The sequence below is a fragment of the Notamacropus eugenii genome, chromosome 1 (genome assembly GCF_028372415.1).
Source record: "Notamacropus eugenii isolate mMacEug1 chromosome 1, mMacEug1.pri_v2, whole genome shotgun sequence".
Classification (NCBI taxonomy): Eukaryota; Metazoa; Chordata; class Mammalia; order Diprotodontia; family Macropodidae; genus Notamacropus; species Notamacropus eugenii.
Genome location: NC_092872.1, coordinates 106,668,188 through 106,956,545, shown reverse-complemented (window position 1 = coordinate 106,956,545; position 288,358 = coordinate 106,668,188). Strand labels below are relative to the sequence as shown.

The window sequence follows — 288,358 nt, the reverse complement described above, 5'->3', positions numbered from 1 at the left end:
TTTAGTTTTATTATTATCTCCTTTGATTTTCACCATTTCTACTTTGATATTAAATTGGGGATTTTTAATTTGTCCTTTTTTTAGCTTTTTTTAGTTGCATGACTAATTCATTGATCTGTTCATTTAGACATATAAAATTTCTCTGCTTTGACTGTATCCCATAAATTTTGTTGTTGTCATTCTCTTTGCTGAAATTATTTATTACATCTATGATTTGGTCTCTGACCCACTCATTCTCTATAATTAGTTTATTTATTTTCCACTTAATTTTTAATCTGTCTTTTCATGACCCTTTATTAAATGTAATTTTTATTTCATCATAATCTGAAAGTGATGCATTTAATATTTCTGCATTTGATTGTGAAGTTTTTATGCCCTAGTAAGTGGTCAGTTTGTGTGTAAGTTGCATGTATTGGTGAGAAAAAGGTTTATTTCTTTTTATCCCCATTCAATTTCTTCAGAGGCCTAGCTTTTCTAAAATTCTATTCACCTCCTTAACTTCTCTCTTGTTTATGTGGTGATTACATTTATCTAATTCTGAGACAGATGAATGAGGTCCCCCTCCAGTATAGTTTTGTTATCTATTTCTTCCTGTAACTCACTTAAGTCCTCCTTAAGAATTTGGATACTGTACCACTTGCCGCATATATGTTTAGTATTGATATTACTTCATTGTCTATGGTACCTTTTAGCAAGATGTAGTTTCCTTCCTTATCTCATTTAATTAGATCTATTTTTGCTTTTACTTTATCTGAGATCAGGATTACTACTTCTACTTTTTTTTTAACCTTAGCCAAACCATAGCATATTCTGCTCCCGCCTTATACCCTTACTCTGTGTGTATCTCTCTGCTTCAAATGTTTTTCTTGTAAATTATATATCATAGGATTATGGATTTTAGTCCACTCTGCTATCTTAATAGCTTTTTATGGTCAGGTCTCTTTTCTCTTTCTTATTCACTTTTCGTTCTATTTTGTAACATCCTTGTAAACAAGAATGCCATTTAAAAAACCATTTTGTAGCTATTTTGTAATCAAAAACTTTGATTTTTGCTCCTGAGGCACAGGCAGCACTGTCCCAGGTTTCTTATGCTAGAGGCCAGGAGTCTGCTCACTGGCTTTTTTTGGGGACCTCAGGTGCTTGTGGCTTGCCCAATGTGCTGGGGTTCTGGGGCTCACAATTTGCCTTCTGCAGTGGGGCTGGAGGCCTCATAGCTGGCTTGCTGAACAAGGACCAAGGGACCTTCATTGCTGATCTGTGTTTTAACTAAGAGCCTCCTACTGGCTTGCCCAGACACCATCCATGTTGGGCTGTGCTTCCCTTTTACCCAAGTGAGACATACCTTTCCTGAAGACCTTCCAAGTTATCCTGTCAAGTCATCAAATTGATGACAAAATTCTCATATGTATAAAATTAGAAGGCTGGAGTGTATTTTCTCTAAGTCCATTTCCTGCTCTAAAACACTATGTTCCTTATAAACTTTTTATTGTACATCTATGCTTCAAGAATAAATTGTTTTCTATAGTTAAAATGTCTTGATATGAGCATTTCCCCTACAACTATGGATTCTAATTTCACTGTATGCTTTAGTAGTCCATTTTCATCAATAGCTGATAAAAAAAATCATTACATGGCCATCTTAATTCTGTTAGCTTTTCTTTACTTATCATGGTGTATCTTTGGAGGACAGACATGCAGTCTGTCCTTAGGAAGCATTTTCACCCTCATAGGACTTGCCAGAGGTTACATTGCTCTGCATAATCTTCAAGAACTCAATGGTCACCTACATGCCATGCTAGGACAAGATGTCCAAGGGGGATTTGAGAGGAGCCAACTTTTATATTAAGATAGTAACAAAGCTTTCTCTTTAAGCATGGTTTTGTTCTGTTCCCTGTTACTTCATTTAAGAGAAATACATTTGATGCTAAAACTCTCCACATGTATCATTCAGAGAACCACTTTAAGTTTTATATACTCTGCAATCCTTCTGTGAATGTTTTCATTTTAACTACTCTGTCTTTAATAAAACAAAAATCAGTTCTGATTAATTCAATTATGGAGACCTTGCTCCAAATTCAATGGAAAAAACAATTGAAATTACTTTTAAAAAATCTATAAATGCCATGTTTCCTGTGCCTATGCAATCTTCACTTAACTCCTACAACTGAAATACTATCAGGCAAAACAAAATTCAGTTGTTGGTTAGTGATGTGACCCTCTTTGTGACCCCATTTGGAATTTTCTTGTCAAAAGTGCTGGAGCACAGACCAGCACATGAAGCTCAGATTAGCGTGGAGCAGAAAGGACAGGACCCAGAACAGGATTCAGGGCACCACCAGCAGCAGTTGCCAGATTCCTCAACTCATAAACGCCATAAACTCAGAAAGCTTCAAAGGTCAGTGGGAGGGCTCCTTCACCCAGGAGAGGGGAGCACAGTCTGGACCTCCAGCATCAGGCACTGGAGCAGCAGCTGTCATATTTGTATCCTGCCACCTAGAGCCCCTGGGAGAATTGAAGGGTTGATTGAATTTCAGCCCTGAGTGACAGCCCTGGGAGAATTGAGCCACTGATTTGATTCTCAGCCCTGAGCTCCACCCAGGGGTGAGGAGGAGCACTGGCTGTGGAGCTGGAGGCAGTTGTGGTGAGGGAATTCAATTGCAAATTCTGGGCACTAGAGTTTTTGGTTGCTCCCAGACCAGTGTGCAGGTCAGGAAAGAAGTAAACACCTCTTCCTTGATTGTGCCACCTTGGAGGAACTGAGAACTTACAGGTCCCCAGAATATACCCTCCTCTAGACAAAGGTCTCAAAAGTCAAGGAACTGGCTGGCAAAATGCCCCCAAAAGTGAGAAAACATAAGGCTATAGAAGGTTACTTTCTTGGTGAACAGGTATTTTCTTCCATCCTTTTGGATGAGAAAGAACAAAGCATAACATCAGAGGAAGTCAAGGCTTCTGCATCCAAAACCTCCAAAATAAATATGCAGTGGTCTCATTGAAGAGCTCAAAAAGGATTTTGAAAAACAAGTAAGAGAGGTGGAGGAAAAATTGGGAAGAGAAATGAGAGAAATGCAAGAAAATAATGAAAAGCGAGTCAACAGCTAACTAAAGGAGACCCCCCCCCCCCCCAAAATGCTGAAGAAAATAACACCTTTAAAAATAGGCTAACTCAATTGGTGAAGGAGGTCCAAAAAGCCAATGAGGAAAAGAATGATTTAAAAAGCAGAATTAGCCAAATGGAAAAGGAGGTTCAAAAGCTCACTGAAGAAAATAGTCCTTTAAAAATTAAAATGGAACAGATGGAAATTAATGGCTTTATGAGAAACCAAAAAATTATAAAGCAAAACCAAAAGAACAAAAAAATAGAAGATAATGTGAAATATCTCATTGGAAAAACAACTGACCTGGAAAATAAATCCAGGAGAGACAATTAAAAATTATAGGACTGCCTGAAATCTATGATCAAAAAAGAGCCTAAACATCATCTTTCATGAAATTATCAAGGAAAACTGTCCTGATATTCTAGAACCAGAGGGCAAAATGAATATTGAAAAAATTCACAGATCAGCTCCTGAAAGAGATCCTAAAAGAGAAACACTGAGGAATATTGTAGCCAAATTCCAGAGTTCCCAAGTCAAGGAGAAAATATTGCAGGGAGCCAAAAAGAAACAGTTTGAGTATTGTGGAAATACAATCAGGCTAATACAGGATCTGGCAGCTTCCACATTAACAGATCCAAGGGTTTGGAATATGACATTCCAGAAATCAAAGGAACTGGATTAAAACCAAGAATCACCTGTCCAGCAAAACTGAGTATAATACCTCAAGGGGAAAAAATGGTCATTTAATGAAATAGAGGCCTCTCAAGCACTCGATGAAAAGACTAGAACTGAATAGAAAATCTGACTTTCAAACACAAGAATCAAGAAACATGAAAAGGTAAACAGTAAAGAGAAAACATAAAGGACTTTCTAAAGTTGAACTGTTTACATTCCTACATGGAAAGATAATGTTTGTAATTCTTGAGACTTTTCTTAGTATTTGAGTAGTTGGAGGGATTATATACACACACACACACACACACACACGTACACACATATAGACAAAGAACACAGGGTGAGTTGAATAAGAAGGGATGGTATCTAAAAAAATAAAATAAAATTGAGGAGTGAGAGAGAAATATATTGGGAGGAGAAAGGGAGAAATGAAATGGGATAAATTATCACTCATCAAGGAGGCAAGAAAAAGCTTCTTCAGTGGAGGAGAAAAGGGAGGATATGAGAGGGAAAAAGGGAAGCTTACTCCCTTCACATTTGACTTGAGGGAATGACATTCTCACTCAGTTTGGTATGAAAGTATATCTTACACTACAGAACAGTAGGGGAGAAGGGGAGAAGTTGGGTGAGGGGATGATAGAAGGGAAGGCAAATGGGAGAAGGGAGTAATCAGAAATAAACACCTTTGTGGAGGGATGAGGTCAAAAGACAGAATAGAATAAATGGGGGGCAGGATAGGATGGAGGGAAATATAGTTAGTGTTACACAACATGACTATTATGGAAGTCTTATGCAAAACTGCACAGATACAGCCCATATTGAATTGCCTACCTTCTCAGTGGGGATGGGTGAGGAGTGAGGAAGGGAGAGAAGTTGGAATTCAAAGTGTTAGGAATGAATGTTGAGAATTGGTTTTGCATACAACTGGGAAATAAGAAATACAGGTAATGGGATACAGAAACCTAACTTGTCCTACAAGAAAAGAGAGAAGAAGGGGATAAGGGAAGGGAGGGGGTGTGAGGGGATAAGGGGAAGGGAGGGCAGATTGGGGGATGGGGCAATCAGAATGCACAGTGTTTTGGGGAAGGGAGGGGAGGGGAGAGATGGGGAGAGAATTTGGAACTCAAAATTTTGTTGAAATGAATGTTGAAAACTAAAAAATAGATAAATAAACACAAAAAGTAACAAAAAATTAAATTAAATTTAAAAAATGCTGGAGTTGTTTGCCATTTCCTTCCCCAGCTCATTTTACAGAAGAAAAAAGTGACTTGCCCAGGGTCACATAGCTAATAAGTATCTAAAGCTGGACTTGAATTCAGGTCCTTTGAGGGCCAACATTATATCACCTAGCTTCCTGGCTATGAGGTTGACTGCTAGTTTTTATCACACTCATAAGAAGCTAAATAAGACAACATACTTTGCCCTAGAGTACTGTGTTGAGTTCTCTGTTATATTTCATGAAGGAGATTGATGTCATCTGCAGAATATTCTAGGGAAGGCAACCAAAATTATGAAAGGTCTTGAGAACATGCCACATGAGGATCAGCTGAAAAAACTAACAGTATTTAGCCTGAAAGGGGAAGACTGGGTGTTGAAAGGTGCCATGAGAAAGAAGAATTAGTCTTTTTCTTCTTGGCACCAGATAAACAGAACCAGGACCAATGGATAGAAATTGAAAAGAAGCAGATTTAGGCTTTATGTAAGAAGAAACTTCCACAAAATTAGAGCAACAGCAGAGTGGAATGGGTTTTCTCAAAAAGTAGGGGCTTCTCCTTCAGTAGAAGACTTCAAACAAACAGCCATTTATAGGGGTAAATTGTAGAGATGATTCTTAAACTATGGATTGTATTAAATGAATTTTTGATGTTTCTTTCTTTTTGATATTCTGTGATTTTACAAAAGAATATTTAGGTTCCTAAAGATCAATAAACTTCATTCTTTTTTCAAAATCTCTTTGGTGGTAACCATTTGTGTGCAATGTGTTAATTTTAAATACTACATGTTTATTCTCTAAAGAATAGATGATTCAAATATGCAATATACTACCAACTTAAAAGTAATGATTCTACTTTTTCAAAATATTTCCTAAATGAGAATTCTCACTAACTCAATTATGATGTCGCTCTTTAAAATTACAGCAAGAGATTCACACTATGAATTAACTGTGCTACTTCTTCATGCTCTTGTGACCTCTAAACACTAAAATTCTGGGTTTGTAGATTACAATTTTAGAATCTGTCATCAAAAGTAAGGAAACTTGGAAGCTGAGTAGGATTGTTTCTGTTTAAAATGTTGTAGTTGCTGATTTCTTAACTGAATATGTTTTGTGTTAAAGGGAGTTAGTTTATCATTATCATTATGCTAGATGGTGTGCCATCTAGCTGTAGGGCAGTTAGGTGGCATAGTGTATAGAGCACTGGATCTAACCCTAACGCTAAATGCGCTCTGAATTCAAATGCAGCTTCAAATATTTAATAACTGTGTGACCCTGGACCACTTAACTTCTGTTTGCCACAGTTTCTTCATCTGTAAAATGAGAATAATAGTAGCACCTACCTCCAAGGTTGTTGTGAGAATCATATGAGATAACAACTACAAAGTGCTTGGCACACAGTAGGCACTACATACATTTTATAAATATACCATTATTATTATTAAGTTCCTATTATGTGTTAAGCACTAGAAGTACAAAGATGAAAAGTGTCATTGTCCCTTTCTTCTAGGAGCTTATATTCTAGTACAGGAGAAAGAACTCTTATAAAGACAAGCAGATACAAGATGGAGAGCTATGGGAGCAAAGGAGACACCTAGGCAAGGTGCTCTTGGAGAGAGATTAGTTTTTGCTGGGGGAATAAAGGAAGGCTTCAGGCCAGAAGTGGTGAAGATTTTCAAGAGACTGAGGTGAGAATGATGTGTACTCAGTAATGGAGGTGGCTTATGTGAAGAAGTAGGACAAGTAGAAATGGATAATAGTTCAGTTGACTAGAATAGCAAATTTGGTGGCAGATTGGAATCAGGTTATGGAGGATTTTCAGTGTCAGGCTGCGTTTGAATTTTATCATATCACCAGTAGGAGGGAATCATCAAAGCTTTTTGAGTAGGAAAGTTTCATAGCCAGACCCAAGGAGTAAGAAAATTAATCTTACTATCTGCTAGTTACTGTCTCTTAGTTCAGAAAAATCAGTTAACTTATCTGGGTCACAGTTTCCTCATCTCTAAAATGCATGGTTGGATTTTCTATTTTAATGAATTATTCCTGGGAATGAGCCAATGAACTCATTTGCTTCTACCTGTATAAAGAATATCAGCGTTTTACGCTCTCAGTCAAAGTCATTACTATCCAGCCTTTAGTCTTGATTCTGTTCTCTTCAGGAAAAAAGAAATTGGATTGGAACTAGGAGGGACTAAAGACAGAGAGAACAGGGCAGAATGGTGCTACTGTAGTCCAGGTGTTGAGGCATAATGAGGACAGAAGAGTGTTGTGGAAAACACATACCTCTTACATGTACAACCTGTTTATTGTACACATGTGTGTTCCCTCTTATTTTGGGTCATGATTCCCTTTTCATGTAAGAGCAGGATGAAATGATATTCTAGTCAAAACCATGAATGGATGGCCAAATTCCAGCATTGAATTTTGGAAGGAAGCAAGGGCTGAGGAGAATATGTAAGGACTCCAAGCACTCCCTCTTCACAAAGAATGTTGTCTTTATGGATCTGGGTCCCTACTTGGCAATTCACTTCTTGGGTGACGCTGAGCAAGTCTATTCCTTTTTCCTAGGTCTTGGTTTCCTCCTCCGTAAAATGAAGTGGTTAGACTTATTTTCTAATTCTAAACATACTAACCAATCTATCAACAAACATTTATTAAACAAGTCTACTTCCTAGGATTGCTGTGAGGATCAAATGAGATATTTGTAAAACACTTAGCAGAGTGTATGGCACATAGTAGTTACTTAGCTACTATCGATGGCAGAATGGCCAGATTAGAACAATTTTTTCCAATGGCCATGAAGTCTCAGAGCATGAACAGTTAATGAAGATGTCAAGGTCATCCATTGCATTCCAAGCCCTCACCAATCTTCTTGACTTTTATCTTTCCACTGCACTTTGATGACTCTGGAAGAGAGAGTGAGGCAGACTTTGCACAGCTCTGCCTCATTTAAATCCAGCTCATACCAAGACATTACCCATGATGTGATTGGTCCTCTAGAAAATGAAGGGTGAATAGCATGAAGTGAGCAGCTACTAGTAGTCAGGGATTAGGGTACAAAGACAAAAAGAAACTATCCCTGGTCCCAATGGGGGAGATAGCGCACTAGCTAAATTAGGCCAAATTAGTTCAGGTTTTTGATCCTCAGATTAATCACCTGTAAAATAAGGTTAGATTTGATGACTTCTAAGGTCTCTCCCAGCTCTAAATCAATGACCCTATGTGCAGAAGTGTACAAAAAGTACAGTATATAGAGATTAGCTCTACAACAAGTTGGTCTCTGGCTCCACCTGATGGAGGGGTAAGTGCACCACATTGTGAAGCTTGAGACTAAACAAATACAAAGGAGATGAATGAAGGACTTTCTTTCCCATCTCCTTCCCAAGGAAAAATAAATCAAGAGCAAGATGAGAGAGCTTTTATTACATGTTTTTCACCTTCTCAGAAGCAGTGACATGAAGGGAATTGGCTCCTGAAGAATTAGCATGCAGGAGCGAATTCTATCAAACATTTAAAGAACAGTTAATTCCAATACTATTTTTGAAAATTGGGGAAGGAGTCCTCCCAAATTCTTTCTATGATACAAATATGGTTTTGATACCCAAACCAGGAAGAGACAAAACAGAGAAAGAAAATTATAGACCAATTTCCCTAATGAACATAGAAGCAAAAATTCTAAATAAGATTTTAGCAAAACGAATGCAGCATCTTATCATGAGATTAATACATTATGATCAGGAAGGATTCATACCAGGAATGCAGGGCTGGTTCAATATTAGGAAAACTATTAGCATTATTGATCATATCAACAACAAAGCTAACAAAAACCACATGATTATCTCAATAGAGGCAGAAAAAGCTTTTGACAAAATACAACACCCATTCCTATTAAAAACACTGGAGAACATAGGAATAAAGGGAACTTTCCATAAAATAATAAGCAGTATCTATGTAAAACCTTCAGCAAGCATTATATGCAATGGGGATAAGCTAGATGCATTCCCAATAAGATCAGGAGTGAAACAAGGATGTCCATTATCACCACTATTATTCAATATGGTACTAGAAATGTTAGCTGTAGCAATTAGACAAGATAAAGATATTGAAGGAATAAGAATAGCCAAAGAAGAAACTAAGTTATCACTCTTTGCAGATGATAAGATGATCTACTTAGAGAATCCCAGAGACTCAAGTAAAAAACTACTTGAAATAATAAACAACTTTGGCAAAGTTGCAGGTTACAAAATAAACCCACACAAATCTTCCACATTCCTATACATTAGCAACAAAGTCCAACAGCAAGAGATAGAAAGAGAAATCCCATTTAAAGCTAGGGTAGACACTATAAAATACTTAGGAGTTTACCTGCTAAAACAAACCCAGGGATTATATGAACACAATTACAAGACACTTTTTGCACAAATAAAGTCAGATTTAAGTAAGTGGAAAAACATCAGTTGCTCATGGGTAGGCCATGCTAATATAATAAAAATGACAATTCTACCTAAATTAATTTACTTATTTAGTGCCATACCAATTAAACTATCAGAAAATTATTTTCTAGAGCTGGATAAAATAATATCAAAATTCATTTGGAAGAACAAAATGTCCAGAATATCAAAGGGACTAATGAAAAGAAATGCTTGGGAAGGTGGCCTAGCACTACCAGACCTCAAATTGTACTATAAAGCATCAATTATCAAAACCACTTGGTATTGGCTAAGAAACAGAGAGGTAGACAAGTGGAATAGACTTGGCACTCAAGACACAGTAGGCAAGGAATATAGCACCCTCCTGTTTGATAAACCCAAGGACCCCAGCTTCTGGGATAAGAACTCACTGTTCGACAAAAATTGCTGGGAAAACTGGATAACAGTGTGGTGGAAATTAGGCATAGACCCATACCTGACACCGTACACAAGAATAAAGTCCAAATGGGTACGTGATTTAGGTATAAAGATTGATACCATGAATAAACTGGAGAAGCAAGGAATAGTGTATTTATCAGATTTATGGAGAAGGGAATAATTTTTTACTAAAGAAGAGATAGAAAGCATTATGAAATGCAAGATGGATAATTTTGATTACATTAAACTGAGAAGTTTTTGCACAACCAAACCCAATGCAACCAAAATTCAGAGGGATGTAGTAAATTAGGAAAGAATTTTTACGGCTAAGCTCAGGGATAAAGGCCTCATTTCTAGAATATATAGAGAACTGACTCAAATGTATAACCATACAAGTCATTCCCCAGTTGACAAATGGTCAAAGGATATGAACAGGCAATTTTCAGAGGAAGAAATTAAAGATATCTATAAACATATGAAAAAATGCTCTAAATCACTATTGATTAAAGAGATGCAAATCAAAACAACTCTGAGGTACCACATCACACCTATAAGATTGGCAAACATGACAGAACAAGAAAATGACAAATGCTAGAGAGGATGTGGGAGAGTTGAACACTAATTCATTGTTGGTGGAGCTGTGAGCTCATCCAACCACTCTGGAGAGCAGTTTGGAACTATGCCCAAAGGGCTACAAAAATGTGCATACCCTTTGACCCAGCAATATCGCTACTAGGACTGTATCCCCAAGAGATCAAAAAAATGGGAAAGGGTCCCACATGTACAAAAATATTTATAGCAGCACTCTTCGTAGTTGCCCAAAACTGGAAGTCAAGGGGATGCCCATCAATTGGGGAATGGCTGAATAAATTATGGTATATGAATGTAATGGAGTACTATTGTGCCATAAGAAATGATAAACAAGAAGACTTCAGGGAGGCCTGGAAGGACTTATATGATCTGATGCTGAGTGAAAGGAGCAGAACCAGGAGAACTTTGTGCACAGCAACGACCACAGTGTGCGAGAGTTTTTTCTGGTAGATTTGGAATTTCGTAATAACGCAAGAACTTATTTAAAAAAGAAAAAATCCCAGTGGTGGTTTTCTAAGGCAAAATGCCTTCCACACTCAGAGAAAGAAATATGGAACTCATTCACAGAATGTAGCAGATCATGTTTGTGTGTGCGTGTGTGTGTTTTTGTGTATCATGTTTTGATTTGTTATATGATTTCTTCCATTTATTTTAGTGTGATTACATAGCATTACTATAGTGAAAACGTACTCAGTAGGAAAGTATATGAAGAACCTAAAAAAAAAAAAAAAAAGAATTAGCATGCAGGAGCAGAGCCTCCCCCTCCAGCCCTGGTCAGGATCAGAGGGGATGAAAGGCAGGACTCCATAGCCATCTCATCATTTCTGTTGCAGGAGGGTTTCAGAGTTCTCTTATGATACAAACGAAATACATGCTGCATAGCCTTGCCCGAAAACCTTGAATGCCAAATAGGTACTTGCAGTGAATTTCTGCCCATGAATTATACATCCTTGAGGTGTTTCTAATGGAAATATTGATGCAACCACAACCTCTGTTTCAGGGGAAATGAGCTGTATGGTAAGCACAAGTTACAGCTTAGAAAGGAGAATCACATTTAACAAAAACATTATGGGAATTTTAAAAAATGTATCATTTTTGAGGGCAGGATGCATTTAATATCTCATATATTTCCTATCTGGGGGACCAGAATCTGCCTCATTCTAGGTTAGAGACTTGGGAATGGAGGAGGATTGTTTCCAATTTGAGATTTTCTATGTGAGTCACACAGCTGATTTCCTTTCTGAATATGTTTTTTGTTAAGGGAAGTTTAGCTTATCATTATCATAACAGGCTGGAAAATCTTTTCAACTGCTTCTTCCCCTATGGGGAGCCAGAAAAGTTTACAAAGCCAAAGCTCTTTTTCTGAGGAGGTAAACAACTGTGCACAGGTGAAACCTGTACTCAGCTTACTCTTAAGTAAAAATGCATTTGTTGAGAGGTGCAGTTTGAGCCCAGGTCGCACAGCTGATTAATCATTAATAAGATATTGGACAATTCCAACTGTGGTTTTTGTCTGACATTAGAATTGGCTGACTTCTGTGGTTAATCTCATTCCTTTCTCTCTCTAGAAATAAGGATTGCACTGTAAGAATATCGAGCTTCTATAGAGCCCATGAATATGTATATTTATGTATATTATGTGTGTGTGCAAATGTACTTACATATTAGACTAACAATACACACCCATATAAAAGTTCCTGAGTTGTACGTATATGTATATATATATACACATATGTATACATACCTATGTATATAAGAATATAAACCAAATATGTGTATGTTAGCACATGAACCATAAATACACATATACATATATGTATATACTGTTGTTCAGTCTTTCAATTGTCTCTGAGGACCATAGCATACCAAAGCTGTCCACAAAGTTTTCTTGGCAAAGATTACTGGAGTGATGTTCCACTTCCTTCTCCAGTAAATTAAGGCAAACAGTGGTTAAGTGACTCACGCAGGTTCACAAGCTAGTAAGTGTCTGAAGCCAGATTTGAACTCAGGCCCCAATGCTCTATCCACTCAGCTCCCTCGCTGCTTCATATCTGTGTGTCTGTGTGTACACACACTTATATATACGTACATATACATACACATATATACAAACATAGATATAGACATACATATTCAAATATGTGGAGATATGGCTCAAATTCTCGTATACATATGTATTTATTCACTAATACATATTGCAGTGTGTATGCATGTGTGTACGCTGCAATAGAGTATGTCTATATATGTACACATATATGGACATGTGGTTCATGTTTATGCATACACATACATATATGCACACATGTGTATTGCATCTATATGCGTCTGGTAGGGGGTGTGTGTGTATGTATGTCTTGTTAGTTTAATAACAAATTCTCACAGCTGCTTTCTCAATGGCAGGGTCTCGATGAGACTTCATCATCTCTAACAGGGTGTCTAATTCTTCTAAGTGATGTTCCCACTATTGATGTAAATTGGTAATTGGTCTATGGAAAATAGAAGAGGAGACCATTGGAGTCAGTATACATATATATATATATATACTCAGCTCAAGGAAGCTTTAATCCACTCAGATAATGAGGCTCATAAAACCACCAGCGTCTTCCCCCTCTTTTCCAAAAAAGAAAATATAGACGGATAGGAAGATAGTTTTTTCAGTGGGTTTTTTTTCCACTGGTGGTATACCAGATCTCCCTATTTGTTTTTTGTTTTTTAAAGGGGCAGAGGGAACTCCCATTATATAAACTCTATCCTCCAATACAAATCAAAATTAGCAACCTGTACTGAGAAGCTAAGGAATTTGTCTGTGATTATATAGCTGGGTGTCCAAAGAAGGACTTGAATGCAGATATTGATGCGTCTCAAGACAGCATGCTGATCCATTATACCATGCTGCACCTCCTAGCAATCCTTGGCTGCCAACTGAAGTGAAAATCACAAAGTCAATGCCCTAGTGAATTTTACCCCATTGTTCCCTCTTCCTCCATGTTCCCTTTCTCTCCAATTTCTGTCCCTCCTATAGAGTCCTGGTACTTCCCTGGAATGGTCAAGAACCTGGTTTGATCCAAAATGCCTTGCAGACTTATTGTGAGAGTTGGCTCTGAAATTGCCTCTAACCCCATGAATAAAGGGATGAATGATACCCTGAAGCTACCTTATGTCCTTGTATTCCTAAGTTCTCCTTAAGTTGGAGTGGCCTTCAAAAGCTCATGGTACAGATGGTCATTTATGGCGTACTGAATAACAAACTTTGGCTTGAATGATCTCAAGGCACAGCTGATTATTAGACTATATAAGAGAGACACCAATTCACCCCATTTAAAATGATGGTTAATCCAATTTTATTTATGAATGAAGAAATCAGCATTTCATATTTTAAAAAATGTTTTCTTTCAGTAAAGTCTTCTTTGGATGTTTACTTGGATCCATTTGGATCCTATATTCAAGGTAAAAAGTGACCTGGCCAATATGCTACTAACTCTAAGAGGAAAAGTTGGAAAACTTGGGAGTATAGTACAATAGACTCTGTGTCTGTTATCTGAGACCAGCCTAGCGGAGTACAGAGAATCTCATGCATTTATCAGACATTTATCAAATAACTACTGTGTGAAGGACCTTTGCTTTGTGCTGGGAGAGATATAAAGTTTAAGTAGGAAAGTTAAGGTTCCAGCCTTTATGAAACATATAATTTTATATAACCAGAAGTTCTAATAAGAAGAGCCAACATCGATACAGTACTTACTGTATTCCAGGCACTGTGCTAAGTGTTTCGTAAATATTATCCTAACAGCTCTGAGAGGTAGGGGCGCTCTTCTGTTAATGTCTAGTAACAATACACCGATCAATCTACATAGGAATAACATATCACATCAAGTAGCTGATATTTAATGATGATTTTCCATAATCAATATAAAAGTTATATGAAATAAGCAGGAATTCTGCATCACTGAGTGACCATTATGAAGTTCTAGGTAATGTGGTATAGGAAAAGCTTCAATTAAAAATGTCTATGATGAAAAAAACAATACCATGACAAATAAAGTCTAAGAATTCTGTCCGATGATTGTTGGATGTAGCTTAAAAGGAACTCTCTACAGGTGATATGTAATGGGAAATAATCAGTTTATATGTTTTAGGTGAGTAAAAGATCGCAATTTTTAAAGAATAATAGATGACATGTATTTAGCTATAATTCCTTTGAAAGTGGTGGATTGGTTGTAGTGGTGCATGTCCATAATCATAGCCATTAGTGAAGACTGAGGCTCATGAAATCACGTGATTTAGGGGATTCTAAGGTACAGTAGGATTAAAACTGAGTGCATTTAATCAGGCAATAATACGATAAAGCCCATGCTTAAGAAAGGGCCCAGGCCAAAAAACAAAAGAAAATCACACACACACACACACACACACACACACACACACACACACACACTTGTGCTATTTGTATAGTATTGGACTGATGAGAAGTGGATCGAGTGTTCAGCAGCCCCCAAAGTATGTTTATCTTCTGGGAACTATCTAGAGCAGAAAGTACGATTATGAGTTTTAAAGGAACTATGTAAAAATATGAGAGAGAGAGAGAGAGAGAGAGAGAGAGAGAGAGAGAGAGAGAGAGAGAGAGAGAGAGCGCATCATATTTAAATCGGCACAAAAATATCATAAAATTAACTTATTTTATAAGTGTGGCAGAAAACAAAAAATTGGGGGATTTTTTTGTAGTCCAGTGTAATGGGAAATCTCAGCACAAGTTCAAAGAATATCTCCTCACTATTCTCTTTGCCTAAGAAGACACATCATCAAAACTTCAACAAAAGACCTTCAAGGCATTGTTATTCCTCTAATCATCAATGTATCTTAAAGCAAGAGCACAGCGTTTGAAAGGCAGTATGGTAGAGCAGAACAGGCCCAGGATCTAGAGTCAGAGGCCCTGGATTCAAATCTTCCCTCTAATGCTTGCCCATTGTGGGATCTTAACCTCTCTAGGTCATAGATTGGTAAAATGAAGAGATTGGATGAGCACGTAGATTTAGAACTAGAAGAATCCTTTGAGACCATAGGGTCCAACCCCTCCTTAAGGGCTTTTTCAGCTTAAAATCTATGATCCTGTTTGTATTTCTGGCCTTTTCCTTATGGGACCTCAGGTTGTCCTTTCCCCTGTCACCATGTTCTCAATCCATGAGCATCCTTTTTACCCTTCAACCTGATGCTTCACCAAACACAAAAGGATGGCAAGTTCTAACCTAATATTTTGTCTTACCATGGGATAGTCTTGTCACCTCTCTGAATTTCAGTTTTCTCCTCTGCAAAATGGTGATGGTAATACTTGTCCTACCTACTTCTCAGCGTTGTTTGGGAAGCTCTTTGTACTTTTAAGGTGCTATAGAAATGCAACTTAATATTTAAATTTTTAAAAATATTTTTGAGTTCCAAATTATCTCCTTCCCTCCAGGTTCTCCCCCACTAGTGAGCAATATGATATTGATTATACATATGAAGTAATGAAAACATATTTCCATGTGAGCCATGTAATGCAACTCCTTGTCATGAAAGCATGATAACACCCTTGTGGAGATAGAGCTCAGACTCCTTGCAATGCCTTCCACATTATTGATATTCAATAAACTTCAAAGATTCAGAATTTTCATGCAGAAAGGACTTTCAGAGTCATCTAATTTAACCTCTTCAAGTTCTAGATAAGGAAACTCAGACCCAGAGGGGGAAGTGACTTGGTAAAAGAATTTATTTGATGACTGACACTTCTTTATGTTTTGCAGAATTGTCTTCTCCACCAGGTTTAAGCAGGATAGGAGAGATTCACATTTATCTTTCAGGGACCCAGCCTTTTATAATTATTTGCTTTTCATTTTATGAGTCCAATTCTTAGGTAAAATATCTATAAGTTATTGTTGCTCTGCATATTCAACTCTTTATGACTCCTTTTGGAGTTTTCTTGGCAAAGATATTGGAGTGATTTGCCTTTTCCTACTCCAGATCACATTTTACAGATGAGAGAACTGAGTCAAATAGAGTAAAGTGACTTGCTCTGGGTTATCCAGCTAGTAAGTGTTGGAGGCCAAATTTTTGAATTCAGGAAGATGAGTTTTCCTGCCTTCAACCCTGACATGCAATCCACTGTGCCATCTACCTGCCCTAGGTAAACATTACTATATAGAAATATATTTACATCTAAATTATAGATTTAGAGCTGAAAAATCCCTTGGAGGCCATTAAATCCACCCTCTTAGTTCTACCTATGAAGAAACTTAGGCCTGAGGAGTTTGGATTGCCCAGGGTCACACAGCTAATAAGTGTCTGAGGCAGGATTTGATTGCAAGCCTTCCTGATTTTAAATTCTAGTGCTCTATCCATTATTCTGCTGAAATTCTATTCTGTTACTTCCTTCATTTAAAGACCAGGAATTAGAAACAACACATTAATTTAGCCTAATAAAATGTTACAGCTGGATAGATCTGATAGGAAGTCAATTCTAGTCTCTTTACTTTATAAATGAGGAAACTGAGGCCCAGAAGCATTATATGACTTGTTCAAGGTCATATCATTAGTGAATACCAAAACCTATGTTTGATGACAGATTTTATAATGAACACGTAAGTTCTCTCAGATCCAGTCTATGCAGTCAGATGGGACTGACCTATAGATAGAAATTAGGACAGCTGGAAGCATTTCAAGTCACATTCATCGTCGGTATTTGACCACTTCATTCTTAATACTCTGCATTGAAAGCAGTGTTTTCAGTTCTGGGCACCCCATTTTAAGAACATTAGTGAACTAGACTATGTCCTAAAAATACGATGAGGGGCCTGAAGTGAATGCTGCTGTTTAAACAGTTGATTGAAGGAACTAGGGATGTTTAGCTTCCAGAAGAAATCAAGAAGGGAGGAAGCCATGGTTGCTGTGTCCAGATGTTTCAAGAGGGCATCATGCGGAACAGGGATTGGAGCTGTACTCAGCTCAGAATGCAGAACTCAGAGAATGGGCAGAGGAGCACATTTTCAGCTCCAAGTAAGGAAGGTTTTTGTGAAAACTTGAACTTTCTAAAAATAGCATAGCAGTGCTGATAAGTGAGGAGTTTTCCTCCATTGTGTATTTTCAAATGGAAGCTGGATGATTCGTTATGGAGAACGCTTAGTCAGTTATGGGATTTAGTAGCTACTTTGTGACTTTCAAATTTTCTGAGGTCCTGTGATCCTGAAACTGATTTAATCAATATTCCTCTAATTTTTTTCCATTTTATTTATTTATTTTTAAATTTAATTTAATTTTTCATTTTTAACACAATTCATATCACATAAAACAATTCCAACTTTTGGTCAGGTGATACTTCTTTTTAAAGCATTTACAATATGGACCACAAAAGAATTTTTTTTTAAACATTAACCAACTGAGACACAAATAATATTTATGCATGCTAACTTCACAAACCCTTGACCTAATTGTCTCCACAGTATTACTAAAAACTAAAGGACCCTAACTTATTGTTGTTGGTCTAAAGTCCTAAGCCTAATACCTTAATTTTAGACTTAACCTCAGATATTCCCTTACCAACAATCTATAATTTAATAGATCTGATATTAAGCTTACAAACCTTTTGACTATAGGAAATTGTCACTGAGTAGGGACATTGCAGGGAACCAATATCTCTCCAACTTCATGTCAGTTCCAGGTAGGAGTAGATTGTCCACTTGCATTCAGTCAGGCTTAAAGTCTGCCAGGTGTCAGTGGGGAAATTGAGTCAGGAGAATCCTACCTCAGCCCAAGCTGAACAGCTGCGCCCCACCCTTCCCATAAGATCACCTTTTTCAGTTCATATCAGCATCTCACAGGCTTACTGGTGTCATGGATTGGAGGCTCAGACCACCTTTCTTTCTGTCCATACCTGGAGTTAGACTCAGAAGAACAATCACTTACTAGTCCCATAGCATCTTAAAATAGCAAGTTCCAATAACCAGGTTTCAAATATGACTATAATTTCACTTTGGCTAAGGAACATCTTTTGAGGCAAGTCTTAAGTGGCTTACATGCCTTTCTATACATGTTCTAGGTCCTGCTTAAATAGCAATCATAAAGTCAAATTTACCATTAAAACCTTAACTTTTCCATCAATGCCAAATTTTACCCAAGGTTACCTGCCTCTAGGAAATTTAGACTAAAATTCTTTCCCCCAAACTAAAGATGTCTTTGATCTGTTCTCAGTAATTAATTCAGTCAATTGTTTTAATACTAATTGCTTTTACCTCACTTTGTAACATGTCCAATTTTTCTCCCCATCACTCCCCTCACCCCATTTCCTAATACCTTGCATTCTGATTACCTCTTCCCTCAATGTGCCCTCCCTTCTATCACACCCCACCCTTCCCTTATCCCCATCTTCTCTCTTTTCTTGTAGGGCAAGATAAATTTCGATACCCCATTCCCTGTATTTCTTATTTCCCGGTTATATGCAATAAAAGTTCTCAGCATATGTTACTAATACTTTGAATTCCAACTTCTCCCCCCCGCCCCATCCCACTGAGAAGGCAAGCAATTCAATACAGACTAAATATGTGTCGTTTTGCAAAAGACTTCCATTATAATCATGTTGTGTAATACTAACTATATTGCCCTCTATTCTACTCAATCCCCCTTATTTTTTATTTTTTTATTCCCTCATTTGACCTTGTCCCTTCCTAAGTGTTTATTTCTAGTTACTCCCTTCTCCTATTTGCCCTCCCTTCTATCATTCCCCTCACCCTACTTGTCACCTCCTCCCCTACTTTCCTGTAGTATAAGATAGATTTTCGTACCAAATTTAGTGAGCATGTTATCCCCTCCTTCAGCCGTATGTGGAGAGAGTAGCTTCACTTTTCCCCTCTCCCCTTCTCCCTTTTCTCCTCCATTGAACAAGATTTTTTATCTCTTTTATGAATTATAGCCTGTCCCATTCCATTTCTCCCTTTCTCCTCCCAGTATTCTCTTCCCTCACCCCTTAATTTTTATTTCTTTTTGTGTGGATATCATCTCTTCTGATTCAACACAACCTGTACTCTCTGTCTATATGTGTGTGTGTGTGTGTGTGTGTGTGTGTGTGTGTGTGTGTGTGTGTACAATCCCTCCACCTACCCAAATACTAAGAAGAGATTCAAGAATTTTTAATATTATCTTTCCATGTAGGAATGTAAATAGTTCAGCTTTAGAAAGTCTTTTATGATTTCTCTTTCCTCTTTACCTTTTCATGCTTCTCTTGATTCTTGTGTGAGAAAGTCAAATTTTCTATACAGTTATGGTCTTTTCATCAATATGAATGCTTTAAAGTCCTCTATATCATTGAATTACCATTTATTCCCTTGAAGTATTATATTCAGTTTTTCTGGGTAGGTGATTCTTGGTTTTGATCCCAGTTCCTTTGACTTCTGGAATATCCTATTCCAAGCCCTTTGATCCCTTAATGTAGAAGCTGCCAGATTTGCTATCCTGATTTTATTTCGACAATACCCAAGGTGTTTCTTTTAGATGCTTGCAGTATTTTCTCCTTGACCTGGGAACTCTGAAATTTGACCACAATATTCCTAGGAGTTTCTCTTTTCGAGTCTCTTTCATGTGATTGGTGGATTCTTTCAATTTTTATTTTGCCCTCTGGTTCTAGAATATCAGGGCAGTTTTCCTTGATGATTTCATGGAAAATAATGTCTAAGCTCTTTTTTGATCATGGCTTTCAGATAGTCCCATAATTTTTAAATTGTTTCTCCTGGATCTATTTTCCAGGTCAGTTGTTTTTCCAATGAGATATTTCACATTATCTTCTATTTTGTCAAAGTTTTGGTTTTATTTTTTAACTTCTTGGTTTATCTCATAGTCATTCATTTCCTTGAACTCAATTCTCTCTTTCAGTGAACTATTTTGTTCAGTGACCTTTTGAACCTTCTCTTCCATTTGGCTAATTCTGCTTTTTAAAGCCTCCTTCTTGTCATTGGCTTTTTGGGCCTTTTTCCAACTGAGTTAGCCTCTTTTTAAAGGTATTATTTTCCTCAGCATTTTTTGGTTCTCCTTTAGTCAGCTGATAACTTGTTTTTTAAACTCTTCTATTGCCTGGGCCCAGTTTAAGTTTCCTTTGGAGACCTGGGAGGCAGGAGCCTTGACTTCTTCTGACAGTATGCTTTCTTCCTCATCCAAAAGAATGGGTGGAGACACCTGTTCACCAAGAAAATAACCTTCTATGGTCTTATTTTCCCCCCCTTTTTTGGGTATTTTCCCAGCCAGTTACTTGGCTTCTGAGTTTCCTCTCCACAACCACCTTGCCTCCAGCTCTGCCAAGCCAGCACTGGGGTCTGAAATTCAGATGAGCTGCTCCAATCCCTCAGGGGCTTTAAGTGGGAGCAGGGCCACTATTCAGTGTGAACTTAAGATCAGCTGCTCAAGTGGGGGCAGGGCAGCCACACAGAGCTCAGTTCCCTCAGGGGCTTTATGATGAGGCCTCCAACAATGGATGCAGGCTGCTTCCTGCCTTGGGAGTCCCTGTCTGATGCTGCCTCCACTGCTGCCACCTGAGGAGGCCTGAGCTATGGGGATACCCTGCTCCCTTCTCGGCCAGCCGAAAAACCCTTTCACTGACCATTAGCACCTGTGGGTTGAGGGATCAGCACTGCTGCTGGAGATTCTGTTCCTGAAACCTGCTCAGTCCTGCTCCTCCCGGTGTCATGGCCAAGAAGGGCTGGGCTCTACTCTGAGTCCAGTGTGACAGACCTTTCCCGTCAGTCTTTCAGGTCACTCTGGGCTAGAAATCTCCTCCACTCCATTGTTCTGTGGCTTCTGCTGCTCTAGAATTTGTTGAGAGTCCTTCTTTACAGTTATTTTATGCCCTGTGGGGGAAGAGCTAGTGTGTGTGCATCTTTCTACTCTGCCATCTTGGCTCTGCCCCCTCTAAATTTTTAAAATTGGAGTATAAGTGAAGTTTCTGAAAAAAAAACAAAAAACAAATATACCACTGTCTATATAGTATTATAGTGCTTTTAATACAGCCTGAGGAATCCATTGTTTGGTTTGGTGATGTGGCAGAAATGTACTATAAGCTTCTTGACGACAAAAATTGTTTCTGTTTGTTTAGTTTTGTTTTGTTTGTTCTTGTAAATCCAAGATCTTAGTATATATACTTGTTGAAAATAATTAGTGACAAACCATTCCTAATGAATAAGTGATCCTGTGCAACCATTTTCATCCCATTTTACATTGATTTTTCTTTCAAAAGAAAGTATTAGTCTATGTGCTGTTGATACTCTAAAGTCATAAAAAGAAAAGGAAAGCTTAATTGGGCCAAGTTCAGGATTTTTAATCATTTAGTTTGACCAAAAAATTGCTTTTTCATTCCTACTATCTGTTCCTACCTTCCAAATCTCAATCATTCACATCACAACCACAGTGAATGATGATAACAGCAGCAGCAGCAGCAACAATCAAGAGTGAGACATTGATAGCAGCAAAATGTGTCTCTGGGAGTCCCATCACTGGGTGGCTTTCCTGTGTCTGTATCCCCTGTATTGTGCCTGTCTTTGGAAGGCTTTGTGCACTGAAATGAGCTGCAAAGAGCCCCCATTCTTAGGCAGTGAAAATGTGGAAAGATGAGGGTAATGCCCATCATGGCAGCACACCTGAGGACTGCTGCTGTGAATAATTTTAAGGGTTTCATCACTTAGTATAATGAACTCTCTACTTAATAATAAATTAAACATTGTTCAGTAAAGTAAAGCATAACATTCATAACAACATCCTTAAGCAAAACATATCATCTAATACAAATATGTATTTCATAATACTCAGTATGCCACATGGCATACTGCATATATCATTGCTTCCCTAAAGTCAGGGGGCCCCAGGGTAGAGTCTGCCCTAGCACGACGCATCCTCAAGGCATAGGAGAAAATACCACACCATCCACCCCTAGGTCACTGGAAGAACAGCCTCCTTAATCAATACACAGTGTCCAAGTAAAGTCCTCTCTCATCTTGACTTGAAAACCCCATGACTCCTCACTCCAACTGCTCCCAGCTCTTGCCTAGTTACTGACTTGGTGTGTTGTGGCCTCTGACTCTTTCAGCTAGAGCTATAAAGTACTGCAGCTTACTGAGCTGGCTGGTGTGCACCAAGACCCAGGTCAAGTGAAGTCTTTATGAGTTTCCCCAGGGGTTACGCTGAAGTTCATGGAGTAAGTTGTAGGGGAGGAATGGTCTGACTATGGGAGGTCTCCTCCCCTAGGGCTGAGCTAGAGCACAGGCAGGCTCCACCACAGGTTGGTGAAGTTCTATCTGTGCTGGTGTCTGCCCAATTCTCCAGGTTCTGTTAAGGTACACTTGGGGTCCTGGTGTTGGCACTTACCAGCTCTATCCTCCCGCTACACACACGCACACCTGGGGCTCAGGATCTCCTCCTGGTCTGCTGAGTTGAGGCTTGCTAGGACACTTCTGGTCCTGCTGATCCCCTTCAGCCACAGCAAGAGGTACTCTTCTCATCAATCTCCCCAGCCTCCTGAGCTGCAAGACTGCTGTACCCCTTCTGCTGGTTTCACTATTCCAGGATTTTTCCTGGGGAAATATTCTCTGGGATTTTCAAGGTCGTCAAGGGGAGGGTGAGAGCACTTACAGTTTACTCTGCCATCTTGGCTCCTGGAAGTTCAAGTAGGTAACTTTCAAACATTATTCTGTGGGCTGATAGCCTGATGTTACCATGGACCCTGCCTTCTCTATCACTTGGTTTCACTGGACTCTCATCATGTGCTGAGAGCTTTGAGAATCTGCACTGCTGCTTCTGATTCAGTCTTCCCGGGCTGATCCTGGTCCACTATGGCCAAGTCTGCACTGGTACAGCTCACTCGCTCTGTGCTTCCCCAGTGCTGTGTAACAGATTCTTCCTGTTAACCTTCTGGGCTGTCCTGGGCTGTAAATCTGCCACATTCTGTCTCCTAGTGGATTCTGCCACTCTAAAATTTGTTCAGATTCACTTTTTAGAGACATCTGAAGGAGTTTGAGGATCTCAGGTTCATCCCTGCTTTCACTCCACCATCTTGACTCCTCTCCCTTTAGCCAACTTATTTTTAAAAAAGAGAAAGAAAAATTAAGTTAAAAAATCAACAAAGGGAATAAGCATTTATTAAATGTCCGCTAGGTATTACACTCGATACTGAGCACTGTGCAAATAAATTTGATACTCATAACAATCCTGGGAGATAGGTGCTATTATTATCCTCACTTAATAGTTGAAAACTGGAGTTAAGTGACTTGACCAGGGTCACACAACTAGTAAGAGCCTGAGGCATAATTTGAACTCAGGTTTTCCTCACTTCAGGCCCATTGCTCCATGAATTACGCCACCTAACTACTTCAAGGAGAAAGTATAACAAAAAGAGAAGATATAAAATTAATTATTAAAAACTTTTATACCCAATTATATGTCAACAAAACAAAGAATTAAGTATATTATTTGAAAAAAAAAACCCAAATGATCAGAAAACCAAATAAAGATCTTAACCCAATCTCACAAAAATTGAATTGAATCCGCTGTAAAATAACTATCAAAGGTGGGAAAATCCTGGTTTAGTAGAATTTATAAAGCAATTCCCATCAATTTTTCAAACAACAATTAATACCCTTACTATTCAAATTATTCTCAAAAATCGAGAGAAAAAGTTCTCTACCAAACTCATTTAATGAGGTATATAAAGTCCTAATAGCCAAACTGAGAAAGGATAAAATCAAGATTTTTTTTCTTTTCTCAATTGTAATGGTTTTACTATCCTTCTAATTATCAAGTGGTTTAAAAATATTGAATTGATCCTCTTTGAATTTATTATTGTAAATGGTATGATAATTGTGTCTAATTGTATTTTTCATAATCCTATTAAAATCTCCTAACATTTTTAAAAAAGAATAATGAATTTACAGTTGCATTTCTACAGGTTTTGCATGTGTGCTTGGTAGGTTAATGCCTAAATGTTTAATACATTTCATTATAATTTTACATGGTATCTCTCTTTCTTGCTTGTTTGCTTTCTTCCTTTTTTTTCCCTTAAGATTAGGTCTTCTTATAATACTAAGACTACATGTGTAATAGTCTCTCAAAGGTTTGTTCCAACTGTTGATTGTCATGGAAACTTTCACCCACTCCATTTTTGTCCTGGGTTGCTTTGCTTCTCCTTAGGCAGCTTTGTATAGTTTTACCTGAATGATTTATTGTCATTTTAAAAAATATTGAAATGACTTTGTATTCTTGGCACAAATTATATTTATTGATTGATTTTTAAAATGCATTGCGGGATTTGGTTTGTTGTGCTGGGTTTTTTATATTTTTGAATGAATCAATTCAGCATTAATATTGGCCATAGAATATTTTTGCTTGTTGTTCTTACTTTGGCTTGAGGATCTAAACTATATTTGCCTTCTTACAAAAATTAGGTGGAATATTGCATTTATCTGAAAATAGTTTACATAGCGTAAAAATATTTAGTTTTTGACTATGTGATTGAAATAACATTTAAGCCTATTGAGGTCATGTTATATCATAGCTCATTAATGGCCTTTAAACTTTTGAAATGTGATTATTTTTATTTTCTATTTTCTGATTCGTGACTGAGTATTTTATATTTGCTTAAATATTCATCTGTTTCTTTTGAGTTGTTATTGTTTGGTATATAGTTGTGCATAACAGTCTCTAGTATTCTCTGTTTTGCATTGGTTATGGAATCTTTTCTCTCATTTCTAATTTTCGTAGTTTTAACTCTCTCATTTTTATTTAATATGGAAATCATCTATTGATCATTTTCATCTTTTCAGAAATAGATCTTCACTTTATTTCTAAATTCAATTGTTCTTTAATCTCTACATTAATGATTTCTGCTATTTTACAATTTCCTTCTGTCTGGTTTTTGTGTGTTCATTTTTAATTTATATAACTAAAAATACCTCATTATTTTTCCTTCTATAGTATTGTATTGAGTTAATCATGTTCATTATTGTTGTTGTTCAGTTGTTTCAGTTGTGTCCAACTCTTTGTGACCCCATTTTGGGGTTTTCTTGGCAAACATACTAGAGTGACTTGCCATTTCCTTCTCTGGCTCGTTTTACAGATGAGGAAGCGAGGCAAAAAAGGTTAAATGACTTAGCCAATGGCACACAGCTAGAAAGTGTCTGAGGCTGGATTAGAACTAAGAAGATGAGTCTTCCAGATTCCAGGCCCAGCTCTCTATCCACTGTACCACCTAGCTGCTCTAATCACATTTATTTTTTTCCCCACTTAATAGTATTTTATTTTTTCCAATTACATGATAGCTTTCAACATTCACTTTGATAAGATTTTGAGTTCCAAATTTTTTCTCCCTGCTTCCTTCCCCTCCCTTCTCCCTAAGATGGCAAGCATAAATGGATGTGTGTATGTTTGTATGTATGTATATATATATAATATGCTATACACATGTATGTATATACACACACATGTAGGCTATATATGTACAATCATATTAAATATATTTCCACATTAGTTATGTTGTGAAAGAGTAATCAGAACAAAAGGGAAAAGCCATGAGAAAGAAAGGAAAAAAGAAAGAGAAAATAATATGCTCTAATCTGCATTCAGACTCCACAGTTGTTTCTCTGGATGTGGATACCATTTTCCATCATGAGTCTTTTGGAATTGTCTTAGGTCATTGTACTGCTAAGAAAGCTAAATGTAGCAAAACTGCTCATCACATAATGTTGCTGCTCCTGTGTACAGTGTTCTGTTTCTGCTCACTTCACTCAGCATCAGTTCATGTAAGTCTTTCCAGATTTTTCTGAAATCTGCCTTCTCATGATTTCTTATAAAACAATAGTATTTCATTACATTCACATACCACAACTTGTTTTCAGCCATTCCCCAATGATGGGCATCCACTGAAATTTGAATTCTTTGCCACTACAAAAAGAGCTGCTGTAAATATTTTCGTACACTTTTTTTTTTATTATTTCTTTGTAATGTATACCTAGTAATGGTATTGCTGAATCAAAGGATGTACACAATTTTACAGCCCTTTGGGTATAGTTCCAAATTACTCTCCAGAATGACTGGATCAGTTCACAACTCCATCAAACAAGTCATTAGTTTTCCAATTTTCCCACATCTTCTCCAACATTTATCATTTTCCTTTTCTGTCATAGGTGTGAGGTAGTATCTTGGACTTGTTTTAATTTCACATTTCTCTAATCAATAGTGCATCAATTTATTAGAAGAGTTAGCTTGATAATTCTGAATTGCCCCAAGACTTTCCTTTCTAGCTTATAAGTACATTTAATTATTTCGGTTCTTATTATTTTCTATGCTCATTGAAAGATACCCTGAGGATAGCATTTCTTCATGAATTGCTTAAAATATCTTAAATTTCAAATATCCACTTGTTATTTCTATTAAGTGAATACTATAGTTCCTATTACCCAGATTCATAACCTCAACCATGCCGTTTTCCTCCTCTTCATCTATCCCACATAACCATTTGCCAAGTCATGTCAATTCTATGTCAATAACATCTCTTGCATCTGTCCCTTTCTCCCTGCTCCTCCATCCTAGTGTAGGATCTAGGCAGTTGTCTAGACAATTGCAGTAACGTTCTCAATGGTTTTCTAGCATTCATTTCTCCTTTGTTCATTCTATCCTCCACATACCTAACAAACTGATATTTCTAGAGATGTAACTATGTCACTCACCCACTCAACAAGCTCTAGTGATCCCCAGTTGCCTAACATATAAAATATAAATTCTTTTGTTTAACCTTTGAAGTCCTTCAAAATTGTCTCCATTGTCTACATTTCCAAGATCATTGTACATTATTCACCTCAAACTGTTTGGTCCAGCCAAACTAGCTCATTTGCTATTCATACATGATACTATCTCCCTTTGTGTCTCTATGCCTTTGCATAGGGTATTCTCCACACCTGGAATGTACTATCTTCTCCCTTGGGTCTTTAGGAATCACTAACTTCCTTAAAGATCAGCTCAACTGTATCCTCCTAGAACATGCCTTGTCTAATTTCCACAAAGTGTCAATATCTCCTGCCCCCTCAAAAAATACTTTGCACACACTTATTTGTACATATTTTGTTACTTTCCAACAAAAATGTAAGTTCCTCAAGAGCAGAGATAATTTTACTTTTGCCTTTTATTATTAATGTCTGACACATAATAGGGACTTAATAGATGCTTATGGAATAAATACAATTTTTAACCTTTTTTTTCAGTGCCATTGCCTTTCACTCACATCTGAGGACATCCAAGATTATTTGGATCTATTATTATTATTATAATGTTAGAGCTCAAATGTGGTAGCTCTATTGTCTTTGAAGATAAGAAGAGTTTGTTATAATAATCTTTATAACTCAATTCTTTTATCTGTTGCTTTTCACTCTGACTTTTGAATGACCCATAGGATGATTTTGCTTAATTGAATGTGCCATCAAGAATTCTTTATACTTAATTTCCCTTCAACTAATTCTACTTGTTTTATGAGGTGATATCTTTCAACATCTTCCAACACCTTCTTCGCAAGATTTTATAATGTCTGTTTGCTTGACTGGAAAGTTTATTTTTGGATTAACATATGTAATTGTTAATTTTTTGTACACCATATCCTAGCTTCTGTAATTTTCATCTTTTAAGACAAATCTTGCCAAATTCAAATGAATAGTTTTGTTGTGTTTTTGTTTATCTGGTTGCTTTGGTATATAATGCTCTTGTTTGCTGGTAGAGATTCTCCTTCTTCTTGTAGTCTTAAAATTTAATAATTTGATATGTCAGGATGAGTTGCAATTGTGGTTCTTCCATGTGGCTATGTTATGGATCCTATCTGTATTTGTAATCTTATCTTTGGTTTTCTATTTTTATGAGAAATTGTCTTGAATGATTTCCTGGAATAGAATTTTAAGATTCTTTTCTTCTTGTTCAGGAAAGCTAACAATTATTTTTGTTTTTCTGATCTGACTTGAAAATCTGGACTTTGTGTATGAGTTACTTTCAAAACTTTTTTCCAGTTATGTAATTTCTTGAGTTTGTTTTTCTTTTCCCACTCTTTTCTTTTCTACTCCTTTGTCTTCCAATAAAAAAATAATTCTTTTCATTGGAATTATGCTATTCAGTTTGTCATATTGTCCTGAGATTGTTTAGTTTTACTACCATACTTTTAAATTTAACTTTACAATTGTTTTGCTAATTAAATTTATTCTTTGATTTGATTATATGTTTTACTGTTTAATTTTTTTTGGCTTAGTTGTTAATGCTAATATTGTTATTTCAGAATATTTTTCTTTCAATACCATAGCTTTGTTTCTTTTAAGATATGTTTTTACTGTATTGGAATTTGCCTTTTCCTCTCATTCTTTTGCATGATTTTAAAATTTTCATAAAAATTTTCAACTTATTTTGCTTTTTTGTTGTTTTATTGCTGTTTTGAGGGAAATATCAAGGGGTTGAGTCCCTTGTAATCTCTCAGTCCAATTTTTTTCAATTTTCAATTGGTTGATAAATTATTGGGTTTGGTTACAAATAGATCCAGAAGTCCATAGAAGAGCACAACTGGACATGGTTCAATTTTTTTATTGGTTCCAACTCTTTGATGGTTCCTTATTTTATAAATGATGAAACTGAAGTTTACTGATGTTAAAATTAGTGATAGTGGGAAGATTGGAATCTAGGCCTCCACTTTCTAGGAGCATTTCTTTCAATTATACTATGCTTTTATAGCAATTATTGTAGAATTCAATTCAATTACAGTATATGTCATTTTCAGGAAGACCTTTTCTATAGGATAGTGACACTTAATATCCTGAACATGGGTACTTCAAAATAGGAAAAAGTTTCTTCACTTTTCCTAGATCATTTAGACCAGTGGTATCAAACTTTAATATTGTGGTCCTGTGGGCCACATATTAACTTAGAAAAACACAAATGAACATTAACTATGTCTTATTGTATTTTTATTTATTTTGTTAAACATTTCTTAATTACATTAAATCTATTCTCAGAGTCATGTGGTGACCCACAGACAACATTTTGACACCTCTGACTTAAACTGTTACATACTGATTTAATTTTTTTCTGTGAATTGATGAAAGTTCTTTAACTGAGTTCAATTGAAAAATCAGTCTGAAGCCTTTTGCAATCATGTAATTGCTACTCTCTTGGGGTATTCCATAGTCATTTAAGGACTATTGAATTTTGCTTGGAATTGACTTTTTTATGTAGTTGGTTATTGATCCCTATTCTTTATAATTAGATTGCATCTTGGTCCTGTTTTCCTATTCTCCTTCATAGGCATATTCTTATATAGACTCCATATTAACTATAAGTTAATAGTGATTATAAAACACTTTACCTCATTATGATCTCTACAAAAACCTTGTGAAGTAGGTAATTTCTCATATAAGCAAAGTGATACTCAGGGAGGTTATAACCTTTTCAAAGTCACAGATCTAGTAAGTGATAGAATTTGGACTGAAATCCAAGCTTTCTGACAAATAAGTTGGGTTTTTTTTCCTCTCCACCCTACACATGTCAATATGCCAGTATTTTACAATCTATAGTAATTTTTTATGTACTGTGGTAGGCAGTAAAATATTTGTGGAGTGAATGAATTAAATTCATTTCTATTCAGCAACACTAACTGAGCTCCTACTGCTAGGTGGGTAACTGAACAAGTCTCTTAAACTTCCTAAGGCTTATTGGGGATATCCTCTAGAAGGCTATTAAACAACAGGCATTTAATAAACATCCACTGTTTTGTAGATCACTGAGCTAGCCCCTGGGGATAGAAATACACAGAGTAAAACAATCTCTACTCACAACTTTGCTTCTGTAAATATATTGGTATATTCTTGGTGTGTGTGATTATGCCAATTTGTTGTTAATCTGGGCAAGTCACTAGACCAATATTGAACTTTATGTCTTTAGTCCAGGAACTAAGCTAAACTAAGTAATAATAGAAGAGCTTATCAATGGAAGGTTGGCCACTAAGTAATGAGGGTGGTCTTTTGCCACCATGACTCATGAAGTCTGTTCAAGCATGGAATTGGTTCACCTCAGTTAAATTCTGCAAACGTATCAAACACCTGTAATGTGAAAGACACTGTCTTGGGTGCTAAAGATGTGAAGAGAAATATGACACAGACTGTTCTTCTGGGCACAAGGCAATGTAAACAAGAGAGAATGATACAAAGAAGAGTTAGGTAAATATAAAGTAGAGCTCCAATTAAAATGTTATGTCAAATTTGAGTAGGAAGAGATCGGTCTGACCTGGGGGGTGGGGATTCAGGGGGATGGAGTGGGAAAAATAAAGACTTTAGCTAGTTATCAAGCATTTATTAAGTATTTACTATGTGCCAAGCACTGTGTAAGAGCTGGGTAAATAAAAAACTGCAAAAAAAAAAAAAACCCCAAGAACAAAAGCTTAAACCCAAAATAAAACAAAATACCAATCCTTGCCCTCAAGGAATATACACCCTAATGGGAGGAGAGAGGCAACATAGTATAAGTAGGTATGTATAAGATATATACAGAATAGATGAAGGTAATCAGAAGACTACATGGAGTTAATGGCACCAGAACTGCATGTTGAAAAGTGCTGAACAGCAGGCTGAAGAATGGATATAGATAGTAGTGGGTATTTCATTCATGAAAGACAACATGAGCAAAGGCATGAAATGAAAAACAGTCACACAAGATTAGAGAACAACTTCTAGTACACTTTATTTGTGGAGAATATCTGAAGGGGAATAATGTAAAAAAAAAAAGACTGGAAATATAGGTTGAAATCACATTGTAGAGGGGCTTGAATCTCAAGATCAAGAATTTATATTTTTCTTTGCATCAATGGAGAACCAATGAAGGCTTTTTGAATGCAAAAGAAATGTTCTCGGGTATTTTTAAATGAAAATTACTTATGCAATTATGTGGAGAAATTGGAGAGGTAAAATACTAGAAGCTAAAAGATCAATTAGAAGGCTAATATTTTAGCCTCAATGAGAAAAAAGGTAGGCCTGAACTAGGGAGCATAAGGGAGAAAAAAAACAAGTTTTGAGATTATAGGGGTAGTTTTATCATCAGTATGAAGAGAAATTGGGAGGAAGGGCAGGGATTTTTTTGGAAGGGGTTGAAAGTGTGTGAAAGAGTTCTATTTTAGAGACATTAAATTTGAGAACCTGTTGGGACATCTAGGTGGAGCTGCTTAAAGGGCAATTGAAAATGTAGAATACAACTTAGGGGGGAAATCATATTTGGATTTATAAATTTTTGAGTCATCTGTATGGATAGATGAAATCACCAAGAAAGAAATTATATGTAGAATAATCTACAGAATACATAGATATAGAATATATAGATATAGGAAGAGAAGCGCAAAGACAGATCCTTAGAGAAAGAACTTTTGCAGGAGAATAAAGAGTGATGAAGCAGGGAGAACAAAGAGACAATAGTTACATGTAATCCAAAAGAGAAAAGCACGTCAAGAAGTAGGACCACTGCATCCTGGGCCATTGCCAGTCATCTTGACTTTTATCCTGCCCTTGGCCTTCTATGACTCTGGAAGAGGGCGTGAAGCTGATGACTTTGTGCAATACTGCCTCACTTAAATACAACTTATGGGCAAGTCAAGACATCACCCATTACATCATTGGTTGTTTTTGAAAATGAAGAGTAAGCAACAGCAATAACGACAGTCAATAGGGTCAAAAACTATAGAAAGGTCGAAGAAATGGCTACAGGATTTGGAATTTCCTGTAGTTGATCTTTGTTCATTTTGGAGAGTGTGATTTCAGCAGCATGATATGAACTAGATGGTAGAGTTATCAAGTGGTAGAGGTTGTTGTTTGTCCTTTGTTTTCGAAGAGGGGGAGTAGAAGCAAGGAAGGAAGAGAAGGCTTTCTAGAACTTTATCAGTGAAGAGCAAGAAAGATAGAGTCATAGGATCATTTGGATCATAAAGTTAGAGTAAATGTAATTTACTCAAACCTCTTAATTTTGCAGGTGAGGAAACTGAGGCACAGAGAGGTTAGCTTTGGCAAGGTTATATTTGCCTAAAGCAACAAAGCTGGTAAGTATCAGAGAGGATATTTGTATCTGGGTCATAATATCATAGATTTTGATCTGGAAGCCATTCCACTATGCCATCCATTTTAAAAATTATGAAACTGAAGTTTAGCAAAGTTAAATTACTTGCCCAAGATCAGATGGGTAGTGACAGTTATAAGGTTTGGACCCAGGTCCACTAACTCCAAAGCCTTTCTAAAACTCTTTCCACCTTGCTCACCTGCCAAGCACTCCATGTGTTCAAGTGACAGCTGGAGAGGAATGAGTGAACACTCATGAAGGTTAATCCCATTCATTTATTTCAGAGCTTCAGTGACTCATTATTTCATTATTTGGGGGACCCTTTCATTATAGATCAGATCTTCCACACTTATTATAGAGAACACTCACTTAACAGATCGGATTAACTCCTGAATTTTACTCTAGATAAGTTTTTCCTGTGCAATTTTATCATACTATTCAAACTGCTTTTCCACAGAAGTGGTTTACTTCTAAAAAGAATAAAATTCACAAGCATAAAATAATATTCACTCCAGTGGAACATTCTGGCTTTGCTGATGTGAAATCTATGTATATTTAATCCTTTTATACAGCCCTTGTAAAATGCTACTCATATCAACCAAACAGTTGATTGGTACATGTTATACTCACTTGAAAGTATTTCTATTAAAATGCTAATTCACTGCCTCAGGTACTTAAATGACTATGTGGTGACACAACTGTGAAGTTGATCTTTCTAAAACTTAGATATGACCATGTTATCCCTTATTTAATAAACTCCAGTGGTTGTCTGTCATTTCCAAAATTAAGCATAAAATCCCTTGTCATTCAAAGCCCTTCCTAATCAGCCTCCTTTCTAGTCTTTTTACACCTCACCCCCACATATACTGTAATCCTGTTGACACTGACTTTACTGTTCCTCATGACAAGATTCTCCGTCTCCCACATCCAACCCATTTTCACTGACTGTCGCCATGCCTGAAATTCTCTCTTCCTCTCTGCCTCCCAACTCCCCTGGCTTCATCAAGTTACAGCCTCAAAAAGTCCCTTGTGGTCCCTTTTAATGCTGGTGCCTTCCGTGTATCAATCATTTTCAGTTTATCTGGTATATGTCTTGTTTGTACACAGTTGTTCACATGTTGTCTCCCTCTATTAGACTGTGAACTCCTTGAGAGAAGGGACTATCTTTTGTTTTTCTTTGTATCCTTAAAACTTAGTACAGTGCTTGGAGCATAGTATGTGTTTAATAAATCCTCATTGATCGACTTAACTATACCTTTACTATAAGGATTTAAAATGCCAGTATGTAGTATGGACAATATGTAGATATACTTTTTTATGCCAATTCTAATGATTAATTTATTTATATGCAAGAATTTCTAGTAGCTTCTCACCTCATGAAAAAGAAATGTGCATTGTTAAATCAACATATGTTTTTCTGCTGTTTCAACTGAATAGAGGCTTTTGGATTGCTATGGGCAGGGCTGTGAGCAGTTTTACTTAAGCCGTAAAAATCAAATATATCAGTTTCAATATGAGCCAAATGAGTATGCTCACACTTGGCTTATTCTGGTATAGTGGTAAGAGTCCTTATTTTGAAGTCAATGAACCAGGATTTATATCTTGGGTCTGCTACTTGCATTAGTTTGGGTGAGTCACTCAACCTGGGCCTCAGTTGTCCTAATGGTGGAACAAGGGGAAAGCAGTGTATTTGGAAAAAAAATCTGGATTTCAAATTCTAGAGCCTCTCTTTATTATCTCTTTGAACTTGAGCAATTTGCCTCTCAGCCTGAATTTCCTTATCCAGAAAATGAAGGACTAGATTGGGTGATCTCTAGGATTCCTTCCATCTTCAAATCTACAATCGTTAGATTGTAAGCTGCTTGAGGCCAGGGACTGTCTTTTATTTCCTTTTGTATCATCAAAGCTTAACATAGTGCCCTGCATGTAGTAGGTGTTTAATAAATGTTTATTGAATTTAATATACACTGTAATAAAAGGTTGAAGTATATGACCTCTGAAAGACCTTCTGGCTCTAAATTGATGAGCTTCTTAGCTTCTATCTTTTTTTTTTTTTTTTGTAGAGGCAAAGGCAAGGGAATTGGGGTTAACTTCTCTCTTTAGATTATTATAATGGGATATAATGCAAATATTTTACTTGTCTTTTCAAGTAGAAACACTGAGCTACAAACAGGTTAAGTGCTTAGTTCAGATTCAACTGCTGAGTTGTATCTGAATGGGAAATAGATAAGGTATGCTGAGATATATAATCAGTACCTTGTTTATCCAGTATTCAGTGTTGGATTTGGGGTCAGAAGGCCTGGGTTCCAATCCTAACTCTGCCACTTCTACCTAAGTGACTTTGGGTAAGTCATTTTCCTTTCTAGATCTTGGTTTCCTTATCTAGAAAATAAGAGTATTGGACTTAATGATTTCAAAGGTCCCTTTTATCTCTAAATTAATCACCTGTATGGGTATAGATCTCACGTTTGAGAAGCAGTGAGTTTTAACTTAACACTTAGACTATTCCCATTGGCAGCTTACTTAATTTCTATCTGTTTTAGATTTCTTAAGACAATAATGTCAAACTCTAATAGAAATGCAACAACTAAACTGTACACAAGAGCAACTAGATGTCTCAGTGGATAGAGCATTGGTCTGGGAATCAGGAAGGCTCATCTTGCTGAACTCATATCTGACCACAGACACATACTAGCTGTGTGACCCTGTTTGCTTCTGTTCCTCATTTGTAAAATGAACTGGAGAAGGAAATGGCAAATATTCCAGTATCTTTGCCAAAAAAACTCAAATGGGGTCACATGACCATAAAGTAATTAGAAACAGCAAAAACCTACATAAGGATCCTTGTAGGTTTTATATTGACTGAGAAAACTGCATATTAATAGTATCTATGTTCTGTTGTATTTTTATTTATTTTGTTAAAGTATTTCTCAATTATATTTTTCAGGTTTTTAAATTTTTTATTAATTAATTTTGTTTTCAGCATTCACTTCATAAAATATTGAGTTCCAAATTTTCTCCCCATCTCCCCCCTCCACCTATTTCAAGACAGCTTGCATTCTGATTACTCCTTCCCCCAAACTGCCCTCCCTTCTGTCACACCCCTCCCTTCTCTTATCCCCTTCCCATCTATTTTCTTATAGGACAAGATAGATTTCTATACCCCATTGCTTGCATGTCTAATTTCCCAGTTGCATGTAAAAATGATTTTTAACATTCATTTTTAAAACTTTGAGTTCCAACTTCTCTCCCTTTCTCCCTCCCCACCCACCACCATTGAGAAGGCAAGCAATTTGATATAGGTTACATATGGGTAGTCATGCAAAATACTTTTGTAACAGTCATGTTGTGAAAGACTAACTATATTTCTCTCCATCCTATCCTCCCCCCTTCTATTCTCTCTTTTGACTCTGACCCTCCTCAAAAGTGATTATTTCTAATTACCTCCTTCTCCCATTTGCCCTCCTTTCTATCATCCCCCAACCCCTGCTTAATCCTTTCCCTCCTACTTTCCTGTAGTGTAAGATAGATTTCCACACCAAATTGAGTGTGCATGTTATTCCCTCCCTAAGCCAAATCCAGTGAGAGTAAGATTCACTCTTTCCCTCCATTGAAAAAGCTTTTTCTTGCCTCTTTTATGTAATAATTCACCCCCATTCTATTTCTCCCTTTCTTCTTCTCCTAATAGATTCTTCTCTCACCCCCTTAATTTTATTTTTTTAGATGCCATCCCTTCATATTCAACTCACGTTGTGCCTTCTATCTATAGGCATATAATCCCTCCAAGTACCCTAATACTGAGAAAAGTCTCAAGAGCTGCAAATATTATCTTTCTATGTGGGAATGTAAACAGTTCAAGTTGAGTTGCTTCCCTTGATTCTTGCATTTGAAAGTCAAATTTTCTATTCAGCTCTGGTCTTTTTCATCAAGAATGCTTGAAAGACTTCTATTTCATTGAATGATCATTTCTTCCCCTAAAGTATTATACTTAGTTTTGCTGGGTAGGTGATTCTTGGTTTTAATCCTAGCTCCTTTCACCTCTGGAATATCATATTCATATTCCAAGCCCTCTCATCCCTTAATGTAGAAGCTGCTAGATCTTGTATTATCCTGATTGTGTTTCCACAATACTTGAATTGTTTCTTTCTGTCTGCTTGAAATATTTTCTCCTTGATCTGGGAACTCTGGAATTTGGCTACAATATTCCTAGAAGTTTTACTTTGAGGATCTCTTTTAGGAGGTGATTGGTGGCTTCTTTCAATATCTATTTTACCTTCTGGTTCTAGGATAGCAGGGCAGTTTTTCTTGATAATTTCTTCAAGGATGATGTCTAGGCTCTTTTTTGATTCTGGTTTTCAGGAATCCAATAGTTTTTAAATTGTCTTTCCTGGATCTATTTTTCAGATCAGTTGTTTTTCCAAAGAGATATTTCAAATTGTCTGCTATTTTTTCATTCCATTCAATAATTTCTTGATTTTTCATAAAGCTTTCATCTACTCCATTCTAATCTTTAATGAATTATTTTCTTCAATGTGCTTTTGGATCTCCTTTTCCATCTGACTAATTCTACTTTTTAAGGCATTCTTCTCCTTATTGCCTTTTTGGATCTCTTTTGCCATTTGAGTTAGTCTATTTTTTAAGATGTTATTTTATTCAGCATTTTTGGGTCCCCTTTAGCAAGCAGTTGTCTTGTTTATCATGACTTTCTTGCATTACTCTCATTTCTCTTCCCAATTTTTCCTCTACTTCTCTTATTTGATTTTCAAAATCCTTTTTGAGCTCTTCCATGGCCTGAGACCAATTCATAGTTTTCTTGGAGGCTTTGGATGTAGGAGTTTTGACTTTGTTGTCTTCTTCTGGTTGTATGTATTGGTCTTCCTTGTCACCAAAGTAAGATTCTATAGTCTGATTTTTTTCCCCCTGTTTTAGGTTTTTACCCCAGCCATTTACATGACATTTCTTCTCTTTGTCAAGGTAGGTCTCAGCTTCAAGTGGGGATAGGGAGGTGTACTGTCAGCTGCTTGACCCCCCCCCCCCCACCCCGCAATCTATGACACAATCTGGACTGAGAGTTCCAGAAATAGCCACTGCTGCTGCCCTTGCTGCTGCTGCTGCACATCTTCTACCACCCAGGGGCTGGGGCTGGACCACTCTACTCTCTCACATAGGTCGAAAAGGTTTTTTCTACTGACCTTTCAATTTGTCCTTGGGATTTGGGGGTCATGAAGTCTGGAAACCACCACAGGTTCCAGAGATTCAGTCCCCCCAAGCCTGCTCAGGTTCTGTGACCCATGCTGGACTGTTCTCTGCTTCCAGCCTGGTTTGATAGCTGCTTTCTGTGAAATTTCCAGGATGGCTTGGGTTGGAAATTTGCTTCACTCCATCATTCTGTGGGTTCTGCAGCTCCAGAATTTGTTTAGAGTTATTTTTTGCAGGTATTTGACTCAGTTTAGGGGGAGAACTCTAGAAGTCTCTACTTTTACTCCACCACCTTGGCTCTGCCCCCCTCAATTACATTTTAATATGCTTTAGGCTGTACTCTAGAATTTTGGGATCCCCAGCCTGGTGCTCAATATTTCTGCCTTAAGTGAGTATTATTTGGTATCTCACCATGTGTTTTAAGCCTTAGTTGATCACTTTGAAGATCAAACATTCCATGGGAAGACAATATGGTATCACAGGAAAAGTCTTAGAGTCAGAAGATTTAAGTTTGTCCTAGCTCTGCCCTTGGTTTCCTTATCTGTAAAATAATACTTGAGCTACCTACATAGCTTCCACAAAAGTCCAAATCTGGTGTCTGATCATGGTGTGGAGATGGTCTTGAGCTCTTCAAGGCTAAGGTATGGATAGTGAATTCTAGCAGGGCCGACTTAGCTGGAAAGGCTTCTTCAGTGGTATTGGCAATGGACTGAATCTGTTGTCTGAGAATCAGCATCAATCAGGGGCACGCCACCACCCAATTCCATTCGTGAAAGCTAATGAAGTATTTGGCCATGGCAACATGTGAAACCTAGCTCAAAGGACTGCTTTAAAGGAAGTGTTTTGTAAATCATAAAACTATATGGATATGAATGAGTTCTTTAAAGGCATCTGACAATAACTAATAATACGTCATAATATCTTCCAGTTGAGATGACCTCTTAATGCTTTCCTCTAATCCAAAGGTTCTTAACTAGAAGTCCATGTGTCTATGAACAGAGTTCAAAGAGGCTGTGGACTTGAATTAGGAAAAAAATGACATTTTTATTTTCACTAATCTCTAACTAAAATTCAGCATTTAAAAAATTCATTTAAAAACATTATTCTGAAATGAATTCATGATGCAAAAAAAAAAAAGATTTAAAATCCTTGTTCTATTCCACTAACTTAAAGATGAGTTAGTTGATGAAGACTATTACTACACATAAATAAAAATGGGATAATGATGATGATGATGATGGTGTCAAACAGAGTCCAGACTTATGTTTATTTCCCACTCCTACTTCAATTAGGAAAATAAGTAATAAATTTGGCAATAAGAGTACAATTCATAAATAATTGAATGAAATAATGAAAAAATACATTAATTCTTTCTGAAATTAATTATATTTCTCAGTCTTTGTGCAAAGTTAGCGGTGCAATTTATCCATGATCATATGATCACTCAGATCTTTCATGAGTGAAAGAATGAATAAAAAAAATATACATATGCATGTATATGTGTATATATATATCTGCACATATATACATACATGTATACATATGCATATATGTTGGGGGTGTAAGCTCAGTTCCATGTGGACAGTCTCGGGTGGGTAAAGGTGAGAACTTCTAAACCTTAGAGTTCTCATAGGCCCCCCAGGGAACAGCAGGGAATTGAGGTGTGAGACCGAGCTATCTCGTGAATTTCCGCCTCTTCCCGTGAGAAAAGTGATGGGAGAGAGCATCCCCGCCCTTGAGATTGGCCCGGGTCTGAGCACACCTATTGTTATCTAACAGGCACGGTATTCAGGTGCAAACCATGTGGCAGGAGAGCTTAAGTAGGGTCAGGAAAGCCTGAAGGCGCTCTTAGCGCTGAGGGGCCCTTACAGGACAGAAGGCCCCTCTTCCTTCTCTCCTCTCTTCTTTCTTCCCTCTCCCCTCTCTCCCCACTTCCACTTCTGCTTTCATTCTCTTACTGTAAGATCTTTGCCTCCTTGGGAGATTTCTCTCTCTCCTAAGGAAGAGTTCCCCCTGCACATGTAACCAAGACCCTGAATAAAGCCTAACCCTTGTTCGACTCTGGAAAGTCTCTTCTCTCATACGTTTATCTGGTTTGGCCAGCTGAAGACCTGTGATAGGTAAGGTAAGACTCGGGTAGCCCTCAGGCCTCTAGGCCTGGCACATATATATATACTAAGAAAGGAGAGCCATATTTAAATTTAATTTTTAATCATAACCATATGAGATAGAGACCATGTTGATATATGAGGCAACTAGGTAGCTCAGAGATAGAGCACCAGACTTGGAATCAGAAAGACTTTTGGCAAATCCAGCTTCAAAACTTTACTGGCTATGTGAACCTGAACAAGTCACTCTGCCTCTGCCTTGGTTTCCTCAAATCTAAAATAGAGATAGTAACTGTACCTATTTCTCAGGGTTATTGTGAAGATAAAATGAGATAATTCTTGTAAAATACCTGCAAAACTTAAAGCATTATATAAATGATAGCTATTGCTATACATAAAAGATGGCTGTGCATGTCACATAGGAGAAATAAAATATGACATGTAGAGGCACAAGACCTGCCCAATCCAAGAGGAAGTAGCAGTTAGTTCCTGAGTAATATACATACTTCTTTGGAAGCTGTTTGGAGAAAGATGAGAATCACCCAAATAATTCTTGAACAGTGTCCTCCTGGAAAAGCAAAGCCATATGTGATATAGAGTGGGGCAAGAAATCAGAACCTTTCCATTCCTTGATAAAATAGTGTGCTATTCATATAGCACTAAACTGATAGGAAGGGGATTACTTATTTAGCTATCCCCAAGCATTTACCTTCTGAGAGTAGTCTGGCATAATGAATCGTGGAGGGATATTATTAAACAGAGAAAGGGAAAGGAAGATGGGTAAGGAGAGGAGCGAGAGGAAAAGGAAGAAGAGAAAAGGAGAAAATAGATAGGAAAGAGTTGCCCCAATGATAACATCCATTTCAGTTGCCTTCCAAGTAGAAAGTTTATTGGCCATATGCATATTCCATGTGTTTTGTCTATGTGTCTAATAGCTCCTAGGAGTCATTTTCAAATTCTTTGTGGGGGAAAGAGGTGGGGAAAGAGTAGAAAGAATGAAACATAGGCTATCCCATTGTTTCCTTGAATTTCTGAATAGGAAATGGAAATTCTATTACCCACATCCCAGGAAAGCTAGACACATGCTATATCTAAGCTTTATTTTGGAGATTTTTCCCAGAATAATCTATGAGATAGGGGAATCATAAAACAAAGAGAAATATTGACTCTCCTTGGGATAGTCCCCAGATTCAAACTAGATCTAAGGCCAGAGTCTGTGTGGGCTGGGGTGGCTAGGCTGTGGGTTATGTATGCTACTCTCCTAAACTCACCCAGTGTTCCAGACACATTGGCAGTTTTCTATACACAACATTCCATTTCCCACCTCCATGCCTTTACATTGGTTGTTCTTCATGCCAGGAATGTACACATTCTTTACCTCTGCCTCACAAAATCTCTATTTCCATTCAAGTTCAGGTCGTGTCTTTCCTTTTTCCTCCTTCCCCACTCCCTCCTTCCCTGGGAGTAACTGTGTTTTATTTACTTTCTATACATTTTGTATTTACTTATTATTCTATCAGTTGATGCTCATTTCTCAAGCACTTAGTAGGTGTCAAGCTTTGTGTGAAGTTCCTAAGAAACAAAAAAAGTTTTTAAAAAATTTGAACTCAGAAAAAACAAACACTGCCCTCAAAGAATGCAGATTCCAGTGGGGGAGATAATAGGTAAATTACCAGTTGAAAAATGCTATAACTACCTACTGAGTAGATGGAAGTCTATCTGAGAAGAGAAGGCATAAGCAGCTGTGTGGGTGGATGGGAAAGGATCAGAAAAGCCTGGGAAAAAGGTGGGATTTGAGGTGACTCTTGAAGGAAGCCAGAGAAAAGGAGGCAAAGGTAAGTAGACAGAGCATTCCAGGCATGGAGGACAGCAAGCACAAAGACAAGACAGAGAATTTCATGCTTGAAGAACTGTTAGTAGATCAGTGTCACAGAATCTGTGTGGGAAACAGAGTAAGACAAAAGGACTGGAAAGGTAGGAACTCTGCAGGTTATAATGAGCCAAATGAAATTTCCTATTGGATCCCAGAGGTTTTTGTGTTGTGTTCGTCCTTCGTTGCCCAGGAAGACATGCCCATGACATCAGAGAAGTAATGCCCACTCAGTGAATAGGCCTCTTTAAAAAGTAGTCAGAGGGATGGCCCTTTTAATAGAAAACAAAAAAAATTAAGTAAATCATGCTGGGAGGGGCAGGAGCCTCAGGGTTGCTATTTCAAAGAGAAACTATTACTATTGACATTCACTCTAAACCAGGATGGTCCAAAAAAGCCATTGAGTGGAGGTTGGGAGCCACAGGAGCTCCTAGAGTCAAGGAGTGACAATGTCAGACTTAAACTTTAGGAAGATTATCTAGGGATCCCAAAAGAGAGGATGAATCAAAGTAGGGAGAGATTTGAGGCAAGGAAAACAGTTAAAAAGCTATTGTGATAACCTAAATGAAAGTGGTCAAGTTATTTCCTCCCCATAGAATGTAAACTACTTGACCCCAGGGACTGTTTTTTGTCTTTATATCCATAATAGCTAGCACAATATTTGATACATAGTCGTTATTCAAAAAATATTTATTGAAAGAACCAATCAATCAAAGTAGGAATCCGCATCCAAGCAGCTACATAGCAGCACAGTGGACAGAAGGCTTGAAGCCAGGAAGACTCATCTTCTTGAGTTCATGTGGCCTCAGACACTTACTAGCTGCATGATACTGGGAGAATCACTTCATCCTGTTTGCCTCAGTTTCCTCATCTGTTAAATGAGCTGGAGAGGGAAATGGCAAACCACTCTAGTATCTTTGCCAAGAAAACCCCAAATGGGGTCACAAAGAGTCAGATGCAATTAAATAACATTATGAACCTTCATTAATTGGTTTTTGATCATCATTTCAATTCAATTGAACAAATACGTATTGATATCACCCTGCTGATATAGAGAGAAAATTTTTATCACTGGGGGATATTCTTCCCACCCCGCTCCACCCCCAAGTTTTTTCATTAATAAAATAAATTAGACCTATAATGAAACAGACTACAGCATTAATTATGCCAATAGAATATGAATGACTTTTTAAGTTCCCAGAAGATAATCCTGGTTCATAAGCAATACTGAATACCAAATGTCACTAACCAAATATCCAATTCCATATCATTAATATCAGTATTTAATTTAATACAATATATTAAATTTGGTTTCTGAAATGAAATGCTTTTAAATATTTCCATTTAATGGAAAGTCTCTGAACGATAGAGGCAATTGTTGAAACAAAGAACTTTAGTTTTATCACAAGAGAAAACATTAGGAAGAATTAATTGGAAAAGAAAATTTCACTGAGATTTGAATATAATGTCTCTGAAAGAGAGGGCAGATTCTTCAGTCCCAGAAAGAAATATATTTGCATCAATTAGCCTCTGGTGACCAAAGGTGCTCCAGAATTCATGGATATTAACAGGGAAGGTAAAACACAATGGCAATGCTTCAATACAAGAATGTAAAATTTAAAGCTAATCTGTAATAGTAAGTGTATGGATTGGAGGGCTCCTAACAAAATGATATGCATGAAAGTTGTGGACTCTGTGTGGCACATAAGTCCCTCCAAGGCATGGAACATTTTTCATGGACACATTTTATACATTGCACATTCTCAACAAATGTTCATTCAGTCTCTACAGACTAAATTAAGGCAGAGCAAAACCAGATTGACAGAGCTGGCACTGAATGCCTGAAAATTACCCGCCATCCAATAAGAAAAACTCTCATTGTTTTATAGATCACAAAACACTTCCCCCTTCACAAACATATGAAGGAGGTAGGAAGAGTATGGAGCAGAGATAATTGTGAAGAGGTGGGTGAAAACTCAACAGGCAAAGTATGCTGTCTACTACAAATCCATAATACAAATGTTAGGGCTGGTTATTGTTATTAAAGCCTTGTTGCTTAGTGACTAGAGTGCTGGTCTCAAAGTCAAAAAGACCTGGGCTCAAGTGCCTTGTCTGATTGGCTGTGTGACCTTGGGCAATTTGTATAACCTCTGGTATTGTAAGCAACCCCCAAGACTAAATCTCAGTGAAAGTGCCAACTTGTATTCCTTACCTGGAAATTCCCTATAAAAATGAAGTTACAAGTCTAATCCCTGTTCCTTATAAGGAAGAATTTCCTATTTCTAGTGCAGTGAAAACCATCCCACAGAAGCCTATTATTTCTGAATAATTATTTGTGAGGAAAGAAACGACTGTCATTTATGGCAGGAGAGAGAAGTTGAGGCTATTTTGGCTACCGGAGTGTTTACCTTCTGTTTATAACTGTGTGCTCTATTGATTGAGCAACCTCTCTAGAAGAATAACCAAGAATCTGGGTGATGTATGTTTCCATCTGTCCCCAGGCAACCTGGTGTCTATGGCCTTAGTACATGGGCAAATGATACTTAAAAAATCTGTGCTTCACTTTTAGCAAATGCTACGTATCTGACTGAGCAGTTTGAGACTCCTCTCCTTTCAACTAAATCTGTAGACAATTGGGAAATAATTAGATTATCTCTAATGTTGCTTTCATCTCTAAATCTTTTGGACTCAAAGGAACTTAGATCTAGCACTTACAGAGACATTCAAAGTCGTCTTGTCTACCTCTCCTCCCCATTTTACAGATGAGAAAACAGATCCAGAGAGGGAAAGTGATTTGCCTAAGGTTACAGAGGAAGTAAGTGTTAGAAACAGGAATCAAACCCAGATCTAATTGTCTTTCTACTACATTTCTATTTACCAACCAATTACTTTTAAGTACATTAAAAGTTTATATTTCTTAGGATGCCTAACTTAAAGCAGCTTAGGTGACGATCAAATTCAGCTCATTATTTATATATTTTGTTCTGAGTTTACCTTTTCCAAAATAAGTAGTATTTATATTCATATTTCATGTGTCTTCACATGTATTTATTTGGCCTTTCACTCTTAAAGGTCATAACAGTTGATAGACATTTTGTTATTCTCACACACCATCTTTATGAAGTGGATTATAGATAAGTGGCAGCATGCCTACCATGACCATGAGGATGCAGAGCAGTTTGTCTCTCACCTCATGCTATGCACTGTACAAAAGGCAGAGGAAACCTAGAACTCTACTAATTTCCTGTGCAAAGTAATAATGACCAACAGATCATCTGTATTGTTGGATAATGATGGATAATTTTATACCATCATGACATTTTCATCTACACAGCATGAGTATTGAACAAATTCTTTGTTATAAAATGTGGCAATAAGTATAAATGACCCTGATGGGGGTATAGGCTCTGGGAGCCCCCTTGAACTCTCCTTGAATCTTCCCAATTGATTTGGTGTTCTCCTGAGGCCATAAGCCTTCCATTATCTGGTAGGTCCAAATATCTGTTATCCTTAATCTAGCCTAGCCCTCCATTGTCTGTTACCTCCAGATAGCCTTCTGCTATTTCCCACCCTTAACCCATTCTCTTGATTCCTGGAGTCTGACCTCTAGTTATCCCAGTCTACAGACCATTCCCATCAAGATCCTCCCTGGACTTCTCCTCCCATGTCCCCAGACTACTTGGCCAACCCAAGATCCCTCCCATGGTCTTTCTGTATATAAGATCCATCTTGTCTCCATGATGGTGCTCAGATTCAATCTGGCTCAGATTCAATCCTACCCTCTGTCATTAGTAATACAAATGCTTAGATTCCTTAAGAGTCTACCCAATATGGAGTATCTTTAATAAACTTTGTTTAACTTTGCCTGAAAGAAGGCTTGGACTGAAGTCATTCAGGCAGGATCTAGTGTGTCACTATTTCAGGGTCTCAGCACCCCAAAACTTCAACAGTCTCATTTTATTAGTTAACAAGTATTTATTAAGTGCCTACTGTGTGCACAATACTAAATTAGGTACCTTTGGGGAATATAAAAGATAGAAAACATGATCCCTGATCTTGGGGAGCTTACATCTACTTCAGAAAAGTGAAGCATGCAAAGAGGAGATTGTTTGAGATACAAAAAAACATGTCAACAACTGCAAATAATATATTACAAATTGAAGACATATGCTGTTCAAGGATAAAGAATAAGAGAATTACTCAGGATAAACTGGGGTTACTCTGGACAGGTTTCCTGGAGGATGTAACTTTTGAATTGGATATTAAAGGAGGTTGTAAATCCATGACTTGGCAGGAATAATCAGGAATAACTTATGCAAGCATGCAGGGACAAGAATCAATAAGTTATTTACAAGGGGGTGGCCAGCAAGTTGGCTTGGCTGGAGCAGAGTTTCCATCTTGGAGAGTACAGGAAGATGAGAATGCAGAAACATGGGCAGGCCAGTTGACAAGGGACCTTAAGAATCAATTATTCAAAGTAAATTACTTTTGTAAATAAATTATAATGCTGAAGTACACCCATAAACTAAGCCCTGTTCCTCCAAAGGGTATGTGTTCTTTCTCATTCATTACAAAATACATTTGTACCTACCTGTTGAAAAACATATTAGCTCAGTAAATATTTTCATTGCTTCCTACTAGTATTTAAATAAATGGCCTATAGTGTCACTTGTACCTCGAGTAACATGCATCAGCCTTTTTTATTTTTCCTTCAAGTTCTGTGATTCTCTGCTAGATGAGAGGTATTCGGACACTCATCTGTGCAGAACTACTGACCAGCTTCTTTTACACTTAAAAACTGTTGCTAAACTGACTCCTGTTTTGAAATCAAAAGTGGGGAGCCTGACAATAGAGTATTTAATTTTTTTTTTCTTTTGAACTGGTAAGGTAGTGAATGAATCAGTCATAAATTGTTTAGTTAATATATATGACACTCATTCTGGGGGTGGGGGAAGGGGGAAGAGAAGGTGACATATCCCTGCTCAGACTCCAACTGCAAAAATTTCTGAGAGCAAACTTTTTTTATAGACAGAATATGAAAGAAGACCATTCTATGTAGCCTCATATTTAACATAACTCTTGGGCAAACCACTGAGTCAGTGTGTAGGTATTTCTTGCTCATCCCTTCTCAGGCTCTCCTGTTCAGTAGAACTGATCAGGGAAGTCTTACAGAGAAGAAATTAGGGCTGTTGTAATTAATCACTAGTACAGAAAAAAAGAATCCTGGAGGTCTTTCTCTATATTAGAAAGATAGTTGGAAATGTGTTTGACATTAAAGGGCAGTAGAAATAAGGAAAAAAATTTGAAACAACAACATGGAAGTTCTTTGGATGTCCAGACAGCTCATTATTTTTCCTTTCCAAGGCCAAGAGTGTTCCTGAGTCCCAGAGCTGTCTGTTAAGGTTACTGGCCACCTGCTGCAGCTGCTAAAACAAACACATAAAAAAAGAAAATAAAAATTTAGTCTTCCATGTAATTAATAAATATTTCTAAGCAAGGTTACTGGAAATCTGCATTTTTATAGCATACTACACACTGTAATACTACATTTACAAAACAGTTTTGTATTCAGAGCATTTTTGTATCTTCTCACAGCAACTCTGCAGATAAGGTGGGCAAACTGACTTTTAAAATGCTGTTTTGATTTCTTTTGTGATAACCAAAGTGAGGTTTCAAAGGATCACAGAATTTAGGAAGAGAAAAGACTCAAAAACAATATAGAGCAGTGGTTAGAAAACCCTGGACTTAGAGTCCTAGGTCCCTCACAATGAATCCTACCTTAGACCCTGTGATCCTAGGATAGTCTCAACCCCTTAGCTTCATGGACAATGTAAAAGATTGCTCCAAATTGCTAATAATGAAAGAAACACAGTCATTACAGCTGAGATTTGACCTTTCACCCAACAATATGGCAAAGATGGAAATTGTCAATGTTGGAAGAGCTATAGAAACAAACATGGGGTGTGTTAGAGCTAGCTCTAACCTGGCCATTGTTGCATTTCAGTATGAGCATTTCTTTACACTTGAGAAATCAGGAATCTCTATAAATCAGACCTGATTTACTATTTTCTTGACTATCTAGACTTAAGAAAGTTTTAATAATACAAATCAAACTTAAAAGTATATATGTGTACAATACCTTCCATTCCAGTTGCTAAACATTTACTAGCATGCCCCTGTGTTGATCTATGAATATTGCTTGGAAGAATAATGTCATCACCAAGCTGGAGCCCTGTTGAGTGTAGGCTAATAATACCAGGAGCAATAACTAGCATTTATATAACTCCTTAAGAGTTACAAAGTGTTTGGCATGCATTTTCTCATCTGACCCTCCCAACACCCCTGAAACATGAATTTATTGAGAGTGGAGCTGTGTAAATTGTTCCAACAATTCTGCAGAACAACTTGAAATTATGGGAAGACAGTGACTAACATTTCCGTAAATTTGGACCAGGGGACATGGACCTGGATAAATGTAGACATTTATCCCCAGGAGGTCAAGGATTAAAAAAAAGTTCCCATTTATACCAAAATATTTCTATCAGAAACGAAAGTAAGATCCAAGAACCACAGTTCTACACTTGGAAGTGACCTCAGAGACTGACTAATCCTACTCACTAAATGTACATTGATTGAAGTGGATTAAAAATGACAATAATACAGGTTAGTATGCTATAAGAAATGATGGATATAATGAAAACAGAAACATGGAAAGAATTGTAGGAATTGATGTAAAGTAAAATAAACAATGAAGAACTTAATAAACAGGATGATTTGAACTTTGTAGTTGGCAAACACAATAGCGGGAAAACAATCAAAACTTAATATTGTGAGATTAAAATGGCTCCAGGGAAGAAGCAGGAAAATGCACCTCTCCTCCCACTTTTTTGCAAAAATGCTGAGTGGTTGTAGAAAAATTTATATAACAGAAAATGTGGTTGATATGTAAGTTCATTTTGCTAAAACCCTCTTTTGTTCTTATAAAATATGGCTCTCTGGGAGAGGAGAAAGAGATACATTTGGAAATATAGGTGATGTCAAAACCAAAGATCAGTAAATATGTTTTTAAAGTTATTGTTTCATTTATTGTACTACAATTCTTCTTAATACTCTATATTAATAGAAGGGGAGGGTCCTTGAAGGAGGAGGGTGACATGAACAAAAGACAGTCATAGCTATAATATTTTGTGCCCTCAAATCTATTTTTCTAGACACATTTGGTTAGGGAGTGGAGCGAGACATAGAAACCTGGGGAACGGTGGGTGCTTTGGGTGTAAATACCAAGATGTTGCACCATAGGTATTATAAAGGGGTTAACTTGGAGTAGAGTACCAGGGAGAAGAAGCTTGTGCCAGCTTGTAGCTTCCTATTTTGACTAAATATTCTTGCCAACTAGGTGTTAAAGTCTATAAGGATTGTAAGTGCTATCAGCACCCTTTAAATACCCCCACCCCACTTGGGCAAAACCTTGGTCTTTGCACTGTAGTTATGATTTGTAGTAAAAGATGGACTTCAGAATAAGAAGGACAGGAGAATACGAGAGGCTTGAGAAGGCAAAAGAGAAAAGGACTTGAGTGGATGCATAAGTCTAGTAGTGTGATGTCTAGGTCAAACAGTATGGATGCTTCCAGGGGTGGGGAAACTGTGACCCAGAGGTCACTGTTTGGATTTAGTCAAAGGGCCTCCCTCAGCAACCTAGAGGGCCACATGTGGCTTTAGTCACTTATCATAATTCCGAATTGCTTCCCAGAATGGTTAGGACAATTCATGGCACTTTGAACAGTGCAATAATGTGCTTGTCTTTCCACAAGCCCTCCAGCACCATTACCAGATTGTAGGGTGTGTAGTTAGAACCTCAGACTTCTTTTAATTTTGTGTTGCTTTTTTTTTCTTTTCCAGTGATTTGGAGCAATCTTTCATGAAGTTGTTATTAATTTGCAGTTTCTTTTGAGAATTGTTTATTCTTTTTCCTCTGAACACTTATCTATCAGAAAATGGCATTTTATTCTATTTCTTTGTTAGTTCTCTATTTCTTGAAAATCTGAACCCTAGCAGACATATTTAATATAAAGATTTTTTCAGTTTTCTCTTTCTCTTCTTATCCTGTTTGCATTAACTTTGCTGTTCCATTTGAAGCAGTTACCTATTTTATCTTTTGTGATTACTTCTAGCTCATATTCACTTAAGAATTCCTCCTCCAGGCATAGCTGCAAAAGGTTTTTTAGTATTCAGTTCAGTTTTGAACTAATTGTAGCAAATGGTGAAGGTGATATGCTTTCCAGTTATGAAAGAAATTTTTGTCAGATAAGGAGTTCATGGCTTTTTGTGTTTCCTGAAAATTGGGTTATTGAATTTTATTGTTTCTGATTCTAAGTTATCTAATTTATTCTATTGATCTACTTTTTCTGTTTTTAATGAGTACTAAATAAGTTAAACAATTATTGCTTTATGAGATGATTGTAGATCTAAAAGGCTATTCCTCTCAATTACATTTTTTTATCCTTTTTCTGGAGATTGTTAATATTTCCTTATTATTTTATCTATTTCTGTAAAAGAGTTGATTGTTGAAACACTAAATCTATAATTAAATTTAGATAATATCCTGACTTTTATTCTATCAAAATAGTCCAGGCATGGACATTGCTTATCCCTCCAGATACTTAAATGATTTTTTAAGGAACATTTTATAATTGTATTTATACAAATCATAAGTAACTTGGCAGATTAACTTTCAGAAATTTTAGTTATTTTGAATAGGATTTCTCTATCATTTCCTCTGGAATTTTGCTATTACTATAAATGACATTTATTTTGGTGGGCTTTCTTTAATGATTCTTTAAGCTTTTCCAAGTCAACTATCATATCATTAGTAAATTGAGTTGGTTTTGTTTCCTCTTTGCCTATTTTTATTCTTTTAATTTCTTTTTCTTGTCTTATTGCTATTACTAGCATTTTCAGCATAGTTATCCAAGCATATCTTACTGGACACTAATTCTGTTACTACCACTGCCACCACCAAATCTCAAAATGCCTCTTAGAAAGAAGAGGAAAAATCAACTTACAAAATATTGTCACAAATTATTTCTCACCTGCTCGGGCAGCTGCCATTTTTTTGTTTCTCAGTTTGTTCTCCTCGGCTTGCTGTACAGTGAAAAGAAAATTAAGAGAAGAAATACTTCAGTATCTTAGTCTTTTCCATGTTTTGAAAGTAATGACACTCTTTCCATACAATGAATGATATCTTACCATCTTCATCTTCTTCTTTAACTCTAAGTTTCCAAGTTTCTGTACCTTGCTAGCAGCATTGAGATAATAGATAGTCAAGCTAAATGGAAAGGAAATTAACGTAATTTATGTTTCTTTCCTCTCAGACGATTTTTTAAAACTATCAATCGAGGGATAGAATTTTACAACAATGAAAAAACTTAATAATGAGAAGAAATTGACATGCAAAGAAGTGTTGGTCTTCTCCAAGTTCACACAATTATGGTAGAGCTCCAACTAGAATCAGAGTTTGTAATACCCATTCCCATGTTTGGGACTTCCCCACACCTTCTTACCCAGGTTACATTCCTTCTTGAAGACAGCTAAATGAGGTGGCAAATAGAGCATTGGACTCAAAGTAAGAAAGATCTATGTTCAGCTTCTGCCTCAGACACTTATTTTTTGCCTCTAAGTCACCTCATCTGCCTCAGTTACTTCATCAATAAAATGGGGATAATAATAGCACTTATCTCCTAGGATTGTTGTACAGACAAAATTAGGTAATAGTTATAAAGCATTTTGTAAATCTTAAAGTGTTTTATATATATATATGCTATTATTATTATGTGAATTTGGGTGCTGGAACTTCTATTTCACTCTCTCACTTCTTATGAATATTAAAAATTCTTACTAAATGTTGATAATTCACTGATGCAATATTTCAAAAGAAGGAAGAACATGCTACAGGTCTTGATACTTGCCAACCTAAAAGGAAGATAACTCTTTTCATTAATGTCTTCCAGTGACATAATTCATCATTGTTATTTTTCATTAACATAGGTGTTTCACATAATTTACTCATTTGTACTTATGTTTCTAAAAAGCAAACTCAGATTCTAAAGGCCTTTTAAGATACCCAGAATTGCATAGTTTCACTCATATTAGTCAAATGAATCTACAAAAAGAAAGATGTTCATCTCTTCTAATGTACAGATTTGCAGGCAGATAAATATGCATGTGACATTATTCTCTGCTGCTGATAAATGGAGATAAAACACAGTCCCTCTACTCACAAACATCCTAGATTAAAACCTTTATGAGCCATCTGGCCCTGGTAAGGCAATTGCTAATATGATTTGGCTCAGTCTAAACTGGTATTAATCCAAGTAATATGAGAGTTTGAACTCATTCACACCACCTGCTAGTCATTGCTTTAAGAATTATGTTTTTCTGGAATCTACTCAATAAGACAAACTATTAAAAACTTTCTAGGTCTCTCCTAGTCTTATAATACAAGCTCAATATGGTATATAGGGAGGAATGCTTGGAAATCATGTTCTAGTTTCACTTTAACCACTGGGTGCTGCTGTCCTCGTAATCTAGAGACAAGGTTTTGTCTGCCACTAATGTTAGTAGGGTGTCCTTGGGCAAATCATTGAATTACTTTAGGCCTCATCTCATTTACTTTTTCTGTTAACTAACAGAAATGAGATTCAACAAATAACTTTAAGGAACCAAAAATTAGTCAAGTAATCAACAGTACTCATTGAGTGGCTACTATGTGTTAGGCACAGGGGATACCAAGACAGAAGTGAAATAATTTACTCAAAAAGCTTATTATTGTGTATTAAAGAAGGGAAAACAACAGACAAAATATGTGTACTATACACAACAAAAATATATGATTATTCAGACTGGAAAACGGTAGGAATCAAAAAGGGTTTCATGTAGAAGGCAGGTCTTCAGTTGAGCCCAGGGAAGTATTGGGGGCAGAGGGGAATAACAAAAAAGATTTGGCTAGAATGGAAAGAGAGTACTATGTAATAAGACTGGAAATATAGGTGAGAACTAGTTGTAGAGGGCTTTTAACGCTAAACAGAGGGCTTAATTTTATTCTACAGTCTTTCTAGAGGGGGAGACATTGGAGTTAATTGAGTAGAAGAGTGACATTATCAGACCCACACTTTAGGAAAACCATTTTGGCAGTGCTGTTGAATTCAAACAGAAAGGGAGGCCACCAAACCACACATAAGGATCCCTGTGCACTGTGTATTGAAATTTAGAAAATCACACATTAATGTTATCTGTGGTCTGTTGCATCTTTGTTTATTTTGTAAAATATTTTCCAATTGCATTGGAGATCTGAGTTGCAGAAAGATCTGAGTTAGAGGGATCAATTAGAAAGGTATTACAACATTCCAGGAGGGATAAGATGAAGGTCTGATTTAGCTCAGTAGTTTCATGAATGGAAAGAAGGAGATGAATTTAAGTGATGTTGTAAAAGTAGAAACAATAAGTTCTGATGCCTTCCTGGAATATGTGGAGTGAATGACATTGAAGATCCCAGGACAACACTAAGACTGCCAACCGGGGTGAGACTATGACCCCAGAAGAAACAGGGTTCATTAGAGGAGTGAGGTTAGGGGGAGAAGATAATGAGTTCTGTTTTGGACCTGTTGAATTTGAGATGCCTATGAGGACATTCAGTTCAATTGTCTAATAGGCAGCCCAAAATCTCTAATAGGCAATTATTCCCATTGCCAATATAATTTAAATTAATAACCAGCATTTACATATAACTTTATGGCTTGCATAAAGTACTTTATGCATTAGTTCAATTGATGCTCACAACAATCCTATGAAGTAAGTGCTATTATTATCCCTATTTTACAAAGCAGGGAACAGAGCCTAAGAGAAGTTGAGTGACTCTCCCAGGATCACAGAGCTAGGAAGTGTTTAAGCCAGGATTTGTACTTATGTCTTCCTGTCTCCAAGTTCACTTTACTAACCACTATTCCCACTTAGGGAACTCCAAAAGACAGCCAGAGAATATCTTCCTTATATTTTACCCAAACTAGTATCAGATTGAACACCTACAGATTAAAATTCTAGGGGGATCGTTCATAGCAAACTCTAAACACCAGCCTGCTAAATCCTAGAATCCTAACTGTGGAAGTATATTTAGTAGGGCATCTAGTGCAATCCACAGCTTTCAGCAACTCCTCTTACTAACCTTCCCATGGCAGACTATTGCTATCCTCTTCTTAAAAATGCCGTGAAGTAGATTCTAAAATGTCAAGTAAGTAGGCAGAGAAATAAATAAATGAGTGCATAATGGCCAGTCCTGGTGTTATCTACTTACTCCTACTATAGTCAAGAGATTTTTCCTGATGACAAACCAGGAAATATTAAAATCAGATCATTTTCAGTATAAGAAATCATTCAGTTTAATACTTAATTTTTCAGATAAGGAAAGAGAAATCTTTAGGAGATGAATGTCTTATCAAAGCACAATTCTGTGTTATTACATTCTCGATAGAGAATAGAGGGCATCTTGTCCGACTCTCTGATTTTATATATGAGTGAAATGAAGGTCAAGGAATAATTCACCTGTGATCACACAGTTAAAGTGCCAAACAGAGTGTCTGAATCTAGGTCTCCCTGACGCCAAGACACTGTTCACTAAACCAAGATGGCTTGGTGCTACCCCTCTCCCTATTAGATATTATAAACAAAGGCTGGGTGGAAGTTTTCTGGTTATATTGTAAAAATGGGTCTTGTCTGGTCAGTGAACAGCTAGAGTAGGTGACCTGGAAAGTCCTTCCACCTCTGAGAGTTTATGATTTCTATGAACTCTTGCTATTTCCGTGTACTAAACTAATAATCTTTCCTTCGCCCTTAGGTTCCTAGTTTCAAACCTTTCATTCTGCTGTATTGACAAGTCTATGGTTTGTATTTATTTTTAAGTGTGAATGTCTCAAGGGAGTGAGAGGAGGGAAGGATTTAATGTTACCCTTTTTGAAAACACCAGGAAGGAGTAGACAATATTTCCAAGGACCCTTCCAGTCCTATAGCTCTACTATCATAAACAAACATTTATGTATGGTCCACTGAGTGCAAGTGCTTACGACCTCTAAGTCCCTCAGTACTGAAAAATGGCCTAAAGGATACCCAAGGAGAGTACTAATATTCAGGATCATCATGTTTGTTTATTCAATGCCATCTGCTGTATGGGTTTGAGGGGTGTGGGTGTGGGGTGAAATTCAATCCCCTGATTAGATTTATCATTATATCCTTCCCTTCTGTTGGATGTTTTAATTATTATTTTGGCCAGTTGGCAACAAATTATTTAATCCTGAAATGGTGAAAAGAGATGTGGAAGACCGAATCACATCCAATTGGATCAAGATTAAGGCTCATGAATTTCAGGCCCTCACCATAAAGTAGTAATCCTGAAATTGATTTGGTTTCAGTGAGACCTTTGGGAATCTGAGGCTGTAGGGAAAGTAGAAAAGTCAAAAGAAAGGGGTGGGGGGATGGGAGAAGAGAGTTACAGAGGTTTTTTTGTCTAAGCAGAAGAAGTATACGTACACCATGATCAAAATTATAGCGATGACAAGGCCAGGGTTAGAGAGCTGCCGTAAGATTTTTGCCAACCAGCTGGGGAAATCGTGCTCCAGAGTTTCACCAATGACTTCAAACATTCTGTTTTTGCCACTGGAAAACAGGAGGAAAGGATACTTTAGAACATAGAAGAATAACCAACTTTTGTGAAGGGCTTAATAGTTTTCAAAGCCCCCTTTATTAAGCATTATGTCATCTTAGTCTAGCAATAGCCTTAAGAGATGAATTCAATAGTCATTATTATATTTTTTTTACAGATGAACTCACTGGGACTCAGAGATCTAAAGTGATTTAACCAAGGATACACAGCTAGATAAGCATCAGAGTCAAAATTTGAACCTACGTTTTTCTGACTTCAAATAAGAGTGCTTTAAATTATGCCCTGCTGTCTACAGAAACACTGCACTAATACCAGTAAAACTAAAGAAGCTGTTCTGACACTGTCCAAGAACAGGGAAAGGAAGCGAGGTACCATGAAGTCCACAGTCCCCTTAACCTAATCATGTTTGCTTCTCAGCGAGATGGAGTGCCAAGTTGGCAGCCTTTATCTGAGAAACAAACATCTCTCTCTCCTCTCCACTCCCCTTTTCGTTCCCTTCTCCCTCTTGTTCTCCCTTCTTCCTTTCACATTCTGTCCTTTCCTTCCCTTTTATTTTTCTCTTCTCTTCCTTCTCTTATACTCACAGATGCTCACACACACACACACATACACATTCATACACACGCACATACACCCCTTCAATCTCTCAATGGTTTCCTTTCTGTGCCCATAACCATGTTCATGTCTCCCCTATGCAGACTAATATTAACAACAAAACACCACCACAATTTTTAAAAACTCCCCTTTCCTTGATGCCCCTCAAGCTCTTCCTGCATATCCATCCATCTATCTATCCATCCATCTGTCTTCTATCTTCCTTCCTTTCTTTCTTTTTTTCTTTCTTTCTATTTATTTTTCCATCTATCTTTTCCTCTTTCCAGTTAAACTTCTAAAAAGAGTGATTTTCATTCACTGTTTCCATTTCCTCAACCTCAGGTCACTTCAGAACCCCCTGCAATCCAAGAAGGGGTCTTCTGAAAGCATACAGAATAATAACCTTCTATGAAAAGTTTGTGAATTCTGCAGCTGAAAATGATTTCTCCCTCCTTTAATTTTCTTAAAGCTTTTTACTTGGGACCTCAATTTTGTTTTCCTTCAAAACATTTTACTTTGTAACCAACTTATTTTTGTAAAAATTTTATCCACCCATTAGACTATAATAAGATCTCTGAGGTGAGGGTTTATGAGTTTTGGGTTTTCTTTTATCTTAGTTTTTCAAGTATTTATCCTTGTGCCTTGCACATATTAGGTGCTTAGCAAATGTGCTGAATTAAATAACACTCACACTAAAAGACATTAGGCAAATAATATTTATTTGGCTAAACTCTAGAATTTGAAGATTAATTTGTTAGTCATTGCTAAAGTTGCTGTTGAATCATATCTTGGAAATAGCTAAATTGTCTCTTATTTCACATAGTTTTCTCTGTAGGAGAAGCTACTTTTTGGTCGCTGACATAATATACTCTTTGTATTTGTTTTTCGACCAAACAAATAAACTTTAGCAAAAATCTATTAAAGTACAAACCAGAAATAATCTCAAATCTCAGTCAATAATTTTAGTATCACTATTCAATAAAGCTGCAAATAAACAAACAAATGAAAAATTGTTTTCCTTTTTTTTAACTCTCTTTTCTCACTCTCACAGTCTGATGACCAGCAAAGTAACGCAAAGGCCAAGAGCAGAAAAGGAGTGAAGAACTGTAGAATGGGATAGTTGAAGCAGCACTGGCGTTGCTATTCAGTTGTGTCAGTTATGACTGATCCTTTGTGACCCCGTTTGAGGTTTTCTTGGCAAAGACACTGGAGTGATTTGCCATTTCCTTCTCCAGCTCATTTTACAGATGAGGAAACTGAGGCAGACAGGATTAAGTGACTTTCCCAGGGTCATATGGCTAGTAAGTGGCTGAAGCCATATTGGAACTCAGGAAGATGAATCTTCCTCAATCAGGCTTTGCTCAAACCCTTTCTCGGGTCCTTAGTACCTGTATGACCTTGGGCAACTCACTTAAATTCTCTAGGCCTCAGTTTCCTGATCTGTTAAATTAAGGAACATGCTGTTGTTACCTAGATGGCTTCCAAGCTCCCTTCAGTCCTAAATCTAAGATCCTAAGAAAGGTCTTTGATAATATGTAAAGCAGAAAATAAACTCCTAAATCCTTCAGATTAACTCTACTTTTGTCTTTTCCTAACATATAAATCTTTCTCACTGTAGGTTGAATTTATGAAGTTCCAAACATTGTGCCACATTACTGCTTTTATAATTTACATATTGACTTTGCTATGAAAAGTTATTATTCCAGGAAGCATTGGTGTGGGTTCTTTATGGACATCATGGATCATTTAAGATAAAGGAAAGTATGTCCCTTTACCAAATAGTTTAAAAAAAAATGAGACTAAAAAGCATTATTAGCCATAAATTCTGCATACCTCAAAGATGCAGAATTGCTTTGTCAGTTGCGTGATAAGCCAGGAAACCCTGTCTGGAGCCAAAGGTTACTTTCGTCTGGCTGCTAACCATGAGATTGCAGAACAAACTTAGAAGTCAGATTTCTCTCCAATGTTCTCCACTCATTTGAGAAAATAAAACATGGCTGATGGAGCGGAATGGAAGAAGTCTGTTCACCTCAGGATTCCCTTTACTCCCTCAAAAATGGCTCATGCTGTTCTTAAGACACAGTGGTATTTCCAACCATTCAATGTGACAGAAGAGACCATATTTATCGTACTATACTGATGCCCAGAAAAAGATGATAAAAGTTATTTCCTTCTTTCTCTAGAGCCAGCCAGGTAGCATAGTGCACAGTACTCTGGATTTGGAGTCAAGAAGGTCTGAGTTTGAATCCTGCCTGCAGTATTTACTAGCTATTGACATCTAGTCACCTAACCTCTTTCAGATCCATTTCCCTCATTTATAAAATGAGAATAATGAGAGTTATTACTCTACAGCCCTCACATAACTGGGAGTATGATATGTGGATTAGAAAGAGAGCAACTTCATATAATCTCTGCCTACCTGGGTGGTATGGTGAATAAACACAAGGCCTGAAGTCAGAAAGACCTGAGTTTAAATCCAGCTTCAGACACTTATTAGCTGTGTGACCGTAAGCAAGTCACATAACCTCTGTCTACCTTAACAATATCATAAAATGGGGATGATAATAGCACTTGCCTCCTTAGGTGAGGATCAAATGAGATAATATTTTTTAAGTGTTTTGCAAATCTTAATAAATAAATGCTAGGTCATGTTACTAGCTACCCAGAGTGTCTTTGCGCTACATTTTAAAGCCTGGTGGAGAATAGCTTAGGGGATGTAGTTATCTCTAGAGTTCTAGGTTTCTTCTTTTCTTTGACCCAGGAAAGAATTCTTTTCTTTTTCTTTTTTTCTTATTAATTAATTTATCTCTTTTCAGTTTTCAACAATCATTTCCATAAGTTTTAAATTTTCTCCCTCTTGTTCCCACCTTCTTCCCCAAGATGCTATGCAATCTTAAATGGATTCTACACATACATCCAGGAAAGACTTCTAAAGCTCCAAGTGATGGACAATTGTCAAAACATCTACAAAGCATTGTGTCATAACACATCAGCTTTACTTAATTTATAGAGTCCACCAAACAAGTCAGAATGCTCATCATTTGACTGTACTTCCATACAGATCTTTTAACAGAGTCTGCCAGAATCGTTTTCTGAGTCACTTTTGTACTCTGGTCAAGTCTTCCAAAATCAAGTCTTTACTGGCCAAATTAGGAGGTCTTGTTCACTTTACTAAATCAGTCTACTATTCAAAAAGTAACCAATCTGTGTGCACCCTATTTGAACTGGGACAAGTGGAGGGAAAAGTTTTCCCTTGGACACAGGCCATCATTTTACCAATTCTATTAAAATCTCTCACTTTTTCAAATTTATGTACACTCTTCAGGTACTTCTAATTATCAGGAAGCGAGTTTGTCAGATGACCTCTATAGGTCATATGCTGGGAAAATTTACCAAGATCACAGAAGAATCATAGAATATTAGAATTAGAAGATACCTTAGTAACCATCTTGTTCCACCCAGGCTAGAATGATTCCACTTTTCAAAAATTCCTGATAGACATCAAGCCTTCTGGTAATAAACAAACTGCAATATCCTGAAGCAGTCGATTCCACTTTGGGGTAACTTTAACAATCACCTTCCTCCTGAACATTATTCCTTTCTTAATGTGGTTGAAGATCACCAAAACACAGACAATGTTTTCCAAGAATGGTTGTTCTCAAAAAACTATTTTCTACTCCCCATGTATTTCTTGGGGGAAAAAAATGACCTTTTTTCAACTTGTGAATCTAAACCACAAAGCCAAGAAATCAATAATAATGTAGAAACAGTAGATTGCACAAAGTGATCAGCTTGAAAGAAAAAATAGACCACCTAACAAAGGACCTAGTGAGTATGTGAGACTACTATCCATATGACATTCAATTTGGACAGAATGAGAGAGAGAAAAGGAGGAGGATGAGGAGGAAGAGGGAGGGAGGGAAAGAAAGGAGGGAGGAAGAAAGGAAGGAAGAAAGGAAAAAGGAAAGAAGGAAGGATGGAAAGAAGTAAACTCAGGAGAGAAACTGAATATGGATATACAGATTTAGGAGTTGTGCATAGAGATCATATGATTTACATCCATAGGAGCCATGATATCAGCAAATGAGTAATTATAGACTGGAAGTCCCAAAACAAAATCATGGTATACGTCCACAAATAGGTAACTATCCAAACAAGTCACAAGAATACCAGAAAAGAGCAGTGCCATGAAAACTCAAGAACGAAAGAAGGTCTGGAAGGAGGGAGTGGTCAGTGCTACTAAGATGTCAAGAAGACCAAGAGCTGATACAAGGCTATCAGATTTGACACTTGGTAGCATTGGAGAAAGTAGCTCTTTAGTTGAGCCATGAAGATAGAAGCCAGATTGTAAGGCATTGAGAAATAAATGTGAGGTGAGAAAATAAAATGAGAAGTGTAGACTTCTCTTTTCAAGGAATTTGGCTTTACCCAAGAGAAAAGATATAATATGGTAGACTCAGGGCAAAGTATGGTTAAGCGAAGGTTTTGTTTGTAACTAGTAGGGGAAGAACCAGTAGATCCTTCATAGGATTGTTGTTAGAATCAAAATAGAGTAGATACGTAAAGTACTTTTTAAATTAATGATTAGAGAAGGTAGGATGTATATGATAACACTTCAATATAGGGTCCTGAGGTTGAATGGATAATTATTATGATGAAAACAATGATCTTTCCATTTAAGGATGACTTCTGTGCCTTACTATGGCATGGAGGAGATCTTTGGTCTTCAAAGGCTGTTCCAGAAGGGTATAAACTCTTCTGGGTACTACCAAGATGGAACTATCTCAAGGGTGGGCCCAATGATGGACCACATATCTGCTAATTAAGGCCCTGTTGAATAAAACTTAGAGAGTATCACCACCAGGTAGCCTGAAGGATAATTAATTTTTCAGCCATGACAATTCTCAAAGACTATTTACTAAGTTAGTTGAGGGCTGGGATCTGTTTTAAGCACCAAGTTTTCCCAGACCAATAAAATGGATCTTTGATATATTGAAGAACTGATCTTTATATATTTTTAGAGCTTTATTGTTGAAAAATATTTGACCTAGATTATTGTGCTTGAACCTCGCAATATCTGTTTAATGTCTATTATCTAATATCTATTAATTTCTACATAAATAGGCAATATCTGTTTTACTGATGAGAGAATTGAGATTCAGAAAAGCAAAGTGTCTACCTCTGACACAGTTTGTAATGGTTCAAGGCTGAGCCTTGGCAGATAGGTGACACAGTAGATAAAACCACGTCATCTGGAATCCAGAAGATATTAGGGCCTCACTCAAGAACTGCATGACCTTTGCCTGTGTCATTTTTCTCATCTGTAAGATGGAGATAATTATAGCACCTATATTTGTGCTTTACAAATATTGAAATATTTGTAAAGTGCTTTGCAAACCTTAAATTGCTTCAGCAGAGCTCGCCGTAACTATTATCTTGTCATTTAACTCCAAAGTTGTTGGAACATGCATACTGCATTACCAAGTTGATAGCTAAAATCCTTTTCTAGGGTGTATGAGGGGAACCTTTCAATTGTTAAAATAAATTGAGATTTTTAAGCACAACTATTAGATATTTATATAATTTTTTAGCAAAAATTTTACATATAATCTCATTTTATCCTTTTAATGACCTTCCGAAGCAAATGAGGAATCTGAAATGACTCATCAAGTAGGATGCAGCTAGTAACTGACAGAATGAACCCATGAATCCAGGACCTCTGACTCTAAAACCTACAATCTTTTCATTCCCAGGGAACCTTATCATGCAGAAAAAGTTACCTGGGTTAACTTCATCTCTCTAAGAGAAATAAAGAAGCTTTTTAAAAAGCTATTGGATTGAGAGGGTTACAAAATTCCGATTTCTTAAGACTCAATTCTGTAGTCTCAGGCTGCAATTTCATCTTTAGCCTCCAGATGTCACTCTCTATATTATTTATGATAGCCCACTTGAGAAATGGAACTCATTACTCAGCATCGCTTGCTTGGGGATGACAAATGAGTCCACAGAGACTCAACTAGTTGGGTTACTCATGAGGCGAGAGCTATTTTACACTTATTAAAGTCAAGAGTTTCAGTTTGCATTTTGGAATCATTATGACACCATGGGAAAAAATGATGCAAACACTACTACAACCATGTTTGTTCCATAGATTTCATTTGATGACCCCAATTCACTAGCAAGGTGTGACCCATCAAGGGCATGCTAATGAGTGACCAACTTTCTCAGTACTCAGAGACTTTGATCACTCCTAACAGAGCTGCAGGGAATTCATTAGCCCTGCCCAAAATATAGATTTACTCAATCATTGGATCAATTATTTAAACTGTGTTATGGAGATAAGAATATGATTAAAAATCTGCAAATTGGGCAGGAATTCTTACTTATGCTTTCTTCTGATTACTGACAACAGAATTTTACTATTGGCAATTGGGGAGCATGTGAGGAAATCAGCATCATTTCCCCCATCTCTCTCAGGATTCATAAAGACTTCTACAGACTAATCTAATAATATAAATTTAACATAGATAAATGTAAAGCCCTAAATGTGAGTTCAGTAATATCCCCAACAATTGCACAAGTCTCCCATCCCCATGCCTTTGAAATAGTTGTCCCTCATGTCTGAATGCATTCCTCACTTCAGCCTCTTAGAATACCTATTTTCCTTCAAGTCTCAACTGAAACACCACTTTCTTCATACCTCTAGCTCCTAATGCCCTCTTTCCCTCTCGTTCTCCCTTGCAATTCTCTGTCTTTCATACACATACACACATACACAATACACATATACATATATATGTATATATGCTATGATATACTAAAAGCTCCTTGTAGGCAGGAACTATTTCATTTTTATCTTTGTATCTTCAGCAACTCTTTGTAACCACAGCATGCTTGGAGCTTAGTAGGCAATTAAATGCTGATTGATTGGTTGAACTAAGGTTATTCAATCTCTCTCTCTCTCTCTCTCTCTCTCTCTCTGTTTCATTTTTGTATTTTCTACTTCTGTTCACAAATGTAGGCTCCTACTTTTTGTTCATTATCTCTCACAATCAGAGCTGTACCATTCTAAAGGATAATGAGTGACCTCTGGGATAACCTGCACTTTCTATACTTCTGGGAGGCAAGGAAGAAATACCTAACCTGCTGACCTTGAAAAATCTGCCTGGTGGTATGGGAATTTGGGTAACGTGCCCTAAGAAGAAAACCCAGAGTTTATAATGCCCCTAATTGCCTCCATTACCCTTTGAATTGGAAGGGTCTCTGCTCCACTATTCACTTTTCTCTCAGGCAGAGATTTAGCCCAGAACAGTTAAGGAATTTGTTAGATATGGTTTCTTCAGTGAGACCACAAATAAACCTGGCAGTAGAACTCACTTATTGAATCTAGGCCCTTCTAAACAATTTTGCCTCTGTAGGAGGGGGAAATAACATTATAGCTTGTAAATGTACAGCAATCTCATTTTACAATAAGTAAAAACAGAGGTTCAAAAGTAAGGTACCTGAATGGGCCACAGTCAAAAGATGGTGGGAAGGAGACAATCATATACAGCACTGGCATTGTAGACAAGAAGAGAATGAGCAGAAGCATAGCCAAGTAAAAATTATTAGACTTGGAGGCTTTGAAGACTCTGGCTTCGGGGACATTGCAGCACATCACAGCCCAGCACTGAAAATACATGGATGTATGCAGACGGAGTATGTTGATAGCTGGAAGGCAAGGAGCATAAAATGACCCCATCCTAGAAACAAACAAACAAAAGAATATGACTCAGTTTTGGAGTCTGATTCCCACATTAAAGCACCCATTTTATATCACCCTCCTGTTGGGAAAGGTGAAAATTTGTGTGGTCATTTTCAATCTTATTTTAAATAAATTTAACAGCTGGCCTTGTCTATCTTTCCTCTACATATTATAATGGCTCCACCCCAATATGGTCTATATTATTCTATGGTTTTATTAAGTGTTTCCTCACAAATATCTTTATATATGCTGTCAGGAAAGGATTTTATAATCAAAGTAATTAACCAACATTCCATATAATTATTAGTTTTTTTCTTTCTTCTTTATGACTAAAGTAGATCTTTCTTTTCCCTCATAGATCACAGATCACAGAATGTTAGAGGTAGAAGGGATCTTTGAAATCAGTTAGTACTAAAAGGAAGCTTATTTCTTTCTCCTCTACTGAGAATCTCATTCTTTTTATATCGAGACTTAAACAATTTATTTTTAAACAACTCTTCCAAACAGGAGCAAGTTACAACAGGTCAGTTTCAGGTGATGTAGCTAATAGGTTTAGGAAAATAGATTTCAATGATTTTATTAGGGAAAACCTTCCAAGCTACAAAGGAATCTTCATGGGTCTTTTATTATTACTCCTAAATGAAATGAGAGTTGTGTCCTTTTGGAGGGGGATAAGGAAGAAATGACCTTTTAAAAAAACCCAGGAATAATAGTAATAATTCTGCTGCTACTAATAATGAAGGTAGCTCACATTTATACATAATATTTTATTCTTTACAAGTTTAACCTACCCCAACTTCATAAAGGACTTTTAGACTGTTATTTGGATCATCACCTAAAATAGGAACAGGAGTCATTTGTGTTTTGACATTATAGTGTTTATATCTAAATAATATCAACCCACCCAATTTTTTTTAATGGCAATAGTTGGGTTTATTTATTGACATTATGCCAAATAACTGATCAAATTGATTTTTCCCCACCAAATTTACCTTTTAAAAGGTCTGAATATGACTAGAACAAAGGGACGTTAGTTTTAAAAAATGGCAAAAACAGTATACTTTGTTAATGACATGAAGTCATGAAGTGAATACTCTCAAAAGTAAATTTTAAATTGAAGGATTGGGTTTAGGAGGCAGAGGACAATTTTCTAAGTTATCAAACCCTATAATGTAATATAATGGGTAGTGTTTGTTTTATGTTCACAACTTTAAGCTGGGAGGGATAAAAGAAGAAATATTGGAAAAAAAGAAAGAGAAGATGAGACAGAGGAAGGAAAGGAAGAGAGAGAATAGAAGGAGAGGGAAAAGAAAGGAAGGAAGAAAGAAGGGAGGGAGGGAGGGAAGGAGGAATGGAAGAAGGGAGAGGAAGGAGAAAAGAGAGGAAAAGACAGAAGGAGGAAGGAAAAGAGGAAGGAATGAAGACAGAAATTGGTGAGAGAGAATAGATGGGAAATAAAAACTCAGCATTTATTAATCATTAATCAACAATTAAGGAATCGTCGTCTAGTGACCTACTCCCAATACAAGGGAGTCAAAGTCTTACTACTACCTTGGTATCCTCATTTATCTACTAAAAATAATAAATGTAATACCTTGACTTCATATAACACCTTTCTTCCAAAAAGTTCAAAGTATGGATCATTTTGTCTATTTATTTTCATCACTTTTGTGAGGTAGGGAGGTGCACCACTCAATAGTTGGGAAGCTAATGTACAAAAGGTTAAATGAATGAATGATGGTCGCAGAATCAATGACCAAGTCAGATATAGAATCTAAGCCTTCTGTCTCTCTCTGTGCTTTAGTGCTAACCAACTTAATAGAGATGTATAACTTTAATGAAATAACCAATCAAACTAACTGGAAAGTCCTTCCTGATTGCAAATGTAAAGCATAAAGACTTGCTAATCATTTTATCTCTATATCACAACATAATAATGGACTATTCTCATAAATGCTATTTCAATAGCATTAAGTATTCAACCAACTCATCACCTCTGACATCAGTAACTGAATCTTTCCCCTTACAATCTGGACTGAAAACAAAATCCCTGGAGCCTTTTGTCTCTTCCTTTGGTACACTACCAAAACTTGTCCTCTGCCCTTTTGCCTCAGAAATCATCAGTACTACTGTGTGGGACTATCTGAATGTGTGCTAGAAAGGTTGGCTTTCCTGTGTTCGTATACTCAACCCCCTACTGACTTCCTGGGAGTTAGGAAAAAAGGATCTGAGCAAAGGATCTGGCTAAGTCTAAAAGGAACAAACCATTTTGCTTTTAGATCCCTAGGACATAAATGCACCCACACTCTGAAAGGCAGTACAGCTGCTTTTCAAAGCACTACTCATGTTTATTGTCCATCTTCCTTTAGAAGAATCCCCACCTGTTTTCCAAAAGGGAGTTATCCAAGAATGTCAGGCACATTTGTAAGAGAATTGGGGGGATAGTGCATGACTTTAGGAAGAAGGCCTAGCTATGGTTTCATTGTAAAGAAGTTTGGGTTAATTAGTCCAGAGACAGAACATACTACCAACCAAGACAAGCAGCTACTTTGACAGCTTTCCAGACAACAAAAACTGATTTCTAGTCTAGGCCAATCTGTTGTCTTAACTCAGAATGTAGCCTGTAGATATATAACATATGGTTGTACAAGTGACAGTAAGTCGGCCTTGTGGATTGAGTTGGACTTTCTATAAGAGCTGGACGTTAAAAAAAAAACTTGTATTATTGGGCAGTGTGTGTGTGTGTGTGTGTGTGTTTTTTTAATTACCTGATTAGCATTGAGTACCAATCTATAGAAACACAGCAAAGGACTGAGATATCCAGAATGCTTAGTGGTGACTCCCTCTCCCACTTTGCTAATTAGTCCCTCCATAAACAATCTTAAGCAGTCTTGGTTTCCTCTCTCAATCAAGGAAACAGTCATGATATAGAATTTGCATGCCACTTCTTTTGATATCATTTGAAGTTGAATGAACTGCTACTTCTGACAATTTAGAAAACTAAAGTACAAAAAATGCATTTTCCTTTAAAATATAAATGGAGAAAATTAGCAGAATCTTCACTATTACCGTTTTCTTAAAGCTATATCATCTGTTGGTGCAAGGGGATTTTGAAAATAGAAGAGCACAGTGACCTTGTTGACATTCTTTTCTCATATTACTGTAGCAAGATGATTTTAAAATTTAACAGAAAAAAACAGTCTGACAGTACACAGTGATTCAATCATTCAAACCATAAATAATTTAAATATTTAATCAATAGGTGAAGGTTCTTCCAAAAGTGTTTACAGTTGATTATCAGCACATTCCATGAAGTCTGAATAACCACTTAGTAGAATGATATTTTGTTGGACATGTATGGTGTGATAACAGTAAAAATGGACCAACCATAACTATTTGTACTCTTGAGTTAAAAATGACTACTCTTGACAACCAGATGAAGTATATCATTGGATTTCATTTTTTAAATTAAAAGTTTCTACAATAAAAATATATTTCCATTATAGAAATTCATTGCCAGTTTGCTAAAGGTTTAGGAAGAGAATTAGTGAGGAGAATATAGACTTTAGGTCAAAGAATCTAGGTTCAAATTCTTCTTCTCATTCACTAATTGTAACGGCCATGCCATTTAAAGTCTATAGACTTCAGTTTCTCTGACTATAAAATGAAGAGGTTGGATGAGGTGGCTCTAAACTCCCTTCCACCTCTCCATCTATGATCCTCTGTTTTCATTTGACAAAGTATATCAACATGGTGTGTGAGCTAACCATTTGAACCCATTCTGATATGGATGTCTCCATGTGAAACTGGTTGAAAACTAAATATCCAGCATTTCACTGGACCTTTGACAAAGAAGCATGCCCCATGACAACTGAAATGGATTCATCAACTGTTGGAACTAAGAGAGAAATTAGAAATCTACCAGCTTAAACCTTTCATTTAATAAATGAGGAATCCAAAGCACAACTAATATCTTGCAAAAGGAGGACTGGAATTCTTATTCTAAGTCTAAAACTTGCATAGCAATTGAGAACTTGGGACAGCTAGGCGGATAGTGCACAGGGTCTGGAGTCAACAAGACTTGAGTTCCAATCCAGCCTTAGAGACATTAGCTATGTGACTCTGGGCAAATCACTTAAGTTTTGATTGCCTTGGCTTTCTTACATGTAAAATGGGAATGATGATAGCACCTCCCTTCCAGGGTTGTTATGAGGATCAAGTGACATTATAATTGTAAAATGCTTAGCACAATATCTGCCCCAGAGTAAGTGCTATATAAATGTTAGCTTTTGTTATTATGAAAAGCATTGTTATTTAAATACTTGTAACAATTACATGAGAAGCGGTGTGATAGGTGTGTAACAAGTTGGTCTTTGAGTCATGAAGATATGAGCTGAAGTCTTCTTTCTAACATATATTGGTAACGTATATACGTATGATGATGGGAAAGTCACTTCATCTCTTCACTAGGGGCAACTCGCTTGATCTTGCTCAAAGCAACTAAGACTGTTACAGAGGAATTGTCAATCTATTTTGAGAAAGAAGTTTCCACACAGAAGAGTTCACTTTACTTATGAAATCAAAGGTCAAGACAAAAAAATGACTTGTAATAAAGTCAGATTGGGAAATGTTACTTAAACATTTTTTGACAACTTTCATAGTTAATATGTGTGGCAATAATGTGATCAGGTAAAATTCCTCATATTGTTCCTGGTTTCAAAAATGCTGAAAAATACTTCCACAAAGTCCTGCCATGCAGACCCATGGGCAGGGTCATCATCCATCCTCTCGGAAACATCTGGAGAAAGATGACTGTGCAAAACAGATGCTACACGGCCTTGGAGGGTCAAGGTTTCCAAGGTGATTCAAGCATAGAAATTTTGTAATCAGTGCAGAGAACTGTCAGATTGTTTCCCGGAGTATAGTATCCTTTGATTCAAGGTCATGGTATTATGTGAGGACATGTGCCCTTTTATATTTTCCTTCCAATCCTAAACAATCATACACTTTGCCTACCAGATCATGCCTTGATTGAAGATCAATGCTAGGACATTGCCGCTGATATCAAATTCTGTGTAAGAAGGCTAAAAGGAGACAAATATTTTCATGAGTTTAGGCTCACAACGATTCCAAACACAGCATGTGAATACTGTCATGCAGGCAAGGGCAAGACAATTAATTGCCAATTACATTCAACACTAACAAAATAATACTACTAGAGTAGAATATAATCTAGCACAACAATAATTCATTAAGGAACTCCTTGTGCAGAGCATAGGGAAATACATATAGGCATAGGGAAATACAAAAATTTGATAAAACATTTCCTGCTTTCAAAGAATTTCCATTCCAATGGGGAGGTACAAAGGTATATAAAACATACACTTACAACATACATTATAAGATAAACTCATTAGAAAATTATTAAGTCAAGAACTACATGAAATCTAAATGTGAAGGGGCAATAAATGACTGAGATTAAGGAAGACACCCAAGAAGAAATAGCATTTCAGTTGACATTTTAGCTAATTATTTTCTACTAGCAAGCAATTTATTTCTTCTCTCTCTCATGCCATGCCTTCTAAGAAGAAAAAGAGGAAAAGAAAAACCCTTATGTAACAAGGATTCCTAGTCAAGCAAAACAAATTTTCACATTGGCCACATCTCGTTTTGAATCTTGAGTTCGTTACCTCTCTGTCAGGAGGTGGGCAGCATTCTTCAACAATGATCCTTTGGAATTCTCATTGATCATTAGAAGGCTGGGAAGAGGTTCAGTGAGGGGAAAAAAAGAGAGGAAGGGCACTCCAGACTTAGAGAATAGTCTCAACAAAGCATGGAGGCAGGAAAGGGCAGCATATGTGGTAGACTAAACTATATCCTACTAAAGTTATCCCAAAGATTTGTTTAATGAGCTTATTATACAAAATGATCTTAAACCCCCAAAATGTATCTAATAAAGTCATTCTGTTCACCTATACAATAATCCATAGAACCTTAAACATAAAAGAGTGACTGGATAGTACTTTTGCCCCAAAGCATTCCTAGCTGAACTCCTTTGAATAAGATGAAAATGGAAATAACAATAATGACTGAAACAATGACTACTGCCTTTAATGTTTTCAAACATTGTCTCATTTGTTCCTTGCAACACATCCATGATGCATATGTTATTATGTTATTTTTATTTACATTTCATAGATGAAGAAACTGATGCTCAGGAATTTTAAGTGACGACCACAGTCATAGACCAAGTAAATATCAGAGCTGGGATTTAAATCCAAGTCTCTTTCTGACTCCAAATGCAGGACTCTTCCCATCGTACTACACTGCCTCTCATAAAAAAATAGGTCTAAGGTTATGAAATAAAGTGTATGGTGGTGCTACTTACAGAATTAATGAACTCAGAAATAGTAGATTTAGGGGGAAAGATTCTTAGCTTGGAAAATAATCACTCAGGAAGTATTTTAAGCACTTACTTTGGGCCATTCACTATGCTAACCACTTGGTAAACAATGGAAAGCAAATATAGTCTCTGGCCTCAAGGAATTTACATAATAGGCATAATACATACTATAACTGATACACATATGCATATACATACATGTATATACACACATGTGTAACTGATGTATTAATATGTATGTATGTGTACATATTATATGTATATTATACAGACATATTTGTATATTAGATACAAGATTAACTTGGAAGGGAAGCCTTCTTACAGAAGATTGTCCCTAAAAGGAGATCAGGGAATTTTAGAGATTGAGGGGAAAAGTAGAGCTTGAGGCGTAAGGGGCAGCCAATGTAAAGGTACAGAGGAAGGAAATTGTGTGAGAAGTAGCAAATAAGTAATTATGGCTGCACCACAGTGTGGAGAGAAGTAAGATATAACAAGACTGGAAAGAGAGGAAGGGGTAAGGTTGTGAAGAGCTGTAAGAGCCAAACACAGTGTGCATTTGAGACTAGGAGTAAAAGGGAGCCAGTAGAATTTATTGAGAAGCAGTGACGTGATTAGGTCTGCACTTTAGGAAAACTGGCATTTGTTTAACAGTAAATGAATGATTTGTTATGTCAATAAATGCTCTGACAAACATTTATTAAGAGCCCAATAAAAGCCAAGCATTGGACCAGGTGCCAAGGATATAAAGATAAAAATAAAGTAGTCCCTACCTTCAAGGAGCTTATATTTTATTCTATTATTTCTATTTGTAAAAATAGCTGGGAATTATAGGTAAAGAGCACTATCCCTGACAATATATTTCCAATAATTTATGCTACTTGATAGATTTTTCTAGGCATTAATCCCATGATTAAAAACAAACAAAGGGGCATAATTATATTCATCTTCTCAAGTCCCAGACGCAGGAATTTTTCATTGTGTAACAGAACTAAACCAAAGAATAACTAATGGTGTTTTAAATCATCAAGGGAAATGGTAAGATGCCAAATAAGAGAAATGCCAAGTGTTTGTGTGTTAAAAACCCCAGGACAGGATGTAAATTTTTGGTAAAGAGCATCATCAAGTTGCTAGTAAAGGTGCTAATGGAAAATGCAAAGTGCATCAATACTTCATACATTTCTTTGAATATAAGCAATGGCAAAATTCAAAAAGGTTGGCATATGACAACTTTGGTCTAAAACTAAAAATGAATGCACTCTTCTTTGACTATGAAAATGACACTAATAATCTAGCATCACTGTAACATGAGCTTTGCATTGTCCCCCCCAAATATTAGTCATATTTTATAGTAATAACTGACACCTTTATAGTGCTTCAGAATTTGGAAAGCACTTTCCAATGGAGAGGCAGCATGACATTAGACACTGCTGTATTTTGGTTCTCCTCTGACTTGTTTGATTTATTCTTCTCGGTAGCTTCTGAAGGATCATCTTCTATGTCCCACTCCCTATATGTAGGTATTCCCTAGGGCTCTTGCCCTCTTCTTAGCTCTTTCTTTGTCTATGTCTCTCTTGTCCCTATTTGTCTCCCCCCTGTACGCTTTCTCATCAGCTCTCATGGATTCATCTAACTATAGGCAGATGAATACCAGATCTGCATATTTACTCCTCATCTATTTCTTGAGCTCCAGTCCAACATCTCCAGATCTTTGCTGGGCATTTCTACCTTGATGATTCACAAACATCTCAAACTCAACATGCCCAAAACAGAATCTAGTAATTTTTCCACTAAAGTTGCCCTTTCTCATTTTTGTTATGGGCACCACTATTCTGCCAGCTTCGCCTTTTGGAATCTCATGTTCATCTTCAGCTTTTCCCTCTCCCCCACCCTATCATTCTATCAGCTGCCAAGACTAGTCAGTACTGCCTTTACAACCTCTTGTTTTATTTTGTTTTGCATCCATCCTTTTTCTCTTCACTCATCCCATAGACTCCCTAGTTCAGGCACCTGGCCCCTCTCACCTTGATTATTGAAACACTCTCCTAATTGGTCTCTCTGCATACAACCTCTCCTCTTTCTGATCCTTCTTCCACACAGTTATAAAACTGATAGTCCTAAAAGACAGGTCTAATTATATCATTTCATCACTACAGACATTCCATTGGCTCCCTATTTTAGCATAAAAAATTTCCTTTGTTAAGCATTTTTAAATTTTATTTTAATTTATGGACGAGCATTTCCATAATGTAGTATAATAAAAAAATGATTGCACATGAATCTGTGAATCTATTATGTACAACTTGCAATTCGTTTTGAATATATAATAAAGTTATCATGTAAATTTTATCATGTAAAATGTTTAGCATTTAAAGGCTTTCACAATCTTATTCCAGCATATCTCTTCAGGATAATAATGTATTACTCCCCTTTATGCACACTGGGTTCTAATCAAACTAGTCTGTTTGCTGTTCGCTGCATAGGATGTTCTATCTCACACATCCATGCCTAGAATTCTTCACCTGCTTTCATGAAAATCAAACTCCTCAAGTATCACCTTCTTCAAAAGGCCTTTTCTGATTCTTCCAACTGTTTGTTGATCTTTCCAAATTTCTCTGGATATATACACATGTACATACATAATACATATGCACACCTATGTATGTATACTATGTGTGTATATACATAATACATATATGCACATACACACATATGTGTATGCATATACACCTATACATGTACATATCTACACCAATGAATAAATGAAATTTATGTCATGTATAATATATACATGCAAGATATGCATATATTTATGTATATACAAATAAGCCTGTGTGTACATGTGATATGCGTACATGTGTTCACAAAATGCATATATATATATTTCTCTTTTACTTTTCTGCAAACACATTATATCTTCCCAGTGTGTGTGTTTGTCTTTCGTTTCCAAAGAAGACCATGCCATCAGAGAAATGATGACATGACTTGCACTTCACTTTGTTTTGAGTGAGGGAAGGCTGTGCAGGTCACCAGCCTCACTTTTCCTTCAGAGCCATCTGAATCCAGTGACTAAGTATTCATCAGGATGACTGGAGATGACCCAGGATGAGGTAGTTGGGGTTAAGTGGCTTGCCCAAGGTCACACAGCTAGTAATGTCAAGTGTCTGAGGTGAGATGTGAACTCAGGTCCTCCTGACTCCTGCACTGGTGCTCTATCCACTGCACCACTTAGCTGCCCTATCCTCCCAGTAGAATGCTGTCTTTGAGGTCAGAAACGGTCTTACTTTTGCATTTTATCACTAGTGGTTACAATTGCTATAATAACTTAAAATTAATGTCTCTGATGGCATGGTCTTCAGCAATGAAGGATGAATACACACAGTAACTTAAAATTGCACTAGGACTTTTGCAATACCCTGTGTAAATATCAGCAATGATTTAAATTTGTTTCATTAGGACCTCATAACAATCCTGAGGGATATGTATGCCAGGTACTATTTATCCCATTGTACAGATGAGGAAATTAAAGTCATAAAGGTTAACTCACTTGTACACTGTTATACAACAAATTTCAAGGGTAGGATTTGAACCCTAGACTTCCTGACTCCAAGTTCTGCACTCTATCTACTACACCATACCCAGGAACATCGGTACGCTCTCATGGAATCCTTTGGGACCACAGTGCATATTTGTTAGAATCTCCACTGGGCATCCTATGCCATCTGTGGTTATAGGCCAGTGTTCTTATTTCTTCTAGTCTAGAAATGGAACAGGCAACCTTTGCCTGCTTAGCACAGTGCTTGACATTCTGAATTGATCTCATGGAAAATGAAAGAGAATGGTACAAATTTCTCAATGCAAGTTTCCTTTGCTCTCAAAAGTACAAAAGCTTCCAAAATGCCAGCTGAAATGAGATCAACTTTCTAGTCAGTAATGAGCCCCTTACCCCACCCCTCCAAACCAGATGAATATAATATAGTCTTGAGATCCTATGATTGTGTGATTTTGTGGCTGCAACACAGTAATTGAAGTAATGTCTTTAATGATCTAATTTGCCTGATGGAGAGGAATAACACTTAGAATTCTTCCACAACATATTATAATTATGTTATGAAAAGTAGTGTCTTACAGAGGAAGTCCTGAAATACAAGAAATCACGATTCCAGGCCCAGCTTAACTATTAACCAGCTATATGACTTTGAGCAAGGGCTTTAACTTGGCCAGGCTTCACTTTTCTCACCTGTAAAATCAGGGAGTTGGACAAGGTTGGCAATAAAGTCATTTAAAATTATATGATTGTGGGGTTTGATGATCATTCTTTTCCACATCCATGGCCAATACAGAAATGTGTCTCTGGATTTGCCTCTATCCAGACTTAAACTTGAGAGTCCACCTTGGTTTCTTTCTCCTTTCGCAAAGCTCAGAACTCATTTTTTAAGAAGTCAATGATTTTCTAAGTCAAAAGTTCTCTTGAAGTCATTTTGAAAAAGCCTTATAAAACATTTCTTTCTTTTAGTTTTTGTTTTTTAAGGTAAAATTCATTAGAAATAGTTGCATCATACTCCCTTTCAAATGATTATGGTTGTGGAAAAATGGTTGAGGTAGAACACATTTTATAAATCCCAAAATAGCTGAAAAAAATATACTACATGGAATCAACTTTCTCTAGTTATGAAGGGCCCTTCGACCTTCATTAGGCATGCTGTGGGCAACAACAGAGGAGGCCAACTGGCAGGTGCCTGCATTAGTAGAAACAGGTATAGTTTTCATTTTGTATTTGAACCCCCTGACTTGCACAGGGTAGGCATTTAGTATAAATTAATTGAATAAATAAATAATGGAGCAAGATCAAGTCAATGAAAAGATTGAGTGAATGAATGAACAAAATAGCAATTATTAAGAACTTATTGTATGCAGGGGCTACTCAAAGGCCTGATCCCACTACTGATTAGCATTGGAGCTTTGACTGCCCTTTCCAGATTGGGACAGTTCACTACTCCTTAGACAACCACATCTGATAAGGCCTCCACTCTGTGATATTTCTGGCATAACCTTTTATTCCAGGGTCTAACAGTGGGTACCATGTTGACTCAGATTTCCTTATCAGGGAAGTTTAGAATTAAGCTGTATTTGGCCAGGACTGGTGCATTAGACCCAAAGGAATTTCTAAGGAATTGACCTTTAGCTAAACTACATTCTGGGAGCAAACTATTCACTTATATAGACTAAATGAATTCTTATTAGAGCAATTAAAAAACTATTGATCTTCCTGGAAAAGGTGTCTGGAGAAATTAATTTACTTTACATGGCTTAGTAATTTGCTACCAGTAAATAATTTCCTCACCCTGAGAACAAGATCTGATATGGTGGACTCTAAAGAAAGAAGTGGAAACCTGCAAATGTCTAGGGTCACTTCAAATCCACCCAGTCCAGATACAATTTGTTTAGCATTATCTGCTCTAATGGTGTGTATAGTGTTGATTTTCTTCCTAACATGTAGGGGGAATATGAAAGTACCTGTGTCTATATATAAAACAGTCCCCGTTCAGGAAATCCTTATCTCCCTCCCAAGAAGTTTATGTCTCTGCAAAGAGAACTTTTTACCCTATATGTGTATCCAGGCACCGAGTTCTAAAAAAGACAAAATAGTCCGTCTGAAGAAAACGAAAAAGTAGTTATTCCTGCAACAATTTTCTCCTTGTTTAGTTGCAGGCAACTCCGCCATGGGGAGACATCTAAAACCAGTTGCATGTAATTTCCCCCTATTTACAGGAGGTTGTTATATACAAACTCAAGGGGTTTGGATCCTGAGATCCCAAAGCAATTTTTTAAAAATGGGGATACAGATCTGGTCTACTATTGCACTGATATAGGGAACTCCTGGGGGATGAGAGGGTAAGCATTTATATAGGACATTTATATATAGCATTTATATGTGACAAGCACCGTGCTAATTGCTTTTTTTTTTTTAAAAACATCATCTTATTTGTTCCTCACAACAACCCTGGGAGATAAGTGCTATTATTGCTCCCATTTTGCAGTTGAAGAAACTAAGGAAAACAAATAACAGTCCAAGGTCACACTGCTCATAAGTGTCTGAGGCCAGATCTACACTCAAACTTCCAGACTCCAGGATCAGAGCTCTATCCACTGTCCCACTAGACACTTCACCTCCTGGGTGAGAAAGTTTCCTCTACCAATGTAGGTCAGTGTTTTTTCATCAAGCTTACAATTTCTGAAAATTGCCTAAATCACTAAGAGTTTAAGTGACTTGCCCCAGGGTCACATAGCCAGTATGTCAGGGGAGAGACTTGAACTCAGGTGTTCCTGGCTCAGACACAGGCTCTATCCACTACTCCATACTGCATCTCTTAAAACATGTATTTTTTAAAATGCTTGTCTGAGAAATAAAGTGTTTTACAAATTTTGCTGTAATCAAACTTAAGATATGCTCAATTTGTCCCAAACAAAATGGAATGATCCTAACAAAAAGGTCAATTCTCCATCTTCATATGCAAATGCAAAAAGAAAGCAAGTATGGGAATTTGGTGGTGGTGGTGGTGTCATTTTTTTCATTCAACATTATTTTATTTACAATTCCAGAACCTCTCCCTCTCCAACCCATTGAGAAGGCAAGAAACTCAAAACTTGTTACAATTACTAAGTAATGCAAAACAAACTTCCGCATTAGCCATGTTAAAAAAAAGAAGAAAAAGAAAAGAAAGACAAAAAAAATGCTTCCATCTGCATTTTGAATCCATCAATTTTCTACCTGGAGGTAGATAGCATTTTTCATCAGGAGTCCTTTGGAACTGTGGTACATCACTCTGTAGAGTAGAGTTACTAAATCTCTCACAGCTGATTGTCTTTACAATATTTCTGTTAATGTGCAAATTGTTCTTCTGGATGACTCACTTCACTTTGCATCAGTTCATAAAAGTCTTCCTAGATTCTGATAAATCATTCCTTCATCATTTTTTATAGAACAATAGTATTCCAATGCATTCATATACCAGAATTTATTTGACCATTCCCCAATTGATGGGTATCCCCACAGTTTTCAATTCTTTGCCATCATAAAAAGAGCCACTGTAAATATTATTGTACATATAGGTCCTTATTCTTTTTTCTTTTATCTCTTTGCAGTATTGTTGGGTTAAAAGATATACACAGTTTAATAGCTTTGGGGGCATAGTTCCAAATTGCTTTCCAGAATGGTAGGACTAATTCATAGGCCCACCAACAGTTCATTCTTATACCTATTTTTCTACATCCAATATCTGTAATTTTTCTTTTCTGTCATCTTATTTAATCTGATGAATATAAGTTGAGGTTGTTTTAATTTGCATTTCTCTAATTATAAATGATTTAGAGTATTTTTAAAATATGATTTTGATTTCTTCCTCTAAAAATGACCTGTTTGTATTCTTTGACTATTTATAAATTGGGGAACGACTCTTATTCTTATGTATTTGGTTGTATGCCCTTTATATTTGAAAAATGAAACCTTTATCGGAAAAACTTGCTGCAAAGATTTTTTCCATTTCCTGCTTTTCTTCTGATTTTAGCCTCATTAGTTTCGTTTATGCAAAAAAAAAAAAAGTCCTTTTTAATTTAATGTAATCAAAATTGTTCATTTTACCTATCTCTTGTTTGGTCATAAATTCTTCTTTTATTTATAGATATTATAGGTAATTTCTTTCATTTCCTCTTTCCTCCCCCCCTCCCCAATTTGCTTATGACTTCACCCTTTATGTCTAAATCATGTACCCATTTTGGGCTTATTTTATATATGGTATGAAATGATGGTCTATGTCAAGTTTCTTCCAGACTACTTACCAAATTTCCAGCAGATTTTCTCCCAAAAATAATGAACCCTTGCTCCAATAGCTGAGATCCTTGGATTAATAAAATATTAGTTTACTGTGCTCATTTGCTTTTGTATATTGCATATTTAAGCTGTTCCATTGATCAAGCTTGTTACTTCTTAGCCAGTACCAAATCTTTTTGATGATTGCAACTTTGTAATATAATTTGAAATCTGATACTTCTAGGACTCATTCCTTTGTAATTATTAAAAAATTTCTCCTCCTGATATTCCTAATCTTTCGTTCCTCCAGATGAGTTTTGTTATAATTTTTTATATTCTATAAAATAATTCTTTGATATTTTGATTGGTATGACAATGAACAAGTAAATTAATTCAGGTAGTATTTTCATTTTTTTAAATAGTGGCTCAGCCCAACCACGAACGATTAATATTTCTCCAATTATTTAAACCAGTCTTTATTTGTGTAAAGAGTGTTTTGTAATTGTGTTCATAGAATTCCAATGTATGTCTTAGCAGGTAGACCCCCAATGATTTTATATTGTTCATGGCTATTTTAAATGGAATTTCTCTTTCTATTTCTTTCTATTGGGTTTTGGTGGTAATATATAGATGATGATTTGTATAGATTTATTTTATATCCTGCAACTTCGCTGAAGTTAATTGCTTCAGGCAGTTTTTTAGTTGACCTCTAGGGCTCATTAAGTAAACCATTATGTCATTTGCAAAAAGTGGTATTTTCCTTTCCTCGATGTCTATGCTAATTCATTAAAATTTCTTTTTCTTGTCATTGCTATAACTTCTAGTACAACATTAAATAGTAATGGTGATATGGACATCCTTGTTTCACCACTGATCTTGTCAAAAAGCCTTTTAGTTTATCCCTATCATCAATAATGTTTGCCCTCTGTTTTAGATAGATACTACCTTTTTCTTTTTTAAAGGTTCATTTATTCCTATGATTTCTAGTGGTTTTTTTGAACATGAATGGTAATTGTATTTTGTTAAAAAAAAGTTCTCTGCATCTATTGAAATAATTATGTGATTTTTATTGTTTTTGTTATTGATATGGTCAATATGCTTACAGTTTTCCTAATATTGAACCAGTCTTGAATGCCTGGTATAAATCAAGTCTGATCATAGTGTATCATTTTTGTACTATATTATTGTGATCTTTTTGATAGTATTTTGTTAAAATTTTTCATCAACATTCATTAGGATATTGATCTTTAGTTTTCTTTCTCTCTTGTGGGTCTCTGGTTTAGGTATCAGAACCATATTTATATCATAAATGAATTTGGTGGTACACCTTCTTTATAAAAGGGAAGTAGATACCCTCTTGCCAAGAATAATTCCTCCCCTTGTGTCCTTGACTGCCAAATCTTCTAATCTTTTCTGTTACCTAGCAATATAGATAATTTATTTTCATTTTCACTGTCTCTTCTATTTTTCTCTCTCTCTCTTCTTCACTTCCTCTTTCCTTTTTCCTTTGCTTCTTCATCTGCATTCACTTCATTGTCAATTTCATCCACTTCCACAAAATGAAAAGTCTGCATATGTATGTGTGCATATGTACACACATATATAAACATATGAAAATGTCTATATGGCCAAGTACATACATACAGACATACATTATATATGTTCTGGCTATATATGTATAGATGCAGATATGTAGATATATGCTTTGTTTCTATTAATGGCACCATAGACCTTTTCATTCCCTGCAACCTTAGAATATATATTTTTCACTCTTCCATTTCCTTGCCCTATGTAATATCAAATCAATTACAAGGTCTAAAAATTCTATATTCATGCTATCTAATCTGTCCTTTTCACTAATATTTCTGACATAGCATGGGTTGGAGAACACTGGAGTCAGGAAAGTCAGAATTCAAATCCTGGCTCTGCCACTTACTAGCTATGTGGCCCTCAGCAAGTAACAACTTAATTTCAGTTTCCTCTTTTCCAAGATGAAGACAGTTATAGCACCTATCTCATACTGCTGTTGTAAGGCTCAAATCAGATAGAACATGTAAATCACTTTGCAAATCAGAAATCTTTCTGTAAGTGGCAGCTTACATACTATTGTTGCTTTAAGACATTATTATCCCTATCTCATAATAGCCTCCTAACTAGTCCCCTTGCCTCCAGTCTCTCTATTCTCTGATCCTTCATCCCTATACTTGCCAAAATAATCTTCCAAATGTACAACTCTGATTAAATGACTCCTTGCCTCAAAAACCTTCAGTGTTTTCTCTTTGGCAAGAGAATAAAAAAGAAACTGTTCAGTCTTCTGCAATCTGCCTCCAACCTACCACTTCAGTCTTAGTTTGTTTTATTCTCCTACACATACTTTATATTCTTGTCCAACAGTACTACTGAGTACAACCCTGATCTCCTTCTGTCCCCTCCTGCCTTCTGCATTTGTAAAGGTCATTCCCAAAGCCAGGATTTTCTCCCAGCACATTTCTATCCAGAAAAAGACTTCTCTTCCTTCAAGATCTGTTTCAGGTGTCATTTCCACCATGAAGATTGGATGTTTTACTGCTGGGATAGTTGTTATCACTCTTCCCATTTTATAGACAAGAAACTTAAACTCAGGATGCTATCTGATTCTTATTTTAAAGATTTCAGTCAACAAGCATTTATTAAGCCCTAATGTGACAGACACCATTCTGCGTGTTGAAGATACACCCCATCTCCTAAAAAAGGGGGTAACAGTGTTTAAGTGATTGGGTCTCATATCTAGTAAGGTTGTAAGCAATATTCAAGTCAACTTCCTAATCCAGTACTCTATCAACTATACCATGAATCCCTTTAAATAAAATATTGATTCTTCCTTTTGGCATTTATAGTTTTCTGTCCCCCATTACAATTACTTGTGTATTTATTTTATTTCTCCCATTTCACTAGAGACTCTGTTTAGGCAAAGATATTTTTGCATTCCCTGCAGCACCTTGATGTGGTCCCTTGAACATAGTAAGGATTTAATAAATGTTTGTGGAATGGGTAAGCCAAGGTTACTCAAGTAGTTAGGACATCAAACTCAAGTCCAATGATACCAAATTCACTATTCTTTCTACTACAATATAACTCCTAACATAGCAGGTTAATCATAGAAATAAAAAAGAATCCACATCAGAAGGTCAGTATTTAGGGCTGTTTGATTGCCATAATATAGGGTTCCTCCTCTGTCCAAGAGCCTCTCTCTAGCAGAAACCGGAAGGATAAGACAGGGGGTTAATTCCTTTTCTATGACCTAGGACAGGAACTTTGTCCTTTTCTCCTGTACTTTCTCCAGAACCAAGAATACAATCAGCACTCAATAAATAATAAATTACAGTCATTTAATTACAGCTTTTATGCATCTACGTCATGTTTTATTGACTTCATTTTTTGCAGCACATTTTCTACCACTTAAGAAGAAAATAAGCAATAAGCCAAAGGTCAGGCAATGGTATAAAATTCCAGGTGGAGAAACTTCCATTGTGATGCCTAAGTCAGAGTATAGTTGCATCAGGCAAGAAAAACAGAAATGAAACCAAGCCAGCCAAGTACTTGGTGGCAAGGAATGGAAAGGAGACTCAGCAGCATCCTGGGGCTATAGCATTACCTCATTGTCATTCACCAAAGAGCATTAGCTAACTGGTCTTGGCTGAGCTGGGAAGGCATTCTGAGCAAGGATAACAGTGATGACCTCACAGATGGCATGTGGTCAAAGTCAGGAATGGGATCCAACTTGGAACTATGACAGATATACAATCAGAGTGGCCTTTTCCATAGACTCAGTGGCTACACATGGCCAGGGGTGATTGTTACTCATTTAAATGCTACTAAGTGATGTTAGTCATATCAATTGTATGAGTAGTAAAAAAAATGACTTGGGTTCAACCTCAGCTAAAGGACTATGGACAAATTACAGTTCTCTGAGCCGCAGTTGCCTCATCTATAAAACAGAAAAAGAAAACTTGTACTACCTGCTTCAGGTCCGGGACTGGTTTTAATCAACCAAACCATTGACAGGTGACAAGCATTTTTTAATCATGTATTGATTACAGTGTGTTAAACACTTAAAATACAAAGAAAAAATGTATTTCTTGCCTCCAGGAAGCTCACATTCTAATTAGGGAAATATCATTGTTTCCATCTATGTATGTCTAGCAGCCAGCCCAGCACTGGTACATAACTTGCAGCAGTCGTTTAATAAATGTTAGTTGAAATTAATTGTATAGTTCAAATGGAATAAAGTACGTAAAGTACTTTACAATGAATTATGTTTTTTGCCAAACTGGCCTCCATGCTATTCCTCACCTAAGATATTTTATTTCCATCACTGTGCCTTTGCTCAGAGTATGACCCATGTCTGGAACCTGCTACTCTTCTCTTTACTTATGCCTGTTAGAATACTTAGCTGCCTTCAAAAAGGTCATCTTAAATTCTACATCCTACGTGAGAGCCTTCTGAAACATTTAGCTGCTAGTTCTCCATTCCCCTGATAAATTATCTTGTGTAAACAGCTTGAGGTCAAGGATCATTTCATTTTTGTCTTTAAATTCCTAATAGCATGGTACATAGCCCCTGGCACAAAGCAGGTCCTTGATAAAGGTTTGTTGATCAAATGATCAATTGAAATATACATTATGATGATTCTAGATAAGACATAGGTCCAACATTACTGGTATAATCCTAATGGAAAGACACGTGGAATAGGGCAAATATCAGTCTCAATAACATCTGTAATTCTTTAGAGGCAGGGAAATAACTTGATGGCAACAGTGATGGAAGGGAATGGAGAGTAGAGGAGTGGAAATGCTAGGTATAAAGACTGAGAGTCTCAGCCTTTTGTGGCAAGGGTGCACTTTGTGCCTCATCTCAAATTCTAGAAAGGATTGGAGGTGTGTGGTGTGAATAGTAATTATCAGGGGAAATAGCCCAAAAGCTTGAGGAAAGAAAATAAAACCAGAAGCCATGGCCAGAATTCTTTATCAACATTTCAAATAGACCCAAGGAGGGTAACATAGCTGATGTCATCCCATTTACCCCCTGCCTCACTTTTAGAAATGTAAGAGGTTGGGGAGGAAAAGGGGAAAGTAGGGGCAGTGACTGCCGACTCAATAATCTACCACATTTTCAAAACTGATCTTAATCAACAAGTTGGGAACCTTACCTTCCTTACCCTACTCTGTGCTCCTTAGATGCATTTTGCTCTCATGATTCTGGATGTATTTGATTAGACTATAACATGTGATGCAATTTAGGATTGATTTTTCTTTTTTTCCTCAGTCTTTTGATTTTATCACTTGCAGCGTTAAACATTTCATATTTATAGTTTGGAAAGGCAATTCCCATATCACAAACTGTGAGCTACTTTCTTCTCTTCAGTGTGATGAGGTAAAAAGAAACAAGTGACCCTGAAACAATCTAATGAGTGCTAAGGAAGCCAGATCAGTACTTACATAGCCATATTCCAGGTCCCAGCACCAGCAGTAATTACAAAACCTGACAAAGCAGGCTCTTACAAAGTCACCAATGAGAATTGTGACATAGGTTGTCAGGACATCAGACACAGTCAGTCGCACAAATTCCTGTTGAGAAATCATCAGTCAATCAACAAATCAATAAACATTTAGTAAGTGCCTATGCATCAGGCGTTGTACTAAGCAAGAGAGATACAAAAAGAGGTAAAAGACAGTCCCTACCTTCAAGAAGCTCATAATCTAACGAATTGTCATGTAATGAATTATCAATATTAAAAACAAATATTCTTCTTTGGAATAGTGGGTAGCAAGAGGATTAGGAAATCCTAGGTTTGAATGTTACCTCATACTTGCTAGGGGACTCAATGGACAAAATAGAGACTTTTGAGTGTCTAAGACTAAATTCTGCCTCAGACACTGACCCTAGATAAAAACAACCTCAGCTATAGTTTCCTCATCTGTAAAATGGCACAATAAAAGCCCTTACCTCCAGGGTTGTTGTGAAGATAAAACGAGTTATATGAAAAGTGTTTTGGAAACCTAAAATTGCCCCAAATTACTAACTATTGTTATTAAATGTCTGACAATGGTCAAGTCATTTCAACTCTCTGAGCCACAGTATTCTCATCTGTAAAATGAAAACAATAAAAGCTATACTACCTATATCACAGGATTGTTGTGAGATTCAAATTATATGATATATGTAAACTCCTTTGCAAAAATTTAATCATTATCTACATCTACATATGAATCACTAGTTTCTTTTTTATCTTTCATGTTTATAAAAATATACGTTATGGCTTTTAAATATGGATGCAATAGTAACTAAGAAAAATTCTATGTCTCCATCTCCATCTTATTTCAGCAATCCTGAACTGAAACTCATCATTTCCCATTACTAAATCTTCCCATCATCTGTGTCTTGATTCATCCTTTGGTGGATCTGAAAGTGAGGTAGAAAAAAGAAACCATAATGAGTCTACAACTCTTTCTAGTCTTTTCCTTCTCTGAATGGAAGAATTCCTACCTCACTATCATTTCAAATTTGTGGGAAATGTTGAGAGGAAAGGAGGCATAGAAGGAATGAATAAAGAAGAGGGGAAGAGGAAAGGTGGAAAAAAAGTAAAACTGGAAAAAGAAAGTGAGAGAGATCCTCCAGAATGGTTTGCACTTATAGACTAAAAACTACCAAAAGAAAAAATGTGATGATTATTACCCTTGCTTCCTCCCCTTCCATTTTCTTTCCTTCTTTGTCCTTCTGCCTCCCCGCCCCACAACTTTAGCACTGTCTTTATGCAGAAAACATGTGTGCCTGTGTGTGTGTGTGTGTGTGTGTGTGTGTGTGTGTGTGTGTGTGTGTGGTGGCATGAGGGGAGACAAAGGGTGTAAGGGAAGATGAAAATGACCAAACAGAGCCATCTATGATATTATGAGTTAAAATCCAGTCTCAGACACTTAATAGCTGTATGACCCTGAGCATGTCACTTAACCCTGTTTATCTCATTGCCCTCATCTGTAAAATGATCTGGAGAAGGAAATGCAAACTACTCCAGTATCTTTGTCATGAATACCCCAAAAGGGTTCAGACATGAGTGAAACAACTGAATAATAACTACAACTGTCAACTACAACTAAACTATCCTGTGGTATTCTGGTGACTCTCCTTGAGATCATGAATGCTGTGATCTCATGAACCCCAGCTACTACTGAATTTAAAATTTCCATTCTCTGGTTACATGCTTTTCCTATTCAGTGGATCAGCTTAAACCTGGAAAATTACTCTATCTTGGCTTCAAGCTGTGTAAAAGATAAAACATATGAAAATATTCCTAAGTCTTCCTAAGGGGAGGTTGGAAGAGTTGTTAACTTCCATAGGCTTCAGTTTCCTCAACTGTCAAATGAGGAGGCTGAACTAAGTGATTTCTGAGGTCAATTCCAGCTTGAGGTCTATGATCCTGAGATTTCCACATGAGTGTACTATCTATGTAGTTATAAGGCAGGAATGAGTAATTATTACCCAAAGCCATGAAGAAGAGGCAAGACTCTACCTTTGGAGAGAGAACTGAGATTTTCTAACAAGATGTGTCTAATTTGGGGGTACAAGTAGGGGGTTCAGTTAAAGTAGGAAATTCTGTGTCCCTAGGCTCCTGAAGTCAAGTTTAATGGAACAGGAAAGAAAGTGACATCCTGTAATGCTATGTCACATTTGAGCCCTTGTACCTGTACTCTTTGTACTTTTATGGCAGAGGTTCTTAATCTCTTCTGTGTATCCTGGACCATTCTTAGGAAGTCTGGTAAAGCCTATAGACCCTTTCTTAGAACCATGGTATTAAATGCATAACATAAAATACATAAGACTACAAAAGAATCCAGATATAAGTTAAAATAAACATGTATTTTAATTCCTAACCAAGTTCATGGATTCCCTAAAATCTACCCACAGAAACCATGGGGTTCAATGGACCCCAGGTTAAGTAATTAGAAATAGAAGTAAATAGAAATAGCAATAGCTTGACCAGCATAATCTTCCCAGACAGCTTGTCCATGGATCTATGAACACTCCATTCAGTGGTAGTGGCTAGAAGATGCTATTTCCCTATCTCTGGTTATAGGAAAACAGATCATACTATGTGAAGATCCTCTCTTGCTTATCATTTTTGTATTAGTGAAATATAATGACAATGAATAATAAGGGCAATTTTGATCAATGCAACCACCAGGTGGTCAGCTAATAAGTATTTCATAAGCATTTGATTCAAAAAAAGGTAAAATCATGATCCCAGCTGTTAAGCAGCTCACATTCTAATGGATGAGACAACATACAAATAATTGTGTGCATTTAAAGTATATACTGAGGATTAAAGTTAATTTGAGAAATGGGAGGAAAGAAGTAAGGGATAGGCCAGAGCCAGCTCAAACAGCTTGTTACAATCCATTATTAAATTTTCTATGTAAGCATTTATACCCTAGAATCTGGCAAATGCTGTGAATTAAGGCTTGATTTATTGGGTTTTTTTTTATGGTCTAGACTTAGAAAGAGATGGAGAAAATGTTAATAATGCAGGTCAAATTTAAAAGTATATTGTGCATACATTGGGGTGGGGGTGGGGAGAGGGAGCCAGTTGTTAAACATTTACTAGCACACCACTGGGACAGGCCTCCTGAAGAACGTGGAATTTTAATTGAGTCTTGAAGGAAGCCAAACAAGAAGAGAAAAAACAGTGTAAGAATGGGGCACAGTACAAAAGTGTAGAGTTGGGGATGGAACTACGTAACCTTGGACAGCAACAGGAAGAGTATCCTTGTCCTTAGTTTGTGTGGAACACCAAGCAGGCTAGTGTCCCGGAAATGTAAAATGCATGGAGGAAAGGAAAGTGTGAGAAGGCTGAAAAGGAGGGATTGAAATGCAGTAGGAAGAATTTTATATTGGGTCCTGGAGAAAACAGAGGGCCACAAGTCGAAACCCTTTCCTGGCACAAAAGATGAGCAGTAAGTCAGAAGTCACAGACAAGTATATTGAGGTACTTTAGCTCCCAACAATGGGCTGCCTTTTCTTCTCCTTTCCAAGTTATTTCAGGGCCTCTGTCTGGGCTGGCCCAAAGTAAAGGAGCCCTTACAACTATATCAGAGCATCACAGATTTAGAGCTGAAAGAGACCTTGGAGGCCATCCTATCCACCTCCCTCATCTTAGAGGTTCCTCTCTCTTCTTGTTGTCTTTTATTCTCAAAGAGGACCATGACACCAGGACAGTGATGCCATGACTTGCAAGTGAATTGGATTTAAGTGAAGCAGGGCTGTGCAAGGTCACCAGCCTCACTCTTTCCTACAGAGCCATCTGGGTCCAGTGGCCACACATAGATCAGGATGATTGGATATAGTTCTGAATGCAGTGGGAGAACTGCTCTCCTCTACTGCCATTTCAAATATCCTAGGGAAGACTGTTGCCTAACCCAATCTATCTTGCATTTAACTAACATTATAATACATAGGTATGTATACACCTAAGTATATACATATGAATATGTGTATATGTATATAGGTGTATATACATGCATATATACATATATGTATGTGCACACATATACCCACATGTATATACATATAAGACCTTTATGCTATATTTATTTTCATATATACTTGTCTGTTCTGTTAGAATATAATCTCCTTGAGAGTAGGATTTTTTCATTCTTTCCATTTGTAACCCTAGGACCTAACACAGTGTGTGGCATATAGTAGGTACTTAATACATGCTTGTTGACTGATTGACACTTAGCATTACAAATAAGGTTTTCATTAGAAAACTCATCAAAGGGGAAGAAAAGATCTTCCCTGATAATTCAATTCCAAGTAAGAGTAGACTTCAGCAAAATTGTTCATCTACCAGAGAAAGCAAATTGCACCTTAGATCCAAGTAGAAGCAGAGGGACCTGAGAATGGCTAATAAGTTAGAAAAGCTCACACAAATTCAGGATCTTTGGAAAAGGTATACACCACTCTGCAAAATTTTCAAAGTTGAGCTTTTAATTTTTTGTTATGTTTATTTTTTAAATCTGTCTGTATTCTATGCTGTTTCTATTAGGTTTCCCTTTAAAAATGAGGACTAAACCATTAGTCAAGTGCAGAGATATGGATATTGATCTTCCAAAGCCATGGCCTTGCTCACTGTGCTATTTTGTAATCTTTGTCATGTTCACTTTGTTCTCATGCTTCCCACCTGTCTCATCAGAAATCCCATTCAGAACCCTCCCACTCTCTCTCAACTGTCTGCCTCATCCAGCCATCTCTCAAGTGCTAAATGCTCTTTCAGAGAGGAGGCAGGAGAACAGAAAGAAAACAAATTCTCCCAAACAAATTGACATGAAAAATAGAAAGAGAGGAGGAAAGTGGGGAAGGAAAGAAAGAGAGCAGGGAAAAAAGGAAAAGAGAAAAAGAGGAGATAGAGTGAAATAGAGAGAAAGAGACAGTGACAGAGAGAAGCAAAGAAATTCACTAAAAGCTTTAAAAAACAGATCAATACTTCATGACAGAACTAACTGCATAGTCTGGGGACTTCAGAAAACAAGAAATGTAATCAATGAATTTCCACCTTTGTTCTGAGTCAATATGCTAGGAAAGTTACATAAGCTTCTCTATATTCAGAAACTGAAGGACCTTGTTAGATTACATAGGCAATTATGTCCAATCAATCACCTCAAACGTGGATAAGCTTGTTCTTTGCAGTCAGGCGTAAGTCCCAAATAGGTTTATGGCAGATATTAGGTAAATGTCAATTTAAGGGCTTTTATTAAGCCTGGGGATACAGAGAAATGTAAAAAACATCCTCCTCCCCCATCCTCAAGTTGCTTTCATTCTAATAGGGGAGAGAATATACAAACAAATAGTTAGATATTATACACAGAGTATGTGTGGTTTGTTAGCCTCACATCAGACCATATAGCACTGTGAAAAGAAATCATTTTCAGATTCTGAGGTTGTTGAAGCTATACATCTATGTTGGTTATTATGACCCTGAATCCTTGGTTTATGGGATTGTGTTATGGCCAGGTGGTAACAAAGTAGTCGTGTATTAAGCATGCCCAGATTTTCTTTGAGAGAACCCTGAAAAATGTCTTGTGGAGCCCTGGCTTTCTCTGAATGTCTTAAAAACCACTACTATGCAAGGATCCCAATAATTCAAGTAGTTTAATACCTCATTAGCATCTCTACTAGCTTGAGGATCCATAAAATATGTTATCCAAAGCCCTACCAGTTGTTCTTTTTTTTTTGTTAAGGTATCCTAGGAATGGACGTTGACTTTGTCTATAAATACCTATCATAGAAACAAGAAGCCTAAAAAAGTGGTAAATATTTGATCCATAAACGGAAATTTTTAAGCCCACAGAAAAATGAATTTAACAGGAAAGTAGAGAGGGAAAAGGTATGATACAGAGGACAATCTTCCCTGGGTGCAGTTGCATTAGAAGAAGAGATTGCCCATCTCCAGAAAGTGTGGCCTGAGTTTAGATGGTATCAATGGTACATGACCTCCCAGCCCTTGGAAGGTGAGGAAAAGAGGAAGTATTCAAAAACTAGGTCCAAAGAGTAAAGTACCACAGTAACAGATGCCTGAAGCTAAGAAAAAGAAAGGGGGTTCTCATGCCCCCAAAGATAGAAAAGCCAGCAGAGGATTTTATTCTGGCTAGATGTTAGCACCCTAGAGTAAGCCCTGGTCACTCAAATATCTTGCAGTACTGATCATATTTGGATGTATCTCCTGATGGAAAAGAAGAATATCTGTGATGTGGAATGAAATGATAATAGCAATAGATTTGGGCTCAATGTTAACTAGATATTTCCAATACTATGTAAAAATATTCATAACATGGTGGAAGTTGCTGGAAATTTGAAGAAGCAAATACTGAGAGTTTAGCCTTATCTTATTTTGCCAAAACTCAAAACCACCTGACCAGGCTCCTAATGTGCTGTTTTTTCAAGTCTAGTTCCTATAACAATGATTAAATCAGCACTAACATTTCTGTAAAGGACTTGCTAATCAATTTCCTTTCTGGTCTGTGCTGAAGCCAACTTTCCTGAAAGAACAAGGCATTAGAACTGGGCAGCTAGGTGGCACAGTGGATAGACTTGTAATCAGGAAGACCCATCTACATGAGTTCAAATCCAGTCTTTGCTACATACTAGCTGTATGAACATGGGCAAGTCACTTGCCTGTTTGTTCCTCATCTGTAAAATGAACTGGAAAAAGAAATGGCAAACCACTCCAGTATCTTTGCCAAGTAAACTCCAAATGGGGTCATGAAGAGTCAGATACAACTGAAATGCATTAACAACAACAATTTCTTAGAACTATGACCATAACTGGTTTGGAGAAAGGTGTCCAAATGAAAGGAATATCAAAGAAATGTTTCCTGACGATGCCTTTGGCCATCTTTCCTTCATATTCTAATAGACTACAATTCAAGAGTAGAATTCTATAAACTTTGTCAATCCCACAGATAGCTCGTGTTCTACGAGTATCCTTAAGATGTCAAGAAAAGTTGAGGAAAGCCCCAGCAGTGCACTAAGTGGGATAAACTTATGGAAGGACATGGACAAAAGTGTCACTCAGTGAACAGGTAAGATGAGTTTTCAATAGACATCTTTGTTGAGATAACAAATCTGTTTATTTGAGTCCCAAGGCAACCCAGTTCCATTCATTTCATTACCTGTCCTACCATTGTCTCCCAGCAGGGACCCCTGGGTACATCAGCAGGTTCCACAAAGTAAGGAGGACCAGTACTATTTTCACTCTGAGATGAATTGAAGGCTTTGATCATATTTGCTTCCCATATGGTGATGTTTGCCATAACTAACTTCTCCTCTTCCAACTAAAAAAGCAAATACAAAGAAATCAACCAACCAATTAATCAATAAATAAACATTTATTAAATACCTACTATGTTCCCAGTACTGTGCTAAGTACCAGGGATACAAAAAGAGGTGAAAGACAGTGCTTGCCCTCATAAAGAGCTTACAATCTAATGTGGAAGATGGCAAACAAAAAAAATATATATAGAAAACAAGCTATGTAAAGAATGAATAGGAAATAATTAAAGAAAAGGAAAGACTTAACACACTTGCCATCCCTGGCAGTCCTACAAATTGGAAATCATGTGCTGACCAATAATCTAAAAGCAGTACTTACCTTATTATTGACCTCATCCAACAAGGCAAGAATAAAAACATACAAGTTGCCCAGAAGAAGAGCAAAGATGCGACCCAGTAGCCATTTCAGAGCTATAAGGGGATGATAATTTTCCAGTTCAGCAAATAAGTCAAATAAGGTTGGACAGAACATCCCCAAGAGAGACATGATCATGTTCATCTGCAAATAAATGAAATTGGGAAGAATCCAGTTGAGAGATCTTAAAGTTTTCCCTTTCCCTAAGATACTTCAGTAATTTTTATTCAGTCCTGGGAAGGCAAGAGAATGATTTTGGACCATGATGACCTTAATCTTTTTCCAAATGAATGAATGAAAAACATATATCAAGTAATTACCATGTGCTAGGCATTCTGCTAAGGATAGGTGCTTAATAAATATTTATCAACTAACTTATTAGAGATACAAATACCGCACAAGTAAGATAGTCTCTGCATTCAGGGAGTTTGCCTTTGGGAATGGTTGACTGTGAAGAGTGTTTTGGTTAGAGGAATGATGATTGGGGTCATAGGCAGGGATGTGCTGGTAAATATTTAACAACCAACTCTTAAGGGGAAAAAATGTATGGACATGTTTTTAATTTTAATCTGCATGATTAGTGTTTTCTCCATCACTTTCTTAAGCCTAGACAATCAACAAAACAATAAATCAAAGTCTGATATGTAGTGTTTGCCAATTCTGCAGGCATAAGACTTTCAGAAAAGTTGGCTCCAATGTATCCCTGGAAGGAAATTGATTAACAAGTCCTATACAGAAATGTTAGTGCTGATTTAATCACGGTTGTTGGAACTAGAATTGGAAAATAGAACATTATGAGGCTGGCCAGGTAATAGCCTGATTTTGAGTTTGAGCAAAATAAGATAAGATTAAACTCTCAATATGTTTCCTTTTCTCTCTCTCTCTCTCTCTCTCTCTCTCTCTCTCTCTCTCTCTCTCTCTCTCTCCCTCCATATCTCTTTCTCTGTGTGAGTGCTTTAAAGCATAGTAGAACATTTTTAAAAATGGTATTAGACAATGGCTAATCAATTTTCTGTGTCTTCCCTGTGCTATGACTATATATTGTTATATTCATATAGAACATGACTTTACTTGTAACACAATCAACATTATGGTAAGGGTGACTTGTTTTGATGTAGTTTTTAATGGAACTTGATAAATAAATTCATTTTCTCCATTTTGTCTGGGAGCAAGTAAAATCTAGAAGAGTAGGTATATTATTGTACATTCTAGTTTACCCATGAATAAATTATTTTTATTTGTAAAAAGTGTGGTTTATTTTTTCCTTTTAGTGTATTTTCACCAGTTTGCCCTACACTTTCTACAATTTAATTATCTATTTGCTGGCATACAGCATCTGTATCATAGAATTAATGATACAGATCATCCAGTTCAACCTTCTCATCTTTTAGTGCATCTGTGAGTTCACTCAGGTGGGAGTAATAAAATACAAGGAAGTTCTAGGAATAATAGATAATGTACCAATTTAAAATCTCTGAACCTGTAATCCCACTTCTAACCAGTCCCAAATCTCTCCCACTCAATTTCTTCAGGCTACCTTGTCACCAGTTTATAGAAACTGTCAATTACCCAATCAGTATTTGATAAGTACCTACTAGGTTTCAGGTACTATAGAACATGTAGTAGTAGTAGTAGTAGTAGTAGTAGTAGTAGTAGTAGTAGTAGTAGTAGTAGTAGTAGTAGTCGTAGTAGTAGCAGCAGCAGCAGCAGCAGTAGCAGCAGCAGTAGTAGTAATATGAAGCAGAAAGTATTTTGTGGTACTTTAATAGCATTTGCATGGCTCATCAGGGTTTGCAAAGCATTTTACATAAATAGAAAATGGCTATAAGATTAATATGTTAGTCACATAAGCTACAAATGGAGAGCTAAACATTTTCTTTGATCTCCATAATCTCTCAGACCTCTTCAAAACAGAAATTATACACCAAAGATAAAGTAACGTTAGCTGTCTCCAAAGTCTAGGACACCCAGAATCCAAAAGAAGGTTTAAAAAAACTCCACCCCTGAGCTGACCATGGGCTCACTGAATATGCAGTCTTTTTTCTTCTGTATAGTGTCAGAACTGTTTTAGAATAGGGTATTAAACAAAAGTTCAGAGCTAAGTTTGAGTATTAGTAGACTTAGTTGTCTTCATTTTCAATGAAGGCAGGCAAAAGTATCAAAGTAAAGACAAAATTCACTGGGACTCAGAAAGTGCAGGTTTTAGACCCGACTTAGTAAGCAATTAACTGTATGACTTTGGGCAAGACTTTTTTGGCCTCAGTTTCCTCATTTGCAAGTGAGTGGTTTAAATATGATGATCCTTAAGGTCCTTTCTAGCTTTGAAATTTTGATTCTATATGTTGTCAGTTTTAGCATTCATTTTTTCACCCAAGGAACATTTGTTAAGCACCTGCTACACACAAGACAATGAACTAGTTGCTACTGAGCTACTGGTGCAGAAAAAAGAGGAAAGAAAGCAAAAAGAGAGAATAAATCTTCCTTCATGGATCTTTCACTCTCTTAGAGATTACAACACGCAGAAAATTTTAAGTATCTACAAAGTAAATATTATATTAGAAATGATGAGGGAGAGAAAGGCTTCCTGTTGGAGTCATTCCTGAGCTGCAGTTTCAAGAGGCAAAGGTGAGGAGGGAGAACCTGAAACAGTTTCTGCCAATGCACAGAGAGAGGTAAGAGATGGAATGTCACGTAATGGAACAGCTAATAGGCCAATTGGACTGTAAAACAAATTAGGTGAAGGAGAATAATGTGAACTAAGCCCAGAAAGGTAGTTTGCTCCTGGATTAGAAAAGGCTCCATATGAGATAGGGGAGCTGCTGCTTTATTTAGAGGCAATAGGAAACCACTGTAATTTCATGAAAGTGAGATATTTAGCTATGTACCTGAGGGAAAATAAATTTGTTGGTGACGTAGAAGATTGGAGGGGGAAGAGACTGGAAGCCAAGGGACTGGGTATGAGTTTATTGCAATAGTTTAAAAGAGAGGTGATAAGGGAGGGTGTAAACCAGGGCCAGAGCCCTATGAATGGAGAGAAAGGAATGAACATGAGAAATACCACAGAAGTGGAATCGACAAGATTAGGCAACTGATTAAATAACAAGGGAGAAGAGGAGAGGTATGATGATTCTGAGGATCATAGAATCATAGAGTTGATTAGTGATGACAGAATGGGGATGTCAATGGAAATAGAGAACTTGGAAAGAAAACTTGGGTTTAACAGGGAACTATAGTGAGTTAGATTTTGGGACATGTTGAATTCAAGGTATATCTGGGATATGCATGTGCACATCTACGTAGGTAGTTGATATGTTACTAGAGCTTAGGAGAGACACATGGTTGATGTTGTTTAGTCATTTCATCTGTGTCCCATTCTTCATGACTTCTCCATTTGGGGTTTTCTTGGCAAAGATACTGGAGAGGTTTGTTATTTCCTTCTCCAGCTCATTTTACAGATGAGGAAACTGGGGCAAACAGGGTTAAGTGACTTGCCCAGGGTCACACAGCTAGTAAATGTCTAAGGCTGGATTTGAGCTCAGATCTTCTTGACTCCAGGCTCAATGTTCTATCTACTACACTACCTAGCTGCCCCCTGTAATGTTAATAGAATAGGAGGACCTTTCTTACCCATTAATAGGCCTAACACATGGAACCTGTGATCACATGGAGCTCAGACTGGAAGGAGTTTGCCCAAGGAGAAGAGAGAGAGCCTGAGCAGAGAGTGAGAGCAGGCAGAGCAGAGAGAGAGAAGCAAGCTGTGAGTGGGTGGAGGGAGGAATTTGTTTAGGGGAACTTGTTTCTGTGGGGATGCCTAACAGAAGTAAGGTTTAAGATGTTGGCACTCCCTGGATTAGTGATAAGTCCCCTGTCAAATCTTACCTCCTGGTATTCTAATAATATCCCAAATAAATATTTTGGTTTTGCCTTTGAGAAAGAGAATTTATTATATATTGAGAATTTGCCCTGGAAATATGCATGTATATTCACAGTGTCTGCTATGGGTATCACATTGGCACTACACCCTCCAAGAGAGACATAAGGACTAGTTATGTAGATTTGGGAGTCACATGATGAGATATGATAATTAAGCCAATAGGAGCTGATGAAGTTACAGAGAAAGGATATGAAACCTACAAATGGTGGAAAGATTTGTTGGCTGTTGAAGTTTCTTAGAGCTCTTCGCTTGTCTCTATTTTTTCTACACATTGCTATTTGCTCTAACTTTTTACTGCTGCTGGTACTTCATTCAGTGGATGTTGGATATGTTTGTGGAAGAGTGAGGAATGGAAGGAGAAAGAACAGTAATCAGGGAAGTCATGTGCCTACTTCATTTACAAATCTCTTGGCACCACCAGAGAAAGGGGTATCCCTTCTTAGGGTGATGGCAAGGGATGAGAGATGAAGCAGGGTAGAAAGAAAAATGAAGATATTTTTTCTGAGGCCCAGAATTTAATATTGTCATTGTTTCTCAGCTTTAGATTAAAATGGCTTCATTAACTATTTAATCTATAAATTAACTTGTTTACAATGCTCCTTTGGGTTTGAATCAGTCATTATTCAGCAACCAAGAAACACATTGATGAGGTCCAAGGCCCATGAGGTCCTTTCAACCTTTAAAATCTTAAGAATCTTGTATTTACAACTTTAGTTTTTTGTTAGGCCTTCTCTCCATCCTCACCCCCCATCCCCCATTGTCCCTTCACTCATCCCCATATTGTTTTCACTATCTGAACTCAGTCCCTGACCTGAGTTCAAGTCCCATTTCTTCAGCTAACAGGCTACGTGGTCTTGGACAAATCTTGAGTTATGGTTTTCTCATTTGTGAAATAAGGGGGCTGTCCTAGGTAAACTCTACAATCCTTTCTAGCTTTAGATTCCTGTGTTCATGTCAAAGCCAAAGATAAATGAGACATCAAAGGCTAAATAGTCAAACCCCCTCCTTTTACAGTGGAAAAGACTGGCTCAGGGAGGTTAAGAGATATACTCAAGATTGATTAATTAGTAAACATCAGGGACAAGATCTGAACCCCTCTTCTCTTGACACAGAAGACATAAGAATAGGAGTACAAATGAATGGAAAACTCAGAAAAAAGTCAAATAATGAGGAGAAAAAAAAAGCCAAAGCATGTCCCATAAACCACAGGGTAGTAAATGACAAATTTCAAACACGTAGGAAGCATGCAGGGACAAACCTCATTCTTTTCCCACCACCCAAGGGTGTCAGGGTCTTGCTGTGCAAATTCCTGGGATCTCTTCACAGCCCAAAAAATGAGATATCCACTTGCACCAAGTGTGAGGAAACAGAAGAAATTAGCAAGAAACCTAAGGAATCGGATCAAGTGGACGTTTTCTTCCCTTTGGGCTGCAAATTCCTCATCAATTGCTTCCTATAGCGAGAAGAAAAAGAAAGCAATAACTGAACTACTTAAAGGACCATGGTTTCAGATGAGATTCATGGGAACTGAAAGGTGAAAAATTAAAGTTTTCATTAGCACCTTGGGCTCAGTTCTACATCATAGAGGAGATGTACTTGGGAAGAGACTATCTTTGTCATAGGACAGGCCTGCACAACCTGTGCCCCATGGGCACACCAACCCATCATAGGGAGTAGTAGTATTTGTACTATGTAAGATATTTTACAGTAATATTTTAGGGAATGGTCTATATTTTGTTTGAATAAATGTTTTTAAAATATAAAGAACAAAGCCTCAACAGAGATGTGAAAAGATCTAATTTCTTTCCCCTTTGTAGAGCTGGGGTATCCATGAATGTGGAACGTTGCTTGGAATGTCAAATTTTGTTAAACATCAATATAGAAATCCTGAAAACCAAAAGAGAGATTAATAAAATTGAAAGCAAGAATTATAATTTTTATGTAATAAAGTTTTGATGATTTTTCTCCCTTTTTATTTACATATTTGTTCATTTATTTACTTTAATTCTTTGTTATAACAGATGGCTCCTTGGGAGGAGGAAGAAAGATACAGGGAAAAATTTAGGCTCGGCGACGTAGGAACATAAGATATCAACAAAAATCTGTTTTAAAATGGAAAAAAAATGCTTTCTTGCAATAACTCATAATAACTTCCCCTGTTTTTTTTTTTTTATTTGCAAAGTGCTTTCCTTGTAACAGCTCCATGAAGTAGATAGTACAAGTCGGTGGTGGTTGGGGGAGAGGGGGAGGGTAGAATCTAGACCCATGATTGCTTTGGGATGGTGAACAACCACTGCAGATGTGTAACTGTTCTGTGATTTACAGTCTCTGTTGTGTGCCCATTGTCGCATGTTCATTACCCTTCAGAGGCCGGATTTGAACTCAGGTCTTCCTGACTCAGAGACTGATATCCAATGTTTTACAACCTCTAACTGAGGAGGAAATATCCTCAAAAAACTTAGTGGCTTGCCCAAGGTCCCAGAACTTATAAGTTGGGGCTAATTCCAAGTGTACTGCTTTTTTCCACAACAGTGGTCTTTGTTTTAGTGTTAAAATCATGAATGACCAATCTCTCATTTCCTGTCAATGTTACTGTTGTGAAAATTGAGGAAGCAGGACAATGCTATGACATCAATGTTGGAAAATGTCATCATATTTTCTCTAACCACAGCAGGAACAGTCCCCAGATTCTGGTAGGCAGATATGATGAGTCAACCTTTCCTTTCATCCTGGGGATATTTTGCTAGACCACTGGAGGTGACTTGGGGATAACAAGAAGATTTTGCTCCCAGAAACTCAGTAAAAAAATCCCTTTACCTTAAAGTTCATTATGATGGAGTTAAACTTGTTGTCTGCTGTTTCAGGGTTACCAATCAGGAAGTCCCAGCTTGTGAACATTTTCCAGCTGAAATTAAAAGTATTGTCATCCCCTCCTCCATCCTCACCAAGGTTCTTTGCCATCCTGTAAAGACAAAAAAACAAATCCAGAATTTGGACCTTTGAGGGAAGATATAAAAGTATAGATGGTAAATTCAAGTGAAAAAAAACTAGAAAGGAAAATATAGCAGGGAAGAAAAACATTTTTTTCCCCAAAAGAATTTTTGATTAAATTTTCCATTTCTTTTTCATGGGGCCTTAACATTTCTATGGATGCCAAACATGAGGATTTTTTGAGCAAACTAAGGTATATAAAATACTTTTATATTTCTAAACTAACATGACTTTGGAATTGTAAAAGAAAATTTTTTAAAGGTCTATATTTTGATTTTTCTTAATTATCCTCTAGTAAAGTGGATTGTTTGTTGTTGTTTGTTATTTATTTTCAGAGAAGATCAATGAACTTCATGAGGTAATGTCTTGACTTGTGACTGAATTGGGTTTAAGTGTGGTAGAGCTGTGCAAAGTCATCAGCTTCACTCTCTTCTCCAGAGTCGTTGCAGTCCAGTGGCGAGACACAAGTCAAGAGGACTGGTGATGTCCCCAATGGATAGAGACCCAAAATCAGGAAGACTTGGGTTCATGTTGCCTTTTACAGATGCAGGTTGTAGGATAATCAATAAGCTTTTATTAAGCATGTACTATGTGGCAAACATTGGGCTAAGCATGAAGGATACAAAAAGAGGCAAGTAACAGTCCCTGTTCTAAAGGAATTCACAGTTTAATAGGGGGGGACAACATTAAAACAAGTATGTAAAATAAGGCATATACAAAATAAATTTGAGATAGTCAACAGAGGTAAGGTTGTACCACCAAGGGATTAGGGAAGCCTTTCTGTAGAAAGCAGTATGCTAGCTAGAAGCCAGGGAAACCAGTAGGTGGAAGATGAGATAGCATGAAGAAAAGCCCCTTGAAACTGCCACAAGTTTGTGACTCTGGGCATGACCTTTCAATGCCCCAGACAATCTTATAAAACTATAAATTGTAAGGTTGGTGCTAGATCTTAAACTTTAGAGAGAATTTCTTCCTCCTGAGTTCCCAGGACCAACACAATTACAGGTTCAGTAAAAAGAATGAAGTCCTTTATTAATTAAAAAAAAATCTACCATCAAAAGAAAACACTACCTAAAACATTTTTTTTGTTCACATAGCTCCAAAATTTGCACTGAGTTGATAGAGTTAAATACCTCACTTAGAGGCAGAAATAGAAACAGTTTTTCCCAGAGAGTATGAATGATATTGACTTGCAGTTTGGTTTGAGTAGTTCCAGATCTTGGTTCCACATGCCTCACCTCTATTTCTAGCATCATCAGTCCATTCAGTATTAGAACTGTAAGCATTAACATTCTATAAAAATTCATCTCATTAAAAAAATAAAAGCCATAATGTGATTAAAAAAAACAACCTCCAATTCTCTATTTAAGAGCTTTCTTAAGGAAACTGTGCTGTCTATTTGTCCTTTATCCTTATTTTTTTAAGAATTTTCCACTAGACAGAACTGTAAATGCTTGGTAATGATGACAATAATAAATATTTATCTAGGATTAGGATTAGTGAAGCACCTTTTGTATATTACCTAATTGGATTCTCATAACACTCCTTTGAAATAGATGTTATTATTATGCCAATTTTGAACTTGAAAAAAATGAGTCTCAAAGAGACTAATTGACTTGTCCAGAACCACCTAGCTGGTGCCTGACCAGGATGTCAGGGGAGGAGTCCACTCAGACCTTCCTGCCTCCATGTGCAGCACTCTGGCCACTGCAAGGGAACCAGCTTCAGTGTTCACCTAGTCCAACCAGATGAGGAAAACTGAGGATCAGGGCCCTCAAGTGTGTTATTTGTCTGTTCAGATATCCCTTTACCACTCATTACCTTCAGCTGGGAGAAGACGCTGAGGGAATAAGACACAAGACAGGAGAGTTGGAAGAGGGGTAGGAGATAGGAAAAGGTGGCTGGTGAGTGGCTGGGGGAAGTTGACAGGAAAGAAAAAGACTTAGGAAGAGAAATCAGAAGACATTTTGTATGTTAAAGTAATGGAAGTTACTGAGAACAAACTCTACTTACCTCTGAAGTTTGTCTCAAGATGGTCAGTACCACTTTATACGTAACTCAGAGCAAGCTTAAATTTATTTTTCAAGGAGCTGAACTAGAAGACCACACCATGTAGTAAAAGCAGTTTGGACCATGAAAAGTTTTATGAGACATTTATAAACCCTGTGTCCTTAGCTAAAGCTTTCACTCTGAATAGCATTTTTGTTTGTTGTTTGTTTTAATTTTACTCTTTTATTATTTAATATACTGGTTGAGTTTTTAGCATTTTGTAAATATGCCCAGAGGCATGCTTTTTTACAAATCACATAAAAGACCTTCTGAAAAACAGACTAATAGCTGCACAGAAACACACTAGGCAATGAAAAGAGAAAAAGTGGGGAGAGAAGTCGTTGAAGAAGACCAGGAAAAACATTCGACTAAGGGGCAATACTTTTCTCAACTGCAGCCTACTTGAATCCAACATGTGGTCCACTTGAAGGTTTTTGGTAATCAATCAAATCAGTCAATCAAATACTTTTTTTGTCTAAATTTGTTAGCATACATATAATAATAACTCATTAGGCATTAACCAAAGGCTATGTGACCCTGAACAAGTCACTTAACCTCTTTCTATCTTAGTAATTAACTGTAAAATGTAGATAATAGCACCTACCTCCCAGAGGTCTTGTAAGCAAAAAATGAGACAATATTTATAATATTCTTTGCAAACCTTAAAGCACTACATAAAAATTGTTACTATTATATAAAAATCCAAGGAGGTTCCCAATGACTTTGTGAAACATTCTATTTCGTGAATCTACTCATATAGAATCTGAGAGTCACTCAGTTATGGAAACCTGTAGTCAGGAATCAGCTTTGCCTTGACTCAATATATTCCATAGTTCTTGAGTCTAATTCTGTCTGTCAAAAACCAGTATTTTTCTTGATTTGATCAAAATTAGCCCTAAACCTGTACTAATGTGATTCTAAATGAATAATATTAATTAAACTATTTATTATATTGCTTTTGTATTTCTCCTGTAAAATTCACATTTGGGAATAATGATATCATCAAAAAAATAAAATTGTATAATTATGTGTTCTGGACCTATGTTTTTACTGGGAGCAGGAACTTCCAGAAAAGAAATTATAGCCTTAGAGAGTAGCCCAACGCGATGAAAGGTGAAGTGACTTTCCCAGGATTATATAGTCAGCATTTGTCAAAATCAGGACTTGAACCCAGCTATTTATGATTCTGTGGTCACTACAACAGGCTGCCTCTCAGATCATCATGAGAGAAATGATTATTTCTCTCTTATATTAATAATCAATTACTATTGGGGGATATTCAGAATTTTTTCCCTTCCTATTTCCTCTTTCTTTACTCAAGTCAGCCTCTGAAGAATAGGATTGATAATGAGATTGAATTTAACATTCTCTTCAATCTTGTTTAGACCTCACCTAATTGGGGAAGCTCATTGTGTTCTTTTCAGGCTTGGGTGGGGGTAAATCCTTTCAGAGGTTCCCAAAGTGGGTGACACCATCCCCTGAGGGACACTGGAATGATCCAATGCCTTTGGTACACTTAGGGGGCATTGAATAAGAATGAGAGGGTAGTGGAAGCATAAGAAAAGAAGAAAAGGGAAGAACATTTTGAAAAACTATTTATACACTTTTCAGTTGTTGTATAACAAAGTTAAAGTCATAGTGATTACATTATTCTCCAAATAAACACACAAAATGCAAATTATAGCCAGTCAGTGGTCAAGTTCACTGACAGGTCTTGACAAGCGAGTGTTGGCAGGTGAGTGTGTCAAGCACTTCAATGCATGAAAAAACCCACAAATTTACAAAAAATTATTAAATTTAAGATGTATCATTTTTAAAAAATATATTTTATATTTTTTGAAATGATGCAAATTTTTAAAAAAATGTTAAAGTGTTAAAGAGAGTAGATTTCCAGGGGGGGCTATTGAGTAATTTTTTTTTTAAAGGGAACAATAGGTCAAATAAATTTGGGAACCTCTTCTAGATTGCCAGGCTGGGAGTCTTCTAGGAATGAGTGACATAATCAAAATCAGTCTCCCAGCCCCTCATTAGAATAGTCATTCTCTCCACTAATTGTTAACCCATCAGAGTTGGTTGCTATTGGGAACACTTACTCTTCCAAGGGTATATAAGCATCAATAGGCTGCCATGATCTGTCTTTGGTGTACGAGACCATCCTTTTATTAATTATTCACTAGCCATAATTAATAGGATGATTAATTACCCAGAAATTATGTCTCTCAAACTTTTAATACATCACAATCATTATCATTTTAAAAAAAAATTCAAATGGCCCACATATACTTGGATTTCTGATGGTCATCAGAACATCTCCTCCTTTCTCACCTGGTTACAATAATGTGACATTCTTTGACTTTTTCATAATTCCACAGGAAACTCATCCTTGACTTCCCTGAGTCACACATACACACACACACACACACACACACACACACACACACACACACACACACCTCCTTTTTAGCTTCCTTTAGTGTGTTGTCTTTCCTTATTGGATTATAAACTCCTTGAGGGCACAGACCACCTTTCTCTTTTTGTACTTGTTTGCCCAGCACTTATCACAGAGTCTGGCATGTAGTATTTGATAAATGTTTATTGATTGAATGACTGGCCCAAAATTAAGACAAATTTAGGTATATCTTCCCACATTGAACACTCCACAGAAAGTGCCATAGTGAAGGCAATAGACAACAATGAATTGGACTGGGCTCAGGAAAGAGACCCTCAGGGGAAATTTTGGTTGAAAAAAGATAAAAATTGCTTAAGTGCATATGTAGCCAGCACACCCTTGTAATGTCTTGCTGGTCACTTGATGGGCATTCTGAGGATAGTCTTAGCACCAGTAAGATATCCAACCTAGAAATTTTAATTCTTCCTTATTGATAAATAAAGGAGTGAATGAGTTAATGCTAAACAGCTATTGCTTACACATCGTATTGGGGTTTTTTGCTTTGTTTTTTGTCCTGTTTTGCTCCGCCACTGGTCAGATGTATGGGTTTTTATCTATAATTGTTTCTATTGACATCAGAATATTTCTTAAATAGCTGCAATTTACTTTATAGGTCACTAATGGCCTTATTCCCAAATATTAGCTCCTTGGTAATAATAGTGGCTCACATTGCTAGATGCTGTAATAAACAATGAAGCTCATTAAGCACCGAGAAGGCAGAAGGTACTAAAAGATAATAACTTTAGGTTTTAAGCACTTATTGATTTCTTGTTCAGAGACAGGGGGAAAAATTCCATCTGAAGCAGTCCTAGTCTTATGTATGAACAGAGTACATGTTCAAGGATTTAGCTGCCAGCTTCCCTAGGAGCCTGTCATAGCACCATTATGGAATCAAACTTTTGGTATAGACCTTATTTTTAGAGAAGTTGCATATGAGCTCCATTGCTTTATCACTGGCACCTCCAAACCACCTTTCTAAAATATACAAATATCGCAGGAAATGATAATTGATTAAGCTGTTGTTTGGTATTAAAAACTTTAATGTGAATTACTTTGCTTTCTTTAGACTGGTAAAGAAATGGAAATATTTGTTGAAAATAAAGAGGGGTGATTTTGGAGGATAAAACATTATCTAATAGAAAGTAAGTACTCCATGAGAACAAGGATTTTTTTTTCCTTTTGTACCCCCAGAACCTATTATCCTTATTTTACAATGAAAAACTGAGTCTGAGAGAGGTTAAGTGACTCATCTAGGGTTACAGGGAGAATTCAAGTTTAGGTCTTTCAGAATCCAATACTCTGTCCACCACACTGTATACTTGACCTCAGAGACATCTAGTACAACTCTTTCCTTTAAGAGAGAACAGATAGGTATCCAGTCTAGTATAATGTCTGGCACAAAATGTTATCTGGATTGAATTGAATTAAATCAAATCAAATCCAAGGAGGTCAAGGATGTGTGGAGTACACAGCAAACCTAGTGGAATGCATTTGTCTCACAATTTTTTCATTTATTCACTTATGTTACCTCTTTGTAACTAGAGAAGGAGAAGGGTAATGAAGGAAGGAGTGATAAGAAAAGGAAGAGGAACATTGGAAAAGAATGAAGGGAAGGAGAAAAAAGGATGAACTTTGCTTCTAACATACAATTTTTTTCAGTGCTTCACTCAGATTTTTTTTCTTTCTATGTCTTTTGTCATATAAATTGTCACAACAAAGCCTTAGCTATCCTTGATGATATGGTAATTATCAACAGGCATATAGCTACCTTTCCCATACCTGGAAAAGAGAGCATAATAACCCGTCCCTTTTTCATTTAACTGCAACCAAAAGGAATGTGATTGGCTTCAGGCAGGAACTTTGTATTGTGAACATAGTTAGAACTCCTTAATTCAAAAGGAATTTAGGATCATGGGTTTAGATCAAGGGAAGATCCAAGGCCTTCATTTTGTAGATGAAATTACTGAGACCCAGAAAGGTTAAATGATTTTTCCCAAGGTCACACAGCTAGTGAGTGGCAGGGATGAGATTCAAAGTTAGGTCCTCTGACCCCAAACCATCATCATCATCATCCAATGCTTATTCCACTTCCCCTAAATGGCGCTCATCTCTGGCATAGAACTAGAATGCAGAAAAGTATAACATTGCCTGCAGCCTGCGGGAGATGGTGAGGAGTACGATACAATGCCTTTAGCAAGAAACAGGGCAAATACACATGAATTATATATTCACATCTGGAAAGGCACTCAGAGGCTATCTAATCCAATATGTTTATTTTATAAATGAGGAAACTGAGGCTGAGAGGTTAAGCAATTTGCCAAATGTGACACAAGTAAGAAGTAATAAAAAAAGATTTGAAAGCCAGGACCTCTGATTCCAAATGCCATGTGCTCTTTCCACTGTACCAGACTTTACTAGGCCTGAGTGAGATCAGGCAAGACTTCTGCTCAAATACATTCTTTCCCCCTTCTTCCCTCCTCCTTTTCTTGGTATGCAGAAGGATAAGTGGTAGTGTGTCTGTCTGCCTCTGTCTCTGTCTCTGACTCTGTCTCTTTGTCTCCTCTCCCTCTCCCTCTCCCTCTCTGTCTCCCTCCTCTCCCTCCTCTCTCTCCCTCCCTCCCTCCCTCTCTCTCTCTCTCTCTCTCTCTCTCTCTCTCTCTCTCTCTCTCTCTCTCTCTCTCTCTCTCTCTCTTTCTCCTTTTCCCCCCTATCCTTCCCCTTGTTCTCTCTTGGGAGCAGAAAAACCAGCATGGCATTGCCTTGTAAACCTTCATTAAATCTCTTTGAATCTCTCTATTTTTCCGTCTGTCTGTCTCATCTCTGCTTATGTCTGTCTCTGTCTCTCTATCTCTGTATGGATGTCTATCTGTTTGTCTCAAAAGTATGTCTCCTTAATTAGGGGAATTTAAGCAGCTCTAAATCTTATTGTTCATGGTTTAAGCATTCATAAAGTTAACCATCCCAGGTGGGAAAGTTGCACCCATTATAGAATGGAAGATCTGATCTGTGGCACTTCTATGAATCCCAACAACAGTATGAATATAGCAGCAGTGGGTAGGGATGACGTCATGTTGGGCAGCCCAAAAATATCTTTAAATGCATTTACAAGACTGGAGTATTCATATGTGTGTGTTGAGTGTTCAGTCAGAGTTTTGCCTTGAATATGATACTGCAAGTAACGAATATTTTAGTGTTGTGAGCAGGTCCCTAAAATCTATTCCCATAAGTTTTGGAAATTAAAATCCTATTTCCAGATGGGAGTATGCCCAAAACAAGAAATCCCTGTCTGCCTCCATGAAACAGGCTTGTGAGAAAAATTTGAACAAACTAGACCATTTCTAGCCCAGTTCAGACTTTCTCATTTAGGCATGGAAAGATTAGAGTCCCAACCTGACCAATATCTTAGTTGCTCTAAAAGAGCCAGTCAGGTCCATTCTATTTAATTCACTGTTTCCAGGAGTAATGATTAGGTCCTGCTATTTAACTGATCTTATTTGGGTATGAAATCTAATGAGGACAACACATACGGTACTTAATCCTATATATTTACAGTATGGTAGCCTGCAATTTTAATTTTCTAATTTGATTTACCCATCTATAAATAATATTTTTATAGCATCCACCACGTACTCTATACTCTCTAATCATTTGAATGTGTAAAGAGAAGAGATGAGACAGTAATCTGAGTGTAGCGATAGGAATCCAAGGCAAAATTACCCTTTTAATCTCAAGTAAAGTATCTACATGGCTTTTGTGCCAGAAGTGTTATAGTTATTTATATGTATGTCTGTGTACAGATATAAATATAGATGATGTAGATATAGATAGATATATCCTAATATCAAGTCAGCTTACCCACTGAGGAGGAAACAAAGTCAGTCAAAAAATTCAGTTTGACCTTAGGAACCCTTGTTGTGTTTTCTGATTGTTGCTGTGGGGTCTGGAAAGTCCTACTTGAGCCCTAAGGTTGTATGCTAACTCAAAAAAACCCCACCAGGTGATCATACTACCCTGTGGGAAAGTCGTTGTTTAGTGACGTCTTATTTGGAATAGGAGGGAGACAATCTATTGATTGGGCCATCCACAAGTTCAGAATTAGGACTATAGCCCAGTGAGTTTTAGGACTCAGAACTGATAGGAGATCATTGGCAGATGACTAAGATGGCTTTTGATGCATTAGAAGCAATAGATGAATCAGTTCTACCTATATCTAAATGATATACACTGATGCTACATATGATAAGTTCTTGGTAGAAGACCAGTATATAATTATCTCTATATTGGTTTATAGCAGGTAACTTTGCTCTGGGTCTTGTATGACTTATGTACTTGGTCTATAGTCCTGAATCAGGAGGTGACATGATATGGTGAATGGGACAATATATTTGGAGTCAGAAAGACTGGGGCTCAGATCCCAGCTTAGAAACTGAGTAATTATAGGATCCAAGGTAAGTCGCTTAAATTATCTGTTTCTGTTTCTTTAACTGTAAGATGATGGGGTTCCAAGGTCCCTTTCATCTCTAAATCTGTGATCCTATGCTCCTAGAAATGTTTCTATAGCTGTTATTGATATGTATATAAATATACATACTTTATCTTTTGCATGTGATTTATATAGTTTGCAACTTTAACATGAATTAACCTGTAATGTACTTGTCTATATACTGTGTATTTGGCATAATTACTTATAACATATTGTTTGGCAATTTACAAATGTTCATGATATGTACTTAATGCATGCATCAGTTAGGTGGTACAGTGGATAAATCACTAGGATAGGAATCAAGTTTGTCCTGAGTTTAAATCTTGCCTCAGATACTTATTATCTGTGTGATCCTAAGCAAGTCACTTAACCTCTCCCAAATTCAGTTTCCTCAACTCTGAAATGGGTAGTTACCTTGCAGGGTTGTTGCAAAGATCAACTGAGATAATATTTGTAAAAAAAATATTTAGCCTAGCACATAGTAGGTGCTAAATTATGTTTATTTTCTTTCCTGCCCCTTTTTTTCACTTCTCCTTTTCGTATTTAGCTGTTGGGGGAACACTTCTCTACAACCAAGGCTATTACTTGTCATGTCCCTTTCTCAGCAAAGCTATTAGCAGCTTCTTCATGGACTAGTTATTTCATCTTATTTGAAATGTTCTCTTCTACTTCTCTGTTGAATTCCAGATGCTGCATCATCTGTTCCCCACAGTGAAATTCTAATAGCTCTTTTTTGAGTGAGCTCCTGGCCTCAGGGATTTTTCGGCACTTTTGAGAATCAGACTTTTAGCTGTACTCCAAGTACAGACAGTATCATAAGAGACCTCTAAGTCAAAAATGTCTCTTTTGACTGATGTTATTTCCAACCCCGTGGGGCCAATAGTCTGAATTTGGGGGAAGTGTTGGCTCATTCAGATTTGTACCAAACACTAACTTTTGTACAGACACACTAGCAGCTATAAGAAGAACACATATAGTCTCCAAACCTATGTACTTTCATTTTCCGTTTTTAGAATTTCCATTGAATATTTTGGTTGAATTGAGTAAATCACTCTCAAATCACATTATGTCTTTGGCAACATTTTCTAGAACCATACAGATGACCCTAAAGTTTTACTTTAGCTATACTGGAAGAGTAGGAGCTGAGTATCTTTGACCTGCCTCCTACAACCACTCCCAAATTACTATTCTCTCTTAGAAATGTAATCATTGTAATTGTATAGTGTCTTCATTCCCAAAGATTCAAAATGCTTTCACAATTAGTAATTTTCCAATTTTGCCTTCCCAAAAGCCTTGTGATACTGATAGCAAAAGGTTTTATCTATATTTTGCCAAAGACAGTTAAACTTTCAAATGTTCAGATATTCATTCCCCTAAGAGTGAATCATCAAATCAAAAGTTGGAGGCTTTTGGGATTTTGGCAATCAGCAGCATGTTTTAGGGACCTTTTTAATTATTTTGTGGATAAATTCCTGGAGTCCCTGAAAGTGGCTGAATTGACCACCAAACATCCTCATTTCTGAGTAACTTGTAGAGTTGGTGGATACTTATGTGTAAGTATAGAGTAAAACAGGAGCATATATGTCAATGTTAATTTTGTTTACAACAGGTTGCCCTCAGTGTAATTTGTTGTAGCTCTTTTATTTGCAATACTACTTCTGTCAATGGGTTCCAGCAATGAGCCAATCCAATAAACAAGCCATTAAGAGCCTAAACCACAGAAAAAGAGTTAAACCAATTTAGATGATCAAAACCAAAATAGTAAAAAATGTATACATGTTTTCAAAAAGAGTCAAATTTGTTAGAATGTTTCAATATAGTTGACCAGTTTTAATGGGTATGGGGAAGTGTTAAAATTGATGGATTTTGTCAAAGCTAAAACTGAGTGTATGTTTGGCTAGATAGCTACCAAGTAATTAGCAATAACATCTTATTTGTCACTTTAAAAGCACACAGCTTCTACAAAACTATGCAATAGATACTACCTCTGTAAAACCTCAGAGTAGTTAACAAAGCAATCAAGCCTACATTGGTACCATCTAACACTCTTTACCATTCACTAAAGGTCACAGAAAAATGGTAAAGGACAAACAGCCCACAACTTATTAGCCAGGAAGTTAAAAATCAAACCAATACTTAATAAATTAAATGTTAATCCTGACTTCAGCGAAGTGGATATGTCTAGACAATTTAGGTAAATACCTCACATGTTGTTCTATATGCCTTGTCTTCCTGGAATACCTGGAAGTCCCTGGAAACTAGTTGTGAAGAAACTCTGTGCTAATCAAAAAGATAAGCTAGCAAATCCTGGCCAGGGATTTGGTATACTGCAGGTAGGTGTTTGCGCCTACAGCTCTCAAGTGAAGCTAGTATGTGTAATTGGTTACTAGCTGGGACAAGAGGGACAGCTAGGTGGCACAGTGGATGGTGTGCTAGCCCTGCGATCAGGATGACCTGAATTCCAATCTGGCCTCAGAAACTTACTAGCTGTGTGATTTGGGGCAAGTCACTTAACCCTGTTTGCCTTAGTTCTTCATCAGTAGAATGAGCTGAAGAAGGAAATGGCCAAGTACTCCAGTAGCTTTGCCAAGAAAATCCCAAATGGAGTCACAAAGAGTCAAATACAACTAGCTGACTAAACAGAACAAACTAGGATAAGAATCTACAACTCTATGCAGACGCCTTAATTTTCTTCTAAGAGTCTAAAGCCTGTTACCGAAAAAATATATTTTGTGCAAGGGGAAAAAACAAACAAACAGACTTGATCTTGTTGCCAACTAAAATCCTTCCCTATGATAAAATGCATTCTTTTCTAAGAGAATGCATTATTATATATCTAATTCTGATGGTCTCTGGAGACCACACTTGTTTTTCTATTATCTTATATTGCTAAAATATTTGGTTGAATAATTATTCTACTTGAAAAAAAATGACAGGCTTCAGATTTCTTAAAATTAAGCAAAAAAGACTGAACTCAAGTATCTCTGAGTGGATAAGGAAGGATCAACATCTGCTTTCTGAGCGTAAGCTGAGCCATTCCCTTATACCTCTAAATCACTAAAAGGCTAACATATTGGTTAAAAATTGCTCAAGGCTGATAAAGTTGCTAGTGGTATATAAGTGGCCAGATATCAATTTAAGTGAAGAGAAGTGCTATGGAGACCTTGTGTACCATTCATTATCAATCTCACATCAGTCCTGATATTAAAACTATATCATCTCCTCTCATTTGTGTGTTCTCTGGACATAAAACAACACAAAAATTTTATCCAGTTCTCAGATTTTTTCCTTGCCTATCCCCTTCTTTTTTTGGGTATAGTAATCATTTTCTCCTTCCCTGAGGACATATGGAACTTACGTTCTGATGACAATCAGGAAGCTGTATCCAATGCACATGATTCCCACCAGAAAGTAGGAGAGAGGCATCCTGAAATTCATGGCTCCAATTGTCCGTTTATTGTCGTAATAGCCGTAAAAGAGGACAGAATATTGTGCCATACCCTAAAACCCAAGGATAAAGAGACCTGAAAGGAATATCATTAAATGCAAAAGAGAACAACAAAACATTTTCAAACTTGGGTTATGACTCTGGGCATGAAAGTTACTGCTTTTTTTTAGAGGATGAACAGTTTGGCCGCCTAGTTGATTGGCAACATTGATGCCGTCAAAATTCAAGCATTTCTAAGCAGATGCAAGTTTTGTTTTCACTGTGGTTGTTTTTCCAGGCAGAGACCTGCTCTGCTAAAAATAAATGCCACTGTTCTGGAATAAAACCATTGCCATGGCACTATTGCATTGATCAATCAAGCTCTAAATCAACAAACACTGATTGAGGCCGACTTTATGTCAGGCATTGGGATTAAGAAGAGAGAAATGAAAGAATTTCTGTTCCCAAAGGAGCTCACATTCTATTGGTGGAAACAACATGTGCATATATTCATATATAAAAAGAAGATAATGATGGTGGTGCCTTGGAGATAGCACCAGGCCTGGAGTCAAGAAGACCTTAGTTCAAATCTGGGCTCAGACACTTACTAGCTGTGTGACTCTGGGCAAGTCATTTAACTTTATTTGCCTCAGTTTCCTCAACTGTAAAATGAGCTGGAGAAGGAAATGTCAAAACTCTAGTATCTTTGCCAAGAAAACTCCAATGGGATCACAACTAAAATAACTGAATAATAAACCCAACAATGAACGCTACAGCTGGTCAGGATCTGGAAAGGCTTCATGTAGAAGGTGCTTTTAAGTGTTTGTCCATTAGTAGAAGTACAGTATCATAAGTGAAAGATGAGAACACGCCCTCCAAAGTCTACCACCATGTTCTTAGTCACCTAGTTAGCCCCCTGGAGTCCTGAGATGTGACTTGTATTTTCTCACTAAGGCACAGTGACTATATTAATTCAGCCCCAAGCAGCATGGGTGACATTTAGGAGTATCTTTCATTTTTTTCTCTTCCTCAAGATATGAAAGTGAATGTATTAACTTATTTCTTCCATTTTCTTCAATTTTTCATCATTATTTCATTCAATTCATTATTCATTTATTCAAAATATCAGGACTGATGTGAGATTCATTCATATTTCAACATTATTTCATTCAATTAGTCAAAACAAAAATTTTTTGTGTGCAAAATACTGGACTGAAAAGGATTTTTAAAAAGTGAATCAGAAATAATTATCCTCATCTTCTATTGAACTTAGAATGTAGTAAGTCAGGATAAAGACATTTGCAGAAGTATGTGAGCAAAGGACAGCACAGAGCTTTCCCCACTACCCAAGTCAGCTGGCATTTTGGGAGACATAGCTACCCTCCTATATTCCATGTATCAGACCTCAGAATCATTAGTAATCCTTCCTGCATTCAAAACACACCAAATGACAGTGCTTACTTCTCAAAACTATCTCGTTTCATTTCTTTACACACACTCACACACACACACTCACACTCACACACACACTCACACTCACAGACACACTCACACACTCTCACACATACACACAGTACTGGTCAGTCTCTACCCAAACTACAATACCTGATGAATATCTATCCACCTTTTCTTGTCTTGTGAAGAGGAACCTCCTGAGACATCTCATTCCACTTTAGGCTGACTTTGTAAGAAGCTGCCTTTTTTCTTGCATCAAACTTAATGTGCCTCTTTGTAACTTTTACCTTTTGCTTCCATTTTTATTCTCTGGATCCAAGAACAAGTACAATCCTCCTTGACCATGAAAACTCTTCCAGTATTTGAAGAAAGCTATCATTTCTTCTCTGTCTCCAACCAAGTCTTCCCTTTTCTAGGCTAAATATTCCTAGCCACTTAGTATGGAGAGAAGACGAAGGTGTGTGTGGAAAAATAAGGAAAATAAATCCAAAGGCTAGGAGCACTGAAGGTAAATTTTCTTCCCTTTATAATTTTGTCTTAGACCAACCCTGATTTCTTTAAGCAGACTAGAATAGGTTCCAAAAGCCATCACTTTCCATAGACTGCTGCCATTATCATCACTGTTTTCTTTTCTTCTCTTAACCATTAGAACTTAGTTAAAACTAATGCTATGTAGATGTTGAAAATCATTATAAGACAAAATGGAAATCATGAGCAGGGGTTCTTGACTTGGGGGTCCATAAATTTGTGTTCTGGAAATATTTTAATATAATTGGTAACTTTTGTAGTCCCATGTATTTTATTTTGCATGTTTAAGAACTTCCCCTCCACCCCTGTGAAGTTCACAGGCTTTAGTGAATTTCTAATGGTGTCCATAACACCAGAAAAGCTTAAAACCTTTGTTCTCAAGGAAGCTGAACAAAGAATTATCAGAAAGTTTTAACTTCTTAAAGGTAAGAGCAAATTTTGTAGGCCAAAGGCAAGGACAATCTCAAGGAAATTTGGGGAAAGGTAATTGGTTACTATAGCAATTCACAGATAGGTTATAGCTTCCATTTTAACTACTTATTCATCATGGTACCTTCCGACCATACATCTAGGCCTAGAAGGGACCTAAGAGGCCATCTAGTCCAACCTCATTTTATAGATAAGGAAACTGAAACCCAATGAGGTTAATTTCTTTGCCCAAGGTCACATAGGTAGTAAGCATCATAGGTATGATTTGAACCCAGGTTCTTTGACTCTAGAGTGATTTTGGCATTGTTTCCAATTTTTGTTTTATGAAATGCTAAGCTGAATTGTTTTTAAACTGATGAGAGAATGTGTGTGTCAAATTCTGCACCCTCTAAAGGTCAGTGTTCTGGGTAAAAGTATCAGTGGCCCCACTCTAGTTAAAATCTCTACCTTGAACACATATTCAGTACCACAGTTTTCTTCTCTCTCTCAAGCAGTTTTTTAATATTATGACTGTGCTCTTTTATCAAAAAGCCTTCATAAGATCAGTAACAATAACAACTGATATTTTGTAGGAATTTTTTCCCTCAGAGCCCTTCAAATCATACCAGGTAGAAAGTCTATACTTCACCTAAGGACAGACTAGCCCTGTTTGAAAAAAAAAAGTTCTAAAATGAATTGAATGAAACGGTGACAGATTGAGCCTAAAATGATTTGGAAACCATTCAGTTTACTCTAAATCCATATAAAAATCAAGTCACTTCTACAGTTTGAAAAGAATTCAAAATCTGATGGTTGTCGCTAACTAACACCGTTGGCAAAGTTGTGTATTGTGTACAAAACCACATATGGACTGATAAAGACCATATCATGCTGAATCAAGCAGTTTCATAAACTCTATGTGCATGAATGTAACTGTTATCCAAACTATCTAGACTTCCCCAGTAGGCCATCACAAATTTCAGAAAGATTCATTCATGGAGCTATGTTATTCAACACGATGGAAAATTACAGAAATATGAAGAGCAATAAATCTGAAGAAAAAGAAAATAAGGAAAGACTTGTGAATGATGGAAAGTAACCTTAACATTACCAGAGCAGCGTGTACCGTAGACTGCAACTACATTCTGAAGAAAAGAAAACTGAGTGAAAAGCAATAGAGTTTCAGATAAATTCAGAAGGGTACCCAAAGTGAGCATGCAACTGTGTATGTGTGTGTGTGTGTGTGTGTGTGTGTTTACTGAAGTCAACTGAACTCAGGTTCTCCTGACTACAGTAGCAGCGCTCTATCCACTCCACAACCTAACTCCCCCTAAACACGTATATTTTTAATTTTGTGTTGCTAAGATATACAGTATAATATTTGTTGAGGCCTTCTTCCATATCTAATTAGGATATAAATTGTTTAAATACAGAGTTTTCTTCTAGAGTTGTATCTCATGTTCGATTACATTATTGGGTAATTGTTTTTGGTTTTAAATACCAACTTTAAAGTAATAATATTAAACAATAATTTCTCTAAGAAGATTCATTCATAGTCTGGCCAACTAAATGCAACAATTCCCAAGTGACCACCTCTGGGGAGAATTTCTTATTTCAGTACTTCAAAGATCTATTATTTTATCTGGACATACCAGACACCAATGCAGATCAAAATCCCTTACCAAACCCTGGTAAAATGGTCTTCATGAGTAACTGGGGACAAAAATCCATCAACCCATAATTAACTTTGTTATAAACCTCTTCAACCTTAGCTAGGCTGGTCCTTAGATGGTAGACCAACAGTATATAGTCAGCCAGACCTTTATAAAACCCTGTTTCCATTAATTTATAGGACTGCCATGATGGTTTTCATAATGCCCAGGGCATCAAAGTAAATTTTTTCCCTTATGAGGTAGTGATAATTATAAGTTTCTTAAAGATGGTTTTCCTTTGTATTGCAATTCATTCCTTTTCAATAATCAATAGTGTGGATTAGACAGAGCCTAAATTCATGTTTATTTTCGTACCACCTATGAACATAAGGGTTTGTAAGTAAATAAGTGTAAAGATATTTTAAGGTGAATGTTTAACTTAATTAAGAAAATGAATGTAAGGGAGAAAAGGATTTCCTAATATCTTTCATTCATACATTTACCGTCTGTGTCAATTTGGCAAGTCACAGAGACTCAGTTTCCTCTTCCGTAAAATGAAGGATTGGATTAGATAACCTTTAATGTCACATCCAGCTCTAAATCTATGATCCTATGTTCAGTGGAATGGCTGCTAGATGGAGCATTGAAGTCAAGGAGGTCTGAGTTCAAATCCAGCATCAGACATTTACAAGCTGTGAGACCCTGAACAAATTACTTAATCTCTCCCTCAGTTTCCTCATCTGCAAAATAGGGATAATAGTGGCATCTACTTAGGGTTTTTATGAATATAAAAGAGATAATATTTGTGAAGTGCTTTTCAACCTTTAAAGTGACGTATAAATGCTATTATACATCTATGTATATATGCATACATATACATACACACATATATACATATTATATATATATATGTACATATATATGTATATATGTATTATTGAAGATGGTTAGCTACCTAGATTTATTTCAGTTTCATCTATACAATTTTAATAGACCAGAAAGGGGACCACAAGATCAAGGCAGAAATATTCACCACCACCTTACTTCTGATAATGACCTACACATCAGAATGTTTGATCATTCTAACAAAAGACAAATAAGAAAATCTTTGGAGGCTGAGTTGCGTATGAGGTGAAACAAAACTGGGTGGAAAAAAGTTTAAAGGAGAAATTATCTTATAAAAATGAGGAATGGAAGGAAGAACTAATACAGAGAAAAGGGTGTGAGAGTGGAGGGCTGGAAATATTGGAACCCTACTCTTATCTGGGTTGAAGAAGAAAAAAATGTATATATTTGAAGAGGTTTAGAAATCTTCTGAAATTTTAGAAAAGTGAAAAAACTGAGGGATAGGGGTGGGGAGGAACTTTTAGAAAGATGTAAAGATTAAGATTAGAAGGATGGGGTGAGTAGCTAATGAAGGGACTTTTAAACAGCGGGCAAATTAAAGAATAAGAGGGAGAACATAGAGTAACAAGGATAGGGTAAAAAGTAAGACCGAGAAAGAAAATAGCAAAAATGGAGGGAAATTTACAAATAGTAATTATAACTTTGAATGTGATTGGAGTGAACTCATCCACAAAACAGTAATGGATAGCAGAATAGATTAAATATCAGAATCCAACAATATGTTGTTTACGAGAAACACATAAAAAATTGAGAGATGCACACAGTGTTAAAATGAAGAGTTGGAGTGGAATTTATTATGATCCAGCTGATGCAAAAGGGGCAAGAGTAATAATTATGATCTCAGACAAAACTATGACTAAAAAAAGGATTTAATTAAAAGAGATAAACAGGGTAACTACATTTTGATAAAAGGTACCACAGACAGTGAAGTAATATCAGTACTGAACCTATATATACTAAATTCTATAACATCAAAATTTAACTTACAGGTGACAATAGATAGTAGCACTCTAATAGTAGGGGACTTTAATCTTCCCCTCTCAGAACTAGATAAATCTAACCAAAAAATAAATAAGAAAGAAGTTAAGAAAGTGAATAGAGTTTTAGGTAAGCTAGATATGATAGAAATCTGAAGACATTTGAATAGAAAAAGAAAGGAATACACCTTTTCTCATTAGTTCATGGTGTCTTTACAAAGATTGATCATGTATTAGTACATAAAAATTAAATAGTTAAAAGCAGAAATATTAAAAGTATCCTTTTCAGATCATAATTCAATAAGAGTTATATTTAATAAGAGAGCAAGGAAACATGGATTAAAAACTAATTGGAGATTTAACAACCTTAACAATCATTAAAGAATGATTGGGTCAAAGAACAAATCATAGAAACAACTAGTAATTTCATTAAAGAGAATGACAATAATGAGAAAACATATCAGAACCTATGGGATACAGCAAAAGCAGCGATTAGAGGAAAACATATCTTTAAATGCTTCCATCAACAAACTAGAGAAAGAGAAGACTCATGAATTGGGTATGCAATTAAAAAAACTTTAAAAAGAAGAAATCAAGAACTCACAATTAAGCATTAAATTAGAAATCCTAAATTTTAAAGGTGAGATTAATAAAACTGAGAGCAACCCCCCCCCATTGAATTAATAATGAGTTTTATGAAAAAAAATAAACAATTGATTAATTTATTTTAAAAAGAGAGAGAAGAAAACCAAAACGCTAGTATTAAAAATGAAAAGAGTGAATATAACATTAATGAAGATGAAAGTTAAGCAATTATAAGGAGTTATTTTGCCCAGTTATATGTCAATAAATTGAACAATTTAAGTGAAATGGAAGAATATTTTAAGAAATTGTTTAGAGTAGCAGACAAGGCAATAGAATATCTAAAGATACCAATTGAATAGGACATAAATGAACTTCCTAAGAGAAAAACATCAGAACCAGATAAATTTACAAGTGAATTCTATCAAACATTTAAAGATCACTTAGTTCTAATTTTAAATAAATTATTTGGAAAAATAGGTAAAGAAGGAATTCTACCAAAATCGTTTTATGAAACAATTATGATACTTACACCTAAATGAGGAAGAGTAAAAACAGAAAAGGAAAATCATAGATCAATTTCATTAATGAATGTAGATGCAAAAATTCTAAATAAAATGCTAGCTATAAGATTAGAACATATATTACAAAGATTATACATTATGATAAAGTGAGATTTATACCAGGAATGCAAGTATGGTTTAACATAAGGAAAACTATTAAGTTTTTTTGTAAAAATCACATGATTATATCAATAGATGCAAAAAAAAGCTTTTGATAAAGCTCAATACTCATTTCTATTAAAACGAGTTGAAATTATTGGTACAAATGGAATTTTCCTTAAATTTATAAAAAGCATCCCCTCATCAAGCATTATTTATAATGGAGATAAACTAGATGCCTTCCCACCAAGATTAGGTGTGAAACAAGGACACCCATTATTACCAATATTATTCAATATTATATTGGAAATCTTACCAATAGTAATAAGAGAAGAAAAAGAAATAGAAGGAATTGGAATAAGAATGAAGTGATAAAGCTATCTCTTTTTACAGACTATATGAGGAACTACTAGGAAAATCACAAAGCTTCAACTAAAAAGTTAGTTGAAACAACTAACAATTTTAGCAATGTAGCAGGAAATAAAGTAAGTCCACATAAATCATCAGTATTCCTATACATAACAAACAAAATTTTGCATGAAGAGATAGTAAAAAAAACCAAAACACCACCTTATTTAAAATAACTCTAGAAGTAAAAAATACCTGGGAATATACCTGAAAAAACAAACCCAGGAGCTATATCAACAAAATTATATTAAAAAAACTTTTATATAAATAAAATCAAATTTAAATATTTAGAGAAATATTAATTGTGTGTGGGTAGGCATGGCCAACATAATAAAAAACAACTTTACTCATATTAATTTATAATATTTAATGCTATCCCAATTAAATTACCAAAAAATTATTTTACTGACCTAGAAAAAAGTAATAACAAAATTTGTTTGGAAAAACAAAAAGTCAAGAATATTAAGGGAAATAATGAAAAAAGTTAAAGGAAGGAGGTTTAGCAGTACTGAATCTTAAACTATATTATAAGGCAATGATTATCAAAATTATTTGGTACTGGTTAAGAAATAGAAAGGTAGATGAATGGAAAAGAGTGGATGTACAATTTACAGCAGCAAATAAACAACCTTGTATTTGACAAGGGTAAAGTCTGAATATTTTGGGATAAGAATTCATTATTTGGTAAAAAGAAAAAATAATTGTTGAGAAAACTGAAAAGCAGAATGGCAGAAATTGGGCATGGACTAATATCTCACACCATTTTCAAGAGTCACAATATCTCACAACATTTACCATAAGGTCAAAATGGATATATGACTTAGATATAAAAAGAGGTTTTACAAGAAAATTAGAAGAACATGGAACATATTACCCATAGGACTTATGGATAGGAAAACAATTGCAAATAAACAAGAGAGAGAGAGCAAAGTTAGGTGTAAAATTTTGGTTACATTAAATTAAAAAGATTTTGTACAAATAAAACAAATATAGCCAAGATCAGAAGGAAAGCAGAAAATTGGGATTGGGGATTTTATAGACGGTTTATCAGATAAAAGTCTCATATCTAAAATATGTAAAGAACTTTGTTAAATCTATAAGAATATGAGTCTTTCCCAAATTGATAAATGGTCAAAGGATATGAACAGGTAGTTTTCCAATGAAGAAATCAAAACAATTTGTAGTCATATGAAAAAATCCTCTAAAACATTATTGATTAGGTAAATTTAGATTAAAACAAACTTGAGATATCATTTTATACCTATCAGATTGGCTAAAATGATAGAAGAGTAAAATGGCAAATGTTGGAGAGGATGTGGAAAAATTAGGACAATGTTGGTGGAATTTTGAACTGATTCAGTTATTTTGGAGAGGAATCTGGAATTATGCACAAAGAGTTATTAAACTACTTGTACCTTTTTACCTAACAATCACTACTTGGTCTATTTCCAAAGATAATTAGGGAAAAAGGAAAAGAATTTATACATTCTAAAAGGTTTATAGTAGCTCTCTTTGTGGTGGTAAAGAACTGCAAATTCCAGGGATCAATTGGCGAATGGCTGAACAGGTTGTGGTGTATGATTGAGATGGAATTCTACTGCGCTATTAGAAATGATGAGTTCAGTGATACTAGAGAAACATGGAAAGACTTGGACTAAATAATGAAGAGTGAAATGGGCAGAATCAAGAGAACACTGTATACAGTAACAGCAATATTGTTTTAAGAATGACTTTGAGTGAATAAGTTATTTTGTCTATTATAAACACCTAAATTAGCTATAAAAAAACATATGCAAAAGGTGCTATCTGCTTCCAGAGAAAGAATTGATGAATAGAAGTATGTATAGAATAATTTTACATATACCTATTTGTGTTGAATGGTAGACATCTCTAGGCCTGGCAGAGGTGAGGGAGAGGAGGGAGGATGAAAAGGGGAAAAGAATTAAATGTACAGGATCATTTTGCTTATATTTGAAAGGAACAGCAATTTTTGAATAGTAGATTTGCAGTTTAATGTGCAATCATCTTTTTTATTGTGCTGTGTTATGAAAATGCTTGTTTTATTCCATAAATTAAAATAAAATAAATTAAGCAATAAAAAAAGCTTGTAGTTCCCCCACACACAATGAAAGGCAACAAAAACAGCATGCAAAATTCTTCCTCATGGTACCATGACAAATCCAAAACAACTCCTCTACAGGTTATGGGTCACATATGTTTTTGAGTAAGCTTGTCATGAAATATATTTGTGGGTCAGAGATGACAACTGGTAGTAAATAGTCAATGTCAGACCAGACATGGATATGAGAGCTGGGAGTAAATTGCCAAGTAAGACTTAGAGAATCAATAGCCCTTTCTCATTTTCTTCTATATTGTGTGTATACCTAGCTATCAACCTCCAGGTAGTTGATTACTGCTGCAGAGAACAGATTCAGAGTTCTTCAAAAGAAAGATCATGTGGATGGATTCTGACAAATGACAAAAAACCCCTCAGATTTCCTCTGAGAGTTCTGTAGATGAGTATCTGCTGTTGAACTTCCTGGCAAAGGAACCAAAAAAATGACCATAGGGTTAGGTATAAAGTCCTACTCTTGAGTTCAAAGAATCAATTGCCTAGCTATGTGAAGAGGACATGTGGCTACATAACAATTCAAAATGATTTTTAAAAATCCAAAAACAGATGATGTGCCTCTCTAAGAGATGGAGAAAATTCCCTCCTTCATGTGGCCAGCATCCTCAGAGCTTACTATTCAGATAATTCAACATGCAATTATTAAGCGCCTACTACATGCAAGGTTTCATACTAGATACTAGGGACATAATAATGGGGATGATACAGAAAGAGAACCTAAGAACAAATTCCCTTGCCTGGCTCTGCTCCTTTCCAGCTGTTCTGACATAACTCATCTTCATAGTCTGAACTTTTATTTCTCCACTTGTTAAATGGGAACACTACATCCTACTACCATATCAAGTGCAATATGGAAATCAATGCCTTGGCTTTTTTGTGTTTCCTTCCAAAACACTATGGAGAGATGAAATGTGACAGAAGTCTTGTCAAGTATCTTAATATTTCACATTTCTATAAAACTGAATGTCAGTTCCTTGGTAAGGGTAGGCATATGTGTGTATTTGTTTGTGTGCACATTTGTAAATTTGTGTGTGTATATCTATGTCTTTGTGTGTTTGTCCTGGAAAATTAAATATAAGAAAGATATTTGAGTGTATAGTCTTTTTCATCAATTGTGTCCTCCTACAAAAGGTTTTCTGGCTTTTTATTTTTAATTTTCTCCCCTTATGGGTGACAGATGGGACCTACTCCTATTTCACCTTTCTCTGTCATATTTTCATGGACTTCTTGACATCCTATGCTCTTTTAAATGCATTCCCTCTTCTCTAGGGTTCTCTCTCAGACAATGTCAACCTCTTCAGGTCAAAGGTACCAAGTGGGGCCAAGCAATATGCACAGGTAAGATCTGGTATAACAAATTGATTTGGAGAAAAAAGGGAAAAGAAGGGAAGAGTGAAAAGAGATGGAAAGGGGAGAAACAAGATTAAAAAAAAAAAAGGTCTACCTTCTGTGGGTGGTAGAGTTCTCCATGTTCTGCTTGGAAATATTGGTCCCATAAGGTTATTGTGTTTATTCTGTACCTTGATCAGAGCTATGACTAGAAATTTCAGTGCCCAAGGAAAGCATCGCAAAACAACCCCAGGACAACCAGCATGAAACATACCCTCAAATTAATTTTTAAAATTAAATAAAATCAAGATTGAAAGAGTAGATGGAATAAGGCAGATCAGGCTGAGGAAGAATTCTCAGGTCAATATTTTTTAACATATTCTTGCTAAGTATCTGTTAAAAAAATTTTATACAACAACAGGGGCAGAGCCAAGATGATGGGAAAAAAGGACGGACCTGTACAAGCTCCCCCCCATAACCCATAAAATACCTGTAAAAATAACTCTAAACAAATTCTAGAGCAGCAGAAGCTGCAAAACAACAGAGTGAAAGAGATTTCCAGCCCAAGACAGCCTGGAAGACTGGCAGGAATGGTCTATTGTACTGGGCTCAGAGTGGAGCACAGCCCAGTCTTGGCTCCATGGTGCAACAGGGACAGGACCAGAGCAGGCCTCAGGAGGCAGAATCCCCAGCAGCAGCTGTGGTTCCCAGATTGCTCAACCCATGAAAGCCAAAGACAGCTTCAAAGGTCAGTGAGAATGGTCTTTCACCTGAGTGAGAAGGGAACGTAGTCTGGCCCTACTGGCATTTTTGTAGCCCTCAGCCAAAAGACCCTGGGGGAATGAACAACTGAACTGAATCTCAGCCCTGAGTGGCAGCCTTGGGGTGAGGAGGAGTGCTCACTGACATGGTGGAGCTAGCAGAAGCTCTGAAGAGGGAATTCTACTCACAGATCCTAGACAGAAAAGCTTGTGGTAGCTCCCAAACCAGAGACTCTCCTTTGATTGTGCCACCTTGGAGGAACTGAGAACTTACAGGTCCCCAGAGTCTACCCCCCTCTTGACAAAGGACTCAAAAGTCAAGTAACTAACTGAGAAAATGTTCAAAAAAGGGGAAAAAAATAAGACTATGGAAGGTTACTCTCTTGGTGAACAGGTATTTTCTTCCATCTTTTCAGATGAGGAAGAACAATGCATACCATCAGAGGAAGACCTAAAAGTCAAGCCTTCCACATTCAAAACCTCCAAAATATGTATACAATGGTCTCAGGACATGGAAGAGGTCAAAAAGGAATTTGAAAATCAGGTAAGAGAAGTGGAGGAAAAATTGGGAAGAGAAATGAGAGTGATGCAAGAAAATCATGAAAAGCGAGTCAAGAGCTTGCTAAAGGAGACCCAATAAAATGCTGAAGAAAATAGGCTAACTCAATTGACAAAAGAGGTCCAAAAAGCCAAAAAGGAGAAGAATGCTTTAAAAAGCAGAATTAACCAAATGGAAAAGGAGGTTCAAAAGCTCACTGAAGAAAATAGTTCTTTCAAAATTAGAATGGGGCAGATGGATGCTAATGACTTTATGAGAAACCAAGAAATTACAAAACAAAACCAAAAGAATGAAAAAATAGAAGATAATGTGAAATATCTCATTGGAAAAAACAACTGACCTAGAAAATAGATCCAGGAGAGACAATTTAAAAATTATGGGACTACCTGAAAGCCATGATCAAAAAAAGAGCCTAGACATCATCATTCATGAAATTATCAAGGAAAACTGCCCTGATATTCTAGAGCCAGAGGGTAAAATAAATATTGAAAGAATCCACCAATCACCACCTGAAAGAGGTCTGAAAAGAGAAACTCCTAGGAATATTGTAGTCAAATTCCAGAGTTCCCAGATCAAGGAGAAAATACTGCAAGCAACTAAAAAGAAACAATTTGATTATTGTGGAAATACAATCAGGATAACACAAGATCTACCACTTTCTACATTAAGGGATCACAGGGCTTGGAGGATATTCCAGAAGTCAGAGGAACTAGGATTAAAACCAAGAATCACCTACCCAGAAAAATTGAGTATAATACTTCAGGGGAAAAAATGGGTATTCAATGAAATACAGGACTTTCAAGCATCCTTGATAAAAAGACCACAGATGAATAGAAAATTTGACTTTCAAACTCAAGAATCAATAGAAGCATGAAAACATAAATAGGAAAGGGAAATCATAAGGGACTTACTAAAGTTGAACTGTTTACATTCCTATGCAGAAAGATAATATTTGTAACTCTTGAATCTTTTCTCAGTATTTGAGTAGTTGGAGGGATTATACACACACACACACACACACACACACACACACACACACACACATATATACAAAGGGCACAGGGTGAGTTGAATAGGAAGGGATAATATCTAAAAGAATAAAATTAAGGGGTGAGAGAGGAATATATTGGGACAAGAAAGGGATAAATGGAATGGGGCAAACTATCTCTCATAAAAGAGGCAAGAAAAAGCTTTTTCAATAAAGGGGAAAAGGGGGGAGGTGGTAGGGAAAAGTGAAGCTTACTTTCATCACATTTGGCTTAAGGAGGGAATAACATGCACCTTCAATTTGGTATGAAAATCTATCTTACACTACAGGAAAGTAGGGGAGAAAGGGATAAAGTGGGATTGGGGATGATAGAAGGGAGGGCAAATGGGAGGAGGGAGTAGTTAGAAGTAAACACTTTTGAGAAGGGACAAGGTCAAAAGAGAGAATAAAATAAAAGGGGGACAGCGTAGGATGGAGGGAAATATAGTCAGTCTTACACAGTATGACTATTAAGGAAGTCTTTTGCAAAACTACACATATACAGCCTATATTGAATTGCTTATCTTCTCAGTGGAGATAGGTGGGAACAGAAGAAGGGAGAGAAGTTGGAACTCAAAGTTTTAGCAACAAAGGTTGAGCTCTGATCACCCTGTCCTAGTTTCCCCTCTGACTGATTATTTTATGCTTTCAGAAACTAGGAATTTCTCTTTGAAAGTATGCTTATATCACTGCTCAAATCAGTCTGCTACTGTCTTCCTTTCAGAGGCAATGGTTTCTCATGTAGGGCATTATTTAGCTTTCAGAAGATTAGAGAAACAACGTCATATAAAAGTATAAGATTTTAAGAGAGAAGACAGGTCTAAATTCCAACTTTGTCATTTTCTATATAAATGATAATAATAATAATAATAAATTTTGTATATTGTTAAAAGGTTTTCAAGGTTCTTTACACATATAATCTCATTTGATCCTAACAACCCTGTAGTTGCTGCCATCCCCATTTTGCAGATAAGGTGAGGTTGAGAGAGGCTAATCAACTTGCTTAAGGTCACACAGCTACAAAGTCTCTGATGAAAGATTTGAGCTCAGTTATTCCTAATTCCAACTTTAGGACTCTATCCACTATACCATTTGCCAGACTGATGCAAATCACTAAAAACTTCTATGAGGGAGCCCTCTTAGTTCCTTTCTGGTTCTAAATCTATGTCCCTCTCTCCTTCCCTCAAAAAGTCATCAACATAGACCCTACTGAGGTTTATTAGGTTGTATATTATGTTGTGTGATATACAGAAGAATTAGAAGATAGGACTTTTGGCCAGTGATAAGTTGATAACCTCATGGGGAAGAGAGTATGCATTGAAAAAAAGACACAGAATCCAAGTTAAACAAATGAACAGTTCTTGGCATAAGTATTTTCTTTTCTTCCTCTTTCTTTCTTCATTTCCCATTCTATTTAAGACCTGTCCCTTTATTGTCTAATTTCTTTAAGCTGCCTTCCAAGGATTCCATGAAATGACCAGACCTTAGCCTACAACTCTTTACAGCATTTCAAGTAGTTCAGCTCTAGATGTAATTTTGAAATAAAGTGTGCCTCCTTTCTCATTGCCAAAGATTTAAGTCAAATTCATGAAATATTCTCAGTAAGTAGACATAAGCCAGTAGAATAATTGAAATATTCCTATCATCCACAAATGCTATTATTGTCCAGGGAGGACAAAGAACTCTTCAAGTCCATACATTGAGGAAGGAAGGGTGGTTCTTTTTTCAAGTCTGAAAGTTTTGATTGTATTAGACAAGCAGCAAAATTTCAGCTATCCTTGCCAAAAAAAGCACATTTGTAAACTCTCAGAGAAAATCAAAATAAATCAGAATGGCTCTTTTTTTCACTTTGTTGACTTTAAAAGCATGAGACATTTGGATGCTTACAGTATGCTACAGAAGATAAGAGATGATAGATCCATGACCTCAAGGAGTTTACAGTCTTTCAGAGAATGAATGGTTGTTTGTTTTCTTTGAACTCCAAGTATAGGTTCATTGTGTACTTTACCATCTCTTCCCTCAAGTTTCAGCCACAGTTTTGCTCAAAAAAACAATTGCCCTCACACCTGGCTAGACTTGGAACTACTCCACCATAGTTAAAAAATCCTCAAAATTGGCCTGAATTTCCAATAGATTGTTACCCATTTCCAGTATAGTGGAATGAGACTTTTGCTTCTGAAATGTTGAGTACATTCTTGAAACCATGTCCCTGGAGCCCCAAAGATTGAGTTTATTCTAGACCTTAGAGCAATGTTTCTCTGGAAAGACACTTACATTGAAGTCATATAGCACCCCAAAGTTCTGGGAAGTTGCTTCTTCAGCTCTTGGGACTGTTTTTCTAGGTAAACTTCCATATGGCAAACCCCATAATGCCTACATAGACAGAATTAAAATCATAGTTAGTGACCAGAGACATGGCATAAGATACATAGACAACCTCCATTTATTTTTTCGAGGTATATTCTTTCATTTATATGAAAACAATTTCTTAAGTGCTTACTCTGTTTGAAGCACTAGAAAGAATAATTTACCCTTTCCCAGTACTTTTAATGGAGAGTCAGTTTCTAATTTTTAAGTCTGTCAGAAATGACTGCTTTCTGACCATAATGCAATATACTATGTTCTCAAAATAACTGCAGAATTCATTTTAATTTATATCAGACTTTAAGGTGGTAGTTTTTAATTGGGAGCCCATGAAATTAGTTTAAAAAATATTTTGAGAACTCTAATTCAATGTAACTGGGTTTTTTTGTAATCCTATTATTTTATACATTTAAAAACATAATTTTAAGAAGACATCATCAGACTCCCTCAGGGAGAAGGAAACACAATAAAAATTAAGAGCCCCTGTTCCAGGGAGATGCTGAACTGTTATAATAGGAGAAAGTGAGATCATAAACAGTCATAGATTTAGAACAGGAACTAACCCTAGAGGTCATCTAGTCTTTCATTTTACAGATGAGGAAGTTGAGGTCCAGAGAGAATAAGTAACCTGTCAAAGGTCATACAGGTCATAAGTGGTAGAGCCTGAAAATTGAATAATAATAGCTAACATTTATGTATAGTGCTTTAAAGTTTTCAATGTACTTTATAAATATTATATTATAGATATTTCTTCAGAATCCCCTCTTGATCTGACTGACCCTTTGGAACATTTGCTATATAACTAATGAACTTCCTTGAATCTAAAACATTTTTTTCCTCACTCTTTCCATCCACCTTCTGGTATTCACTGAGACTGACTCTCTCCCCATGAAACTGCTTCCCCAACCACCATTTTCAACATCAACTACACTTTTTCTAATACGCCCCAACTCACTGATTATGTTAGTAAAGCTGGAATGTTTCTTGTTCCTCATTGCCACTTTTGGACTCTCCCTTTACTATCATCACTCAGCAATCTTTCCTTTTGAGGTTCACCTTATACAAATCTATCATCCAATACAGACCCTAGTGGCCAGTATTTACTAACACAAAGGATATTTTCCCTCCTTTCTCAATAAGTCTAGTATCTGACTATTTATTATGTCTACCTAATTCCCACCCTCACTCTAGGAGACTTCGACATACATATTGATGTCCCCTTAAGTACTTTAATTTCCTAGCTTCTTACTCTACTCAGTTCCCACGACCTGTTCCTCTACTCCACTTCAACTACATGCAGAGGTGGTCTTTTCCTTGATATTACCACCTTCTACAAATATTTCACCTCCATATGAAGGAGGTGAAATGTACTATGTACTATGAAATTTCTTTATCTGATCACAATCTTTTTATCTTTCTATCTTTTCTTATGTTTTTTAACCTCTCATCCTCTTCTTAATTCTTACTACAAGCACCAAGTCCTGTCAAACCCCCAATACCTTCTCAGACCATGGCCACTACATGAAGAATACTCTCCTACCTTCCTAAACTCAGCTTTTTCTTAAGTCAACTGAACTTTGTACAATCTTCTATTATAATCCTTTGTACCTCAGTCCTAGTGAAGATTATAAAGGCAACTTGATGGTATACCGGGACTGAAGTCAGAAAGACCTGACCCAAGTGGTGAAGCTATGACCCTAGGTAAGTCATTTAACTCAGTTTCTTTGGCTAAAAAGGGGGATAGAAATAGCAACTTACAGGGTTGTCATGAAGATCAAATGAGATAATACTTGTAAAATGCCTAGCATAGTGCCTGGAACATAACTGGCACTTAATAAATCCCTCCTCCTTCCTTTCTTCCTCCTTTCTTACTATTTATCATATATCATGATATGTCCAAACTTGAATTGTTACTTTCATCTGCCTCCTTTGCTGCTATTCATATTTTGCTGAATGGAACTTGAAGAAGTCACAAAATTATGCTGATTGGCCCACTACAAATTTCATTCTGCACTAGCTAACTATTACTAGCTCACTATCACTTCGTATCTCTCCTTTCTCTAAATTCCTTGAAAAAGTCATCTGTATACTGATTGCCTCCACTTTTCTTCTCAGTCTTCTAAACCCAAATGTACTGACTTGACCTCATCATTCAGATGAAGTTGTTCTCTGCAAATTCATTAACAATCTCTCAATTGCCAAACTTACTGACAATTTTGTGTATTTTCATTCTTCATGACCTCTCTGGAACATCAGACGCTATAGATCAACTTCTAGGTATTCTCTCCTCTCTGGCTTTTCATAACATTGTTCTCTCTTGGCTATCTTCCTCCCTGTTTGACTATTCCTTCATAGTCATTGTTGTTGAATCTTTATTGTCCTTACTTCCCCAAAATAAGGATGGCCCTAAAAATTCTGCCCTAACTCTCTTCTTTTCCTTTTCTCTATTCTCTTCTTTGATGATCTTGTCAGCTCCCAAGAGCTTAGTTATCATCTCTATGAAGATGATTCCCAGACGTATATCCAGTCCTAATTTCTCTACTGAGATAAAAGCCTACATATCCATTTCAAATGAGATGTCCTATAGCCATCTCAAACTCAACATGGTCAAAACAGAACTCATTAATTATATCCCCACCTTTGATCTCTCTAGTATTCAGTTTCCTATTCTGTAAAATGAGGATGCTGGACTCAATGATCTCTAAGATTACTTCTAGCTCTACATTTATGATCCTATGGTTCTTAGCTTTTCTGAAATTTCTTATTTATGAAGGGTACTACCATCCTCCCAATTTTCCAGGTTTCTAATCTCAGTGTTGTCCTTCGCTCCTCACTTGGACTCACCCCACCTATTCAGTCTGTTGTCAAGTCTTGTCATTTCACAGAATTGTGTGTGTGTGTGTGTGTGTGTGTGTGTGTGTGTGTGTGTGTGTATACTTCTCATCACTTAGCAACCACCCTAGTTCCAGTTCTTACCTGATGCCTAGATTATTACTACAGCTTTCTCGCCTGGTCAAATATAAGTTCCTTGGGAGCAAGTCCATTATTTTCCCAGTTATTTAGTTTCTTCATTTGTTAAACAAAGATAATACCTACCTTACTTTTGAGGGTTATGATGAGGATCAAATTGAGATTATATGCATGAAAGCATTCTGTAAAGTTAAAGCTATTTCTGAAATGTAAGATACTATTTTTACCCAAACTAGTTCATACAACTGAATAATGATTCCTAGCTATGAGAAGTGGGATGTAAAATGTTCCATCATTTTGAGATATAACAAATGTCTTGGAGACCACAGGCATCCAATAAATTTTTGTCAATTTAAGTTGAAGAAATGTTTGTACTGAGCAAAGTACTTGGAAAATTATTATATACTGTTCCTTTTCTTCTCCTATAAAGTGAATCATGAATCTTTGGATAATCATTAGACAGAGTCTGGTCAATTTTATGTAGACGCTGCATTTTGTCTCATGCTCTGAACCTGCCCTGCCTCCTTCCTTGCATTAGCCCAGCTTTCCACCTTCTTCCCGAAGTTGTCTCCTTTCTCACCCTACTTCTAGATTTGTGTTCAGCTCAAGTATGACTTCCCCGCTGTGTGTCTGATTGCTGGAATGGATTTTCTCTAGGAAAAAGTAACACAATAAGCCATTCTTTCTTTCAAAAATCAAAAACACATATTCTTGTAAGCAGATCCCTATGGGAAATTTGTCCAAATGCCCAAAGGTATCAGAGCATCCATATAAGGATAGTATTTTGACATCTCTACATCACCTGGCAGTCATCTCATTCTTCCTTAAGGATAAAAAAAATCCTTTTGAGAGTTATTGGTCCAGTGAGAAATTTATTTAAATATGATTTTCAAATTACTAATCATAGTCTCACCTCAGGTAACATGATAAGGCTAAATGTCAGTACAAAGAGAACCATGTTCACTCCATACATCCACCGCAAGAAATGGAAATAAGAGGCAACTGATGAACCAAACTGACCTATAGAAAGGAGAAAAAAAGGATCAAAATAAATCCTTATTTTTCTTACCACCCCAAGACAAAGTTACAACATTTTAGCTCAAAATATCCCATCTGTTCTCTGACTCTAAAGCTAACATTCTTCCTCTGTTCATAGGTGTGACTGGAAATAATATTTGGCCACCAACCCTTTAAACTGTATTCCCTGCCTGGTTCTGTTCCACCTTGTGGAACTTGTGTGAGCCTACTGCTAACCACATATGACTTATTACTGAAGGATTCAATACAGTGGGGAAATGAAGAATTCCATAACTGGTTGATGAGTCATTTACAGATAGGAATTAGACCTGTGATTTCTCTGGTATAGCAAACTTCCTGGTGAGAAACTCCCTCTACCAAAGCAAGTCAGTATCTTATCAGAAACTTCTAGTCTGAAAGAGCTCTCAGGAACTGTGAGAATTTAACTAATTTGCCCAGCATCACATAGCCAATATGTGCCAGAGGAACCACCTAAATCCAGGTTTTTTTGGCTCCAAGACTGACTCTCTATCTACTACACAATATGGTGATATGTACAAGAGATGAAACACATACCTCTGGATTCCACTTTTTCTTCCTGGTAAGTCAGTAAGGCAGGACTGGTTTAAGCTGCCTACATAAAGTTAGGAGTGAGGGGCAGCTGGTCCCATTCCTCCATCCAAACACTGCTGTTTCTGTCTCTTTGTATTTCTTTTCCTCATCTTAGGTGAATAAGCATGATAACATATCAATCAATTGCTAGACATATATTAAGCACTTACTCTGTGCCAGGCACTATACTTAGTGTTCAGGATACAAAAAGAGACGAAAGACAGTCTATGTCCTCAGAGAACTTACAATCTAACAGGGAAGGAACCTGCAAAAAATATATATGGAAAGTGAGCTACATATAGGATAAATAGGAAATAATTAAAAGTAGGAAGTCACTGGAATTAAGAACAGTCTGGGGAGATTTCATACAGAAGGTAAGATTTTAGTTGGGACTCAGAGGAAGTCAGAGAGGTCACCAGTCAGAGTTGAGGAGGTGGAGCATTCTGGGCATAAGGGACAGTTAGACAAAATGCATGTATCCATACCTATCTCTTTGCTTCTCTCTCTCTCTCTCTCTCTCTCTCTCTCTCTCTCTCTCTCTCTCTCTCTCTGTCCATTCATCTATCCAACTACCTATCTATCTATCTATCTATCTATCTATCTATCTATCTATCTATCTATCTGTCTGTCTGTCTGTCTGTCTGTCTGTCTGTCTATCTATCTCTAGGACAAGAAATGAGTTTGAGTTCTGAAAGATTCAAAAATCCTGGAAGGCCTTCAAGGAGGCATCTGAGGTATCCTCAGAGCGCAGTGGTTGATAACAAGGAAATTGTTCATACTAGGAGCTGAGAGACACTTAAAGGACAAATAAATTCAGAGAGTCAGTGAAGGAAGGCGGCAGTTTCAAGGGACATAACCCCTCAAGATTGAAAGAAGTGGGGGGAGGAGGCAAGATGGCGGAGTGGAAAGACACACATATGCTAGCTCTTACCCCACAGCCCATAAAATGCCTGTAAAGAAGAACTCTCAACAAATTCTAGAGCAGCAGAAGCCACAGAACAATGGAGCAGAGGAGATTTCTATCCTGGAGAGATCTGAAAGACCCATGGGAAAGGTCTGTTGTGCTCTAGACGCAGGGCAGAGCCCAGCCCTGCCTTGGTCACATGGCACTGAAAGGAGCAGATCCGAACAGGCTTCAGAGACAGAATCTCCAGCAGCAGTGCAGATCCTTCAAACCATAGGTGCCAAAGGTCAGTGAGAGGATCTTTTCGGCTGGCCGAGAGGGGAGAGGAGTGTCCCCATAACTCAGGCCTTCTCAGGAGGTAGCAGTAGAGGCAGCATCAGACAGGGGCTCCCAAAGCAGGCAGTAGCCCACATATCTTGTTGAAGGTCTCATTGTAAAGCCCCTGAGGGAACTGAGCTCTGTGTGGCAGTTGTGTCCCATCCTGAGCAGCTGATCTTAATCTCACACTGAATAGCAGCCCTGCCCCTGCCCAAAGTCCCTGAGGCTTTGGAGCAGCTTATCTGAATCCCAGTCCCCAGTGCTGGCTTGGCAGAACTGGAGGCAAGGTGGGTGTAGAGAGGAAACTCAGAAGTCAAGTAACTGTTTGGGAAAATACCCCAAAAAGGGAAAAAAATAAGACCATAGAAGGTTACTTTCTTGGGGAACAGGTGTCTCCCCCCATCCTTTCAGATGAGGAGGAACAAGGCATACTGTCAGAAGAAGTCAAGGCCCCTGCCTCCAGGGTCTCCAAAGGGAACTTAAACTGGGCTCAGACAATAGAAGATCTTAAAAAACAAGTTAGTAGCTTACTAAAGGAGAACCCAAAAAATGCTGAGGAAAATAATAGCTTTAAAAAGAGGCTAACTCAATTGGAAAAGCAGGTCTAAAAACCCAATGAGGAGAAGGAGGTTTTAAAAAGCAGAATTAGCCAAATGGAGGAAAAGGTTCAAAAACTCACTGAATAAAATAATTCATTGAAAAAGAGAATTCAGTTCAGGGAAATGAATGACTACAAGTTAAACTAAGCAGTTAGTAAATAAAACCAAAAATTTGAAAAAATAGAAGATAATGTGAAACATCTCATTGGAAAAATAACTGACCTGGAAAATAGATCCCGGAGAAACAATTTAAAAATTATAGGACTACCTGAAAGCCATGACCAAAAAAAAAAGAGCCTAGATATCATCTTTCATGAAATTATCAAGGAAAACTGCCTTGATGTTCTAGAAGCAGAGGGCAAAATAAATATTGAAAGAATTCACCAATCACCTCCTGAAAGAGACCTGAACAGAGAAACTCCTAGGAATATTGTGGCCAAATTTCAGAGTTCCCAGATCAAGGAGAAAATACTGCAAGCAGCTAGAAAGAAATAATTTCAGTATTGTGGAAATACAATCAGGATAACACAGGATCTGGCAGCTTCAACATTAAGGTATTGAAGGGCTTGGAATGGGATATTTCAGAGGTCAGAGGAACTGGGATTGAAACCAAGAATCACCTACCCAGCAAATCTGAGTATAATACTTCAAGGAAATAAATGGTCATTAAATGATATAGACAACTTTCAATCATTCATATTGAGGAAAAGACCAGAACTGTATAGAAAAATTTGACTTCCCAAGACGAGAATCAAGAGAAGCATGAAAAGGTAAACAGGAAAGAAAAATCATAAAAGACTCTCTAAAGCTGAACTGTTTACATTACTACATGGAAAGAAAATATTTTTAACTCTTGAATCTTTTCTCAGTATTTGGGTAGATGGAGAGATTGTGCATACACACACATATGTGGATACAGAGTTCAGGGTGTGTTATATCAGAAGAGATGATATCTACACAAAAAAATAAAATAAAAATTAAGGGGTGAAAGAGGAAAATTCTGGGAAGAGAAAGTGAGAAATAGAACGGGGCAGGCTATAACTAATAAAAGAGATAAGAAAAATCTTATTCAATGGAGGAGAAAAGGGAGAAGGGGAGAGGGGAGAAAATGAAGCTACTCTCTCCACATGTGGCTGAAGGAGGGAATAACATGCTCAATAAATTTGATATGAAAAGTTATCTCACACCACAGGAAAGTAGGAGAGGAGGTGACAAGTGGGGTGAGGGGAATGTTAGAAGGGAGGGCAAATGGGAGAAGGGAGTCACGAGAAATAAGTACTTTCAAGAAGGGACAAGGTCAGTTGTGGGGAAAAAAATAAGCGGGGATAGAATAGGACAGAGGACAATATAATTAGTATTACACAACATGATTATTATGGAAGTCTTTTGCAAAAGAACACATATTTAATCTGTTGAATTGCTTCCCTTCTCAGTTGGGCTGGGAAGGATGGGGGAGGGAGAAAAGTTGGAATTCAAAGTATTAGAAATGAATGTTGAGAATTTTTATTGCATATAATTGGGAAATAAGAACTACAGGGAATGGGGTATAGAAATTTATCTTGCCCTACAAGGAAAGAGAGAAGATGGGGATAAGGGAAGGGTGGGGTGTGATGGAAGGGAGGGTACATTGAGGGAAGGAGTAATCAGAATGCAAAGTATTAGGAAGCAGGGGGAGGGGAGTGATGGGGAGAAAAATTGGACATGTTACAAAGTGAGGTAAAAGCAATTAGTATTAAAACAAGTGACTGAATTAATTACTGAGAATAAATCAATGACATTTTTAGTTTGGGGAAAAGAATTTCAGTTCAAATTTTCTAGAAGAAGGTAACCTCAGGTAAAATTTGGCATTGATGGAAAAGTTAAGGTTTTAATGGTAAATTTGATTTTATGATTACTATTTAATCAGGAACTAGAACATGTATAGAGAGGCATGTAAGCCACTTAAGACCTGCCTCAAAAGATGTCCCTTAGCCAAAGTGAAATTATAATCATATTTGAAACCTGGTTATTGGAACTTGGCATTTTTTAGATGCCTTGGGACTATTAAGTAACTGTTCTTCTGAGTCTAACTCCAGGTATGGATAGCAAGAAAGATGGTCTGAGCCTCCAATCCTTCATGCCAATAGGCCGGTGAGATGCTGGTATGAACTGCAAAAGGTGATCTCATGGGAAGGGTGGGAGAGTGGCTATTCAGCCTGGGCTGAGGTAGGATTCTCCTGACTCAATTTCCCCACTGACACCTGGCAGACTTTAAACCTGAATACAAGTGAACAATGTAATCCTGCCTGGAAATGATGTGAAGTTGTGGAGATGTTATATCCCTGAAATGTCCCTCCTCTTGGTGGCAATTTCCTATAGTCTAAAGGTTTGTAAGCTTATTACCAGATCTATTCAATTATAGATTATTGGTAGGGGAACATCTGAGGTTAAGTCTAAAATTAAGCTATTAGGCATAGGACTTTAGACGAACAACAATAAGTCAAGGTCCTCTTAATTTAATTTAACTCTTAGTAATACTGTGGAGACAATTAGGTCAAGAGCTTGTGAAGTTAGCAATATAAATATTATTTGTGTCTCAGTTGGTTAATGTTTTAAAAAAAATTCTTTTGTGGTCCATTTTGCAAATGCTTTAAAAAGAAGTATCACCTGACCAAAAGTTTGAATTGTTTTATCTGTTATAAACTGTGTTCAAAATGAAAAATTAAAATAAAAAAAAAAGATCTGACTAATGCCTAAAAAAAAAAAAAAAAGATTGAAAGAAGTACCAGTTTTGAACTTAAGGGAAGAATTGATCTTCAGAGTCTATATAAGCAACCTAGTCCAAGGAGAGCTGGAATGAAAGAAGGGTTTTTTAAGTAGTACCAGGAGGTATGCATTACTCCTTTTCTGCTACACATGGTTCCTACATGTCTATCTCACTGCTATTATACTCTGTATGTGAGCACATTCTTCTCATGGGTGCTGTGTATATTTTTCCAAGAGTGTGTCATAGGTTTTGAAGGAAAATGTTTTGAACCAACGATTCTCATGTTTTCTAAGTAAATGCCTTCACTAAAAGCTGATTGAGTCTATTGGTTGATTGTTATTGGGAAGCACACCAGTGGGAACTTTGGAACTATGAATGTGGAGAGTAACACACACAGGGTTAATTGAGGTATCAGTTGCCCCTTTGGGTACCCCACCTGCACATGGTCATGCCAGTGCAAGTTGGGGGAATACCAGCAGAGTGGGTGTTGCACTTCAAACAAGGGAAAACTATGCTTTGCTTTGTGGCTCAGACTGTTGTTGCCACAGTTTGCTATTATTCAAAGCTAAGCATTTCTTCTCACAGTTATACAATGCCTTCATCTCAGGGAACCACTAGAACTCTGATTCTGCCTGCCAAGTTCATGTGTCCATAGGCATTGTTGTTCAGCAGCTGTGTGGGAGAGGATGAAATTTTCCAGTAACTTTTATATTCATCTAGAACCTTTGGGCAATGGAAAGTTCTCTTTGTTTAATATTATGGCTAACTGAAAAAAATGAAATAGCCTATTGAAACATATTAGCCCATTTCCCCCTTCCCCCAAATAATAAAGACTAGGAAGAGAAATAGCCACAATAAAGAAAAGACATCTGAAATCTTTTAGTTTTACAGAGGCAAGTAGTTCTGTGACTATCACTGTAAGTTAAAGAAGAAGGAGTTGTCAGCTTCTCCCAACGGTATTTAATAAAATTGAATAGTTCAACTCAGTGCAATAAAATTAAGTGCCTAGGCACTAAGGAAGCTAATAATAATATTAATAATGAGAATAAGAAACAGTTATTATCCTCAAGAAGCTTACATTCTAGAACACCCAAAATATGAAGGTACCAACCAGTCATGACTTATATCAAACACTTTTTTCTGCCCCATTGTAAATCACCAGATTCATAGCTTTATTAAACCTTGACCCTAAAATTTAGGATAGGGAAAAAATTCCATTATCAATATTGATAAGCTTCCTAATTCCCATTTCCAATATGTGTATCTCCAGGAAATTTTGGACACTCTTTTAATAATCTGCACTTATTCTGATAACACAAAGATACTTAAAAAAATTTTTTTTTTTTTTTTACCAAAAGCAGGTTTGAAGGGTAAATGAGGAGCAAGTCAGTATGGGAAGGTGGATAGAGTGCCAGTCTTAGATTAAGAAAGAGCTGAGTTCAAGTTCTGCCTCTGACACAGGGGAGAATATGGGCAAGTAAGTCACTTGGCCTCTCAGAACGCCCAGGCAACTTTCTAAAATTGTAAATTACAGAGAATATGGAGATTTGCATCAAATGAAAAAGTTTCCATAGAAGTTCTCCACATCAACAAAATCACAGGTGTACCTCCATCCTCCAAAAAAAAAGGATAGGATAGGATAGGATATAATAGGATGATAGAGTAGGAATAGGACTTCAGATATCAGTAGCTCTAAATCTGTGGTAAAATTTATGATCCTAATTGCATTTCTGAATAAGAAATCACCAGAGCATAATTTAAGAAAGGTAGATCTATATTTTTTGTCATGGAAGTGTAAGAAGTAAAAAAAAAAAAAAAGTTCTAATAGCATCTGGTTTTGATAAACACAACAAACCACTGTAACCAGATACATCATCTGAGATAACATTAATGCTAAAGCAGTTCTGCCTGTCTTTTGACATTTGATCGTTTAGTTGGCTCCCAACGATTTCATATCTTTTCATTACCAGGTTATCTATTTTCTCTGATAAGGATTCAGTGGGCACTTAATCAGCTAAGGATGCCTCATGACTCAGGTCACTCCATGTTTTATTGAATGGGATGGACTACAACTTCATTACCTGGAGATGGAGCCTGCTTACTTCTATGGTTATCCAGAGTCAATAAATTCTTGCCTAGAAACAAAATACTTTTGTGCAAGTTTCTCATCCAAGGACCACTGAATAAGGAAAGAAAATATATTAAGTGGTCCCAAGCTGAATAAAATAATTTTCTTGAGGACTCATGTTACCCCAGGGCAAATCATATTTTCAAGCTTTAACCTTAAGGGTCTACTAGTCCAATCTCCACATTTCACTGATGAGAAAGGAAATTGAGACCCTTAGTAAAGTACTACAAGTCAGATATTATGATTTTCCCTGGAGGAGTTGAATAAAGACGTAGGAAAGAATCACACAGGTTGAGAATATATGTTGAGATTTGCATAGGTGGAAGGTATATTCACATCAGCAAGTCCATTGATTCATCAAAACATGGGCAGTTTTCGTTGAAATCAGGAAGGATAAGTATGATGTGCAATTGTTTCAGTCCATGTCCAGCTCTTCATGACCCTGTTTGGGGTTTGTTTTTTCTTGTTTCTTTTTGGCAAAGATACTGGAGTGCTTTGCCATAGGATATCCACTTTGCAGATTATATAGGCTTTCCTTGATTTCTCTGACATGAAGGATACCAATGGAGAACTTTGTCCTAAGGAAGCACAGAGTCCAAGGTTACACATAGGGTTGCACTATATTAGCAACACTTTCCTGAACAGCTTGCTGAAGATGCTTGACACTTTGGTGTTGAAATGCTATCCACCTGTCAACCCTTGCCCTTGCCAAATGACCAGCTCAGTCTCTTTTCCAGTCGCTATTGGTTTTGTCAACCTGAAGCAATTTACATAATGACTACATCAGCATAAAGGAAAGCATATTAAAACAAAATTGAATGTGTAACTATGATGATCAGACTTATCACCAGATAAATCTTGATGATATGGGAGTATAGAAACAAGGGAATATGGGTGTGGAATATTGAATATATTGTCAGACGGTGGATGTGTTGTTTATTTTGCTAATTTTTTTCTTTTTTTTTTAATCATTGTTACAAGAATGGGAACGGGAAAGATATTCAGTAATGAATATGATGTTGGCAATCATGCAGATTTTTTTTGCTTGATTATTCTTTTTTTTTTTGCTTTTTCAAATGCAAAAAAGAGAACAGAAGGAAGGTCAGAAGGAAATACAGACAAGAAATAGATATTTTAAATGTTAAATATATAATTATTAAAAGTAAAAAAGCAAGATGTACATAAAGAGATTCACAATTTTGTCTATTTCCTCTATTCCTCTTCTACTTTGTAAATGAAATATTCTTTTTAGTTGATATGCATTAAATTCAGAAGAAAAATGAAATTTTAAATGAATATGGTGAAAAAATAAAAGCCATTAATATTTTTAAAAGATGGAAAATTATTTAGTCTTCTTGAGAGTGGCTGAAATAGTAATTTGGGTTTCAAATAAGGTATGCTTCCCAGAGGCCAAAGTGTCAAGGGTCTTCAGCAAGCTGTTCAGGAAAGCATTGTTAATAAAGAGCAATCCTGTGAGTAACCCTTGGGCTTTGTGCTTGTGCCTTTCACAGGCTTAGCATGCCAATAAAACCCTGTGGCATTCAGAATACCATTCTGTTTCCTCAAGCACCTCTGTGAAGAGCTCTGGGGCACATGTTTTTAAATTTTTTTTTTTTTTTTTTTTTTTAATGAGGAAGGTGAAGGTCAGAGAGATTCAGAGTGCTTAGCCCACAGGTTCTCAGCCACCAATGGAATGGCAAAGAATTTCTAACAGCCAAATGCCTTTCAATCTTCACACAACAATGCCTTTCAGATAGAATACTTGAAGTGAAGTTATTATAAGATTAAGTACCAAAAAAGCCCCCCACAAAAACTATATAAGCAATTTATTAAGAAATACATATTTCCTAGGATCTTGGTGGATAGTTTTTATTTCCCATCTGACACTTCTAATGGTTTATCCAGTAATCATAAAATGGTTATGAAATCATAGATTTATAGCTAGAAGAGAATTTAGAGGACATCTAATCCAACCCCTTCACTCTACAGGGAAGAAAACAGACCCAGAAAGGTTGGTTACATGATTTGCTCAGTCATGTAGGAAGCAAGTGGTAGAGCTGGGATCAGAACTGAGGTGTCACTGATTCCAAATCCCAGGTTCTTTTCACAGTAGCATGCATGCTACCATTTCAAATGTGATCTTTCACTTGCTTAGACATCAAAGTTTGACCACCAGTTTAGTCAAGTCACCCATACATCTAGATTCCTTCTTCAGTCCATCTTCTGCAAAATTACCAAAATAATCTCCCAAAGGTGCAGGTATGAAGGTATGACCAAGTGAACTTTCTCTGGGGCTCTACTCAGCTTCTTTCTCCTTTCCTGTGCCTTTTCCCATCCTTCAAATTCCCCTCCTCCTTGAGTTATATTGTATTTATATATCTGTTAAATGTTACTTCCTACATAAAATCTAAGTTCTTAGAGGGCAGATGTTTTTTTTTCATTTTGTATCCATAGTACCTACACTGCATTTAGCAAGCAATTAACATTTTTCTAAAAAACTGAATTAAAACTTCTCAGTGTCAGTTTATGTATTTGTCTTTCTTTGATAGGACAATTTCTAAACCAAGCCTAAGAAGTTGATAGTGTATAGATCTTCATACTGCATCTCAGCTATCAGTCAAAATGATATATTCTCCTTATGATTTTCATTTAATAGTTTAGGAAATCAAATCTTGTTTGTACAGTAAAAAGCTGTGCACTTGCATAATAACTTCATGCAAAAATCAGTAAATATGCAAGAAATCTAGAAATCACTGCCTCATCCGATCAAATCATTACCATTTCATTATATGACTAATTATAGTAAAAAAAAAAAAATGCCCCTGAGAAAAACAACCTGTAGCTGTTGTCACGCAGAAAATATATGTGGTCATAAGATTGTGGAATATATGAACCTCTACGTTCTTTGCTCTCTAATATGCCATAGGCATGCTTTTCAGGAACAGATGTAGAAATCTTTGAAAACTCTCTCTAATGAGACAGTCAACAAATACAGCTTAGTTTTATACAAATGAAGCAAAGAAAAGCCCCATTTATTAGGTGAATTCAGAACAGCTTAACCTGGAAATCAGACTAGATAATGTAGGTGGGAAAAGCCCCTGGTTATCTAAATAATTCATTTTTTTCTACAGCTATCCTGGTAGCTAAACTTTGCCAGGACCTAGCTCACTGGAGACAGGAAAGGAGATGGATATGTGGAGGCGGGGCACTCTGGGCAGCAGCTGGCTCAGGTCAAGGATAGAGATATTTAAGTTCCTTAACAATGCTTACAATAATCTTGTTAGATTCAGCTTTATCTTTAAGAGTGTATAGTTTCATTATTCATAAGCATTTTGCCTGAAGAAAATCAGGGGAAGATAAGATGGGTGGATAAGACCCAACCTTGAAGAAGTAGCTCAAGATCTACTGATCACCTATAGGACTGAAGTTGGGGAGGAGCGTCAGTGGGAGATGGCCTCCAGAAGGCTACAAACCAGAAGAGATTAGGTCAAGGTCATCAGAAGGCAAACTAGGTCTTTGATATTAAACAAGTTCCTCAGGCTTGTTTCTAGTATGAAGGGTGAGCCCACACACATACTGGAGCCTAGACTTTGCCAAAAATGTTACAATGGGAATGAAAAAGAAGCAACACAACTAAGGTTAATGTATGTGTGGCATGTAGTGGAGCGAGTGAGGAGCACTGTCTGTGAGCATGACAGGTATGAGAGCAGCAAGGAATGACTTAGGAAAGTCTTAAATGTAGAGCAAAAGTTAGATATGAAAAGTTTGAGCAGCCTGGCATTTAGGCTGAAGCTAAATGAAGTCATTAAAGTAATTGAATAAATCAAAGTTTTCTCTGCTAAGGTTTTCTCTGGACCCTGGAAAGTCATAACAGAGAGAAAGTTGGGAAGCAATAACATGTATCTGAAATTCATCAGAAAATGGCAAAATTATCAGAAAGGAATTTGGAGATTATTTACACAAACCTCTCATTTTCTGGAGGAAGCAAACAAGTGACTTGCCTAAAAATCACTCTTCTAGGCAATGTAGCATTGGAAGTGGAATTCATCTCCTTCCTCTAAACCTGGTGCTCCTTCCGCTAGACTAGAATCATAGATCTGAAGCTTGTGAAGAGAATGAAAATATTATCTGGTCTGTTCCACAATGTTGTGGTAAAGATACAGCCAAAAGCTTCTGCTGAATATCTTTTGTTTTGAAATGCCTGAAATCTCACTTCCATCATGTAGTAGAAAGAACGTTGTAGCCAGGTCAGGACAACTGGCTTCAAATCTGTACTCTAGCACCTACTGTTTACCAGTTCTGTGACTAAGCGATTCACTTAACCTTTACTTTAGCCTCAGTTTTCACATCTTTGGAAGGGACATTATGACTCACAGCACTTACCTCAACAATTAGGAGAAAAATATTTTACAAACTAAAACACTGCATCATAGATTTAGAGCTTAGGGTTGATCTAATGCAAGTCTTTCAAATAACAGGTGAGGAAATAAAAATCAGGAAGATCATGTGACTTGATTAACATCACACAAGTAGTAAATGTCATGGATGAGATTTAAAACTAGACCCTATGACTCCAGGGCTCTTTCCACCACACCCTAGATAAATATGAGTTAGGATTGATTTGGTATTTAAATTGTTTCCATTTTAAAACAAGAGATGGGATAAGAAGCCAAAGAGAGAGACACATTACTAAAAGTTATTCAGTCCTATCAAGGAAATATTGCTTGAGTTATCTTTCTATTGAGTCACTATTTTAATTATGTGCCTTTTTGTTAACCAGCAGGAAGCTTTTCTTCATGATTTAGAGAGGAAGGAGTGTGTGTGTGGGTGTGTGGTACGTGTGTTTGGGCATGTGAGAGAGGGGAATCGGATCCTATTCAAAATCCCTGGATATCAAATCATTGGGAAATGACAGCAAGGTAGCTGCTTGATTTGGGCTTTCAATAAAAACAGTTTCCATATTTTCTTGAATTCCCTTGTTAATTAAGAAAATTATTTATAGTCTGCTAAAGAGCAAAATCCAAAGCACAATATACATAATGACTGCAATCACTTCAAAGAGGACAAGGCTCACAGTGACATCATCCAGGTCAAATACAATGAATGCTGGTTCTAAAAGATAGAGATGGGAAAAAATATTTCTATGTATTCTGTTAAAATGGTAAGTGGTAAGAGTAGGAAGTTACATTTGGTGGTACTTGTCAACTCTCTTTAAATGAAGGGGGTGGGGCCAATGCATGACATAATGGACAGAACATTGATCCTAGAACAGAAAGACTCCCATTGTCTGTGCAACTTTGAACAAATCACTTCACTTCTCAATGCTATAGAAAGCTCTATAACACTTTAAGACTATTTATAAGTTGTAGAGAAGGTGCTGACATTTACTTGCAGTTTCGTCATGAGGAAGTTTCAGATACCAATGAATGAAATCACAAGTCTAGTCCATTACTTCCCTATTTTTACTAAGGGGAAGGCCAGTGTTGTTTATTAAGTGATGTGTCAAAACAAAATTTAAAAAATTTGAATTAATTTTTAAGTAATGAAATCTGCCTTAAAATCCTAGGATCCTTTACTTATTCAACTTTTTGATTAGAAAATGAATTTTCTCTATTACCTATACTGCAGCTTCCTACCCTATCAATGTTTATTATACAGCAGAAATTTTAAAACGAGTCCTAAGACTCCCTTTAAAAAATGCTTATTATTATGATTATTCTATCACATTCATAAGAATCACACACATTTAAAGCTATATTCATCATAAGAATAAAACCTCTGCTAAAATAACTCTGTGATGAGTTGCCATTGTACATGGCACCGTTCAGCCTGTGCAGAGCAGAAAGTAACACAGAATCATACTAGAAAAGTGTTGCTTTAGTCTAAGAAGTAAGGGTGAAGCTAAGTGGCCCTTTTTCCTGGGCTGATACATACTCAATATGTACAATTGTTTACACTCTTGAAAGCTTCACAGCATGAAAGAGATTATTGTAAAGAGACTTTTTCCCCCTTTTTTCTTTCTTTCTCACGGGTCAAAGACAGGGAAAGATATTTGACAAACTTGGCAAGTCTGGCTGAAATCAACAGTTTATCCCCTTGCCACCTCCATCATCATGGTTTAATGAGCACTTACTTTCAACAGCTTTGATTTTATTTTCCCATGGTATACATGCCTGCTTGAAGATTTCAAAATCACGAAGAAATTTTGCCCATTTCTGAAAAGGAGAAAACACAATCATTAGTTCTCATGGTTGAAAATCAAGTCAAATGGAGAATGAACTCCAATAAAACTACATGGAACATCAACATAGACTACCATGGAGCACTGAACCCTCTTGTAATGTAAGAGGGAAAAGAGCAGGAAACTCCAAACTCCTTTATCCATTACCAATCCCTATTCCAAGATAAGGATACATATGGTCAGTTCAGTGGAGGAGAACATAATAGAGAGTAGATTGGAAGCTCCTTGAGGGCAAGGACTGTTCCCTTTATTTTATTTTTTTAGATAACCAACACCTAACTTAGTACCTGGAACATAGTAAGCACTTAACAAATGCTTGTTGATGGACTGAATAATAGATAATTTTAAATCTATAGTCTGGGGCAGGGGGAAACATCTTTTTATGGTTAAGATATGAACTAGGGAATCATTGAGTGTGAAACCTAGGAGGAATCTGAGAGGTCAACTAGTCCAAATCCCTTATGTGACAAATGAGAAAACAGCGCAGAATCTAACACAGAATCATACTAGAAAAGTTTCTCTGGATTTTGTGCCCTTCTGGCTCAGAGTGAATGTCAATATTAACTGTTTCTCTTTTGACCAGTAACCCTGAGAGTCTTCCCCAACCAGTTTGATTTTTTTTTTCTAAGTAAAGGGGTCATCCCTTGACTCACTTCTTAAAGAGGTCTATTCATTGAATGGGCGTTACCCCATTCAAAGTGAGAACCTAAAAAGGCCTTAGTCTAAAAGGTCCAGGTTCTCCCATTGCATCCTGGGTCATTTAGAGTCATCTTGATGAATATCTGGCCACTGGATTCAGATGGTTCTGGAGGAGAAGTGAGGCTGGTGACCTGCACAGCCCTCCCTCACTCAAAACAAAGTCAACTGCAAGTCATGTCATCATCTCCCTGATGTAATGGTCTTCTTTGAAAAAGAAGGACAGACACAAGTTGGAGCTCTCCCCTCCAGTGCTGCCTTGGATTTATTTGATATATATTCACATCTGGTCTCCCCTATTAGAATGTAGGTTCCCTAAGAGCAGGGAATGCTTTATTTTTGTCTTTGTATTCTCAGAGCCTATCGCATAGTAAGGACTTAATGCCAGGTACAATGTGAAGCACTTCACAATAATGATCTCATTTGATCCTCACGATGATCCTGAGAGGTAGGTGCTATTATTGTCCTCATTTTAAAGATGAGGAAACTGAGGCAGTCATAAGTACAGTGACTAGCCCAGGGTTACAAAGCTAGGTAAGTGTCTGAGGCTAGAATTGAACTCAGATCCAGGTCCGAGGACCTGAACCCCTGAGCCACCCAGCTACCCCTTGATTGAATGCTCAGATGATTAATTGATTCAGCATGGATTAAAGGGCAGGAACAAGTTTGAAAGTATAGGCAGCAAAAAGGGTGTACTGAAGTCTGCTCCAAATGGCTTGCGTAAACCAGTTGTTAAATTTTTAGTGTGAGCCTTTATACTTCATTTGCAAATGCTACAAATTGATTGATTGTTTTGTTGATTGTCTAGAGTTGAGAAAGTGATGGACAAAATGTTTCAAAATACAATGAAACAAAAATGTGTCCTGTGTATATATATTTTTTCCAGTGAGCCAGTTGTTAAACATTTGTATTGGGATATGTAGCATACCCCTGGCAAGCAGGAAAATTAACCTGGTAATCCAACTGACAAATGGAAAAAGGGGTAACCTTGCCTAGGGATAACATGGTAACTAGCTAATTCTGCACCTGCAGCAAAAATAATCAATCCACATAGTATGGATTACTTGAGATAATGGGATAGGAGATCCATGTTTTTCTGCACTTTTCGGCTTCATGTCCCTGAGGACAACGCCTCACTAACCTTTGTTATGATTGTGCCTGAGAAAAGTGAATTTGAAAGTCAAACAGTAAACTCCTTCAGAGTAATAATAGTGTACTCTGCCGCTGTCATTTCAGCTTCGTCTTCTGTAAGCACCATGGTATAAAGCAACTTGCATAAGAGAGAAAGCCAACAACTCTGAAAGTATGGGAGAAGCAGCCTGACCTACATTTAGGTCCCTTGGCTTCCTACCCCAAGGAACCATGTGTCCATAAGAAAATGATTATCGTCTCAGAGAACTTCATGGAAGTTTCCCCACAATCAATAGATTTGAAGTTTTAAGACACTTTAGAGATGACTTTGTTCAACTTTCTCATACTACAATGAAGAGAAAAGAGGTTCAGAGAAGTTGAAATTTGACTAAGCTAGATTATGAGCTCCTGAAAGGATAGATTGTATTTGCCTTTCTTTGTATCCTTAGTGTTTAGCAAAGTTCCTGGTACTTAGTAGGCATTTAATACATGCTTGTTGATTTGACATTACTTGACAAAGAGAGGCATTGTGGTAAAAGTGTTGAGTGTTGTGGATCTGAGGTCTGAGGACCTGGGTTTAACTTTTTTTTTTTGATGGTTTGTTGGTATTTTTTTTTTTTTTACCTTGGGCAAATCCTTTAACTTCCCTGGGCCTTGGTTGCCTAATCTGTAAAATGATGGCATTGGACTTCTGAGGTCCCTTCTAACTCTAGACTGATGATTCCCATGAAAAGAAATCCAGAGACATTAAGTGATTTGTGCAAGGTCACAAATGTAGATCGCAGGGTACAGGCAAAAGAGAACTGGATGTGGAGTCAGAAAATATAGGTTCACTTCCCAAACCTACCACTTGCTACCTGTGTCGTCTTGAGCAAGACACTTCTCCTCTCTGGGCCTCAATTTACTCATCTGTAAAATGAGGAACTAGGAGGACTAATGACCTCCAAGTTTTCTTCCAGCTCCAAATCTGTGATCTAAGTGACAGAGTTGGGACAGAACGCCAGTCTTCTGACTCCAAATCCAATGTTCTTTCTATGAATACTACTAATATTTATAATAACATTTGGGGTTTCTTTGATAGAAAACCTAATGTAATATACAAAAGAGTACTTACTGTCTGTTGTGCTAGTTTTCCTTACTCCCCATCCGTTGTCCCAGAAGGGTTGATTCCCTTGTCAGAGAAAAGCTAAATAGTCTTTTGGCATTCAAAATGTATTGAAAACAGCAAAGCTATGTTTGGAGACTTGGGCTCCCTCCTTAGCTCCCAAGGCATGAGGATGTAAGGAACAGTATTTATAAAGTGTATAATAAAAGAAAGATGAAGACTCATCTTTCAGTATCGAAAAAAAATCCTTCTATAAAAATACTTACTTTTTTCATCATCATCTTGAATGCGAACCATCGTTTTCCTTTTCCTTTCCCAAGTGCCCCTTCATTTGCACTTACAAATTCTTTGGCTTCCCTTGCAAGAAGAAAAAAAAATTGAGAAGGGAAGAGTATAAGCTAATGTTATATTAAGATGGAAATTATCTTCCCTCAACTAGTTTTGTAAAAAAGCCCATGTTTCAAATGTAACAATGTCTTTCAGATATTCGAAGTTCTCTTCTATCAATACCATGGTTATAGAGGAGTTTACCAAGTCTACCTTCTACAAAGTTGGTATTGATGGTTATTTGTACTTACCTTCCTCCAACTTACATCCTCTTAAGCCAAAAACTGACTAACATCTGCACACATTAGGGTGAAGAAGACCTGAATGCCATCACAACTCCTAAATCCCAAGACTGAGGCCAAGATGGCATTGGTCCACAGAAATCTGACTAGCTCTCCAGTCATCCAGAGAATCAGCACCAGAGATAGCTTTTTACGTGTGAGAGATCAGAATCTTGCAGCCCTCAAAGATGAAGGACTCAAACTCATTTCGAAAAGGAATAAGCTAAGAGAATATAAGCTTGTCTATAGGCATCCAGTGAAGCTATCCAACTGACATAGCTCCTTCCACAAAAACTAAAGCAAATAGGTATTTAAGGAAAGAAAGGAAAGTCATAATATTCCTAACTTCCTGCTTTCTAATTAGTACTAGGATGCTGCTTAATTTTCAGTCGCCAAATGTGTGAACCTGTGCTCATTTTAATGGTAAATATAACACAGAAGGAATTGTAGGCTTTCAAATTTTACACAGGAAGAAAGACCTGTTTTTTTCAGGCCCTGTTACTTATAAGCTGTTGCAAATGACATGAGGACATACCTGAAAAACAACTAAAAGGAAGACCTCTGATACTCTATGACTGTACCTATAAAGGAGATGGAAGGAGAAGTTTCTACAGTATTCTGGCAGCGTGTGTGCTGATTTTAATGCCAGATTCATTTCCTAGTTTTTGTATATTTTTTGTTGTTGTTGTTGTTGGCAGAAACAGAGAAGAAAGTTAGGGCAGACTGACATCAGAAAAATGAATTGCCCATCAGTGTGCAATCCAGAAAAAGGTTGCATTAAGAAAAATTAAAAATGGCTTGTCCAATTCTGCCTAACAACATTTATTCTTGAATTTTGGGTTCTCTGCAAAGTATTTTGTGGCATGTTGGGGCCAGATTGTCCACAACTCAACTCTCATTTTATTTGAGCTGGGCTGATTTTAGTTATGTTTCCTCTCCAATACATGTTTCTGCATAGGTAGGCTTTAGGTCTGTGCCAAAAAATGAATGATTCATTGGCACATGAACTGAGCCTATAAAAAGAGCTCAGTAGAGGTTTTCACTCAAAATTGCAATGAATACATAACATGTATTTCAATATGTAGACATTAGAACAAATACTCAGAGAATTAGTAATAAATATAATTACTGCTAGTATGTACAGAATAATTTTACACACACATACACATATCTGTGTCTAATGGTAGTTATCTCTAGAGTTGGGGGAAGGAAGAAAAAAAAATGTACATGATAATCCTATTATTATATACTTAAAAAGAACAGCAAGTAGTTCAAAATAGATTTGTAGTTTCATGTGCAATCATCTTTTTTATTATACTATGTTATGGAAATGCTTATTTTATTTCATGAATTAATAAAATAAATACATTCAATGGAGTGTCTAGAGTTGTCAAAGAAAAAAAATCTTCAAACAATTTGATGAATATGATGTACATACACCATCAAAGCATACAGTAATATAGACTAGCACATATTGCTGAGGTTTGGGGTATTTAAAAATGTGCTATTGTTTGTACATGACAGTAACACCATTGTCATACTATTAGGTTGAGAAATAAGAGAGTAGAGTGAATGGAGGGTTAGTTTTGGAGTTAGGAAGATTGAATTCATACTTTCTCTTAGATCAATCAACCAATGAACCAAACAAACATTTCCTTTGTACTAAACATTTCCTAGACATCTGTTTCTGGGACCACGTGACCTGAAAGTCACTCGATCTTTCAGAGCCATACGAAAACTATGACCACAAATGATAGAGGGGTGGCCAATCTGCATTGGTGAAGGAAATTCCTATACTGGGAGTTTCCACCAACAAATGGAATTACTGCTCTGGACCAAAAGAAATAAAATTGGTAGGACATGAAGTTATTTTTCTAGTTGTTCTGTTGTGTCCCCCTCTATGTGACCCCATGGACAGATATGCATGTATCCATAACAGTAGTTGGGACAGCTAGGGGGCACAGTGGATAGAGTGCTTGGCCTGGAGTCAGGAGGGCTCATCTTCCCAAGTTCAGATCTGGTCTCAGATACCAGCTATGTGACCCTGGGCAAATTACTTAGCCCTGCTTGCCTTGGTTTCCTCATCTGTAAAATGAACTGGAGAAGGAAATGGCAAACCACTCCAGCAGCTTTGCCAAGAAAATTCCAAATGGGATGGTGAAGAATTGGAGACGACTGAAAGCCAGCTGAAAACTCTAATGACTCCATGGCCTGTGCTTGTGAGCTGGCTGGCTGGTGGCTTCTGAACATAGAGGAACTAACAGACCCAAATTAGATTCTAATACATACTGAAGCTTAAATACTTTGGCCATATAATAAAATGGGACTCATTGGGAACGACTCTGATGTTGAGAAAGATTGAAGGCAAAAAAGGTGATGGCAGAAGATGAGATAGATAGTATCATGGAAAAAGTGAATGTAAGTTTGGACAGACTTGGAGAGTTAGTGGAGGAGGATAAAAGGGCCTGAGCTCTTTGAATCCATGGGCTCAGAAGGAGTCTTACACTATTGAAAGATTGAATCAAGCTCTAACTCATCTCCATCTGTCCTTTAAAAGATTTAAATCTTAACAATGTGCTGTTGTTAAGAACAAGATGCTGCATCTCCAAAGAAAGAATAAAAAGTGTCAGAAGTCTGAAGAGTGGGAAGGGAAAAAAACGAGAAAGGAAGAGGGAAGGCTGATTAGAAATGGGATTTGCATATAAAACTTCCTCACAGATAATCGCTCCAGGCTGTCTTCTGTTTGCTGTAGGGCTTACTGATAATGTTCATGCATATCTACATACATTTATAAAAAGTTTATAAATATCATTCCATCATTTAGGGGTTAAGTGATTTGTCCAACATGACATGGCAACTAGTAACTGTCAGAGGTATTAGAGGGAGGTCTTCTTAGTGCTAAGTCTAGCATTCTATCTAATGCTAATCACTTCTCTGACACATTATTATATAATCATTTAAGTATTTTTCATTGTATTTTATTTTTTCTAATTAAATGTAAAAACAATCAACATTCATTTAAAAATTTTTTGAGTTTCAAATTTTTCTCCCTCCTTTTCCTCTTCCTAAAATGGCAAACAATTTGATATGTTGTACAGTACATAATCATTTTAATGACAAAAGGTGTCTGACATGTAGACCCTATAGGCAAGTTTCAGATTGTAAAGTCTGAATCAAGAAGCAAATAATCGTAATGATTCTTTCACAAAAAATCTGGTAAGGACATACAGGAGCAGTACTTTAAGGTCCGCAAGCCCAGGGGTCCCCCACCCTGGCTCCCCACGTTAATAATATCATTTCAAATAGTCAAATAGCAAGAGCTTTTTCCTTTTATGATATTGGTTGATGGAGTTGGAATTTAGATTCCATTTTTAAAAAACCTTCAAGCATTTAGCCTATCCCCTTTTCTGATACCCTATGCAGACATTTGAAACTGCCCCTCAAGGTTGGAGGCCTAGGCAGAACAAATAACAGAGATAAGGGCCTGGCTGACATGATACAGAGTAAATTGTCCTTGGCATCAGGAAGGCCTTGGTTCAAGTCCCCTCTGAGATACTCTGATACTTGGTATCTCTAGATTTTATCACAGTACCTACCTAGCAAATAATAAGCACTTAATAAATACTTGCTAATTAAGGCTAGGTCAGTTAGGTTAGTGGATATAGTGCCAGGAGTCAGGAAGTCGGGAAGGAAGATTCCTTCTGAGTTCAAATCCAGCCTCAGACATTTATCAGCTGCATGATCCTGGGCAAGTCACTTAATTCTGTTGGCCTCAATTTTCCTTGTCTGCAAAATGAGCTGGAGGAGGAAATGGAAAACCACTCTAGTGTCTTTGTCAAGAAAACCCCAAATGATATCACAAAGAGTCAGACATGACTGAAAAATGACTCAATAATGAAGTAACCAGAAACAAGTAATTTAATTTATAAGATTATAAATTTTAGAAGCTACTCTAAAACTACAAATTATATGCGAATGACCAATTCTTTATCAGCGTAGGGAGTTTCTACATTGGGATTTCCTACAGTGAGGAAATCAGAGATCGAGATCACCTCTACTACCAGATAAGAACATAGACGTCATTCTTGGTCTTTAATCATTTTGATGTTACTTTCTAAGTAAGTTTCCAGTTGGAAAAATTGGAACAGGTAACTAAACTTCTATTATTTTACAACATTATTTTCCATTCTCAGTGTTCTGATTGTTTTAAGTTGCAAACAAATGACTCTGCTCTGTGAGCTATTAATTATGAAGAACAGAATTTAGTTTTATAATCAAATTAAATTTATAATAAAATTTAGTCTGATACATATAATGATATATAGGCATATGGTGTTATATGATAACTAGGCATAAATGTTCATTAGTTCATGTAAATCACTGTAATTAGCATTTCTTTTATATAGCCAAATGAGGTTTTTCATTGCCTTCTGTTTGTTAGTTCTCCAACAAGCATTTATAAAATGTCCGTATCAACAGTTTTCCCTGATTGCTTATATGAGTAGTCTTCATCATAGTCTGATATTCATTTAAGAGTAGATCTGACTCCCCATTAGTCATATGACTTCCTAACCCTTATATTATTGGAATCTGAGGTTTTCTGTGTCTCCCCCGTTGTCCTGCATCTCTTCTCAGATCATTTCCCTGGGAGATCTTTGAGTGGCAAGTCCCCGCTGTTCTCTGCTTCACTCCAACCCAGAAGGGACCATCACAGTCATTCGGTGAGACAAAGCGTTGAAGGGAATGGAGGGAAAATGTGGCTGTCTATAGCTAAGCATGGGGTATGTGGCTCAAGCCAATGGAACTTGGGATTGGAGCAAGGACAGGAAAAGATGTGTGCTAATTTAGCATGCCATCAAGGCAAGGTCTAGATCCCAGAGTTTCAGTCAAAAGAAAGGAGGTGACCTCACTGACAAAATACCTAAAGTAATTCAGTGTAATGCAGTGACAGGAACAAGAAAGACACACCCCTCAAAACTAATACCTCAATAGCACCTGTCTCTTTCTGCCTCAATTTGGCTATTTAGATGGAGTTTTATGGAGGCAAAGAGAAGCTGTCCATAGGGGATATTTGGGCAAGAGTCGCTTGGGGAAGTGGTTAGTGCCTTGGACTTGGACTTAAAGTCATAAGATCATAGATTTAAATTTGAAAGGGAGTTTAGAGAGCATTGGATCCAACTCCTTCATTTTACAGATGTAAACTGAGGTCCAGGGAGGATAAACAGGTTGCACAAGGTCACACAGGTAGTAAGTAGCAGAGCTGAGTTTTGAACTCACGTTCTCTGACTTCAAATCCAGCATATTTTCTACTGTATCATATAGATCTATGTTCAGATTCTACTTCTGACACCTAGTTTTCTGATTCTGGGGAAGTCACTTTATCTCTCTGTGCCTCAAGCTGTTAATTTCCTCAAGTTTAGCTTTTGAGTTATAGTTATCCTCTACATTGGTGAAGGGAGTTCTCACACCCTGAGTTTCTTATGCAGAGTCTCAATTTCCTTATCTGTAAAATGGGGATAATAATTCCTACAAGTTCTCACTTCACAGAGTTGCTGATGAGGCTGCAATGAGATGATGTATTTATAGCATTTTACAGTCTATGCAAGTGCCAGTTATTAATATCCTAGAGAGTAATAAGAATTATTCATGTAAAGGCCTTTATCGGTAAGATTGGGGAACATTCTAGCCCCAAATTGAAAGACATTGTGCCTGACAGAGATCCACTTGAATTGTATTCCATAAGAGCAGTGTGCCAGGGCTGTAATTCAGCCTCCACCTTTCTGGGTTCAGCCCAGCCCTAGAAAATTGTGCACAGCTCTCTGAGTTGTAACCCCAGACCCTGAGATAAATAATTAATGAGGGGGTCTACTTAATGACAATAATACCTGGCCCCATGAAACATTGATCAGCTCCTTGGGTTAGTAATTAGATCAAGAAGGTTTCTTACGCTTTGAAAAAAGCTTTCACAGTTAGTTGAGGGAGCACACTTTGGCCTAACAAAATAGATAATTTACTCATAACACATGATACAACCTTGATTACACAGTGAGCTCCATATATACTCTGCTGTCTTGGATACTTCCTTACTCCAGGAAAGGATGCTATACTCCTGGTTGAACTATGGATTTGCTAAGCTGTACTTTCATTTTGAATATGAAAACAATTACCACTGTCTTGGTTAAATATAAAATTTTTCATAATCATCTTTCAGTCCAAATTAGAAACATGTCTTGGTGGTCTAAACATTTTTTGATGAAAATTTCGGAGATGAGTGAAAGCTTCTTCTTAATCATCTCTGTAGTATCTCTCTCCCTCCCTCCTACCCCTTATCCAATACCAGAGAGAACTTCTAAATGCTTTATTAATACTTTTAAGAAAATCAATAGAATTCTCATGATAGGAAGAGGCCAGTTACACTAGAGTAACAGACAAATTCAAATTGAGTGAAATACCTGTAACAAAATTTCCTTCTAACCACAGGGAAGAGAGAGGCTAATGAATTTCTTTGGTATTTTCACATTACTAAGAAGATGCAAAAACAGAAAGAGGAATGGGAGATTTACAAAAGGAATGTCATTATTTATTCTGATTTTTGTTTCAGGCCTATGACATAAAGTTGGGGATGTATCAGAGCACCTCTAGGCAAAACAAAACCAGAAAGCACTCCCTCCTCCCACCATGAATAACCCATTCTACAGTGTCCCCATAGACGGAGCTTTGGTGTGAACAGCTCTTGGAGCTAGGTAACCAGGGGTGTAATTACTATATGGGGAAAGGCTATAACCCTGAACTTGAGATCATGAAAGAAGGACCCAGGTGTCAGGCTACAGAGGCCCCAGTAATTACACAGTACAATACTATGAAATTAGACAAGAGGACTTTATCCCTTAAGTCTCTTTCAGCAAAGGTTTGTCACTCTGTGCTACAAAGGCAGTGGGTCTCGTGAGTGTGTGTGTGTGTGTGTGTGTGTGTGTGTGTGTGTGTGTGTTTCTGCTCAGGTGATTCTGTTTCACGGTCCAGCGGAAAAAAGCATTGGTTCATCCTAACCTCCTCCTGACACAAAAATGATGACTCAAGATACAGACACACATTTTTGGAGGATTTTTTCAGAAATCCCAATTCAGCAGTTTGTTTTGTGTGACCTCCTATGTTTTATATAAGGGTTTTCTTTTTTCTTTTTTCCCTCCCAATGAAGGGAGGGAGGTGGAAGAGAAAAAAATAAATGCATGTTAATGGTGGTGGTGGGGAATTTAAAACAAAATTTTTTAAATAGCACTGGCTGTAGAATGAGAGGACCTGGGCCCAAATGATTCTTTTGACACTTTCTTATTATTCATCCCAAAGCTAGTCATTTAACCTCCCTGGGCCTCAGTTTCCACATCCATAAAATTTGGGGGAGGGGAGAATTGGACTATTTGGCTTCTAAAAACCCCTAGTTTTAAATCATAGCCTCTTGGGTGCCTCTCTTAAAAAATGTGTTGAGTAAGCAGTTTATTTCATTTCACCTCTTTATAATCTTGACTGTGATTGTAACCATCATCAAAAACATGAATTGTACAAAGCATTTTGGTAAAAGCTATGAGGGTACAAAGTAGCACAGTATGTTCCTGCTTTAAATAAATTTCCACTCTAGTTGAACAAAAGAAACATACACACAAAAAAGGAAAACAACACAAGGCAATACATGCTAAGTACCAAAGTAGAAGTACATGGGATCTTGGAGTTGAAATAGACCTTAGAAATTATCTAGCCTCAGGTTCTTAACTTTTTGAGTGTCAAATTAATAGACTCCTTTTCAGAATAATGTTTTTAATGCATGTTACATATATAAGATTACAAAGGAAACCAATTTTATTTACAGAAATCAAAATATTTTTTAAAAAAAATTTAGTATAGATCCCAGAGCCCCTGTTCAACTTGAAAAGACTAAAGAATTTAAAATAAATGGAATGACCAACTAGGATTCTAGATGACAAAGAATGCTCTCACCACTTGCCTTGCGATGGATTCTTCAAACTGCAGAATGAGACAGATATTTTTCAGCATGGAAGAGAGGAATTAGTTTTGCTTCACTATGCATATTTGTTGCAAGGAATTTGTTTTTGCTTTTTTAATTTCACCTTTAAATTGGGAGGAATGGGTAAAAGAAAATGAATACTTGTTAAATGAAAAAACATCAAGAACAAAATCATCCCTTTGAGAGTCTTGAAAGGGATGGAAGTCTGGAAAGGTAGGTTGGTAAGTATCTTCAGCTGTACTGGTTTATAGTTTGGTTTTCAGTAACTCTTTTGACAAGTTGTATTAGCAACCACACTAGCACACAGAGTGGCCTGCTAGCACAGGTTCTTTGATCTCCTTTTCTGTTTTTTTTTCTCATGGGGACATCCCTTTATTTTCCTATTTTAAAAGGTAGGAATACAAAAGATTACACATTGTGAACAATTAGAGACAATGATGATTTAGTAGGAGCCTCTCATTTTAGAGAGAAGAGAACTGAGGCTAAGGAAGGGGAATTGATTAAATCAGGATCACACAGTAAGAAAAAGGTAGCCAGTATTGGACCAGACCTCTCAGGGCCAGAGGTGAAGTTGATCAAGGATTATAGTTAAGTCTTCTCTTGGCTTTGGGATGAGGCCTGGCTGAGCACTTAGGAGGGTAGGATGCCAATGTGATCTACTTTTCTGACTTCAAAGGGGTCAATAATCTTATTTTAATTAGACATATGTAGAAAGAAGTAAGTATTCAAGAAAAATTTCAATAGACAGGACTCCAACTATTAAACAAAATAATATAGCCACCTACATACACCACCAGAGCAGAAGAACACCAACATCTGAGTAGTTGAGGGGGCTCTTAACAAATGGCTACCCAGAATTTGGTCCAGGGAATGAAGAGGTCCATTCTTATGAGTACACACCCAAAGCAAAATGCCAAGCACCCAGAACATATAACAAAGATTCAGCTCCTGATTGGTTTAGAGTCAGAAGGCATGAAACCTACATGACTCAGCACAGTTGTGAATTATCAGGATGTAAAGGGGATCAATCCTTCAGATGTTTACAATTTAGCCTGAGCCTAGGAAACTGAACTCCAGAAAAAAAACTCCAAAAAAGCAACAACAATAAAAGCTCACAACAAATATGAATTGAGTACCTAATCAGTAGATAGCATTATACTGGGTATTGAGCTGGATGGGAAATACTGGGGGGGGGGGGGGGGGGGGGCGAGGGGGGGGGCGCAAGGGAAAACACAAAGGAAATGTGATTAGATTAGCTATTAGTTCCTTGAGAGGTCCCCTTTCTTTATATCCCTAGTGCTTATCACAGTACCTGACACATAGTAGGTACTGATTACATTGAATTATTAAATTAAATTATTGACTGATAAGGCCCCACTTTCTAGGAGTTTAAATTTAATTGCAGAGGGGTGGAATCAAGATGGCAGAGTAACACTTTCTAGAGAACTCCTGCCAAGCCCAGCCAAATACCTGTAAAAAATGGCTCTGAACAAATTCTGGAGTTGCAGAACCTATAGAATAATGGAATGAAGCAAATCTCCAGCCCAAAACAGCCTGGAAGCTTGCTAGGAAGTGTCTATCACACCACGATGGGAGCAGAATGCAGTCTAGTGTGAGCTGCAAGTGCACAGAGGGGATTTGAGCAGACCTTGGTGGGGACTGAATCTCTCACATGGGTGGTGGTTTCCAGACTTCATGACCCAAAAATGCTGAGGATAAATTGGAAGGTCAGTAGGAAAAGATTGTGGGTTCAGTGCAGGAGAGTGGAGTGGTCCATCACCAGCCACAGTGTGGCAGAGAAGGGAGGGGGCAGAGGAACCCACAGCAGCTACAACAGCAGCAGGAGAAACTGCAGCCACTGTTTCTGGTGCTCTAGGCCCACGGACTGTGGGAGGATCAAGCAGCTGATAGTACAACCCCATCCCCACTAGAAGCAGAGAACCACCTTGACAAAGAGCTCAAGAATCAGGTAAATGATTAGGGAAATGAGCAAGACCCAGAAAAAGAATCAGGCTATAGAATCTTACTTTGGTGACAAGGAAAACCAAAGCAGGCAACCAGAAGAAAACAAAGTCAAAGCTCCTCCATCCAAAGCCTCCAAGAAAATATGAATTGGTCTCAGGCCATGGAAGAGCTCAAAAAGGATTGTGAAAATCAAGTAAGAGAAGGAGAGCAAAAATTGGGAAGAGAAATGAGAGTGATGCAAGAAAATCATGAAAAAAGAGGCAACTGCTTGCTAAAGGAGACCCAATAAAATGCTGAAGAAAATAGCACTTTATAAAAAAGACTAACCCAAATGGTAAAAGCAATCCAAAAAGCCAATGAAGAGAAGACTGCCTTAGAAAGCAGAATTGGCCAGATGGAAAAGGAGATCACTGAAGAAAATAATTCCTTAAAAAAAAAGTTGCAAGGGGACAGCTAAGTAGCACAGTGGATAGAGTGCCTGGTCTGCAGTCATGAAGACCTGAGTTCAAATTCATCCTCAGACACTTACTAACTGTGTGACCCTGTACAGGTTAGGTAATTCTGTTTCCATGTTTCTTTATTTGTAGTACAAACTAGAGAAGGAATGGCAAACTCCTTCAGTAATTTTACCAAGAAAACTCCAAATCAGATCATGAAGAATCAGACATGACTGAAAAACAACTGAACAACAGCAAATGTATGTAAAAAATCTGATGTGTTTCAGTGGATGGAGTACTGGACTTGAGGTTAAAAATATGAGTTTGAATCCTGCCTCGGATATGTACTAGCTTGTGTAACCTTCAGCAGTTTCTCTTAGCCTCAGTTGCAATATGGAACACCTACCTGGGTTATTGTAAGGATCAAATGAGATATGTGAAGCACTTTACAAATTTTAAAGTCCTATGAAGGGGTAACTATTTTGGCAAAATTCAGAGCACCAACCTTATCCTAAAGAGACACCACACAGAATGTAGCCATCTCCTAGGACAGCTGAAATCCAAACAAGATTTAGCTTGCTCTTGGAAGAACCATCTAACTATAAGATGAAAGTATATCACATAGGATCACAGCTCTTGAGCTGTCTGAAATCTTACTTGGCACCAAGTACAAGTCCTTCATTTTAAAAACAAGGAAGTTGAAGCCCCTTCCCCCAAAGAATATAAACTTCTTGAGAGCAGGAATTGAATCTCTTTTGTTTTTATCTCTCCCCATCCCCTTAGCACAAGGATTCTCAAAGTGCGATCTGGACAACCTTGAGGGTCTAGGAGACTTTCTCTAGGTCAAAAGTATTTTCATAAGAATACTCAGACTTTTACATTTCTAATATGTTAAATATGAATAAATATAATCCACATAAACAAAGGGTTTGATCCTCAATAATACTTAAGAGACCTCTTTATGGGTGTTGAGACTAAAACATATATGAATCAATTCCCTAGTACAATGTCTGGAACATAGTAAATCCTTGATAAATGTTTGTTGGTTGACTAAATCCTCATTTATATAGGTAGATGGTAATAGGAGAGTCAGAATTCAAACCCAAGTTGTTTGACTCAAATTCATCCCTTTTTCCATTGTATCACCAAGGACACTCAAAGATAAGCACCAGTAATCAGCTAGGGTTTTCCTAGAACTGTCCAGAAATTTCCAAGTTCCTTCCCCTGTCTCCACCCTTTTTGTTGATATCCTTTTCAAAATGAACTCATCCACTTTTGTGAACATGCAATAGAAACAATTAAATATTGTTTTAATTACTGAGGACCTGCTCTAAGTATTCTGAACAAGAATTTTCATTGGCTAAGATTTGTTATCTTTTGTATTGGACCAAGGATACAGATATGAAGAGTGCAGGACACAAGGTCCCTAAATAGAGACAGCAAGTAATATAATTATTACAGTCAGTACTATTGCCAGTGTTAGACTAATAAGCACTGGCTTTCAATGCCTCTGGAGGAGAGAGTGAAGCTGGTGATTTTGTGCAGCTCTCTTTCACTTAAATCCAATTCATTGGCAAGTCCAGAAATCACCCTGGTGACACCATTGGTCCCCTTTGAGAATGAAGGACTAGCACTGGATTTATATACTTCTGCCCTGGGGAAAGATATAGTCCTCCTTCTCCACTCCATAGCCAGGGTGGATGTTGTTATAGATCAAAAAATAATTTCTCTCTCTTTGTGCTGCCAATCATATTTAAGGACAAGTCTTTGAAGATTGGAAGTTGAATTATAAAGAACAACATCTGTGAATTTAAAAAATATATACATGCCAAGTTCTGATCCTTTCTGCCATGTTGGTGGTAGATGGTTACTGGTTGATTTCCTAAGTCAGAAGGAAAGGCAAAGAATTGAATGCATTCCAGATTCTTGAAGGGGTTTAAATATGAATTATCTCCTAATTCTTATGTAGGAGTCAGAAGAGAGAAGCTCTTATAAGCTTTGTGTACAGGGATGTGGTAACTACAATTAATTCCTCTAGGAAGGATCTTTGATTTCATGAAGGAAGCAACACTCTTCCTAGAGACGGATCATAGCTTGTCTACTACTTAGTTGAAAAGTCCCAGTGTGTAGTCTGAGATACGGGAAGGTTAAGTAATTAGTTCAGATCCACACTGCTAATGTCAGCTGGGATTGGAATTTTGACGTTTCTGACAAAGCCCAACATTTTGTCCCCTATTCTTGTGCTGTCTCTACTTAGTTAATTTTTTTTTAAAGCCAACTTGTGAGTGATTTTGACATGGGGAACTCAGTGAGAAAATCCATCTACCAATGTCGCTCAATGTTTGATTTGCAATCTGTAGCCTTAGAGAGTAGCTTTCAATAGAAGTATCAACCACTGGCAAAAATAGGCCAAGTATGGCCCATTAAAATTAAATAACCCATTAAATTAAAATATAATTGGGAAGTATTTAATAAAATAAATAAAAATTCAATAGAACATAGATGATGTTGATATGTGGTTTTCTAAGGCAATATGTGTCTCATAGGGATCCTTATGTACAATCTAGCGGCCCTCATTTCTATTTGAACATGAGAGCTATGACTCAGGGAACGAAGAAATTCAGTATCTTTGGCAGGGTCATGCAGCTAGTATGTGTTAGAAGGAAGATTTGAACACAAAGCTTTCTGAGTATAAGGCTAGATTGCTTGCTATCCATTAGGTCAGGATGTTTCTTAGTCCATAAGATACCAACATTAACCTGCTGGTGACACAAATGGCAACCCCTTATTTCTCTCTCTCTGCCTCTGTCTGTCCCTCTTTCTCCCTGTCTCTGTTTTTCTCTCCCCCTCCCCATTTACCTATCTCTCCCTGTCTTCATTCTGTTTTTGCTCTTATAATCTTAGCTCTTCTTGTGAGATCTAGGGCCATCTAGACCCTGCCCGCTAGGCCATGCCTTGCTGCTTCCCAACTCCTCTTAAATGTTACTCCCTTTTCGTCTCAACTCTTCAATCCTTTTTCTTCAAACTTCATTCTCCCTCCCCACCCCTGCACCCTCCCCTCCACCCCACCCCAACCCCCATCTTTCTTGAACGCTTTCACTGCCAAAGACTTGGAATAAAAAGACAGAAGACCGTCAGCATTCCTGTATCCAGTACTTCATTGTGTGACTTTCTCAGACCAATGTTTTCTCCTCCCTACTCCCACTCCCACCTTACAGGAAAAGCCATTTGCAAAGGTGAAGGAGAGGGCGTTCCATGCCATTTTAAAAAAATTTGGGTTCTGTATGATTTCACCTTTCTAGCAGTGAGGTACAGTGAATGGGGTGCCAGGCCTGGAGTCAGGAAGACTCATCTTCATGAATTCAAATCTGGCCTCAGACAATCATTAGCTGTGCGATCCTGGGTAAGTCATTTAACCTTGTTTGCCTCAGTTTCCTTATCTGTAAAATGATCTGGAGAAAGAAATGGCAAACCACTCCAGTATCTTTGCCAAGAAAATCCCAAATGTGGTCATAAAGAATTGGACACGACTGAAAAATGGCTTAACAAAAGGTGGGATGTAAGAGGGAAAGGAGGTGGTAGTTATCTGGAATGAACAGGGAGTATCGAAAGGCCTCTTGCTCAAACATGTCATTCCACACGTTTCTCCAATTAATGATTCATTTGGGTTAAAAAGCTCTGCTGGGTAGAGGGGATATAAATATACCCTGGGAGGCTTAAGTCTACTTGTCATTTGCACCTCTGTGCCAATTACTTTAATCAGGGCAACATCCCAGCTGAAATACCTCAGGGAACAGAAATGTTGGCTGAGGGAGTCTGGTGAGGAGGGAAAGCAGACACCCAGGAAAAATTTCTTATTTACCCAGGGTCCTTTGTGAGAACCATCTACTAGGCTACTAGAGACAATCTTTATCGAGCTTTGACTTGCTGATATTTGAGTTTGGAACCTCAGGAATTCTACATGCAATGAATGGCTGTGAATTTCCCCAACCCTGTTTCCTCTCAATTATATCTCCATCCAGAGTTGTCTACTCCAGTCCAAACTACCCACTTCACACCCAGTGTTTCCTCAACTGTTCTGCTTCTCTCTTTCTGGAAGGAAAGGACAAGAAAAGGAGACATGCCCTAACCATCCAGCTAAGAAAATTTAAAACATGGAATAAATCTCAGAAACATAAGGCCTCACAATGATTTCTAATTTGCCAAATCTAATGGTATTTTCTCAATCCTCAACCTTCTTGACGTTGCTGCAGTTTTTGACACTGTGGACGATTTCTTTCTCTTGCTACCCTTCTCTCTTTAGGTTTGTGTGACATTTTGCTCTCTCCTGGTTTTCTACCTACCTGTCTGACTGCTACTTCTCAGTCTTCTTTGCTGGATCTTTTTCCAGGTCCCTCCTACTTAACAGGGGGATTCCCACAGGGCTCTGTCCTGGGCTCTCTTCTCTTCTCCCTCTATCCTATTTCACTTGGTGATCCCAACAGCTCCCATTGATTCAGTTATCATCTGTATACTGATGATTCTCAGATTTACTTATCCAGCCCCAAACTTTCTCTAACCTCTAGATTTCAATCTCTAACTGCCTACTGGACATCTTGAAGTGGATGTCAGACTCAAGATATCCAAAACTGAATCATCTTTCATCCACAATTCCATCCCTCTTCAGAATGTCCCTATTACTGAAAATAACAGCATCCTTCCAGTTACCTGAGCTCAAAATCTAGTGTTGTCCTCTACTCCCAACTCTCTAACCTCTCGTAACCAATCTGATGCCAGGTGCTGTGAATTTTACTTACCGAATATCTCTTTTGACATTGCCATCAGTCTCATACATGATCACCTCACGCCTGCATTATTGCAATAACATGCTGGTTGATGCCTCAAACCTCTCCTCACTCCATCCTCCACTCAGCTATCAAATTGATCTTCCTAAAGCATGGATCTGATTATGTTATCTCCTATTCAGTAAACCTCCAGGATCAAATATAAAATTATTTTCGGCATTCAAAGCCCTTCACAACCTGCCCCCTTCTTATCTTACTCCTTTCTCCATGCTCAGTGATCCAGTGACACTGGCATCATTGCTGTTCCTCTGACAAGACTGTCTCTGTATTTTCATTGCTTCTTCCTTGTGTCTAGAATTCTTTTCCTTCTTATCTATGGCTCCTGGCTTCTCTGGCTTACTTCAAGTCACAACTAAATTTATACCCTCTACAAGAAGTCTTTCCACATTTTAATGTTCATGCCTTCTCTCTGTTGATTATCTCCAGTTTATCCTGGAGATGTCTTGTTTGTACATTCTTATTTTCATGTTGTCTCCCCCATTAGACTTGCAAACTCCCTGAAGAAAAGGATTGTCTTTTGCCTTTGTGTTTTCTCAGCACTTAGCACAATATATGGCACATCATAGGCACTTAATAAATGCTTTTTGAACTGACAGACTGGACTTTTATATCAATCAGCACTAAGGAACCAAAATATTTGACTGTCCTAGATTCAAGAAGGAAAAAAAAAAGTTGATATAAAATTAAGACTTGTAAATGCTTAGTAGAATTTTTTGGCATAAAAAAGACCTGGTGATATTGGATTTGGGGGGAGAATCATCCCATCACAATATTCCATTGTAAGTTAAAGTCATGATATCACTAGATTTGGCCACTTCTTGATTGAGTCTGAGGGCTACAGTGTCCACTTACGTGGGTATGTGCATGTGAGAGTGTGTATGTGTGTGTGTGTGTGTGTGTGTGTGTGTGTGTGTGTGAGAGAGAGAGAGAGAGAGAGAGAGAGAGAGAGACAGAGAGAGAGAGAGAGAGAGAGAGAGAGAGACAGAGAGAGAGACAGAGAGAGACAGAGAGAGAGACAGAGAGAGAGACAGAGAGAGGGAGGGAGAGGGAGAAGGAGAGAGAAAGAGAGGGAGAGAGAGAGGGAGAAAGAGAAAGGGAGAGAAAGGGAGAAAGAGGAAGAGAGATGGACAGAGACAGTCAGAGAGAAAGAGAGAGAGAGAGAAGATCAATGAAGATTATCTTTTGTTTATTAGATTATTTACTGAGTAAATACGTTTTCGAAAATAAATAGAAAAAGAAATCTTGGTAATGAGTTGAAGAATGTGGGCCCCTTGGTCTTTCAGTTCCTAAACAAAGCTGCTTCCAAAATTGTAAATGTCAACAACCCCCACCAGTTTCCTGGCCGCTTCTCTCACATATTCTGACTATATAATGTGCTTTTATACAGTGTATTATAAATACTTGACTTTAAATTTTGGTCATGTTTGGTATAGTATTATCTGGTCTGCTGTAGAGCACAGAGCACCATTCATTTATAGTTCTTTGTCACTGATGGTGGTGAAAGAAAATCTATCTCTTTGCTTTGGGTGGCGAATCTATAAATATAGAGCTATGGGTATGGGTCAGGTGGAGAGGGATAAAGACTATTTAGCAATCCTGGGGAGAACATATTGGTTATTCCTATAATTCTGTTTTCATTCAAACTTGTGCCCCAGGATAATAGGGGAATAAAAGGTCCCCAGTACAACCCATACTAAATTTCAAACATAACAAAATGTGCAAGTGGGCTGGACTGCTGGATCTCTACATCCAACACACTAGTTTATAACATTTTATGCCTGTACATGTGTGTACACAAGCAGGCAATCCCCGAACTTGCAAATGGATTCTGTTCCAAATGCTAATTTATGTCTCTTTTGGGGAATTTGGAACAAAGTTTCCCATAGAAAGCATATAATAATTAGTGGCTTGATTCCCAGACTAGCTTACAAAAGACTATTTAACCCATAATGTTAGAATCTTAGAGTTTGAAGGATGTTAGAGGTTGTCCTGAGTTCCATTCCCCTCATCTTATTATTTTCTATTTTTTTATTTAAAAATTGTTTTTTTAAGTACTGGTCTTCCCTATCCTACCCAGGCTAGAAAACAGGGGTCATTCATACCCCGATTCCACTCTGATCTGCAGGGAGTTTTGACCAGCTCCATTTCTGACATGAGCTGGTTTGCTTCTCTTCAGCAACCCTATGCCAAGCACTTCTGGGAATCAGTATATTAATGCCAAACAGTGCAAAGTCCTGACTTACATAGCCCTCTGCAGCTCAGAACTCCTGAGCTCTAAAGCTCCAAAAGTCTCAGTCTCCCTAGTAGCAGGGACTATAGGCATGTGTTCCACTGTATTGTACATAAGAAAATTTGGGCCCATGGAAATTGAGTGATTTATCCAAAATCACAGAGCTCACTAATTGGAGAACCTGGAGTAGAACACAGGTCTTCTAATACCTAGATCAGCTCTACTATTTTACCACTAGAATTCATTAAATACTTTAGCAGAATGGTATAAATGAAGGCTTTGAGGTCAGGAAAACTTGTATTCAATTCCTCCTGCTGAAATACACTGGTTATGGGACCTTGAGCAAGTCACTTATTTTTCTCTACCTCTAAGCAGAGTTTGACATTGGTAATTACTGTCTTTCTCTGGCTTCTCTCCTCTCTAGGTTTTCATGATTTTCCTCTCTTGGTTCTCTCCTTATATTTGCTTTCACAGCTCCTTTGCTGAATCGTCATCTAGATCACGCAACTACCACCCTCAAACAGGCACTTATCATCACTCTCCTGGACTATTCCAATAACCTTTTATTTACTTTCCCTGCCTTGAGTCTTACCCTATTACAAGCCATCATCCACTTGACTGCCAAAGTAATTGATTTTCTTAATGTACAGATCTAGTCATGTCACTCCCCCACCCCCAGCTTCATAAGCTCTAGTGATTCCCTGTTAACCTCTAAGATCAAAGACAAAATCCTCTGATTGGCATCTAAAGCCCTTCACAAACAGAGCCCTTCCTTTCTTCCCAGTTCACTCACTCATATCTTCTTTTATCCGGCTACATTGTCCTATTTACTGTTCCTTCATACAACATACTATCTCCCAGTGATGACTTTGCACTGGCTGTTCCTCCCCCCACCTCTCACTCCCATCTTTGGACTTTTCTCTCTCTCCTCACCTCTGCCTCTTAGACCCCCTAGCTTCCTTTAAGGCTCAGCTCAAATCCTTCCTTATGGAGGAAGCCTTTCCTAGCCCTCCTCCTTCAACCTATACACACAGAATGCCTTTCCCTATGAGACTCTATCCCATCTATTCCCTGTCTCTTTGTCTGTCTGTCTCTATAAACACACACACACACACACACACACACACACACACACACACACACACACACATCTATCTATTTTATGTATAGCCATTTACTTATTGTATTCTGTAGAATGTGAACTCCTTTTTTGCCTCTCTTTGTGTACTCAGCCTTTACCACAGTGCTTGGCACACCGTAAGTCCTTAATAAATGCTTGTTGACTGATTGATAGCCTCTTGGATCTCTAAGACACTCTCTAAAAACAAAGAAGGTACTTTCTTTTTTCTGGAGCAAGTAAGTAGAATGGGACTTGAAATAAGGAAGACGTGAGTCCAAATCTTACATCAGACACTTATTAGTTCTGTGACCCGGGAAGAGTCAATTAACCTTAATTAATCTGTTTCCTCATCTGTAACATATAATCCCAAGATTTTTGTGAACATCCACTAAGTTAACATATGCGTAGCATTTTGCAATTCTTAAAACAACAGCTAATATATATACATATATGTGTATGTACACACACTATCTGTATGTACATATATATATGTGTGTATATAGATATTCCAGATAAGGAAATTATGAGTGTGTTTTTATATCCATGCACATATATTTGTATATGTACACCAGCTATTATTAGCATTATTTTTCCTCATCTGGTATCCCTATATCAATGAAATCCCAGGGGCACTCCCTATCTCTAGCAACTAAATAGACTTGTGGAATTGCTTTAGAACCTAATCAGTATTTATAATATTGGGTGGGGAAATGAGTCCAATGGCATAATAGAGAAAAGAGAACCTATAAAGCCTCCTTCCCCATTTCTTAAGGAAGGCTTATGCCACGATGAGCACCTACAGGTCAGGGTGGTCCGTTACTATACAGGACATGATTTGGTCAACACCCCCGTTTTATGTTTTGTTTGATGCTGACACTCCGAGGAACACAGTTATCTCTGCGATTGTATCTATCACAGAATCTTGGATGCTCTTCAAATATACCTAGGAGCCGCCTTGCTAAAAGAGAATCTCAAAGGTTCCTTTTCCTCTATTAGGTCAAAAGGTTTTTTTTTTTTTTTTTTTGTAATCAGTATAAAATATGAACAACAATGTCATACTAATTATATAACCACAAGTATGAGATCCTTTTTTCCTGCAGAAAATTGTTTATGAAAACCTGCCCATTCCTTTCTCATGTTTTTTATCAAGAGCACCCTCTATATTCTCATAAACATTTTTTTAGCGAAAGAAAAGTGGACATATGGGTTAGTAGCTGCTGTGTTCTCAATAGCTCAGGGAAGAGGGTACAATCTCCATTCTTTCAGAATCTTCTCTGAGATACTTTGAAAATGGAACCCTGATTATTTAAAAAATGTTTTTTACTCCAACATGGAATTTTAGCATTTCAGGTACTATGTTGAGAACCTGCTGTGTGCATATTGTCTCACACAACAACTCTTTTGAGATAGGTGCTACTATTATGCCTATTTACAGATGAGGAAACTGAGGCAGACAGAGGTTATGTTGTATGACTTGTCCAGGGTCACAAAACTTTAAGTGTCTGAGACAGAATTTGAACTCAGGACTTTCTGACTCCCAAGTCCAGTACTTTATCCACTCTACCATCTAGCTGTCAATACTGGACCTGAAGTCAGGAAAACCTGAACTCAGGAAGACCAGGTTCAAATGTGGCCTTGGATCCTTACTAGTTATGTCACCCTGGTCAAGTCACTTATCTTCTATATCTATATAGGATACATAATAGTGCCTACCTCAATAGTGTTCTTGTGAGGATCATGAGCTAATGTATGTACAGCATTTTCCTAACCATTAAGTGCTGTATAAATGTCAGCTTCTCATTACCATCACATCAATGTTGTTTGTTGCTTCTGTATTGCTATCTAGCTTGCACACACAGACATACCTTGGAGATGGTCCAGGTTCAGTTCCAGATTACCGCAATAAACTAAATATCTCAATAAAGCAAGGCACATGATTTTTTTGGTTTTCCAGTCCATATAAAAGATTTGTTTACACTATACAGTATAGTCTATTAAGTATGCAATAGTATTACATCTTTAAAAATGTACATATTTTCATTAAAAATTCTTTATGGCTAAAAAAATTTCTGATCACCCTCTGAGCCTTCAGTGAGCGGTAATCTTTTTGCTGCTTGAGGGTCTTGCCTCAGTTCCCGATGGTTGCTGAATGAGCAGGGTGGTGGTTGCTGAACTTTGGAGTGGCTATGGCAATTTCTTAAGATAAGACTGCAGTGAAGTTTGGGGCATCAATTTACTCTTCCTTTCACTTGAACACTTAGATATGATTGTAGGGTTATTAATAGGCCTAATTCAATATTGCTGTGTCTCCGGGAGTAGGGAGGCCTCAAAGAGAGGGAGAGAGTTGGGGAAACGGTTGGTAGAGCAGTCAGAACACACACAATATTTATCAATTAAGTTCGCTGTCTTATACAGGAATGGTTCATGGTGTCCCAAAACATTTACAATAGTAATATCAAAGATCACTTGATCAAAGATCACAGCAGTAGATATTATAATAAGTAAAAAGTTTGAGTCATTGTGAGAATTACCAAAATATCACACAGAGAAATGATGTGAGCACATGCAGTTGGAAAAATGGCACCAATAGATTTGTTTGACACAGGGTTGCCACAAACCTTCAATTTGCAAAAAAGCACAATATCGGTGATGTACAATAAAGCAAAGCATAATAAAATGAGTTATGCTTGTATAACTTTTCAGATATCAAGGAGGTAGAATACAAATTGAATGACCCAATAATGAGACTATATCATTAATGCAATGCTAGTAAACCTGTTTCATTTGATATCTCTTTCCAATTCCACCTAAAAATATTTTGGGGGATGATCTAGCTTAGTTGGATCTGATTTCTGAAGGTTCATTTCCCATCCATGAATTTTTACTGTTTTATGAGGTGATATGCCACATATTCTTTTATCGTCATGCTTTTTAATAGTTTGAAAATGAGATTGTATTCTAAATAAGAGATGCGTTCAACTTTTTTTTTTGCAAGGCAATCAAAGTTAAGTGACTTGTTCAGAGTCACACAGCTTGTAAGTGTCAAGTACTTGAGGCCAGATTTGAACTCAGGTCCTCCTGACTCCAGGACCTGTGTTCTATCTACTGGGCTACCTAGTTGACCCATCCTCCTCTATCCCCCCCAACCCCCTCAATCCCCCCATCCCCTTCTATCCCCTGATCCCTCTCTATCTCCCATCCCCCTTCATTCCCCCATCCTTCCCAACCCCCTCCATTCCCTGCATACCCCCTCCATCCTCCCCACCCCTTTCTTTTGCCTTCAACTTTTGGATCACTATGCTTTGCAAAGAGATCAAGTGTTTCCTGTCTGGGTTTCTGGGTTCTTTTGACCTTCTGAGTGTGGCAACTATTTTGTATTTGTTAAACTTTTCTAAGAACTGCAAGTAATCAAAGTCCTGTCATTTATTTCCCATTTTTCAGAATCAAAATCACTTTAAATAGATCCATCTGGATTTGTAGTAATTTTACTAAGTGCCATCTTCTCCTCATTATCCTTTCTGGTTTTGAACTTTGCTCTAAGCAGCTAATAATCTGTTCTCAGACAAATATATTGGAAACCAGTCATTTCCTCTCTGTTAATATATGATCAGCTTCACTTTCTGTAATGTTAGGAGAAGGGTTTTCTGATAAAGAACCTGCATGACTTCAACAAAAACATGTAGTACTAGGACTAACTTCATTTCCTTTTCTTAGGGAAGGCAAACAAGTCATGGACTTGGGGTGTAAAACGACATGTACGTTTTCAGACACAGTCAATGTATTTATTCTTTGATTGATTATGCATACATGTTATAAGGGAGGGGTCCTACTAGGGAACAGAGAGAAGGTTGCTTATTGGGTAGCAATAAATCTTTTTTAAAAAGAACATTTAAAATATTTCAAAAATAGTCAGAAAGCAACAAAAGAGTTCAGCACTATCTCTAATGTACCACCTAACTGCCTCCATTTAATTAAAGGATTCTAGATTTTGAGCTAGAGATGACCTCCGAGAACATTTAGTAGACCTTATTTTATAGATTGAGAAACTGAGGTGAAACAACTTGTCCCCATCACAAAGGTAGCAAATGACAGAATTGGGATTTGAACTCAAGTACTGTAAATCCCAGCCTAGTCCACTAAGCGAAAAAGAATGCTTGGTGTAAAGGAGCAATTGGGGGATACTTCTTGATCTCCAGTGTTGGGGAAAAGATTTTGGAGGGATATTGGAAGTGAGAGGAGAAAATTCTACCCTTGTACCTTTCACAAACCAGCGATTTCTATATATAATATATCATAATCCAAGAGGATGGACTTGGTTATGCATACTTTTGCATATTAGACATACAGGGACATGTGTATCTTTATATTCATAGAGTACTATTGGCCTGAAGCGATTATCCTATAAAAATGAAATTTCTGTTAGCATAATCACTAATTGGAATTCTGTTTTTGGTTCTAGTTTAAAGGATAGTCATTTGTTAACCACCCAATGCTTTAATGAGAATCATAATGTGTTCTATTGCCTGAGGCTGCGACCCATCTGAGACTCAAGTATATAAGTGAAATACACATATAAAATGCAACATTACTATCTCTTTGAGATAGTAATCACAGTATTAAATCAAAATGAAGTTTCAGTTCAAAAAAATGATTGAACTTAACAGTTGATGGGTCCACATACCCCTAATTAACCAATTTCTTATTTAGAGATGTTAGCTCATATTCTTCATAGCTGTGTAGAGTAGACCAGACTATGCTCAAGAGCTTTTAGCAAGTAAATATTAGAATATTTTCCCCTAATTATGAAAAAAAATGCCTACTTTAGGACTTGGATCTTCTTTTCCATCTTCCATGGCTGACACTTGACTGTAGCAATGACTTGCCTTTTTTCATCCAACTCTGCCTTCATTCTCTCCAGTTCCTCTTCGTCAATTTCATCATCTTCATCTCTTTAAGGGAGGAAGAATGCATAAAGTTAACAGAGACCCTAAGCTTGGTCCTATTTCCAAATATAAAAAAAGACTGATATTATATTCACAGTGAATACTCAGCCCAGTGTTCCTGACTTGGAAAATTGGATATAGTATTCTAATTACCAAGCTTTTTCACTTATATAGAACTAGACCTTTTGGGCAAAAGGGATATATGGAGTTTTGAGGGAGTTCTCTCTCACCTCTCCATTCTTCCCCTTATGATCATCCTGGTCATCTCCATCCTTTATTTTCTATTCAAACTATAATTGCCAAGGAAAGATGAGCATGTGTATGTGTGTTTTTGTATTTAAGCCAACATGGGGCATTTCTTGTTTATTGAGCAGTTATGCTTTACTTAAGTAAGTCCTTTGTCCTCTGTATTTGTATTTCTCTGTTTAAAAAAAAGTCATTAAAGCAAAATGTGAGAACAATGAGAATGGTATGTTTTCAAAGTTAGCAGTGGACTACCGTTCTCTTTCTGTTTCTCTGTCTCTCTCTACACACACACGTGCGCACACACACACACACGTATGTATGTATGTATATTGGAGCCTCTACATTAATCTCCTTCACCAAAAAAATAAAATAAAATAATGAGGCAAAGGACAGAAGCCTATTTTCACAGGCCCACTTGTCAGCCTTGGAATCACAGCACTTGGTTCTCAAACCACACATCATGGTGCCCCGGGGCACCATCAAGAGAAACACAGAAATGTTCACATCTATCAGACACCGATCAGCTCAAGGTAGTTCATAGTTCCAACATTAGATCATGTTATATTCCTTTCATTCATGTTCTCAAATGCAGTTTCTGAAATGAAGGAAATGGAGATTCCAGGAATCTGGAAGTCCTGGAGGTCCAGGATTCCAGGAATACAAGTCTGTACTGGGCTTTGTTGCCAGTCCAGCATTTGATGCTTCAAAGAACAAGGAATGGCCTTCAGGAGTGACTTTTGGAATCTAGTTGAGGAGTAGCTAAAATAAGGGTTCATCCAGCAGTCATGCCACATCTGAACCTGAACTTGGTAACCAAAATTATGAATTGTGCTAAATCTGAGGCTGCTCTCCAGAGATCAAGATAGTATTGAGGAGTATCTGCCCCTCAGGGTCTTTCCCTCCCAGTTTGATTTTTTTCTTTTTTGGAGTAGGCAAACTAGGCTGTCTTTTGCTCTATTTCTTACCTACCCTTAAAGCACTGGATGAGTGTTGTCTCAGACAAACTGAGACCTGGAAAAGTCCTTAGCTTATAGATAGATGAATAGATAGATAGACAGATAGACAGATAGATAGATATAGAGATAGATAAAGATAGATGGTTGGATAGGTAGATAGATAGAGAGATAGATAGACAGACAGACAGACAGACAGACAGACAGATAGATAGATAGATAGATAGATAGATAGATAGATAGATAGATAGAGGTAAAGATAGATGGATGGATAAATACATAGACAAATACCCACATATAATTGATAATGGATTATGTAACACTAAGGACACCATTCATTGCAGATCCTTTTGATTCTTTACTGCTCTAGAACATTTATATTTTGCTAATGAGTAAACTTGTGCTGAGTAAAAAATGAAATGACATTTTAGAAATATATCAGGGGCAGCCAAGTGGTGCAGTGAATAGAGCACAGGCCCTGGAGTCAGGAGGACCTGAGTTCAAATCAGGTCTAGGCACTTGACACTTACTAACTGTGTGACCTTGGGCAAGTCACTTAGCCTCAATTGCCTTGCCTTCCCCACTCCAAAAAAATAAAGGAAATATATCAAAGAAATAAGAAATGTTCATTTGATCTGTAATGCTTGATCTAATTAGATGTAGTGGGAAAAAGCCAAGGATATGAAGTTAGAGAACCAGAATGTGAATTCAAACTCTACCATTGACTGGTTATGTGACTCAGTCAATATTGAACTTCTCAGGGACTCAGTTTCCCTATCTTTAAAATAAGGGGATGTAGATTGTCTCTAAAGCACTTAGCTTCTAAATCTATGATTTTATGATATTATTCCCTCATGGCTTGATAGTTATTTAACAATATTATCTTGTATTAATTCTTTATAGTATGATGGGAGAGCTATGGTCAGGGGTTTTGAATGAACTACAAGCTCATTGAGACAACAGTGTGATACAGAAGTTAAAAAAAGAAAAAAAAAGATGTCAGTGCTGTCCTCCATTCCATTGAGAGAGCTTATTGTCCAGAACAAAGAAGGAGATGTTTCCACTATAGGTTGTCTTGGTTGGGATGCATCTGGAGTATTGTTTTAGTGTTTTGGTATTCTAGGCACCTTATTTTGGGAAAGTACAATCAGAAAAAGATGGACCAGATGGTGAGAAGACTGGAGAACATGTTAATAAGTATCAGCGGAAAAAACTGGGATTTATGCTAGTTAGCTTCAAGAATTGGAAGGGCTCTCATTGGAGGAGCCATTAGGTTTATTCTGCTTGGTCCCAAGAGACAGAACTAGGAGCAAAGGAATAGAACGTAAATTTCTCTGTAGAATTTAAGCTTATTGAAGTCAGGGATCATTTCATTTTATGTTCTCAGTGCCTAACTCATATGAAGCTCTTAATAAATGCTTATTGATAGATAATCAATTGATTGTAGTTGAAGAGATCAAAGTTTTGTGCTTAATATAAGGAAAAACTTTTTAACAATTAAACCATCCAAAAGGAAAATCCCCTCCACCCATTCCCTGGAAGTCTATTTATCGTTGAAGGCGTTATAAAAAGTATTCTTGTGTCAATACATATTATAATAGGTGGTGTCTGAGGTTCTTTCCATCTCCTAGATGAATGAATAAATGGACAAATGAAAAAAGAATTATTAACCTCTTACTATGTGCTATGAGTTTGGCCTCGGGCTAACAGTTTGTGGCCCTAGATTAACATTTTAGTTACCAACATTCAGACTGAAAGCAAACTACTTTACTCTGGTGACCACTATAGTGATGTTTGTATTATGGACTGTCTTCCTTTGTTACTGTCATTTAACGTATAAAGTAGCAAATATTACAGTGGATAATTTGGTGAACAAAGAATAAAGTAACTTTGACTTGGTAACAATATCTAGAAATGAAAATTTCAAGGCCAATTTGGTCTTTTTTTGCTTTAAAAAGCAACCTTTTCCCCAGCTGTCTTCAAAAATAAAAGCACTTTGTTAAAATAGTCAAAATACCAAAACCAGTTTTTTTGTAGATACAGACTATCTAAATTTAAACAAATTATTTGAGTCATTCTGAACCTGGATTTAAGCCCCATTTCTAATACACATTGGTTGCCTGGCTCAGGGCAACTGAGTCACAATCTCCGAGCTTCAGTTTCTGTATCTATAAAATGGAGAAAATGATAACACCTACTCCAAATGTAGTGTGAAAATCAATTGATGTAAAATATATAGAAAGTACTCTGGAAACTTTAAAGTGCACAGAAATGTGATCTATTATTACGACTCTTCTTATTTGGAGATATTTGTCTGCATCTTTCATGTTTATAATGAAGTTCTCTGCTTGGCTTTAATTTATCTAAACAGCTGTTGTTAGAGGAAAAGAATCTTCTTATGCTGAATTTCTCACAGCTCTGAACACATATCATTCCTTATTCACCTAAAATTGGGTCAGGAAAAGCCTGTGATATTATTAGAAGCATTCCAAACTGTCTAACAAGGCACTGTTCTTTAACGTCTCCAAAGATAGTTAGCTTTACAATCTTTGGTCTTTAGTTGGTTTCAAACATTTTCTTAGAGCAAGGGAAATTCCCATGGGTATTGTTTAGGTCTTTGAATAAGGACCCCTAGTTAATTAACTGAAATGAATGTGTCCTCATTTGCCTACTAATCCTCTTTAAAGCATGTGTGTTTATTGTTGTGTGTGTATGGTTTTTTTTCCTATTTAAAAATGCAAGTCTTTAGTGTTTAGGAGACAAGATGGCCTCTAAATTAGAGAACAGAGCTACCACTTATCACAGTGGTCTACTATTCCTATTAAGATGCAAGCATTAATAATGGCCACAGAATACCTCCTTCCAGAGATGTCTCCATTTGTCTGGGCAAAGGACTCATTTAGTCAGATTTGCTATTTTACAAAGTAAGTTAAAGAAATTCCTGTGGTTCCCAGAGCTAGATCAATAGCAGAAGAAACTCAAGAGGAAAAAACAGAGGTCTTAAGTGTAGATCTCTCTAGAGCAGTCTGAGACCCAAGTCTCACAACACAGAAGGACCTGAGATTGGGAAAGGTAGTCCCTGAGGCACTTTTCTGGGAGGAGGGTCATCCTAGAAGGGAGTTTCTACTCAAATGCACACTCTCTGTGTCCCTCTGTTTCTGTTTTTGTCTTTATCTCTCTGTTTTTCTATCTCTGTCTCTCTATCTCTCTTTCTGTGTCTGTCTCTGTTTCTCTCCCTCTGTCTCTCTGTCTCTGTCCCTCCTTCCCTCTCTCTATGTGTCTGTCTCTATCTCTGTGTGTGTTTCTCTCTCTTTCCATGTCTCTCTCTGTCTCTTGCCTATCTCTTTCTCTGGCTTTCTTTGTCCACCCCTTTCCCCGCAAAAGGCTAAGAAAAATAGGCAGTATCAGTCAGCCTTACATAAAAGTGTTTGTCCTGCTGAGGTGCACCAAGTGGGGAACCCAAGTCATCAAACACATTCTCATGCCTCCTATGTTACTTGTATCTCCAGTGATGAAGCATATTGCAATAAAGTGTTTTGGAAAGCATCTTCCCCACTAAAATATAGAAGAATTGGACCTGTGATGTTGTTGGGAATATGGAACTCCTGGGTGAGGAAATTCCCTCTAGCAATTCAAGTCAGCACCTTATCTACAACTTATAGTCTTGGAGAGTTGCTTAGAGAACAGAGAATTTAAATGACATGCAGAGTCACACAGCCAGCTGGTATCAAAGGTAAAACCTGTATTCTGGTTTTCCTGACTCCAGCAGCTGGGTCTCTATTCAACACTGCTCCTATTTGCCCCCTTACCTAATTCCATGTACTTTAATCCTAAAAGGTACAAAGCACAAAGATGTATGGAAAGACTATATTGATGTACTCCTTCTACCACCTAGAATAGAAATTTAAATTTCAAAGAGTTCAGGGAAAATAATAAGATATAGAATGAAAGGATAAGGAAACTTAAAGAAGGTTAAGTTCTTGTTTCTTTATATCTACCTAATGCTTAGTCTTCTACTTCTAAAATCAAGCATTATCCCTTCTCCAAATATGTTTCCATTATGAACCTCAACACTCAAATAGTTATCTCTTCCACACCATGACTTTCTTCATCACAATTTTGATATAGAACAGGTCAGCCTAAGAAATTAAATGGGAATATTGAGGGAATTTTGTGGAAACCACAGATGATTCTCAAAGGCCAGCAGACAATGCAGAACTCATGACCAAATACTTAATCCAAATTTTACAATAAGGTACTGCAAATACCCCATAAAAGAAAAAGACTTCTTCTCTGGTACAAACGGAAGGCCAAAAAATTTTATGTGAATTTTCAAAATGCAGAAGTGCAGTGCCCCTAACCCTTACAGTGTGGAAGGGAAAACTGAGCTATCGTTACAGTAACTTCAGCATCTGCTTAGCACTTCCAGACAGTAGCAATATCAGTCTTCATTTACTTAGAGTCTATGTATGTTTCTGTCTTTTTCATGTGACATCTCATTCTTTTGTACATTTCTTGAAGGCAGAAACTAGAATAAAGTTATTATTTTTATATATCAATCAATCTACAGGAATTTATTAAGCATCCCATTCTGAAACCCATGAGGCCAGAAATGGTGCTGGGAAGTTGGACATACAAACATAAAAATGAAAAAAAAAAAGGCTCTACCCTAAGGAAGACTATATTCTATTAGAAGAATAAAACAACATATATGCCTATAAGTGTACACAAAATAAATACAAGATGATTTTGTTAGGGGAAACTAGAACATTAGTAAAAGTCTCATGTTGGAGTGACCACTGAGCTGGGCATGAGGCAGAGATAAGAAAGGAAGTCATTCCAAGAATAAGGAATAGCCTGTGAATAGGTACAGAAATGGGAAGTATGACTCCCGATTGGGTCTAGTATAGTCCTCTGCTTAATAAATAGTTGCTTAATAAATGCTGGACTGTTTTAATAAAAACCACCAAGAGATAAAAATAAAAACTTTTAAATAAGTAGCTCTGCTCTGTGTCTTCATTGGGTACAGGGCCTACTGTCCTTTTATGAATACTAAATGACTTTATAAACTGAATATAGTTGGATATGGTGGTGTATGCCTATAACTCCTGATGCTGGGGGAGCCTGAGGCTGGTCCCTTGCTTGACTTTAGAAGTTCTGAGCTGTCATAGGGACAAAGCCAGTTCGGTAACTTCACTAAATCTGGCATAACTATAGGGAACTTCTAGGAGCAGAGGACCACCAGACTGCCTAAAGAGGCTAACTCTGACCCAGATCAGAGAAAAATGAGGCACGTTAAAATTAGAGGTTAAAGTGAAAGGTTAAAATCAGAAATAAGATAGGTGGCTATCATACTTCTAAACTGGACAAAATAGGGAAACCTACTCTTAAAAAACCAAAACAAAACCACACAAAGAACTGGGTACTATATCGTGCAGAGGTAAAGAGATTTTGATTTATCCTCTTGGACTTCACACTCTGAAAAGAAAAAATGAAGGATTTGCAAGTGACTCCATAGATCAGCAGCTTTGAGTGAACTGGACCTGAGAAAACGAGCTAGTCGGCAGAAATATTGTACTGTCATTTTAAGCCCACTCCAAACTGGTGCTAGATGCCTTTAAAATAGATTTCGTTGAACTTAATAATCATGGATTCCTCCTCTGCTGCTTGGTAATATAGCGTACACCAAATACCCATTATTTCTACAAGTTGTTTTGGCTACCCACCTTTTATACTGGAATATGGCAAATGCTAATGGTTTTCTTCAGGCTATGTCTTTACAATAATAAAATTTAATATTAACAACAGACCAAATAAACTTACGCGCTTCTCTTCATCTTCCTCCTCCTCTCTTTTTCCCTGGCTTTTCTGGTTTCTTCATCCTCAGGTTCCGGGGGTGGGTCATCTTCATTGATAACATCCCTGTTCCTTTTCCTCTGTGGTCTCATGCTCTTTCTTCGTGGTAACTTGTCTTCCTTTTCCTCTTCACCTTCACAGAATATTTTATGATTCGGTGAGAACAATTTGAAATAGACTTCCAAAATTATCATCACCATTCGTATGTAACTAGGTTTAGTTTTCTCATGAATTGACCACATAGCAATTCTTCATACAACCTAAGAAATCATTGCCCCAATTATTTTATAGCTCCCCCTGTTTTAAAACACAAAGCAATATGAGATAGTGGAAAGAAACAAAGAGTTGCCCTCAAAGTGAGAGAGGACCTGGATTCAGATCCTGCTTCTGACATATCTATTTGCTCTGTTACCCTGGGTAAGTCATTAAACCTCTCAGTGGCCCCAGTTTCTCTCTAAGACTCTAAGAAACTCTAAGTTTCAAAGTAGGTGCTATTATAACAGCAGACAGAGTTTCCTCAATGGGAATTCCAGATGTCAATAAAATTACAAGTTGTGTCATTAAAAAAAAAAGAATCATAGAGATTTCAGCTGAAAAAGAAACTTTTAGATAATATGGTCTAACTCTTGTGCACATTGCTTCATAATCTCAAATTCTGCAGGAATAATTTGGTCCAAATTTGAACTTATGATGTCTCCACACTCCAGAAGCTTTTAATGAGTGAATAAAAATCATTTATGAGTTGCTTATTATTTGGCAAGCACTATTATGTAGAACAAAAATTATCTCAGGGTTAGCTAGCATGTTGTGGCTAAGTTCTATTTCTAAATGATCCCCACAAATCAAGTCATTTTTAGTTGCAATGGATTCTAATTAATTAAAGTGGTCAAAGGTCAAGCTGTGTCCCACTATAGGGCAACGACCAAGCAGACTGAGGCAATGCAATTAACTGGGACAATTTTGTCATCCCTTTTCCATTCTTCAATTAACCTGCTTCATTTATTATTTTAAATATGGCTAAATTTCTTTTTCATATACCATTAGACTACTATTAAAATGCAAAGAAAGAACAAGGGGGGAAAGATAAGAAAATTCAGGGAAAAAATCCAACGTAATTACTTTGATACCAACAGTTATCAATAATTGCCTTGTATGTCATTTTCCTTCTTCATTTTAAATCTAGTAGGCTTCAACAAAATGAACATTCAAATATATAAAATTACTTTATTTAAAATACTAAACTCTACTATTCAAAATTTTTGAATGTATGCATTAACTTTAAAAAAAGATCAAATGTCTTATTCCATAAACCCTTTTCACCTCCCATTCTTGTTCCTTCTTTTCCTTCTTCCATCCCTTTTCCCTTTTCCTTTTCCTGCCTCCTCCTTCTTTCCTTCCTTTTTTCTTCTGTTCATTCCTCCCTCCCTTCCTCCCTCCCCTCTCTCCACATTTCTTTCCAAAATTCAGTTTCCATTTGAAAGTGTACTTTATTAAGTATGATATTGAGATCATGTGATTAACAAGATGAAGGACTGGCCAATTTCTCTGATCCTCTCACCCTCTCAAACCTCTCCAAAGCAGGAATTATGTACAAGAGATAAAGCAATTCCAGTTGTCTTCATGGTGTAGTATATCAAGAACTCACATGAAGTAATGATTCAATGAGCTAACAGCAGAGTATCTAATAATGTTACCCTTGGCAATCTCACTCAGAACTCAGAATCCCTTCCCCTACCACCCAGCACCCTACAGCCAAACAAATGGACTTATGGGTTTGCAATAGAACCCAATTCTACACCTCTCCTCTCCACTAGTGCTTCAGAAAATCAGAAGGCAGAAGCTTGCTCAGTCGGAAACAGCAATGAAGTGATGTTATATATTACAACGGAGAACTGAAGGACAAAGGAAACAGGGACAGGACCTGTCTGTGGCTATGTGGTATTCCGCTAAATCTGAAGGAAAATACCCAGGGTCTACCTGGGGCCACTTCTGTCCCCACAGAAGTCATTTGGGTACCGACTGAGGCTGTGAAACTGTGAATTTCCCATCTTGGCAGGAGGCTGAGAAGGCTTTGAGAGTCAGCCCCCAGGGAAACTACAGTCAAATGGGAAGGAGGCAGAAAGCAAGTGATGGAGGATTTAGGGGGTGGTTGGTCTAGTTAAAAAATCCTCCCACAATTCCCCATACATATTTTGTTAGTCAAATTAGTACCCAAATGTGAAAGGAGCACAATTGAACCTTCACTAGAAGGAGAGCAGCTCTTAGAACTAGTTAGCATTTTGACATTTGTGGTCCACAGATCCTTCTTAAGCAAACTCTTCTGAAACTTTCATAGACCTGCCTTGTGTGAACTACATGGCATTAAAATGTATCCTTTGCCATTTATCCCCAAACAGGCAGACTTTTATGTTTAAATTAGTTTCTTAGATCCAAATCCTAAAGAGGGATAATCAGCTACAGCTTACTAAATGCTGATGTGTTTGCAATGCTTCTTCATTTTTAATGTGTTCTATTAAATAAGCAGCTTTGATTTGACAGGTCACTGCATTCATAAATTATGTGAAGCCCTGGACTGCTTCCATGGGACTAACCTCCCTCTACTATGGCCCCAGGAAAATGTGGATTACTACAAAATTAAATTTGGGGAGACACCTAATTAATATGATGAATTCGTACAGTGAACCATTCATTAGCTGCAACTCCATGAGGACGTACAGTAGACATCCTCTATATGCCCTCTAATTGAACCCTCCTTTAGATACAATTCCTCCTTTTGGCTTTGGTAAAATCAAAGTATTTGCCTGTACAATGAGCCTTTTCTTATTCCAATCCAAGCATAAATTTAAAAAAACAAAAGAGAACCCTTTTCATGTTACTCCAGTGGAACCAATTCTCTAAAGGAGTCACAATCTAGGCATTTAGACTGTGTCTACATAAAGCCAAAACAACAGATCAATTCAGTCAAACAAAATTGTCAGTTGAATGCAAAAGAATCAGTGGAGACAGAAGTTTGACTAAACTAATTGGTCAAACTCAGGCAAAATGTCCAGTCTAGCAACATTATGATACCTCAGCCTTAAATCGAATGTCAGAAACCATGAGAGCTGTCCATATGGAATAGAGAACAATAGAGAAACACATTTCCTTCACTCTGCCAGTTTCTTTCAATTACAAGTTGTGGTGCAGATTGTGGGAAATGTGGATCTCCAGACTGATGGGTACCAAGACAGAGATGAGCAGTAGTTCTCATCTGCCTCTCTCAAAACCGACAAAAGTTCTGACACTGGGTAGCTACAGTTTAATAAGTATAAGCCAAAAAACCCAACAAACCCAACCACAAAACAATCTTCCTCACAATTATGAGTTGTGATTCAATTATCATCTGCCCCTTAGGGAAAGATAAAAAATACTTAATCTATCCCTGCTTACTTGAGCTCTCTTCAGTGTCATCATCTTCTTCCTCTTCTTCCTCCATTTGTATTTGAACTGTCAAAAACAGAAAAATAAAGAGTTGAGTTTTCAAACAATAAATATTTTTTAAAATTTTGTTAAGAACTTAAGTATCAAAAAACGAGAATTTATATGTGCAGAATGCACACACACACACACACACACAAATTATTGCATTTATAATGGAGCCTTCACTTCATATCACTTCTTGGTTGTTTTTCCTTAAGCATATAATAAATTGAACACTACTTTAAGCATATGATAAATTGAACAATACTTTCAAAACTGCCTTGCTTCTTGTCTGTGCTTCCTTCTGAACTTTCTTCTCTGTTCTCTTTTATGAATCTTTAAAAAAACTCTTTCAATGGGTCTCTGTGTGTGTCTGTTTGTCTGTCTATCTGTTTTGCCATCACTATTGCTAACTCGAATTACACTAATACCATAAATTATAACCAGACGGGAAGAAAACCCTTCCTTGGTAACAATAAGTATTGTCAAGCAAAACAAATCCACATGGTGTCCATGTCCAAAAAAGAAAAAAAAGTCTCTTTCTATACTTTGACTCCATCCCTCCTTTTTCAGAAGGTACTCTTCATCATAGTTACTTTGGAGATGTGGGTTTTTAATTGCTTTCCTTTATAATGTTGTCATTCTGTGAGTTGTTTTCCTGGCTCTGTTCATTTCATTTTGCATCAGTTTCTTCTTTCCAGGATTCTCTGACACTGTCTCAGTCATTTCTTATAACTCAACAATTTTATTACATTCATATAACACAATTTATTAAGCCATTCTCCTATTTATGGGTATCCCCTTAGCTACAGTTCTTTGATTTTCTTTTATCTTTTAATTCTCCCTTTGGTATCAGGATGTTTGTGACTGTCCCCTTCCTGTCATTATTCTAGCCTTTAACATTCCCACCCCCATTTATTTCCCTATTGAATTTCATTTACTTCTACTCCAAACTCTTTGTGTGCCTGCTGTGTGTGTGTGCACATGTGTGTGTATGCTTGTGAGTGTGTTCAATCTTCCTTTGTCCAGGTCAGCCAAGAGTGAGGTTCATCTGATACCCATTCCCTCCAAACCTCATATAGACCAATTATGAAAAAAAAGTTTCAATCCCATCTTTCCTCCTTTTACAATAATATATTCTTTTACCTACCTTTTTCTTCTCCTTCTTGAAACCCCCACAATCAATCCATGCCCAGGTTCTCAGCATTCTTACTTAACTCCTTCCGCACCATTTGAATATGTTACGTTTCCAAAGGAATACTTATATTTTCTCCCATTATTAGGACGTTAGTACTTTCTCATCATAGAACTCCTTCCAACTGCTCAAATAAATTTAACTTCCTAGGCTTTTCTATACTCACGTTTGCATTTTATAGTTTCTACTTAGCCCTATTCTTTTCGTTAGAAATGCGTGAAAGTCCTTTACTGAATTAAAGTTTTATTTTTTTCTCCTGTAGCCTTGTGGGGTAACTCATTCTTCGTTCTAAGTCCATATCTTTTGCCTTTTGCAATATTGTATTCCAAACTGTGCTCTAATTTATGTTAAAGCTGCCAGGTCTTGTATGTTCCCAACTATGACTCCTTGGTACTTAACTATGGTACTTGGTACTTCTGCAATCTTGCAGTATTTTTTCTTTGGTATGGAAGCCTTTAATTTTGTGTATGGCTTTCCTGGATTTTTTTCATTTCGGGATTTTGTTCATTGAGTGATCAGTGGATTCTTTCCATGACTTCTTGAAATATAGTGTTCTGGCCTCTGTGTGTGTGTGTGTGTGTGTGTGTGTGTGTGTGTATGTGTGTGTGGTCATGGCTTTTAGGGAGTCCAATGATTCTTAAGTTATATCTCATTATCCTGTTTTCCAAGTTATTTAGTTTTTTTGTATTAAAAACTATCCATTTTTTTCTATTTTTAAAAATTATTTTGGTTTTTGCTAAAATCTTTCTTGCTTTTCAATGAAGTAATTCATTTCTGTTTGGTCTATTCTAATTTTCAGTTAGTTTGTTACTTGAGTAAGATTATTCTAAGATATTTATTCACCTTCCAACTTTTCCCTCCCTACCCACCAAGCTTTTATTTCATCTTGTATAATCTGCTTTATTTCCTTCATTTAAAAACAATGATAAAGAAAATGTTGATAATACAGACTGAATTTAAGTGTTTTCTCCTTTCTCTGAGAACTGGTTGTTGAATATTTACTACACACTCCTTCTCTGACCCCTACTGTGCTTTTGGATGAAATCAACAACGCTGCTTGATCTCAGTCTGAGTGCCCAGGCTTCCTGACTTGCATATCCTGGGGTTAAGTCCCTTGGATCTTTGAGGATGGGAATGATGGATACTCAGGGCCTCTATGTATCACAGGCCAGAACAGGGCCTTGGATCCTGGGGTTTTTCCATCTGAGCACTCACTGCCAAGCCTATACTAGTTTTATCATCTCTTAGAGCTTCCAACATCCCTACTGTTTCCACTACCCAAGGACTTCTTGAAGGCGTTTAGTGCTCTAGCTGCCTCAGAATACAGAGCCTTGTAGGCTACAAGTACCTCTGCTTGTGCTAGAAGGCTACCAGTTTGTCTGGGCCTCACGCTAACTCTTTGTGTAGTGAAGTTGACTCTGTGTATTTTTACTACATCTACTATTGAATTGAATTTCTTGTCTGAAATTCTATCTGAACAAGGTCAGAAACAAGTTTTAGGTTTTTGCTGGACAAAGTACGAGGGAGCTAATCTATCTACATGAATTTACAGTCATCTTGACTGGAGGTCCACAATATACATTTAGTAAGTGCTTACTATGTGCTAGGCACCTTGCATTGTTCTAGAAACAGAAATACAGAAATTAAATAATCTTTGTCTTCAACAAACATACATTAAACAAGAATGTATAAAAAGTATATAAAATTTCTAGGAACAGAAATACAGAAATTAAATATTTTTGACAGTCTGGATGGGTCATGGAGTCAAAGACAGTGTGTGATTTACAATAAAGTTAGGAAAGAAGGTCAGAGTCAGTTTGTGAAGCTAAATAGAAGAGTTTATAGTTGGCTCTAGAGGCAGCTTAGGTGACACAGTGGGTAAAGCACTGGGTCTGCTGTCAGAAAAACTCATGTCTTTGAGTTCAAATCCGCCCTCCAACACCAGTTGCCCAAGTCATTTAACTGTTTGCCTCAGTTTTTCATGTGTAAAATAAGCTGAAGAAGGGAATGACAAACTCCAGTATCTTTGCCAAGAAATCCCCAAACGGGGTCACAAAGAGTCAGATACAACTGGAATGACCGGGCAATAGGAGTAACTGAGTTTTTTGAATATGGTCAGACTTATACTTTCAGAAAATGAATGCATTAGCAATGTAAAGAATGGATTAGATATGAAAGAATTGAGGCAAGGATATCCATTGGGAAACTCTTGCAGTACTCCAGGTGGGAACTAATGAAGGACTGAAATAGGGTGGTAGGAGTATGAGTGGAGAGAAGGGAATGTATAAGGGAAATATTATAATGTTAGAAAAGACAAGATTTCCCAACTGATTATATACACTGGCTGAGAAAGAATAAAGAGTCAGGGAACATGCAGAAGGTCAAGTTGAAACCTGCTTGATTAGAAGAACAGTGGTGCCCTAAAAGTAGGGAAATAAGGAATGAACCGGGTTTAAGGAAAAAACAAATGAGATCTGTTTTGGACATTTTGAGTTTTAGACACTCATTTGCCACTCAGCTGAAAATATCCAATTAACAATTGAAAATACATGGTTGGAATCTAGGAGAAAAACTAGGACTGGATATAGAGATTGCATTTTAAGCTATATTTACTCATTTAACAAATATTTATTGTGATAAAAATAATGATTCTTTATTAATAATATTAAACATTGCCCTGTGTTGTAGTGCAAAGAAAGTTGGTCTTGGAGTTGGGAAGATGGTGATTTGAGTACTCCCATGGATGGCCATGGGTAAGATACTTTATCTTTCAGTGAACCCAAGGAAGTGGCAGATTGTAAATTGCAAAGGAGTAGCCCATATGCGTTGTTGAAAGGACTTGTCATATCAGGAAATCCCCATACTTCCCACATATAGAGGCAACTAAGTGGCACAGAGAACCTGGAATGCTGGACCTGGAATCAGGAAGACCTGAATTCAAATTCAGCCGCAGACACTTAATAGCTGTGTGACCCTAGGTAGAAAGTTATTTAACTCAATTTCCTCAATTGTAAAATGGGGAGACTAATAATAGCACCTATATCTCAGTGTTATTATGAAGATAAAACAGGATAATGCTTTTAAAGTGCTTAGCACAGTTCCTGGTACATAGTAGGTACTTAATAAATGCTTGTATCCTCCCTTCCTTCCTCCTATCCTTCCTTTCTTCTTTATTTCCCCCGTAACAATGAAATCATAGGTCTGGACCCAAAGCATCAATACCAGCATTATTGTACATGGTGCTGTGTGATTGCGTCTTTGCTTCAGGGACTTTTAAGCTTTGCAGAATAACATTATTAATTGAAAATACATCAAAATGAAGCCCCTATAGGTTATGACAAAGTTAGGAAGAGGATAGTGTCATTCTACCATCTCAAAGCTATAGATTTAATGGAGAGGCAGTCTGGTGTAGGAGACGTGGAACTGGCCTCAGGAAGATGGGTTCAAGTCTTACCATCCCACTAGGACCCTTGGCTAGTTACTTAATTTTTCACATCCCCCAAACATCTCTAAATTGCAAAAAAAGTGCCAATCTGTATTGGTAGAGGAAGTTCCTTAAGAGAAACTTCCTACTCCAATACTACCACAGGTCCAACCAAAATAAAATCAAAGATTTAGGGACCTTAGAAATCATTTAGTCCAACCCACCAGGTTTTACAGATGAAATAACAGAGGCCAAGTGACCTAAGTGACTTGTCCAGTATCACAGAACTTATAAGAGACAAAGTCAGGACTCAAACCTTTCTTACTCCTGACTCAGCAGCAATCTTCCATTATAACTCACCATGTTACCTCCCTTGAAATATATTCATTTACAAAAACTGTGAGCATGCAAACCAGTTTGACCATTTTTTTTTTTTGCTAAATTATTAAAATCAGGGGAAATTTTAATTGGGAATCCATTTACGCAGTCTTATTAATACCATTTACATTGTTTGACTGATTTTCACATTGTCTGACTGATTTTTGCCAGTTTTTCAATAGTTTCTGTGGGAGTTGTGGGGATATGGCTAAAACTTTGCCAGTTTTTGATTCACCAGTGAGAGTGAATATGGAGGCTGCTATTTTAAAGTACCTTATGGCAAAGCAGTGGAAAAAATGCACTGAACTTGGAATCCTAGGACCACCGGGTTTGAATTTTGTCTTTGCCATACTTCCTACCTCTGTGACCTTGGGTAAGTCAGTTAAACTTCTTCAGTTATTAATTTCCTTATCTGCAAATGAGACGATTGGAATAGATGACATTAGATATTCCTCTGAGCTCTAAATTTGAGAAAGGGAGTCCTTGTGTTTGTCTCAAAGTTCTACCCTGTTCATAGTTTTGTTCAATTGTTCTTAAATTTCAGACAAAATAAAGGTCATAGCTTTTCCCCCTATTTTTCAACCAATTCTACAGAAACAGACTAAGTTATGCTAATCAGTGGGGAGGTGTACAAAGAATGAGGAGGGTATTAGGGTAGCTGATAGAGCAATGAAATTAAAGTTAAAAAAATGGTTCTGCCTCAAATACTCATTATCTGTAACTATAGGCAAGTCATAAGATAATTAGATCAGAGAACTACAGATGGAAAGGACCTCAGGGCCATTTAGTCCAGCCTACCACTTTAAAGGTGATGGAGGTTAAATGACTTAACCAAAGTCACACAAGTGATAAGAATCAGAAGTGGATTTGAACTCAGTTCCTCTTAAGCCACACTTCTTTCAGCCTCAGTTTCTTTATTTGTCAACTAAGTTAATATCTATTTTACTTGCCCACAGGGTTGTTCTTTCTGTGCAGATAATCTGACATAATATATGAAAAGTGCCTAACAAAGGTTGTTAGTTATTTTAATAATAATTTAATAGCAATAATAATTTTAATAATGTATATTATTTTATTATTAGCAACTTTCCAGATTAAAAAAATTAAGGTTTAATTTGGCCTAAGGATTCATTTAAAAATTAGCATCACTATTATTACCACTATTATATTTTACTTATTTTGTTTGCATATAGGTTCATTAAACAAAGAGAACAAATTATGTTAACATGCAGTTAGGAAAGAATGTACTCATTGCAAACCTTGCATTATCATGCCAAAGGTTATTTTTCAAAGCTCGACAGGCAAATTCAAACGGAGATACAGGCAAAGATTTTAAATTCCACTCACAAAGTGCATCATTGTTAGCACACTTTTTTTTTCTCATTTGAACAACATCTGCATAAAAAGTTTTTAGATTATGCAAAAATGTTATCATTCAACATCAGCCACAGAATGTGAAAATAAGCATTCTTTTGTTCTGTCTGGACATCCGCCCGCTATCGCCAGCCCTAAATGGATCTACACTGGACAAAGCGCTTTACATCACTATTGAGAATTAGCAATGAAGAAGACAGCCAGTTGTTGAAAAGATATACTGTGTTCAACCAGAGGGCATATTCTTTTATGTAAAATGAAGGTCTTTGCCAGCCTTCCTTCAGCCACAGAGGAATTCCCCAAAGAAGCATTTTCCATGCTGAGATCAGCCTTGCTGCAAACTGTGATCTGTCTACATAATATAACCACAGCTGAGGACAAAGAGTAAATGCTGATACAGGCATGAAACTCTCAAACATATCACCAATGCAAGTAAGAAAAAAAAGCCCACCGTACACTGGACTGATTTATACTAATCAAATGAAATTGATTCATGTTAATTAAATATTAACTAACACTTATAGAGCATTTTAAGGTTTGCAGAATACTTCCCATATCTCATTTTAACCTTTTAATGACTGGGAGAGGTAGATGCTAAAATTATCCCCATTTTATAGATGAGGAAACTGAAGGAGAAAGAAGTTAAGTGATTTGGCCATAGCCACCCAGCTAGTAAGTGTCTAAAACTAGATTTGAACCCAGGTATTCTTCACTCCAAATATACACACAGAATAAGAAAAGGACTAAATTCAAACAAATTTTTTCAGAATTCTGGAATAAATAGAAAGATCAAATATCTTCTTAGACAAAGAAGAAAGTTTACAGTGGAAAGAGCACTGAAGCTGGAGTCCTAAGACCTGAGTTTGAATCCCAACCTTGCCATATACTACATATGAAGCTTTGGTTGAATTACATAAACTCTCTGGGACTCAATTTCCTCATGTTCAAAATAAGGAGTTTAGATCAGATCATGTCTAAAGCCATGATTCTTTGAGAGCAAACTGAACCAGGTTCTTAAGGTTCTCTAGAAGAGTGTCCAAGTCAAGAATTCTTTTCTAAAAGAGAGACAATTTAGTGAGAGCACTAACTAAAAGAGAGATCCAGTAGTTTAGTGAGAGCAGGGTCTACCATGGAGTCAGGAGGACTTATATTCAATGCCTGTTTACGCCACATCATTGCTTTGTGACCAGTTGAGTCCTCTAACCTCTCAGTGTCCCAGGCAACTATCTAAGACCACAGATGACAGACAGATGAATTACAGTCCAACATCTGGCAAAAGGACTTTTCATATCACGAGTTCTTTACACCAAAGAATTCACATTTCCAGACCAAAACAAAAACCAGGAAATAAAGACTAAATGCCACAAAACAAGTTGGTGTTGTATGTGACTATAGAGTAAAGAAACTGGAGGGTAAAGGAACAACCTGAAGAAAGAGCAACGTGGTGATGGAGTCAAAGATAGGAGGATCCTTCTCTATAAAATGGGGATGACATCTCCCTCCTAGGGTTGTTATGGGAATGGAAGGAGATAAGCACTTAGGACTCGGCGCATTACAGGTGCTGTAAAATTCTAACCCTTGTTATTGTTATTATTGCTATAAATTTTGTTAACCTGGCTTCTAATCTTGTCTCTGACATGTATTTTTGGACAAATGACTGTGAGTCTCACTTGTTTTTTTTTTTTAATCACTTATGAATAGGATATAATAATACTTGTACTAATTACTTCAGGGTGTGGTTATAAGGCAATTATTTTGAAACCCTTAAATACTTAGGGTTTAAAGTGCCGTGCATATGTGAACTATTGCTACATTCCCTGTCCCCATCCTTCTCCCCCTCAAAATAGCAGTTGATCTATTATCAAATGAATTTTCAGGAATTTTTTTTCCAATCCAATTTAGAACAATGAATATTTATTAAGCAATTACTTTGTGTAAAACTCTGTATAAAAATGGATTAGATGCAACTCCTCTTTTCAAGAAGACTACAATTCAAGAGACAGAAGCATAAATTCCTAAATAATGAGGATTCCAGGGAGAATGAGAAAAGTACAAAGGAGAGGTCTCTAAGAAAAGTGTAGTGAAGACATTTAAGCAGGCAAGTATCAGATTCACCTGGAGGCCTTTGAGGAATCAAGGAAGACTTTATGGAAAACATAATATGTGATATGAGTCTTGAAGGAAGAACTATATGGACAGAAGGTGTATTCTAACTCTACATCTCCACATTCAATGTTGGGGTTGAGGCAGTGGAGGATTTTATTTCAGGTAAAGGAGAAAGACAGGTTGAGCAAAGTTATAGAGATGAGAGAAGGCAGAATGGGACGCGAGAATATGGAGTAGTGATGTTTGGCTAAAATATAGAATATATATATATATATGAAGGGTTATAATATGAAATAAATAAAGTCAGACAAGTTAGTTGGAGTCAGGTGGGCCTTGAACGACGGAGTCCAAAATTTATCTTTTACAAGCAATGGGAAATCATTGGAGATTTTTGAGTACGAGTATGATCTTAATAGTATATTTGGGAAAAAACTCAGAAAGAGCTGTACAAGATGGATTGAAGAGTGAATGGACTATAGAAAGGAAAATCAGTTTGGAGGCTATTAATATAGTCTAAGGGAAAAGAAATAAGGGCTCCGAGAAGAATGGTTCCAAAGGAATGGCGATGAGGAGTTGGATATAAGAGATATTGTAGAATTAGGATTGCTAGAACTTGACAAGTGGTTAACCATGGAGGTTGGGGGGAAAGAAAAAGGAGAGAAGGGACAAAGATGCCTTAGAGTTCAGTAGATTTTTAAAATTCAGGTTTAACTTGGGCACTGAGAAGATTATATTGCTTATAATAGAAATAAAAATTTGAGAAGGAAAAAAGAAGTTTAAGGGGGAAATGATAATGATTACTCATATGTATTTTTGTCACCTACAGAAAATACAACTCAGTATATATGTATATTTTATATATATAAACATTATAAAAAGCAATATTTGTAGAGTATTTTAGGAGTTGTGATATTGAACTTTCTTTAATGTGTTGTCTTCTCAAAGCTTCTTGAAAGAAGGAACTATCTTGCTCTTTCTAATTGTATCTTTCAAACTTAATAGTAAACTTAATGGACAGTTTTTTTTTGTTCATTCATTCATTTATTTATACGGGTTGGTAAAAATGACTTGAATTCTGGGTAATCTTCAAAGGAGAACTTGTGTGGGACTTTAGGAAAACATATGTTTGGCTGCTTTTTTTTTTTTTTTTTTTTTTTTAAGGAGGAAGAGAAAGATAGCTGCTGGGTTAGAAGGCCTATAAATTCTTTTTTTTTTTAACTCCATAAAGTTGCAAGCAAATATTGCCAATCATGTTTCTGACCTTAAGTCAGCAGGTGCATCATTTTATTCTTATTTTCTTTGCTCAAAATTATATTTAATTCCTCTATCTTCAATTGTTATTCTACCTCAGCATTTTAAAGGGTTTATTTTTTGTTCATCTTGATTCATTCATCACATTACCATCCTGGAATGTCGCTGCCTTCCCTTTAAGTTCTGTCTTTCACTTACAGAGGTATGGGATTCAACTTCACCCTTGAAATGATTTTAAAATATATGATACACTTTATATACTATGTTGTATATATTTAAGATATTTGCTGCCTGATCGTACTGACAAAATTAGTTTTTAACTGACCCTAAGTCAGTGACCACAGCTAGTCTGAGTTCACTTTGAGTGGAACTGAGCAAGTTATATAATTTCCTCTAGATCTCAATTCCTTCATAAGGAAATTGGACTAAGATGCTCTCAGTGGTCTCTTCTAGCTCTACAATTCTGTCATTTCAGAGTATGAAATTGTGTGACAGGAGCCTAGGAGTTAGGAGGCTGGAAATGAAATGAATGAATGAATAAAAAAAAGTGCCCAGTAAGTTTACCAAATTTACTATTTGCCAGTCATTGTGCTGGAAATACAGTTAAAAGAAGCAAGACAGTCTATGCTTTCAAGGATCTCTGAGGACACAACTGACTGTTGTGCAGTCTTGAGCAAGTCATCTAACCTCTTTGGGACTTGGTTTCTTTTCTTGTAAAATTGTTAAATAAGATGATTTCTAAGGTCAAGTCCAGCTTTAAAATTCTATGACCCTTTGTCTACTTCAGTGCAAAGAACACTAAGGAATCAAAGATCAAAAACATGTAATGAAATTGTCTTCTCAATAATCAAACGCATTTTAAAACAAAAAATTGTGTATTAAAATAACATAGAATCCCTTGATGGAGACCAATAGATCAATTTTCCTCCTAGTATAAAGCTTGGAAGAATATATTGGCATTCCCTTTCCAAATCATCCGTATTAGCTCATTTCCTTACCTCAAATTTCAGCAGCTGTCTCCTAGAACCTATTGGTTATGGAATTTAAAATAACATTTTTCCAAGGGGGCAGGGAAAGGTTTTTGTAATAAATGTAGGGAACAACCCAATTTTTTTTCTCCTTTCATTATTTATTATAAGAGATGGCTCTCGGGGATGGAAAAGATATATTGAGAAATACATGTCATAAAAATAAACATCAATACAAATTATAATAAATATCCTACCACTCCAAATAATTTAGTTATGGGACCTATACAAAGACAAAGAAAAAAGAAGAGATGAAAATCCTCCAGTTGATGTTGATGCGGGTGTGTGTGTTCATCCTTTACTGCTGAAGAAGATCATGGCATCAAAGAAATAATGACATGACTTGCACTTGACTTTGTTTTGAGTGAGGGAGGGCTGTGCAGATCACCAGTCTCACTTTTCCTCCAGAGCCATCTGAATCCAGTGACCAGATATTCTTCAGGATGACTGGAGATGACCCAGGATGAGGCAATGGGGCTTAAGTGATTTGCCCAAGGTCACACAGCTAGTGTGTCAAGTGTCTGAGGTGAGATTTGAACTCAGTCCTTCTGACTCCTGCACTGGTGCTCTATATACTGCACCACCTAGCTGCCCCTGATGTGGATAGATATGAAATAGAGAACTAGCTATGAGGTTGAAAAAGAAGAAAACTAAATTATGTGGAGCTTTGGGGAGTTGGGTTATTTTTTTTGTTTTACCAAAATATGTCAGAGCACTATCTGTAATAGTTAAAAATTAGAAACAAAAGATGTGTCCAGAAATGCACAATGGCTGCACAATTTGTGGTGTATATGAATTTTATTATGCCATAAGGAATGACAAGTATGAAGAATTCAGAGTATCCTGAGAAGACATCTATGAATGGATTCAGAAGGAACACTGTCAAATTAAAAGCTTACATAAAAATGATAGTATAAGACAACCCCAAAAGGTGACACTAATCAGGTCAAATACAACGCACAATTTTGGTTCTAAATGCCCAAAGTTAAGCAAACATTCTTTTTTTCTATTAACAAGTAGTCATTTATAAAAAATAGACCTTTAAGTATACTGCCATTCTAGCTTCAGACCCTTAATAATTATGTGTCCCCAGGCATGTCACTCAATCTCTGTTTGCCTCAGTTTCCTCAGCTGTAAAATGGAGATAATAGCACCTATCTTACAGAACTGGTGTGGAGTTCAAATGAGATAAATTTATAAATATTCCAGGCATATAGTGAGTGCTATATAAATGCTTTTCTCCTTCCCTTCCCCCCACCATTCAAAATCATGATATTAGGAAGTTTTATTTTTGTTTTCTACTCTGCATTTGTGTGTGTGTGTGTGTGTGTGTGTGTGTGTGTACATTTTAAATGAAAGGTACAATGGAAATGGGGATTGTTCATTAGGGAAGCAATTGTTATGTTAAAATAGAATTATTAATTTTTTAAAAAAATGGATCTTGGTTCACTAAGCTCAAGTGATTTGTCTCTGTTAAATATAGAAACTATGCATGTATGTTTTCAATAGAGACAAGAAGACATCTTTACTTACACTTTTTTGATACAAAGCCAATGACATTGACTGTCAAGAGTAAATAAAAAAGAGTATTTTGGAAGCCACTGAGGGAACTAAAGGGCTGATGACATCAAATGCCCCATAAATGTGAACACAGCAATTTTCTTTGAGTTCAGTTATATAGATAGTATTATAGTGCATGACCATTCAAGATGCCCCCTGGGAAACAGTTGTAAAAAGGTATGCAGTTGTTTGTAGAATTGTGAACTGATCCAACCATTCTGGAGAGCAATTTGGAACTATGCCCAAAGGGCTATAAAACTGTGCTTATTTTTTGATCCAGCAATACCACTTCTAGAGCTGTATCCTAGAGAGATCATAAAAGTGGGAAAAGAACCCACATGTACAAAAATATTTATAGCAGCTCTCTTTGTGGTGGCCAAGAATTGGAAATCAAGGGGATGCCTATCAGTTGGAGAAAGGCTGAGCAAGTTGTTGTATATGAATGTAATAGAATACTATTGTGTTTTAAGAAGCAACGAGCAGGCAGATTTCAGAAAAACCTGGAAAAGCTTACATGAACTGATGCTGAGTGAAGTGAGCAGAACCAGGAGAACATTGTACATAGTAACAACAACACTGTGCCGTGACCAACTTTGATAGACTTAGCTCTTCTCAGCAATGCAATGATCTAAGACAATTCCAAGATTCAAGATACTATTCACATCCAGTGAAAGAACTCTGGATTCTGAACGTAGATCAAAGCCTTTTTCTGTTATTGTTTTTTCTTTCTTGTGTTTTTTTTCCCCTTTGGTTCTGATTCCTCTTTACAACATGACCAATGTGGAAATATGTTTAATAAGATTGAACATGTAGAGTCTATATAAGATTGCACGCCATCTTTGGGAGGGGAGGAGGAGAGGGAAGAGGAAAAATTTGGAACTCAAAATCATGTGAAAGTGAATGTTGACAACGAAACATAAATAAATAAAAAAATTTTTTTAAAGGTATGCAGACACCCTCAGGGTGTTTACTTGGGGAGGTGGGGCAGAGGGAATCAGACATAACAAGAACACAGCTAAATAAATGACAGGTATAGAAACTGGACCAGTGGTTTCAGTGGGGAGGAAATTTCTCTGTCATTACAAGTTGGCACCTTTTTTATAACATAGTTTTAGAGCAAAGGTTCTTATCTTTTTTTTTGTACTTGTGGTAGTCTACTGAAACCTATCAACCTCTTTTCTGAGTAATGTTTTTAAGTGAATAAAATAAAAATACATGAGATTACAAAGGAAACCAATTATAATATTATATATATATGTGTGTGTGTGTGTGTGTGTGTTTTCTTTTTCCCATTCAAGTTCATAGACTCCAAAATTTATTGGTTGATCCCTTGGCGTAGGAATAGAGAAAGACTCCAGGTTAAAAGTTCCTATTTTAGCTGCCTAGAGCACTGGCAAGTTATATGACTTCCCCAAGATCATAGAGCTATTATATATCAGAGGCAAGATTTAAACATAGGTCTTACTGACTTCCAGTCCTCTTGTATTATTTTGTGGTGTTATGTAAAGACCACATATATGATGCAAAGTAATTCAGAGAGCACTAACACTCAGCTAGCTAGACCCTCCCTTAAATAATAAACATTTAGTTTTTCATCAGACCTCAGGTCTTTTTAGCTCATTAGAATTTCTCACAATAGATTAGCCTTCCAAAACTCAGGGTCATTTCCACTCTACTATGAAATATTAGGAAATTGCTTGAAGGTTAACTGTATAGCTAAGCCATGACACATAGAATAATCATTTTTGTATGGGCAAAACATACTAGTCAAAAATTTTAAAATGCTCTCTCCATTCACCACCTACTCCAGTATCTTCACCAAGAGAATCAGATACAACCAAAGGACTGAACAACTAAAAATTACAACTTTTGAGAGTCACTTGGTGGTGCAGTGGATAGAGCACCAGGCCTGGAATCAGGAAGATTTGAGTTCAAATCCAGCTTCTGACACTTAGTAGCTGTGTGACAGCTAGGCAAGTCACTTAACCCTGTTTACCTCAGTCCCTCATCTGTAAAATGGGGACACATTGGACAAGAAAATGGAAAACCACTCCAGTGTATTTCCCAAGAAAACCCCAAGGACTAGTCAGACCCAACTGAATAACAATCACCACCCATCTAAGCTCCCTCCCATCCTTCCATGGTTAAAGTAGCTGCTATCAGCACTTTGGGGTTTCTCATCTTCTAAAGCTCTGGGGCCTGGGAGAAATAACAAAGAGAAAGAATTGTTGGTTTCTGCTTTATTAAAAACACAGAATAAACCATAATGGCTTCCAAATAGCAGAGGATGAGATCCGTAGGGAAAGACAGGTTATTGTGCAGTTCACAGTGGGGACTGCTAACACTAAAGAGAATAAAGGGGGGAAAAAAGGAAAACAATGCAGAAATAGTCAAGAGAACCACTGTTGGGAGCAAAATGGAGGAGGAGAAGAAGGGTTTAAATTGTCTGGCACTTTTTTACTCAGGCCTTATTGCCACATGCAATTCTAATTAAACACAGGCTGACCCAAAGTAGGGAGCTGGTATCTTTCCAAATCCCACCACAAGTCAGCAGGAAAAATAAATATGAAATGCTGAGGCATGACTCTTCAAAAGAACTAAATGCTTGAAGTATTTGTAAGATAGTGCAATTAAGCTGTTCATGCCACTATTGGTCTAGAGAAAACACAAAAGCAGCATTTACCATAGGTAGTCTGGAAAGTCGGACTTCTTGTAACATACATGTTGAATGACTTGCTATATACAAAGGCGTTCAATGCAATCTCAGGCAGGGAAAAAATGGTTGAATTCTGCAATTTCTTTGCATTTAAGAGAGGGATGAGGAAGAAGGGAAAAGATGGCTCTGGGAACCTACTGAGATCCACGTGGATAAACTTCCTGTTATGATTTGACTATGCTTTAGTAATGTATTCAGGGTGTACTGCCCTATTGCCATTATGGCCATAAAGTGCAGCCACTGTAAATAAGTGTGTTGGAAAGAAGACACATTTTCTTGTGAGACCTGTTGTTGCTCAGCTGTTTCATGGTAATATGACACCATGATAATACCCAGATGAAAATGCAAACCGATATTAAGGGACATGGTGACTGCGTCAGTTACATCTTGAAACAGATGAAAATGCTGGCTAGAATTTTGACGTGTTCCAAACTGAAATTATTAGTCTGCCTATGTGGATTCAGTTAAATAAATAAATATATTTCTAATAATACAGCTTCTTCTTAGCTACAAATAAATGCTGATTAGGGTTAGTTGAGCTCAAACTATTTTCTTTAGTCTTTACTCCTTGAATTTCCTTTGTTCAAGATGGAGATGCTAATTAATGCTTATTAGCATGCATTAACATTTGTAAATGAATGTTTTCAAAGGAACAAAAGGAGGTAGGGGGCAGAGGGGGAATTTCGGGTGGGAGTGAGGAAAGGGGAGGTGTTGTAGAAATATGAATAGATGGAGGAATGAGGAAGAGAGAAGAGTTAAGGGGTTATGGGATTGTTCTGACTCCTGATTTAGAAGATTAGCCCTCCTGACAACACATAAGAAGGACCCTGAAAGTTTTAATGATTTAATCTATCCTGTGTCCTCTTCATTCATGAGGAATAAATTTTTCTGCCCATTTTCTAGTGTGTCTAGGTTGTTTCCATGGAACACACTCAAGATTTACTGGTTTTGGGTCCAGTTAACTATAGGGAAATTTAAGTATTGCTTCCAGGAACTGAAAGTACTTAGTGTTTTGTGATGATGTGTCAAAACATAAATGATCTCTTGGTCATTAATTATCCCATGTCAATGACAGGGTGACAGGATGCTGCCTTATTTGAAAAAAAAAAAGATAGGATAGAAGATTCTGGCAAGAGGGTGGAGTAGGTCAGAAAATTCCAAGTGCTCCAGATTTCCCTCAAAACGTGAATGTGGAGCAATGGTACAAATAGACAATAGTTGGGGCGGAACAGTAGTCTTCCTGGGGTAATGGGGAAAGAATGGATGAAAAATCCCAAGACTGAGGTTTGGTCCCTGTGAAGCATAAACTCCTCCAGGCTAGTTCTGCTGAAACATAACAGTAAGCCCTGGTGCTAGCTGGGTTGAGAGTTAGCCTCCGTCCCAGCTACAAGAATTTTCACTCCCTTGACAGTGTCGAGTGTTAGGCTTCTGAACCTGGGGAGATTGAGGGTACCTCTGCTGGTAAAGGATATCAGGCCCAACTGTGCTGCTGAAATGAGTTTCTGGGAGAGAAGAAACCAGCACAGGTGGAGTGCAGAAGCAGGGTCAGGGACACAACTGGCTATGGACACTTATAAGAGATAGAGTTCTTGGTTTTGGTTCCAGGAGAGAGAGGAGAACTAAAGGAGGATTTGAGACCAGAGGCATCATTCCTCATACCCCAGCATGAAAGGCGATTACAACAAGTTGCTATAAATAAAAAATTAAAAATAAGCAGGAAAAGGAAAAAGAACCTAATCATAGAAATTTACTATAGGAAATAAAGAAGACCAGGATTCATCTTTAGAGGAGGATATTGAAGTAAACAAAAAAGCTTTTCCTACCCCCAAAGAGTAAGGTCAAATAGTCACTTGCCCAAAAAGAATTCATAGAAGAACTTTAAAAACTTTAGAAATCAAATGAGAGAGACTGAGGAAAAAATTTTAAAAATAAGAACAATCCAAGAAAAAGAAGAAGATTATGAAAAAAAATTAACCAACTAGAAAAGGAGATTCAAAATCTTAAGGAAGAAAATGACACATTGAAAATTAGAATTGGGCAAGGGAAAACCAGTGAAATTGTAAGACACCAAGAAATAAAATAAAATATAAAGAATGAAAAAATAGAAGAGAATGTAAAAAATCTCATAAGAAAAACAACTGATCTGGAGAACAGATCAAGAAGAGGAAACATAAAACTACCTGAAAGCTATGATCAAAAAAGAGTCTTGATATAATAGTATAAGAAGTAATTAAAGAAAATTGTCCTGAAGGGCTAGAACAAGAGGGGAAAGTGGAAATAGAAAAAATACTTCAGTCACTGCTGGAAAGAGATGTTATGAGGAAAACCTACAGGAATGTCATAGTTAAATTCTGAAACCCTCAGCTCAAGGAGTAAATATTACAAGAAACAAACAAACAAACAAAAAACATTTTGAACATATTGGAACCACAATTAGAATCATACAAGACTTAGCAGTGACTACACAAAAACACTTCAGGTCTTAGAACACTATCTATTGAAGAGCAAAAGAAGTAGGGTTGTAGCCAAAATATCATACCCAGAAAAGTTAAGCATAATCCTGAACAACAACAGAAAAGTGGACATTCAATGCATTGCCAGACTTTCAAGAATTTTATTGCAGAAAGACCTGAAATTAGTAGAAAATTTGACATATAAGACCCAAGAGAAATATAAGGCAAACATCAAAGACTAATTACAAGGCACTCAGTAAGGATAGACTCTACTTTTTATACAAGAAAATATAAATATAAATAATATGTCTCAGATTGTAATTATTAATTGCGTAGTCCAAAAGAAAGATTGAGGTAAAGCTGAGTATGATGTGATTCTGCAAAGTATTACTGTCTAGGAAAAGGCAAAAAGAGGTGCAAGAGAAGAACTGATACAAAAGGATTAGGTGGGGTAAGAGGGCTGATAATTCTGTAACTCTGCTTTTCTTGGGAATGGGCTAAAAAGGAAACTACATTTAAAATTCGTAAAGAAGGAAGGCAAAGGGGACAAGGAAGGGGGAGAGAATAAGGAAGGTATTTTTAGAAGGAATCCTACTCACATCAGATTTGTGTTAAAGAGAGAACAATATATACACTTAGCAGAGAATAAAAGTCTTCTACATTTATAAAGAAATGAGAGGGTGAGGGAATAGGATAAAGGGGGCGGTATAGAAGGATGTTTAGATTATCAGGATAAGGGGAAAGAATGGGTGGGAGAGGATAAGGGTGAGATCTTTAGAGAAGGGGTAGGTTAAGTAATAGGAGGGCAAGGAATCAGGTAAAAGTAAAGTAAAGGAGTCAGGAAGAGTAGGAAATAAGAGACACACACAAACAAAATGAAGATTAAGAGTAGAATTTATTAGGGAAAAAAAGCAGGGCTAGTAAAACTAAAACAGATTTAATCAAAAGAGAAAAATCAAACTATATCAGCCACATTAATCAATATTGTTTCAAACTATTCAAAATAACTAGATAGTATAAATTAAATTCCAGTAAATTGCTTTAGTGTAGGAAATGATGAGTTGGGGGACTTAGAACAATAAGAAAAAACTTAGACTTTTCAAGAAAGTTGTTATATACCCTCAGAAAAACAGAAGACAAGTATAATACAGTCTTACATAGCTACATCTGAATATATGTCTACTTATGAGTATGACTATAGATATCTAAGTATATGTATGTATATATATGTACATGTGTATGTATATATATATATATATCTGTATATACACATGAATACTTTTGTATATATGTGTATACACACACATATATCCATGATTAATTGTAGCCTAGGGAGGCAGGGAGGGAGAAAAAAGAATAAAGTTAAAAATGCACAGCAGAGAACAAAATAAAACTTACAAGCAGAAGGATAAGAAAAGAAGGATAGCTCCGAACACAATGTGTAGTATTTAATATATAGGCTTTCTTGAAATGAAAATTTATTGCCGTATATCTTAAATCCTCTTTTACATTCTGTTATGCACATGGTAATGTTTTTTTCTTTTCTTATTTTGTACTTGTTTTAGTACTTAAGTTTGTAATGTTTCTTTTTTTTCTTGTATATTTAAGTTTAAAATAAATTTTTAAAAAAGAAAAAAGAGTTTATAGCTTCAGTCTCTATACTGATGAGGTTGGATTAGATCACCTCCAAAATCCCTTCCTACTCTAAATCTGTGGTTATAGATGCTTAATAAAGGCTGTGATCCTATAACTAGATGGGACTCCAAGGTTTCCTTGTCTCTGATATTCTGAGGAAGAATCTGAGAATAAGGAAGATGGGGTATAATCTACCAAATCTAATAAAATTCAGGATGCTTCTCTGAGTCTATTACTTTACGTATAAATGAGGGGGTCCAACTAAGACCAATTAGTAGTCTAAATCTCTAATTCCATGACTTTATTTTCTGTAGTGCATTCAAATTAAAACCACTGCATAAGGGCAAATCTTTTGTATGTTTCTGGATAAAATTGAAAAAGTTAATGAATTTATATTTTCATAAAAATCTGGTTCTCCTTCTAACTTTCTTATTCCTGTCAAGGAATTCCAGTATTCCAGGTTCCTATATTCATAATCCTTCAGTTCTCTTTGACTCTTTCTTCTCTTTTACCAAGTCTTATCTATTCTTTTATAATATCTTTTTCATCTCTCCCTTTCTTTCTATTCCCAGTACCACTAATCTAGTACAGGCATGGTTGTTGTCTGCAATATTATAATAGCTGTCTAAGAGGTCTTCTTGCTTTCTTCCTTTTTCCATACCAAGGCTTATCTAAGCCTTGAATCTCCATCAACACCTAGCAAGAGTAAGATCTCAGTTTAAGCTCAGAATCCCCTTTGGAGTTCCAGGCCATAGAAGTCTATCATACCAAAAGAAAGAACTGGAACAGAAATTCCAGGGATTTTAGAGCTGAGGAAAAATCTACCTCACCTCACCCCTTCACATCTGATATTTTTATCCAAATGAAATCAAATTAGAACTCACATCTTGGAAATACAGTAATGACCAAAGAATAACCTGCTGTAAGGATTACATAGAAGTGGTAGAAGGGCTGCCATTGACCACTGATGAATGAATGACTGAAATAACGAAAAAAGAAGGAAGAAAGAGAAGAGGGAAGGAAAGGAAAGAGTGAACAAAGGTAAGTAGGAAAGCAATAAAGGAAAGAAGGAAGGAAGGAAGGAAAGAAGGAAGGAAGGAAGGAAAGAAAAAAGGAAGGGCAAAAAAAAAGAATTTATGAAGAAATTATCATATAAAACAAGCCCAGTGCTAAGCACTGGAGGATATAAATACAATAGAGAGGAGAGTCTCTGACCTCAAGAACTTTAAATTCCAATTGAGGAAGACAATGCATATCAGAGAGTAGTGAACTGGGAGAGAGATATCTTGACTTGAAAAGTTATAAGGATAGTGAATGGAGCCATAGGGGAGTAGACTAGCACAACCTTTCCAGTATCAATGATGGTACTGATTTGTCTATGATTTCTGAACTAGAAGTTAGTAGGGGGACAGGGGACTGAGAGAAAGAGAAGCAGTAGCTTTAAGTTAATTAGAACAGTAAGGCTCCAGGACAAAAGTTCTAGTACAGAAAGGGTTAAGTCCTCTGGAAAATCATTTGTGGTCCTAGGGGCAAGGTGGCTAGTGAGTAGATGGCCAAGGAGTAAAGAGAAGCATGGCTAGAGCCATCCTCCAGAGGTCGACATGAGAAACTCATTAATTAGGAAAATGTGGGGGAAATGGATTAAATTACTTGTGAGCCTTAATATGCATTAGCCTAGCAAATCCTTTGAATTTATTCCCTAAACATGCACTAGCACTGATAGGTTGAGAACTCAGAGAAATAAATGCAGCTTTTACATTCAATGTTTTCTAAGGTAACTCTATCATCCTAACACTAGCTCATGATCTCTCACAAGGAGGAAAGGAAGGAAGGAAGAAAGACAGGAAGGAAGGAAGGAAGGAAGGAAGGAAGGAAGGAAGGAAGGAAGGAAGGAAGGAAGGAAGGAAGGAAGGAAGGAAAGAAGGAAGGAAGGAAGGAAGGAAGGAAGAAAGGAAGGAAGGAAGGAAGGAAGGAAGGAAGGAAGGAAGGAAGGAAGGAAGGAAGGAAGGAAGGAAGGAAGGAAGGAAGGGACATCTAGGCAGTAAACCCCAAAGGAAGGTGAGGGGGGAGACAGAAGGGAGAGTATGAGCTGGGACATGGCCAAGGCAACATAATTATGGAACTGCAGGGTCTAAGCATCCTTGCTTTCTCTAGAAGTTTCCACAAAGTTCAATTTAGGGACAGCACCTAGGATAGACAAATAGCTCTGTGTCTCAGACTGGCTCCTCAGTGGTCACAGTTTGTCTGCTGAATTGGTTGATCTGCTTCTCAGCTAGGTCAGCAGCTGTTGTGTTGGCTTCTCACCAGGCTCAGCTGCTTATAGGCTGGGCCAGGCAGGTCACTCAGCCACAGGGAAGCAGCTGCTTGTCAGGATCAGGCAGATAACTTGCCAGCTGGGTTTTTTCAAGAACACAAGGTCTCTATTGGACAAGTCAATCTACTGGACTCTCTGGGCATGCTCTTTGATGGGAAGGGATGGTCTTTCACCATCTTGAGTCACTGACTCGTCAAGTTGGCACTATGTTCACTTCCAGTGAAGAGTCACAATGCTCTTTTTAATCTGGAAGGCTAGTGTGTTCTTTCGCCTAGGAAGTATTACATTTTAAATTTGTCATGCCTCCTACACATATTTTGAGGTCTTGTGCTGATAAACTGTCTGTGATCAAGATGAAAGTTCAGGTTTCCCATTCTAAGACCACCTCTCTCTTTTTACTATTAGGAGACACCCTGTTTTCCAGAACTAAGGCCCAGAAAGCAAGCTGGGTCCTGAGCTTGGCATAACATTCCTTTGTGCTCACCCTGTCGATGAATTTTGCTACAACTAAATCAAAGAACTGATGGTGCCTAAGCTTAGGTGAGTACCAATAGACCCAGATATGAAGCCCTGCTATGAATGGACTCTTTGCCACTAGGCAAATGCTTCATCACTGCTGCTACATCACACTATTTGATTATTTGTCTAGCCACAAATACATATACATATATGTATATGCATATGTGTATGTGTATATATATATTTAATATATACACATATGCAGACACAATATGCTTATTCATATACACATATTAATATATGTATATATGTGTGTGTATATACATATATATGTGTGTATATATATACATATATATATGCATATTTCTATTTATAATCTAAGTTTAACCTCATTGCCTTGGGTCTCCTCTTAGAAGAGATCCCAGCACAATGTTTCTGTCCAGTTTCCTTCCTCCAATGGAATAAAGAAAGTTTTTTGCTTATGACCACTGATAGCTCTTTGATTTTATTTTATTTATATTATATTTATTATTTATTGTGAGCTCTTGGGTATTTTTAGAGTTAACAGTGGTTGCAAAACCTCTGTGACTCTTTGGTCATTTGATTTCAGAGTTGACATTGTCTTCACTGACCTCTTCTTATGTAATTCAATATTCAAGTCTTAAACCGTTCATGGCCATGGAATATTTATTTTGCATTTGAGAATCCTTTCCTTTACATTTCAATAGCTCTGTCTTTTGGCTTCCCTTCAGCTTTTGCTGAAATCTAGCCTGGGTATTCTATACTATTACCCCAAGTAGCAGAACCACCAACTACTCCTGCCAGAACGAGGCAGACAAGGTTATGTGACAAACAGTTCATATGGTCTCCCTAGATGTGGATGGTTAAATTTTCGGCATTTAAATCTAGGATACTGGTACACTACAAATTAGGGCTTGATTTACTCTTTTGATGATTTTCCTAATTTAAGAAAATGATAGAGAAAATCTTAATAATGAAGATTAAACTTAAGTTATATCCTGTGAATGTATGCTTTTCTTTTCCTGGAGAGCCAGTTGTTAAACATTTACCAGCAAGCCCCTGGACCCAAAACTATTGCTTATATTTAATCGTGCCCTTCTTTCTCGCAACAAAAAGAACAATTCTAAAAGAAAGTGATGGGAGGAGGGGAGAATTTGTCTTTTTTACTTTACTCAGTTTGCATTGTCACTTCTAGATTAAGTATGTGAGGATTACAGAATCATAGATTTAGACCTTGGAGGGACTTTAAGAGACTATGTAGTTTAAACTATAAGCAAAGAAATTCAGGCCTTCTTTTTCCCAGAACAAAGAGAAGGCTTCACCTATAAACTTATTAAGGACTTATTATAAAGTCCTCTCTCAGTCCTTGGCACTTGGGGAGTTTTCCTAGAAAATAAAATAAATAAGTATCACAGAATATTCATGAAACATTTGTTGTTGTTTAGTTGTGTCTGACTCCTTGTGAACCCATTTGGGGTTTTCTTGGCAAAGACACTGGAATGGTTTGCCATTCCTTCTCCAGCTTATTTTACAAATGAGGAAACTGAGGCGAACAGGATTAAATTACTTGCCTAGGGTCACACAACTAGTCCGAGGCTGGATTTGAACTCAGAAAGATGAGTCTTCCTGATTTCAGGACTAGCATGCTATTTATTGTATCACCTAGTTGTCCATGAAGAATTCAGAGAAACCTGGGAAGACTTGTTTGAAATGAAATAAGCAGAATCAGAATGGTGATATACTCAGTAACTACAACAATAGAAATGAACAGTGGAAAGAGTTCTGGATTTGAAGTCTGGAAGACCTGGGTTTGAATTTTGTCTCTTCTACTTACTACCTATATGTTTTGAACAAATCACTTTAACTGTCTAGGCCACAGCAAAATGAGAGGGCCAGACTGGACAACCTATAATCTTATGAACGCCACTGAAAGCAAGACTGAAACCTGAGTCATAATAATGACTGATCTCAAATCCAAGAGAACAAGTAATGAAGTGCATCCCCTATCTGTTAGCACACAGGTGAGAAGTTACAGATGCAGATTTACATATGCTCTATGAAACATGGTCACTACATTGGAGGTTTTGTTTTCTTTTATTGCCACGAAGGGTTCCGTAGAATGTGGGAGGGTGGGAGAGGGAGACTATTCAGAAAAGCATCAGTAAAAAGTTTTCTTTTTTTAAAGAAACAAATGAAATATACCTTCCTCCTTTACTTTATCAATTCTGGCTAGAAGGTCTTGAACTTGGAATCTGTATTAAGAATTAGAGATGCTCCAGTAATAATTTTCAAATACCACAGTTAACAATAGGTCATATGAATCAGTGTGATGATGTGACATAAGACAGAAGGCACATCAGAGGTCAACTAGTCCAACACTTTTATTTTGCAGATGAGGAATCAGACCCAGATAGGGAAAATGATTTACCCAAAGTCACACAGATGGTAAGTGGCAAGTGGAGGACTTGACCTGAAATCCCCTGACTATTCATAACATCATAAGGAAAACCAGTTGCAGAGAATGGGAATCAATGGTCATTAGTATTTCCTAATAGAAAAGATATTATGCTTCCAGAGAGATGGATGAGAATTCTTGGTCTGACCAAGACTAATGCACTAGATCCCATAATCATTCTGACACTATACTTATGGGAACAATCTAAGATCAGTTAGGAGCCCATTACAATAATCTAGCTCATGAGGATCTGAATTTGGGTGGAGGCAATGTGAGTGAAGAGAAGGAGCTGTATCTGAGAAATTTTGGAGAGCTAGAGTCAATGGAATTTGTCAAAGGTTAGGTACAAGAGTTCAAAGTAAATAAAGGATCAAACCATACTAATGAGTTTTTGATCCTGGATGATTGGGAGGGTGGCAGTTTAGGAGAGTGGCAGAAACTTGTTATTTCACTTTCGGGAAAGTTTCACTTCTGCCTGAGGACATTTTTGAAGGCCAGGATGAACTCAGATACTTATTCTAAGGCACAAATTTGAATATGCCTCTCCCTCACTTAAGAATTTTCAAGAGCTTCTCATTGCTTCTGGGATACAATACAAATTTCTTTTACTCCAACCTATCTTTCCAGAGTAAATTCACAGTATTCCTCCTCTCCCACCATAGAAATCTAACCAAACAAGCCTTTTGGCAATTCCCTGAACAAAAACTCCATCTCCTGCCACCATGATTCAGTACAGGCTATCTGTCCTTCTAACCTAGAATGTTCTCGCTCATCATTACCACTTTGTGGATTTCCTAGCTTCTTTCAAGGTTTAGCTTCCTGCTGAATATCAGACCATTGAACCCTTTCTTCAGGAGAAGAAAGTGAGGTTGGTGACCTTGCAAAGCTCTCCCTCATTCAAATCAAAGTCAACCACAAGTCATGTCATCATCTTGATGTCATGGTTCTCTTCGAGAATGAAAGGCAAACAGAACAAGCTTGAGTGCTACAGAAGAGGAAGAGGAAGATGAGAAGCTAACGTCTTAAGGTTTGCAAAGCCCTTTATCTAATTTGATCCTCATATCAGCCCTGTGTGCTAAGTGCTATTATCCCCATTTGATTGTTGCTGTGTTCATCCTTTGTTGCCCAAGAAGTCCATGCCATCAAAGAAATGATGACAAGACTTGAACTTGACTTGTTTTGAGTGAGGGAGGGCTGTGCAGGTCACCAACCTCACTTCTTCTCCAGAGCCACCTGAATCCAGTGACCAGATGTTCATCAGGATGAGTGGGGATGACCCAGAGAGGCTATGATTTGCTCAACAACTCACAGCTAATATTTAATGTGAGACAAGGTTTGTGCCCAGGTTTTCCTGACTCTATCAACTCCAGTAACTCTTCTAGGTGATCTCTCCCATCATAGGAAAAAACAAAACAAAAAACGTTGTATTTACTTTGCATGAATTTTGTATTATTTATTTGCTTACTTATTCTTTTGTTTCTGAGGCAGGTAGGTAGCTCAGTGGATAGACCTGGACTCAGGAAGTTCTAAGTCTCATAAATTTACTAGCTATGTGATCCTAGACTAGTCACTTAACTTCCATATGCCTCAGTTTCTTCATCTGTATAATGGGGATAATAATAGTATCTGGTTCCCAGGATAAAATGACCATATTTATAAAGCTCTTTGCAAACCTTAAGACACTATATAAATGCGATTTATTATTGTTCTTGTTATTTACTATTTTCATCATCATCGTCTGTTGTTTCCCCCAAATAGAATGTAAGTTTTGTGAAAGCAGGAACTATTCAATTTCCAAATTTGCATCCCAAATGGCGAGCGGGGTGCCTGGTATGTCATATGCTTAATAACGTTAGTTGAATTAAATTGAGTCTGGGACCACTCTAGAGCACCACCAATCTCACATGTGTCTTGGTACCCTCCCAGCCACCCAGAGTGATCCCTAGCAAAGTGTCGGGTCAGTTAGGAATGGAAAAGAATCAAGTGCTGCCCTTTGATTGAATCCAAAGTTTGGATTCAGTTAAGGGCTGCCCTTGAGGACCAAGAGGGCCACATATGGCCTCAAGGACACAGGTTCCCCCCACCCCTTGGAAGAGCCCTTCCCTCATGTGATTGGGAGCTTTAATTCACTCACACATTTACTTGGCTTTGTTCTTCCCTGCTCTGCTCCACCTGCAGTCATTGTGCCATCAGAACACCCGTTGTGCATGTTCGTGCCAGCATAAATTCCAAATATTTATGGAGAGATTTGGACGTTCCGGGTTTGTTTTCCCATTTTATGCAGGCTTCTTAAGAATCTCTGTGCTGTAGCAACAACCACAGAGCATGAGGAATCTTTCTGGTAGACTTAGTACTTCATTGCAATGCAAAGACTTTAAAATTCCCAATGGTCTCTTAAGGCAAAATGCCTTCCACATACAGGATAAGAACTATGGAATTTGATCACAGAATGAAGCAGATTATTTTCTTTTGTATTATGTTTTGTTTTGTTTTATGATTTCTCCTATTCATTTTAATTCTTCTATGAAATATGACTAAAGTGAAAATGTATTTAATAGGAATGTATGTGTAGAACTTATGTAAAATTGTATGCTGTCTCAGGGAAGGAGGGGAGAGAGGGGGAAGGGAGGGAAAAAATAATCTATGACATATGGAAGTGATTGTAGAATGCTGAAAACAAATAAAATAATAAAAAAAATGAAAAAAAAAAAGAATCTCCGCGCTGTTGGTGGAGGTGTGAACTGATCCAATCATTCTGGAGAGCAATTTAGAACTATGCCCCAAAGGCTATAAAACTGTACATCCTTTGATCCAGCAATGCCACTGCTAGGTCTATATCCCAAAGACATTAAAAAAAAAAAAGTAAAAGAACCTGTTTGTACAAAAATATTTATAGTATCTCTTTTTGTCGTGGCTAAGAGTTTGAAATCAAAAACCCATCAATTAAGGAATGACTAAACAAGCTATGGTATATGATTGCAATGGAATTGTGCTATAAGAAATGACAAGCAGGAGGACTTCAGCAAAACCTGGAAAGACTTACATGAACAGATGCAAAGTGATGTGAACAGAACCAGGAGAACATTGTACAGACTAGCAGCCTTATTGTTCTATGAACAACTGTGAATAGCAGCTATTCTTAGCAATACAGTGATCCAAGACAATTCCAGAGTACTAATGCTGATAAACAACTGATACTGATTGAATATAGACCAAAGCATGCTATTTTTCACCTTCTTTCATTTTTTTCTTTTATTCAAGACTTCTTGTACAAAATGACTAATATTGAAACGTTTTACATAATTGCACATGCATAGCCTATATCTGATTACTTACCATTTCAGGAAAGGGAAAGGGGAGGGAAAGAGGGCTAGAAGTTGAAACTCAAAACTTGAAATAAAAATGTCAAAAAATTGAGAAAAAAAGAATCTCTGTGCTGGAAATTTGCTTCATGTAACAAGATGTGCCTGCTGCCTATGCTTGGTTAAGTCCTTGGCTGAATCATAAGAGAGACTGATTATCCACAGACTGATGGCATCAAAGCAGAAAAATGAGAATAGCCCATTATTTATTCATTTTCTCAGCTTGACAGCATCAATAATAAAATTTAATGGATCCCATGGATCACAAATATTGATTGGGGCTCCTCATCATACCTGACACTGAATTCTGTCATCCCTCTCCAATAGTCTTCCTGGCCCCTGAGTCCTAAGTGACCTCAAGCTGTGAGGTCTCTGTGACATCCCAGGGTAGAATGGCTGAAGCGATTGAGTTAAATCACATGATGTCTCCAAAGGGGGAAAAAATGAGAATGTTAGCAACCCCACTGACAACCTCAGGCACCCCCATTGAGGAAACATGACTCACATGAAGTAAAAGTTGTTATTCTTTGATTGAAATGCTAGGCTCCACAAATATTAGGAATAATAAACACTCCCCGGTCTGATTAGATGCTGCTATGAATCTGCAACTTACAATTACCCCAAAATGCTCCATTAAAAGGGTTATTGTCCAGTTTAGTGTCTCTTTCCATGAGAGGAAAAACAAAGACAGTTGTACATCTCCATGCATTCATTCCTTGACAATGACAGTTAATTCTAATTTTTACCTTTCTCATGTAGAATATAAAAGATATCTGTAAAAGCAGACAAACCATTGAGGTAACAAAAGGCTGTCGTCTATAAGCCTATATCAGATTGCATGCCATCTTGGGGAGGAGGGAGTGGAGGGAGGGGGAGAAAATGTAGAGCTCAAAATTTTATGGAAGTGAATGTTTAAAACAAAAATTATTTAATTAATAATTTTTTAAAGTGATAGACAATAGATGGAATAAAATATACACTGGTAAAGAAAAGAATATCTATAGTTAATGGAAGGCAACTTAAGCTTTGGAAAGTAAGCATCTAGGTGATGTGTACCAGACCTGGAGTCAGAAGGGTCTGGGTTCAGATTTAGCCTCAGATACTGTGTGATTCGTAGGAAGCCACTTAATTGTTATGTGCCTCAGTTATCTCATCTGTAAGATGGATATTTTAATAATATATTATAATAAATATATAATATAATATACCTGCCTCCCAGGGTTGCTGTGAGATTAAAATGAGATAATATTTGTAAAGTACTTTGCAAACTTTAAAACAATTTAGAAATGCTAGTTTTTTTATTAATAATAAAACAGGAGCCCAGGACACAAAAAGCAAGAAGTTATACAGTGTTAAACTATTAAGAAACCATAAAGGACATGTAAGACAAACCACATACTATGGATTATGTGATCTGACCGACACTCACATTTTCCTTGACCCTGTGCTCCCCCAAAGCAGAGCACAAGCTTTGATACATACTTGGTGCTTGATGAATCTCTTTTTCTCTTTGCTGGGAATATGTACAGAGCTAGAAAGGCTTGGATTACGTCTTTGTCAACATACTTTATGTCTGATCTCTTTGTAGTCTGTGACACGCAATCACCTTGTTCTTGATACTCTCTTCTGTCTGGGTTCTCAGGACACCACTGTCTCCTGGTTCTCCTTCTACCAATCAGACAGCTCCTTCTCAGTCTTCTTTGCTGTATCCTCATTCACGTCATTTCTCTTTTCCCTTGGCATTATTTCACTCAGTTATCTCATCAGCTTCTGTGAAATTCATTACAATCTTTGTGCTGATGAAGCTCAAATCTGCCTGTCCTGTCCTAACCTTTTCCCCAAACTCCAGTCTTATATCTCCAACTATCTGTTAGATACTTTGAACTGGAAGTCCCTTAGACAGCTTAAAGTCAACATGTCCAAACACATTAACTTTCCCCCAAACCTTTCCCCTCTTCCTAATTTCCTTATCATGGTTGAGGGCAGCACCATTTCCCACCCCCTCAGACTGTCTATCTAGGTGTCATCTTGACTCTTCACCTTCTCTCACCCTCTATACCCAATCTGTTGCCAAGGCCTGTCACATTGATTTAGAAAACAATAAATTGGCATTACCTATGTTGTAGAGTATTTTTATTTGTTAAAAATTTCCCAATAACATTTCAATCTGATTCTGCCAAGTTTGACCCCTCTGCTCTATGGAACTCTTTAAGATTGTATGTTATAGTACCAGTCCCTATCCCTACTACCAGTAGCTAGTAAAATTCCTTGTACATTGTAAACATTTAATAAATGTTGACTAAATTACATTAAATTGAATATTATATAAGATGAAGCCCATGTCAAAAAATATAATGGCATAAGCCTTTGCTAATTATGTTTAGAGGTTTTATATTTCAGATTGGTCTTGGTAGAGTTCAGAGATTATCAAGTTATTTTTTTCATATTTATTAAAGCCCATTTATGACCATTTGACTCATGTAAATTCGATAACAAACACTTCATTTTTATTCAATAATTCCTAGTTTGTTAACACAGAAGTGAATTCATTCTACAAATGCTTAATTAGCACCTACTATGTACTAAGCACTGTGCTAGGCACTAAAAATGCAATATATAAGATGTAGCTTTTCCAATATTCAAAACATTTTAATGCTCTGCCCCTTTAAGACATCTTGCATCTCTGGCTATACTAGTCAGTCTCTTTGGAAGGAAGATCTGGAATTTTGAATCTTATGAAAATTGTGGGGAACTAGCAGAAGTCAGTAACAGGGTTACTTTCTACTATGCATCCTTAAAACAGGGCCACCCAAAGACCTAGAAGAAGGAGAAGCTAGGAAAGGGTTCAAGGATAACACAAGCAGATCAGGACCAGTGCCAAATGGCAGAGATGGATATAGGAAGAGGGAAGCCAACCCACATAAAACATTAATACCACATTCATCAATATTGGCCTAAAATATGAAATCTTATAATGGTGTTTACAGCTATAATTTTAGAATAGAATATCATATGGGGGACCTATGAAGAGAAATAAATGTTTTCATTACATGCAAGGAGACCATAGTGTCGTAGATTTATAGTGGTACAAGGCCAAAGAGTAAAATATAAACCCATTATTTTTATTAAAAAGAAATTTGAGGCTCAGCTGGGTTAAATGTCTTTAAAATATCACAGATAGTAAATAACAGAACGAAAACTCAAGCCCAAGTCCCTTAACTTCAAATACAACATTCTTTCCTGTCAGTCCCCTCACTCGTCATTGTCTCCTCATATCTTGTCATTGTCCATTTTTCAGATGATGAAATTGAAACACAAAGAGCTCTAAATAGATCATTGATTCATTCAATGAATGTGAATATGAATTCGGCAACTATTATGTGGCTAACACAGTGATAAATACCAGAGGAATTTTTTTTAATGTGAGATGAGCCCTCTAAGATTTTGTCACTGAGATAGAGAAATTAAATTAAATTAGACTTAAGACAAAGTAACAATTCAAGGTGGGAGCAAGTCAGAGAAGGAGACTCATGTGACTTGAGAAGTCACAGAAGGCATCCTGGAGGAGGAGGAATATAAAACTGAATGTTACAGGAGAAAGGAAAGGATATAGTTAGGTGAACCAGATGAGAAAGGAAATTGGAGGTTGGGAAGGAGGAAATTCAGTAACAATAATTTGTGGTTCTCTCTTATAGTGGAAGACTTTCAGAGAAGGGAGAGGACAGAGGAGTGGAGATCCAAGGGGATACCTAAATGATGTGAGAGCAAGAGTTACCAACCTCAAAAGGATTAAAAAACATGTTTGAGTATTTTGGTGCCAAGCAACTCAAAACCTTTCAAAATTATTTTCTTATCCTTGAGAAATTATCCTGTGAGAGATACAGGATAATTTCTACTTTGAGGTAGACCAACTGTGGTAGGGCGAGATTAAGTGAACTTCTATTCATAGAGCAAAGCAAAAGAGCCAGAAAGAGCTTGAGGTCTCTTGCTCCTCGGTCCTTTGTTCAACTTGCCAGGCTGGCTTTCAAAGGGCTAGTGGATACGGTATGCTCAAGTAATCCCATCCATTCCATCCCATATCACTAGCACAGAACATCCCCATTGCATATATGGGCAGTGTCAAGATACTGTGCTGGGGTTGTTTGAAGTGTGAAGTATTTCTGCACAGCTCAGTACCACATCCTGTACCGCACCTAAAATTAAACTAGCTATAATGATTCAGCTTGGATTGCACTGTAAGCATGAACTCTTACTCGTGGATATACGTCTCTTTGAGAGTTTGTGGTACCTGAACAGAGATAACCCAGTCAAAGAGGAGCTTCAGGAATACTAGTGTGGATAGTATGTACAGGGTGGATTGGAAGGGGAAAGGCCTCTATCTTCTGTCACATCGACTCCAGCTCAAGATTGCAGCCTGTCTGATAGGGAACTTAATGGGTACTCCATGGTGAAGTCAGTCTCAGTGTATGTGAGGGGAGGGGGAGGTTTGTAAATAGCAGCAGAGTAAGAGAGGCAAAATTGCTAGTCAGGACATGAAGATGGCATCAAAAAAGTCAAGAATCAGACTGCATAGGAAAATGTCTCAGGGTAAATAGGGCAAAGTATAATAGAGTAGCAAAAGGCAGGCACCTTTTGGTCAGGATGGTTTACTCATTCATCTGCTTTGAACTGTGCAGTTTTAGAACTGGTAGGTCAGATACTAGCCGAGAATCTTCATTTGGCTAGCTGACCTAGAAGTGGACGCTAGAGGGAGAGAGACCAACTGGGACCTGAAAAGGGCCTGAACAAGATGGCACCTTGGAGGTCATCTAGTCCAATGCCATCACTTTACAGATGAGAAAACTGAGACTCATTAAGCTTTAATGGACTGCTCCAGTGTCATACAGTTGATAAGTAACAAAGCCAGTAATCATGATCTTTCCTCTATAGCACGCAGGCTTTCTTATTAGGAGATTTACATACGTGTCACCAAGATTGAGTCTGCTCTTGAACCAAGGAAATGGAAATTTGAAATATACCTGGACTACTTGAGATGTTCTAATTCACATGGAAGATGCTGGGAGGTATGGGGGTGGGGCACTGTTTTCAGGAAAATGGAGGATTAGAGCATATGCATACACTCTGTGTTGGCCTACCACATGTCTGGGAGCAGGCTCTTCCATTGCTAACATAACCAGAAAAGGCAGTGTCTCAAGTGGACTGTTTCCTAAATTCTTATCTGAGAATTTGGAACTGCTTTACTCATATTGTGTATTAAGTGGGAAAGACATGAGGTCTACCTCTGTTCCCCTATCTCCATTATAGGTCATCTGGTCCCAGAAATAGGCTGGGAGTTTTGGCTTTTTCCTTCTTTCTTTTCTATTCTAGGTGCAGAAAATGTAGTCTTGGATCAAGAACTCTAGCCATGAGGATCTGAGAGATCAGGAGTCCAGGTCAGATGTTGCAGCCTGTCCAGCATAAAAGCCCTGGAAAGCAACGGTTCAAGTACAAGCATACTAGCCACATCTGACCTTGGATGTGACCCTATTCCCTCTTCCCTTCCAAGAGATGGAAGCAGTTTAGGGTTTGAGGATTATGTCCCCAAGATATTGGAGAAAATGTTAGCGTGTTTACTATTCCTGTGCCCTTGAAGCTGATATTTCTTTGAAAAAGCTAAACTGATCTATGGTTAAATCCAGCATGTTAGTCACTAGACTCCTAAGAATGTTGGAACTATAACTGGTGGGGGCTCTAGCCAAAGGCAGTGAAGAAATCTTATCTAACCTCCCCAGTGCACTGAGGAATACTGAATAGAGGGGAGAAAGGGGATAGACAAAATATAACAGACTTGTTCTTGAGTTAGTAGGGTCAAAATCTGCCTTGTTACACAAGAAAACATTCATTTGCTGGAACCTTCTAGGTTAACCTTGTAGATGTAGCCCAAAGACAAAAGTTGTAAACAACCATTTAAGTAGTAGCCCAAGAAATTTCAGGGTAGGAATGATCTCCCTAGTAAAAGCATCTTCCCTATGGCCCGTAAATGATTCTGAAAATTGCATCATAAAAACATCTTGGGAGATAGCATGGTTCATGTCAAGTCTTGAATTTGGAATCAGAAAACCTGAGTTTGAGTCCCAGTTTAGCTACTACTTTTGTGACTTTGGAAGTCTTTTTGGGATTCAGTTTCCTCATCCAGCCTCAAATGCTTACTAACTTTGTGACCCTGAGCAAATCACTAAACCATGTTTGCCTCACTTCCTTATCTGTAAAAATAATAATAATAATAAACAAATGGACTAGAGAAAGAAATAGCAAACCACTCCAGTATCTTTGCCCAAGAAAACCCCAAAAGGGGTCATAAAAAATAAGACACCACTGAAACAACCCAACAACAATTCCTCACCTTTAAAACGAAGGGGGAATTTTATGAACTGAAGCAAAATGGAGAAAACAGAACCAGGAAAACAAAATACACAATGACTTGTACAAAATGTAATGAATTAAAAAAAAAAACTAATCAAAACCAAGTGAAATACTCTGATGATGATAAACCCTTGACCCCAAGGAAGAGGTGTAAGAATGTATCTCCCTTCGCTTTTCTGTTGATGATAGGTGTAGAACACTATACGCAATGGGGTTTATATATTGATAAGTTTTACTTGTTTTTTCTTTAAATCTTTTGTTGTTGTTGTTAAGATGGATGTCTCTCTGAGAAGAGGATAGAGGAGGGAAATACTGGAAAATATATGGGATGAAAAAATGATGTCAATTTAAAAAATAAGAGCATTCACTAGATGATCTCCAAGAAAACCAGTGATCCTTTGGTTCTTTCCTTTGAATGAATGGAAATGATTTTTTTTTTAATTGCACAATAGATAGAAGCTAGAATCATAAAGATCTAGGCTCAAATCTCTCCTCAGATACTTACTAGCTATGTGATTCTGGGCAAGTAACTTGCCCTCTCTGTCCTTTGGTTCCCTCACCTGTAAAATGAGAGTATTAGATTCAATGACTTGCTAAGGTTCCTTACAGATCTGAACTTATGATCTTATGAAAAGGCTGTACCAACAACAGACCTTAAAAATAACTGGAAGCTAGTTATTAGTCATTTGCACCATAGCGTAAATTTATTTATTAGTTCCTTTCCAAACTAACAGCATAATTTTAAAAGGGAAGGGAGAGAGAGTTGGTCCTCTCTATTGGGTTTAGGTGTTAGAAAGACAGACACTAAAAATGAGGAAAAGAGAAGAACCATTAATGATGAGAGGATTTATCAAGCACACCAGAGACCTTTTCATACGAAGAAGCCCTCAAAGACATTCAATCAAGACTTTTACTCTCCTCTTCTGAAATGCAATATCAATATAAGAAGAGTTTCAAGGAATTCACCAGATGGTCTATATACAACCTACCATTTATCCTGTCCAATTTCTTTTGTATAAAATCAAAGAAACAATATTCTAATGAACTGTGAGTTAGTGTTAGGAGAACTGGTTGGTAGAGACTTTTCCTTTATTCTTTCTATTGATCTAAAGATAAACAAAGGAACATTTTTCAAGGGAGATGGAATTATGGATCTTTTTGCCTTTAGACAATGACTCTTTAATTCCAGATTTTTATGAACAGAGATGGTGGGAATCAAACAAAACACAGGCACTTCAATCAAGTCAAGTAAAAGGAAGTTAGATTGGGGAGAGAGAGAAAAAAAAGTGTACATGCAAAGAGACAGAGGCAGGAGTGATTGGGTAAGTGCTAGTGTAGCAGAAAAAAACCTCTCAGAAGCCACAAGTTAAAAGCAAGCAGACCATGGATTAGCTAGCAATATAGTACTGTAGATAAAAAGCAAATGTGGTTCTGGGCTGCATGAACCAACGCTCCCAGGTAGGAACTTGGCAGTAACCCTCTTAATACCTATCAGATTATTATCTGCAGAAAACCTCAATTCTGTCAACAAGTAAGGAACTAGAAAAATGAGAATACAGTTCATCAGAAAACCACAAGAGAAGATTGAAGAACTGAAAATAAGACTTTTGAGAAAAAGGTTCAAAGAATTTTCAGTTGATAACCTTTCATTTGGAGCCAGTCACCTCTTGGTACCTTGTTTCTTACCTATTTACTTCACAAGAATTCTGAGGAACTGGACCTGAATGTGGCCTCAGTGGGACTTTAGGCTAATCATTTAACTTGGCTGGACCTTGATTTCCTTTTCTGTAAAATGAAGGGATTGGGTTAGATAATCTCCTAAGTCCTCCTCAGCTCCCAGAGATGGAGATAGAAGTGAGGTATTCCCCAGCGGATTTGTCCTTGCTTGTCCTTCCTTTTCCAAGAGGACCTGGACATCAGGAAGGTAATGCCATGATCTGCAAGTGAGTTGGACTTAAGTGAGGGAGGGCTGTGCATATTGGGAGGAACAGGAGGATCTAGGAAAGGATAAAGCCATTGCTTTGGATGGATGGGATGATGATAACTGAGAGCAGAGAGAAGTCAGAGCTGCTTCATTATTATTTTGTTTCTGTTTGCTATGTCAAGGAGATCAACATTGGCCCTAGAGATGACAGAACAACAACAAATTTCTAACAAGGAACTGACTCAGAAGTGAAGCAAGAAGAGGCCAAGAGTGGCCCCAAATAAATCTAAGCTACTTGGCCCAAGTGAACTCAAACACTGAAAGAGTGAGTGAATATGACTGCTGAGTCATTGGGAATGATATGGGAAAAGATCACAGAACATAGGAGCACCACCATGAATTGGAGAAAAATAAATGTTGTCCTATTTTTTTTCTTTAAAGAGGACAACAGAGTAAATGAAAAGCCAGTGAACTTGATGTCTGGCAAACACCAAGAAAGGGAAGCAGAAATTACAAAGAGCTAGCATAGTTTCATCAAGAACCAGTCTGACTAGACTGACCACTTTTGCTTTTATGACAGTAGATTTAAACTTAATAGATGAGGGAAATGCCAGAGACATAGTTTACCTAGATTTTATTAAAAAAAAAACTTTTGATAAAATATTTTTGTATTATTCTTATGGAGAAGATGGAGAGTTGTGGATGTGATAGATGAGAACTGGTTAGATAACTGGACTAATCATCAGTGATTCAGTGTCAGCATGGAAGCAGGTCTCCAGAGGAGTAACCCAGGGACCTCTGTTTGCTGCTGTGCTTTAACACTTTTATCAGTGAGGAAGATAAAAATAGAGATGGTATGCTTATTAAATGTGCAAATGACACAACACTGGAGAGAAGACTGGATACCTTGGATGTTAGAATTGGAATCAAAAAGAGTTTTCACAGACTGTAAGACTAGGCTGAATATAACATTATGTAAAGTTGTATACTTGAGAGCAAAAAAAATCAGCTTCATAAATTCAAGATACAGATGGGCTATGCTTGGATAGCAAGTTTTTCTGAACAAGATCTGGGGGTTTTAGAGTAAGTAAGCTCATTATGAGTCAGCAGTATGATGTGGTAGTCAAAAAAGGTAAGGAAATCTTATGCCACATTAAGAAAGTATAACTTAGGAGTCAAGATGGCTGAGTATAGGCCAGGACCCAGATGGCTTCTCCAACACTCCTCTCTAAACATCTTTTTTTTTTTTTTTTAAAGCATTCAGGGTTAAGTGACTTGCCCAGGGTCACACAGTTAGTAAGTGTCAGAGGCTGGATCCTGACTCCAGGGTTGGTGCTATATCCGCTGTGCCACTAGCAGTTGGCTTCAAACAACTTTAAAATAATGCCTCATATCAAATTTTGGAATGGCAGAGCTAACAAAAGATCAGAGGGAAATATTTTTCCAGACTAAAACACCTGAGAAGTCCTTAACAGATACTAGTGACAGAGGCCCAGAGTGCAGTAGGAGTACCTGCAGTGGACTTTGGAGGTTGGCTCAGCAGCAGCAATAGTTTTGGGAGTCCTCAGCCCAAAAATGTTAAGGGGGTCAGACAACTGAACAGAAAGAGATTACCAGTGACCCTTTGCTATCACTGGGAGCAGCTGGTGCTGATTGGTACCCAAAACATATTGCCCATAAACAGTTCTGGGTCCCAGTCCTACGGTAGAGAGGAACATTTGTGACCAGTCACAAGGAAACAGGGTCCCTGATAATAGCTCCAGGGCCAGGAGGAGTGCTAGCACTTGCCACTGCATGAGAGCGGGGAATCTAGTCACAGTCCCAGGGTTAAGAGGACCATTAGTACTTGTTGCTGCAGAGGGCAGAGATTCTTCCTGGGTAAAGATAAGGAGAGCAGGGTCCATACCTATCTTAGGATAACAGTACCTTGAAAACACTAAAAACTTGCAGACCCCCCAGAATGAGCTCTGAAACAGTAGAAAAAAAAGTCTGAAGCTTGAGACATTCTGAAGCTTGTCTCTCTACTTCTAGGTGAGCACAGCTCAACTTTAGCATAAAGTTCAAAGTGAAGAAATGGGCTGGGAACTTCAGCAAACAACAATAACAACATATAAAAAAAGAACTTGACCATGAAATTTACTACAGTGGCAGAGAAGAACAAGACATAAACTTAGAAGAAGATAATAGTGTGAAAATAGCTACAAGCAAAACCTCAAAGAAAAAGATAAATTGGGCCCAAGGTCAATAAGAATTCCTGGAAGATTTAAAGGAAGCCAGAAGAGTTGTAGAGGAAAAACGAGGAAAATAAATGAGAGCAATATAGGAAAATTATGAAAAGAGAATTAACAGCTTGGTAAAAGAGGCACCAAAAGATATTAAAGAAAACAATACCTTAAAAGGGACTAATGACTCCATGAGACTTCAGGAATCATAAAGCAAAGTCAAAAGAACTAAAAAATTGAAGAAAATGTAAAATATCTCATCAGAAAAACAATTGACCTATAAAATAGATTGAAGAGATAATTTAAGAATTATTAGGCTATTTGAATATCATGATCCAAAAAAGAACTAAGAAATCGTATTTCACGAAATTATAAAAGTAAACTTCCCTCATGCCTTAGATTCAGAGAATAAAAAGAAACCAAAAGAATCCACCTATCACCTCCTGAAAAAGATCCCCAAATGAAAACTCTCATTAATATTATAGTCAAATTCCAGAGCTCCCAGGTCAAGGAGAAGATATTGTAAGTAGCCAGAAAGACACAATTCCAATATCATAGAGTGACAGGATTGTGTAAGATTTAATAGCTTTCACATTAAAGAAGTGGAAGGCTTAGAATTATGATAGTTCTGAAAGTAAAGGAGCTAGAATTACAATCAAGAATAACCTACCCAGTAAAACAGTATAATCTTTCAGGGGGAAAAATATATATTTAATGAAATAGAAGACTTTCAAATATTCCTGATGAAAAGAGCAGAGCTGAATAGAAAATCTGACATTCAAAAAGAAGACTCAAAAGAAACATTAAAAGTTAAACATGAAAGAAAAATCTTAAGGGACTCAATAAAGTTAAACTATTTGCATTCTTATTTGGGAAGATGATAGATGCAACTCTTAATAACTTTATCATTATAAAAACGGCAGAGTAAAAGCAGGGGCTTGCTCCAGCTCTCCCCAAAACCCTTCCAAATACTTGTAAAAGTGACTCTAAATAAATTCTAGAGCAGCAGAACCCCCCAAATGACAGAGTGAAGCAAATTTCCAGTCCAAGACAACCTTTCTGGTCAATAGGAAAGGTCTGTCACACTGAGCTGGGAAAGGAGCGCAGTCCAGCATGGGCCATACCAGCACAGACTGGCCTGGGGCAGGCCTTAGAGAACTGAATCACTGTCAGTTGCAGCAGTCTTCAGACTTCTCAACCCCCAAATGCCAAAGACAACATAGAAGGTCAGTAGGAAAAGTCTTTCAGATTTGTGTGAGAGAGAAGCATGGTCTGGCCCCAGCCCAGGGGCAACAGTGGCAGCAGCAACAGCAGTGGCTGCTTCTGGAGCTCTCAACCCACAGATGGTGAGGGGATGGAACAGCTGATCAGAGGGGGAATTGCAGGAATCTCTTTGCTGTCACTGAGGCAAGATTTTCTTGCTTTGTCCTATCTTTGAACTGGGTCACAGTCCTGAGTGGTGGTCCTGGGGTGAGGAGGATCACTAGCCTGTGGTGGCCATGGAGAGGGAATCCTCCTCACAGTTCCAAGGTGGAAAAGAGTGCTTGAGGTTACTCAGAGACCAGAGCACAGGCCAGGAGAAGAGTAAACACCTCTCCTTTTGTCATACCACCTTGGAAGAGCTGAAAATGTACAGGTCCACAGAAATATCTCTGAAAATAGCTTTGCAAAACCCCTGAAGCTTAGGACAGCACACACACACACACACACACACACACACACACACACACATACACACACACACACACACACACACGAAGCAAAATCCTACCTTGACAAAAGCTAAAAAGTTAAGTAATTTGCTGGGAAAATGATCAAACAGTAGGGGAGAAATCATACTACAGAATTTTACTTTGGTGAGAAGGAAGATTAAAACACACAAATAGAAGACAATAAAGTCAAAGCACCCCATTCCAAGCCTCCAAGAAAAATATCAATTGGTTGCTGGCCATGGAAAAGTTCAAAAAGGATTTTGAAAATCAAGTCAGAGTAGAAGAAATGAGAGTGACACAAGAGAATCATGAGGAATGAGTCAACAGCTTGCTAGAGGAGACCCCCAAAATTCTGAAGAAATATCTTAAAAAATAGACTAACCCAAATGGCAAAAAAGGTCAATGAGTAGAAGAATGTGTTATAAAGCAGAACTGGGCAACTGGAAAAGGAGCAAATGGAAGCTAATGACTCTATGAGAAATGAAGAAATTATAAAACAAAACCAAATGAATGAAAAAACGGAAGACAACGTGAAATATCTCATTGGAAAAACAATTGACATAGAAAATACATCCAGGAGAGAGAATTTCAAAACTGTTGGACCCCCTCAAAGCCGTGATAAAATAAAAAAGACCTAGACATTGTTTTTCAAGAAATTATCAAGGAAAACTGCCCTGATAGTCTAGAACCAGGGACTAAAATAGAAATTGAAAGAATCCAGCTATATCACCTCCTGAAAGGATCCCAAAGGGAAAACTAGGAATAATGTAACCAAGTTCCAGCATTCCCGGGTCAAGGAAAAAATATTGTAAGCAGCCAGAAAGAAACAATTCAAGTATTGTGGAAACGCAATCAGGTTAACACAAGATTTAGCAGCTTCTATCTTAAGGGATGAATTCTGAGTGCAAATTGAAGTATAATTTTCTGTCTTTTTTTCTTGCCTTTTAAAAAAATATATAGCTAATGCAGACATTTTATTTTGCATTATTTCACATGTATAGTTGATATACTGTTTGCCTTCTCAGTAGGTGATTTGTGGGAGAGAGGAAAAGAATTTGGAACTCAAAGTTCAAAAAAGAAAAGAATGTTAAAAAATAAATAACACTTTTTAAAAAACTCTTAAGAATAAGAGGCCATAGCTTCTGGAGATAGAGAGATAATAATACACTGTACTCTGCCTTCATCAGACCTCCTCTGTACAGTTGTGATTAGTTCTGGACACCATGACTTAAGAAGGACATTGATAAACTACAATGTCCAGAGGAGGTCTAACAAGGTGGTAAAGGGCCTTGAATCCAAGTAATATTGGTTGGATAAATTAGGCAAGTTATCCTTTAGGAGAAAAGATTCAGGGGCCAGGGGTATGCTAGTTATCTCTAAGCATGTGAAGGTTTAGAATTTTTTCAGTTGTGCCCCTGAAGGCAGAAGTGCCCACAACATGTGGAAGCTGCAAAGAGTCAAATTTTTTAGACTTGATATCAGAAAAACAACTTTCTAACAATTCAAGCTGTTCAAAAGTGGAATAGACTGGCTCAAGAAGTTGTGAGTTTCTTTTCCCCGAAGGACTTTAACCAAAGGTGAGTGAGTACCAACATGTTGAGCATGTTGAGTGGTAATTGCTTTTGTACATGAGTTAGATTGGCTGCTGAGTTCTTTCAACTCTGAAATCTTGTAATTCTGTGATACCTTTCTAACCTATTTCCTCCTCTTCCTCTACTTCACTGACTAGCCAAACTGATCTTCTTATTCTTCAAACAATACACCATACGATATCTACACACCTTTGCCTTTCCTTTCTTCCATGCCTGGAATGCACTTTCACTTCAACACAATCTCTTGCTGACTTAAATTATTCTTTTTTCATTTTATATTTATATTGTAAATATTGTCACCTTTCCCTCCCCCAATAAGAGATCAAAAAAATCCTTAAAAATAGAGCCTATTTTATTTTTGACTTTACATCCTCAGCACCTAGTAAAGTGTCTGACCCATAGCAGGTACTTAATATATACTTGTGGATTGACTGATTAAGATATCTTGGTGGCTTTCTATTCCTGTCATAGAATCATCATATTTTAGATCTGTAAGAGATCTTAATCATCATTTAGTCTAACCTGCATGTTTTTCAGATGAAGAAACAAGAAAATTGAGAAGTGAAGTGACTTGTCCTTGGTTATATAAGTAATAAAGGCTTCATTAAAAGTATGTCTATTGATTACCACTCCAGTGTTTAATCTGTTATCCATTAGCTTTGCTCATTTTCTTTTTTTCCCCAGTTTCATTGATGCTCTCTGTTTGTACATCATAATTCTGTTTAGATGGATTCACCCTCCTCCTTCAGTTAAACAAAACAGAATAATGTAGCATCTATTTATGATAATATATGTAAAATTCTACACTAGTAGACATATGCCTGGCCAATGAAAAGAGAGAAATACATTTTCTCATTTCTTCTCAAAGGAAAAAAATGGTCATTATCATCAGTGTTCAATTTCATTATATTGATCTTTTCATTTACATGTAATTGTGTATTTTACTTTCTTGGTTTTGATTACTTCACACTGTCTTTTCATGTTTTCCTTTGTTCATTTCCTACTGAGGACCTTAAACTGAAGTAGGATATTTATGTGGAACAGAAGAAAGAACACTAGATTTACAAACAGAATTGATGTTTGCTTACCCTTGCAGCAATATAGAACAAACTTGTGAAAGATATATGAGGAGATATCTGAGCATCAACAGGAAAAAAAGATGGTTAATAAATATCTAGAAAAGGAAGCAGTGATTATAAAGAATTAGCATAATTTTATCAAAAATAGGTCATGCCAGACTAACCTCTTTTACTTTTTTTGACAGGATTACTAGCTTGGTAGAGGGAGGGGCAAGGTGGTATAGTAGACAAAGAACTAGCCTCAGATTTAGCAAAGATTAATTCAAATTTGGCTATGTAACCGTGGGCAAATCACTTAACTTTTCAATGCCCTTGGAGCTCTCTAAGACGATAAATTTTAGAATCATTAAAAACTTGCATTGGTAGAGGTAATTTAGTCAACAAGACTTCTTTATGCTAATGAAATCATAGATCTAGACCAGAAAGCAAACAAAACTAGATTGGTTGATAAGGAAAAGCTGTAGATAGCATTTACCTAGATTTTAGAAAAACTTTTGGCAAAATCCATTCTCTTCTTGTGGACAAGAAGAGATGAGCACTAGAACACCATATAGATAAGTGGTTTTAGAATTAGTTGAATGGATGAAACTAAAGTATATCCACTAAAGGATCAAGAAATGAGTTTCCCAACCATTTGTGTGTGGCCCTGTACACATTTACCTGTGACTTGGCATAGATGAAATAACCTGGCAAAAGTATGGCTGACATGCTTATTAAATTTGCTGATGGACACAAAAATAGAAAATATAGGTAACATGCAAAATTAGAGAGGAGCATTCAAAAAGATATTGACAGGAGAAACCAATGGACTGACTCTAATAAAAGGAAACCTCACAAGCATAAATATAATATGATACTAGGTTTAGAAAATGAGCTTTACAGCAATAAGATAGGGGAGATATGGCTTAAGAGAAATTAATCTGAATAGGATCTGGAAGTATTAGTAGGCCACAAACTATTGAATATCAATACTATGAGATGGCAGCCAATAAAACTGAAAGTGATGCAAAGAGAAACTATGGAGGTGATAGTCCTGTTGGACTCTTCTCTGGTCAGACCACTCCCAGAGCATTGTGCTAGATAAGCTGGAGAGCATCTAGTTAAAGGTGCTCTCTATAAGGTGATGAGAATGGTGAAGATTTGACCATCATACCCTATGAGGAGAGGTTGAAGGGATCAGGAATGAGATGAGAGAAGGCTTAGGGGAGAGATAATTTTTAGTTTTAATATGGTGCTCAAAATAGATAATTTAAGTATTGTACTCAAGTATTTCAAGGACCTTTAGAGGAAGATGAGGAGAGGAAGGAGGAAAAAGAAGAGGAAATTGTTCTGGTTGGCCCCACAGGATAGAACTAGTAGTAAAAGGGTAGAATTGCAGTAATAGATTTAAGTCTAGCACTATTCTAAAGTGGCATTCATTCACTGCAAAAAGTTCCCAACACACAAAGGTTTTCAAGTAAGAGGTGACATGCTCATGTGCCAGGTATGTGTGGTTGGGGGAAGAGGAACAATGTTATACAGTTCTGATTCACCTAGAAGTCTTTTGAGGTCCTTCCCAATTCTGTGATTCTGTGTGGAGCAGAGGAGAAAAGAAATGGGTAATTAGATTCAATTGGGTAGACCCTTATTGGTAATTGAATCATGGTGTAAGACCCTCTGGTAGAGGACAGCCTGAGGAGAAGCTATTGTTTTCATTAGGGTTTGGTCAAATCTATTAATTGCAAATTAAAGGCAGCTGAGTGAAACAGTGTCATTATACAGAGAAAAGTCAGGAAGCCTGTCATGACTAAATTCATTGCTCAGGACTTACCAGCAACTGAGCCTCCCAGAACAAGGAACAGGGAACAGGAAAGTGTCAGCCATTCAAGATAGGGGAACCCTCCCAAGGCTCATCAAACTAATCAAGAGGGCTTCACACTAACAATAGGCATGGAGAGTGATTATCAATAGTAACTGCTGCTGTTTCCCACCCAGCACGATGTCCTTCTTTTCTTGACCTCATTAAAGGGCCCATGCCCAGGCTACTTCTTAAACAGGCCTATTTAATGAATGAGGGTTGCCGCACCCTAAGTGAGTGCCTGCAAAGACCTTGGCCTAAAGGGCCCAAGGTCTCCCAGTGCATCCTGGGTCACCTCCAGTCATTCTGATGAACATCTGGTCACTGGATCCAGATGGCTCTGGAGGAGAAGTGAGGCTGGTGACCTGCACAGCCCTCCCTCCCTCAAAACAAAGTCAAGTGCAAGTCATGTTGTCATTTCTCTGATGGCGCGGTCTTCTTCGGCAACGAAGGAGAAACACAAGGCATGGATAGAGAAGGCTAACCGTGTACATGTGCCAGTCTAGATAAAAACAATAATAACTAATAAGAATTGTAATATAGTAAAATATATTATCTCATTTGATCCTCACATAAACCTTATGAGGCAAAGAGTCTAAATGACTTGCCCGGGACTATACAGCTAACAAGTGTCTAAGGCAGGATTTGCATTTGGGTCTGTCTGACTCAAAGTCCAGCACTCTACTATGCCACCTAATTTCCAGGAATAAGTAGATATAAAACCACAGAGATGAACAGGTTCAGTCCTAGAAGGTGAGTATAGATGATCAGTGATTAACAGAGAAAATACCTATGAGGCAAGGAACAAAACCCATGACCTTTGACATCTATATACAAATATGAAGTACAAATAACCAAAAAAAAAAAAAAGGCAAGCAGTGTTAATGCAGGAACTTAAATTCTAATCTTATGGGTATCCCTGAGACTTGGTGGGGTAGGACTCATGATTGGATATGCCTACAGCAAGGTGTACATCTTTCAAAAGGAAAAGTTATTCAAAAGAAAAAATATTTTAAAAAAGGAAGATAAAGTAGCTTCGAATATCATAAAGATATACTCGTGAGAAAATCTAGGAAGTGTAGGAGGAAGCATGATGGAGAGAATTTCATTCAATAAACAGCTATAGAGGGAAAAGTCAAGCCAAGTCTACAAGCATTTATTAAATACCTACTAGGTGCCAAACATTGTATTAAGCCTTGAAAAAAGCACTGAAATCATTGTAGGAGTATTAAAAAGAGGGAAGAAATCGATCAATAAATAAGCATTTATTAAATGTTTACTGTGTGCCAATCACTCTGTGTATATATGTATATAGAGAATAACTATAAGCAGAATAAAGCCAAGATAGCTCAGTGTAAGGAAGTTAAGAAAGAAAGGCAGTAGCATTTGGAGGAGGCTACTCAAAGAAGACTCAGGTGTGGTGCTTGAGCTGGAGAGGAGTGTGATTCTGTGAGATGGAGATGAGTTGAGAGTGCATTCCAGGCATGGGGGCACAGTGAGTGCCAAGGTTTAGATAGAGAGCTATGTGTGAAAAACAAAGAAGCCAGTTTGATTAGATCAAAAGATAGGGATAATTTAAAAAAACAAAAAAGAAATGCAGAGGTGAAGAAACATGATGAATTTATGAAATATCACAAACCTGGCTCAAGACATCTGCAAGTGTTCCCTCATTTCCAAAAGGTCAGTTGAGAAATTTTTGATTTACCTAATGATAATTTCTTTCTTCTAAAAGGGAATGAAATGACATGGCAAAGTGGGATTCTGAACTTAATTCTGACAAATAAGAAGGAACTGTTTGCTGAAAAAAGAAGTGATGGGAACTTTTGGAGGAAGTAACCCACATCACCTTAGAATTTGTGATAAAGATAAGAAAAGGTCAGACACGTGCACTAGATTTTGGAAGACAAGTTTTTGAAGAGTTCAATAAGAGAATAAGTAGAATCCAGAGGTCTGAACTTCTAGAGAGGAGATGAGTTCAAGACGAATTTCTTATGCTATTGTTGGAATGCTCCCATCAGATTTTACTCCTGTGATGTAAGCTCTTAAGACTTAAGGGTCACCTCTGTGACCCTTATTTATTAATGGTTGTGTCAGTTCAATATAAACTCTGATAGGTCTTATTAATATAGAAACTTTAACTGTGGGTCTAATGATGTCGGCCATCTGAGGATGGCTAAGTCCAGAGAAGCTGATCAGCAAGTTGACTGCAGGGTCATGAACTTTTCAATGATAGTGACTCTTGAAGGCCTTTTACTGTTATGGAGAAATTGAAAATTACTTCTAGGGAGGTAGCATCTATTCCAATGGGATCATCAACTGCTACATTAAAATAGCCACTGTTTACATAATACTTTTAGTTCTAAATTTATATCTTATGAACAATGATGATGATGCTGCTGATAGTGATGAGGATGGTCATAATTCACAATTCTATAGCACTTTCCATAAAGCAACCCTGTGAAATAAGTGATGTACAACTATACATTCAGTTAAGAACACTGAGGCTCAGAGGTGAAAAGTGACCCATGTGCCCATCACCACATGACCAGCAAGCATTGGTGCCTAAATCTGAACCCAAATATCCTGGCTTCAATCACTTAAATCTTCTGTTTCCTGGACTCCCTTATTTGTATTCCAGACATGAAATTTAACGATGTCAGAGCAATGATGTGTTAATTAGCCTGTGTTTGTAGAGCACACTAATGATGCAATGATTTTGTCTAATTATCTGTCTCCCCAGAGGGTTTAAGAAGAGACTAGACTGGCATGAATAAATACACTAAAGGAATTGTCCATTTGTAATGGGGCAAGGTAAAGAAGCAAGAGAAGGAGACCTCCAGATATAGACATAGAGGATCTGGTTTGCAATCTATAAAATGGGCTCACAGAGGAGCAACAGTAGGTATTCAGACTAGAAAACCCTTACCCTACATTCATAGGTTCGTGGATTTCGAATTAGAAGAGACTACAGGATCCTCTAGTTCAGCCTTGTCATTTGACAGATATGGAAACTGAGATCCAGAAAGCAGGTAGTAACTGAAAGAATAAGGATTGGAACTCAGGTCTTCAAACTAGTGTATGTAGTATATGCACCACTGGGTCATATTGTCTCATTCATAGTGCCATAGTCAATGATTTATAGCTATAAAGAACCAAATAAATGATCTCTCAGGCATGGAATACACATGTGTGATGGTTGTGAAGATGCCATTGGGGTAAAAAAGAAAAATAATCTGTCAATCTCTCTCTCTCTCTCTCTCTTTCTCTCTCTCTCTATCTATCATCTATCCATTCATCCATCCATCTACCCATCCATCCATTTATTCATCCATCTATCCATCTATCCACCTATCTATCTATCTATCTATCTATCTATCTATCTATCTATCTATCTATCTATCTATCTATCCATCCATCCACTCATCTATCTATCTATCTCTATCCATTCATCCACTTATCTATCTATCTGGGGCAACTAGGTGGTGCAGTGGATAGAGCACCAGTGCAGGAGTCAGGAGGACCTGAGTTCAAATCTCACCTCAGACACTTGACACTCACTAGCTGTGTGACATTGGGCAAGTCACTTAACCCCAATTGCCTCATCCTGGGTCATCTCCAGTTATCCTGATGAATATCTGGTCACTGGATTCAAATTGCTCTGGAGGAGAAGTGAGGCTGGTGACCTGCACAACCCTCCCTCACTCAAAACAAAGTCAAGTGCAAGTCATGTCATCATTTCTCTGATGACGTGGTCTTCTTTGGCAATGAAGGATAAACACACACATATCTATCTGTCTATCTATCTATCTATCAAGTGGGGAAGAAGTTGTTTCCTGTGGCAGCAGTGCTGCATAATGGGTAGAGCACTGGTTTTGGAGTAAGGAAGACAGGTCCAAATCCTGGTTCATACACTTGCTAGCTATGTGACCTTATGCAAGTCCTAATGATCTTGACCTTCAGGTTCTTCAAATATAAAATGAGGGGATTAGACTTCATGACCTCTAAGGTCTTTGTCAGTTCTTCATCAGTGATCTTATGAAGTCATAAAAGAAGGCCACTTTCACCACCATTTTCACTTAGCAAATGGTAAGTTAGTCCGGTGATTGGGAGGAAAATAACTGAAGTTCAGGCCAGATTGTCAATCGAAAGAAAAAGTTTCAGGAAAACTATGTTCAAAGTAAGACAACCTCTGGGAAGTGAAAATTCCTTAGAACTGAAGTTCAGTTGTTCTAGGACAGCCATCAGAGTCAGAATATCAATACGCCTTGCAGAGTAGGAACTAGAAAAATTAAAAAGTTAATAAAGTGGACATTGTTTCAAGATGCATTTAAATTGGGCAAAGGGTTTGTGTAGTCAGACCTGGGAGTCATGTAGCCCTTTCCTGGTGTTGAAAACTCCAGTATTTTAAGAGCCAACATTTTCCATTTTACAGAAAGGCTATTGAGCCTATAAGGCTTTATTTGATCATTCAGGGTCAGAGTGCTCAGGGTCTGAGGAAACTATTGATAGAACTTTAGATCACAGAGGGACCAAGGGTCCCCATCATTTGCCTGTGATCCCCAAAGGTTTAGGCTTGCTGTAGATTCTTAAAAACCTGCATTGGTTTTTAAGATCAGAACATTCCTTGGCTCTATATAAATAAGAGTCCATGATAAAGATGAAAATCTTTTGTTCTCTGGTCTTGGAAGGCAGCGTACAACAGTGGAAGAATCTTGAATCCAGAGACAAAGAAAGGACATCAGTTTAAATCCTATCTCTGAGGCTTCTTGCCTTTTTAACCCCACCACCCTCGTCTTGGGCTACCTCATATGAAATAATCTGGGCTGCCTAATAGCTCTCTGGGGCATAAATATTCATTGTCATGTCATGGACTTTAGAAATAAAAGGTATTTTAGAGATTGTCTAGCCCAGGGCTTTTGTTTGTGTTTAGGGGAACCCTTTGGCAGTCTGTTGAAACCTATGAACCCTTTCTCAGAATAATGTATACAGACAAAATAGGATTTCAAAGGAAAATAATTACATTGAAATACAGTTATCCAAATATTATTTTTTTAAAAAGAAAGGTCACAGACCTACAGGTTAAGAATCTCCAACTACTCCCATCCCCTTTTTTTCACAGATAAGGAAACTGAGTCCCAGAAAGACCAAATGACCTAAGGTCGCAGTGTTAATGACAGAGAACAGACTAGAGCAAGGGTCTCCTGTCTTCTAAATCAGTGGTCGTTCTGCTTTGGGTAAAGACCCCCACCTTTTATCACTCTTTCTCAATTTTCCTTATCTTATTATTACAGAGTGTCCTCAGGGATAAAGGGTCAGCCTTGGAGTCAGGAAGACGTGGGTTCCAGTCCTACCTTTGACATATACTTGCTATATGACCATGAATCTCTCAGTACCCAAACTTTTTGTAAAACCATTAAATTGCTGAACAGAATCTAATCTGCCTTCAAAGGAGTTTCCTTGCCAAGTGTTTCCCATAGCAATGGTGGAACGTGTGTTTAAGTGTGTATATGTACATGTATAAACCATTGGTACCGGCGCCGTGTGTGTGTGTGTGTGTGTGTGTGTGTGCATCCACCATTAGTGCAAGAATTGTGCATGGGTATGGGTGTGTGGAGAGGGAACAGAAGAGATAGGTAGAGATTAAGCAGGATAGTATAACGTATAACCTTAGACTAAGAAGTCCTAGGTCCAAGTTTTAAATCAGACCTACACAACTTGCAGCAAGCCAAAGGATTTTGAGCAGTCTGCAAAAAATGTAGAGGAAAACATTCTTTTTATGTCGAGTAAATCCTTTGGCTGTCAGGCCATAAGCAACATCACTGGCTGAAGGTTGTGCAGGCGTGGTTTAAATCCTGCCTTTGACACATACTAGCTTCATGACTGTGGTCAAGTAACTTAATCTCTTGGGGTTCTCATCATTGTCACTCTAAGCTACGGATCACAAGATCATAGACTTAAAAGTTTGAGGGACCTCAGAATTCATCAAGTCCAACCCACTTAGTTTGCAGTTAAGGAAAGTGAAGACCAGAGGCTCCAAGTGACTTGCCAGGTATTATGCAGCTAGTAAGTGATTGAGGTAGAATTAGAATTCTAGACTTCTCGACTTCAAATTCAGTGCTCCCTATACTACTGAGATGACAACATGCATCAGTGAAAGAATTTATATGGCAGTCCAAGTTCCTCTCATTCTGACCCCCCAAAAAACCCCAACACATTTTTGCAGTGTTTTAAATGTAGAGTGTTTTGAAAATGTTTGTTCTTGTCTAAAACAATTTTTCTATTATGTAAAATATTGACTGTTGGAAGTAACACGCCTAATGCACTGTAGCTGCACGATAAATATTGAACAATAAACCCACCGTTGCTATTGAGGCAAAATGGCCCAATCAAGGTGATAGGGAGCCTGAACAGGCTGGATAATGGTCCCTTGGTTGCATTATCCTTTATCATGACTTGAGGTCATTCTGCAAATGTTGTAGCTCATCGATGATGATATTTGCATCCAAATTACTTTGAGACTGCCCAGTTCACCCACAGTCTGAGAAGTCTATAGAATTACCTAAGATTTGGCTCTTGCCCAAAAATCATGAAAAGTGAGCCACACCCTGGTAAAAGCTAATATGCAATTCTGCTCCATTACCGAAAGCCTCCCTGGGAAGGTGCACAAAGGCTTTGAAAGAAGTGCTCTTTCTGATGACAATAAAAATCCTTGGATAATGGTTATCGCTAAGATACTCCAGATGTTTGCAGTCAACTAAACGCCTGAGTGCATTCAATAGGGGAGGACTCAGATTCCAAAGACAGCCCTGAAGCCAGATTGCTTAAATAGATTATCACTTAATGATGTCCTCATATTCACTTACCAGTCTAATACTAAATACATCAAACCAAAAGATGATTTCCCCCCAACACTTCTTGTACATTAAGATTTCTGTTCTAGAGGTGTGTATATTTTATCCCACAGTAAGAAAAAAAAAAGAAACAAAGAAACAGAAAAAGAAGAGAAAACAGGAAAAAAGTTTTGAATAGTATTTTTTTTTTTTTTTTGCTGGAGACTTGAGTCAAATTGAAAACAGACTTCTTGCAGACAAAAAGCACACCCCTCCAATACAACTATTGCCATCAGGTTCACAGCTTATTCATATGACCATAGAATGGAAAGCGACCTGCGAAATCATCTAAGGGAAAACTTAAGTCATCTAAGTTACTTGTCCAAAGTCACCCATGAGGCACTCATCAAAGGTGGGATTTGAATCCCAGGTCCTTTGCATTTGAAAGACATTGTGGTTTCCACTGCACCACATTTCATGTACATGTTCAAGTCTATGCTAAACAATTTCCAAAGTAAGTCACACAAAACAAAGTACAGCCTATTCCATTCGCACTGCCTCGCCCTTCCACATCAAAAACTTCCCAAATTTTCTATGACTCTTTTCTTTCCCTTCACCTGATTCCCCTTCCTCTCCATCTCTGACTTTCCTTAAATTTCTAGTCTCAGGATGGGTTTACACCTGAACACATGTGTGTATACGTGTGTTTATATTGTCTTAAAACAATTCCACAAACTGAATTACTTATAGTTTGCTGTCATTTCACTAATTTATCTGTCTGAAATAGTCAGAATTACCAAAATGTACCATTTTTACCTGATCTTGATTTCCCCTCTAGAAGAGAAAGTACAGCAGTATAGCAAATGGTTCTTGGTGTACTCTTTGAATTCCCTCATCATTCCCAGAAATCAACCAAATAAATGATAAACAAGGAAAAGCAAAGGTGAACACCAAATTTCTCAAGAGCAAAGAAGGGGACAGACCAGAACAGAATAGGAAAACAAAGAAATAATTCTACCAGAGAGAGAAGCCCAAACTTTGAAAAGACTTCCAGAATAAACTGCCCAAGATCTGAGAGCAAGAGCAGCATTACCTAAGCTCATACTTTGCCTTTGAAATTACCTTTTTTAGGTGGCATCTTGGCAATGTGTGGTCAGACTGCCTCAGCCGCTGACTGGCTTTGAGGGAGACAGTAGGTTGAAAGGATAAGTATTTCAGGGCAAGCGTCTAGTACATCAACACCCTTTTTTTTTGCCTGTCACTAACAGTGCTCCCTGGTGCCATTTCACTGTCTGAAATGTAAGAAGGTACTAATTTCCTCACCCATTAATTTTTCATGAATGTTTAGCTTACCATTTAGGGGTACAATGCTCAGGTCAAAAGGGTTACATTTGGGGGTCTCATGTCAAAAAGAAAACTAAGTGGAGCATATGAGTCCCAAACAAACCAGTTTGGAATTGCCATAATCTCATATATGTTTGCCTCACTATATTTTATGCCTCCACATTTTGTTTCTTCCCGTTGTAAAGCCTGAAGATGATTTCAGCTCTTTAGGGGCAATCTGGGTGAATGTACTATTAAAAGGGGTCAATAACCACGAACCATTTTGCACCTGAGAAGTCTAGTTTAAATGGATGATATGAACTATAGGCGTGATGTATCCTTTTTCTAGAGTTCAGGGCTAAATAGTAATGACTACATTTGGTATTCACATGTGAGGAAACTTGGAGGCAGGGTGTATATTTCCCAAGGTTTCAGAAAACAAAATTTGGTATAAGGAAAATCTGCTGTTTCCACAGGGAAGTTTTACATTGTTTCTTTTAGAGACAAATTCTGGTACATGAACAATTTCACCCTCTGGAAGAGGGAGAAAAAAATCATCGGTTTTTTAAAAGAAATTAAAAAAAAAAAACTAGCTGAATGAGAGGCTACATCTTGGAGAGAGGGAGAATGATGGCTTTCTCTGGTTACCCAGATGATAACAGCACTGACGACTGTTGCCTTGGCTAGCTGAATGCCTTTATCAGGAGGGATCTAGGTAGTCCATTTACACTGCAACAGGGTTTACCTCTCAAATGGTGTTGTGCCCAGATCCAACCCTTCTAGGTTGCATGAATGAGTAAATGAGTTTAAATAAACTCTCCTAAAGATCACTCTACTTAGCAGGTCATCTTAAATTAGGACTTTAGGGTGGGTGTTTTTAATTAATAGATTGGGACATGAAAGAAAGGCCTAGGAGAAGTCTGAAGACCCTGCTGGTAACTGGGGCAATTTTCTCAGTTGGGTGGTAATTCCCTCATCACTTCAAGAGCAACTAAAGGAATGAACAATTGATTATAATTCTTTGAGGACCTGGAGAGGAACCCATGATAGGCATATCACTGTTGTTTAGCAAAGGGTGATGATGTGAAGACTGTACTCAGGGCAGAGAATATTAGAAAGTGGTAAGAAGTTGTGGTGAGCTATGCATTACCTGGTTTGAGTATAATAAGTGAGTACAGAGAAAAAAATAGAAGAGATTAAGAGATAAAATGGTTCTTGAGTTGGGTCTCCTATTTCTTCAACATTATCGTTGTTTGGGAGTGGGATGGCAAGAGTCACGGTCTTGTTTTCAGTCTTTTTCACTTTTTCTACAGGGTTTTGAATTTCTTGGTTGGTTGTCTGAAAAACTCCACAGAGCGTATCTCAGTATGGGAGCCAACAAAGACAGCCATGAGATCCAATTTCATTTCAAATGACTTATCAGAACTGTGTCAGGTTAGCTTGCTTCCTGTTATCATCCTCTAAGAAGGATCTATCTGGACAAACACTAGGTAACCTTACATTAAGAAGACACAGAATAGGTGGGTGTTATCAGCATGGCTTAAGGAGTAATGTCATAAAATATCTCCCTCACTGCCTGTCATGGTGCCAGAAATCTCATTCATTCCTTTTGGTCTTAAGGATTTTTCAATTTGGAAGAGTACACTATTAAATAACTACCCATGTGACCTTAAGCACATCACTTTATCTTGCTAGGTCTCGGTCCCCTCATCTATAAAGAGAGGGGGTTAGAAAAGATCATCTCCAAGGTCCCTTCTAAATCTAAGCTTATGGCTTTATGATATAACTTCTTCTTTTCTAATATATTTTTAAAATTATTTATTTATTTTTAGTTTTCAACATTCATTTCCACAAGATTTTGAATTCCAAATTTTCTCTCCATGTCTCTCCTCCACCTACCCCAAGACAGCATGCATTCTGATTACCACTTCCCCGAATCTGACCTCCCTTCTATCACACCCTTCCCTTCTTTTATCTCTATCCCTTCTATTTTCTTATAGGGCAAGATAGATTTCTATACCCCATTGCCTGTATATCTTATTTCCCAGTTGCATGTAAAAACAATTTTTAACATTCATTTTTACAGCTTTGAGTTCCAACTTCTCTCCCTTCTACCCTCCTCACTCATCCCCACTGAGAAGGCAAGCAATTTGATATCTGTTATACATGTGTAGTTATGTAAAAGACTTCCATAAAAGTCATGTTGTGAAAGACTAACTATATTTCCCTCCATCCTATCTTGCCCCCATTTATTCTATTCTCTCTTTTGACCCTATCCCTCCTCAAAAGTATTTACTTCTAATTACTCCCTCCTCCCATTTGCCCTCCCTTCTATCATCCCCCCCACTCCACTTATCCCCTTCTCCCCTACTTTCCTGTAGTGTAAGATAGACTTCCATACCAAATTGAGTGTGCATGTTATCCTCTCTTTAAGCCAAATGTGATGAGAGTAAACTTCACTTTTTCCCTCTCACTTCCCCACCTCTTCCCCTCCATTGAAAAAACTTTTTTTGCCTCTTTTATGTGAGAGATAATTTGCCCCATTCTATTTCTCCCTTTATCTTTGCAATATATTCCTCTTTCACCCCTTAATTTTATTTTTTTAGATATCATCCCTTCCTATTCAACTCACCCTGTGCCTTCTGTCTGTATATTTATATATATAATCCCTCCAACTCCCCAAATACTGAGAAAAGTCTCAAGAGTTACAAATATTATCTTTCCAAGTAGGAATGTAAACAGTTCAATTTTAGTAAGTCTCTTATGATTTCTCTTTCCTGTTTACCTTTTCATGCTTCTCTTGATTCTTATGTTTGAAAGTCAAATTTTCTATTCAGCTCTGGTCTTTTCATCAAGAATGCTTGAAAGTCCTCTATTTCATTGAATGACCATTTTTCACCAGTAAGTGTTATACTCAGTTTTCCTGGGTAGGTGATTCTTGGTTTTAATACTAGCTCCTTTGACCTCTAGAATATCAGATTCCAAGCCCTGCTATCCCTTAATGTAGAAGCTGCTAGATCCTGTGTTATCCTGATTGTATTTCCAAAATGCTTGAACTGCTTCTTTCTGACTTGTTGCAATATTTTCTCCTTGACCTGGGAGCTCTGAAACTTGGATATAATATTCCTAGGAGTTTTCCTTTGGGGATCTCTTTCAGGAAGTGATTGGTGGATTCTTTCAATATTTATTTTACCCTCTGGTTCTAGAATATCAGGGCAGTTTTCCTTGATAATTTCTTGAAAGATGATGTTTAGGCTCCTTTTAGATAGTTCTATAATTTTTAAATTGTATCCTCTGGATCTATTTTCCAGGTCAGTTGTTTTTCCAAAGAGTTATTTCACATTGTCTACTATTTTTTTCCATTTTTTTGGTTTTGTTTTATAATTTCTTGGTTTTTCATAAAGTCATTAGCTCCCATCTGCTCCATTCTAATTTTTAAGGAATTGTTTTCTTCAGTGAGATTTTGGACCTTCTTTTTCATCTGGTCACTTCTGCTTTTTAGGGCATTCTTCTCTTCATTGGCTTTTTGGATGTCTTTTGTCATTTGGGTTACTCTATTTTTTACAGTATTATTTTTTCCATCAATTTTTTTGGGTCTCCTTTAGCAAGCAGTTGACTCGTTTTTCATGATTTTCTTGCATCACTCTCATTTCTCTTCCCAATTTTTGCTCTACTTCTCTTACTTGATTTTTACAATCCTTTTAGAGCTCTTCCATGGCCTGAGACCAATTCGTATTTTTCTTGGAGGTTTTGAATGGAGGAGCTTTCACTTTGTTTTCTTCTGTTTGTATGTTTTGGTCTTCCTTTTCCCCAAAGTAAGATTCTATAGTCTGATTCTTTTTCTGGTTTTTGTTCATTTCTCCAGATATTTACTTAACTTTTGAACTCTTTGTCAAGGTAGATCTCTGCTTCCAGTGGTGGTGGAGATGTACTGTCAGTCACTTGATTCTCCTACAATCTGTGGGCCTAGAGCTCCAGAAACAGTGGCTTCTGCTGCTCCAGGTACAGCTGTGACTGCAATTGTGGCTGTTGCAGCTTCCTCTGATCCCTTCCCCTCTCTCCTACTCTGGGGTTAGGGCTGGACCACTCCACTCTCCTACACTTGTCCCACAGGCTTTTTCCACTGACCTTCAGCATTTTGGTTTCATGAAGTCTGAAAACCACCACAGGTACCTGAGATTTAGTCCCCCCCAAGGTCTACTCATGTTTTCTCTGCCCATGCTGGATTGAACCCTGTCCCCAGTGTGGTGCTATAGTTTCTTCCTGGAGACCTTTCAGGATGCCTTGGGCTGGAGATTTGCTTTATTCCATCATTCTGTGGGTTCTACTGCTCAAGAATTTGTTTAGAGTCATTTTTTTACAGGTATTTGTCTGGGCTTGAGGGGAGGGCTCTAGAAAGTCTGTACTGTTACTCCATCACCTTGGCTTCACACCCTCCTCCTCCCTTTGTTAATATTAAGCTTAGCTGAAATAGCTTGGCTGAAAGTAGAGTCTTATAATAATGAAACAAAGTCTGGGTGCCTGGAGAGAGGGGTATACAGAAGGTAGGGAGATCATTCTGACAGGGAAAGCAGGAAACTACAAGGAAATGCTTATAAAATAATATAGAGCTGGAAGGGGTCTTAAAGGTCATCTGGTGGAACCTCTCCTTTTACATGTAAGGCAACTGGGGTCCAGAACAGTTAAGTGACTTGTCCAATATGTCAAGCTAGGAACTTAAAAGGAAGTTTTAGAACCTTGGTCCCCTGCCTCAAATCCAACACCTTTTCCACTATTTCAGGACAACTCAACCATTCTTCCTTCAAAAATCTGCTGAAGGCTAATTCCAGTCCTATGCAAGAAAAACACCTTGACAACTATGTAGTATAAGTTCAAAAGAATTTATACCTCTACAAAATTTTCACCTGCCTAAATATTTTCACAAGCATCCGTTAAATGCATACTATGTGCCAGAGCTGTGTTAAAAGGATGAGATACAAAGATGAGAGAAGACAGACAGACAGATAGACAGAGACAGAAGTAAAGACTGAAAAAGAGACAGAGTTAGACAGACAGACAGAGGCAGAGACAGAGATGGAGAAAGACAGAGATAGACAGACAAAGGCAAAGACATGGAGCCAAAGCCAGAGAGATAGAGTCAGAGAGATAAAGGGAGATAGAATCAGAGACAAAGACACAGTGAGGCAGAGACAAAGTCAAATAGATGCTATTTTTAAGAAACTTACATTCTCTCATTCCTTAATCATTTTACCTAGAGATAAAGTGATTTTCAACAATAATAATAATAGCATTTGTAGTGTTTAATGTATGTAAATAACTTTACAGGATTGGATCCAAACAATTATCCTATGAGGTGGGTGCTATTATTAAACCCCCATTTTACAGATGAAGAAACTGAGGCATACAGAGGTTAAACTACTTGCCTAGGTCACATATTTAGCAAAATGTCCATAGAAGGATCTGAAATCTTATTCTTGATTTCAAGTACTTTTTTATGTACAGGATCACCTAGTTGCCTAGAAGAGTTTACTCATGAGCCCAGAAATGGTACATTCAATCCCTTGCTTCCTCAGCCCCCTCAAACTCTCTTCCAAAGCTTAATTGAGGAAGGATGACTTTGGTTTCTCAAAATTACTGTGAGTGAAGCACAAGCTGTAACAGGTCCTATCAAGCTGGAATGGCTTTGAAATATGGGGAACTGGCTGTAGGCTCATTCCCAGGTTTGTAGCATGGCAATGGATTTTTCAGTCATACTCTCTGTGGAAGACTATTGAGATGTTGTCATCTGTGTTGGTAGAAATGTCCATGACAACTAAATTAAAGATTCTCCATGAAGATCATTGATCTGAAAAGACCTAGAGGACAGGTAGTCCCACCCACCCACTCAACTGCCCCCTTATTTTACAGATTTAGAAACAGACTCAGGGAGTTTAAGTGATTTACCCAAGATCAACCAAGAAATGAAAGACAGAGGCAGGATTTGAACACATTTCCTTTGATTTCCAAGTCATTGCTCTTTCTGCTGTACCATGTTAAGTGATATGATGGATGAATGCGAGTCTTGGAATAGAGAAGACCTGAATTTGGGTCCTGCCCCAAGTTCTTATCAGCTGTGTAATCCCTGAGTAAGCCACTTAAACTCTCTTTGCCTCAGTTTCCTCATCTATAAAATTACAATAATACCTACCTCCCAGAGTTATTGTGAGCATGAGATAATACAGATAAAATGCTTTGTAAATCTTAACGTTGTATAAATGCTAACCATCATCATTGCCACCATCATCATGTAATACGTATAATACATTATATACATGTAACAGTTACTTGAAATATTAAGATATTCATGCATTTGTTTATTATGGTTGTTCCTCACACCTTTCCCCTCCTACTTCTACTACGACTAAAAGAACATATGGAAAACACATTTTACAGAAGCTTTCATGAAAATCTAACCAAGAGACATGCATTAAGTCATTTTCAATCACATTCCCTAATACTTCTTTTAGGTCCTAGGACATATATTGCAACGTCTCAATCTATAGAGCTGACTCTTTTATCCATTTGTATTGTGTCCAAAGTTTTGGTTACCTAGAGCTTCTCTGTTATTTATAGCTGTGTCTATAGCTGCATTGTCCCCTTTGGAATATAGGTGTCCAAAGTGCAGAGACATTTAGACTGAGTTACTTTGAATAATGCTTAATATGGTGCCATGATCTCAGATGACTGTGTGGAATCACAGGATTTAAGGAGTCTTGAATAGTCTTTTCTTTTTCTTTTTTTTTTTTTTTTGCATTTTTCTATAGGCCCACGGTTTTCCAAAAGATCAAAGAAATTCTGTCCAGAGACAGAAATCTCCTATAATATCTTTCCTGTCAGAAATTGTTCCCAGTCATCATGATCTGAATCTTGCCACTGGACCCAGATGGCTCCAGGGGAGAAAGTGAGGCTGGCAACTTTGCACAGCCCTGCCTCACTTAAATCCAATCCACTTACAAGTCATGATGTCACCTTCCTGATGCCATTGTCCTCTTAGTGAACAAAGGATAAACAACAATGAGATTATTTCATTTTACCAGACCTCATTGGAATGGGAAAAATCATTAGTGCAAAGAGGAAGAGAGAAGGGAGTTCAGAGAAATTAGAAAGTAGGAGAAAGTCCAAATAGGAAGTTTTCCAGAATTCATATCATTCAGTCAATTAACAAATATGTTGAGCATTCATTATGGTCCAACATCTAGGTGGTGCAGTGGATAGAGCACCAGGGCCAGGAAGACAACTCTTCTTGATTTCAAATCTGGCCTCAGACACTTACTGGAAATGTGACCCTGGGCAAGTCTCTTAACCCTGTTTGTCTCATTTTCCTCATCTATAAAATGATCTGTAAAAGGAAATGGTAAAACACTCCAATATCTTTACCAAGAAAACTTTAAATGGGGTAATGAAGAGTCAGACGTGACTGAAAAACAACTAAACAACAAATGCTTCATCAGTGTGAAGTGCTGAGAATGTTTTTTTTTAATAAAAGAGCAAAATCTTAAGGAGCTTACAGTTAAGTAGAATAACATTAGCTAACATTCTCATGTAACTTCAAGGTTTACAAGGCATTATATTTATATTATATGATTTGATCCTCACAATGGCCCTTTGGATTAAGTGCTATTATTATCCCTATTTCAAAGATGAGGAAGTGAGACTCATAAAAATTAAATAATTTGTTCAGAGTCACAAAGCCAACAAGTGTCTGAGGTTGACTTTGAACTCAGCTTTATCTTGATTCCAAGTCTCGCACATCTTTTATGCCACATAGCTGCCTCCTAGATGACCTTGAGCAGCAACCCTCATGTTGTGAGCAGTTTTCAGAAGACTCAGTGTTTGTCTGGGGAATTCCACCCTGGTCTGTGGTAACTGGCACACTTAATGGAGGCAGATAGCATCAAATTCTGGTTTATTATGATGAAAGGCTGGTTGTACTATCATATATATACAAGCAGCAATAAGTTACGAGGAGAGAAAGACTGGAGCTTTGTGGGCATAGTTGAATAGCACAAGACTGGCACAGGGTCCATATTTTATGTGCTCTCTAGCTTTCCCTCCCCAAACAAAGAGTACCAAGGCCAATATAATATTTGTATCTGTGCGGCACAGGCTGTTTCTGTCCATTTTACTAGCTTCCCAAGAGCCAGGACATGTGCATTAAGGAGGCAAGAGATAGGATGACAAGCTATTGCCAGGAACAGTGGGGAGCGTGTCTCTGAGATGCTCTCACTTAGCGGTGACTTCATTATTTAGAGGTCAGGCACTCTGACAGTTACAAAAGTACTTCGTAGAGTCTGTTCTCTCCTCATATTGAATTTTTTGATATAATATAATAGCTAGCATTTATGTATCACTTTAAGGTTTGCAAAGTCTTTTATATATGTTAAATCACTTGATCTTCACAACAACCCTGTATGATAGGTATGAGGAAACTAAGGCAAATAGAAATTAAGTGACTTGTTCAGTATCATACAGCTAGTAAGTATCTGAGTAGGATTTGAACTCAGGTCTTTCTGACTCTCTCTCTATCCCAGGGGTTGGGAACTTGTGACCTTGAGGCCACATGTGGACCCCTAGGTGCTCAAGTGCAGCCCTTTGACCAAATCCAAATTTCACAGAACAAATCTCCTTAATAAAAGGATTTGTTCTGTAAAACTTAGGTTCATTCAAAAGGCCACACCCAAGGACCTAGAAGGCCACATGTGGCCTTGAGGCCCCAGGTTCCCCACCCCTGCTCTATCCACTGTACCACCCAGCTTAGGGGAAACAAGTGACGAAATTAAAAGCCAGTCTCAGAGTCTGAAAAACTTGAGTTCAATATCTGCCTCTAACACATATTGGCCATATGGTTCTATGGTTCTGGACAACATACTTAACTTCTCAGTGCTTGCAGTTGACTTTGCATAAATGTCTAGTCCAAAATACATGCACACACACACACACACACACACACACACTCATTCTATTTCGATAGAAATGTCCTATGCATAGCCCCAAGAACGTATTTCTTCCATCTTCTAGGAACAGCAGGAGGAGACATGAGCATTCTTTGAGCAATGACAAGTACTCTTTCCTATTCAGGCCCCTAGCTTTGACAGGGCAAGTTTAGGTGATATTTGTTATTAAGTAGTCCCAAGGGATGAGAGATAAGTCCTCAGATGTTGGGGAAAATGTTTGTACTTGTGTGTTCTGGCTATATCTTCTAAATAAAAGGTCACTGATTTTAATCAGTTAAATGGAACTGGGCCACGCTAATCACTTCAACTAACAGTTGGAGCAACACACCAAAGTGGGGGCTCAAACTGGTAAAAGGGAAGGGCATTCACAGCCCCTTGGGTATAGCCATAGAACCCTGAGAGGGAGTTGTAGCCAGCCTAGTTGTAGAAGAATAAGTCCAGAGACATCGCTCCAGACAGAAGGGTCTGCTGGTGGCTTCACATAGAGAGATCAACCACAGTAATACCATGAAATGAATCTGGGAAAAAAATGAGTTCTGCCCATCTCTTGATAAGCTCAGTCAGAGAGGACTAGCACCTTTCATATGAGGGCTTACTAAACCCTTTTCAGGGCTGCTCATCTGCCTTTAGCGTCCAGCTGCCACCCATATCTCACCTGAAGCTCCAAAAAGCTTTAATATGTGCAGAGGCCACAGCCTGGTAAAACCATCTCAGCAGATGACCTAACCCAGATTGAGGATAACCAAAGTTGTCAGTGACTTAAGGGGATGTCAAGCATGTGAAGACTTCCCTTGATAGAATGAGTAGAATGTTGGAACAATTTATTCAAACAGTTACAAAGGCAGCTGAAGCATATATTATGGAGCACTTAGAGATTGGTCAGACATCAAAGACACCAAGGTCATTGCATCCCAGGTCATTGCCAATTATCTTGACTCTTGTCTTGCTGTTGGGCTTTGATGACTCTGGAAGAGAGAATGAGGGTGATGACTTTGTGAAACTCTACCTCATTTAAATCCAATTCACATGCAAGTCAAGACATCACCCCATGATGTCACTGGTCTTCAAAAATGAAGGATGAACAAGTTTAACTTCAAATATTAATGTACCCTTTGAACTTGAGATGAAAACTTGAAAAACAATCAAGAGTATTAAAGTACTAATAATTAGTATTTTCTGTTAAAGGATAGTGACAGTGCCTATTTTGAACCTGGCATATCCTTGGAAACTATCCAAAATTCCTAACAGACCTACAGAAGCATGACCATAAATTGTGTGACCTAACTTATCTTCTGGAAAGCCACAGCCCAACCTGGTGTGTAGCAGCAAGACCTCATTGCTATTTAGTTGAATCAAGATATTAGATAACTCATGAGCAAAAAAAGCAGCACTGCATATAGCACCAGTATCTCCATTCACAAGACAGATGAAAGTCTTTTTCATAGTCACTGTATAGAACATTTGGGACATATAGACAGAAACACATTTTGATATCCATCAATGTGCCTTCAAATGAAGTTACAAGGAGACTCCTCTGAGCCTATTTGGACATCTGGCTTGCTGTCAATAAATATCAAATAACTTCATATTGCTCATCATCAAGTACCTATCAACCACAAATTATTTCTTTATTTTGGACTATGGGCATAGAGATGAGGACATGGTTGGTGGGATGGGAGCAGGAGATTCAATCTATTTTCCATAAAGGCACTGTTACTGTTTCCATTCCTAAAAAATTACCTAATTCCCCCTTTGACCAACTAATTCTGTTGCTGAGAATATATCCTTTCAATGTTGCCAGAAAAAAAAATAAGATCTATTCAAAGATTTTCATAAACTAGAGGAAAATGGTTAAATAAATTTTGGCACAGTAATGTAATGGTATAGGGCAGTTAGGATAAACAAGTATGGGGAATAGAAAGAAATCAGGAATGACCTTTGTTAACTTTTACAAAGGAAAAAAATAAAAGCAGCACCAGAATAGAGTCCATGCTAATAATGACTGTATGAAACAAAATAAATGAGAAGGAAGAGACAAAAAATTCTATTAGACACTTAAAGAGAGAAACTGAAAAAAGAAAAGTTTTGATATATCATACATCTAAATTAATTACTTTATGGACACATAGTTAAGAAAATTGTAGCAATGTTTAATGCTAATAACATATTCTTTAAAATTTTAAAAAATATCTAATTCTTTATATATAAGAAGTTCATAAAGCTAAGCATTAGGGAAAAATCAAATAAACCTTGTATCTTTTTTTCTTTCTTTAAAATTATTTTGTTTTCAGTTTTCTACAATTACTTCCATAAGTCTTAGATTTTCTCCCCCTCCCTCCCCGAGATGGCATGCACTCTTACATGGGTTCTACACATACATTCTTTTTAAACACATTTTCACATTACTCATGTTGCATAGAAGAATTAAAATGAATGAGAGAAACCATGAGAAAAAACAAACTAAAACAAAATGAAAAGCAAAACAAGAGAAAATATTCTGCTTCATTCTGCGTTCTGATTCCAAAGTTCTTTTTCTGGATGTGAATGGCATTTTTGCCTCAAGAGTCCTTTGGATGTTTTAGGTCATTGCATTGCTATGAAGGGCTAGGTCTACCAGAAACAGTCCTTTCACACTGTGGCTGTTACTGAACAGAATGTTCTCCTAGTTCTGCTCATTTCACTCAGCATCAGTTCATATATGTCTGTCCAGACCTTTCTGGAGTCCTCCTGTTCATCATTTCTTATAGCCCAATAGTATTCCATTAAATTTATATACCATAACTTGTTCAGCCATTCCCCAATAGATGGGCATTCCCTCAATTTCCAGTTCTTATCTGCCACAAAGGGAGCTGCTATAACTATTTTTGTAAGTAAGACCTTTTCCCATTTTTATGATCTCTTGGGGATACAGTTCTAGAAGCGATATTGCTGGGTGTGCACATTTTTGTAGCCCTTTGGGCATAGTTCCAAATTGCTATCCAGAGTAGTTGGATCAACTCACAGCTCCACCAACAATGAATTAGTGTTCCAATTCTCCCACATCTTCTCCAACATTTATCATCTTTCTGTTATGTAAACCTTTGTATCTTACAAGTTTTCTACCTTTCAGGTCATGTATTGAAAAAGCATTTATTAAGCATCTTTTGGGGGAGATATCAGAATAAATAAGATCTGATGCTTACCCTCCAGGAGTTTAGAATCTAGTAAGTATGATATGATACATTTTTTAAAAAATGCACTGTGTAATATGACAAGTGTATAAAATGCATCGATTATAGTCTCTCCAGCTGCATTTGTCTTTGTTCAGAAGCACAAGACCAATTACCTCTACATAGACCCGAGGTGTCAATTGACACAAAACTTTGCTTAGTCCTTGGAGGTATGCTTAAATTCCCAACCTTCTATTAAACTGAAACCAAGAGGAGGCAAGAGACGTTTGCAGAGAAGCCTCATTCACTGCAGGGATTTTCCACTTTACATTTCAGGCAACCCATTAACTTTCAAAAGCAAAACAAACGTGCACTATCGAGGAGATTCTTTTTAACTTTATAGCCACTAGACAACATTATTTCTTTTTCATATTGATGATAAATTGTATCTAAAAATGAGACTGGTTCTCTTTTTTAAAGTTCTTTTGGACTGTTTTGACTGAGAGTAGATTTGACCATTGTGCCAAAAGTAAAATAAAAGCAAAGTTCATAATGATATTCATATGATTAGTAGCGATTTGTAGTAAAAACCATTGAATGATTTTACATAACAAATAGTAGAAAACTATTTTGAGGTAAAGGTAGGCACCATGAACAATTGGAGAGAAAATGGAATCTTTTTTTAAAGGCATTTCTTTAACTAAGAAGGGATAACTTCAGGGTATGAAGTTCCCTAATTTGCTTCTCAATATGTTTACCTAGAGGTATTCATTTTCATAATGAATAAAGGCCTGTAATTCAAACTGAAGACATCTGTGAAGATTTATGATGAAATATGAAAAATACTGCAGGCATTAAATGTTATGTCAAAAACATCTTCTAGGGAAGCTCAGCATGGTGGTAGAATGGGATAGATTTGGGTTTATAGTTCTAACCATAGGTCTTATTACTAACCCCAGCTGACAGAAAGACACTAAGATTTATTATCCTTACCTCGAAGGATTGTTCTCAGAAATAATTAGGTTTTTAACATTTTTGCCGTCCATGGAAACAGATGGTAAATAAATCCAAGCAGCCTTGCTAAATTCTTTTTTATTTGTAAACTACCAGGAATATGTTTATAATAATGAAGATGTCTTTTTCACATCAAACTTGCTGAACACATCCTTGAAAGTATCATTCAATTCAACAAACATTTAATAAGCAGGTAATATGCCACTAGATGGCCTAGCAAATAGATTGCCATATCTGGAGTCAGGAATACTCATCTTTCTGAGTTCAAATCTAGCCTCAGACACTTTCTACCTGTGTGATACTGAGTCCTATGCCATCAGCAGTCATCTTGACTTCTGTCTTGCCACTGGATGTTGATGACTCTGGAAGACAGATGACCATGAAACTCTTAAATCCAAGATATCACCCCATGATGCCAATGGTGCTTTTCAAAAATGATGGAAAAAAGAAAAACAGATGTGTGACCTCCAGCAAATGACTCAACCTTGTTTGCCTCAGTTTCCTGTAAAATGAGCTGGAGAAGGAAATGGCAAACCACCCCAGTATCTTTGCCAAGAAAACTCCAAATTGTGTTTAATTGCAAAAAGCTAAGGTAAAGGTAACCTTTATTTTATTTGGCAGCTGGACTGTATATGTACTTAGAAAGGTCATGTTGCTTCCTCATTGTTATTTAACCAATAATAATAGCTAACTTTTATAAGGCACTTTTTTTAAAAAAGCATTTTACATATACTATCCCATTTAACCTTCACAATAGTCCTTTGAGGGCAGGTGTTAATATTATCTTCATTTTATAGAGAAGGAAGCTGAGGCTGAGAGTTTAAATAACTTGCCTGCAGTCACATACCTACTAAGTGAGGCAGAGCTCAGCTCTTCCTGACTCTCTCTTCTACATCAAACTTCCTCTAATCACTAAGCTCCTACTATGCACCAGTCATTATGAAAAGCACTTCACAAAAACTATCTCATTGGATTCTCACAATAACCCTAGGTGAAGGGTGCTTTTATTATCCCCATTTTATAGTGAGGAAACTGAAACAGACAGAAGTTATGTAACATGCCCAGGTTCACTCAGACAGTAGTTATCTGAGGCTGGTTTTGAATTCAGGTCTTCCTGATTTCCGGTCAAGGGCTCTATCTACCATGCCACCTAGCTACCTTGGTGCTAATGCCTAGTTGCTCCCTTCTAGGATCAAATAGAAACTCCTCTATTTGGTATTTAAAGCCCTGTATCCCTTTTCTCTCCTCCATACACTATGATACAGCCACACCACTTCCTTGTTGTTCCTCAGATACCACAATGCATCTCCTGACTCAATGCCCTGGCATTGGCTGTTCTCTGGAATACACTATCTCTTCACCTCTGGCTTTCTGTAAGACTTAACTTCAAATACCACCATATGCTTTCTAATACCTTTCTTTTTCTGCCTGTTCCTCTCCTAGTACTTTTATTCTGAGATGAAATTAACATTTTCATTGTACATATCTTAGATATATATTGTTTTTTACATTTTCCTTCTCCATTAGAAAGTAAATTCCTTAAGATCTGGGTCTGTGTTTTGCCTTTCTCTGTAACCCCAGAGATAAACGTAGCTTAGCACATGGGAAGCACATAATAAATGTGTGTTGACTGACTGAGCTGAAGATTAGGGTAGATTTGCCACAGAGAGAAGGGGAACTGAGTCATTTACGTGCAATCGTCACCGAATCTAGGACTAGGAACTGAAAATTACCTGGAGAAGATTTTTTTTTAAGGGAGTACGGGAACTCAGGAAAAGCTCAGTCTAGATTAGAAAACAAAATGGAGCAAGAAAGAAAATGTGTATTTCTTAGATGAATGACAGAGAAGGTCCAAGCTAGGACAGGCTCTATTTGGGCATCAGCACAGGGTGCATAGAATCTAGGGATTGCAATGAGATATTTCCTAAGCTGGATGATTGGAGTACACATTTCAATATTAAATGTTTAACCATTTTGGATATTTCATCATTAACAAATTGGCTGATTCTAGCAAGTGGAAAATATAACTTTTGGCCACAGTGCTTCCTTCACAGGGAAGGCAGGTAATTTTCTAGGGTAAGTACATTCCAGTAACTCCTCTCCATTTTCTTTCTTTCTCTTTACTCCACTCAGGAAACATCCTGCATTGCATAAGCTGGGTTTCTCCCTTCAACTAATGTGATACTATACACCACAGAATCAGATATCACTAGGTTGCTGGATTCTCAAGGAATATGAGAGAACTGTTCCTCTGCCCTTTGTTATCAATAACAGACTTAAAGGAACAGTGAAAAGTGAAGATGAAAGAATACGAATGAACTAAACCCCCAAGCATCCCTTCATATTAATTTTTGTAGACTATCCTAACCTAATTGGCAACCTGTACATCTAGTTATCAAGCCAGACAGATTAGGTTTTTAAGTCTAAGAATTGCTAAGAATAATACATAATACATTTTAAGTATTACAACATGTTTTGCTCATAACTATCCTTTGACATAGGCACCATAGTTATTACGATGGTCATTTTTATAGTTGAAAAATTTGAGACTCAGAGAATTTAAGGGATTTGACCCAGTAATAATTATGTCCAAGAATTTCTGGTTCTAAATCCATTTTGAAGATGAGAAAACTGAAGCTGAGAAAATTTAAAAGATTTCCCTCTGATCGTATGGCTAGTAGTTGTGTGGTCCATGAGCAAATCCAGAGTTCTTTCCACTGCACAAATATTATGATTCTTGACATCAGAAAATTTGAGAGGACCAAGGTGGAAGATGTTCCTTCTGAGCTAGTGCTGAGCAACTTGAAGACTGATATTGTCATTTATTTTCCTGGAATCACATATGTTGAATCATTCATTGCCTCTTCAGAACCACCAACGAATGAACCCTTCTGCAAGGGCAGGTTTCCCAGTTAATCTAGGGTTGACAAACCTTTTAAGCACCAAGCCTTTTTTTTTTAAATGTTAGCCATTTTGGATAAGAACCTTTCTAAGAATTACACACTCCTTTACCTCCTCTGAAATTTACTTTCTGCACATCACTTCATACTTCCTAAATGATTTGACATCATAAATGTTTATGTGAATTAACATACTAAATATAGCAATGGACTCCAGGTCTGTTAAAATATCTAAGACTATTTGCCCATCACGAGTAAGTGATTTCTGGGTTTTTTGAGTCCTTGTGTGGTTTCTATACTTTTTCTGTCTCTTTTCTTTTTGTCAGACTGTGAGCTGTCATCAGGCAACCAAGTGGTCCAGTAGATAGTGTGCCAGTCCTGAAACTATGAAGACTCATCTTCCTGAGTTCAAATCTGACTTCACATACTTACTAGCTTTGTGACTCCGGGTAAGTGACTTAATTTTACTTGCCTCTGTTTCCTCATCTGTAAAATGAGCTGAAGAAGGAAAGGGTAAACCATTCTAGTATCTTTGCCAAGAAAACTCCAAATGGGGTCATGAAAAATCAGATACGACTAAAATAACTGAGCCACAACAACAAAAATTGTTCTCCTTTAGCCTGCGTCTATTGGCTACTTCTCATTGTATGTAATATATCTGGAACTGAAAGGAATCTTTAAGACCTTCTAGTCCAATCCTCTCACTTTACAGATAAGAAAAACAAGTCTCAAAGTTCAGGCATTTGCTCACAGTTACTAAAGTGGTAAATGGTACAATGGGATTCTTAATTTAATTGGCTATAGATCATAGGAACTTTGAAAGTCATCTAATCCAACTCTTCTCATTTAGTAGATGAAGAAACTGTGATGGGCAACCTCCAAAGTATTCCCCTTTAGGAACCAAAAGAGGGCAAGGATGAGTCTGCAGAAGAGAAGGAGGGCTCAAGGAACTTCTGAGCACAGTAAATGAACATTGAAACGAGTTATTGCATTTATGGCTCCACTGATAGGAGACTGATCCCAGTCTTGGACTGTCTTCTTGATTATATATTTCAAACCCAGACAGCCCCAACCTGGCACTTAGTTCACCTGACTTGAACTCTGGCTTATTTCTTCATCTCTACCAGAGAGACAGCTAATACTGGACCTCTCCCTTGGCTCACCTGGTTCTCCAACAATTCTTTTGGCTAATTTTAAAGGAGAGTCCAGCTTTTACCCCTCTCCTGTAGATAGCATAAAGCCCTAGGAGGGCATGGAAACTAAGGAAACAAATTTATTAGAACTGTGTATAAAACAAAGCTAAATAACCTTTGGGTTCAGTCCTGGGAGTCTCATCCTAAAGGCTAAAGCTTAAGTTTTAGTATACAATTTTTATGAGATTAGTGTTTCTCTGGTACCTTTCCAATTGCCTTAAATTTACTCTGTATAGATTTTGTATTTATCTACATGCAAATATAGTTATGCCTCATAGAGTGTAATCTCTTTGAAGGAAAGAATTATCTTTGTTCTTAAATTCCTACCACTTAACACAGCGCCCAGCAAATAACAGGTGTTCAGTAAATGCTTGTTGAATGATTTATTGATTATAAAAAAGAAAATGAAGTTTCAAGCCCTTGTAGAAGGGCGGGTCTCTATTAAGAGGGGTTAGTGTAGGATAGGGGTGGGGGACCTGCAGCCTCAAGACCACATGTGGTGCTCTGAGTCCTCAAGTGCAACACTTTGACTGAATGCAAACTTCACAGAACAAATACTCTTAACATAAGGATTTGTTCTGTAAAACTTGAGCTCATTCAAAAGGCCACACCCAAGGACATGGAAGGCCCCATGTGGCCTCAAGGTCACAGCTTTCCTATGCCTGGCCTAGGAGCTGTTTCTCCATAGACTCTGAAGAAATCTAGCATTTTAGATGTCAAACCAATGTCAAACCTATGGAAGGACATGGAGAGGAGTTAGACAGGATTGGTAAACATGAATGGGTAGTGATCTCCATAATTAGAGTACTCTCCTAAACCAACGAAACCATGGGCCCATTTTAATATGTTTGGCTGAGCAGATGACTTTTTATCTATTTCCTAATTCTCAGCTGTATTCTAGATAAGTGAGATTGTAAAACTGCTGAGTTCTAGATAAACTAGAGAATAATTAGGACAGTGTTCTGTAACAGTTTTCATTTTTGTATTTTTTTCAGACTAGAAATACCTCATATCTGACCTTAAGACAAGATGAAACTTGACTCTGCTAGGGAAGATAAAGCTTTATTATTTATTTGGTTTGTTTTATCAAGAACTAAGAAAAGCCAAGGGCAGAACTCAGAGTCACATGTAAAAATGATATGTGTATTCACTGATAGCTGAGGAGAGCTAGCGCTCCTTTCAGGTAAATCCTTGAAAAGAACTACTTCCCATTACATCAGTTCAAAGAAGTCTGCTACTTTAGAAAGAAAAACATAGCAACTCGTTGAAATAAACCAAAACATGCCAGATTCCAAAGGTGATCTCTTGCTGCACTGTGAGTGATGTGGACAAGTGAGAACTTTTAAGTCCCTGGAAAATGCTAATTCTGCTCTCACAAAGGCAGGAAAAAAAGAGAGACATTTTTCTAACATGCCTTCCCTTTATTTTTCCAATAAAAATCTCCATTGGAGGCCACAGTGATAAAAAGCTGAAGAAATCTGCCCAGTTGGAAGTCTAATGTTTGAACTGGTGATCTAGCCCACCAAAAATAGCAGAAAATCTTTGAAGCTCTGCTCACCCTATTTATCATGTAGCTACAATTCACACGTGCCTTCTGTGTGCCTTCCTTGGGGCAAAAAGACGTTTTGCATCCATCTGTCAACCAGATGAACTCAGGGAAAGAGTCACAGAGACTACACAGATGAGGAATGACCCAAGAGTATTTACACAGAATAAAATTGCCAAAATCACCCCATTTCCCCTCCCCACCACACCACCCCAAACCCCACAGCAAGCTGTTTTTATGTCACACATGATTCAATTTTCCCTTCAGATTACAGCCAAGGGCATGTCAGCTTATATTCTATGTGCTGCTGGGCTTGATTTTTAACCCCTGATCCTAAAAGACCTTCTTTACTTACATCCCCAAGGACATCCATGACCTTTCTATGCTTTCCAAAATTCTTCCCAAAGGAAACCCAAAGTCACTGCTTCTCCCCACTCCCACCCCAATTAATAGGAAGCTCTAACAGAGGAGGAAAATAAGGAAAGAAGGGATTTGAGTCACCAGCAAGGTTTTCAGGGACAATAGGGTGGGAAGGAATATTTGACTACCAATATGTCTTTGCTCAAAAAGCTCCAGGGGCCTTTACGATAAAATTCAAACTCTCCTATTTGGCATTTAAAGCCTTTTAAAAAAATGGCTCCAGACTGTCTTTTCCAGGCATAGTCTCTCTTACTCCCCTTAGAATATTCTATAGCCCAATTAAACTAGCTTGTTTTCTGTTCCCTAACTAAAGGAGTTATCCTAGGCAAGTCACTTAACCTCTCTCGGTCTCAGTTTCCTCATTTGTAAATTGAGGGAGTTGAATTTGATGGCCTGTGAAAGTCTCTTCCAACTTTAAATCTGTGATCCGCTCGCTCTGTGTAGAAGCAACATGTTCTCCCTTACATGGAACACACCTCCTCTTCACCTCTGTCTCTTAGAATCCCTAGTTTCTTCCAATGCTCAGCCCAAAGGTCTCTAGCACCTTGTTCCTTCCCTCCAAGTGTCTTGTGTTCTAGTTCTCTCTCTCTCTCTCTCTCTCTCTCTCTCTCTCTCTCTCTCTCTCTCATTCATTCTTTCTCAATATAGATAGATATACATACACATACATGCATGCATGTATATATACATTCTATTCAATTCAATATGTTATTATTATGTTCCAGACTCTGTATTAAGCACTGCAGATACAAAAAGGCATTTAGGGTTAATAAGCAAACAAATATGTACAAAGCAAGCTATATACAGGATAAATAGGCAATAATTAACAGAGGTAAGGCATTGAAATTCAGAGGGGTTGAGGAAGGCTTCCTGTAGAATGTAAGATTTTAGCTGGGACTTAAAGGAAGGAAGCGAGGTTGGGAGTTGAAATGGAGGAGGGAGAGCATTCTAGCCATGGGGGACAACCAGAGTTTTCTCATCTCAGTCTTTCAGCCCAGAGCGGAAAGATGGAGTGTCTTTTTCGTAGAATAGCCAGACCAGTGTCATTGGATCAAATATCACAGGTCAGGAAGTAAGATGTAAGAAGAATGGAAAGGAGAGGGTGAGAAGAGGGTTGAGTGCATCTGTATGTATGTGTGTATATACACGTATACACATCTATAAGTATATATCTATATCTATCTATATACATATTATATATACTTATATTCATATGTACATATATGATGTATATGTATGTATGCTACACATGTGTATATATGTGCATATATATGTATATATATATACACATACATGTATATATAGAATCTGCACTCCTGTCTTGCATGACTCTTCTCCCTATTTCCCCACAGCTATAACTATTTTGGACATCTTTGGACCAGTGCATCATGTCTTCCTTCCCCAGGATACTCCTCTTTGGGAAATCTCATCTGCCTGGTATTCACACCTTATCAGTCCCCTCCGCCCCTCTGTTTGGACACTGTCACTAAAGGACAGGGCAAGGGCTCTAAGGCCTCTATTTAAGTTGGGGCTCAGCCCAGTCTTCTCTCCATTTCCCACCAGCTATCCTGTTTCTAGACTTATGGGGATTTCTCCATCATGTCCCCAGGCCAGGTACCTCCCCCATTGCCACCAGACCCAATTTTTCAGTTTTCTTTTGTGTGTTGTCTTCCCCCATTATGTTGTTAAGCTCCTTAAGGACAAAAACAAAAACAAGCAATAAAATTGCATATATAATCCCAGAGTTTAGTGGAGCACTTGGCCCAGAATAAATGTTTAGTAAATGTTCATTGGCTGACTGACTAACTTTCCTCTACTATGCCATAGAAACTTCACCCAGGTCACTAACTCTATCTCTGCACTTCACACACTGGAAGTAACCTCACTCACCCAACTTTCAACTTCTCCCTTTTACAGATTGATTCCTTCTAGAGGTTCTCAAAGACGTTGATATTGCTCCTTAGGGGGCACTGGACCAATCAAGGATGGGTGGAGTGGGTGGTTGGTAGTAGCCTCTGGTGCAATCGAGGGATGTTGAATAAAAAAAGGGGGAGGAGGTAGAAGCATAAGGAAAGAAGAGAAGAAAAATTTGAAAAATCATTCCTACATGTTTCATCATCTGTTGTGTAACAGAGTTACAGCCATAGTGATTACATTATTTTCCAAATAAACACACACAATGTGAGTTATAACTCTACAGTGGCCAAATTCGGCCTCAGGTCTTAACAAGCAAGTATTGGCAGGAGAGCCTGCTGTGCATTGTCGGGAAGTCCAGCATACATGGGCAGGAATATGTGCATGTAATGGCTTGTTTACAGTACCATACTATACAATTACATGATGCAATATTGCATCATGAAAATTTCAATGCAGGAAAAAACCAAATTTACAATAAATTATTAAACTTAAGATGTCATTTAAAAATATGTATTTTATATTTTTGGGAAATGATGCAAATTTCAAAAAAAACTGTTAAAGGAATACAGAAAGTAGATTTCCAGGGAGACTGTTGAGTAATTTTTTTAAAAAGGGGGCAGTAGACCAAATAACTGTAGGAACCTTTGTTTTAGAATTTCCATTGGAAGGAGGACATTCAGGTCAACTGTGTTTTCGTTTCTCTCTAGGCTTCGTTCCTGGTTCTCTGGATTTTCTCTGTCATGATATTCGGCCTACCTTTAGTCCCTACTCTCTCTTTTCTTATGTACTAAAATGTGTTAGAATTACATGTAGTGAACTGTATACATGTTCACTTATTCATTAGAATATATGTTCCTTGAGGACAGGGACTATTTGTCTTTTTGTTTGTATTTGTAAATCCAGCACTTAGTGCAATAACTGGCAAATAGTAGGCATTTAATAAAAGCTTGTTGACTTGACCTGACCCAGGATAGATTGCAGACTCTTTGAAGACAAGGACTTTTTTATTTGGTTAAAATAAGAAACTACCAGCTAGCAGCCAAAAGCTGATTTCAGAGTCCATTTCATGCTACTTGTCCCAAGGTGCATTTTGATAGGCTTGCTCAAGTTCTCTGAGTTTTTCCTTCCAGTTCTGCCAAGGAACTACTCTGTTCATGACATTTATGGAACTGATGTTTATCAGTGCCTATTACAGTTGCTAGTACATGATAGGGGCTTGGTGATTATTCATTTGTTACTGTTCAGTCATTTCAGTGTCTTCTGACTTTTCATGACTCCCTTTAGGGTTGTCTTGGCATTAACTGGTTACCAAAAAAAAGAAGAAGAAATATGAAGCTATAGGCCTTTTTAGAAATAGCTTCTCTACTAAAAGGTTTGTGCTAGGAATTGTGTCTCTGGTAAATCCCTTAGCTTGTATAAGAAAGGGAAGTAGTGATAAAGGAGGAGGGGAAAGTGGAGGAAGGAAACCATTCACAGTCTGAGAATTAATTCTGCTCCAACTGCAAGGGAAGATAGCTGTGACAGGAGAAGGAGTGGTGATGGTAAAAGTCAGGTGTATGATTTCGTAATGTTTTACGGTAATCTTCCCCTCTTTTACCCCATAATAAGCTCTTGGCAAAATATATTCTATTTTTCCTTTTCTAACGAACATTCAAAATGAAATTTTTTTCGTGAAGCATTTGCAAACCACAAATGTATACTGAAGTGTGTTCTATAATTTTAATGGGTTATTTTGTTTTATTCAAAGAGGCAAGCCAACAGAATATTTAAAGTAAGAAGTCATTTGACTGGAAACATAGGATTTAAAAAAAAATGGCAAATAAATATTAGGACATAGTTATAACCAGGGCAGGATGACTGGAGCTTTGTTTTCTGGGGTCCTAAAATTTAGTGATAATCCTAGTACCCCTTCAATAATTAGGAACAGCTGAGCATTGAATTTAGCAAAAAATATTTGGTTAAAATAAGAAACTACCAGCTAGCAGCCAAAAGCTGATTTTAGAGTCCATTTCATGCTACTTGTCCCAAGGTGCATTTCGATAGGCTTACTCAGGTTCTCAGAGTTTTTCCTCACTCTCCTGCCAAGGAACTACTCTATTCATGATATTTATGGAATTGATGGTTGAAAAACTATCCTTTGAGGATTACATGAATTGCTTATCCAATCACTGAAACCAGCATGCTCTAATGGACTTGAAGTCAGTTACCCTTAGCTCAAGAATTGGATCTACCATTTGCTAACTCTGTGCTCTAGAATCTCAGAAGCTCATAGTTGAAAAGGGCTTCAGAAACCACTAGTCCAAACCAGCCCTGAACAGGAGTCCCATCTACAACTTACTCAACAATCAATCAACCAGATTCTGCTTATAGTCATAGAGTTATAGAGAATTATAGAGATTTAGTTATTGGGAATTCACTATTTCCTTAAGACCTCTCTTTCAGCTTTTGGACAACCCTAAATGTTAGAAAATGTGCCCTTTTATCTCAGCAAAATTTGCCTCTCTGTGCATTCTAGATGTTGCACTCCATTTAGCCATCTGGGAAAAGTAGAACTGCTCAATATGACTCAAAAATTATACAATACTAAAACGAAATCTGTGATTCTACTGATAATAAATGTTCATTCCATTGATACAGATAGCAACTCCTATTGTGGTGAGAACAATATTCTAATCCCTGCCTCCATGTAAGTTAGGTTAGTTTTACCTTAAAACATATTGTAATTGTCTTTGAGACGTGATTGGCTCAGACAGTCTGTACAGTAGCCAGCTGGTGCAGGGCTCAAGACAGCCAATTGTTAAATTTTTGATGTATCGCAAATTACAGATTAAAACTTGATTTATTATTTTGCTGAATTTCAAGATTTAAGAGAGTGAGAAACAAGTGTTAAAAATGCAGATTAAATTCATGCATTCATTTTTCCCCCAAGATCCAATTGTTAAACATTTACTAGCAACTCAGAACTGTTGAAATTCTTTCTGTGTTGTTGCTACGCATTAGTTTCAGTCATGTCTGACCCTTTATGACACTATTTGGGGTTTTCTTGGCAAAGATATTGGAATGTTTCTCTATTTTCTTCTCCAGCTTACTTTATAGATGAAGAAGTGTCTGAGGTCAGATTTGAACTCTAGAAGATGAGTCTTCCTGACTTTAGGCCCAGCACTCTATCCCCTGGGCCATCTAGCTCCCTCATGCCCTTCATTGTTATCTGAGTACAAATCACCTAGGGAAAGCCCTTTCTCTGAGATCTAGTTGGCCAATGACTAAGGACAATTTAGAGGAAGGGAAACATCAGTCAACTACATCAACTCATGGTATTCACAAAGGTTAACCTTGTTGAATATTCTTCTCTTCCTATGATAAAGTAAGTCTCCTTTTTTCATTCCAATATCAAACCCAGATTACAAAGGAACTGACTTAAGTGGGGACTAGCCTAGAATATTTGCCATCTTATGCTAGTTTCATTCATATCCTTCCATGAATTTGCCACAAAGGCTCCACACAATGAGCTTGTGCACTTTCCCCCGACATTTTGATGGTACCAATGTCATACACATAAAATATTCCACCATTCGGTTTCATCTGTTTTTTCTTTCCATTGCAACATCATGATCGTTGGGTCTGTTGTTTTTCTAATTGTGCTTACTTCACTTTGCAGCAGTTCATTTAAGTGTTTTCATGATTCTCTGTATTATTTATGTTCATTGTTTCATTGACTGATTCAACATGATTCAGCACTGGGATCTCCAGGTCAAAGGGTATGGACATTTGTTTCATTTCCTTAGCATAATTCCAAGATTGCTTTCCAACATAGTGCCCCTAATTCATAGCTTCATCAGCAGCATATTAGTGTACTTGTCTTTCTACAACCTCTTCAACATTGACGATTCCTCTCTTTTGTCATCACCACTACACTTTGTTGAGTGTAAGGTGAAATAGAGTTGTTTGAATTTGCATTTTTCTTATTAGCAGTAACTTGGAACAATCTTTCATATGGTTAACAATTTGACATCCTTCTTTTAAGAACTGTTTGTTTCTATCCTTTAATCTTTAAAGAACTGTTTGTCCATATCTTGAATAACAGTTCTTTATCATTATTTGATGCAAAGGGTTTTTTTTTTCCATTCAACTACTTTCTCTTGTCTTGTTTGCACTGGTTTTGGTAATGTAAATACTATTTTAAAATTTCATATAATCAAAATGACATCCTAGAATTTTCACCCTACCAATATCTATGAAAAACATCTGATTATGTGGTTCCCCTCCAATTTTTCTGGTATGATATTTAATATTTGAGTCATACATCCATTTTGAGCTTGTGATGGTATATGGTGTAAGATGTTGATCTAAACTGTCTTTTAGTTTTCCCAGAAGTTCCTGTCAAAGAGTTCTTTCCCAAGTAATTTATGTTGTTAGTTTTCTCAAACACAGGCTTGTTAAATTCAATTGTTTTGATTCTTCTTTGTCTAGTCTAATCGAGTGACATACTTTCTAATTTACCTAGTACCAAATAAATTTGATAATTACTGGTTTATGATAGAATTTTAGGTCTGGAAATATTTCCCATTCATTCCTACTTTTCCCTCCATTATTTTCCTTGACACTTTAAAACTTTAGTCTCTACAAATAAATTTCATCAATATCAGAGTCAGAAAGAATCACAGAACCTCAGAATTCAGAAGGACCACTGGGGCCCGTAACATTGTTGTTACTGTTAAGTTGTGTCCAGCTCTTCAAGACCCCATTTGGAGTTTTCTTGGCAAAGATACTAGAATGACTTGCCATTTCCTTTACCACCCATATGTGAATCCTCTCTCCAACATCCATGATAAGTCATAATACATCAGACAACTTACAATGATGGAGAACATAGCACTTCCCAATTCATTGTTAGCATGTTTTTCTTACATAAAGTCAAAATATGCCTCTACAAAATTACCATTTATTCCTCTTACTTCTGTCCTCTGGAACAAAACAGAATAAATATAATATTTGTTTCCATCCTTCATAAACTTAAACATAGCTTGTATGTCACTCTTCTGCAACTTCTTTATTTGGTACTCATACAGTTGAAAGTGTTAACCCTTTATGTTGACCTTTACCCTTTACAAAAACAACAACAAAAAAAACCCCTTTACAAAATGTTGACTTTTACATTTATCCCTATCAAATTTGATTTTATTAGATAGAAACCATCATTCCAATCCATCAGGATAAATTTTTAATCTTGACTCTGATGTCCAATGTATATGCTACCCTTCCCAGGGGTGTGTCTTCAGCAAATTTAATAAATGCCCCATCTATTCCTTTATTCAAGTTATTGATAAAAGTGACAAATAACACAGGGTTCAAGTACAAATTCCCAAGACGCTCCACTAATGACCTCCTTCCATCTTGATATTTATCCTTTAGGTACAATCAATAAATGTTAATAAAGGTAGGTGGATTCAGAAATAGTGATAGGTGTATTTGCATTTAAAAGATGAATGGGAAAAGCTCTCTCTCTCTCTCTCTCTCTCTCTCTCTCTCTCTCTCTCTCTCTCTCTCACACACACACACACACACACACACACATACACACACAGTTACTAACATCTCAGTTAAGATCTTGAAGGGTATCAGGTAGAACAATGATACTCAAAGACTAAACAAGAAGACCACTATCAGCTTGTAGGTGTTCAGAGCAGTCACACTCTGAAAGGTTAAAGAAGCATGCCTGATCCTGGGTAAACGGAGCCTAAAGTATAGAAAGTATATAGGAGCACTTTGGATGGCTATATAAAGGAGGACCTGAAGCTTAGCTTGGGGGAAGGGGTCTGCAGAGAGATATTCCAGGGGAGTGTGAATCCTCATGTTCAGCCATGTTGTCAAATGCTTTCAATGAGGATGAACATGGCATCAAGGTCAACTACCGTACTGATGGTAAGTTCTTCAACTTGAAAAGGCTACAAGCCAAGATCAAGGTATTGATGCATGATTTTCTGTTTGCAGATGATTGTGCACTCAATTCAGCCTCAGAAGCTGAGATACAACAAAGTATGGATCAATTTTCTCCTGCTTGTGCTAATTTTGGCCTAATAATTAACATCAAAAAAACACAGGTGCTCCAACAGCCACTACCACACCATCCATATGTCAAACCATCAATTATAACAAATGGAGAAGTTTTGAATGCTGTGGATAAGTTCACTTACCTTGGTGGTGTACTTTCCAGGGATGTACACATTGACAATGAGGTTGATACATGCATTGCCAGAGCTGACTCAGTATTTAGGAGGCTCCAAAGAAAAGTTTGGGAGAGAAGAGCTATTAGACTCACTACCAAACTGAAGGTCTACAGAGCCGTTGTGCTGACCTCTTTGTTGTATGACTGTGAAACATGGTCAGTCTACCATTGCCATGCCAGGAAGCTGAATTGCTTCCATTTGAACTGTCTTTGGAAGATTCTGAGGATCACCTGGCAGGATAAGGTACCAGACACTGAAGTCCTTGATAGAGCTGAACTGCCAAGTATTCAAACTATGCTTCAGAGAGCGCAACTCTGATAGACTGGCCACATTGTTCAAATGCAAAATGTACAATTGCTAAAAAGACTATTTTATGGACAACTCACATGGGGTAGGAGATCACATGGTGGTCAGGAGAAGTGATGCAAGGACACTCTCAAGGTCTCTGTCAAGAACTTTGGATTTGACTGTGCAACATGGGAGATACTAGCACAGGAATGCTCAATATCATGCTCCCACATTAGAAAAGGTGCTGTGCTCAAGGAGCAAAGGAGAATTAATATAACACAAAGGAAAGGTAGGATGTTCAGATTTGGAGAATCCACCCCCAATATTCACATGGACTATCTGTGCCCAATCTGTGATAGAGCATTCTGAACTCATATTGGTCTGATCAGCCACAGTCAGTTGGAAACACTGAAACTTCACTTTATCATGATGATATCATTTTGGCCGTCTTCGAAAATGGACAACAACCAACCAAAAGAGGACCTGAAGTTTAGCTTAGGGAGAGGGGTCTGAGGAGAGATATTCCAGGGGAGTGTGAATCCAGCACGAGCTCCCATAAATGGAACCTGAAGCAACCTGAATCTTTCCCTGGTCTGTAAGAATAACAACAGAGAATAGAATTATATTTTTATAGGAGAGAGGGCTAGGCACTGAACAGCTCAGAGTATTCAGAACCCCAGGAGAATACAGGGTTAGCTGACTATGATGAGATTTATATGCCCAGGAATCCTTTAGGAGAATAGAAGGATCTTCTACACTCCACCAAGACCTCAGGACCAAAGCAGGAGGCAGCACCAATTCTGTTATTGAGGATAGTGAATAGATAAATGAATGAATGAATGAAAAAGCATGTATTAAGCAATTACTATGTGTCAAGCACTGGGCTAAGCACTGAGGATAAAAATGTAAGCAGGCAAGAAAATCCTTGCCTTCAATGGACTTATATTCTAATAGGGGAGATAACACATAGAGAGTTGAAAAGTAAGGGAAGAGGATGGGAATGTTTGGGAGGCATATGGTGGCCTGAATTCTAGGCAAGATATGTCAAGAGTTCACCTAATACAGTCCAGGGTCTAAGATCCAATGGCAGGACAATAAGAAAGATGAAAGCAGTATGGTTTAGAATTTGCTGAAAAGTGCTGAAAGAAGACAGAGGTTGAACCAAAACCAGTATCTATATTGGGTACCCTGCAGAGCAATACAGAAGCTAGAGATTGTGTCAGGAGGTAAAGCATAGTAGCAGCCAGTTTTATCCATAATTTTATTCCTGCCTTCTCCCACGCAAGAGTATAAAAGAGATTGGAACCTACTTACAGAACAAAGTCCCAAATCAGAAATTGATACCTGGAGATATTAATAAATGGAAGAAAATTGAACACAAGAAAGAGACACTGTTGGTTAAGGAAGCCTATGAGGTAAAGCTAAAGGAACAAAAAGATGTTCAAAGAAAAGAATGGCTTGATCACAAGGGCAGCTGGGAGAAATTAACTGAGAAATAAAAAATGAAATCAAAGCTCTTGAGAAAAAAATTAGCTTAAAGCAGAAGGTGAGAAAACTTACTCCAATAAGTAGACTCTGACAAATAGAATGAAGCAAACAACTCCATCAAATAATGATGATTACAAGAACAAAAACTGAAAAATTAGAAAGGCATGGAAGATATCTGCTACTAAAAAACAACTAACCTAGAAAAAAAGGTCAAGGTGAGGTAAATAAATTAATTAATTTATATTTTAATATAATTTGGGCAGCTAGGTATGGTGCAATGGATAGAGTGCTAGTCTTGGAGTCAGGAAGAGTTAAGTTCAAATTTAACCTCAGAAACTTCCTAGCTGTGTGACTTTAGGCAAGTCACTTAACTGCTGTTTGCCACTGGACAAGGAACTGCCAAAACCATCCCAGTATCTTGGCCAAGAAAACCCCATGGAGAGAGGTCCACAAGATCATGAAAACTAAAATGATTGAACAATCAACCAAAATATAATTTATATTACATAAACTTTGACCAAATAAAAAACCTAGATACTACATTTCAGGAAGTGACAAAAGAAAATCATCCTACACTACTCAAAGAGCAATACAATGCATCCACCAGTGGCTTCCTGAAACTCCAAACTGAAAATACTCAGAAATTGCATAGCTTCATAATACGGAGTTTCCATGTCAGAGAAAAGTACTGCATGCATCCAAAATGAAACAAAATTGAAATGTGAGGGAACCGTAGTCAATATTACACAAGATTATGCTATAACTACTTTAAAGAAGAGCAAATATTGGAATAAAAATATTGCAAAAAATAAAAGAATGAAAGAGGTAGCCTCAAAAGCAGTGGACAAGGAGCTGACCTCAAGACACCAGGAAAACCTGAGTTCAAGTTATATTTCTTTTGCATAGTGGCTATGGGCAAATCCCTAAATCTCTTGGTATAACTCGCTGAAACTATAAGTTACAGAGGAAGTACTTATGCTACCTGGATAGGAAATCACCAGGGAGTCAGTGAAATTACATAAAATTCACTAATGAAATGAAATGAAGGTGAAATCTCTTTTGTTAATCATCTTTTAGCCACAGGTCTGGGCTTTGAGAAATATGGGCAAGGTTCTGAGATGTCCAAGAAAAACTGCAAAACAAGATAGAGATTGTTATAAAGGGAGAAATCCTTAAAACTTAACCTAGTCAATATCAAGGGGTCAGCATCTGATACTTGCGTAACATAATCAATTTCATTTTTAACGACATAGTTCTTTACCCCTCTCTCCTTTAAAAAAGTTTACGATATATAGTTGTGAATCTTTTGAATAAATTATAAACATTTTGCCTTTTAAATTTATTTATCCCCAACTGTATTTTATAGTGTAGCTTTAGAGCCAGAAAAGAATCTGGCTCATTAAATTTAGTCCCTTCATATTATAGATAAACAAAAGATAAATGATTTACACAATGTCATAAGGATGACAACTTTTTGAGAGAAGATTTAAAGCCAGATCTTCCTGAGTTTTCCCTGCTTGAATGCTCTATCATCACTTTATCTCTTTAGTTATTGGCTATGCCACCTTTTACACTGAAATCAAAGAGTACCAATTTAATACCGACTTAGAAAAATCATGTGAAGTTCTTCATAGAATTTCTCTATCTTTTCATTCTCTGGAATAAATATTGAAATATAACTAAAAGTTATGTTTGTGGTGATCTATGTGCTTACACTCACTGCAAGTACAGCAAGATACAATGACCAAGTATCCCATGCAATGTTGTTTCTTACTGCCTTTGGATGCATATTGAAAACTGTTCCTCTAATTCTTTATGCGCTTCTTCTAAAGAGAACCTGCGGTCTCTCCTTCCATTTAGCAACAATTTATCAGTGTTTTTTATTCACTTTATAGCAAAATTGTAATTGTTTTACAGTGAAAATGTCGAGGTTTGGGATTCAGTTCCTCCAGTAACATATTAACTTTGTGGCATTGGAGAAAAATCACACATTAAGTTAATAGAAGCTACAGAGCATAGTAGATTAAGTATTGAACCTAGAGTGAATTGAAATCCATCCTCAGATAATTACTAGCTGTGTAGCCCAAGACAAATCACTTATCTTCTGTCTGCTTCATTTGCCTCATCTCTAAAGGGGGTAATAAGAGCATCTTCCTCTCAGACTTGCTGTGAGGATCAAATGAAATTATACTTATAAAGCATTTTACAAACTTTAAAGCACTGTATGTTGTTGTTCAGTTTGGGGCTCTTTTTGGTCATGTCTGACTCTGTGACCCTATGTGGGGTTTTCTTGACAAAGATGCTGGAGTGGTTTGGCATTTCCTTCACCAGTTAATTTTGCAGATGAGGAAACTGAGGCTGACAGGGCTAAGTAGCTTGCCCAGGGTCACGCAGCTAATGTGTCTGAGGCTAGATTTCCATTCAGGAAGGTGAGTCTAAGCCCAGTGCACCAACGCACTAGCTGCAAAGATAATAAGTCTAATCCCTCCTCCATATGACCTTCAGATACTTAAAGACAAGCTGTCATCTTCCCCAGTCATGTTTTCCCAAGCTAAATATGCCCAATTCCTTTAACTAGCCCTCATCTGTTATGGATTCAAGGCCCTTTGCTGTGCTGACTGCCCTCCTTGGGATACTCTCCAACTTATCAGTGTCCTTCTTTTTCAGTTCCGCATTCCTCAAAATTCACATTTCTGGAATTTACTCCCACCTCCATTTTGCCAAGACCAAAAGAAAGTAACAATTGTTGGAGTGTAATCTGAAGGAAGTCACGGAAACAGAGGTAAGAATATGGGAAAATGTCACCCTCTGGCCTCCTCAATGTGTATTAAATGGTTGAGGGAAGCTGAGGAAAAATCTCGTGGCCTATTTGGCATCTTCTTTTCTCTCCCCAGGCTGCCCTTTGGTAACACGCCAGCTCATTCCACTCCAGAGCACAACCATATTGGAGAAAAACATGTGTCAAATTACCCTCCCTCTCATCAGAGTTGTCGTTTATCTTTGTTTTACTGAGTTTTCCTTTGCATTCTTTCCAGGCCCACCATATTCTAAATAACATCATTTGTTCTATAAATTTCATTCTAAGATCAGATCCGATGAGATCATTTTCTATACCCTTTTTGAGGGGTTTAAGAATAATGATTCTCCATTGTTCGTAACCTTCCTTTATACTATAAGAAGCATTATATTTGTATCCCCTGGTGATTATTTTCTTTTGTCTCAGCATGCATTTTTTGCTTGTGTTTTGAATAAGCTGAAAATTGGTTTAATATGCCTGTTCTACCAATTCATACATATGTGGTTGTGACAAAACTACACACTCAGCATTGACTAATTGCTGGTCATAATAAGGATCAGTATGGGATATATTTGGCAAGGTAATCCTTCTACTGCCTCTAATTATACCATTTACATGGGAAAGTATGACTGGCCCATACCCATGAAGTAGTTCCAAAGCTAGTTACCCCATTTACACACTCAAAAAAAATGCCTCTTTGGAGCTAAAGCAATGACAACAAATCTATGTTGGCAAAATTCTGAGATTCTTAAAGGAAGTTAATTAGAATCCCATGCATTTACCTGATCTCTATTTGGACATTGTTATAAATAACAGTAAGTGACATGGTCAGCCTGAGATATAAGAAGGCTCTTCAAAATCATGGGTCACTGTTTAAAAAAACATGATCATAAATTTACAGCTGGAAAAGAATCTTCAGGCATTCTTGACCTTGACTGTGTGTTATGAACTGCTTTGGCACTCTGAGGAAATCTATGGGACTCTTCTCAGAATATTTTTAAATGAATAAAATAAAATACCTATGATTATAAAAGAAACTGATTATATTGGAATAGTTATCAAAATGTTAAAAAAAAAAAGCAGACTCCCAGGGTAAGAACCCCTACTTAGAGATCATCTTATCTAACACTTTTATTCTACAGATAAAGAAAATGAAGTTTAAAAAAAGAGTGTTTTGCTCAAGGTCACATAATTAGTAAGTACCAGGACCCGGGTCTTTTGCCTCCAAAGTCACCTCACTTCTCACCTCATTGGGTTTCTTTTTTTCATAACATGAAAAGCTTTTCTTATTCCATTATGTAACTCCTAAGTACTGCAAATATGAATTTTAAAATATGTTCACTGTTCTTTTTCATTGTTATATGTTATAATGAAACAAGTTATTGACTTAATACTCATTTGAAAGTAAACCACATAGAAACTATGATTCACAATTGCAGGAATCCGTTTGCTCAGTGCCTTTACCCCTTCTGCAAACTTTGTCAATAAAAGGGTTGGCTTCTAACCACAGGCTTGGAGTTTAGGTGACTAGGTATGTGTAATGTGGAAACAGATAATAGTGGAAATGTGAACAGAATATCTGACTATATTAGCTCAATAGAAAACCTTAGCCCTACTTTTAAAGTTTGCTAAATAAAGCCATGGTACCTGTTCTAAGGCCCAACAAAAAAATCCAAGGTATAGAACTCCTATTGAAAATCACACTGTATCTCAAAGAGTTGAAATTCTATCGAGGGAGAAAACTTGCATATAGTAGAAGAAAGTCTTTGAAAGGATGAGAGACAAGATGGTGGAGTAGGGAGAAATAATACAGTCCAGCTTCTCTCATAAATATTCAAATAATGATCTAAGAATTCTGGACCAAGTAGTAAATGGGAAGTCAAAGGAGAAACTAAAGAGGGTCATCTTTCCAGCCTAAGACCACAAATTTGACATACAAGCAAGTGAACAGAGTAGGAACCATGAAGCAGGAATGGTCTGGGATCATAGACTCAGTGTCTAGAGCTACCAGCTAGGACTGAAGCCTAGAGACATTCAGAGCTACTTATAGACTCAGTCCCTGACCCAGGCCTACAGTGTAGAGCCTGTAACTTGGACTCAGGGAAGATTCAGCCCCAAAAGCTTCAGACAGGGTACAGAGCAGATCATAAACTCAGACCTGTACTCAGAAAAACTGAAAGAGCAGGGAAGTGCTTCTTTCAGGGGTAGAATTGAAGACATCCTTGAAGGAGCTCTTAGCAAAACCAGGTTGTAAACGGCTAGGGGAATGACTAACCAAACATATACATATATGTACACATGCATGTGCACACATACACATATATGCATGCATGTGTGTACATTTAAAGATCTATTATGAGGCCAAGAATTTCCAAGACAAAAACTTAGAAGATAAAAATAACTCCAAAATATTCACTAGCAAAACCAAAAAGAAAAAGCATAACTTACCCAAAAGATAAATTAGAATTCCTAGAAGTTATTGTAAGTATTGTAAAATGAGTTTAAAATGGTGTTATAAATGAAATAATAGTGATGGAGAAAAGAATTTTTCTAATAAATTAGAACTACAGAAGAGAGACTTGAAAAGAGAATTACCAGAACTTTGTACCAAGAGGTACAAAATCTTACCCAAGTAATAAACTCCCTTAAAATTAGAATGGACTAAGCAGAAATTAATGATTCCATGAAATGACAAGAAATGTTAAAATTAAGTCAAAAGATGGGGGGGGGGAAGATGAAAATATAAGGCCTTTCAAAACAAAGCCAACTGACCAGAAAGTATATTAAGGAGTAATAGTTTAAGAACCATTGCACTTTCGGAAAGCCATGGTAAAGAAAAAACAAACCTGGATATCATATTTCAAGAATTCTTCACAGAAAACTGCTCAGATCTCTTAGATCAAGAGGGAAAAGTGAAAATAGAAAGAAATAATTCATCACCTTCTGAAATATATTTCCAATTGAAACTCTTAGAGACATCATAGCCAAAACTGACAGAAAAATATTGCTATTACTGCTATAGGATAGGTGAGAGCTGATGAGAATCTGAACTAAGGCAGCAGCCACGTAAGTAGAGAAGGTGATGTCTACGAAAGATGTAGGTGTAGAATCCAGAAGAATTAGCAACAAATTGAATATGTGGGGCAAGAAAAAACGAGGAATCAAAAACCATACCAACATTACAACGTAGGTGACTGGAAAAGTAGTGGTCCCCCTCAAGAGAAATAGCAAAATCCAAAAGCAAGGTGGACGTAAGGTAAATGATAAAAGGTTCTGTTTGGGACAAAATGAATTAGAAATGTGTATGGGACAACCACTTTATAATATGAAATAGATAGCTGATGATGTGAGACCAGAACACCCTGGACAGAGACAAGGGCTGGATATATGGATATGGAAAGTCATCTGCATAGGAATAAATAACAGACAATTAAACCACTTGGAACCCATGAAGTCACCAAGTGTTCCTTTGGTATATACATTAAAAGGTGTAACATGGATGACAATCCAGCAAAAGGAGACTGAGAAGGACTAGTGAGATAGGATGACCAAGATAGATACCACAAAATCTAGAGAGATCAATGTGTTGAGAGAGACTCTGAGACTTTAAGGAATTCAGGGAATCCAGGAGGTAGACATAAAGAAGGAAAGAGAGTTCCAGGCATGGGGAGGAAGAGGAGGAGCAGTTAGTGAAAATGCACAGTCAGAAGATGGAGTACCTTGTTTGAATGTAAGGTCAGTGTCCCTGGATACCAGAGTACATGGGAGAGAGGAAGGTATAAGAGAGGGAGTGAACAAAAGTTTATTAAGCTCCAAATGTATGCCAGGCCCTTTGCTAAGTGCTTTACAAATATCTCATTTGATTCTCAAAACCCTGTAAAGTAGGTGCTATTGTTCCCAGTTTGCCATTGTGGAAAATGGAACAGAGTTTAAGTGTCTTGCTCAGGGTCACACAGCTGGGATGCATTTGAATTCAAGTCTTCCCGACTCGGGACGCAGATCTCTATCTACTATATGTTGTGTTTGTGTCTGGAAAGGGAGGGAGTCAGGTTATGAGTGACTTTGAACACGAATTTGATCTTGGAGAAGACAGGGAGGCACCACAGTTAATTAAATGAGGGAATGGGGATTATATTGTCAGATCTGCACTTTACAAAGATCAATTTGACCACTGAGTGGAGGGTGGTCTGGAACAGGAAGAGACTTAAGGCAAGGCAACCAATCAGTAGGCTATGTAACAATCTAGATGTGAAATGATGAAGGCCAGGACCAAGGTGGTGACAGTGTCAGGGAAGAGAACGTCGCATATATAAAAGTCTCCTAGAATAAGAGCAAGAGAGGGGTTCATCATAGATGCAGAAATCAAGAACTGGAAAGAATACTAATTAGAGGTCATCTAATGTACCTCCATCTTACAAATAAGTAAATTTGCCTAAGATCAGGCTTCCAGCAAATGCCAAATCAGCATATGTATCCTATCCTATCCTATCCTATCCTATCCTATCCTATCCTATCCTATCCTATCCTATCCTATCCTATCCTGTCCTATCCTGTCCTATCATGTCCTGTCCTATCCTTTCCTATCACAAAATATTATGACATAACATAACACAGCATGACATAACATGATATAACAACATGACACATGAGCTGACATGAAATGACACAACATAAGACATGACTGGGCATGAAATGACACCACATGACATTACATGGTGTGACATGACACTTCATAGCATAATATGGCTTAACATGGCATAAAATATCATAACATGTCATGAAATAACCCATGGCATGACATTTCATGATGTAACATGATGCAACATGACATTGAATGATGCCACATGGCATGATGTGACATGAGACATGATATAATATGGCATAACACATGATAACACATGACATGACATGGCATAATATGATACAGTATAGGACTCTGCGTGGCATAGCATGATATAGCATGACACAACACAATGTAACATAACACCATGTGGCATGACATAATGTGACTTAGCATGGCATGACTTAGCATGGGAAAGCATGATATGACAACATATAATATGACCTGGCATGACACAACAGGACATGACATAACCCATGACATAGCATGACAAGACACAACATGACACATGGCATGACATAACACATAGCATGAAATAAGACATGACCTAACACAGCATGGCATAGGATAACATGACACAGTATGATATGACATGACTTGACCACATGATATAGAGTGTAGCATAATGTGACATGACACAACATAACATGTAACATGGCCTTTCATGACATAATGTGACAAACATGATACATCATGACATGACACTACATGACATAGTGTTATGGCACAACACAGCATGACATAAGATATAACATATATGACCTGACATGGCACAGCATGATATAACCTGACATAACACATTACATGGAACAACATGACATTGTATTACATGGCATAACATGATACAGCATGACATGACAGCATTGTGTGACATGACATAATATGACATAACATATAACATAACATAACATAATATAATAAGAGCATAGAGAGGCAACTGACCTTGGATTCAGTAAGGTCTGACTTCAAATCTCATCTCTTACAGGTACTGGCTGTTTGCTTCCAGACAAGTCCCTGAACCTCTCAGGACTCCGGTCACCCCTTCCTGACTCTGAATTGCAGAGAAGGGCCTGGTTTGCCCTGTCAGAGGGAGTTATCTCATCTGAGACCTCAGAGGTTGAATTCCTGTTCCTGCCATGACAGTTAGACTTTTGATGTTGTTCAATATTATTTAGCTGACGGTTGCTTCTAATATCATCTGTTCTTACATCAATGCCACAAACACTATTCTAGTTACCCTCCTCCATCTTCTAACAACTCCTTTTTTCTTCTTTTCTGACTTCTTGTCATCTTCTGAACTCTTTAGAATGGGTGTTCCAAAGGATCTGACTTGGGCCCCCTGAGGCCTCCACAATTTCTGTTTTAGTAATCTCATCCTTTCCCATGGCATTAACTATCCCCTCCATACAGATGACTCCAAAATCTACATGTCTAACCCTGACCTCTTATTAAGCTCTAGACATATCTTCAACTATCTATGGAACATATATCCACTTGCCTATTCCACCAATAATGTGAACTCAATATGTTGAAAGCTGAGCTTATTTTCTTCTGTCTTAAACTTTCTCCATCCTCAGCCTTGACCATTTCTGTCAGTGGTAACAGAACCAAAACAATAGGGCTTCTGGGGCTTTTTTCTCAGGGTACTAACATCCATTTGGGGGACAGTAGTGTGTACCTCTTAACTAAGGCAGTCTGAAAAATGCAGTACTTACATCTTAGGCTCATTCAACCAATTGCAGGCAAAGACTCTTCTCCTTTCCAGATAATTACATCAGTGTCTAGTTTGCTGCTCTGATACTGCCACATTCTAGGCCCCCCCTTCTGAATCTGTGTTCACACTGTTCCCTGGTAGCTTCTCCCCACTGTAAAGCTGCCCTTTGCCCACTCCACTCCAACTATTTTTACCCCAGAAAAAATAATTCCAAGTTATAGTCATGAGTAGTATTCCCATTTTACACAGACTTCCATGTTCAAAACCTCTGTATAACCTTTGGTTCTTTAATATCTCTGAACTCTCATGGCTGATTAGTTGGAAAATCAGCAATTTCACCTTCATCATGGTACAGTGGAAAGAATGCTAGTTTGGGGAATAGGAGGACTTTAGATCTCCACCACGATCAACTGTTTGATTTTGAGTAAGTTACTTCACTTCTCAGGACCTGTTTCCTCATCTGTAAAATGAGTAGGTTGGACAAGGTAGTCTCAAAGTTTCATTCTAGTTCTAAATCTGTGATCTATGAATGTCTTTGTCTCTTCTCTAGACTCACCGCCATCACACCAGAGTTGGAATCAGGATGATCTAAGTTTGAAATCCTCCTCAGCTACTTAATAGCTGTATGAATGTGGACAAATCACTTACGGTTTCCTCTTCTGTAAAATGGGATAATAATAGCACTCATCTCACCAGGTTTTTGTGAGGACCCAATGAGATCACTCATGGAAAGCACTTTGCAAACTGTAAAATATTGTACAAATGTTAGCTATTGTTTTCTGGTCTATTGAAATAGCTTTCTTAAAGGGCCTTTCCCACCTGTGTTCTTTTTCCCCATTATTTACACTGTTGTCAAACATCTATATTGTGCCTACATATGCTCTGCCCCTTCTGGAGTCCTGTCTTTCTTATCTTCAAGACATTTCTTGTATATGTCCCTTTCTTTCCTCTGATACTGTCACTACCCTGCTGCGGGTCCTTGCCATCTCACTCCTGGACTATTGCAATAGCCTGCTGCCTGACTCAGTTCTCTTCTCGCTTCAGTCAGTCCTCCACATCTGTCAAACTGATCCTCCTGAATCACAGCAAGTCTCATTATATCACACACACACACACACACACACACACACACACACACACACACACACACACACACACATTCACTCAACTCCAGTAACTTCGCTATTAGCTCCACAATCAAATATAAAAATCCTGTTTGGCTTTTTAAACCCTTCATTACTTGGTCCCTTCCTACCTTTCCACTCTTTTTACACCTTTACATCTTCTGTGACCCAGTAAAACTGGTGTTGCCTTCCTTCACCCAAAACATTCAGCTCCCAACTCTAGGCATTTTCCTAGGCTGTCCTCCATGCCTAGAACCCTCTCTTCTTTCCTACTAGCTTCCCTCGTTTCCTTAAAGTCTGTTAAAATCCTACCTGCAAGAAAGAATATTTAAACTTGATCTCAGGAAAAAAATTCCTCATAGCTAAAGCTATCCAAGAATGGAATGAATTGCCTTGAGATAGAGTGTCAGTATATTCTAGAGGGTGTTCTTTGAATGATCTGAACTAAATGGACTCGAGGTGTCTTCCAGCTCTTGAGATTCTATGATTTTGAAAAGTAGCTCCAGATGCTTCCACAAACACATCCCATACTTTCTCATCTCTATCCAAACAAGTCCCTATGTCTAAAATACCACCATTCCTCCATTTCATGTGTTGAAATCTTCTCCATCCTTTAAAGTGTATCTTAAATACAATTTCCTCTGGGAAGCCTTCCTTGATTTTTCCAACAAAATGTGCTTGACTTATTTCTCTCTCTCTACCTCCCACATACAAAATGCTTATATAAATATATCCTATTATATCCAAACATTATTAATATATAATATATCAACATATTATATAGCATATATAAATTTAGAATATATAAGTATATTGTATGTATATCAAAATTTTTACATTAATATCCTTCCCCCCCATATGAGTCATATTCTTGAACAAGACTGTATACTCCATGTGAGTACAGTTTATTTACCCTCAGAATCTACTTCCAGTGCTTAGCATAATTTACTGCTTAATAAATGTTTTTTGAATTGAAAATTGGGACCTGGACTCAGTGCTCCGTAAACATTGGGTGACTGACAAATGTAAAATGAATTTAAATTTGAGACAAATTTAGTAGGTTTATCTATTCATATGTCACCATCACAAATGGCTGTTCTTTGTAGTTATTTGTATCCCTCTTAAGCTATAAGTTCTTTTAGGCAAGGGATGTGTCTTTTATTACCCATAGTAGTGCTTTATGCAAAGCAGCAGAGATATAAGCAGTTTTCTCTCTAGGATCAAGAACCATAAATGTCTGCCAGAGCAAACATCAATTTGGTAAAAACAAATCCAGTTGAATAGAGAGGAGGAAGTCTTATTAAGAAAATTATGTCTTTGGGATACAAGATATGATTTTGGGAAAGACCCTGGGGCACTGCCTCATTAAAGGGAAACTGAAACCCTTAAATACTGGAGGAAATTGCTGGGGATACTGGAACCAGTGGAAGAACTGGGCAAAGTTCTTGTATGGAAAGGCTTATCTAGGGTGTGGCCACCTGAGAGCTTCCTATCTTAACTAATTATTATTCTTCACAGCTAGATGTTAAGCTCAGTTATTCCTACCTGCAAGAGAAGCTTATTGTTGAGTTGCCCCACCTTAGTTATACTTCTGTATTGTAGATGAATGAGGCAATTAGACAATATAGTAAATAGAGAACTGAGGATGGAGTCAGAAGGGTCTCAGTTCAAATCTTGCTTAAGATATTTTATCAGCTGTGTGACTGAGCAAGCCACTTAACCTTTCTCAGCCTCAGATATTTACAAATACTCATTCATTTCATTTAAATCCTCAGTTTGACTTTCAAGTAATTGCACAAAATAATTCTTATTGAGGGACGTGAGTCAATGATCCTTATGGCTCTCAACTACGATTCCATGATTTATAATAAATCTTTATTGAATGAAATGAAGGACAACCTGGTTTCTACCACTTCTATTTAACAAAAAAATTGATAGCCATATAGTAATATTAATTCACGGGACTTTATAATTTAACTGTAGAACTTGTGATAGATTTTAAACCCCTATTTAGGGAAGATCAATTAATAAAGAATACAATTTTATTGAAAAATTATAACAGATTAAAAAAAACCCTTCAGTTTCATATTTTGTCCAATTGGGAAAAATATTTCTACATTGATAAGACAAAGTTTTTTCAAAGTGAAAAGCTTTTCTTTGTATTCACTTAAGTGCTTTGATTCTTGGGGATGATGTCTCTTGATCATTTGTAGAATTATGAATCTCTGCTATTTGGCATAAATTACAGGGTGTCTTGTCATTTGCCAAATTGTATAGAAGCTTAGTCACAAGATATTTTTTCTAACTACATGCCTTACTTTAAAAGGGTAGTAGAGATTGGCATACTGAAAAACGTAAATTAATCTTTGTACCTTTTCAGAAATTTTTCAAAATTGCTCTCAAAATTTGTCCCCATCTCTGGGCTAGTATGAAGTGCATTTTTTTTTATCTGGAGCCATTCTAAACTAAGAAGTCCAGACAGCAATCCATTCTTCTATGATCAAAAATAGAATACACACCCAGTGTCCTTTACAAGTCCTTTCTCAAATCTGATGGTGAAAAATAGGACCAATATAGTTTAAGAAAAGGCTAGGGGTAGATGGCTAACATTTTACTTCAGAAGCCAGAACACCAAATAACCGCTTTACCCAATACAGAGGCTAAACATTACCAAACAGTGCTTCGTACACCATGGCAAGCAACTTCCATGATGGTAATGAAACCAACAAGAAAGTCAACAAGAGGACTTAATATAAGCTTAACTAGAATGATGAAAATGGACAGAAGAGTAAAAGAAGAAGAAAGGGGACAGGTCTTGGTGGGTCCCTTGTTTTTTGTTATCCTGGGCAAAGTAAACTTTCATATCTTTAAGATATACCATTTTGGGAAAATCACATATGGTACCCTGGGATGTTCAGTCATTTTTCAGTTATGTCTAAATCTTCACAAGGTTTTCTTGGCAAAGATACTAGAGTAGTTTACCATTTCCTTCTCTGGCTTACTTTACAGATGAAGTAACTGAGACAAACAGTTAAGTGACTTGCTCAGGGTCACATAGCTAGTAAGTGCCTAAAGCCAGGTTTGAACTCAGGACAATGAGTCTTCCTGACTCCAGATATGGCATTTTTTCCACTGTACTACCTAGATGCCAATGGGTTACCATCATGTTTATTAGGTATTCAGTTAGTCCTGGGAAAGGGAAAAGAGAAAAAAGAAAGAAGAAAATAAGGGATGGGACAGTTTTTTGAGCTAAATTTTCTACTGAAAAAAATTGGTTTGGTTCCCAATTCAGTAAAAAAAAAATACATATATGTTTGGTTTATATTTGCTTCATTATTCAGCACATTAGTGTGGTTTCTTCCAACGTGAAGCTCCATTCATTTAAGATCAAGTGTCTGCTTAATAAGAGTTTGTCTCTTGAAAGGTGTTGTGTAACTTTGAATAAAAACTTCAGCTCTAAGAAACTAATAGAGAAAGTAAAAACAAAGTTGACATCAATTTCTTCCCTTCAAATATCTACAGTAATAAAATCACAATCACAGAGAAGAACCTTGTCACAGTGTAAATGTACCCTTTTCCTCCATCATTTTATTTCTGGGTAAACAAATGGCCAAAAAGAAAAAGAAAACACAGTCTTCTTGTGCCAGTGTGTGCTGCTCAGGTGTCAGACCACACATCATAGAGAGCCAGATCCTTACAAACTCATGCTCACCTTAACAGTTATGCCCTCCACTAAGCACCAAAAGGAGATGCAGTAAAAGACCAAGCTCTCTATTGTTCTCGTAGAACTGGTTTATATCTACCCCCTTGTTCTGCACATTTTATGGGAGTTAAGACTTATCTCATAAATTTACGAGTTTGAGGCTTGTGTATATATCCAGTTGGACTCTGTACTAGCTCTTGCACTCACCCATCAGCAGAAAATACCTTCTGTGCTTCACTTTAATGGAGTTTAATCAAATGAACACCTGGCAAAATGGAGTTGACCACACAAATATATCATAACAGTGCATAATTACTGTCAGTCCTTAACTTTCATTAAGGTAATGTTCCTAGAAAACAGTACAAAAATAAAAAACACAAATGTTGATACATTGAACCTATGGGAAGTAGGTCCACCCAAAACTGTAATCTTTCTCTAGAGACTGCTGAAAATACACTTTCTTACATACAGTTTTTTAGAGCAAAGCATTACTTTTGATAACACTTTACCTAGCACAGTAACTACGAAATAACCCATAAAATGCAGTACACAAAATAAAACTGGTAACATGAAAAACATTTTTTCACTAGTAATGCCTTCCAGAACCTGTGACTTTTTGTGCTAACATCTCAAAAAAAACAAACAAACAAAAATATATTTTGGGCAATATTATACTGCTGCTGTAGGGGCAGCTAGGTGGTACAGTGGATAGAACACCAGTGCAGGAGTCAGGAGGACCTGAGTTCAAATTTCACCTCAGATACTTGACACTCACTAGCTGTGTGACCTTGGGCAAGTCACTTAACCCCAATTGCCTCATCCTGGGTCATCTCCAGTCATCCTGATGAATATCTGGTCACTGGATTCAGATGGCTCTGGAGGAGAAGTGAGGCTGATGACCTGCACAGCCCTCCTTCACTCAAAACAAAGTCAAGTGCAAGTCATGTCATTATTTCTCTGATGTCATGGTCTTCTTCAGCATCAAAGGACTAACACATGCTGCTGCTGTAAGCCTCTCCTGCCCTCTGAAAACCAAGAGAGAGGTTGCTGAAATTTTAGTCACTGCTGGTGGAAGATGCTGAGACTGGTGAGGTATTGAAATCATCTCTGACACTGAATTCGTGGGGAGTTCTTTACAACAGTAGGGTGAACAAGACCCGTGAAGTACCAAGCAGGATGCCAGCCACTCCACAAATGTGCATATGTTGTATTTATCATTTTTTTCTCTACTGCACATAACTCAACGTGCACAGATGCCAACTCAAAAGTGAAAATGAGGTTACTAATAAAATCGTTTGAATTCTTGAAGTCACAGAAATTAAGAAAACCAAATATATTAAAACAACACTATTCAGGCTAGAGGCCTGATCTCCTGACTCAAATATGAGATCTTAAATTTTTAGTGAATCAGCAAACCTAGAACTCAAAGAGACATAGTAAAGGTGCTTAAATTCAAACCTCTTAATGGTCAACTCAAACTTCCTCTGGTCTGAATCAGTTGCTCATTCCTCAGTCCTAAGTGATATTATGTATACCACTTACAGGCTACTCTGTATTAGAAACATCCTTTTGCTACCACAGACATTTATCCCTGAACTCTTAAGCCTGGTCCTATCTTTAGCATATAGACTCATATTATAATCCTGTCACAAGAAAGAGACTATTCTAAGACCATTTTATCTTCTTTTAAATCACCTTAATCTTGAAGGTATATTATATTTCATCCAGGTTCTTTGGCTCTTTCTGTAGCATATGTTTAAAAGGCTCACCTCTCTTCAGAAACCTAGTGAGCATGGCTGACCTGAGGAGACAGCTGCAAATTACACTTGAACATCTGTAAACAGACATCATAGTCATCAAAACTTAGCAAGTAATGTGGTCACAGGTAATCATCTTAGCAAATGTCGATGTATGTACCATTCATGCTAAAACTACACGAAGTTAGAATTAGTGCAAGCCAGCCCAGCACAAAGTTGATGTCTATTAAAGGGTTATTAATTGATGGATTGATACAAAGCACATAATCAATAAAATATGTAACACCATGATATACATTAAGGGTAGAGATGTTCAATATGGAACATATAATATCACATAAGAATGTCATAAATGACTAAATACATAGATTATATAAAGAACATATGACATACATCTATAATAGTACTCTATGGAACATAACATACTATAGTAGGGTATTGTTCATAGGAGTAACTTAGCTTGATAAGATTAGAGAGTAGTGAAACTTTGCTTGGGCTTTTAATCACATGTTCATAAGGAAGCTTTTGATATAATGATTCAAAATGAATTGGTTAGCTCAGTCTCTTATTGGATATACTTTAATAGGAGGAATAGCCTACTTTGTGTTAGGTCTATTAAAAAAATTTTTGAAAAAACCCCCCACTACTGCCCACTTAATTTTGTTCATGAGATTCTGAGAAAGCAGCAGAATTAATCAATCCATCAGAGTATACAAGAACTGGATGAAGGTGAGGGTGGGTCCCCTTCCAAAAGCCCATAATAACTTCCTTGGGAAAAAGCCCATGGGATATGCATGTGTTCTCTCATACCTAACATCCCAGCGGAGAGTCCCAGGACCTCAACTTCCTGGAACCAGCCCTAGTGATACACATCCTTAACCACCTGACAACTGTTGAAGAGGGTGAACCATGTAGTGTAAGTGGTGGGAGGTTCTTTCTAATATCCACAATTTATGGTCTTTTCTTTTAAGCCTGCTCCAATTTCCAGCTTCACTACAATAGAGTAATGGAGATGACCGATGATAACTAACACAGAACTTCCAGTGCATTTCCCCAGGATGCTGATATCTGAGAGGGAGGTATCTTTCAGGGAGGTGGGGCAGGGAATGAAGAAAGGCAAAGCTCCCCAGAGCAATGTGAAAATTAAAGTCCCTACATCTCAGACTTTACAGTTCTCCATCTACCATTAGGCTCAGAGACTTTGCTTCCTTTCTAAGAAGTTGCTTACACTGAACTGGTGTAAATATGGTTAGTCATTGTGACTAGGTCCATAGAATCTGGCACCTTGTATATAACATATACGATATCTTTTACAGATACCTTTTATAAAACGACCTGAATGGAATCCAGCTCCAAGAACAGTTTGTACTTTCAGTCTAGGAAATCATTTCTGTACAAAGTTCTGTGACCTCAGGCAGAAAGGTCCCAGGAACACTTAACAGTAAAATCAGACTTAGGGTAATCAGGGGATGGTTTAACCTCTGTTCTCATTTTCCAGGCCCAGTGTAATTAGGACATGGGTGGCCATCTACTCCACATTGATGACAGAAAATAACTTTCTTTGTGCTCTGCTGATGGTGCTCTTGCTTCAGTCTGTTGTGACCTCTGGTCCCACAATCCTTCTTTCCAGAGTAATTCTATACACTATTACATTTCTTGCTGGCTCCAAGATCCAAGATCCTATCTTTGAATGTGGGCATCCAGAGATGGCCTCCTTGCTTTGCTTCCATAGCACATATAGGTGAAAATACTTTGGAATTTTTTCTCTCTCAAAACTATCTCTTTGAAGCTAGTTTCCTCTTCATTTAATTAGACTGTGTCCAACAGCCCATTGTATTTAATCTGATGCTTTACCCTTTCAAATCTAATTAGGTGTGTTCATAGGTGCAACTTACCCGCTTTTCTGTTGCTTGCTTGGAACATCTTAACATTGTTTACTTCTTCAAGTTTCAGTCATCCCTGGATTGACTTATTCCACCCTTTTCCCCCACATTCAGCCGAAGAGCAGGCTGATTCTCTTCTTTGTGTAATGGAAGTCAGGACAATGTTCTCTGACTTTGGGGTTGGGCTATGGGGAAGTAGTTATGGTCTTAACCCCAAAGGGTGGTGATACCCTCACACCTTATCCCTCAATGCTCATTAAGTCTGCTTATTCCCTCTGCTATGAAAGCTTCCAACCTTTTCCCTTCCAAGCTGGGAATAGACCTCTCAGGGTATTTTTAGCCTTACCTCTATAGGGACTCTATGGCATATATCCACCTCTTGCCTCCCATATCATCTTGTGGCTGATGCAGGCACCCCTTATAGTTTTAGTTCTCCTTATAATGGCAATGATCCATGGATAAGAAGCACAGCACCTTTCTTTTATTTTGGGTGGGATTGAGGGAGGCACACATTACAAGTAAGTATGGATGAGTTGTAATTGCATAGAAAACCTCTTTACATTATTTTCCCTCAAACCCAACCCTATTTCATACTTGTATATTATTGTGGAGGGTGCAACCATCCTTTTAGTCACCCTGGTTCATTGGTCTAATGAGTGGGGAATCTGCAGCCTCAAGGCCACATGTGGCCCTCTAGGTCCTCAAGTAGGTCCTTTGATTGAATCCAAATTTCACAGAACAAATCCCCTCAATAAAAGGATTTGTTCTGTAAAACTTAGACTCAGTCAAAAGGTTGCACCCAAACATCTAAAAGGCCACATGTGGCTTCGAGGCCTCAGATTCCCCACCCCTGGTCTAGTCATTCTGTAAAGCAATTTTGAGTCACACCCTCAGAGTCACTGACCTGTACCTGCCCTCTGGCCCAGTGATATAATTTCTAGGTTTATATCCCCAAAGAGCTCAAAGATAGAGGGAAAGGATTCATCTATACAAAAATATTTATGACAGCACTTATTGTCAAAGCAAAAAACTAGAAATGAAGTGGGTGCTCGTTAATTGGGGAATTGCCAAAGAAATTATGATCTAATGGAATACGATTACTCCATAAGAAATGATAAAAGGACAAGGTCCTAAATATCTGAAAAGACATATGAACTGATGAAGAGTGAAGCAAGCCAAATCAAGAGAATGACTTATATGACTACCTCTGTTGGACCATAATGCAAGTAAAATAGTCATTGGTTCAGGGGCACCCCTTCCCCATACACCCATTTTCAAATGCAGACTTAACTTTTTTTTTCTGAGTTAGAAACTGAGGCATCATTTACTGGAGGTCTTCACAAAAATGAGCAAGTTGAAACAGATCTTTCCCTATTACTGCCACTCCTTTCCCCTTCTCCATGCTTACTTCCTTACTGGTCTGCATCCACTCTGAAGGCTCAGAGCTTTAGTCTACATTCAAGGTGGTGGCAAAAATCATCAGGGCCATTGGATAAGCACCTTACACTGAGCCTGGGCAGGGGCTGAACAGGGGGCCTCAGGACCATAGTGGGTAAGGGACCCTGCAGGTTAGAAGGTAAAAGAGATGTTTTGGGCCCCTCAGCTTCTGAGTTGGTGCAGGGGACTATAAGTGGTACTACCTCCTTCCACCTCAGTCCCATTTCTGCTATGGCATTTTTTTGGCTAGCCTCCCCACATGGAAGACCATGGGGTCTTCCTGCAAGGTGGTAAAGGCCTGGACAGCAGCCTCCACACTCTCAAACAGGACCAGGGCACAGGGATAGTGGAGAAGCTCGAGATAGCAGACTGTATAAACCAGCATATCTGGGGAGAACTTCTTGCCTGGCCACAGGACATGAATGAAGGTGAGATCCCCAAAAGGGTCAAAGAGACTTCTTGGAAGCCTACAGGCTGAATTGTTGCAAGGAAGACTCCTGGGTGAACCCAGGCTTTGGTTTTTCCCACACCAGAAGCAACTTGGTTTGGGAGAGTCTCAAGAACCAGTCAGGGATAAGCATCCTTTGACACACTTTGAGTCCCTCCTCATTCACTTCCAGCAGGCCTGAAGAGTACATGTCAGGCACCAGTCATGTATTAGATATTTCACCATTTTGAAGGAGGTGAGTAGCTTGATGCTGATGAAGTCCAGCTTGCTTTTCTGCATGTGTTTCAGGTGAGAGACATCCTGGGCCAGATTCTTGTTGGAGAAGTAGGACTCCACTTGAACTGTGATGTTTCTCATCAGCCAGGGATCAGGGACCCCACTGGGCCAGATCAGGGCCTCTGTCACCCTGTTTACAGCTCCCTTTTAGGGCCTTGTCTCCAGGGATGAGCTGCTGTGAAGGTTGCAAAGCATAGCGAGTACTATGGAGGGAGGCTAGGACCTTGGACAGAGTTGGGGCCTTGAAAAGTCCATGATGCCACACCAGGAGTCTGGGCTGGGGCAAAGAATAGTGTCCTGTTCACATGACTTCCCCACCTCCCAAATCTTAAATAATGAGTAGGTCGAAGAACATAGAAACAACTATTATTAAAGAGAAAATGAGAATGATAAAGTAATATATCAAAATTTCTGGAATGCACCTAAAACAGTCTTCATCACCCTACAAACATAAAATAGCTAACAAAAAAGAGAGAATTAATAAACCAAACATATATTTTAAAAACTAGATAAACAGAAAATAACCAAACTAAAATTAGAAAAAAAATAAAGGGGGGAATAGTAAGGAGTGAGGAAAAACAGATAAATTGGAAACCAAAAATAAAGAAATGATAAATAAAACTAAAAGCTATTTATTGAAAAATTGATAAACCATTAGCTAATCTGATTAAAAAGGAGATGACAGGAAATAAGATCAATAAAATAGGAAATGAACAAGATAAAGTCACAATAAAATTAGAAGAAATTAAAAAATGATCAGAATCTAGTGGAAGAGACAATGTGAACATCTATGTACAAACAAGATATATACAGGATAAATTAGAGATAATACAGAAGTAGGTGTGCCAAATTCAGAATAATAAAAAAGAAAATTCATTTTTCAAACGGCAAAAATAAATAAACAAATATTTCATGGAAAACAGTTTATTTCCTTCCCTTACATTAAAAAAAAACAAACAAAAAACTACCCTTAAAAAATAAGCCCAGATGTGCCATTACACTTAACCACCAGTGGTGCTGTTCAGGAACCTATTCCTACTCAATAATAGGGGATGGGTACTGGTACTAGCACACCATCTCCACCCAAAACTTGAGAAGCTCTATGCTCTCTTTGCCTTTATCTCTGGCTCTGGCCCTTGTTTAAGTAGAGATTTGTATATTATTAGTCTAGGTGTGTTTGAGGTATTAATGGTGGTGGTTGTGGTGGGATATGTACATGTGTTTAGATTTATCCAGTTAGACTACTCCATCCACCAAAAGAAAATATTGCCTCCTCACCTCAAGTGAAATTAGGGTTAAATTAAAGAAACCATCTCTAGTTTAGTTTCAAATTTCTCTCCACTGTCTGTAGATAACAATCTCTCATCTATCCTCAACTCCCCTTCGCCCCCAAAAAAACCCCACAACACGAGTTTAAAATGACACAGTTTAGGTACTCAGATAGGGTAGCATGGAACCCTTTCCCTGTACAGATTAGATACTGAATCTTCAGGTGATTCCGTTGCTTCTCAGTTTTTACTACCCAACTCTGGGCATGACTTGAGCTTCTCACCACTCCACAAATTCACAACTGGCCTCACGAACTTACTCCTATCTTTGGAGCACAGCCTGGCTAGCAAAGCTTTATCATACTAAAGTGACTACAAATCTAGAAGCCAGCTCCCTCTATCATGTATCTTTTGTCTCTCCTACTTCTCTATACTTTAAAAAAACACACCACCAGTATTCCAGCTACATCGTATGTCATTTTCACTACAGGCTATCTAGTGCTTTTTTTGTATCATCAGCTTTGTTGCCATGACTATCAATAGCAAATTTATGGGTAGGACCAATCCTGAGCTATGGGGCCTGCGACTTGTCTACTAGGGGAAAGAGGGAAGTGGAGAGAGATATAAAATATAACCATGGGCCCCAGTGAATAATCATGATCATGTGAGAAGTCAGAGGCTTAGAACCAACTTATAACCAGGAGCTCGTGACTTATCAGACAGTACTGTTTCTCTGGTCAGCTAAATATTCTAAAAGATACAGCACCCTTCCCATGTTTATATTGCAATTATTTATTGTTGTTTATTAAATGCCTGACATTATTTTTACTTGGTGGCATTCTATTTTGGCACAGGGAGGAGGAGATAGAGTAAGAGCCCTTTGCAAAGTAATTAATAAAAGCCTTTGGTGTGAGGCAAGGCAGGAAGTTGCAGCTTAGACCTTCAGTCACCCCAGGCATATATTAATAGGTCCATAAAACATATTTCTATCTTAGAACTTCAGAGGCCAAAGCACTTGAAACAAACTGACCAGTTTTCCCCTGGGTTAGGATCACTCCATTCTCCAAGATACCTTAAATATTTATCAACACCATCTGTGCTGCTCAGAAAAAAAATTCTCCATAAAGCTCTCAAAACAGTTTCTGTATACTGCATTGTAAACGGCACCAACTAGAAGCAAGGAAATTATTTATATTAGGTGGTATTTCCTTGACCCCAGTAGGTAAGAACTATAAAAAGCAACTGCAATGCGTTGGGCATGAGGGCCAAAGTATGTGAGTTTCCCTTCTGAATGATATACTGGTTGAATTTTCTATCATTCTTAAGGAAAATAAATGTCTTCCAAAAACAAAACACACAAAAAAATTATAGTTATAATTAGGGCAGAGCAACTGGGCTTTTAACCTAGGGTGCCAGACATTTGGAAGAAGTGTGCTTCTCCCAGCAATCCTTCAGAGACTTGCAACCCTCTACACCCTCTTTATCACAGTCCCCTGAATAAAGGGCATGTCTTACTTCCTATTCTTACCCAGTCCCATCCTCATTGCACTCTTCTTTTAGGGCCTAATGTCCCACGTGTTGCACAAAGTTATGTTTGTCTAACCCCAGGTTCAAAGGAAAGGACTGCCACCATGTGAGATCAGTTTCCTAATTACAAGGGAGATGGATGTAATCTCTGCATGCTGACCAGGGGTTATGAAGTCTTCTTGAACTACAGGCGAGTTGCTCCTCTCCTGGCCTCATCCATCTCTCTCCCTAGCTATGATCTCTCTAGCAGTCACAGGATATCTCAGAATTTCCTTCTCCCTACACACACTTAAGTACCAAGGATATTTCTTCCCAAGATCTATTCCTAAGTGCCCACCCCGGCCAATCCTTATGCTTCGCCTGGGGACTGGAATTGCTAGTTATCTCTCTGAACATGGTATAATAGTCTTCTCAGATTTACATATTTTTCTTCAACAAATCAAATATGACTTTTCTTTGGGTTTTAGAGACCTACAAATGTCTAAAGTTGTGTACTGAAAGTATTTCCAGAGTGATTCAAGCCTAGGCAACATGTGAGGCTCCTTCTAGTTTTGAGAGTCTATGATTCTATATAAGTGTGTGTGTGTGTGTGTATGTGTATGTGTGTGTGTGTGTGTGTGAGAGAGAGAGAGAGAGAGAGACAGAGAGACAGAGAGAGACAAAGAGAGACAGAGAGAGACAGAGACAGAGACAGAGAGACAGAGAGAGACAGAGAGAGACAGAGAGAGAGACAGAGAGAAAGACAGAGATAGAGAGAGGCAGAGAGATTCTAGAACCACTACTATAGGTAAACCAGAAAATTTTATGACATTTTAATAATTTTTCTCCTTTCTGTACACAATGGAATGTTGCTACAGAAAATAAGTGCCATGATTTGGAAGTAGAAAGAGTACCATATCTGAAATCAAGAGAACCTGGTTTCAAATCTTTACCTGTATGACCTTTGGCAAGGACCCTCACCTCAGTGCATCCCAGTTTCTTCATCTGCAAAATTAGAGGGTTGGACTGGCTTCTAAAGACCCTTCCTACTCTAAACCTATCATTTATGGTACAATTCAGATCTCTTGTTGTTGAAACTTTGAACCCAAAAAATGCTTAATTTTATCTTTGTAACTAAATATAGAATTACAGTGATTTGGGAACATAAGGGATTTTTGTACTCATATTGACGTCTTCTTTTTACCAGAGTGTGTGTGAATATTGTTAATACTGTGTGATTCTCTATTCTGAAGTATCTTTTATCTGAGATATTATACTGCCATACTTTGCATTACTACTGGTACAACTGAGCATATTGTAGAGGAAGAAAATACATACATAATCTATGACCCACCACCCCAGCTCTAGCCTTACATGGACCAAGTTCAACTCTGAGAGCTACTCCCAAAATGCCACACCAAGATACCACTCCAGGAAAATATCCAAATATAGCTTGTATCCCATAGAAGTAGATGACAGTTGGACCCCAACACCCCAAATCTCTTAAGATGCCCAGGGAAATAGTGTTTAAATGAGGTACAGGAATACCTTCTATTCCATCCTATAGATAATTCAAAATACACCAAAGAACATACAGGTAGAATATATAAGGGACTTACAGTATCTCCCAAACAACTGACACAATTCTCAATCCCCTCCACTGAGTCTTACTTTCCCTAGGGTCACAATAACCTTCTGACTCATAGCTCCCCACTATGGTTTGAGAACATGGGAAACACTCTTACATTTGGGTAAATACACACTTGTACTCCCAAAGACCATTACAGATTTTTGTTCTATGGCTTTTCTCTAAGAACTTGACTAACTTGGAAGAGAAATGTATTTGAGACTGGACCATCCCATAAGACCCATACTGTGAATAACTCATGTCAAAAGGTCCCTGGCTCTTCTTTGTGTGTTCATTCGGTGTTCAGGTGCGTAATTGATTCTAGAACACTCCCTTGAATGCCAAGTGGTTCTTTTCACCATGGCTGCTGTCTCTCAAACCCAAAGGTTATGAATACTTGCTGAAATACCTGATGCTCTCCCATTGTACCAACTTCTGCATTCTCTTAAATCCAGAGGCTACCAGCTCTGGAGCCCTCATTCACATGCTGATGTGGGGAAAGGCTTCCTGTAGACAATGGGATTTTAGTTGGAACCTGTAGACAATGGGATTTTAGTTGGAACTTGAAGGAAGCCAGGACAGGCAGTAGATGGAGATGAAGAGACAGAGCATTCCAGGCATGGGCGACAGCCAGAGAAAATGCCCAGAGCCAAGAGATACAGTGTGCTAGGTTATGAAGAACTTTGAATGATCAACAGAGAATTTGGTTTTAGATTCTTGAGGAGATAGAGAGCAGCTCATATTTAATGAGCGTGTGTGAGTGTGGGTGTGTGTGTATGACACCATCAGATCATGAAATTGATTGGTGAACTCTCTCAATCAAGTTTCTTCATATACAACAAAAGATTTTCTTGTTAAAATAGACTCCAGTATTCAAGGAATTCAATTTGCTTTTGAATATTTCCACCAGTGTTTTATATGTGGAGAGATTTAATTCAACAAATTATTATTGTGAATAATATCATTGAGCACCTATTACATGTTAGGCACTGTGCCAGGC

At 37.4% G+C, this 288,358-nt stretch overlaps 1 protein-coding gene across 1 annotated transcript; it reads right to left on the bottom strand.

Moving 5' to 3' along the window:
• Window positions 1-45,529: 45,529 nt before the first annotated feature.
• On the bottom strand, window positions 45,530-181,439 carry TMC1 (transmembrane channel like 1). Its single transcript, XM_072611640.1, has 19 exons — window positions 181,381-181,439; window positions 177,919-178,084; window positions 170,774-170,902; window positions 146,999-147,089; window positions 143,693-143,774; window positions 130,149-130,255; window positions 126,176-126,274; window positions 110,448-110,590; window positions 97,935-98,079; window positions 96,376-96,570; window positions 91,148-91,327; window positions 90,669-90,830; window positions 83,445-83,573; window positions 68,774-68,841; window positions 63,516-63,755; window positions 55,287-55,412; window positions 50,958-51,036; window positions 50,801-50,852; window positions 45,530-47,137 (listed from the first exon to the last, which is right to left on the bottom strand). The coding sequence occupies exons 1-19, from the start codon at window positions 181,424-181,426 to the stop codon at window positions 47,115-47,117; spliced, it is 2,262 nt and encodes a 753-aa protein (XP_072467741.1). The 5' UTR covers window positions 181,427-181,439; the 3' UTR covers window positions 45,530-47,114.
• Between the last annotated feature and the right edge of the window lie 106,919 nt (window positions 181,440-288,358).

Coding starts and splice junctions, on each gene's coding strand:
- TMC1 (XM_072611640.1), bottom strand. CDS start 181,426: ATGGAGGAAGAAGAGGAAGAAGATGATGACACTGAAGAGAGCTCAA. Junction 110,591..126,175: donor GGGTGCTATATGACTTCAAT/GTAAGTGTCTTT, acceptor CTTGGGTTTTAG/GGTATGGCACAATATTCTGT. Junction 83,574..90,668: donor GGGAGACAATGGTAGGACAG/GTAATGAAATGA, acceptor ATTTCTCAACAG/GAATTTGTGCGACTGACTGT.